This window comes from Rhinolophus ferrumequinum, chromosome 20, assembly GCF_004115265.2.
Source record: "Rhinolophus ferrumequinum isolate MPI-CBG mRhiFer1 chromosome 20, mRhiFer1_v1.p, whole genome shotgun sequence".
NCBI lineage: Eukaryota > Metazoa > Chordata > Mammalia > Chiroptera > Rhinolophidae > Rhinolophus > Rhinolophus ferrumequinum.
Window position 1 is genome coordinate 21421724 of NC_046303.1, and position 288358 is coordinate 21710081.

The following is a 288358-nucleotide window of genomic DNA, read 5'->3' on the forward strand; positions in this document are numbered from 1 at the left end:
ATTCTAATTCTAGATACTGTATTACAGGAGAGACTAGTACAGATGACTTTAAGATTTTTCTTTTTTAGCTTACTTATCTTTGTTTATTAAAATGTAATAAGGGCAAGGGACCCGGGGCAGAGGCTCTTTCCAGAAACAAAGGTTATTAATTTGTCTAGGCTGTTATTTTTCAGGAACAAGCTTGCAAATGAGAAATAGATGAAAGTGAAAGAAGAAACTCAGTATAAGATAACCAACAGGCATCTAGCAGAAATCCTGTCAGCTATGGAAGATGTCACATTATTTGCCTTTCTTCAGGAAATAACAATATTAGTGGCATTGTTGATTGGTTCTTGCCATTTATTTCCAGCTTTGTGTGTGTGTGTGTGTGTGTGTGTGTGTGTGTGGGTGTTTGTCAGGGGACTTATGCAGCTATCTGACTTGTATGAAATAGAAAAATGGTATTTGATCATTACTCTTCTGAAATATAACGTTAACTTCCTAAACATTTGGAACACTGTTCCTAATTTCCTTTTTGACAGTTTCTTTACACTTCACGGGGTAAGTGTATTAAACATATCAATGAACCATGCATATCATCTGCTTATAATTTTCTCCCTGACAGTATAAGGGTGAAAATCTCCTGACTTTTCATCACTGCTGTGTATGGGTGAGAGTGTAGGGTTTTGTATGTTCCTTAGTATCTATAGTGTTTGCTATGAGGAGTTGCCACATGGATTTATTGGTTATTTACTTTGACTTTTTCGATTCCATCACCATGTCAGTTAGAATAACAAATAGGTGCCAAGCTCAGTTTTACAGTATTTTGTGTAGTTTGGGATAAATTACTACTTTTGATGTCACGGTTAAGTTATTTTATGGAAGAAATGAATTATACCAATAAGTAGATGATAAAAAATAATGAGTCGCACAGTTCTTGTACCAAACCAGATTTCTTTGCACCTAACTTTTTCTTCTTGGAGCTGAACACCTTTCTTTCTTCTTAAAGCCATGTTAACCTGCACTTCTATTACAATGAACTATCATGGAAGTCTGAGTTCTATGGTCCTGAACGTCCAGGGGCCAATTCCGTAATTTCATTGTACCCAAACTTTTCTTTTATCTGTATATTAAAAGATGGTAAAATATTGTTTCTGTTTTGTCATCAGGGCCTTCGTAGCTTTGTGTCATGCTTATCTATCTATCTATTTGTACACGTTTGGATTAATATTATAACTAATAGCATAAGAAGATTTGTAAAGACAATTAGAGATTCCAAGAATGTGAGCTTGCCTTAAAGGTCAGACTAGCCCAATCACCCATTACATAGGTAGTACCTGCTGCAGCCTTAGAATTAGGATAGAATTTCTTTCTGTGCATCAATTAACCATTCTCAACTGTAACTGATGGTTTATATGATTCATAGAAGCAACACTAAATTTCAAATAGGGGTAAAGTTTAACTCTTGCAAATTTTTTCTTAAAATGGTCCAGTTAATTTGATAGCTTTCTCTCCTAAGCTCTCATTACCAGACTTACCAATTAACCTGATATCTTAGTCTAGTTTTATTCAGTATAAGCCTTAAACCTTATTTATTCACTTCAACCTTGACAGGATATTTATATTGTTGTCTATTGATTCTGATTACAAAATGATTTTTTTTTCTTTAGAAACTTTTTAAAATATGCCACATTTTAATTTTTAAACAAATTTATTTTTAAAAAATCTTGGCTATATTAATTTATTGTGTCTGTTATATTTTAAATGAGATTTAAATAATTTCTTTTTTGGTGCAATAGGTACAACCAACCAAAACTCTTACAAAGGCTAACAAAATATTGCTTCAGTTGGGTGAGCAAAACCTGCGTAGCCTTCTGTGTCATGCTTATCCAAGCAATAAATTACTTTTTTAGACAAAAATCATCCTCTGAAATTGCTTTAGCTTTTTCTGAAGTAAAAGATATTGAATGCATAGTATTGGGAACACTTTATTTTGCTTTTTATCAAATTCAATTATTTTCCACGGGATGGCTAACATCATAAGAGAATAAGATGGGTTTCTTATATTTTACTGTTTTCTCATTCATACTGAGTTCAGTTTTAATTTGTCCCAATAAAGATTCTTCCCACCCTATAACTTAGCTCATTGTCGTCTTAACCCAGAAGTCGTTTTGAATCTTAATCTCAAAACATCTGAGATATATTTATTAAATTTGAATTGAGTGCCTGATATTATTTCCTTGAAAGTTATTTCTAAAGATAGATAAAAGTCATTTTTTTTGAGTTTTGATAGAATATAGATACTTGCTTCTTATTAGATGTTCATCTTCCTTGAAGTTTCATAAGGCAAGTGAATAACAAGTGTTTCCCATTTTAGCCTCTCTTGAGAAATATGCTAACGATATCACACATATACAAATAGGCTAGGATGTGAAGAAAGTAACAAGAAAGGAATTAAATGAAAATTAAATGCCTTTGGGATTTAAACTCTTAGGAAGCCTTAAAATCTAGGTTAAAAACCTCAGGCAAAGACAGACTCAAATTCCTACTCTGGTGACTATAACCGCCTCTAGGATGGTGTGGTAAATGTATGTATGTTCAGCAAATTCTGACACAGAAAGCTGTCTGTTTAGTTTATTTTAATTCACATTAATGTAAGTCAGCTTTTGTGGGTTTATATTAATGTAAGTCAGCTTTTGTGGGTCTTTTTGTGACTCTGAAAGAAGTTATGAAACTTATTCCTTGGGTTAATAATGCACTTAAACACAAATACACAAAATCTTGCATATAATTTCAGGCAGTTTGCAGACTCACTGAAGCCTGTCCATTAACTATATAGACATTTGTATTAGTCAGGACTCTAACATTGCAAGTATGAGAAAAACAGCTCATGTTATCTTACGGCAAAGCTAAAGGTATTGGTCCGTGTAGCTCGGAAGATACTGAAGCAAGTCACAGAAATGAAGAAATGCCTATAGGAAGAACTGGACCTGGGAACTTATCACCAGGACATACTCTATCTGCCACCCATTTCTGATGATCTCTATTTCTCTTGGCACATTAATTTCATTTTCTCCCACTGCGGAGATGCCTTCTTCATGTGGTAGAGAACATTCCTGCCAGCAGATCCTGCTTAGCAATCCCAAGACAAAAAGTATTCCTGGGTATCCAGGTATCAAAGTCAGAGGAGAGCTCTCTCTCTGCTTAGGTTACTTGTCAATCCACTAATCAATGTTGCTAAAATTAATCAAATCCAAGTTCCATGGCCACCTTTGTGGCAAGGGAGGCAGAGTCTGTAACTAGAAAAAGAGGATAGATCACCTTAAAAACTATAACCAATATCAATGGATCCTTGCATTAAGAATCTCAGAACTAGAAATAAGTGCCAAGAAATTGCCTTTTTCAACCTTTTATCTGAGAACTCTTTCAAGTCATAACCAATCCAATGTAAGACTGGAGGAGAAGGAAATAAGATGACAACCAATGGGTAAACTGAGGCTATGTGAAGGAGCTCAAGAGAAAGTCAGTGGTAGACAGTGGTGGGCTAGTAAACTGGATCCCTGGGGAAAAGTATATGATATATTTATAAGTGCCTATAAAATATATACTATACTGATATAAAGGATGAGTAGCATACAAATTATTTAAAATGCTACCATGCTCAATATTTGTATTATTTGCATCAATTGATTCTCTTCTAATGCTTTCGTTGAATTCTGCTGAATTCTTGTATCCTCGCTAAAGTATGATTACAATGAACAAACAAGTGTTTGATGAACATGAATGTTGCTTGATGTTTTCTTTTTCCTTAACAAGTAAGATGTTAGTTAGAAATTCATTCACTGGTCAACGGTACGAGCAACTTCTTTTCTGAATTGGATAATAGGTTTTTAATACTCGAAGGATAGTTCCTAAGCGTTGTGTGTGTATTATTCACAATATAATAGTTAGTCATGACACCTTTTCCGTGTAATATACATTATTAAAATGTTCTTGATCACTTCCTTCATTCTAGAAAATCCACAAAATAATTATTCAAGCCTTGATTTGTAATATTTACCAATTTCTATCATGCACATGCTCCTACGCCAGCCTGTTTAAGCTACAAACAACATCCCTAAACAAAGAGTTGGGAAGAGATGTGAACTAGCATACAATTCTATTTTTACCATACAATAAACATATGTAACCTCAAAAACATAGATAATAGCAAAAAAGTAGTCATCAAAAACACAGATAATAGTAAAAAGTAGTAAAATAATTAGGAAGTGAAGACTTTTGAGTATTTACTACCTGTGTTTTATAATTTACGTAATTGTAAGCTTGTAAACTTTAATTTTTAATAATGTCAATATCTAAAAACTGCCTAGTAAAATTCCAAGAATTTCAACAACTGCCACTAGTTCAGGAGCCAGTCTGAACCAGTTCCAGCGTATCACCTATGATGGTTTGCATGATTCTAATGAAGAAAAGGGCACTTAAGAAATAACAACTTTGAGTTATTATAAAATAGAGAGCTGACATGTGAAATCAAGCTTCCTCCATGGAATCAGTATGATTTATTGAAAACAATATACTCAATAATATAGCTAGGTGGATAGCCAGGATTAGATACACTCAAATTGAATGGCTTTACTTTATAGCTTGACAAGTTTTAGATTATTCACCATTTTGGATTTTTCAAATCCTTTATGTATCGGTGCAAATGATTGAGAGGTTATTTTTATCATATTTACAAGAAGTGTAATTTCCAGAAGCTTTATATTTTCGTTAGAAAAGGAAGCAAAAGCAGAATCTTTGAAAGCTTTTCTGCTCCTTCAATGTGTGTGATTAAAATCTAGCTTCCATTTCTTCACATTATAAACTCTATCAGAATCTCTTTCATACTTTAATAATATTTAAAAAAAACTGTACTAGACAGAGACAATGAACACTAGGAATATGCTATTTATCTTAGATATACTGCTGTCTTTCAGTGAATATTGAATATGATTTGGCTAAGAAGCCGGAATAAAGGAAAATAACAGTGTGAAACACTTTTGATATTTTACTTTTGTGTATTTAGCATTCAACGCAGAAAATTCTGCTTGTTGGCTTTCCAGCAACTCAAACTCTTATGTGCTTTAAGCAATAAAAGAAATGGATAAATGAGAGTCATTTCTGAATAAATTAATTTGAAAACTGGATAGTAGTTGTGTCACTTAGTAATTATTTTGTCTTTGATGTTATGTCGAGTACAGTCTTGTTGCTTTTAAATATTGTGCAGTTGTAAAACCTATTGGTTTTCTCAGTCTATGTTTTAAATTTTAGTGTCTTTATTTCTTAAAATGAGCAAAGAAACACATAATTATGCGAGATACAGTATACCAAACATGTTTTTAAGGAAAATTGGTTAGGAAGAAAAGGAATAAGAAATGGGACTAGTAAGTAAGGAAAAGATAGTATGGACCTTAGGAGAAAAATCATCAGAAATGACTGAAAATAATGAAAATAAATTTACAGTAGTTGTCTGCAATGTCAAAAATGGGAGACTTTGAAATGAAACCTGGACTTAGCTTCTTGTAATATCCACGTGCTGCAGCAAAATAGGCCTGCTGATGGAGTTAGTGTATAATTTGCACTTTGTGGTTTGCTCTTTTTGATGGTTACAGATCACAGGGTCATCCATTTCTGCTCTAATGGGCTCCGAGAGGCAGCCTAGGACCATGGTCATGAAAGGGACTAGGGATTCGCCTAAGGAGGAAGAGGAAGAGTTGATTAATGCTAGGCTTATCAATGTCAGAAGCAGACGAGGAGCAGGAGATGCAATTGGTCTAGAAAAGCACAAAAGCATAGTCCTCTGAGGGAGAAAAGCGAAGGAGAACAGAAGGAACATAGCTCAAGTCTGACAACTCCCTTGGAAAGGGAGGCAGACTGAAAGAAATGGACCTGATCCTCTTAAGTTACAGCAGAGGCATGGCCCGAGGCAGGGGCCAATAGGCATGAGCGAGATACATAAAATCATATGTCAACAATAACGAGGGCTCAAGTGGGCTCTGTGAGATTAGCTGAATGAATGCATAATGGACGTCAAGCAATGAGAAACATTAAATAAATATGTGAGATTAGCATTTTACAATCAGGGTAGGTAAACTGTATTTACATTAGAGTAGAAATATGGTTAGATTTTGACAAATTAATAGAAGAAATCAGATGAAACTCTATTGGACTCATACTCTTGTCTCTTCTTATATGAAAGAAAGGGGAAAGGGGATAAACTGGAAAAACAAGTCATCATGTAGTTTAGATCCTCATAAGATTTGGACTGTGAAAAGCAGGAAATACTTGGGAAAAAGAGATAGGCTTTTATTGGCCATTCAAAGAGGAGATTAACTCTTAGATCCGAGGCCGAGCTTGTGGGAGGTATAGTAGAAAAAAGAGTAAGTTTCAAGTCAGAGAAGTCTAGACTCAAACTTATTGGCTATTTATTACGGGATAACTCTAAGGCAAATTAAATAACCTTCTGAGCTTTCATTTCCTCATTTTAAATGTAGGGCTAACAATACTCGCCCTGAGGATTAAAGGTGGTCAGGTACATAATGCACCTGGCACAGAGGAGGTGTTTAATAAGCATTAGTTTCCTTATTTCCCAATGAACTGTACAGTGTGGGAAACTCCATCACAGGTGAGAAGCACCTGTCAGACATCCCCAGGGTAAAATTTGCTCCACAGTCCAGGTGACCAGAAAGTCATTCTTTGATACAATTTCTGAGCCAAACATCTGATGTACTCCCTCCTCAGTTTCCAATTTGGCCACATACTTTGGTAATGACTATTGAAATTCTGGAAAGGCTCTCAGGATTTTTAAAGCAACAGGTCCTTGACTTTGGTTCATTCCTGTTTTATTCACCTTTTTTTCTATTCCATTAACTTCCTTAGTTTTCTTCTCTGGTAATTTAGATGGAACAGGGTCTTCAGCCAGTACCTCTCTCCCTCCCAGAAATCTTTAAGTGCTCTGTGTGTGCATGTGTATCTAATCTGTCACACCCAGGCCATGATTTATTAAAGTGGTTTTCCTTAAAAAAACATGTAACTATTGAGGCTCTACTTACGTAATATCACTTAAAACAGTCGCCTTCTCTGGGAGGTGGGGCAGAGAGGGTGAGAATTTCTCAGGTTAGACACTCTCTGCTCTCAGAAAGTAGAGGTAGAGAGTATTTTATTCAGGGTATGTATTGCTAGCTGCCATAACAACTACCCATAATAATAAAAAAAATCCGTCACTCATGTACATTCCAAAGATTTTTTTTGATCTAGTGGACAGGTTCTCTTGTGGGGTCCATCTTGAGTCTCTATTATCTCAACCAGTAGCATCCAAGGTCACCTTGGAATGTAGAGAGGGAAGAGGATTGCTACATTCCATGGATATGAGCTAGTTACACTACCCCACCTACACAGGCAGGATTTGTAATCTCCCTCAGTGCTCAGGAGGAAAATGAAATGACTAGGTCAACACAGCATCATCACGCCACAGAATGATTTAAAGAAATATTATGAATCATTCCCTCTTTCCCAAAAGCCAATAGCTCATAGATTAACAACTTGCTGCTAAACACAAAAATGAAATTTGGAAGACAGGAATTCAATTATATTTTCACAGCATAGAGTTTAAGTGTAACCAAAATTTCTGGTATAACCATAAAGTATAAACTGGATGAATTACCCGGAGACACAGTTTCAAACAAAATAAAAGCTCTTGTTTAAGAAATCAACAGTGTTTCACAGAGTACTACAACACAATTAAGATGGTGATAATATATAACTTAATTTCAGGTCAACAAAAGTACATTAAAAATAATTCTGTAATTCTTATTTTAAACTTATGATAGCCAAACTGGCGTGTGTGCGTGTGTGCGTGTGTGTAATTTTAAGCACAGTATATACCACAGTAATATTTTATACAGATTTGCCTGCCAGTGATATTTCTCCCATCAGTTTCCTTCCCTAGACAGTGCAAACAATAATATATAAAGAGTAAGATGGCTTATATTGATCATAAGATTTGAAGGGAAAGCCAGATCTCATCTATTTCTCCTTCCCCCCTTTCTTTGAAGCTAAATTGTATCAGGCAAAAATGTAAAGATGATGAATATCCTCTTTGTACCTTCTAACCACTAGAGCAGGGGTGTCCAAACTGCGGCCCCCGGGCCAACTACGGCCCACAATCCATTTTTAATTGGCCCGCAGCAAATTCCAAAAATATATTTAATTTGCTTAAATAAACCAGGTGAGGCAATACGTACTTCACCTCGAGTGAGTGGCCCGGCCGTTTGTGTATTTTACCGCATATGGCCCTTGGTGAAAAACGTTGAAAACAGTTTGGACAGCCCTGCACTAGAGGTTGAGTGGTAATATGTAGTACAGTGTGAATTCTATAACCCTGTGATCTTTAAAATTTGAATAGTTAGCTCATTTAAGTTTCAGTGAATACAATAATGTATAAACAAGTGAGCAAATTACATGATTCTATTAGAGGATTCTCTGGTAAATAGCCAATCATATGCTTTTACCCAGAAGGCAGACATCTCACTTATAGAAACACAGTTTTAAAAACTGGATTCCTTCATTCATCCTCCTGCCACGCCTACCAATAAAAACACACACAGGTCCCACTCAAGGCAGAACATTAAGCTCTCTGTGAACAACAGAAAACACACTTCCCCAGCAACAGGAAAACCCGAAAAGGACATCTATTTTTAAAAATAAAATGTGAAGCCCTCAGCATTTTGCTGATATAGTGAACAAGATAAATCTTATCCATTCAAATTTGGTGAATGACCTATAGAGTTCAAGAATAAACAGCCTAATTTTACGTGCTTTTTATTTATTTGGTTTTTATACACTGGCCCTTTTCTTGACATTTCTGCTGATTTCTTTGTTCATGGGTATTTACACAGGTGACCATGACAAGGAAGGAGGTGTCTCATTTTAAGTGGAAAGGTGGTAATTCAAGTTCATTACCATATGCAAAAACAGTTCACAGCAGAGTGTGTCTCTGCTTGGTAGCAAGCTTTTTTTAAAAAAGGTGATGATGAATATACTTGCTGAAGAAAAGTGATAAGAAAATGAACTGTAACTTACTTGCTATCATAACTACCACAGTTTTAAAATCAAAAGAAACCTTAAAGAGCGTTTGATCTTGAGCCACAAGACATTTCCTAATGCTTTAAATAACAACTGACTATATGAATGTACACGGCATATTAGTATTAATCTAATTATATGTTTCAACTTCTTAACTTTACAGGAAAAGATACTGAAGCTTAACAGATGAGGAATTTTCACTCTAAGGTTTCATTCTATTTAATTGCAAAGACAGAACCACAATACAAATCCTCTCAGGCTTCTGTTCTTTTCATTCCACAGCCAATATTATGGAGCATATATCTAATAGCTCTTTCACCTAACTGTGTGTTCATCTACTACAAATAGTTTTAAATTTAAAAATTTTATTGAAAACAGAAAGATAACCATATACGTAAGTGTGAAGGCAGGTCAACGTAACTTTGTGCCAATTAACGTAATATATTACCATTTAAAAACAATAGTGATTCTTAGAATACTTTTATTTTACCTTAGTTAAGCTAGTAAAGTAGGAAGCAATATAATAACAGTCTTTGATTTCACCTTATTCTGTAAAAATGGAACGAGCTGAGGTAAGCCTTAAATGTTGGGACGTATTAGGTTTTTGTCTATGAGTACTGATTCCTTTTCTCATTTCCTCCTTTGGTTCAAAGCAAAAACAGGAGGACAAAGGTCCATCATAGTTCTTATGATTCATGAAAGAAATTGGGGACAAGATCATTGAAAACTTTTAGTTTTTAAAGTTAACTTATTTAGTATACTTGAAGACACAATATATATAATACATATTGTTCTGAATTATATAATTATATAGGATACATGTACACACATACATATATGTATATATTTCATTTTTTCTTCATTCAGTATTCACTCTACTACTAGTTGTGTTAACTTGGGCAAAAAAACTTTAATTCTTTCTACCTCAGTTTCCTCATTTGTAAAATGGGAAGAGTAACAGTTCCTGTTTTATAGGATTGTTGTGAAGCACTTAGAACAGAGCCTGGCATATGGTAAGAACGTAATATTAGGTATTATAGTGAATTATATACCTAATATGTATGCACGCATGTCCTTATTGATATCTCTATCTATATCCAAATGAAATTTCTTCTATAAAATCATCAGTTGTTTAGGTCTATAAATAAAAATGTAAAAATAATTTCATTATGCATATCCTTTTTCCTTATGTTTTAAGGCTGTGAAACTGTTCTGTATGATATACCACTATGCATTTGTCAGAACTCAGCACAAAGAGTGAAACTTAATGTATGCACATTTAAAAAATCAAATCATTTAGGAGGTTGGGGAATCTCAAGAAAGAAAGTGGACTGCAACAAGAGAATCTAACAGTATTACAAATGTATGAAACAAAGGGGATCTCACTGAAGGGGATGGAGAACGGTGCTGAACTAAGCAATTTTGGAAATGATTGAAGTTTTTAAGACAAAAGGAGCTGCATCTAGACATTGTACTCTAGTTGATCAAGTTGTTTTCAAAGGGGGTATTGGCTAATAATTCTGGTACTACTATACGTGTACCCTGAAATTAAATGAATAGCAGATTGTAGGAACCAGATTTCTCACGGTTGGGAGTGAGAATTCACAGATTAGCAAAGGGGAGATGATTCATCCTAGAATGATCCATCTAGTAATGGGTTAGTTGGACACATTAGTACAACGTATATTTAGCTTAATGTAGATACAGATGGTTCCAAACAGAAATATTCATAGATAGGTGTTCATATATGGATTAGTGTACATGCATATATTTCCTTGCTTTGTCAACTGCACGGGATCAAAAGAAAGGACACCTTGAGCAGTAAGGAACACATCTAGCGCATAGATCTTGATTTCTAATGACATTCTCCAATAAAGGAGCCAAAGTTCCTTAGAAAAATGGCTGAGTATAGGACTGGGGTATGATGAGTCTGGAGTATTTTGTAGTAACAGATAGTAAAGAAGTGCTCAAAAACCAAAACAAAGAAAAAAACCACCCTACATTGATGGGAATTTATTAAAAGAATATAGGACCACTGAACGAGGGCTCCCAATAGCCAAAGCTGGGACAATTTGAGCAACAAAATAGTACTGGATTTAACCCAAAGTATAAAATAAATATAAATTAGTCCACACTCATATAAAAATGATTGAATCAATAAAAAAATGAAAACTTTCCTGTGCAAAATATTAATTCTTGTATATACTCCATCCTCAAGCAGGAACATAAATCCTTGCTCATTAAGTGTAGACTATGCATAGTGACTTCTTTCCAAAGAGTATAGTATGGAAAGGGGGAACAAAGAGTAAGTTTGCTGTGGAGAAACCTGGCAAACGCTACCTCAGCCAGGTGATCAAGATCAATATCAAGTGATAAATCATGTTGATAGTATGTATTCTTGATAAATGACCTGGGGCAAGTTACTAAACCTTTCATGGCCTCTGAGGGTAATAAGATCTACTGTGATGGTCTTTGTCAGTTGTTAAATAATATGCAAAATGCCTCCCACAGAACCTGGCCCAAAATAGGTACTGAAAAATAGTATTCATAATTGAGAATTAAATGTTTGAAAAGTGCTCTAGGTCCAACTATTGTGACGTAAAATATTTATTTTAAACATAATTGACTGGGGTTGCCAATGATCTAGTAATACCTGAAATATACTACAGACCTTTACATACGTGTGTGTGTGTGTGTGTGTGTACATATGTATAAATAATACGTCCCTTTCTCTTTAGATCTTGGTACTGTTGTGGAGCTATTATTGAAGAAACTTGTGATCATTATTGTTATGGATTCATCTGCGGTTAGCAAAGCTTCATATTATTTGTCTCTGCCTCTTAGGCTTGAGTTGCCTCAGTTATTTCCTCAAAACAACATGCAAGAAAAAAATGCATGCTGGGATATTTGAAGCTAAACATCAGAATACTCAAAAATGCCCTGAGATTTCTGCTTACTGCTGCCCTACTAAAGCTGCAACAAAGAATTGAGATATCCAGCTGTTGTTTGTTCTTAGAATGTGTCTCCCCTGTTGGCAATGCATTATTTCAATACTGATTCACTGGCTTTGAAACTGGACCTTGTTAATGAATACATAGTACTATTTAATGTTCAGTAGAAGTGGTAGGTGACATTGATGACATTGCATTATGAAGAAACTGGAGTTAATAAAGGGTTTAAGAAATCAAAACACTAAATGTGACAATTGTTTGATAGATGCAAGTTGCTTAGGAGGTTGATACTATACTTTTCCAGTTTCTCAGAAGAAATTATACCCAATTTTTGACAACCTGGATATGTAGCAGAATTTTGTGTTTAAAACTAAAACATAAGCAAACTGGATATTGTGAATTATTGTTTGGAGGTTTAGAAATCACTGGCAGTGGCCTGTTTAAAAGCATGACTCGATTTTTGCCTCTGACCTCTTTGTCATCCTTTCCTGTGTTAATTGGACAGATTGGACACTGCTGTTGGAGAATCAAACCTTTTGCAATGATAGACACAGATGTATCCTTATCATGTGTTTCTTAAGATGGATTGCTCCATTTTGTTTTAAATTTCTGATTGATAGCCAAAGAACCCAGCATCTCAGATCAGCCTGTCCCAGGTTTCCTCTGTAACAACTGATGCGATGTTTTTAAGACCACATGGAATGAAACTGCAATCTGCCAAATTAAAAGATTACGTACTTTTTTTTTTTTGAGCTAGTTGCTTCTGTAAGCCTTCTCTTGCCCAACTATATAACTCCTAAATTTCCTAACACTCTGAAATGACATACCTTATTCACTTTGCTGCTTCCCATGTTAGCAAATTAAATGCATGCTTAAGATATAAATATATATGTGCTTAAGATATTATACTATATGTGTGTGTGTGTGTGTGTGTGTATATATACACACACACACAGGAACCTATTTTATCTTTATTATCTCCCCTCCCATCACCACCGCTGAAAGTATCAGCAGGGAAGGGAAAGGTGTAACTCATAATTCTGTCATAAACTCCTCTCCAGCATTCTAGTGACAGCGAAAGTAATTCCCCCATAATTGCAAGATTAAGAACACACGAGATACGGCCAATATTTTAACAAAATTAATCTTTCAACATCAAGGAATTTATCAGTTTTAATTGGGCCTTTTCCTTTTGGGGTCTTTTAGGAAGTGATTCATCCATTCATTTAAGAAATATTGTCTACTATGTAGCATGCACTATTGAATTCTAGGTGCCGAGGAAACATCATTGAACAAAACAGAAAAATCCCTGACCTCATGGAACTTCGATTCTAGTGGAAGATATTAAGAAAAATAATAAGTATTTCTGTTAGAAGGTATAAGTGCTATGTAGAAAACTGAAACAAGGAAGGGAGGATGCTGGGTCTGGGGCAACATTTTAAATGAGATGGTCAGAGTAGGCTTCTTTGAAAAAGGTGAGGAAAGATGGCACAATAGTGCAGGATCTAGCCATGCAGTTATCTAGTGGAAAGATCTTCCCTGATAAAGAGAACAGTCAGTGCAAAGGCCCCAGGGCAGGAGGATGCCCTGCTGTCATAAGAGCAGGGTACTGGAGTAAAGTACTTACGAGTAGAAACGAGGTCGAGACAGGTGGATGTAGGGTGGGATTTGGGAGGCGAGGTTTTATAGGTCACAGAAAAGACCCTGGCTGAGAAAATGAGAGCTAGTGAATTTGGCTTGCTCCGAGATCTACAAACTTCTAAGCGTTAAAAGCATATCTATGTCATATTACAGATTGGTATAAACCTCAAGTTGTGTCTACACTTAATTTACCACCTTTTAAATAAGTGAAAATGCCTTCTGGAATGGGAAAAACATACGAAGACAATTAAATACGCAGGCCAGACACCCAAATTACAGTTTTAATTCACTAGCAAGTATCTTAAATATTAACGAGTCTCCTTCTGTTTTCTTATTTACAGGTTGGAACAGTATCTTTTTCCAGGTTCCTTGTTGTCTCTTGTATCTTATTTTCCCTTAATATCTTAGTCCAGATAGTATTTTCCAATCTTATTTCCTATTCACGGTTTAATCTGTCAGTACCAGTAACATATTTTGTGGTGTTGCAGGTCAGAATTTTGCTGGCCTAGAAATATGGAAATTACATACAGTAGATTAAAACAACAAAAACTAATTGGCCTCAATTATTTGAATTGAGTAAAATCAGGATTTTTCTTTAATTTCTGCCTGACGACCTAAGTAAACCATTTTATTTCCTTGGTGAGGACACAATACAAGAGATAACACAAGGTTTGTTAATGTCTTTACTTAATGTTTTAAGATTGTAAGAGTAATGCATTAAATAAATTTCAGTTACCCAACAGCACTAGGTGTTGCTAAGGAAGGAGGGCGGGGAGGGGACACACTGGTAACGGGGAAGGAACCACCGGCCTTGGTTTTCCAAAATACCTTTGTGACCCATGGAGGGAGAGAGAGAGGATTTCTGCATGTCAAACCTGAAAATTTACTTTTCAGTTTCCTTGGAAACTGGTTTCTACATCAGGGTAACATACTTTGGCACCAGGTTCAGCAAAACTACTTTCTTTACCATTGGGGTAGAAGTGACTGCCTCCAATTCCCCACGTTGTAACTACTGGCAGGTTCCGAATGGTGTTTCAGGGGCTTGTATGCACACTGCGTTCCAGAATTCAGTCCCATTGAAGTTGGGGCTGTTTACAATGGCACCTACTGAAATTTGCTCACCTTGGTACGCAAACACATCGGATCAAGAGACCAGTAAAGCTGCAGAGGGATGGCTGTTAAAAAGCAGAAGTGGCTTTAATCTTTTTAGGTCTCTAAGCCCTCATTGTTATACAGGTGCTGGCCAATCAACTAATCAGCGACAGTCCTAACTGCTGGGATCAGGGTAAAGCTGATACGCCTGTATCAGTTCCACAACCTGTCGCGCACCCCAGTAGAGAACACACTGAGGATTGATAAGGACAAAGGAAAGTTTCTATCAAAGTTTAGGACAGAGGGACAGAGCGGGGAGCAGTTTCAGATCACAGTTAAGGCCCAAACCGGAGAGGAAGCCAAACCTCCCGCGTGCTCTTCGGTCGCCTCGGGGGCCAAGGAAATGCGACAGGCAAGTTTTTCTACAGGACTTCTGCCGCCTCGTCCTCGAGAGGCGCGAGCTCCGCAGCGCCGTCAATCGAAGGCTCGGCCTCTGCCGGTCTCCCTCCACCCCAGGGCTGGCCGACCCCGGCGTGCGGCGGAGGACGAGCGGCTCCCGCAGGCGTGCACGCCGGCTACCCGGCTAGCTTGGCGCGGGGGCCTCCCTTCACTTCCCGCGGTCCCCTGTCCACCTGGGCGCCCAGGTCCGGAAAGCTCGCTGCGGGCGCAGAGTGGGTCACCCAGAGCCCTTCTCCGCTCCCCCGCGCGCCGGCGCTATGGAGACAGTCACGAGACGCCGGCGGTTCCTGCGCCCGCCAATGGGAACGCACGTCGCGGGGAGACGCAGACGTCGCTCTTCCAAGATGGCGGCGCGTCCGTCGCGAGCAGCCGGGCCCGGGGGAAGCCAGCGAAGCCGAGTAAAGCCGCCGCCCGGGAAAGGACTGAAGGAGCTGTTGCCACCGTTGGCGGCGGCTCAGGCAGTTTTCGCTGCTGCTACGGCTGTTGCCATGCGGCGAGGCTAGGGAGGAGCTCACTTCCCCGGGGTGTAATAATGTTAACAGAGGTAAGCGGCGACGGCGGCCAGTGTTTACCTGTAAAATGGGGAAGGGGCCCGCGCCAGCCCGTCAGAGAACATCTTTTCTCCGCTGGCTGGCCCGACCCTCCGCAGCGGGCCCCAGAGCCCGAGGGGCAGCGGGTATCCTACAAGTGCTCCCTGAATAGGAGCTGTGCTGACTCAACAGAGCCCCACCACCTCCTGCTGCCTGTGTCTCTTCTTTCGCAGTTGCCACTTGCCCGTCGCCCCGGCACTGGTCTCCCCCTTGCTGTCGCTGCCTCTTAACTCATCGCTTCTTTCGTGCGCTGCTCTATGGCAGCGTTAGTCTCTCTGCCTTGCCGCTGGTTCCTGCTCCCCTACGGTTTGCCCGAGGTCTCCCTTCAGTCCCTGGCCTCCAGGGCCCTCCACTTCCAAGCTCGGTCAGCATCCTGGGTTTGCCCCTCGTCCAAACCGGTTTGTGTCCCACCCCCACCTTACTTGAGGTGGACCTTCTTTTACCATCAGCGACATTTGGGTAACCCCCTCTCCCACGCCAGTCACCGTTCGCTGAAATCGTGGGGATAAAGTTCTGTTTAGCCTCTACCTTCTTGATTTGCTTAAGGCTCCCTTGGTACTCTTCAGTGGAAGTTTTTTCCCTTGGACCTGAAATGGAAGTAGGGCAACTATGTGATTAGCCAATCGGTTTCTCTTTTCTAGTGCCTGATGTTCATTGCAAAAAGACTTTTTGAAGTAGACTTTGCCTTTATTAGCAATACTTTGAGGGGAAGAACTAAATTGATGTAACTAGATGCTTGACCCAGTTATATGCTGGTGCAGGCATCACTGAAGATAAATTCTGAAGCTTGTGGATTTCAGGAAATATTTTAGAAGCTGCTCTCTTGCAGTCCAGTGAGGATTGCGATGTCAGCTGTCAGGGACTAGTTTGGGTATCCTTGGGGCTGAACTGAGGACAGGAAACAACTTTAATCAGCAATGGGAAGTATTCTTACTTGGGCCATAAAGGAAATAAAAACGTTTGTGGATGAGTGGCTTTTGTTGTGTGAAAATGTGATAATAAAGGACTTAACTTGCCTTTCCAACTTGATTAACTCTGAGAAACTTCCTACTTTGCTATTTGTACTTAATAATCTATGCATAGAACCTGACATATGATGTGTCTGATAAATACTGGTTGATTTTTAACGCAGGAACTACCTATTTCTAGTAGTTTGTAGTTCACTTTATATTTCTAAATGCCACAGATTTTTTCATTCCCAAAGTGTATTTCATTCCCATAGATTATGGTTATATCAATCATAAGGTTCTGTTGTCATTAGCAGTATTAGGTTAAAAACCAAAAAGCCTTATAAGTACCGGAAGTTCTGTTTGTACCTCCAGTATGATATTTTGGTGGGAATCATTAGCCTTATAATAAGTTTTCAGTGGTGTTTCTAATGTACAGTATTTTATGAGGTGGTCTTTTGATAAAATTTGGCTTAAGTTAGCACATTTTAAAGAGTTGTAATCCTTTCACCTAAACTCATTGTAAAATGATAGTGTCTTGATTGGGAAAGATTGAATTTTCTAAGCTTCTGTATTTTTAAATAATTGTGTGTTTCAGTGAAATATATTAAACAATAGGTCAATGATAGGAAGATATATTTTAGTGCTTTGTGTGTGTGTATGGTGCACAGCTTGTAATCGACAGTGCCAGACTTCTAACCTTGGTAGTCCCTGCCTAGTCTGTTAACCACTACCCTGAATTGCCTCTCCAAAGGTCCAGAAGAAAGGGAACTTGGATCTTATTTATGATTTTTAGTAGTCATTTTATAGATTAGAAAACTGAAGTCCAGAGACTTGTCCAAGCTCAAACAATTTTTAGTGGCAAAGGTGAAACTAGATAGAAAACTGAAGTCCGGAGACTTGTCCAAGGTCAAACAATTATTCGTGGCAAAGGTGAAACTAGAATCCCATCTCTTGACTGTCAGTAGAACTCTGACCATTTTGCTCTCTCTCAATGAGTAGTTTTCAGCTCTTTTGATAAATTTTAAAATATATTACTTTCTTGTCTGAATATGGTCAGGGTGATAAACTGAAAGTTATTATCACTTGAGAAAGACTTTTTGCTTTTACCTTAGCTTTTTTAAAAAAAAAAAAAACGAGGCTCAGAAATGCTCCTTTTTTGAAATATTATAGGTACAAAATTTTACTTAATATTGGTTACTAAAATTTAATAGTCTGGGATTCGAATTTTGCTGCTTCTCTTCGTACTAACTTTAGATCAGCAAGTTTTGGGAGTGTAATTTAATTTGTGTTAGTTGTCAAACTGTGTAATGATGAATTGTGTTATGATAGATTCTTATGTTTGGTAAGCATACTCTGAGCTCAGCAAGTGGTGAGTAGTTGGACTATCTGCTTGGTTCTTTTACACGTCACCATTGCGGTATGTGATACTATCTCCAGTAGACCAATGAGGAAACCGAGATTGGAGATTGAGAGTTAAAGTAGCTTGCTTAAAATCATGTAACAAGTGGTGGAGCCAGCTGTCACACCTAGGTCCTGGCTCTTATTCCAAATTGTGTGTTTTTATGGCTCAGTATGGAATGCATCATTAATTTTTTGTAGCTGATAATCAACAGTATACTATTTTTAGGCTTTTTTAAAACCAAGGTGGGGATTCCAAGTATGTGGATACATAATAACATAATGATGATAAACATTCATGTGAAACTTTTTCAGTTTTGTCAAAATAGATCTTTGAAACCTTTTCGAAGAAACCATGTAAGTGATCAACTAAGGGCTACATTAAGTTAAGCTAAAAGAGAAAATTACTCAATTGAGCAAATATGTACATTGAACTTTGAAACCTGTGAAATATGATTGATTAGTATGAACTGAAAATATAGCTCCAGTAGGTTGTCTTGAATTTTTTTTAAACGTTCAGTTATTTTTTCTTTGCTACTGTCTTTGCTGCTGTTAGGACTTCTTACTCTTAATGTCACTTTTACTACATTTGGCAAAAAATTTGTCGTAGTATACTTGAAAATTATTTGTTTAATACCTACTCACCTTTAACCACCGCCCCCCCCCCCCCCCCAAATAAGAGTAAACTTCCATATATCAGAATTAGTTAGGTATGGGATGTTTACCTGATAATTTGTTTCAATTAATCTGAATGGTCACAGCATTGAATATAATGAAATGTGTATCAGTGAGTTTTCATTAAACACAGTTTTAAACATTTTTGATGTTTTAAAAGCTATTGGGGTTATTACTCTGAGCATTTATTATCACAGAGAACCAAAGGTATAGAGGATATAGGAAAACATGCAGAATTTGTACCAGTGCTATGGCATACTCTGGAGCTTGTTTTTATTATACATAAAACCAATTACCAGCCTGTTGACACTTGTCTTGTGCTTTTAAAAATAGTGAATAAAAATTTAAGTTATTTAAACTTAATGGTTGTAATTGTTTGGGTTGTGTGCAAACATTAGTAAATGTTAAATAAAATGGTTTATAAAAATAAAATGGTCTTACATTGCTTCCATCCTGATTTATTGATTTATGTATTAGCAATAATTCCTTATTTTGTGGTTAACAAATACGCTACAGGTGGGAAAAAGGTATAAACTGCAGCACTTTTAAAAGTCCCAGGTTAATAGTTGTTAAGGGAGTAAAATTTTGTTGTTCAAATAAATTTGGAAAATAGTTGCTTAAAGGAAGTTAAATAGGTTTCTTCCCTGGAGGACTGCTTAGAGCTTTTGGTAGGAGATTTACTCTCAAAGAAGGTGATAGAATTTTGCATCATATTGCAAAGTTGTTTAATTTAGTCTGTTTTTCTGGAGAACCCTGACTAATACAGAGATTTATATAGAGGGTCTTGTATTTCACTTTAGGAAATCCTGAAATGTGGTGAATTGTGCATCAAGGAAGAGTCTGTGGACTGCAGGGCTCTTTTTAAACACACACACACTCTCTCTCACACACACACAAACTGTTGCTTATAAGTGCTTAGTAAAAAATTAGGACTTGATTTTGTTGATTAGTGTATTTATTAATAGAAATACTCTTGGGATGGGTTAACTCTTAAACTACACGAGCTATTTAATTATTAATTAATGACATTGTAAAGGCTACTAACTAGAAAAAGAACCTTATAGCCATTGGCATTCAAAGGATATTAAGAGGGAGGAAAGATTTTATAAGGAGAGTGGAAGGATGTTACTATCTACAATGATCCTGGCTTGCCACTCCACACACAGCATTGTTTAGCATCTTTTGACAAGCCAAGTTGAATATTGCCAACCTTTTTTTCAAGCGTTTCAAAGGGCCTTTGTTCCCCCCTCCCCCACCGTGGAATCCAAGTTTTCAGAGAGTTTATAAGTAAATTATGTTTATTTAGTAATTATTTTCATTGTATATTTTGTTATTTCAGCACATATATGTCTTTTGTTCATCACTTTGTATCAGCAGCTAGCTAGTTAGTTGATAGAATTCCAAACAAAAGCAAAGGTGTGTGATTTTTTTAATTAAGCCCTACAATTTTATATTAGATAAACAATGTCCTCCATTAGGCATTTTGAAATATTACAGTAGAGGCTCTATATTTCTATCACTGTCCTTGGTAATTCTATGTTGGGAGATACTAGTATATCTGGCTCTAGTGTTCAGATGAATTGTTCGAAGGTTTGTTGACCAGTTTTCCATAGAAATTGATAAAGGATAGTTTTTTGTTCACTGTATTATGTTTTTGATTAAAACTATTGCATTAATTGCAAGTTTATGAAATTACTTCATTTTATTTGAGGAAATATGGAATTAAATTTGGGAGGACTGGGAAATAAGTAGAATTGTGTGTAGTTTTATAGATTAAAGGCATTGGTTTGTGTATCATAAAGCCACTGCAAAACATGGCTTTTCATCATTTATGTAGTAATTACCAGCATGTATATGGACTTTTGCAGATTATAAAGGGTGCTTTATGTCTTAATTTAATCACATTGTTAGATGTGCTGATGCTTACTTATATTTATTGTCACATCTAGTTTATGGAATAAAGAGAATTCTCTTAAAGGGAGAAGAAAAAGGGTATGGGAGGATGTTTGAAATACTCATAGACTGCTTTAGGTGGTATCAACTAAGCAGTGTGAGCTGAATAATAATGGAAAAGGAGGAGGGAGCATGAGCTTCTGGAAGAGGAATAAAATAGGTTCCATCATGGGGAAGAGGTACCAATGCTGGCCACTCACTAACTAGCCATTTGATGACAAAGCTAAAAGACTGTGGCATTCCCTGAGGTTCTCAGAGTATGGCTTTTTAAATTGTGTTTTGAAATTCTGTAGTTTCACAGACCATCACGTGCTCTCTCAATTGACAGTAATCTGATTGCCTTTATTTCCGGGTCAGTCTAATGTTGATATTACAATGCCTTAAATGTGTGTGAGGAGAGGGAACTTGGAGTTAAAGCAAGTGGAGACAGCTCTTAAACATACCGTTATCCAAAGTGGTTGAAATTGAGTGAATATACAGCTGGAGGCGTGGTAATGCATACTTATTTCTATCAACAACTTATACGTATGACAGTAGTGAGGTTAACACACAAATGACCTGTACGAATGAGTCCATGTCCGTGGCCTGGGTAGAGTGGCACCTGGTTTGGTGGTGCTTCTCTCACATCAGCCAGGGACAAAGTAACTCCTTGTTTATCCCAGCTTGGCTTTTGGTCTGTGCCCATGCCTGCTTTATGCCCTGGACACATGAATTAAAAAAAAAAAAAAAAGAATGAGTCCCAATTTCACCATTTATTTATGATGTGACATTGGGGAAGTTGTTTATTTCTGAGTTTTAGTTTCCTTCTTTGTAAAATTGGGATAATCATAGCACCTTCCTAAGCTGCTCTCACATTGTTGTAAAGATCAAATAAAGTGGAAGAGGGTATTTAACTCTTTGTGAACTGTCAATCGTTATACAAATATTAGTGGCTAATACATCAGGTTTTTTTTTCTGTTTTTTTTTTTTTTAATATGCCTTGCACTAATATGAATTCAAGTCCTAGGCTCCTAGGCTCACTAGCTTCTCAGTGGGTGGGTGGGTCACAGGAGAAACCTCCTTTGGGGGGTGGGAGAGGGGTGCAGGGAACAGACTAAAAGAAGTGACAGGAAAAAAATAGACTGAGAGCATGTCCTGCAAACTCGTAATGAGAGTCGTTTATTGTGTGGTTGGTAAACCGATTCCAAAGAATTCCTGAAAGGGAAGTTCCAAAAAATGTTTTGAAAAAGGTTTCTTCCTTGAAAGTTAGCAGTCATTTGTTTGTACATATTCTGAAATATTGGTGGGAAATCTTTTAATTTTAATCAACCCTGATAAATTTTTAAAATCCTGGTACATTCTTAAAAGGAAAAGGTGTTTAGGATAATTTTTATAAGGCTTTAGTTGTAACTTGTACTGGATATTAATTTTTGTGGATTAATTTGTTTACCAAACACAAATACACCTACTGTGTGGTAGGCACATGTTAAGTTCTGATGCTGAAGGGGTGAGTCAGACCTGAAACCTGCCCTCCGAAAATTCACTATCAGAATTAAATTGTGCCATTTTGGCCATAATTCAGTCAAAGCCTTGTTTGAAGTCTTTTGTCGGAATAAAACAAAAAGCATAATTAAAGGGTGAAAAATGAAGAAGAAAATGTTGGAGAAGGTAATTACTTGCATTAGCTTTATAATTCTAGGTAAAGCTACCAGTTTGGATGAGATGGCAGCTCTAAAAGGAGTTTCTCCTTACAACTGGAGTCCGCCCATCTCTACTGTCGGTGTTTGGTCAAAGCTAATTCACTGTGAGAAATGGGGGGGGAGGGGGAGGAAGAACAGATTCACTTATTTGCTTATTTTATGTTTCTTCCCTACTTGAATGTCAACTCCTGAAGATGGTGCTCACAGTTGTATTCCCAGTGCCTGGAATAGGGCTTGACACTTAGTATTCCTCATTAAATATTTGTTGAATGAATGTTGAAGATTCCCTCCAGTAAAATTAAGGTAAAAGTGAAAAATTACTAAGACAAACATTGTCCACAGTAAATTGACATCATCACATTAATTATCCTTCAACGATTGGTTACTGTGTATGTCCACAAGTTTTAATAGTGCACTGTGGTTTAATCTTGTGTTTGGGATCATAACCCCTCCTCAAAAAAAAAAAAAAAAAAAAAAAAAAAAAGTTGAACACCAGGCTTTTAGTTAGAATGTAATTCTCATTTTTTCCTGCAGGGAAAAATCTGATTACATTGATGTTATTTTCATATAACCAATTTTAAATGGAAGAACAACTTAGCTTTTATTTTATATCTCACACTACTGAATATTTATTAGGATTTCATGTGTACCACTTTAAAATGTATTCCTGAACTGGGTAAACTTATAGAGAGCTTTTTTTATAATAGGGCACTAATGCTGATTTTTGTGGCACTTTGTTGAGTGTTTCGCATTTATACTAATGTTATCTTGAAAGTTTTCAAGTATGAGTGAAAATTTGGTCATGGATTTCAGAAAGTTGGAAAATTTGGGGCACATTGTCAAGGAAGGCAGCTGCTACCACAGTATATTGACTAAAATGCCTCTCAGTGTCATGGTTAGAGACAGCATTGTTAGATCGTTTCACCCATCTACAATTCCATTGCATATTTAGAAATAGTATCTGCTAGAAGAGTTCAGTAAAATAATTCCACTGTGTTCAACTGTGAAAATTAAACTGGTTTAAAGATCTTTAAGTTAGTACGAGAGGCTCATATACATCAAGTGGAATTGGCTTATTGCACTGTTTTCTCCAGTTTTCAGAGGGACCTTTTCAGTCTGATGCCTCTCTAAAATCCCTGGGTGAATCCTGCTTTGCTTTTGACCTTAGCCCTGCATTGTTGGAAAGTCCTTGAATGTTACTCCATTTAATCCTGAATTCCTTTTGCTCCTGGAATCCTGGAGATATTTTTAGCTTGGCTGTGGTTTGGCACATGAGAGAGTATGTGATTCTTTGTATTGTGACTTCTTTTCAAGCTAGAATTGTGTGACAACATGCATTGTGTGGACAGTGGCTTTTGGATTCACCATCATTTGAGGCTTGGAAATTATCAAACTGATTGAAGTTGTATAGTTTTAATGGAAGTAAATTTAATGGAAGTAAGTTTTAATGAAGTAAAATTTGACCTCATGTTAGTGATTACATAAATTTTGGGAAGCATAACATTGTACTTTTTGTTCTTGATTTCTCTTCCTGAGTTTGAGATGGCATGCATTTTGTTCTCAGAATTTTTCTCAGGGTGTTTAATCAGACTGTAAGTATTAATATAATCAGCTACTTTTACATCTGATTCTAATTATTAGTATCTGATGCTTTTTATTGAGATATAGAGTACCTAAGTGCGCAACTCTTAAACGGTTGCAATAGTCTAATTCTGGTAAAAGTGAGCAGAATAAGAGGAAATGGGCTAGAGGGAGGTTGGAACTTGAAAGGTGGAACACAGCAAAGAAACAGAAAAAGAAACTGAAATAATGTACTTTATAAATAGTGGGTTTGTTGATTATGTAAAAATTTTAGAAAAATCAAACAAGAGTATTTTATAATTTATAAAAATGTATTTTATGAACTAAAAAGCTGTACAAGTTAATATTTGATAGCTGAGAGTATTCAATCAATTAATAGGCATTAATGCAGAATTTATAGGACTACTGAAATTAGTGAGATTGTCTTTGTATTAGGACTCAGAATGTTAATCATCTGTATCTGTATATCGTGTGCTTCAATTAAGTAGGAGTCACTGCAGATATGCAAAGATTGCTCATTCTTTAGAAATATGTTGTTACAAGTGATAACTTTATTAATTGGTCAGTGGAGAAAAAAATTCTGAGTATTATAGGAAATACCAAGAAGACATTTGATAAAATCAGCTTCTATTCCTGAATAAATATATATAATAAAATAAAAAATAGATGAATACTGTATTAAAGATTGTATGTTAACAAATGTCAACAGGATACTTTATACTTTTTAATCTTATATTTAGCTTTTTAAATCATGAACAAATTTGGCTTGTAATTTTTCATCTTTGCCTATCACAGAGGTAAAAATTATACTCTAGCTTTAAAAGTTTGGATTTCTTTGACTGCTGGTGGGGTTGATCATTTTTCTTATGCCAGGCCACTTGTATTTTTTGTTTTGAGTTGCCTGTTCAATTTCTTAATGATTTATAACATCTCTTTACTCATGGATTTTATTTAACCTTTTGTTGTATATGGTGCATATATTTTTACAATTACATATATTAGTTTATGGATTTTCTTGCTATTAATATAAATAAATTTTATGTTGTTAAATATGTGAATCCTTTCCTATAGATTTTATCATTTTTAAAAAGACCTTTCCTGGCCCTAAATTATACAATGATTTTAATTGTTTTAGTCAGAATTTCTAAGCTGTTTTCTACATATTTTTAGTATTTTTTGTGAGGTATTTTATAGGGGGAAATACTCATAATTTTAATCAATTTTTTTTATAATGCAAAATTTCAAACATACAGAAACCTTGAAAAATATTGCCATCAGCACCCAGTACCAATTACTTAGAAGTGTTAACATTTTGTCCTATTTGCTTTAGATCTGATTCTTTATGTTTTTGTTTTTTGTAGCTGAACCATTTTAAAGTAAATTGAAGGTATTATGTCACCTCTCCTCAAAATACTCTCCTGAATCTCCTAGAATAAGGATGTGTTTTGATATAACCATAGCATTATTGTCACACTTAATAAAATTACCAGTAATTCCCTACTATCGTCTAATAATCAGTATACACGTATACAAATTTCTCCAGTTTGAACCAGGATCTAATCTAGCAATATCATTGTTATGTCTCTTTAATAAAAAATAGCCCCATCTTTCTTCCTCCTTCGCTTTTTCCTCTTCATTATTTTGGGTGGTTGTCCACTGCGTTAGGATGCTGTGTAGAATTTCATTGATAGGCTCCCCCCACCCCAGCCAAAAATGTTTCCATACATCCCTAAATGCCTCGTAGGGGGGCAAAACTGCCTCTGACTGAGACACTGCATTAAAGGTGGTACCTTTTCTGCACTTTTATTTTTTTAGATAAAGTTGTTGTTTCTTAGAATTGGTTTTATCTTGACTCCATTCTGTTCCATTGACCTGTATGTCTATCCTTTAGCCTATTTTGCTTATTTATTTTACTTTCCTTTGTTGTTTAACTAGTAAGTAGTAATTTAAAAAATAGTTTTATTGAGATATATTTCACATACCATACAGTTTATCCAATTAGAGTGTACAATTCAGTGGCTTTTAGTATATTCACGTAGTTGTGCATTCATTGCCACGGTAACGTATAGAACTCATTACCTCAAATAGAAAAACGCTTATGCTTGTGCTCATTTTAAAATTGGATTATTTGTCTTTTTCTTGTTCATTTTTAACAATTCTTTGTATATTCCAGGTAGAAATTCATTATCAGATGTATGATTTAGAAATATTTTCTCCCATTCTGTGGATTGACCTTTCATTTTCTTGATGGTATCACTTGGATCACAAAATTTTCTAATTTTGGCATAGTCCAATTTATTTTTCTTTTGTTGATTGTGTTTTTGGTGTCAAAAGATTTAAACTTTGTAGTTCATTTTTTTTCAGTTAGCTTCAGCGGATGGTATCAAGTAGCATATAAGCAAGACTAAATAAATAGACAAAAATAGGGCCAAAATTAAGCCATTATCAGTTTCCCCAACTTGAATTTTGAAAAAAATATTTTTTGTGAGTTTTATTATCATATCTAGATTGTGCATTTGTGTGTGTGTGTGTGTGTGTGTGTGTGTGTGTGTGTGTTTATATAGAAGACTTGGCTGAGAATTTGAGGGCAAAAAGGGGTTGGGTTTACGTTGTAGCAGTGGATAATTACCAGCTAACTACTCTGCTCTGCCATGGGGAAGCTATTATAACTATAGTAACCTAGAATTCTGCAGTGTTTCTGTCTTGGGTTGCCCTGCTGGGAGTGTTCTTCATGTTTAGCGACTTCCCCGAGGGGAGGGAGGAAGAATCCTCCAAAACCAGGGACCATGTATTAATAATTCCAGCCCTGCCTCCTCTGCCTGTGTAATCTGCTTACTCCTCTTTGCTGAATTCCTGTCTGCATTATCTCATGATTATTGGGGTGCTTTGTCCATGACTTTTTTCTCCCAGCACTTTCTGAGTCTCTGGGTCTTACTTTGGAGATGTCTTACTAGGCTGGCTGGTTCTTTCAGCAGCACTCCAGGCTCAGGAATCATAACTCAGGCCATGATATTCTTGAGGATATCTCTGTTTATGGTCCAGCTGCTTCTTCACAGCGTTTTCCTAGTTATCACCATAATTTGACCAACAGTTTTGGTTTACTTTCTCAAACAGGATGTTTCATGTTTTTCTCTTGGTGGAGAAGTTTTATGACAGCCTTTATAATCGTTACTTGATAGAATAAATGTTAGTGTATTCACTTAAATATTTTAATTGCCTGCTAATTGAATACTAATACAATGAGTTAAGGATATGGTGTGTCTTTTGTAGGAAAGCTGGTATGTGCAATCTAAAAATAATAAGATAGTATTTGCAATATATTTTTTGTTAAAAAAATGACACGCGTCTTAAAACGTAAACCAGTGCAGAAGTGTATTTAGTAAAAAGTAAAAGTTAGTACGTATTTGTTTTTCCTATTTTAAAAACTGCCTGGGTACTCTGTACCTTTCTCATTTAGACAGACATGAGAGAGAATTTTCATTAAATTTTTAAAAATTGCTCTTAAAGATAGTGATATGAATTATCTTTTCCTGCTTTGATTAAGTTTCTCAAGTGTTTAATTTTTCCAATAGTTTCTGTTTATTCTTACATTTTCTACTCTTCTCACTTCCCTCTGCCCTATAGATAGTAGTTGCTCAATGAATTGATTGACACAGAAACCAAGGGCAAGTGGAACCTAAGTGTTAAGATGCCAATTAATTAATGATTGGAAAGGAAGATAAACTGGTGATTATCACTGGGGAAAAAATGTTTATGTAACATTGATTTAGATGATTAATCAGAAGATCTGTGTATTCGGTGTATACTTACTGAGAGCATACTGTATGTGCCAAATGTTATACTTGGTTCCAGTTATACATTGTTAAACAAAACATACACAATTTATGTCCTCATGAGTCTTATAGCATATGGTATATGCAGGAAAATAAACAGACCATCCCAACGTAATGTGATAAATGAGAGAGTGGTTGAAGTGGTGAACCATGGACTCAGTCTCAACAGGGAAGTGAATACGGAAGTGGGCTAAGTCAGGAGAAAGTAGAAGAATCTAGTGTCTGCAACAATGAATGAAAATGAAAAATAGATGCAGTTGATGTAACCAATTTAGAGCTGGAAGATTGTGGTTCGAGAAAATATAGTTAATTTTCATATTTCCCATTCAGAGACGACAAAGTGATGGTGAAGTCAGCGTGTGGCCTACGGTGGCTAACATGGAGTTGCAGGAAAAGTTCCTGGAGGGGAAATGCTTATGATATTAAAAAACAGACTCCTGGATCTATTATGCTTACTTATGTTGAAGTAATTTCAGGTTATGTAGTACTTGGGATAGAGAAGAATGTTGTGTACCACATGTCAAGAGTTTTGAGTGAATAATTAGGAGTGCCTTGGAAATCCATGGTTCTCACTGATTGTGACTGCATATTGGAATCACCTGCAGAATTTATAGACGGCTAATGCTCTCTCCTGACTTTGCTACACGTTGGAAATTCTAATGGCTAGTTCCCACTCCCTGCTAGTCTGTTTTAATTTGTATGGAGTATAACCTGGGCAGTGGGATTTTAAAATGCTCCCAGGTAATTCTAATGTGCAGAAATTGCACAGGGATGGGGTTTTTTATAGGCAGCTGGCTGGAAGTTATGGTTGAGAACGTGTCCTTGCATCATGAAGTTGGGGTACGTAATGAATGAAAGAATAAGCAGCCTTTGAAAGGGCTACAGGAGAAGCAGCTTTTACTTAAAGCAACCAGTGACGTTTTTGAGGATACAGGTGTGTTTTTTCTCATGGAACAGAGTAAACCTAGAGGGAAGCTTGGGGAGGGAGTGAAGCAGAGGGAAGGAAGACGTTGGATAAAGGAGGAAAAAACAAGAACAGTGCAGTGGTTAGAGTACAGGAGAGGACTGATAACTGAATAAATTTATCTCTTGGAGGTGAACAAAGATAATAGGGCATAGTGGGTTCAGAATTAGTCCGGAAAATACATTCAGCAGTTTCGTAGTGGACGGGTTGAACTTCACTGGAAGTCCTAGCTTTGTATCCTTCTCTTTGTTAAAGGGTTTGGATGGTTTGTGCAAGGTCTTGGAGAGGCCCAGAGTTCCAGGCTGATGGTCCACAGGCTCCCAGGGGAGGGGTTAGCGGCCAGTCTGTTCTGACGCCGGCAGGAGGAGGAGCTGGAGGGTCAGGGCTTGGTCAGTTTTGCCCAGTATAGCTCCTCTCACTCCAACATGTTGCTTGCCTGAGTTTGATGCTCTGCTGTACCTGACAGTGGTAAAGCCTTCACTGTTTTCTTTACTTTTACACGTGATGCTTTTCAGGAATCATTTTAATTGTCCCTTTCCAAATTTGTGAGCAACTACTGATAGGTATCATTTTTTTTTTCAGTGTAGAAGAAATGGTATAGACTTATAAACAGTGAAAAGGGACGTTATATATTACCTATGAAAACTTCCCTTGTTTATTTGAACAGAGAATTGAAATGAGTTTCACAAAGAAACTACTCAGCCTAGGTTAACTAAAGTGCAAACTGTGTATGGGACTAGAAATTTGTAATTGTTACACTGATTCAGATTTCTTGTAAGAATAAATCAGATTACTGCACTCATTTTATTAGACATGAAACTCGATTTTTTTGTCCTGTTAAATTTGGAAAACGAGAACATCAGACATCACTGTCAACAGAGTGCAGCAAGTTTATTTTTCTTTTAAAACTAGAGAAAGCTTTTTAAAGTATAACACTTATAGTCTTCAAGAACTACCCGAGTTGTCTAAATGAGCTATGAAATTATCTTTGAATGAAGAGTTCATTCAAAACATTATCAAAATTTCTCAGTATGTATTTGTTCAGAATAAGGTAAGTAGTGAAGTAGTAAATTTGGTAACAGCTTGATATACAAATAAGAAAATTATATGCTTAGTGGAAAACAAGACTTTTTGCATAATTATAGTGTATCATGTTAACTAGTAATTAAAACCCATTGCTTTTACGAAGCAAAATACAGGACATGATTAAAGCTTTTGTACTTTTTTAAATTACATGATTTTGCATACAGTGAACTTATTTCACATGTGTTTGAATTATGAAACTAAAAGTAACTTTGCGAGGCTATGACACACAGTAGATGAAACTTTTGATGGGTCATGGGGATTTAGGCTACATCAAAAGGATGCTTTTAGCAGCTAGGTTTTGACATGCATTTTTATATGTATCTTTTGTATTAATAGTTTTCAGATGTGCTTAGCAAGATGGAAACTGAGGAGCAATTATGTTAAATGGTTCTTGTTTTCCTTTTCTCATTTTGGATTGACTTACCTGATAGTTAGATGGATATGAATGATGCCCATTTTTCTAAAAGTCAATTGACATTTATTAAAACCTGCACAACAAGTCAGTTGTTTCGGTCATCTGTGGTACATTTCACAATTTAGTTGTACAGATACAGACTGTTCATAGGAATGTTATTAAGATTTTCTTTGGCTGTGGCAGGTGACATCATTTGGCTTAAATTTTCTAGGCCAAAATTATTTCTACTATATTGTATGGTGGGAAATTAGGATAATGCAGGTCAACATTTGTTATGTTGAAATATATCCAAAGCTGTTTCTTGAGGAAAATTTTAGCTTTGCTCATTTGGCTTTGCTGTAGTCTGCCACCTTATAAAAGTAGGTCATGAGAATATGAGTTAGGTTCTTTAGATTTTATGGCTTATTTGAGTTTTAGGTGTATATGGATTAACTCTACATCAGAAATGTACACTGCCAACACTCAGTGACCTCAGACTATATAACACTCAGTGCCTCTCAAAGCCCAAAAGAATTGATAGTAGGGAAAATGCCCAAGAGTTATTTTATCCAACCTTTTTTTTAGATTGTCTGATTTCATCAATTTATTTAGATTCTCTAATTTCTATCCTTGGATATATATTGACTGCTAGAAAACGATAGTCTTAGAACACAGTAGTTTTCTCCTTGCAGAATTGCCTCCATTGAATTGCCTTTTAATATTTATGTCCACTTTTGTTTAAAGTCATCATGAGAAGCAATTTTGTTAAACTTTCTAATGACTTTCCTTGAAACTTGCTGAGAACATTAACCAGTACTTCATGCTTTGTTTTTCAGATAAATTCCTATATGATACAATGCTTTAAAAATTAAGAGCTGCAGTATAGAGCACCAGTTAATGAGAGGAACCTTGGATATCATCTGTTCCCAACCTGTTTACAGATGAAGAAATTGAGGCTCAGAGAGGTCAGCTATAAGCAGCTGCTCTAGAACCTGGGTCTAGTAATTGTGCTTCTAACAACTGACCCAGTTTTGTTTTGTTTTGAAGTTTTTAAAAAATGGAGGTGAAATTGAAATTGATACAACATAAAGTTAACTATTTTAAAGTGAACGATTGATTGGCATTTAGTACAATCAACAGTGTTGTGTAATCTCTATACAGTTCCAAAACATTTTCATCACCCCAAAAAGAAAACCATTTATTTCAGTTGCCCCTCATTTTCTTCTCTTTCCCAGCAGTTGGCAACCACCATTCTGCATTTTGTCTCTATGGATTTCTCTGTTCTGAATATTTCATATAAATGGAATCATGCGATATTTGACCTTTTGTGTCTGGCTGCTTTCACTTAGCATAATGTATCCATGTTGTAACATGTATCAGTACTACCATGTTTCCCCGAAAATAAGACCTAGCCAGACAATCAGAGCAAAAATTAATATAGACCCAGTATTATATTATATTATATCATTATATCCAGTCTTATATAAGACCCAGTAAAATAAGACTGGGTCTTATATTAATTTTTGCTTCAAAAGACGCATTAGAGCTGATTGTCCAGCTAGGTCTTATTTTTGGGGAAACTGGGTACTTCATTCCTATTTATGAGTATGATTGAATAATACTCCATTGTATATAGATACTACCCTTTGTTTATCCATTGATTCATTGATGGCTATTTGGGCCATTTTCCGCATTTTGGCTGTTGTAAATAGTGCTGCTGTGAACATGTGTGTACATGTGTTTGTTTGAGTTTTCAATCCTTTTGGGTACATACCTAGGAGTGAAATTTCTCGGTCATGTAGTCATTCTATGTTTACATTTTTGAGGAACCACAAAACTGTTTTACATTGGCTACATCATTTTATGTGTCCCTAGTTTGTTTGTTTCCCCTCTACTCCACTATGGTAAGATCATGGAGGCTTGAAAAAGAAAATGAGCCAAAGATCAGGTTGTTTTTGTTTTCTTTTTGTAAAAGGTACAGATTCTTATTTAGAGCATCCTATGCAATAGGTTTTTCAACCAGGTTTATCTTTTTTCCCGTGGTTTATTGGTTTATTGAATATAATTTTAGTTTGTTCCTTTCATTCAAACTGTGGTAAAGTTGCACTCCTTCATTTCTTTTCCCTCAGTATATTTATTTTCTTAGAACCTACGAGAATGGTTTTAGGGGGTCTGAGTAAATGCCAATTTGTTTATTGTACCAAAAAAAAGAAAATAATCGAAAAGAAAAAGCAACAACATAAATAGTCTTGGGTACTTTCAAGGAGTTACTTATAGGGTTCAATTGACTTAGGTGCAGGACAGATTTCTTCATCTTCTACTTTTGCTGTAGGTGTCAGTTGGCAGGGCTTGGTGATTATTCTTTTTTGAATCTCTTTAAATTTGAGGCCATCCTATCACTAAAACATCTTGTTAAAACAATGCCTTGTATTACCCTTGATAAATGGATATTATGGAAAATTTAAAGTAAGTGGTTTAATATAGGTTAAATAGTCATCAAAATCTCTTAGGAAACCAATCCCCCATAGATAGTGAGGGATGACTGTAAACTTACATATGTAGTGCTGAGGAAAGATTCTGAGGGTTATTATTTTGTATTTTAGTTTTAGAAGATAGAGACCTACTAATACTGTGTTTCCCCGAAAATAAGACCGGGTCTTATATGAAGTTTCGCTCCAAAAGAGGGCTTAAGTTCAGGGGATGTCCTTCTGAAGAATCATGCTAGGCCTTATTTTCCGGTTAGGGCTTATTTTCGGGGAAACATGGTAGGTATGTCTGAATGGGTTATGCTTTGTTAAAAATATTAGGTATCTTAGACTTTTTAAAGGGTGCAAGTCACAAAGGAATTCTGGAATTACCTTAGGTGATAAGAATGTTGTTATAAAGGTACATGGTGAAATCAATAAAATAAGCCTTATTAGATAGCCAGGTTTCACAGTAGAACAGAAATGGTGCCCTGCCTGGTTTCAGACAGATTGAGATATAGACTGCAGTTATGGATACAACACATGTCTGACCACCAGAAGGTACTTCTGTGTATATAATACAGATCTAGCTACCTGGTGACCCTGTGACCCTTCTGGTATTAGGCTTTTGTCAGTCCTGGTGTTATGCCATTACGATTGACTCTCTGTTACTGTCTGCCTGCTCCTTTGTCCCTGTCACTACCAACTGACTGTCCCAAGACAAGATCTTATTGATTAGATCAGAGTCACCGTTTATCTAGGTTACCTGTGCTATTTGATAGAGCTTTTCTCCCAGGCCCATCTCATAGACCACTAAACTGGCTATAGAAATCCACCCTTGTAGCTGTGGCCTGCCGTGGTGGGGGTCATTCATGTGGCTCAGAGCATGGTGACCTATACTTAACAAATCCCTCAGGAGCATACAAGGTGAGGACTTTGTCCTGAGACGAAGTTTCATGTTTTTACATAGATACTATATTTGCTACAGGCACTGCTTTTTGGATTTCTAGTAGCCTTAGTGATGATCTCAATAGCAAAATAATTTATCACATATAACCTAACTTAGGATCTTAAGAAAGAGCCATTTTCTAGTTGTAAGAACGTCCAAACCTGTAAATGATTTTTATCACCTTTTATTTGAGCCAGACTTACCATAGTTGCTGGGAATCAGGATCTCAGATGTTCCAGAGAATAATGACAGTTTTGCAGTTTCTTTAATACCTTTGGAGAAAACTTAAGGAGAGGCTTTAAGAAAGATTACATCAAGGTGGGAGAAAGCAAAGTACAGGATCATTAACAAGATTATGTGCTCTCTTGAGGGTGGTTATGCCTTCTAGGGGTCTGGAAAAGAGGGTTACTTCTGGCATTTCAAAGGTGTGTTAACTTAGATGCACAAGAACAATGGGCTTGCTTAAACCGTTCACTAAAGAAGTTATATGCCTGGGGGTGACCACCCGCCGAGACCTGCCCAGTTAGAAATTTACGATCAGACCACTTGTGAGGTCACTTTTGGTTAGATTTATTACAGCACCCCTTTTTTGTCCCCATCCTCCAAGTTTACATTCTTCTTGTAGTTACAAAAATTCACAAGAGACTTCTGAAGAGTTTCTTTGAGAGTATATATTTGAATTTGTTGTGTACACACACACACCCCTCATGCTATCAATTCAAGTTAATTTTTAAGCCGTTATAGGAAGTCTGTAATCCAGTTCCTTCTTTTAGAGGTGAGTAAACACATTTTGAGAGATATTTTGATTTCCCAAGTCCACATGATGTCTTAGAGCAGAGCTAGAATAGAAACCAGAATTTCCAACTACTTCTGTATTACAGTGTGTAGTGTGGCTACTTAGTGATTACAAAAAATAAAAGTGACTTCTGTATTCCTGGAATTAATCTAATCTTGTTTGGGATTTCTCCTTTGGGATTCTTGATTGTAAGGAACAGAAATATACCCTAGTAACTTCATAAAAAGGAAAATCCAGTGACGTGAAATGGAATGTAGCTGCTTGTATGGGAACTGAAAAGCTGACTAAGGTGTCAGCTCTCTGTCAGAGAACCACAAAGTCTCTCATGTTGGCATTTCAGAGTATATCTGCTTCATTTTCAGTTTTTCTTTGAATTGGCTTTCTCGCTTATCTGTTGGCCTGTATGTCTCCTTAAATAATGGCCACCCCAGCCCAGAATACACATGTTCTTTTTCAGATTCAGTGCTCACCATTGGATGGCAACAATTTGTAACTTTTCAAGTTAACTGAGAGAGAGTCTAGCTCAGATCACTCACTTCTGGAAGTATATACATTGTCTGCCAAACAGTAAGTTGGCTGCCTTTGTGTCAGGTTTGTGTCAGGTCTAGACCAGGATGTGGTTGGGGGAGGGAAAACTAGATAGGATAGTACGATCTCACTGCATGAGAGGATGAGATAGGCACATGAAACCGGCCTTTTACAGTATGTAGCAATTACTGGTTTCATATTCAATTGTTTAGTACACTGGTAAATATACTTTATATTTGGATGGCAAAGACTGAACAGACATTAGCATGGGACATCACTAAGTCCTATGCATTTGTGCATTAAGTTCATTGATTGTGAAAGAATCTCTAAAGGAATAACCCTCAAGGGTGGACATATGTGCTGCTACAGAATATTTATTTTTTGGTCCACTTTTCAAATCAAATTGTTTATTTTTATGCTTATTTTTAGTATTTTGTGGTCCACTGTTTTGTGAATGTGTTTAGTGTATTAGAAAGGGAGACTCCTGAATTCATTCATGTATTTAATGCGTATCACAGAATCTTGAGTACATACTCTGAGTACGTTCCAGGAATTTTGCTTGCTATGGGGAGATACGATTGAATATGGTGTGTTCCCTTCCCTTAAAGAACGTTATCCTTTGAAAACTGAGCTGCCCCTCTTGCTGTTATTATTAGAGGTCCTACCCTCTGTACCTTTGAATCTTTCACCGACTGCTCCATGAGTCATACTTTACCTCACCTGTGCTCTCCTTTACTGGATCCTTCCCTAGAGCCTGACAAGCACACAAATCTCTTCCCACTCATTCCTAAACCTACTGCAATCTGATTCTATGCTCACAGCTCTATTGATGCTGCTCTCAGTAAGATCAACAGATACCATCTAGTTGCCAAATCTCCTGGACATTTAGTGGTTTTTATCTTACTGAACCATCCATTCTGCTTTTGGACACTGCTGATCACTCTCTTGTGGAGATACGATTCTCTTAGCTTCTGGTCTCTTAGCTTCTGTTCCACTTTCTTGTGGAGATACAATTCTCTTAGCTTCTGGTCTACCCGTTACTGGTTCTTTTTATATCTTTCTAAGCATGCCTTCTCGGTCATCTTCATGGGCTTTTTTTTTCTTTTTCTTGCCCTTAAAATGTTGATGTTGCCACTATTTCATCCTTGACTTGCTACTTTCTTCATTGTCTACTTTATTCTCACCTTTCAGATTACTATATGTGTGGTAATAACTTCAAAATTGTCATCTCCAGAGTCTTCCATTGAATACTAACTTCAGCCAGTTACTTGCTGGCTATCTGCACTTGAGGTCCGTATGTATTTTACCCTTAACGTGCCCCATACTGAACTTCACTCCTTCATCCAGAAAACAAAGCAGCACACACGCTGTCCCCCAACTCTGTTTTCTTATATCTTGTTTGGGGTGACTAGCTATTCAGTCAGTTATTATTCTAACTTAAAAAGCTATGATGATGGCTTTCTCATGCTCCATGTAGTTAATGACAAGACCTATTGATTGGGTCATCTAGATATTTCTCCAGTCTATAAACTTCTGTCCTCAACTACCTCTGCCTTGTTTCTAGCGTTTAGATAATATGACTGTACTTGGCCTTCATAGATATTCCTGCCCCCAGGTTTGCCTATTTCAAATCTTGCCTATTTCAAAGATTTGAATCAAAACCAGAGAATGGTTTAAACTTAAATGTCCCATTTGCTTCTCACAATCTACCTTGTGAAAACAGCCTTCATTGCTTTCTCCATGGAACATTGTTCCTTGATTTAATGCCTACTCCTGTTGTCTTCTCTTTATCCGTTGCCCTATTCTTCATCTGGCTATGTCCTGTTACCCTGAGACTAATCTTAGGTGTAACCTTGTTCAGAAGCTTCCTCTCATTTGTCACCCCTCCTCTCCTGCAGGGTGGGTCAGATCACATGCTCCTTCTTAGTACCTTGTAATAGCTGATGCATGTCCTGTCGTTTTACTTACTGTATTGTACATGCATCAGCTATAGTGGGCACATGATGAATCTCAATAAATGTTTGGTCAATGAATAAAAGAATCTTTTATGTAGAAAAGGCGAATCCTCGTATATATAAATACTATGGAATTTTAAATGGTGCAGTGGAGGCAGAGAATGCGCTGACTGAACCTTCTACCTGGGAAGAGAGAAGTGCTTATGAGGGAAGCCTTGATTCACGGAAGATGGAAGTTTTTGAGCTCTTCTTGAAGGGAACTTGATAGAGGCTCTTGCTCTATCAAGAGCGGGTTGGAGAGGGAAGGCAACCCGTCCTGCATAACAGAAGAGAACAGGTCCTGCTCATGGAAAAGTTAGGTATTTCAGAAGCTTTTTTCAAAGGTCGTTCTGTAAGGAGGATAGAATAGATGGCAGACAAGAATCCTAGTCTTGCAGGCTATAAAGAAGGTCTGTCTTGTCTAAGGTTTTGGTGGTGAGGAGGGGAGGGCACCAGAGATATTTAGGATACAAAATATAATTAATTCGTTGGATGTGAGAGTTCGAAGAGGGCAGTCCAAGATAACTCTGAGATTTTCTTTTCAGTAGTTGAATAGGCACCGATGTCTTCTTTTTAAATAAGAGAATATAGGAGATATTTGGGATGGATAATGAATTTAATTTTACACATGATGAGTTTGAGATACCCGTGAGAAATTAAGTCAGAACTGTTCAGGATGCAGTGGTTTTAGAAACTCAGGTGGTATGTGTGGGCTGGAGGCACAGTTTTGGAAGTCATAGTACATATGAGGTAGTTAAAAGTGCTGGATTAAAAAACAAGGTTACTTAGGGATTACCTTGACGATGGCAGAGTGAAAACAGAATCCTGGGAATTGCAAGCTTTCTCCTGCTTAAAGATAATCAAGGATATATGTTCAAAGCAATATTAATTTTCCTTGATCTCTTTTATTTCCTTTTATTCTTTCCTACTTTCACAGAGTTCAGAAGTTTCCTCTTTACAACCCCCTATTTGTGATTTTCTAATTTTCTTCCTTCCCTTCTTCACTGGATTCTTCTTGAGGCTATTAGTTTATTCGTCTTTGAAGTGTTTGTTGTCATACTAAACTAGGGAAAAGCAAATGCTTAAATCAGATATGTGAATTCAAATCCCTTCATGAAATGGGCGTATGTATTTATACTGTTACTTCCACAAAGAGGCTTTCTGCCATTTTTTAAACATATTACTTTATTGGTTTGTTTATCTTTTTTTCCCCAATTTGATAGCTACAAATAAATATTTTGTTTCTTTCACCAAAACAGCTGTCAGAGTACGATGACAAATCACAGTTTTGCATTCAGCGTCAGGTAAACCATATAGCTAGTGTTGGTACTTGGCACTTGGCAATACTGAAAAGTTCCTGGCTCATTTTCATGGGGTGCCTTGCAGGGATGTGATTCCACTCATTCCAGAGTTTTCTGTGTTTCAAGAAAAGTCAGAAATCCTAACTTTTTGTGTGTTGTTTTTTTTTTTGTTTATCCAGAATTTTTTAAAAAATACCATTTTGGCCAAATAAAACATTTCAGTTTTTGATCTCCTCAAACCTTAGATTCTTTGTAACAAAGACCAACCAGCATTGCCTACTTAGGTATTTGAGATGTGTTCCTTCTCTTACATACTTAGGGTAAGAGGAAATTTGGCTGGCGCCCCAGAAGATAGTGGTGGCAAAGGAGACAGGCTCGATCCCTTGGTTTACAAGACCGAGTACTAATGGGGCTCTCGAGTTAGATGGGCTGAGGCCTGTCTCTGCAGTGAGTATCTGGCAGTGAATCGTGCCGCCTTCACCACCTCATTTGCTGAGGTGCAAATACTGGGCACCTTCATCAGTGACTGGAAACTGGAGCGGTTGGTTAGGATACTTTCCTGTTATTTTATACTGCATGTTTAAGTACAAAATAAAAACACTTACATACTCTTTGGTGTTTTGTCCCAAGAATGTACCCACATGAATAATGTTTTTGTCAGTGGGTTTCAAGTTCTGAGCACTGATGTACTAATTGAACTTGAAGTATAACTTATTAGGACTCTGTCTTTCTGTCTACAATTGATAGGTAATTCAATCTACCTACCTACCTACCTACCTACCTATCTTTGTTGAGTCAAAGTAAAGAATTTGCATAGGAAACCTCCTGTTCATCACATAGGAAAGTTGGGGAGATGTGGTGGAACTGACCTTTGGCTTTTCTGTTTGTTTTCCTTGGGAGGGAAGAGTAATGATTCTTGCAAGTGAAACTCATAGTTTTGATTGTGCATGTTCCCTTTTAGCAACAGCTTTCCCTCGTAAATAAATTCTATTTGTATAAAAATTAAATCTTACAATTAAAAATATTTTTAAAAATGGGCCACGAAGTGTTATGATTTGATTGCTGGTTCTTGATCTAACTGGCTTTTGACCACATCAGATTAGATCATGAGAAATTTATACAGTAGTCAGCCCAAGTAAAGGAAGTGTGATTTTCTTTGGCGGGGAGAGGAGTCTAGGTGGAGCTCCTTGAAGTATGTGCTAATGTATCATGTCAACTAAAATTCTGGTCATCTTAACAATTTTCCTTAATTAAATGATACGTATTTTATATATGCTTATAGTTTCTCTTAAGGTTTTCCGTATCAGTTTTTGCTCTCTAGTTTCCTGTTCTAAGATGAGAGATTATGAAATGTGTGAAATGAATCTAGTTAATTTTAATATCATGTAAAAATAGGGTTTTTGCATTTTATTAAAAATTGTATCAATTTTGAGCCGTTTGACTTTTAGCATTGTTTCTTTTGGGCATTGATAATAAGGCTGAATATCAGTTTATTCTAATTTATGACCGGTGCCATCTTGCTATCATTCTTTCTTTTTGTAAAATCATCTTGTACTTGTGATTATTTCTATGTGGTTTTTTTTTTAAAGACTATTTTTGTAGAGCAGTTTTAGATTTACAACAAAATTGAGAGGAAGGTGCAGAAATTTTCCATATGTTTCCTACTCCCACACATGTACGGTCTCCCTCTTTATCAGCCTCACTTACCAGAATGGTAATAATTTGTTTGTTTATATCAAGGATGAACCTGTTATTAACACATGATAATCACCCAAAGTCCATAGTTTAATCTTGGGTTTTACTCTTGGTGTTGAACATTCAGTGAGTTTGGACAAAAGTATAACATATATCCGTCATTATAACATCATACAGGATATTTTCACTCCCCTAAAAGTTCTCTGTGCTGTGTCTGTGCATTTCCCCCTCCAGTCCCCCTTCAGCCATTTTTTCCATAGTTTTGCCTTTTACAGAATGTCATATGGTTGGAATACAATTTGTAGCCTTTTCACATTAGCTTCTTTCATTTTGTAATATGCATTTAAGGTTCTCCATGTCTTTTCATGGCTTGATAGGTCATTTCTTTTTAGCGCTGAGTAAAATTTCATTATGTGGATATACCACAGTTTATCCACCTATTTTAGGACATCTTGGTTCCTTCCAAGTTTTGGCAGTTTTGAATAAAGCTTCTATAAACATCTGCGTACAGGTTTTTGTGTGGCTATACTGCATTTTGTTGTGTGTAATACATTTCCATGTATAATGCACACCCACGTTTTTGGCCCAAACTTCCAGGGAAAAAATCTTTCATTTTAATTTTTTAATTCAAATTTTTATTTGTTTACATTTATGTACTTGTTTTTTTGTATGATAAAGGAATTTTAGCATTTATTTTTTAACATACAGGTATTATGATAGAAGAAATTTTACGTACCGGTAACAAATTGACGATACTCATCATAGAAGGCCAAGAATTCTTCATAGTTTCAAGCTCGGCTAAGTTCAACAAAGCCTATTATCATATTCCAGCGTGTTATTTTGAATATGGATATTATTGATTTCTAGAGTTACACTTTTTAACTCATAATCATAAATAAAATAATTAAAAACATTTATATAAATACAGAATTAGTACTTCCCACATATAATGCACATCCTTATTTTTTCCTCATAAATTTGGGCAAAATAGTGCACATTATACACGTCAAAATACGGTAAGTTTTTAACTCCTTGGGGTAAATACCAAGGAACATGATTGTTGGATTGTATGGTCAGAGTCTACTTAGTTTTGTAAGAAATTGCCAAACTGCCTTGCAAAGTTGCTATATGAAGAGCAATGTGTGAGAGTTCCTGTTGCTCCACATCCTCTCCAGCATTTGGTGTTTCAGGTGTTTTAGATTTTGGCCATTCTAATAGGAGTGAAGTGGTATCTCCCTGATGACATATGATACGGAGCATGTTTTCATAATGCTTATCTGTATATCTTGGGTGAGGTGTTTGTTAAAGTCTTTGGCCCACTTTTTAATCAGAGTTGTTTATTTCTTACTGTTGAATTTTAAAAGTTCTTTGTATACTTTACATAATAGTCCTTTATCAGATGTGTGATTTGCAGGTATTTTCTCCTAGTCTGTGGCTTGTCTTTTAATTATCACGATGCTACTTTTCATAGAGCATAAGTTTTTAGTTTTAATGAAATTCAGCTTATCAATTATTTCTTTGATGGGTTGTGTCTTTCATGTTGTATCCAAAGAGGCATCACCTTACCCAAGGTCTTCTGCTGGAGCATAGTAGCTTTTTTGTGTTTTACATTTAGGTCTTTGATTCATTTTGAGTTAATTTTTGTAATGAGTATAAGATCTATGTCTTACATTCATTTTTTTTTTTTTTTGGATGCAGATGTCTGGTTTTTCTTGCACCATTTGTTGAAAAGACTATCTTTGGTTATGTGTAGTTTTTTGGAAACTGGAATAGTGCATTTATCCCTCAGAACTTACGTTATAAGTAAGTTCCATTTATAAATGGAATCTTTAAATATATTTAGACATAAAAGTATAAATAGCCTTGAGCATTGGGACTAAGTTCAGTAAACAAATGATATTCTGTGTCCTACTTTTGGATCGAAGAGTCCTTTCCCAGTGGCACACTCTTCAATAGCCTTAGCATTTGTGAATCTTTGTTCACTTGGAGTTTTCAGTTTTGAAAATTACAAAAACTTACAGTACATAAAGTTAGTAACCAGCTTGGAGTAATATAATACCATTTTGATGGAAAGAAGTGGGTAACTGTAAAGCAAAGAGATTGATTTTTCTTGTTTCACTGCACAACTGCCTTTTAAAGAAAATTTAAGAGGAGTTTCAGTACTATTCAAGCTATGGAGACTTTATCTTTTCTGTATCCCCAAACACTTGATAAATGTTTTCATTATGGCACTTATCACATTAATGTTGTCATTTCATGTGTATTTTACCTCTTTAGTTTGTGAGCATATTGAGGGCAGAACTGTCTGATTCATCTTTATACAATTAAAGCCCAATAGATAGCTACCTAATTATTATATGAAATCCCCAAAATAATTATTTTGAAGGACAGTTCTTATATGTAAAATGTACACATATCCACATACAAAATAGGATGTTAAAACCCATTACTTAGTTCTGGATTTAAAAAAAACATCTTTTTGGTAATTGAATAGGCAATTGCTCTACTATCAACTCATCATAGGAAAATTTTAATCCCAGCTCAATTCCCTGGGCTGTAAACATGTAGCATGCTTGTGGCCTGTTTATTTCCTGCAGTGGTTGCTTAAGAAACGCAAGTGTATTTACTAAGTGAATTTTGTGATTATTGTATGTGTTTAAAAAAATTTTTAATAAAAATTTCTAACATTAAATGTAGAAAGATTAGTATAATGAACTCCCTTCCTCAAGCCCAGCTTAGACATTTATGAACTCATGGCCAGTTATATTTCATCTATACCCATTTCACTTTTCCCCCCACTCTCAACTTCCAGAATTATTGTTAAGCATATTCCTGATATATGATTTCATCATGCATCTTTAAAACATAAGTATTCTTTTTACTAAAATCGTAATACCATTGCACTGGCTAAAAAAAAAGTTAGTAACTTGTTAATATCATTAAATACCCAGAAAATGTTTAGAATTACCCAATTTCTTCTTTTCCTCTTCATCCTTCTTCTCCCTCGTCTCCTTTTCCCATTGTATTATTATGTTTTATAAATCAAGTTGAATAAGCTCTGCATATTGCAGTTTGAACCCACAGATTCTCCTCACCGGCTGCCCCTTCTTTCTTTTTCCCTTGTCCTTCATTTGTTGAAGGAACTGGGTGGGTCTTTTACCTTTTAGTGTTTCCCGCAGTCTGAATTTTGCTTAGTTTATCTTCATGGTGTATTATAACATTTTCTCAGTCTTCTGCATTTCCTTAATCAGATTCAGGTTTGATTTTTTTTTTTCCTTCCCCCTCCACCCCCAGCAAGAGTCATTCATAGATGGTGGTGTGTATTTTTCTTTCTAGAGGTATATAATGTCTGCTTCGTGTATTTTTTTCTCTTCCTCTTCCTCTCTCTCTCTCTGGCTAGATCCCTAATATATTAAGGATTGCAATATGGTGATATTCTAATTTTATCATTTCTTCTTTATTACATGGAGTATTTCCTTAAAGAGAAACTGAATTTTCATCAGCTCTCTGATTAGCCTGATAAATGTCTAATTCTCTATCACTTTTCAAAAAGAGTTGGTTCTTTAGCACTTTTCAAAAGTGATCTTCAATGGAATGAAAAAAAAAAATCTCTGATTTCATGAACTCAAATATTTGAAGTGCTCCAACCCATTGCATTAAATTAATCATTCTTAATGATTTCATCTTTAGCCATTGGAAGCCTCTTCAGTTTGGCTTCTGAGTCCTTTTGACGTACCCTCAAGTGGTCTTTCTGGTATGGCAAGGTGCTCCAGGCCTATCTTAAACTCATTTCCTGCTCCAGACTTCGAATCATCTTCCTCCAGTAGCCCTGGTTTGTTTTAGTGGAACTAATTTTGTTTTGTTTTTTTAACTGATGAAATTTAAGATGGTATTTGAATTTGTTTTTGTTGCTGTTGTTCTTAGGGTACATACCACTAACAAGTCAGTCAAATTACTGTAAAATCAGTTGAAATAGCTTTCTCTGTGTGGTTATTCTATACTTTTTATATACAGTATACAGTTAGATTTGTTTGTTTCACTTTGCTTTTGATTTTGAGAGAGGTTGCTTTTATATGTAAAATATTTGTACTATCATAAAATCAGATCTACAGAACTAGGTATTTTCAGAGTTGTCTGGTTCTTTCCCCGTCCCCTCTACCCCATTTTCTCCATTCCTTATAGATCATTATTTTTTAAAGTTTCTCTATGTTCATACATTTTAAAAAATTAAGCAAGTATGCACATTTATAACTGTCCCCTTCCCTTTCTTAGATGATTGGTAGCAATACATACTTTACTAGTATGTAATTGAATTTAAAATGATAATCAGGATAAATATTGTGATACAAAAAATGCAATTTGTTTAAAATACGTAGAATTGGTATTTTCTCATATCTTGATGGATTCTGTTAGCTCCCATAATTAGGAATTCAACTGTCATATTTAGTAGCTTTAAAATTTTTGCTTTAATTATTTTTAAGGAATACTCTTTTGTATGTCATATACACATGTTTGCATATATTTGGGAGTGACACATACATATGTACACACACACCTTTATTTGTCAAATGGAAACATAAGGAAAATAATCTATTTTCTTTCTTTTTGATGAAGATGGAAAGTTTATGTGAAAAAATCATTACTGTTTATTTATTGAAAGTTATTAAGGCACAGGAACAAAATATATAGCTAGAAAAATATAGTTTCTAAAAAGCTCTTATGATTTATTTATTTCAACCTCGTGTATCTACTAAACCTTTTATCAAAATTCATGAAACCTTGATAAAATAGTTTTGCAATTTGAGGCTTTGAGTATTTCCTAGAAATCTGTCAGAACTGTTCTTTGCTATGTTGCCCTATCCACATTTTAAAAACTATATTATTCTTCCAGTATAAAGAAAGCATTAAGTAAATAGGATCTTTAGTTGTTTTAAAACTTAGTTGCTTCTAGTCCCTAATTCAGTGATTCCCTTAGTATGGGTTGCGGGGGTGGAGAGGGGGGTCTGGAGCCTAACGTAGTTTGTATCCTAAATAAACAAGTGTATATAATGAATATATCTACTGTTATTTCAAATTGTGTACAAATATTTTGTAAATGATAGAATCTAGTTTAAAAAAAACACTGAATTTATTGTAGCTTCTTATATTTTCTTTGTCATTGGATGCTAGAAGTCCTAATTATGTGGTAGTCTATGACCTTTCATAATTACTGCTCTAGTTTAAAAAATGGTTTTCCAGGTAGTCACCTACACATATGTACATAATTCATTCTTGAAAATGTGTGAAACTTGAACAATAGACTTCTGTTATAAGGGAGAGGGTTCTATTATCAAAGAGCTAAAAATACATGAGGGGTAATGTGTATATATGTATGTATATCCTAATTATCGTGAGAACCCCGCTTGGGAGAGGGAACAAAAACCCCACGGGTATCCAGTGGCCATTACCTTTACCAGCTGGGCAGTTAGCCAACTTGGAGACAGGACAGTCTTCCCTTTCCACAGGCCGTCGATCCCCCGTGACTCAACAGCTTGATTGAAAACTTTACCATACGGCAATAGTCTTTAGTCATCCTCACAGGGATATCTTAAATAGGGGTGAGGGGAAGAGGATCTTTGTTCCCTTTTTCCTGGAGCATGAAAAGAGGGGTTTGGGACCAGTTCACCCAACAAATGTACTGATGAGCCACGTGTGGCTGCTTCTCTGTGGTTGCCTTCCCGAAAAGGAAGTAATGATGTGGGTTGGTGTCTGCATATGTTGAGACAGCCAGAGAACACTGTTTCTATACATGAATCCCATGAGAGAACAAGCTTTTGGATAACTTTTTTGGAGGGTGGTCCTTGGTGTGGGTTTTGCTGGTAAGAGTGTGTAGTGCTTTTTAAAGCCAAAAAGTGGGGGTGAGGAGGAACACTTCAATTTAGGGTTCTTTTTCACTTTTTCTTCACCTTTTCCATTTCTTGTCCTTTCCCCTTTCTCCTGTCTTCCTCTTTTCTCCCTTCTTTTCCCATTCCCTCCCCCATTTCACTTCTCTAGTTAGTAAGTTAATTAATTCCATATTTAGTGAGCTACTTGTTTGTATCAGATCTTGGTTAAATTACATAATATTGAATGAGACAAGGTTCCAGGTCAGGAGCACATTCTATTGAATTACTTCGAGAAGAATTTCCACCTTACTATAGATGGAATAAGGTGGGAGGAAAATAATCTATAGTTGCAATAAGGTCACTCTTCATATGGGCACCTGTTTTTGTTGTTGAACTCATGTATAATTTCCGTGACCCAAGTTAGCACTGAAGTGGTATCATCTTTAAGATTCTCAGCCCTATCTGTCTAGCTGCCCTATGCCATATAATATGTTAAGATACACCAAGTGAATATAACTGAGAGTGGTTGACCCAGTCTAGTGAGACTCATATCAGAGTCCAAGGTCCGTTCTGTAGGAGCTCTGACAATTGATTCTTCATGTGCTCTCAAATAGCTGTTTCTGCTTAGCCCCGGTTTCCACATGCAGCCAGGACAGTCTAGGCCTGGCTCTGCATGGAATTAGCTGTGTCATTATGAGCCAAGTTACTTAACCAATCTGCTATGGGTAGACTTGACTTGAGAGATGATCTCACAACTCAGCCCTTTTCATTGTGCTCATGGGGATTTGGAATCAGAGAGCGGTTTAGTGATTTTGCAGAGGTTACACAGAAATTTAGTGGCAAACTGGAACCTGTAATTTCTTTATGTTCTTAGTGCTCTATTATGTTCCCTTTCCTATCATGAAAGTTTGTGGTGGGGATCAAATGAATTAATTGTCAGCATGACTTGCTAGGCATAAAATATCATGAGGTAAATTATTTCCACTTGCTTTCTATTGTGAGGAGGCATATGTGAACTTTTGCATTGTCATTTTTTGATTCTTAAGCATCTTGGCAACAGGGGTCATTTTTAATGCCTTTGTGTGGCCCTGCGCTTAAGGCCAAACTGATACATTTAGTTATCTCGGCACACTAATATATTGGCACCCTTTGAAACCAAAATTCTTTCCATTACTTATGTAGGGCATACATGGATAAACTAATTGTCTAATAAAAATTGCGCTATATATTCAGACCAAGGATTTATTACATTCATTACAACTAGTTTTCTTACTACTTTTTTGGGAGGCATGTTAAGCTGATTCATATTGAGATAAAAGAAAGTACTTATTTATGATTTTAGCATTTTTTTCTTGTCACTTTTTAGGCATTTGTCAGCTGACAAATTTTAAGGTTCATTAAGGAATCAGGATTGGCCTAGGATCCATTCTCATTTTTATACTTAGTGGTGTGATTGTGGGCAATTTTTACAAACTTCTCTGTGCCTTAGTTCCTCTGTTGTTAAACTAGGAATAATAAGAGTGATTAAGTTAAAATTTGACCACTGGTACATGGATGGACTGATTTACTCTCCACAACAGCCACATGACATAGGTGAGGAAATGAAGGCATGTAGTGGTTACACAACGAATAAATAAATAGCAAAGGTGAGATTTGCACTCAGATAATCTAACTCCAGAGTCCATACTTTTTGAGCACTAAGCTATACTACTGTCTTGATTACTCAGGAAGTTCTGAGAAGTTAATGATAGGGTACGTGGAATGCTTGGTACAGTTCTAGTTTTCACAGCTTTTTGGGTTATAGAATTGCATAGTTATGTGGACCGAGAGGTTAATTTAGGGAGAATTATAAATATGTAAATTTTCCTTGGTTCTAAACAGTACTGGTATCTTGTTAGAAATGAAAGAATCACAGACCCAAACTCAGACATACTAGATCAGAATCTGCATTTTAATTATCTGCATTTAAGAACCCTAAAGTTTGAAACTACTGCAGGGGATGATCTTGAAGGAGTTTCTCCAACTTACAGTTAGTGGGTCAATTATAATAGAGCAACAGCCAGCGTGGATATTTCACAGTTGATTATATATTTAGAGAAAAATGGTATATATCAAGGATTATTTTAATGTAAATGACTGTAATGTAGATTTCTTTCTATATCTGGCTTTCATTTTAAGTCAGCTCTTGAAGTAATACCTCTTTGAATTTGTACAAGGTTTCTGACATAGTACAAAATTATCCTAAACTTTATAATCCTGCATTATCTTAGGAAATAATTAGAACTCAAGATTTTAAAATGGTATTGTATGAGGTTAAATGTTTTTCTTAATCTCACCAAATAATAAGATTGTAATATCAGCCAATTATATATATATATACGGGAACACTAAGAATGACATAAAACGATTATTTTTGGACAATTCACTATTCTGTCAATGAACAGTGTAATATTTGAAGTTAACTATTATAAGAGATTTCCTACAAAGCAAATGAGCACCTGACTTGCTTGATTGGAAATGTTTAATTTTATTAGTCTGGAATATAAAAATTTCTCTCAGATTTAATTAAGGAAAGGGTCTTCTCTTACAGATTTTTCTTTTTTACTGTCACGTTTGTTTAAATGTGACAGTAATTTCTTTTTTGTTCACTATTAAATCACTACCACCTGACACGTTGTAGGCATTAAAAATATTTGTTGAATGAATAAGAGTTTGATTTTGATGATTTTACTACCATTTTCAAATGAATAAGAATAGACTTGTAAGATTCTGGAAATAAGTTTTTAGACAATTGAATGTCTCCCCCATATTAACTGCTTCATTAAATGATCTTCCTCATATTAACTAATTGGATTCTTTTTTGAAAATTTCTTGAATTGTGGAAGATATGATTCAAACAGAGTAAATAAAGCATTTATGCTGTTTAAAGCAAACACCTGGTTAAGACATAGAACACTATTAAGTATTTGAGAAGCCCCAGTGTCTTGCGGTTGCATACTCCCTTTCTTTATTCCCAGGGATAGCTAAGCTACTTGCTTACTTTCATTCTTAAAACTTTTGAATATATCTGAATGTATCCTTAATAAGTTGTTTATCCTTGAAAAACTGACTAGCAAGCATAAATCTAACTATGTAAAGAAAAAGTAATATTGTTAATATTAGATCAAATCTTACTGGAGGAGGTTGGTTGAATAAAGTATCTGGGTCATAATCTGGTTTCAGTTTTCAGGAGAGTTGACGAGAACTCTCTTCAGAGGAAGTCAATGGGTTAGATTTTGAGTGAGTTTTGGGAAATAGCATCTGTTTCCCATAGTTGGGCATCGGGCAGTACTGTAGTGTGAATCAGGTAGCGGATGTTCAGCACAAGTATTGTCAGAGGGACAGAACTGCTGTCTACTTTATTCTCAATCACCATGCTGATTTTGAGCTCTTAGAAATACATCAGAGGTGAAGGCAGAGCAGAAACTTCATCAGCAGTCATTCCTCTGGTTAAAAAGAGGAGAGTGGTGGCTAAGATGAGAAAAAAGAATAATAAAAATACAAATAAAAAGAGTTGTGCCAGCCTTACGTAGAAGAAGAAATAATAATAAAATTCCACTGAGTGATGTAAAGGAAGATATAAATAAATGGGAAATACTATTTTAGGGTGAGAAGACTTAATATTATATATTCTCCTTAAATAAATCTTGTCCAAGATTTCTGTTCATGTGTCATCTAATCATTGAGAGCATCTTAGACCAACCATATGCTGTTGCTTTATTTTTCTCTGTAGCACTTATTCCTATCTGATATGACTATATATTTACTTATTTTTGTCTGTTTTTCCCCTTCTGGAATGTAAAGTTACGAAGATATGTACATTTTTGAGGACATGCTTGTCTTTCTCCCCTTACGAGAATGTAGACTTCCGAGAGTATGTTTTATTCATTGTGCTTTCCCCAGCACCTTGAACTTAGAGCACATAGCAAGCAGTCAATGACTGGTAAATGAATGAATACAAATGTCTTTTCTCTCATAATCCACAGCACTTACAGTCTATTCTATAGTTTTATGGTCATTAATTTTGTTCAGTTTAGCATCTTATAATGCTTTCTATTATTTTCTTTTGGTTCAGTGTCTAATTGATTCATTCTGTAAGACATTCTTCTCTGTGCTTCTTGATGACAGGAGTGGGAAAAGTGCTTCCTTTGTATACCTCACAATACAAGGCAAATGGATGTAGGGACTTGTTGAATTGAATACATTTATTTATTCATAATGACTTAAATTGCTCAAATCCAGTTTTGCTTTAGAAAATACAGTAAAACTGTAAAGTACAGTATAATTCTAAACAAAATAGGTCTTTTTGTTTAGTTTTAAGGATGGAGAATTTTTGGAGATCTTTTGTTGAAATGATAATTTTGGTATCTGGAAGTTGGAAGTTTTGCAGTTGTAATTTTACAAATTTCTCACACAATTTGAATAATAGAAAAATATCACATTTTTCAATGAGATATGGATTTCTTACCTTGAAACTTTAATTTTTAAAAAAGTTTTGTCATGTTATAGTTATGTTGATACTTAGCTTTAAAATGAAATATTCTAAATAAGCACAATTTTGTTCTAAATAAGCACAATTTTATAATCTACATTATTATGTTTTGTGTATGTAAATATACAAATGTTTTTATACTTTGTTGTCATTTTTCATGCCAGCATATTTTTCAACAATTTGTATAACTTGTTGTATCTTTACATTGTCACTAGTTTATAAAAAAATCATTGCTGATATTCTATAAATCTCTTTCTACATACAGATTTTGTATATTGTCTCTTGGAAATAAATTTCCAAAGTTGTATTTAACATTTTCAAAAGTAAATATTTTAACATTTATTGAAACAATACTGTAAATGTATAAAAAGAGAAATTTAAAACTTTAAAAGTTTTGTTGGTTGTCTTCTAATTCATATTTATTTAAAAAGAATTTTTTTTTGCTTTATTTCAGACCAGTCTGTCCATATGGGGATGGGGAAGCCTTGGCATTGTCCTTTCTCTAATAACCTTTGGACCCTTTGTAATATTTTATTTGGCATTTTATATCCTCTGCTTTGTGGGTGGGTAAGTATATTTATTCAGTGAAAATTTTATAATAAATATATCATGTTCTGTTATTCAAAATTGAAACAGATAACCAAGAAAAATGGAAGTATGGTTTATTTGTGAATGCTATTTTTACAAATTGTTTTTACCAAGTTTGAAAACGAAAATTAAGATACCTATAGAAATAAAAATAATGATGGTTATTATTTGCACCAGAAATGTGGTTATCTTTAAAAATAAAATTTACGTTTTCAATGAAACACACTTTTTTGTGATAAAAGGGAATTTTTAAACATTTTATTCTTTTTGGTGTTACTCCTCCTTGAAGGTTGAAATTTCTTTATCTATTATAACAAGATAAATTATATTGAGATGAAATATCAAGGTTTACATAGTTAGAGATTTTGTGTCATGATTAGAGTTCAAACAATGTTAATTATTTCCCTTAGGGAATGCTGTCTTTTTTTTTAGAAAATTCAAACACCTGATTTTTCAGTTTTCTCTTCATGGTCATTCAGTTTACAATGTTTGTGCTTTTTACCTTGCATTGTTGAAACCTTACAAGAGAGGTGTCAGTCATGATTTAGTATAGCTTCCTGTGCAGATCATTTGGTATCAGACATGAATTATATGTAAGAAAATGTATAGACAAAAGAGATGCTTGTGATTTACATACTCTAACCAAGGTAGCTTAACTGAAATGAATGTTGTTAATAGATGTGTGTGTACGTGTGTATGTGTGTGTGTGTGTGTGTGTGTGTGTCTGTGTATATATATATATATATCTATGTATGTATCAGGGGTGCCAAAAACATGTATACAAGTGGACACTTTGGTCAACGTTGCCGTAATCAGAAGTGTCTGGACGCTGATGGTAACCACTTTGAGCACCTCTTGTAATTGCAGAAGTCAAACGTGACTTGTATTCATCTTTTGTTATTGGTATATATTGAGTATTACAATTTTAATACAGTTTTCCTTTCTTTCCTTTTTGGCACCCTCTGTATAACAACATTAATGTAATTATTTGTGAAATGAATACCTATGGGGTCTTTTAAAAAAATATTTGAGACCCTCCCCCCAAATTTGGAAGAGTTGTTTGAGCTTATAGGTTTAGAAGACTTAGCTGAATTGAATAGCATCTATAAACTGTGGCCTGAGGGACTATATAAGACACTTAAGGGGTGGCTTCTGAATATATCTACCAACTATTACATCTTTCAGGATATGAGTTTGAAAGTCATGTGTAGCCATTTTTATAGGGACGCTACCCACTGATTGTTGAATGAGTGAGAATTAATTAAATTGAGCAACTACCTTAAGAACTATTTGTAAAAACTCCTTTTTATTTTAGATTTAGTATTATCATTAAAATTGCTTAGACATGATACTGTGTATTGAAACAATTAAGAAATAAGCGGTAAGAATCAGATAAATGGAGTTCTGAATATCTCTACTGATTATAAAGATGATTGAAGACTAGATCTGTAGCCATTTGGCTTCCTAAATTATACTTCTTAGTCACAAATTCAGGCTACAGCTGCATGGATGCACAGCTGCATGGTTGCACCTCTCCTCCATAGGGTCATGGCTGCTTTACTGATTGGAAAGAAGATTGTCTTGCAGAGATGTTTCTTTGAAAGGAGAGATTTCTTCTATTCCACTCATTGAGTAAGCCCTTGGCAAAAGTGAAGGAGAAGGATTTCCCAATACTTCTGAGAGAGAGGAAATTGCAGCTTTGTGGAGGAAGGTAGGGGAGCCCTAGGAACCCTTGAAAGATGCAAAATTGGAAAATTATTTCTTTTAGACTTAACCGCTTCATTTAAAATTTGGGAAAGGGAGAAGGGAGATGAGCCCATTAATTTTAAAGTCACAGATTTGTTTTTTATTGTTTGTTTTTAATGCATCCATATTTTTATTCCTTTGGTGTTCTGGCATTTCCAAGTTTGCAGTAAAAGCTTCAATATGAATTTTTTTCTCTAGTCTGCAGTGGGGCAGATATCACCTTAAGGAGCCCATTCAAATTTCAGTAAAACCAGGCACTTACCCTAAGGAAACAAAGAATTGCTGACACACTCAGGGGAGGTGTTTCTGTGTTAAAAAGTTTAGAAAGTGGAAACAGAGCTCCTGGCGTGGAATTCAGAGGACTTTTCAGGAAGGCAATGTTAGCAGGCTTCACCCTGTGGAATGCTCACCAGGGGGTGAGCAGGGCAGGACTGGGGACCACAGTGGCTTTTGGACAGCCTTGTGCAGAGTGGTGAGGGAGTCACCAGAGGGTCTTCTGTCACATTTTTTTCAGGGTCCAGCTTTATAAGGTTTATAAGCTCTGAGTATAGGGTCTTCTCATCACTTTGAATATTATAGGAAACACTTTCTTTCCTTCAGTTTTATCAAGTTGGCTATTTATCACAAGAACAGATCAGAGGGGGACAGGTGTTTTAACCTCCACGTGGAGAGTGACAGCCATGATAATTCCCGCAGCTATGATCGCAGACATACCAACAGTAGCATCAGTCATGGTTGCATTGGCACCTCACAAAGGAATGATGAATAAAGGTTTTGCAGTCTTGATTCCTTTGAGTAAATTTATAACTATATGAAGACATGAAGGCATGTGTATCCAGGAGCCATCTTCACGTTTCTTTATGAACTGGTCAAAGAGGAGTCTGAAGTCCTTGCCCCAGTTGATGTCGGGGAGAGAATGACTTTCTCAGAAGCAAACAACCTCTGCGTGGGTCCTGGGTTTCTCGCCAGCCCACCAGGATCTTTGCTCCCTTTGTCAGTGTGCTAATCTATCAAGGAATAATTTTCAATTTTTTTTTGATACTTATAAAAGTGCTGTAAAAATTTTTAGATAACATGGGACATTGAAGGGTGTGGGAGGACCACTAAAATCTCTAGATAGTATTGAGTCACATGGTAGGTTCTGAAATTCCAAGTTTCTGCTGTGTCATAAGTTGATCTGATGTTCTGTTCCAGACTGTTGATCCCAGTGAAACTCACTGCCCGAGAAAGGGACTTCTACTTATGTACTGGCAAGCTTCCCCACATCATCTCATGGGGCTTAGGTGATTAAGCGCTCAGACTGTGTTTCCCGAAAATAAGGCCTAGCGGACAGTCAGCTGTAAGGTGTCTTTTGGAGCAAAAATTAACATGAGACCCGGTATTATATTATATTTATTATATTATAATAACCATGTCTTACAGTAAAATAAGACCAGGTCTTATATTAATGTTTGCTCCAAAAGATGCCTTACAGCTAGGGTTTCCAGGTGGGAATTCCTTCCCGTTCTCAGGAATTTTTTTCGCTTTCCCGGTCTCGAATCCCAAGATATAAACTGTTTTCTGTTCTCCACGATGAATTGGTTCCACAAAGTGACTTCCAATACTACCAACCACTTAGGTTCAAGGAGCTGATTTTCCCGATTTCCCGACCCACTTTTCTTGGGATTCGAGAATGGAAAAGGGAAAAAAATTACCGAGCACAGGTGGGAATTCCCGATCGGAAACCCTAGCGAAAAATAGGAAAAATGTCCAAGAGATGCATTGTGAGTAGTACATTTATTTCCCATTGTGAGTATTGCTGGGTTCAAGGAGCCGATTTTCCCGGTTTCCCCATCAGCTTTTCTTGGGATTTGGGAACGGGAAAGTGAAAAAAATTCCTGAGAACGGGCGGGAATTCCCACCTGGAAACCCTAGAGCTGCTTGTCCGGCTAGGCCTTATTTTCGGGAAAACACGGTAGGTTATTCAGTTTTGGTCAGTGAGTACCTTAATTCCTGAGTCAAATCTTTCTTGTTTTGGCTCCAATTATGAAGAATGATTGTCCCTTCGTTAATGTAACTTAGTATAGTTTAATGAATGCCTTATGAATCTTAAAAGCGAAAAAAGGCTTTTAAATAGCAACATCAAATGAAAACATTTCATATTAAAATCGTGTCATAGTTTTAGTGTGTGTTTTTTATTGTGTAAGTTTTTCAAGAGATGCTTTTTTTTGTACTTTTTCTTATTTAAAATGCAAGTTTTTGAGAGGTTTCCTATGGAAACCACCTTTTTTTTTGGTAATAAAATTCAAGTTTTTAAGTCCTGCAGTTTACCTGCAATGTTAAAAATGTGTATTATTTTGCTTATAGTCAAAGCTAATCTCTTATTTTCTAGTATGAGAGTATTTTTGGAAAGAAACTGCAGGGATTTTTTGTTTGTTTGTTTTGGTAGTTATTTTGGTATTAGTATTTATGTGGTTATTTAATGGTATTCTGTTGTGTTTGTTTAGTTGTACAGTCACTTGTAGCAGTTGCTTTTACTTAAACCTCATTGCTGAAGTTATTATTGTTAATTAGGTTCTTTGTGATAGCAGAGAACCTTGGCCTACTGTCACATTGTGGGCAAAGGTTAATGTTTTATCAGTCTGTTTCATAATGATAGTTTTAGAAATACATTGTTTACTCAATACAAGTATAAGCATTTTATTGTGTCCGTAACCGTGTTTATAACCAGGTAAAAGAAATACAGAGCCAACTTGATTGTTAGTAATATCAGGTACAACACAGATAGGTGAAATTTACTGATAATTCTGAGGCTGGCTTTTTAAAAAAGAAAAACAGAATTGATGACATGAGCTGATTTGTTTTTATCTGTGTTTTCCACCCTCCTTCATGCTTTTGTGATGCCTGTAGTGAAGAGTGGTGAAATGGCAGATAGCCACAAAAAGCACTTCCTTGCACTTGCACTTCCTTGCACTTCCATTCACTAGTTGAGACTGACCAGGTTTAATTTTTCACTGTTTCTTCCTTGTCACTACAATCTTTGAATGACTGTAACATTAAGATCATTACAAAATTAAAATTTGTTTTTCTTCTTTGTGGATTTCCTATCTACTTAGTAGTGCTTAGATTTAATTGGTAAACTTTAAATATAGGAAATATTAATAACATTAGTCAGTACTTTATAGTAAAGTAGTTCTAAACCAATGTTTATCTTACCTTAACTGTACTTTTCTGTTTTTAATTCCAGGTGTATTTAAAATAAATCATAAATTGGATTACTTTGTTTTCTGTAAAGCTTTTATTTGTTCTATAGTCATAGTGGCAAGTTACAGTAATATCATGTTAATTAGTTAACAATAAAGAAGTGTGCGATTTAGCTATAGGTTTAGATTTCATTTGTCTTTGTCCTTGGTTATTAGCTAGCCTATTATTTAATGAAAGCTGATTTTCCTAAAGTTTGAAAATGTTGCCTGAGGTTTTTAATGAAATATACTGGCTGAAAACTTTGAAAGACATTATTGTAGAAATTCACAAATCGTTATACACAGTTGTTTTAAACTTCAGAACATAGCAAAATCTGTCAATTCCTTGCTTTGCCAAAGTCACAAACTGACATTTTAGTGAACGATAGGCCATTTATTACATCTGAAAAATATATATGTTAATAGATATATAAAATTTTGTTTTTGTATCTATAATTAATTTTTTTCAGGGGTTTTGTGGTTACTCTCCTGTTTGGAAAAACAAACTCAGAGAAATACCTAGAGCAGTGTGAACACTCATTTCTTCCTCCAACATCAACTGGAATCCCTAAGGTAAGTAGGGTAAAATGTGAAACCTCACAGTCTTATTCTATGCAATGATAATAATGTAATCATCTATATATGGCTTGGCAGATTTTCCTGTAATTTACTAACGCTCACTTTAAATTCATGGGGGACTTTGTGATCATGCTTAGAAAATGCGTTTTAAAAGTTTACCTTGTAAACTTTTTTAATATTAGATGTTAAAAGTGGGAATGCAAATCTGAGGAAAAGACAAAAAATTGGGTTGTTTTCCTGCTATAATAACATAGGTTTTCAAAGCATCGCATGCATTATTTGTGTCAATGAATATACAGTTCTGAATGAAATAAATTGCGTAGAAACCAGCGGGGGGAAAATGGGCACTTTGACTCACTTGAAACATATAGCTTGCAATTAGGCTATACATTATCTATAATTTTAATAATTTAGGGCCAATTTTATATCATCTTGAATATTGCTATTCTGGTTTTTTTTCAATATCATATTCTATAAGTAAAATTGGAATTGAGTGCTATAGCTAGGCTTCAGATTTGCTTTGCCTTCAGTTCTTGTTGTTAGGATAGGGGTAGTTTCATGTTTTATAAAGAGACCAGTGCTCTTGAGTTGATGCTAGGAACTTAATTTTACAATTATTGTCCAATTTGTGTTAAGATGTAGGAGATACAGAGAAAGAAATATGTAAAGTAATATTTTACATTACTGAAATTTAAAGAAACCCAATCCCACTGATTTTCATATTGATAATTTTTTTCTAATGTTTACTATAACTTTTAAAATAATCTGAGGATTTTTCCTTCTTCCTTTAGGACTCCCATCAGTATGTATTCTTTGAGTTTGCTCGCAAATCTTTCTGAAGAAATTAACCTTTTGTTTTTTTGAATAATTTCTCAGCCATCCATAGTTTCCATTCATCTGAGGGATAAATATAAAAGATGGGAACGGTATTAAAAATTAAGATCCTAAATAGTAATAAATCTTAGTCAAGACTGGTTAAGTCTTTACAATCTGTTTTTTTAATAGATGCTATAAAACAATAGTGATTTTTCTAAAATGATGTATAAACATGTTTTATGAAAAAAATTCTTTGAGGTTGCATATCTTGTGTGGGTGCCTGTGCGCACACTCTTTGGTTTGTATTTTTATTTAAAGAGTTTTCCACTACTTTTCACCTATTTCTAGGTCACTGATCTTTCTGAAGACTGCAAGGAAATAGATTAATTTTCTTTAGTTGCTAAAAATTATCCCTAAATAAAATCAATTAAGAATATATTCATTTGGCAGTTGGTTTTCTGTTTTAGGCTTGGGGGAAGGGAAGAGAAGAGTGGGAGCTTTTGATAGAGAAAATTAATAATTTAACTCTCTTGAAATACTAACTTACGGTTTTAAAGTTTCATTGAAATATGACAGTATATCTGTATATTTTCAGTTTTCTCACATCCTAAATAATGTTAGATGATTTTATTATATTTTTGAAGTTAAAAATAGATTTTTTTTTCTGGATTTGTAGTTTTGTTAATTTGAGATACAGTGTTTGGTTTATACTGGAGTCTCAAGAAATAAGGTTATTAATTTACTTGAAGATAATAACAGAAAAGTTACAATGAATATTCAGTTAGAAGTATACTACAGAGATTTTAAATCAAGAAACTATGCAGTAAGATGTGATGGTTTCCTTTAAGTGCTTAGAAGAAATGAAACGGGAAGCCAGGACTATAAAGATCGATAGAAGATTGACGGGTGCCAATATAATTGATGAACCTCTCCAGCAAGTGAGTTTCAGTATGTGGTATTTGAATTTCATATATTGTGTGCTGAGTGTTTTTCTTTTGAAAATATAAAGAAGTAGTTTTGCTATTTATATAATATGCTGGAAATGCATTATAATGCTGTCTTTAGATTCTATACTTAAAGATGCTGCCTTATTTATGAACTAATTTATAATAAGGTGGTTTAATTACTATTAAAGCCTTTTGATTTGATTTCCATTTAGAGAAAATTTTTCACTGACATTTGAAAATGTTTCTAATTATTTTATAGTTTAAGTGTTGTTCTTTAGCTGATGAATAAACTTAGTGGTTTGGTAAATCAGACATTTTTCTTTACTAGTTTTATTAGTTTTTAAAATGGATATATCTACTTTGATTCAACAATGTTAAAAGGTTAGAGTTAAAAAAAATTTGTTCAACCCCAAAATATTTTCACTGATGTTTGGTTGATTATATGATTATTATAAATAGTATGTACTTTAAAATTCTAACATTTACTTTATAGATGGACCCATATTTAGTTTATCTGATTTACGAAAACATTATACATTAAGTTGTATTATAGTATTTGCTGCTTATTGGCTAACTTAATACTATTGACAGATCAAAGGTAATAGATCTGTAATAGAATTAAGTAACTATGTCATTTTTGTAATTTAACTGCAGTGAATCCGGTGATATAATCTTGGAAAAAGAGTTTTCTTTTTGAGACTTAGGGTCCATTGGCATTACTTTACATCTCATTTCATCAAACTGATTACAGTAGTTTGCTGTGTATAATGTGCTCCCGTGTATAATGTGCACCCATGTTTTTGGCCCAAACTTGCAGGGAAACGGAGTTAATACTACCTATATAGTACTTTTCCTCTCACAAATTTGGGCAAAAAAGTGTGCATTGTACATGGCATAGTACGGTAAACTATTGTTGTATTGAAAATTTACTTTTTCTACAAGCCCCATCTTTATGAATTCTGGGTGGGCTTGGCCATAGGTAACTCTTTAACAAATTTGGGCAGTGTATGAATTGGAATACTAAAATAATTTAAAAAATTTTGAAATGGTTTTTTTGGCATAGTAATCCTTTTTCTAATGAAGGCCATTGTGTACCACCACAATTTGGTGTATAAAGAGTAAAATGTCAACTGGCAAATAATCCTTTTAGGTTTTAGCTTGCCACTGTTACTTTTTAAAACCTAAATAGTTATATTTTTTCCCCAATATTCTTGTTTTAGGTTATCCAGTTTTCCATGAGGGATTATGTCCAGTATTGGTATTATACACTAAGTGATGATGAATCTTTTCTTCTTGAAATTAGGCAGACTCTTCAAAATGCACTCATTCAGTTTGCTACTAGGTAAGGTCACTGCATTGTGTTCTGCAGAAAAATGTAAATATATTGTTTGTACCAATAGGGAAAAGAACTTCTAAATGGGAAGGCAAATTAATTACTATTGACCCTTGAACAACATGGGGGTTAGGGGTGCAGACCCCCACATATTCAAAAATCCACATGTAACTTGATTCCCCCAAACTCAACTACTAATAGCCTATTGTTGACCTGAAGCCTTATGTAACGATAACATAAGCAGTTGATCAACAATTTTTGTATATTACATGTATTATATACTGTACTCTTACAATAAAATAAGCTAGAGCAAAGAAAATGTTAAGAAAATCATAAGGAAGAGAAAATACATTTACAGTACTATACAAGTTTATTTTTTAAAGTCTGCATGTTAGCAGGCCTGTGCAATTCAAACCCTACATTGTTCAAGGGTCAATTGTATTAAACGGTAAGTAGAATAGTAGATTATTATTGTGGGATAACTCAGATTATAGAATTAGAGACCTAAAAACCTTTAAATGACTGTTTGAAATTTAACCTTTACATTTACAGAATGTTTACCTTGATTAAGCCTTATTCTCTCAGTCTGTGTGTCATTTTCTTCCTCAGGGTCCAAGGATGTGACTTTTCAAAGTCTTTCAGCCCATTTATTGATAATTTATTTTCCTCTCTTACCCAGATATTCTGTTTATTTGCGCTATGAAAATTATTTGTAGTATAAACTGCTCTCTTATTTTTGGGACATACCTAATGGAAGTTTTCTTTGAGTGAGAAGAACTGAAAGGAGCACACAGCAGTGGGAAATAATTCAGTTTATTTATTTATTTTTAGAAGAAAAGTGTATTTTGATGATTTTGCTTTAAGAAACACCCACCTATATACTATCTCCTATATGACAAAATATTTTGACCTATATCCTTGTACTTAAACTACTTGATCTTTGTTTGGGGGAGGGGTTGGCATTTTATATCTAGTGATTATTTATTTTTGAGGAAAAGCATTTTGTTTGTATAAGTTTTCTGTCTTTTTTTTTTAATCCAAAGATTTTGCTTCCCGATACTCGCAGATTTCCCTAGTTGCCTGTAGCCTCAGAGCACGAGGCTGCATGTTTTAGCCATGAGTATGCTCACATTTGAAAGTGTTATTTTCTAGCCAACCCCTCTTCTTCCCCTCTTAGGTTCTAGAAATATAGTCTGGGACTTTCGAGAGTCTTGGAGGATAGATCTCTGCCCTAGGGCTCTTACTATGCTTTTATGTCTGTTATGGTTATATATGTTGACTGCTTTGCCTTTGAGTCAGCTCTGACTCCTGGGGACCCTATGAATGAGTGACGTCCACAATGTCCCATCCTCAATAGCCCTGTTCAGCTCCTGCAGACTCACGCCGATGGCTTCTTTTCTGGTATCAACCCATCTCATATTTGATCTTCCTCTTTTCCGGCTGCCTTCTGTTTTTCCCAGAATTATTGTCTTTTCCAAAGAACCCTGCCTTCTCACCATATGGCCAAAGTAAAACAGCTTCAGTTTTGTCATTTTTGCCTCCAGTGATGTTTCAGGCTTCATTTACTCTGCAGTGCACTTCGTGTGCGTAGATATTTCCAGCTCAGGCTGCTCTGTCAGGACTTTTCCTGTATAACTCAGTTGATCCTAAGCTTTAGAGTGGGAGATTAGTTCCTCACCTCAGGTTGTTGGGGAGGTCTGCAGTAAGGGTTATGGTTTGAACAATAACCTTACTTGTAGAGATAGGTTTGAGCTCCCCATAACTTAACAGCAAGCATTTGTAACAGCAAGTATTAGGTTGGTGCAAAAGTAATTGATGTTTTAAACTGCAATTACTTTTGCACCAATCTAATAGCTAGCCATAAATACCACCATGGAACACAGAAAATATAATCAAATAAAACCAAGGAAGGTCAGAAATTGAATTTTATCTACTTTATTTCATATGTGTAACATTATCAATTATTAGATATTCTTTTAGATAACTCTTCTGAAATCATTCACTGCTTTCTATAATTACACCTAATGATTTTTTTTTTCTTTGAAAGGGCAGCAATAAGAAGAGTTCATTATTCTTGTGCCTGACTGCCTAAGAATATATTAAAATATAACAAATTTTAGACCTGGAAAGAACTTTGAGCTAGTAATTGGAAGACTTGAGTTTGCACACTGCTCTCCCACTTTGCTGTGGAACTGTGAGCAAGAATTTTAAACTCTTTGAACCTTGGTTGTCCTCATATGTAAAATCAGCATGATGTTACCTACCCTGTTCTGCACCCTCATAGGGTTATTGTCAGGATCAAATCCATCTATTCAGCTAATACTTTTGTGCCTACTTTGTACCCACCACGTGCTGTGGACACAACAGTGAATAAAACAAAAGTCCTGTTCTGTGAAATGTAATGAAAATAATACTTGTGAAAATGTTTTGAAAATTGGGAAGGAATTTAGAAATTTCAATTGTTACACCATCCAAGAGCCATAATTTCACAGATCAGGAAGCTAGGTCCAGAAAGATTAAGTGGTTAGCCCAAGGTTATCCAGTGAGTTGGGGGCAGAGTGAGAATTAGAATCAGGTTGTTTTTAACAGTCCAGTGTTCTTTTTCCCCCCATTCCCTACCAGGTATATTATGATCTAGATTATTCATCTTAGTCTCCCAGCCTTTCTTCTCTTTGCAATGCTTTTCCTCGTTTTGATCCTGTCACCTTTTCTTTAAACTTCATGTCATCCCCGCCCGCCCTCCTTCTGTAACATTCTGTACTACCAAGCTAAATATTTGGGTGATTACAGGAAGAGCCAGGTTTCTTCCATTCTAGACTGTTCTGAATTTATATCTGCTTTGCCATTGCCCTTAAGTTTTGGGGCAAATTAATCAGCTTCTCTTGAGCCTTGGTTTCTTTTGTTCTCTGTGAATAACTTTATTTTTGTTCATGTTTGACTTTTTCTATTATTGCTACTAAAAATGTACCTAAAAATGGAACCTCTCAGTAGAGGTTCCATTACTGTTTCCAATGCCAGTATCATAAAAATTAGGTCTATTTACAGTCATTTGAATATTTTGTAATCCTTTTTCTGTGCTGTCTGCTGTGCTCTGTGAAGCACATGGCAGGAGCATGTGTTACTGCCTCTATCCTTCAAGTTGCAATCTTGTATGGGGTTGTTAACCAGGGGTCCATGAAGTCCTCAAAATGTATGCAAAGCTGTGTTTTTCTTCCTATTGAGTGGTTCCATAGATTTCTTTTTTAAAAAGGGCCTATCAACCTAGAAAAAAATTTAGAAGCACTGAATTCTAGTGTTCATATTTATTCATAACCTTGGGAAAACAATTATAGAATATTAGCTAAAACGAAATGCTAATTTTGAGACATAACAGGAAGAAAAGGACATACTTAACAGTCTGAAGTCTTGACTTTGAGCTTTAAGCTCTATTATTTATTAAGCCCTATGGCCTTGAATGGGCAAAAGACATAAATTCTTTGAGTCCAGGGGATCACGCATATGTACTTATCAGGTCGTTGTTAGGATTAAATGACATCACATATGAGAAAGTATTTTTTATAATGATAACACCTTATGTTTATATTAGTACAGTATCTGTTACTCCAGTAGCAATTTGGGCAAGGAAATCTTCCTATAGCACTCTTGAGTTTTCTTTTGTGGAACCTGGACTTAAATTAGGCTGGAGGCTTAGGGGATGAATCCTTGATAACTTTTGTATTTTTATTCCCCCTTCAAATAAGATATAATGAGATAGGACAGAAAGCCCTGGGAGGTCTGTATTATAAGCCTACCTGTGCCATTAAGTTACAGTGTATTTAAAAGAAAATTTCTTAGCATCTATTAGTAAAATAGTAATGCTAATACTTGTGGCAACTTTGGCGTTGTGAGGGGCAACTGAGATGATCTGCATGAAACGTTTCGTAAAGTATTTGTTAACCAATAAATAACATTTTGAGCAAGTTACTTGACTTTCTGTGCCTCAATTTCTGCATCAGTGAAATGGGGTAATTATCCCATTGGGTTATTGTGATCATTATGAGGGAAAAGTACATGTAAAACAGCATAGGATCTGGCAAATAATGTATTTAATAAGGTTAACTTTGTTGTTATTTTTGTTACTATGTTTCTAGGAAATATATACAGATTCTTTGACCTTATCTTAGATTTTTTTTTTCCCCCCAGGGGGAAGGGAGACAAAATTAAATCACATGAAATGGAGAAAAAATAAAGGAGTTATTTGTATGGCACTGAGAGCTAGAGATAGAATGAACCAGAGTAACTGATGAAGATCTCATGTGGCTTGAGGCCAAAACTGGTATATTGGGATAGAAAGAGAGATAAAGGACATGTTAGGAAAGAAAAATAAATGCAAAGTTCTAAGAAAGGGGATAAGGTTAGTGTGGCAGAAACCATAAGGAGATTCAAATGAATAAGGAACCCTGTTGCTCTCCAGAGTGAAAGGTGGTTACTGTCTTCATTTTGGGGATTCATCCTAACCCCAAGATTAGTAGAAAGGAGATATATTCTGTTGCCACTGCGTTCCCTCTTCAAGGGTTTTCCCATGGGTATGGATGTGTAGGCCCAAGATTCAGTGGTTACGATAGTATCCACTATCATTGTTTCTGGAATGACAGAGGGGATATGTTCTGAAAATTTTGCCATTTTGCCCACTACCTTTTGCCTAGAAATTATAAATCATATGTTCCTAGACTTGTTCAAAGACAAGCATAACTCAAATAATGGACATTTGCAACAGTCAAGTTTTACACTTTTTTACCATTTTATATCCTTTGCCATTTGAAAACTTAGTTCAAAACTAACATTAATCGGAAAGATGATTGTTGTCATATTTACTATAGTAGAGCAAAAACAATTAGGAACTATCTAAATATTTAAACAAAGAGGAAGTAAGTTAATGGTTTTATGCCCATGGAATAGACGGGGTTGTAAATTGTGCAGTTGATCCTTGAACAACATGGGGGTTAGAGGCGCTGACCTGCTGCACAGCTGAAAATCTGCATATAACTTTTGACTCCCCCAAAACTTAATTCAGTCCTTCCTTAGTATCTGAGGGGAATTGGTCCCAGGACCTTCCCACAGAGATCAAAGTCCACCAATATTCAAGTCCTTTATATAAAATAGTGTAGAACACTACATACAGTCAGCCCTCTGAATCCTCGGATGCAAAACCTGGATGTGGAGGGCCGACTGTGTATTTATTGAAAAACATCCATGTATAAGTGGATTCAAACCATGTTGTTCAGGAGTCAGCTGTACATTTATATAATTCACATACCCTACAATTCACCCACCTAAAGTCAGTGGCATTTAGTATATTCACTGAGTTGTGTGACCTTCATCACAATCATTTTAAGAACATTTTAATGACCCTACAAAGAAACCTTGTATCCACTATTGGTCACTCCTGTTCCCCCAAAACTTTTAGCTCTAGGCAATTATCTACTTTTTGTCTCCGTGGATTTACCTATTCTGGATATTTTATATGAATGAGATAATAAAATGTGTTTTTTTGTGACCATCTTCCTTTACTTCGTATAATGTTTTAAAAGTTCATCCATATTGTAGAATATAGTAGTCCTCATTCCTTCTCATTGCTGAATAACAGTCCATTGTATGGCTGTACCACATTTTGTTTATCCATCAGTTGGTGGGCGTTTGGGTTGTTTCCACCTTTGGGATATTATGAAGAATGCGCTATGAGCATGCACAGGTTTTTGTGTGGACTTACGTTTTCATTTCCCTTGGTTGTATACTTATGAGTGGAATTTCTGGGTCATATGGTAACTCCATTTAGCTTCTTGAGGAACTGCAAACTATTTTTCAGAGTGGCTGCACTGTGTTACATTCCCACCAACAATGTATGAAGGTTTTGATTTCTCCAGATCTTTGTCTACATTTGTTATTGTCTGTCTTTTTAATTTTAGCCATCCCAGTGGGTGTGAAGTGGTATTTCATTATGGTTTTTATTTGCGTTTCCCTGATAGCTATGATATTGAGTATCTTTTCATTGTGCTCATTAGTAATTTGTATATCTTTAAAGAATGTCTGTTCAGATCTTTTTCCCATTTTTAAATTAGGTTATTTGTCATTTTGTTTTTGAGTGTACTGCCACCTATTTTTGTAAATGCAGTTTTATTGGGCAGTCATGCTCATTTATTTGTATTTTCTCATTGTTTGCTTTTGTGCTACAATGGCAGATTGACTAGTTGTGACCGAGAAGATGTGGCCTGCAAAGCCTAAAATAGTAGGTGTGTGGCTCTTTAGAGAAAAAGTTTGCTGACCCCTGGAATAGATAATTTTGCAGGTATTAAAATATTCGGGAAGTATTACTTAAACAAAAAGGAAATAGAATTAAAAATCACACAAAGTAGTGTATACTGTATGATTACAGCTGTGTAAAAAATTGTAACTATGTGTGCATTGCAAAGGGACTAAGAGTAAATACACTAAAATATTAATAGTGATCTTTGGATTGTGGATTTATGGCTGATATAACTGATGCAGGAAATCTAAAGAAGGAAATTACATTTTACAAGATGGGCATGTACTATCTTTATAACCAGAGAGAAATAGAAACATTTGGTAATCAGCAAAAAAGATATCTAAGGTGACTACTTAAAAATCAATTCACTTTCCTGTTTCTGTTTTTATGTTCTTATGAACTCATAAATATAAGAATCATTTTTTCAACTATAGGTGATGTATTTTGTATAGGTAGCCTTTATCTCTTTATTTTCTTGGAAAGTGATTTTTTTTGCATAACAATGTGAATGTGTTTAATGCCACTGAACTGTACATTTAAAAATGCTTAAAATGATAAATTATATTACGTATATTTTACCACAATAAAAAATAAAAAAACAAAGAAGCACGCAAAATTGAAAAAGGCTTTGTTAAGAATGAATAGAGAGCATCAGTGAACTAACTGTGGGATAACCTCTCGTAGCCTAATGTACATATTATTGGAGCAGCCTAAGGGAGGTAACACAAAAAATATTTACAGAAGTAATTGCTGAAAATTTTCCAAATTTAATGCAAGCCACAAACCGACATACAAGAAGCTCAATGATTCCCAAGCACAAGAAACATGAAGAAAACCAAATCAAGGCATATTATCATGAAAATATTTAAAAGCTGTAAAAAAAAAAAAGAGAAACTTGAAAGCAGCTAGAGGGGAAAAAAGACTCATCATTATGTAAGGTGGAACAGATAAAATATAGCAACACATTTTTTAATACCGTGTTTTGTACATGATGAAATAGGGAATATCTAATAAATTTTTGTTAATCAAATTCCCATTTATTACTTCCATGTTAATTTTTTTCTGTAATATTTTACTGTTGGACCTAGGTATTTCATTTACCAAGAAAAATTTACTAAAAATACTGTTTATTCAAATAGTTGACAGCATGACTAATTTTTTAATACTTTATTTAACATTATACTTAAGAGTTTGTGCACTTAGCCCCAGGTTATTTTTTTTCTTTCCTGTAGCTTGATAAAAGCTTTCAGTTCTATGTTCTTTATACTCAACCTCTAAGATAGGTGAATATACTTCACATGTGTTCCTCTATCTAGGTTGTTTGTTATATTCTGAGACCCAAGTCCTTTAGAACATCTTGATATTTGATGGTTTTGAAGCTTTGGGACACAGAACTGGATTTACGTGGTATTGTAGTTCACTAAATACCATTTCTTTAATATGGGTATATAAAACTGCAAGCCTAAATTTTTCTCCACGTCCACCATTTTTTAAAAAATGACTTATATTAGTCAGGAGTTTCATATTGTTAAGGTGTAGGAGAGAAAACACTGAATTGAAAATTAAGAACCCTGGTTATTAGATTATTTTTTTTAACAAAGCTCTGATTTCACTATATAATCCAGACTAACTAAATTAAGTACTGACTCAGGGGCTTATGTCCCTTTCAGTTCTGACATACTAAGGTTCTCTGGTCAGGTTGGTACTAATTTTGATTTGTTTGTTTTCAATCCTACCTCTTCCTCAGATCACTCACTCACGTACTCCTTCATACCCTGTATTTCGAATACCGTTTGGGGATTTAATTTTTTTCCGTGAGTAGGGTTGCTAGTTAGATTTAGTTTACTTTGGGATTAAAGTACTCCTCTGGTCTATTGTTTTACTAGTAAGAGATCTTAGAGTAGGATGATAAAGTTTATCTCAACCTTTTGTTATATTTCTACGTGGTCAGAAAGGATGCTTGATTTCAAACATAAAAGACGTACTAGACTAATCTTTTCTCAGTGGTTAAAAATCTTGTATTAATGAAACTTGAAAAATTTTTGATTATTTAAACTACTGCTATTTATAGGATGCTGAAAACACAACACAAAATTTGTAGTTTTATAAGTCGGCTACTGTATGTTTATGAGGTGTAAATACTCCTGCCATGCTTCATTTTAAGCGATCAGCATGAAGGCAGTGAACATGGAGTTAGGAAAGAACTGTGCACACTGGCCTCTCGCCCTTCACACAACTGAGAGGAGGTGCAGCCAAGAAAAGGGAGGCAGATTTGTAACCATGAAGTGAAGAGACTGGTTTCCTTGTGTGGTTGCTAATTTAGCTCCTGTAAAATAGGAATTCTCCATATATTTTTGAGGATTATCGGTAGAGAGTAATAGTCAATTTAACGTAAGCTTAGGAGTGTTATGAAAAAAATCAATACTTACAGTTAAATCCTGAAAGTAGATTTTAAAAGGGAAACACAGGTGCTCTAGAGAGATGTAACATGTAGTATTTATGAGTGAATTGACATTGAGAGAAGGGGAATTGTTTTAATGGAATTAGGAGCAAGTTTACAATTCCGTGCCTTTATTTTGCTCAAATTCAATTTCAGGTTGAAACTTTTGCATTGTAACAAAGTAGTCTCTCAGGGACTCTAGAAGGATGGAAACAAGTAAAGGTTTATGTATTTTAAAGCGTATATCCTATATTTTAAAGCGTATAGTGAATTATGAGGGGTAAGTTACTGCCTGATTCAGTGGCTCAAGGAAGAAGGAATTTCTTCTTTCACAGATAGGCCACCGTCTTTCGGCAAGGTACCTGTGGATCAAGTCATCAAAAAGCCTTCTAGTGGAATGAAACTTTTCTCAAAATCTCCTCAAAGATGCTTGTCAGAATCTACCCAGAAAAACCATGAATTTTTACTGCGCAATGATTTTTTTAAGAAATCTTATTTTTCTACATAAAAAACCTTATATAGGAAATTAATACATATTTTAATCTTATGTGATTGGTTATTATAATATTGCCCTTATTGATTAAGATACCTATTAAAAAATTTTATATATGTATACGTGTGTGTGTGTACACATATACACACACACTAGGTAATAAACAGTCTATTGTGCCATTCTTTACTGTTTTTAAATAAGGTCTTAGTCATTTCTGTGAAAAAATAATGTGGCAACAGGCACATAACATTTATTATAGAATTGTTTCTGTGGGAAAATCAGTTTTTATTTTTGTCATTTTGACATAAAAGACCTTTTCCAGGAAAGTATTCTGCGAAGAATGTGAGGATTGCCTTTGCTGCCAAATAGTCACCCGCTTCTCTAGTCAGGCAAGTCTACGTGATGACGCCACACAGCACATGCTCATTCCCCTCTTGCTTGTTCCTATAGCCTTTCTTTCCCCATTTAGATACTACTCACTCATCAAGATTTGTTTTAAGCATAGCTTTTTTAATCCTATTTAAGTTACAACATACCACTTAATTAACATGTACTTATTTCTGTGCATGGTTGTTGTCAACAAAATTTGAAGCTATTTTTGGAATGGTACCAATTCTGTGTTACTGTAGTAGAAATTCATTCAACTTACTTGTAGTTAGTACTCTCCATTCCCTTTGTAAGACATACTGACTTATGCCCCTAGCATTTAAGGTAGGTTAATAGACCACTTTATGGTACTTCAGTCCACTTCTGTTCTCATCTTTGGAGCTTTAAGTTTATCAAAAGTCAGTTGTGTGATGTGTGGACTCTGCCCCCGTAAAATTAATAATTCATCTGTGGTATGAGCTTAGCATACATGATTTAGAGGAGAAAAATAATCAAGCTTGTTAAAAGAAAAAGTTGCATTTGTTTCTGAACCTGTGTATGCCAGTTATACTTTAATTATAATCATATAATTTAATTTACTTCTACAGAGACTGAAAACATAAGAGTATGGCAAGGTAGTTCCTGTGAAAGCTAAGTCACTTTGGAATTTTACTCAAAGCTGGTTGCTAGATAGATGACAACTGAAGTAGATGTATAAACCATGAAATACTGGTGAAAAGTCATAAAGGGCTGTTCAATTATATTTGTTCACTAACGTCTTTAGTTGTCATGACATTTAACAGAAACTGGAAACCATAACTTTCACAGTGTGGGAATGATTTCTTTAAGACAAAGGCCACATTAATATCCCTAAACAAAACCTTAGTCAATTAAAAGGTCTTAACCTTATGTTGAAAGATTAATGATTTTAAGTAAAATGAAATATACTCATGATTCTCTCTTTTGATCAAATATTTTTGATTTACAAGTACTTAACCCACTATCAGTTTTGTGTGTACTTTGTTCACGTGTGTGTACGTGTGTGTGTGCGTGTGTGTGTGTGTGTGTGTGTGTGTGTTGGGATGAGTATTTAGTTAATATGATCATACAGTCTTAAAGCTGTAAGTGTCCTTAGAGAAAACAAACCTTGGGAAGTGATGTGACTTGCTGGATTGCACAACGAATGAAATGGTGAATCTTCTGCTTGAATCAGGGGCATATATGCTAGTCCAGTGCTCTTTACAGGAATACTTAGTTGATTTTGATGTATTTTTTGTGACGATAAGCTGTTCACTGCTTAGATAGAACCAGTGAAACAATTTATATCATCTCAGTCTCAGCTCACATATTTGGGACATTCATTACCTTTTTTAGGCATTGGCATTAAGTAGCTTTGGGGTTTAGAGAGGCAAAAAAAGCTCAGTTTATGTTCCGTTTCAGAACTTGAAGGAGTAAAGAAGGAACTGTTGTGTGAGTCTCTTGTGGCCTTTTTCAAGCACCTATGAACAGTGCTGTGACCCTGAAAGAGGAATCAATAAATCAATATGTATTGAGTGCTTCCAGTGTTCAAGCACATTATTTAGCCGCTGTGAACAAAATGAACATAGTAGAATAAAACAAAGTCCCTGACTTCAAGCAATTGAATTTATTTCTAGCAATTGAATTATTTAACTGCAGGTTGTTAAGTGCTATAAAAAGTGAAAAATTTGATGCTATGAGAACGTATAACCGGAGATCCAGACCTAGTCTGAAGAAATAATGCAGAGGGAGAGGGTTAACGAAGGCTACTGTGTGGAATTAACATTTTAAATGAACTCTAAGGGGTAAGTGGGAATAGTCAAGTGAATGTTGGTGAGAGAGGGGAAATTTATTGCATGTGGGCAGGGGTGAGCCAACTTGGCAGAGGGACTAGCCTGTCCAGAGGCACTGAGATAAGAAGTGGCGTATTTGAGTTTGAGAAGTGGAAAGAAAGCCTGTGAGTCTGCAGATCAGAGGGGAAGGAAGAGGGTGGGAGAGACTAAGAGGAAGTAAGCAGTGTCCTCCTGGGTGTGCAAGATTTTCGAGAAAGTATTCCTGCTTAGGCCTAAGATCAAGTGAGGGTGACTGAAGGGTTTGGTTTTTAAAACTTGTATTTGTACGGTCATGTCACTCCGGGTGCTCTGTGGAAGATAGAGTGGAGGGGAAACAAGGGTGGATGTGGGAGACCAAGTAAAAGGCGAGGGACAGGGTGCTGGTGGTAGAGGTGGAGATAAAGGCATACAGCATACACGTTCAGAGAATACACTTACAGTGTCGTGTGGCTTTTGCTTTTGTGCTTAAATTAAAACTTCATTGATAGTTTGCATTCCTTATTAACCTTCGTAATTCGTCCAGCCATTCAGTCAAGATATGTAAGCTCCAGGGATCTACTACTATAAAGTTTCTATTTTCAGGGTAGGGTTAAATACATCACTTACTCTCTTGGACATATAGACAATGTGCTCTCTTATTTTTAAATTCAAGACATGAAAGCTCATAAGTAATAATAAAATGAAAGTGTAGCTAATAGGATTCATTATGTAATAATCCAGGTGTTTTCATTAAAATAGGAATCATGTGTAGGGAATATTTTTAAACAAAATGAAAAAGAGCCTTGACTGTAGGCATAATTTAAGAATAATTGATATTAAGAGCTCTAATGGAAAGCTACCTGTGGATCAGTAGAAGGAAGTGTGCCTGTTATATAAATTGAATGCTTTTTAAGTTGATTTATATTCACGTTTCATTTATTATACATTTATCATATACCATATAATTTCACCAAAATATTTTCAAATTGTGTTAATACAAATACTACTAGGAATTTATAGTAGATGTTTTTCCTAATTCATGATGAATGGGAAACAATATATTACTGTTGTTCTTCCTAACCGAGAAAAGTCCCTTTGAGTTAAGATTTACTTTAGGTTTTGCATGTATATTTAGTGGACATGAGTCACGCGGAGGGAAAATGATGACCTTGGATACATATATGGAATACTGTTGTTCCGTGTTTCCCCCACTCTCAACAAATATACATATTGAAAGTAGAAACCTATATTTAAAATATAAAATAATTTTATATATTTACATCATTCTTTAGTTTTCACTCATTTAAAATGTCATTGTATCCTTTGTAGTGAATTGAGATGGGTTTAAAAAGTGCCTTTTACAATTAATAACTTTTATTAGAAGATGTCAGTAAATTATATGTGTGGCATTGTACCATGAAACAGAGTAGATGTAACTTGAAAGATCATATATTCTGCTTCTAACTTTGTTAGAAGGAACCTTTTATGGATTAATAAGGTAATGGCCTATACTAAGTAAATTCTGTCTTTATAAAATTTTCAAGTATATATGATTTTGTACAAATATTTATATTAAAGGTTTTGAAAGATGCTTATACAGTTTGTGATTCATTTTTAAATAAGAAAAAAAGAAACTGTAGCAACTGTTAGGTTTAAGTTTATTTTAGTTTTTATGTTGAGGCTGAATATTGTTACCAAGTTTAGTGTATGCTTATATATACTACATGGCTCTTGTATTTTAAAGAATGTTAACTTCTCTGATCCCTGAGCTCAGATTACTTTTTAATATTAATTTGTTTTTGTGTTCATGTACTTAAAATATACTCCTTCTTTTCATGTATATAACAAAATTGTAATTGTGTATTTAAAAAATTAGTAGATGAGTATTAATGACTTATGTTTTTATTTGAAAACAACTATCTGTTATATTTATCAGTGCCATCACCACCTTTAAAAGCTTTCTCTCAAACAGTGACAGTAATCAAGTCAGTTTCTTCACTAGCTTCTTTATTATACATGTGTGGTAATTAACATAATGAATTATGGTGTACCTTTTTATGGCTCTCTCATTGCCCAGCATCTTCATGAATAGACTCTTTGTCTTCTACCTACTTAGTATGTTCCTAAAAGCGTGACTTAATTTTAGTGCTAATTTAAGGAAAAATCATTAAAAATGTTTGTTTAAAACTATCGCTTAATCCAAGAAGAGGTATAAACTGTTTTTGGCTTATCTGTTGTATTTGTTACCTGTTTTCATTGGTATACTAAATGTTTCTTAAAGTCTGTTGCTTTTGAGATAGAGTATTAGGTAACTTAATAAAATTATTAATCACCTTTTTCATGGCTAAGTGTCGCCACATTCTTTAAACCATTTGTGTGCTATTTGAAATGGCCAATCTTTTAAGTGCTAGTATATGCAAACAGAAACCAGTCAGATTCATATCAAAAGAATTTAGTTTAGAACCTGACCTGTATAACTAAAAAGAAGAATGTAGAGAATTCAGAAATGGTTGAGAAGGGACCAAGAAATGTCTCAAACGCTCTTTTAAAAGCAAGCGAAAACGTTCTGAATTCCTAATGTATTCTTGTGTCTAGGAGAAAAATTGCACAATATACCTGTTGTTAGACTCCTTTCAGATTTAATTGGAAAAAATATTTTTTTTCTATTTAATTTAAGGACTTAGATATTACCTTTAAGCTTTGACACATTAAATACTTCAAGTAATATTGCTCGAAGACTTAGAAAGATTTGCTACCCCTTGGGTCTTGTGAAAGGGACTGAATGCTTAGATATAATTAAATGAACAAACTTCAGTATAAATAAATTCAGTCTGATAATCATGTCTTTCAGTAGTCATTAAAATGAATTTATATTTTTTGATTATAATAATTTACATAATGCTTTTATGGAATGTATTTTTTTTAAGGTCAAAAGAAATAGACTGGCAACCTTATTTTACTACACGTATTGTAGATGATTTTGGCACACACCTACGAGTATTCAGAAAGGCTCAACAGAAGATAACAGAGAAAGATGATCAAGTAACAGGTGATATCTTTATTCCATTTGAAAATTAGGATTTTAAACTCTGTTTTTCTTTACCATTCACTATATCTTGAATGTTTCTTTCTTTTTCCAGGTACAGCAGAAGATCTTGTGGATACCTTCTTTGAGGTTGAAGTTGAAATGGAGAAGGATGTTTGCCGTGATCTAGTTTGCACTTCTCCCAAAGATGAAGAAGGTTTTGTTTTCAAGTTAACTCTTTTCAGAACAGTGACTGTTCATATTGTTTAGAGACAAGTTAGCAGAACCAGTGAACAAATGTAAGGGTAAAATCTAAGGGTGAAATTATCCTTACAGAACAGGTAGCATAGTGAAAACAGTTACTAAATCATTTTATTCTTAAAAGTTGTTTCCAAATTCTTTTTTTTTCTGTTTTAACGGTCATCTTTAAAATTTAAAGATGGTAATTAAAGATTACCTCTTTTTAAAATATGTAATAAGTATAAATATTTTATAATCGTAAATTTACTTTTTTGATCTATAGTAATTTATCTTCGCTTTAAACTTAACTATTTCTACTTCAAGAATACATCTGTTACCCTAAAATATTTGCTATAGGCTTGATTATAATGATTTCAAATAAAATTTAGAGTTGAGTGAACTTGTCTTCTTTGTGGGAGGTTAGACCAGATAAGTCTTTTCCTAGTTTTGTGATGACTAAGAGTCTTTCCTACTTGGCACATTTTTTGATTAACAGGACCAGCTATATAATTATATTCCCGTGAAGTGTCAGCATATGAACAACCACAGAAAAGCATTTCTGGTTGTGGGAATTGTTTTCTTTGATTTTTAAAATGTGCTTAACTTTATTTTTTTAATTTGCTTTTCCTTTTCTCTTTGTCCCTTTTCTTCCTTTCTCCTTTTTATATTTGTTATGCAATTCAATTTTCAATTGCCATTCATTAGCACTGATATGAAGTAACTAAATGTAAGATGTAGATATAATGATAATGCAGTACTTTTATGTAAATCGAGCCCTTGTAAATCAGTAAAATAGAAGAACATACTCTTTTTTCTTTTCTTATTACCTGCCAAAATAGCTATGGTTCTTTCTTGAAAGAAGAATTACAGGTATATTTTTAAATGTGCAAATAACTTTTAAGTATGCAAAGATAATTATTCTGGTAGAAGTGCAGAATACATGGTACAACTAAAGTTGCTTTGTGGGCACTTTTATAATTGAAATTTCTCAATGATTCAAAAAGTAGGATGAAACTGAACAGAATAACAAAAATACTTGTTTGGTTAATGAGTGGTTACTATTTGGAGAATAATGAAGGAATTTTTAATGAATATTGATAATGTATTAATTAATTACTAAAATAATAAGCCAGTATAATCAGGAAACTGCTTATTTCTACCTTTATGTGTTTTATATTAAGAGTGGGTGGAGACTTCATATTTTCTAATGTTATTATAGCTACCTTTTTTATTTCTAGGATTCCTAAGGGATTTGTGTGAGGTCTTATTATATTTATTGCTACCTCCTGGAGATTTCCAGAACAGGATCATGCGATACTTTGTCAGGGTAAGCTTAAATTCATACCAAATAAATGGCTGTAAAGAAACTTAGAGGAGTATTTCTCAAAAGTTTTGGTCTCAGGACCCTGTTACACGCTTTTAAAAATTATTAAGGACCCCAAAGAGTTTTTTTAATGTGGGTTTTATCTATTAGTATTTACTGTATTATAGATTAAAACTAAGAAATTGGGAAACACAGAGTACACGAGCACACTGTCCATTGATGATTGATATCATATCAATAACAGTTTTGGAAATATTACTGAATGCTCGTCTCCCTCTATTCTCCAGGGGTCCCAGGACCACACTTGGAGAACTGCCCACCTTAGAGTTAGGTACTTGGATTTTTGGTTATAACCAGGATATGTTTTAAATCTTCATTAATATAGCATTACCTATGAATTTATCTAAATTAGGCTAATTAAAATAATACTTCCCAATAGACTTAAAAAAAAAAAACTGGGTAGCTAAGATTTTGCTACTTGTAATTGGAAAATGGATAAATTAGATGAGAACAGTAGTCTTGGGCTTTTTATTACCTAGCTGTAAACCTTTGAGTAAAATTCTATGTACAAATGTAAAGGAATAACATTTTTCTTTTGCCTCCTGCTTATGATTGAGAAATACTAGCTACATAAGCCTTTTTCCTGGTTGAATGGGTGAAACAAAAGTATCCAATTTTTCTAAAAATGAAAGCTTATGATCTCTTTTAGTCTACCATCCTGCAAAACAGATGTCGATTTCTGAGGTGTGCTTTTATGCTTGCATGTTATTATTTAAGCAATAATAACCACACAGTTTCCTGATACCTACCTAACATGAATTCAGGGCACTTCTCAGGTAGGGTAATGGTGCTGTGATGTGCGTGGAAAATGCTTGGTTTTGAGGGGAAGAGTCTAATAGATTATATGTTGTTAAGACCAATTATTTGGGCTTGTCGTTATTGAGGGTGGTAAATACCTGTCATGTCTATCACTAGATTGACGTCACTAGACGTCAATCACTAGATTCCCAGCTGGAAAGAATGGGAAGGTATATTTTAGAAAATGGTGAATAATTGTATTAACATAAATGCCATAAATCCAACGCTGTAGGAGGGTGTTGCTAATCAGTCATAGCCCTCGTTCGTGCTATTTGGCATCAGAATCTTTGTCACCTGGAACTCCAGACAGCCGCTGGTAGGCAGGGTCTCAGCAGCACTTCACAGGGCTAGCTGTCTTTTCTCGAAACTCTCTTTTCTTGGCTTCCATGTGATTGCTCTTTTCTGATTTTTCTCTTCATTTGGACTCCTTTTTATTCACCTTTATATGCTTTAACTGCTACTTTTAAATATCCAAGTTCTTCAGGCCTGGCCCTTCTTGCTCATCCATCACTTTGACTTTAAACACCATCCAAATGATAATGTTTTTGAAATTTCTATCTTTAGTCCAGAGTTTCCTTCTGAGTCCAGGCTATTCTGACTCACTGCTCCCTGAAATCACCGTTTGATTGACTCACAGCCCTTTTAAACTTTAAATGTCCAACATGGAAATCTTATTCTTGCTTCCATATACTGTTTGCCTTTTAAGTCTTTTCTCCATCCCAGTAAGTGGTATGACCATCCAGCAAAATTTTCTGAGTGGGATGTGGGTTTGTTTCCCTCTCTGGTCCTCATGCTGTGTAGTCACTTTATTCCAGCCACACACTTTCTTCTCCAGAAGTTCCATTTCTCCCTACCATACGGCTGTCTCACACTCCTTTTCCTCTGCTCAGAATGATTCCCCTATTCTCTTGGTAAATTGTATTCATCCCTTGTATCTCACTTCCTCAGAAATACCTCCCCTGACCACGCAATCTAAAGCCCTGTCATAATTCCCTATTACTCTAGCTAAGTGCCCAGTTGTTTTCCTTCATATCATTTACCATATTTTAAAATAATAATCTGGTTGTTGTGTTTATTTACTTGATGCCTCTTTCCTCCACTAGAACTGTAACTCCCATAAGAACAGGGGCCATATATATTTGTATTTATCATTATTGTGTACTTGGTTATCACAGTAGCTGGCACATAGCGGATATCCAATCAGAAAATCAGTTTTAATGTAAGAGGAAACCTGTTTGCCCTCCTTTCTGGCTGTGGTGCACACGTCACTGTAGCTCCCTGAACATTAAGCTGGTTTAGGATCCATGAATGAAGATCTGCCTTGTTACATGAGGTTATAGTTTAAAATAAGAAGGATTGTTTAAAGAGCAATTATGTTTTTGCTATAGATTGTTCTTTTAGACCAATATTTCATTTCTTTTTGGTAGAAGCTAATTGAGTGAGTATAACTATAGAGCACTATATTCAGCAAGTTTTTTCTTTTTTTTTCTTTTAACTTGATAGGTCTTTATCAATTTTGTTGCTAATTAAATCCAAGTTTTCTCAAAGGACTTTTTTTCCAGATTAAATAGCAGATTACAGACTTCTTCTTTCCTTTGTATGGATCCTTTGCTGCACTAGGAATTGTTGATTCATGATTACATCTTGACTAACCTAACCCTTTTTGAGGCAAATTAGGAGATCAAAGTAGTTTTCTAACTAATAAGAAGCATTAAATTTATTTAAAGTTCTTCTTCACATGTGTTTTTATCATTTTGGGGGAAAAAACTTTAAAAAAAGTAGTTTGTGAATTTTCTTCTTTCAAAGTACGTTTTAAAATTTGAGCATGTGGGGCCAGAGACAAAATTTAAAGGAAGGAATTAAGTAAAAATGCTAGCTATAATTTTAAAGAAGTTAGAGACTAGCGCAAACCTTGAAAGAATAAGCAATTCCTTCTAATTTGAGACTGTAAGATGTCTCAAAAGACACTTCAGAAAGTTACTGGAGCATTTATTAGTGCATTTTGGAAAAACTAATTCTTCATGGGGTAATAGTTGTCAGAGACTTGTGCAGCTTACAAAAGTAGAATTTATATGAAATATTCCTCTGAAGGAAAATCAAGGCGGCCTTCTATGAACTTACACCACAAAATGGCCCAGATAAATTAGAGATCTGGAAAAAGGAATAAATAAATCAGTCCTTTGCTTAGAAAAGTGAAACATCCTATTAAGTTTGTAGTTAGGTTCTCCAGTATTAAGAAATGACATTTGATAAATGTAGATTTCACAAGCATAAAGGAGTAAAGATTAATAACAGGTGAAAATATTATATTCATAGAACCAACACTAAATACTTAGTTTCTTTATTTCCATTCATGTCATATGTATCAAATGTCTGCCATATTTAAAACAACGACCTTGAGAAGATGAAGGGTAAGCATTTTTGAAGATAGATAAATCAATAGAACTGACTAGTCTCCCTAACATGCAAGAGATTCCTAGAGAGTTGTAGTATATTAGAGAAGTAGAAGATACACAATTACATAGTAAGTAAGTAATTACATAGTAAGTAAGTAAATGCCATAAATACAGGGTATAAGTATATTTTAAACATGTAAGTAAAAACAGTATTTAACTGGAATGGTCAGGGTTTAAATAATTGGAGAATTGACTCTTTAGTCAGACCTTGAAGGAAGGGAAGAGTTTTAATAGGTAGGAGTGTGAACAGCTGGAAAGAATGGGAAGGTATATTTTAGAAAATGGTGAATAATTGTATTAACATGTTTTATTTTCATTATTTTCTATTAAGAAAAATTTCAAACATGGATAAATATAGAGAATAATACAATAGACATTTATGTACTAACTACCCAGATTTAACCAATGTTAATATTTTACTATAGTTGCTCTGTACCTCCCTTGAAGGTCACCACTGTTCTAAATTTGCTGTGTATCTTTTCCTTTTCTTATTTGTTTTTATACTTTTAATAGGGATATAGGAATCCATAAGCTCATATACTTCCATGTTTTGTCTTTTAAAAATTGACATAAGTGCTAACATACTAGAGGTATATTTTTGCTTTTCTCCACACAACTCTAGTTGTCATTGTGGAGATGTATCCAAGTCGATACAGGTAGCTTCTTCTCTATTTTAACTGCTGGTATACTAGCTCATCTGTTTATAAGCTTATGTTGGTTATCAAGTTTTACTTTTACGTGTATTGTGCTTTTCTTAATTAACAGCATTGTGTTGCGAAATTTACATTATGCTATTGATTTGAGAAATATATTAGATTAAGTTTGTTTTGTTTTGTTTTCATTTTTGTCCAGGAAATCATTGCACGAGGAATTCTTCTTCCATTAATAAATCAACTCAGTGATCCTGATTATATTAATCAATATATCATATGGATGGTATGTACTTTCTAAATTATAACTCTGTTTTTAAAACAGTTTTTTAAAATGTAGAAATGTGATTTGGAGCTGAGGATGCTTAAGCAATAATTTATTAAAGAAATTACATAAAAATATATCTAAAGATAATCATTATATTTCCAATGTTTCTATTTGCTAATATGTTGAATGTGCTAGTCAAACTCTCGTTAAGAAATGTGTTGATGCGGTAATCTTTACAATTTTGGTGCTGGTACTACTTAGTGAAATTTTAAAAAGGATATTTTTACGCCTGTGTGTATAGATGATCAATATTTTTTAAAACTGCTGTTTGGTTTTAAATACAACTTGTGATCTGAACTACTTAAATAGTATGTATTTAGTTTACATTTTACACTGTGGAGGAGAACGTGGAGAAAAGCACACTAGACTGAAAATGAGAAGATCTGTGTTCTGGATCTGTTTCCATAAGTGGCTTAGTGTGTTTTTAAGCAGATAGCTTAGTTTTCTCATCTGTCAGGCATATCAAAGTGTTAGTGCTTACTAAGCTTACTAGCTCTAACTTTTTTTTTTTCTTTATTATACGTTTTCTGATTTTATATGCTTTTCCTCAGTAAATTCATGGTCAAGGAAGAGTTGTAAATGAGCTATTGCTGGGAATATTTTGATATATACGTCTAGATCTTTGATTCACTTTCTTGAATCTGAAATTTCTTTTCCACAGTTGTCTTCTATTAACTCGGTCTAGCTTTCCCAGGAAGGAACCACTTGACTGTTTGTTGTTTTTCCATAACCATTATCAAACTTGCCATTGTTCTATTGTTGTTGTTGCTGCAATATTTGTGTCTCCTACCAGATTGTGGATTATTTGCAGGCAGAAATTATCTTTTTAACTTTGTATTCCTAGATCCTTTCATAGAGGTCCCAGTTCTTGATTCTTCTTTTCTTTTGTCAACTTTTATCGAGTCCTGTGAGGCTCTACCAAGAGCTTTAAAAATGTACAATTTGCATAATTAAAAATTTTAAAACTACGTATCTTTTGGTTAGGAAGTCTTCTGAAATTTATTCTAAAGTTATAATAAGCAAGTTTGTAACAATATTTGAGCAAGTATGTAACAATATTGTAACAATATTTCATATAAGCAATGAAAACATTGCTTATAATACTGAAAAATTAAAAGCAATTTAAGTGTCCCACATAGAGGATTAGCTTAATAAATTATGGCCTACGGATACAGTAGTGTACTATGCAGCAAAAAAAGTGGTGGTAGTATATCTTTATGAATATAAAAGGATGTTTATATTTTTATGTGAAAAGGATAACTGAAAATGATGTGTGTAGATATATACTCCTTTTAATAGTAAATCGATAATTACATATTTATGAATGACTGTATCATTCTGGTAGGATATATACTGACTGAAATGTTAAGAGACAGATAGGATAATGAAAGCTAATTTTTCTCATTTATATGTTTCACTTTACTTACAAGGAGTATGAGGTATGTAATAAAAAATAATTTCTTAGGAAGCAGAAAAACAGATAAAATTTTAAAACAGTTAAACTATAAAGTAAGAAACTATAACAGTTTAAAACAGTTAAACTATAAAATTAGCAGTTAAACTATAAACTATAGTTTAAAACAGTTAAACTATAAAGTAAGTAAAGAGAAAATGGTGTTAAAGTTTTGTTATAACACAAAAAATGGATATTGTATATTAACCTTAAATAATCAGGATACAGTACTCTATAATTTTACCTGTGGTACAGAAACGGATGCATGATCACTAGAATGTTATAGGTCTGTCTCACTCAGTGGGATTAGGGATTGTTTCTATTGATATCTTTGTTTAGTTTTTGATTTTTTTTGTTTTGTATTTTTTTTCCCTTAGCTTGTATTGACTATATAATTAGTTACAAGGTGAAAATATTATGGGGAGACTAAAAAAATACTCTAAAAAGAATTTAAACCACCAAATTTTACTTTATCTCTCTAAAGTTGGACTACTACTATACTACTGTTGTCTTTTTATTTAGTGAACAGGAATTGATCACTATTTTACTTTGCAATAAAATATCAGAAAATATATTTAAAAGAGAAAAATTCATCAGTAAAGGACTTTTAGCCTAGTTTGTAGTCTGGTTTACACACTTTTTACATTATTTGTGCAGAAAACCCTTTATGCATAAGTATTATAAAGATTAAAATGAGCTCTGTTCTTATTCTTTCTCTTAGGTAAATTACCATATTATTGATATCTAACTGTATAATTCATTTCTATTTGAAAGGAAAAGCTTAGAGCAGTATAGTGGTAACATATATTCTCTGTATATAAAGTGTTAGTGTTTTCCAATAATAGTTTTAAGTTTTTAAGTTATTTCTACAAATAGTTTGAATGGATTTGCATTTTTCGTTTCTAAACATACATCGTATTTCTTCTTTATTTCTTAAGTTCATGTTAAGTCCTGTCTCTGACTGTGGAATAGATTACCTAATCGGTTCATATTGTTATCTCCAACTAGAGCAGATAAATGAACAGCAATTTACTTGTTTCTTAATGTATTCTTAGAAAACTCAAGTCTTTAATAACCAACTTCTTTTTCTTTTATTATTGAGGTAAAATTTATGTAAAATGAAAGAAACTGCCAAATGGTCTTCCAAAGTTGTGTTACAAGTTTGCGTTTCCACGAGCACTGTTTGAGAGTTCTTCTCCATATTTTGAACATTTGGTGTTATCATTTTGTTGTGGTTAACTTGCAAATCCCTGATGAGTACTGATATTAAACTTCTTTTCTTGTGCTTATTGGCCAGTTTATTTCATAGTGCAGAACTTACACAATTCCCCAGGTCTTTGACTCCTATTGAGTATGGAATATCCCAAGTCTGCTACCTTTTCGTTCCTCCCCTTACTGCTTTGCTTGGCATAAGTTTTATTGACATTCATAAGTCTTAGTCCCTTCACAGCATCCTCAACTACCTTTTTCTCTCTTTTTTTATTTGCTTGGAGAAACCACACTCTGGTGACATCCAACTTAACTATCTATTTCTATTCTTAAACAGCAAGTGGCTGAGAAAAAGACAAAGATAACAGTTACTCATATCATCACAGAGATTTTGTTAAATTTAGGTCAGAGAATTCCACTCCTCTGTTTAAAACCCTCCAGTAGCTTTTTTTTTTTTAATTAAATTTTATTGGGGTGACAATTGTTGGTAAAGTTACATAAATTTCAGGTGCATTATATCCTCTATAAACTACATTATGTGTTCACCACCCAGAATCAGTTCTCCCTCCATCACGATATATTTGATCCCCTTTGCCCTCATCTGCCACCCCCCTCCTCCCTTAGCAATCCCCATCAAAATTCCAATGGCATTTTTTAAAGAAATAGAACAAAAAAAAATCATCAGATTTGCTTGGAACCACAAAAGACCCCGAATAGCCAAAGCAACCCTAAGAAAAAAGAACAATGCTGGAGGTATCACACCCTGACTTTAGCTTGTACTACAGGGCAACAGTAATCAAAACAGCATGATATTGGCAGAAAAACAGACACATAGACCAATGGAACAGAATTGAGAACCCAGAAATACAACCACATAAATATGGACAGATAATTTTTGACAGAGAAGCAGAAAACATACAATGGAGAAAAGACAGCCTCTTCAATAAATGGTGCTGCCAGAATTGGAAAGCCACGTGCAAAAGAATGAAACAGGACTGCTATCTGTCACCATGTGCCAAAATTAATTAAAAATTAATTCAAAAGACTTAAGCATAAGACCTGAAACAATAAATTGCATAGAAGAAAACATAGGTACTACATTTATGGACCTTGGGTTCAAAGAGCATTTTATGAATTTGACTCCAAAGGCAAGGGAAGTAAAAGCTAAAATAAATGAATGAGACTACATCAAACTTAAAAGCTTCTGCGCAGCAAAAGAAACCATCAACAAAATAAAGAGGCAACCAACTGAATGGGAGAAGATTTTTGCAAACAGTGCCTCTGATAAGGGGCTAATATCCAAAATACACAAGGAACTCATACCACTCAACAACAACAAAAAAACCAACCCAATTGAAAAATGGGCAGAGGACCTGAAGAGACATTTCTCCAAAGAAGACATACAAATGACAAATAGACATATGAAAAAATGCTCAACATGACTAATCATCAGAGAAATGCAAATAAAAACCACAATGAGATATCACCTCACCCCAGTTAGAATGGCTATCATCAACAAGACAGATAGTAACAGGTGTTGGAGAAGCTGTGGAGAAAAAGGAACGCTCATACACTGTTGGTGGGAATGCAGACTGGTGCAGCCACTTTGGAAGGCAGTGTGGAGGTTCCTCCAGTAACTTAATTCCACTCAGAGTGAAAACCAAAACATATACTGTACCCTACTAGGTTTGCCCTCTGTTACCACTAATCTCATCTTCTACTCCTCTGCCTTGCTTTGGTATAGCTCTAGCCATCATGGCTTTCTTGCTGTCATCAAACATTCTGAGCACGTTTCTCTACTTTCTAGCCTGCTATATATTTTATTTACTTTGTTTACTATTTGTGAGCCACGAGAATGTAAGTACTGTGAGTACAGAGATGTAATTTTGTTTCGTTACAAGCACTGGGGATATGGCAGGTTGTGCCTGTCACATGGTAAATAGTCAAAATTCTATTTTCCCTTAATACGTGAGTCCCCCTCCCATCTGATTTTTAAACTTTATTTTTCAGATACGTGATTCTAATTGCAACTATGAGGCCTTTATGAACATTATTAAATTGAGTGACAGTATAGGAGAGCTCGAAGCAGTCAGAGATAAGGCAGCAGAAGAATTACAGTATCTTCGTTCTCTAGATACAGCTGGTGATGGTAAGTAGTTAAGTATAAGAATGTTTTACTTCTTTATTGATTGCTAATCTTCAAACTAAACTGTAATTTACCTATCAATTTATAATATCAATTGTTTTTACCTTAACTAAATCTAAATCTTACGTTAACGTGCTAAGAATAAGGTCTTGCAGTTTTCTGAAAGTGAGACTATTTTTATTGCAGTTATCTCTAAAAGTAAAGATAATTGGTATGGTTTAATTTCAATTAAATAATTCTACTATAAAATTTCAAGTTATTTCATTTATTAAGTAGTTGCTGTATGCATTGGTTTTACGTTAAATTGTAGTAAGTGCGTGTTTAAAATATTTTGCAAATATTGCCACTTTCTAGCTCATAATTAATTTGTTTGTTTTTAGATATCAACACTATCAAAAATCAAATAAATAGCTTATTATTTGTAAAGAAAGTATGTGACTCAAGAATACAGCGGTTGCAGTCAGGCAAAGTAAGTCAAGTATTTTTGAGTTAATGTTTAGTTATAAATACTTTATATCCTTTAAAATGTCTAGCAGGGTGGGAGCAGAAGGTGAAGGGGATTAAGAAGTACAAATTGCTGGTTATAGAATAAGTCACGGAGAAGTAATGCACAGCACAGAATGTAGTCAATAATATTGTCATAACTATGGGGCAGATGGTTACTAGACTTATCGTGGTGATCACTTCAGAAGGTATATAAATGTCTAATCTCTATGTTGTACACCTAAAACTAATACAGTGCTGTATGTCAAATATAATGTAAAAATAAAATTTAAAAATGTCTAGCAAATGACAAAAAGTAGGATATTAACTAGTGCAGTGCTCTACAATAAAGAACTTTTAGAAAAAACTTCTCTTTTACAGTATAATAAAAGTATGTTAAAGCAAGCTACAGAGATTAAAACACTGCCTGAAAAAATGCTAGAGTAATTAAAGATTTTATTTTATTTCTTGATTTATTTATTCATTACTCACTAATTATTTATTCAGAATTCAACATTTATTGAATTCTATATGGTGGGCACCGTTTTAGATTGACCTAATAAACAAAATCTCTTCATGGAGCTTACATTTTAGTTGCAGAGTCAGAAAGTAAGCCAATTAAGTTAATTGATACATAACAGTGTAAAAAAATAAGTAAAATGTTAAGAAACATTGTAAAGCAAAGTTAGAGGGATAGAGAATGTCTAAGAGAATATCTAAGTTTTGGATAGGTGCTGAGAAATTTGGTGATGTTTGAGCATAGAGAGGCCTGCATCGCATGAGAGAGTCTTGTGAATTTTTCTTTTTCTTTTTTTTTTTTTTTAAATAGAATCTTTCAGGCAAAGTGAGAGTAAATGCAAAGGTCCTGAGATAGGAAAGCGATTGGTGAGTTAGAGGAGGTCAGTGTGGCTGGTATGGAATGCATGAAAAGGAGGGATTGGTCATAGGAATGAAATTGAAGAGAAAACCTTGAGGGTTAGATTATATATGGTTTTCCCTGCTATAGTAAGATTTTTCTTAAGATTCTAATCGTGATGGGAATCCATTGGAGATTTGGCCTGGTGAGTGATGTGATCTGACTTATGGGTTAAGATGATTACTTTGGTCTTTGTGATGATGAATAGATTGTGGTGGAGTGGTGGGGACAAGAATGGAAAGTAAGTGATCATTTAGAAGACTGTTGATTTAGTTCAGTAAGAAATGTCTATAGAGGTTGTGAGAAGTAGTTAAGAGACTGGATATAATGCTAACAGGATTTGCTGATGGATTAAATATGGGGTGAGAAACTAAAAAAGGACTCAGATGATTTGTAGGTTGTTTTGGCCTGAGCAAATGCTGTGAATAATTTTTTTTTTTTTTTTTTTTTTTAACTAAAATGGATAAATCTGAGGGAGGAGGATGTTTGGAAGAGAGAATCTAATTTTGGATGTTTTCGTTTGAGATCCCTGTTTGACATTCAGGTAGACATGCTAATTGGTAGACTCAAGTTCGAGGGAAAGTTTAGTGATGGAAATAAACTTTGAGAATCCTCAGGATTATCAGATGTTTATTGAAAGTTAAGAGACTGGCAGAGGTTACCTAAAAGAGGGAGTGTAATTAAGGAGATACCAAGGACCCAGCCATGAAGCACTTCAGTTACTAGAGTTTAAGACAATGTAGAAGATCTACCCAAAGATACCGACTAAGTGGCTGGTGAGCTTGAAAGGAAAACCTGGGAGAGTGATATCCTAGAAACCAGTGTGCAGAGCATTTAAAGAAGTGAGAGATCAGGTATGTCAAACGCTACTAAGAAGTTCAGTGAGATGAAACTTACAATTGACCATTGTGTTTGGTAAACCAAGCGTAGTTGGTGATCTGATGATAGCATTTTGGTGGAATAGTGGTGACAAACCCCGATTGGAGTCAGTCCAAGAGAAAATCGGAAGAGATGAGTTAAAAACAATGATTACAGTTAGCTGTTTGGAGGAGTTTTAATATGAAGGAGAGCAGAAATTTGGGACTGTAAAACAGAAAAAAAAACATTTTTTATTACCTTTAGTTTTAGTGTAGTCACCTGTTTGCCCTGTTTATTCTATTTGGGGAATTTAGTTATGACTCTCTGCTCATGTAATTTTGCAATGTATTTAAAATTCCTTAAGGAATGGAAGATATACTTTAAAAAAAATTGAGTTTGCTGTATTATTACATTACTTGAGGCCCACATTTGTCATATACATGTGTGCATTTGTATATGTCTCGCTTTGTTTCAGTTAACTGTATTTTAAAATTAGTTTATATACTTATACAAATTCAAAATAGTAAAATGTGATATGGTTTCACTAGTGCTTATTGTTTCTTTAACTAGTTACATTATCTAGATCTTAGAGTTAGTGGTCCTTTAGCATAGTTATTTAAAGTCTATTCGCCCAGACACTTTTTGATATTGAATCCTTTTAAAATTTAAATACCTTGTTTGGAAGCCTGTCAGTTCTCTTTTGAATATCAAGCTTTACCTCTTTAATAGCTCAGGTCATACATTTTCCTTTGGAAGAAACTTCAAAATCCCCACAGAAGTAGTTTTTTTTAACCATGCTACTCATCTTGAAATCTTAGAAGATGCTTTGTCCTTTTTATTACATATAAAGTGGCAGTGAATACTATTCTCCATCCCATTGTCTGTGGAGCTGCTGCTGGGCAAGAGAAATCCTGTGCTGGCACTGGGTTACTTTATGCCAGTCATTTTAAGTCACTTATTATTCAGCACTTACATGAAGGGAGATACTAATTACAGAAGAAAATGTTCCTCCTATCTTCAAATTGTCTTCCTTCTCCTTTATGTATCACCTATGCCTAATTTAGTATTCTAATATAGTGAGAATAAGGCAGCCTTTCTCACTTTCAGAGAACACCTATCTCTCTTTTTTAAATAGAAGGCTGTGTGATACGGATTTTGGAATATGTATGCAGAAGCTAGTGAAAATAGTTCACAGAAACATGGGTTTTAGAGGAAAGGGCAGTGGGCTTTGAAAACACTGACTCATTCTTACCAGCTTTGTGATCATAGGCTACTGCTCCCATCTTCAGCTTTCTTACCTGTTAAATGGCATTGTGATATCATCCAATAGGATTGCTGTGGACATTAAATGAAGTAATGTGTGTAGTGTACCTAGCATGGTGCTTGACATATAGATAGATTCTCTAGATTTTGAACCCTTTTTCATATGTAGTTAGTTACTGTACTTTATAACTTTGAAAAGTATATGTAATGTATTGTTTACATAGTCTGAGAAGAATTACATTTTCTGTATTTATATTTCTATAAAATACATTACAGAATTTTTACTCTCTTAGGAACAAAATTACTCTGTAGGAATATTTTCTGTCTTCCCAGTAGGTAGACTTCAGTCTATACTGAAAAAATGTTGGGATTTGTTTATTCTTGGATATATTAAGCATTGTAAACATTCTCTTTAGCCCCTAAAATATTCATTTCCATTTGGAGTATGTAGAGATAGAGAACAATTGAAAATACAACCATATGGATTTATTTTGTATTGGAAGAAATGAATATGTATCACACTTTTAATGTGTATTAATTAAGCAGCTCTGAAAATAACATTCACTGAGGTGAGACTATTTTATTGGCAACCTACATGTATGAGAAGGGAACAACCTTATTTTATTCCATTTTTTGGTTTTTTTATGCCTACATAAAGGTCTTTAATGAGTGAATAGATGAAATATTAACCTACATTCGCTTATATTTGTAGGAAATAAATACTGTGAAACTGGCAGCAAACTTTGGGAAACTTTGCACAGTCCCTCTGGACAGCATTCTTGTAGACAATGTTGCACTACAATTTTTTATGGGTAGGTAAATCCATTTTATGAAAATAAGATAGCCTTGACATTTTTAAATAATTATAAATACTATAAATTTTAAATAATATTAAGCATGCCAAATCTGTCCCTCTTCCACTCCTAATCTCTGAAATGTTCCTTTTTCTTTGGAAAACATTGAGGTGTGTTTATGAGAAATAACACAGTATATATAACTTGTTTGTATCATTGAGGGAGGGACTTTATTTTTAATACCATTTTGAAATATATAATTGTTAATTTTATTACTGTTACATCAAATTGCTTTTACTTGGAGGGCATGTTCAGCAAAACTCTCTGATTCCTCCTTCTCATGATCAAAAACGTAAATGCATGGTTTATTAAAGAGTTCAATCATTGTTAATAAAGAAATATTAATATGTATTATGATTAATAATCTTTATTGATAGCAGAAGCTGAATGTTGGAGAAATAGTTTATTTCTGATGAAGCTTTGTGTAGCACTTTTATCCCCTAGAGATTTTGTCATTTTTATCAAAAACTTGATTTTAAAAAAATGCTTTCATTTGTATTTCCTACATAACTGGTATTTTTAGCTTAACCAATCTGTGATATAACTGTATTTTCACCTCAGATATTTGCTAAACATTTTTAAAATGTAGAGTTTTAAGTGTTTGAAACTTTAATCCTTCTTACTTGTCATATAGCTTTGTGTACCCAGAAATGTGTGATATTAATAATCTCTGTTGTGGATTTTGTTTGGTAGATTACATGCAACAAACTGGAGGTCAAGCACATCTCTTCTTTTGGATGACAGTGGAAGGATACCGGGTGACAGCCCAACAGCAACTACAAGTTTTATTAAGTCGTCAGAAAGATGGAAAACATCAAACCAACCAAACCAAAGGTCTTTTAAGAGCTGCTGCTGTTGGAATTTATGAACAGTATTTATCAGAAAAGGTGAAGATTTATTTTGGTTACTGTGTTTTTATCTTCTTTGGTAGTATCATTGGTAGTAATTTTTATAGTACTTGTAAATATCCATTACTCATGCTAGGAACAGCTAATTCACAAAAACTGTCTCATTTAATCCTGATAACAGTTTTATTGTGTATCATCTTCATTTTATAGGTGAAGAAACTAATGTTTAGAAAACTGAATTAACTTGGCCAACCAAGGTCATGAAAATACTAAATAACAAGTCAAATTTCAAGGTCACAAACACTTTCTATTCAAAGACAAAATAGTTGAAAGTAAAAGGATGGAAAAAGATAAACCATGCAATCAGTAACCAAAACAGAGCTAGAGTGGATATACTAATATTAGATAATAGATTTTAAGGTGACAATTGTTCCTAGAGAAAAGAGGAACATTTTATAATAATAAAAGGGTCAATTGATCAGTATTATAAAACAGTTATAAACATAACAATATCCCCAACATACATGAAACAAAAACTGACCAAATTTAAGGGAGAAATAGATAATTCAACAATAACAGTCAAAGAGAATACCTGTTGCCCTTAATTGATAGAATAATTAGATAGAAAATCACCAAGGATACACAAGAATTAAAGAACACTATAAACCAATTAGACCTTTCACATCTGTAGATTACATCCCCTAACGACAACATAATATACATTATTTTCAAGCACACATGGAACATTCTCCAGGATAGACCATATGCTAGGCCATAAAACAACTCTCAGTTTAAAAGTATTAAAAAATTATACAAAGTATGTCCTTTACTTATAATAGAATTAGAAATCCACAGAAGAATTTTGGGAAATCCATAAATATTCGAACATTAAACAGTACATTCCTCAGTGGTCTCTGGGTCAAAGAGAAATCAAAAGGAAATTAGAAATTATTTAGAATTGAATGAAAATGAAAATACAGTGTCAAAATTTATGGGGTGCAACTAAAGCAGTGCTAAGAGGGAAAGGTATAGTTTGAAATGCCTAAATAGAAAGAACAAAGATCTCAAATCAACAGTCACTGTTCTCACCTTAAAAATCTGAAAAAAGAAAAACAAAATAAATCTAAGGCAAACAAAAGGAAGGAAACTAACGATTAGAATGGAAATCAGTGAAATAGAAAACAGAAATAGTGAAAATCAATAAAACCAAAAATTTGTTCTTTGAAAAGCACAACAAAATTGACACGCCTACAGCTAAATTGATCAAGAAAAAAAAAAAAAGACACATATTCATCAATCATGAATGAAAAACAGAACATCACCACCAACCCTACTGAAATTGAAAGAACTATAAGCAAATATTACAAACACCTTTATGGCATCATATTACACAACTTAGATGAAATGGATGAATTTCTACAGACTCAGATTGTGTAACTACCTCAAGAAGAAATAGAACATATAATAAATAAACAACTGTAATTAGTAATTAAAAATCATCTCACAGAGAAAAGCCCAGACCTACACGTTTTCATTGGTGAATTCTATCAGACATTTCAAGAAGAAATAATACCAATATTTCATAACCTCTTCCACAAAATAGAAAAAAAGATACCCTTTCCAACTAATTTTATGAGACTAGTATCATTCTGATACCAAAGACAGATAAAGCCATCACTTATAAAAATACCACTAGCATGAATGTGGACATCAAAATCCTCGAGAGTACTCCAGTACTTTTAATGGCTATGCCAGAATACCTTTTAATTTATACTTATTAGCACAAAAATTGTATTTGAATTTTATTTGAAAACTGCTCATTAGTGTACTCGCTTACATTTTTGCCTTATTAAATACATCATACTTAAAATAGTGAACAGTTAAGAATAATGGTATAACAAACACCTATATACCTCATCCAGCTTAAGAAATAGAACAGTCACTATAATTTTGAAGATCCCTATATATTCTTCACATATCCACACCCCAGGTTCATCTGCTTCCTTCCTTCCTGGGGAAGCCAGTTTCCTGTAGTTGTTCATTTACTTTCCCATACAGTTCTAAACAATATATTGCTTATGTTCTAAACAATATATTGCTTAGCTTTGTTTTTAAACTTTATATAAATGGGATGATACTGTGTGTATTGCTTTTTCCTCCTTCACCTTTATATTTGAAATCCCATAATGTTGATGAATGCAGGTATAGTTCATTTTCACTGAAGTATTTCATTGCACAGGTACAAGAATTTATTTACCTTTGATGATGCTTATGAGTATTTAGTTTCTTTCCGTTTCATTGCTATTCACTGCTGCTCTGAATATTGTTGTTCATGTTTCTTTGTGAACATATTTAAGAGTCTGCTGTTTGAAAACACTGTTTTAAAGTATATGTCTAAGTCTTTTGCATATTAATTGTTAAAGTTAGTTATAGAGTCAATTATACTGTAGTCCAATAATTTGGATTACAATTATAATTGAAAAATCAGAAAATTAATTTATTTATGTCAATTTCAGCATTTTAAAGATATCATTTTATTGTTTTCTGGCTCTTTTTTGTTTCTGTTAAAAAATCAACGATTAGTTTGTTATTCTTTGTAGCATTGAAAGACATCCCATGTCTCAGGAAATTCTTCAGGACACAAAAAGTCCCAGATTTTAGCCATGGATGCAGAAGGTTGAGGAAAACATACAAAACCCATCCTGTGATTCCAAAAATAAAGGCTGAACGCAGCACGTTTTTGTGTCAGATAATGCCATGGGTTATCTCCCTTCTGCAGTCATTGCTGTTTTTTGCCTTGACCCCTGGTGTTGGCAGCCATTACTTGCTCCTCGTGGTAGTGGGCCCTCTGCTGTGTATCACTCTGAGTGCAGCTTCAGTGCGTTGCTGCCATGCTGGTTAGCAGTTCATCTTTCACTTTCCCTACCCTGTGCTCTGTATGTTGATAGGACTGTTTAATTTTTTAACATTATGAATGTTACAACTATGTTTTCTAAAAGTTCAGATAATAAAAATGAGAATAATTACAATACCAATACCATCATGAGCCAAACATCACCAAACGAGAAGACTAAATGACAGGGTTCTTTTAATGACAGATTGAAGGAACCATACAACTGAATTAGAGAGAGTAAATAACCAAATAGACCATATTGCACAACGTGCAAAAAATATTTTGGGATTCGTCATGGTAGAGAAGAGGATATGAAAGCAAATATGGAGACTGAATGTTGTAAATACTTTTAAGTCAATAAAAAGTTCTTTATATCTCCCCCAAAGACCCCAGTGATCACTTGAAAATAGTGGCTATTGAATTAGTTTGGGCATACTGCACAAATGAACACACACTGGCCTATCTTTCCCTTAATTATTTTGTAAAAAACTGAGTAGATTACATTTCGTGATTCAAGGTTTCCACTGAAATATCCTATGGGTAGACAAGAGAAAATCTTCATACAGGTGATTTTGTACTTTAAAGTCTAGAGCAATTTCTGTCAGATCGTATCAGCAGTCATTCTTTCTATAGTGTATTGTATTACATCAAATTGAGGCAACACGAGTATATTTTCTATAGCTCCTAGGTACTTTGATTTGAACACAGGGGAGTTTTAGATGTTTTCTTGATTTCTCAGATTTTTAATAAACTTCCAAAAACATAAACTGTGCTCATCTGTCTGCATATTCAGCAGACAGTACGAATATAAATATTAACAAATTCCATTTAGTCCATAAACTTCTTTCCAAAAAGAATGAAAAGATCTTACCTGCTAAATACCATGTGCTCTTTCTATACAACACTGCTAAATGGGGATATCATTCGCTATGAAAGCTTTTGGTCAGTGTTTATTTCAAAACATGTAGAAGCAATGAGATTTTTGACATATATGAATGTCAGGAGATGATTTTTTTAACATTGACTTTAAGATGGTATCATTGTTGCCAATCATAGAAAAGATGCTAAAATACCGGCCTGCAGTAAAATCATATTTTCAAAGATTGGGACAAGAATAATATCCTCCTTTAATTCAAAAATAGATCAAGAAAGTGTATGGTGAAAAGAATTACAGTAAACAGAAGTTTGTATGCTTTTTCTACAAAACTGTTGCATAATCTTTGAAGAGGCTAAAAGGATCCTTGAAAAGGACAGACTGACCTGACTTGTTTATGTGTAGGCTATAACAAAAACTTGGACAGTGAAAAAAAATGACTCATTTTTTGGAAATAAGACTAGTTGAGAATTCAAAAAAAATATCATCAGAGACAGGCTCCTTAAACCGAATTTTCTGTTTCTTTACTAAAACTATAATAAAACCTTTAATCTTCACAAGTTTAAAGGATCTGTGTATTTTAAAACCATTTTCCTTAAGAAGGAGAGGTTTAACTTATGACGTTCATTATACTTTGAAGTATTTAAAAATGGGTATTTTAGACATGGATAACGTATGTGAAGAATTCACAGATGCAAAGGACCTGATTGAGAAACAGTTGGTCCACCAAACAAGCCTGTAAATACAAAGGCAATGGACATTCTTTGGAGAGCTGGAAAAAAATCTGTAGAGCACTAAAAACCTGCTATTATTGAAAGTAAAATCCCATCATTCTATGCCTAAATAATTTTGATTGAAGTACATTTGACTTGGTGTCATCACATTGGACTTGTAAGGGAAAGAACTGTGATGTAGGCTTAAGGGCAGAGCTGAAAGTCAGTGAATTTTACATTTGATTGTACTCAGTTATACAGCTATGTAAAAGAAAAGGGTATTCTAAAAGCTGCAGGTATATCAGAGTTTTATTTAAAAAAAAAAAAAAAAAAAAAAAGGAAACACACAAAGTAAAAATACCTTATAGAGAAAAGCACTTTTCCCCTCTAAAGTGAAACAACCACCACACAACTTTCCTTAATTCACTAACAAGAATTTTGAATTAATGAGAGCATTAAAAGTTCTGTAGCCCTTTTTCTACACATTTATACCCTGCTGTTTACTTATTTTATTTTTACTTTTTCTCTTTTTGTTGATTTCTTCATTGGGTTCCTCAAATATTCTGTTGGATAGCATGGAGAAATTATTTAAACAATGCATTCTTTTGTTAGTTCCCCTAAGAGTTACCATCCTTAACCTTCCTTTTCTCCAGAGCCTTCAGAACTAAAATTTCAAGTTGACATATTAGAGATGACCATATTCCTAGCTTTTCAGCATTTTTTGTCCTTTCAATAAAGTAATTTTGCACATTGAACATCAGATTTTAGAAATTGTTGGAGCAGATTAACTTTTCAGATTTTTTTCCCTCTCATATTACATTGGAACTTTGCTGTAGTGTTATAAAACCAAATTTACAATAAGGGTAGTCTTTTTTAAAGGTCATTCAAAAGGATTGTTTCTAGTAGTAAATGATAAGTAGCAAATGGCTTATTTTCGCAGTTATATTAAATACACATCCAGGACTACTGAATGCTAAACAATAACTCCTAATGACAGTGTTTCGTATGTGCCAGACGTTGTGCTTTTATGCCTTATGTAAATCTTGTAATCCTGTGATAACCTTATGTAGTATTACCTTCATTTTGCACATTGAGTAAATGTTTGTCTGCTTATTATATAGCAGACAATGATGAGAAGTGATGATGAGAAGGTTCTAGCTCTTATTTCAGCCTTCTTAATCATCAAGGTGTCATTTACAAACCAAGGATTTTCTGCCAGTTACTTTCAATAATGATTCCATTATTTAATTCTCCTACTATCAAAACTTCATGTGTATTTGGAAATTCCAAAGGTCATTAATACTATTATTTTTCTGTTTGTTAGGCATCTCCAAGAGTTACTGTTGATGATTATTTGGTAGCAAAATTAGCAGATACTTTGAATCATGAAGATCCAACTCCTGAAATCTTTGATGACATTCAAAGAAAGGTATTAAATACAACATTCATCATTAGATCTTTCTTAAAAATGTTACCTTTCTATAGGCATGTAATTTGTTTTTGAAAAGGTTATTGAAAATTATCAAAGAGGTAACTGAAAAGATGAGTTACGGTAATAATACCTTTCAATTACCAAAAAGGTAGGACAGTTTTGTTTTTTTATTTAATTGACAAGTGAAGAAAATGCTTATTTTAGGCTGTTTTTTTTTAATCTGTCTGAAGAGCCAGATAAACAGTCTTAGAATTTCATGAATTGATGATGTATAAATAATATCACTCAAATTTATTTTAATGATGTTCCTTGAGCCTTTAGGGGGACGTGTTTCTTAGAGAATACTACTTCCTAGAACATTATGTATAACCTGCTGTCATGTGTCTTGTATTGCAGTAGGACCCTTTCCAGTGCAATTTAGGAACTGGAGGGACCAGAAGAAATCATTAGTTGTGACATAGTCTTACTGCTGACATCTTGTAAATATAGAGCCTGTGATTCATTATAGCAACATTTCAGTCTAACTTTTGGTGAACTGTTGTTAGTGAAAATCAGTACGTTATCTGTATTAATAATTGAATATCTTCATTTATGCAATAGGTGTATGAATTGATGCTACGAGATGAAAGGTTTTATCCTTCCTTCAGACAGAATGCACTTTATGTGCGCATGTTAGCTGAGCTGGATATGTTAAAGGATCCTAGTTTCAGAGGATCGGATGATGGTGATGGAGGTAGGTGACACACATTGCACGTGTATGTGCACGCGCTTGTGTTCCTATATTTTCTGCTTACCAAAAAAATGACCTTTCAGATAAAAAATAAAAAATTTCTTGAAGCCCAAATAGAAATTGTAATGTATTTAAAACTATAAATGAATGACCAAGTTCAGTTACCTTACTAAATGAAAATTTTGAAAATTTAATAGCAGATTAGAATATGTAACTATAGAAGCCTTGAATTCTTAAAGAAGAATGTTTTCCTTAGTTTTATCACCCAAATAGTTTATGGTAAGTAATAATATTATGACTAACACTAGGATTATTGAAAAGATTAAATGAGAATAACAAGTAATGATTCTGAGAATGTACTGTAAATTATAAAGCATTATTAAAAAAGTACTTTTTTTCTCGCTTTAATTATACCCTTTTCCAAATCCTGTACCATATAAGCTGGAAGAAACTACAACAGTCATTTATTCCAATCTTTCCATTTTTTTCAAATGGTATCCATACTATGAGCTTGGTATAGTGGAAAAAGAAGACTGTGAGCGTCAGAATATTTAGTTTTTACCCCTGGTCTGCTACTTATTACTTGTACGATATTGGCCAAACACTTAATTTCTTTAAGCCTCATTTTTCTTAGTTGTAAATCTGCAATAACATTCTTGTCATAATATTTCTTACCTCAGAGTCATTGTCAGATTTAAATGAAATTATGTATATAAAAGTAATTTATGTACTAAAATACAAATATTGGTTTTTATTAGTAGGAAACAATTGGTTGTTTAATAATAGTGGGAAGACAGCCCTTAGAGCACAAAGGCTGCAGATTCTTGAGCCCGATGACCATTTTACTTGTGATCCAATTCAGAAGTTCTTATTCAACTGTGATTAAATGCCTAGGGTTTGATAAACTTCCTGGTATGGTCTAAGCAAATAAGCAGCGTAAATGAAAAGTAAATGGGAAAAACTTGACTAAGTAATATTTTAAGAGAGTACTTCAATTATAGTCATTTCCTTACGAATAGGTTTATGGACCAGACCATTTGGGGTTAGAGATACAGTAGCGATTTTAGGTGGTGAAAAAAATACCTTTATAATGGAAGTTTCCTAATTTTAGCCTTCTCCTCTGCTCCCCCTCCAATCTATATTAGTGAGATTTTACTTTTCAAATAATCTTAAGAAATCTAGTTACAGAAGTTTGCATTTGAGTTTTAATAACTTTTGTATTGATTATTGATCTATAATTTCGGGTTTTTAAGTTAATACTGTTTCTGGCTTATTTATTTGTAAACTTTGAATAATATTTTAACTGGATTTGATTGCATAATTAAGGAATTTTTTTTGTTTGTTTTTTTAAGGAGTACTCTAGGGGAGCTGAACAGTAAAATTCAGTGGACCTCGAGTTTACTATATAGTATATCTGTATTTAGTGTCTGTTGGAACATCTCTTACAGAGCTGCTGTGAAATGTACAGTAGCAACTCTGCTTCCAGAAAGGATTACTATAAATACTTTTAATTTTATCTACTTTACACATTACTTAGTATTGTGAAATCTATATCCTTTATGATCCAGAATGAAAAAGAAAAATCGAATCATAATCAACTAATTGTATGAGCTTCTAAGTAATATATAATTTAAAATGATAATAGTAGCAATATATTCTGTGGGAGTAGTTTTGGATGCTGTAGTGTAAGAACTCTTCCAAAGTCTTCTAAATGGACTTTTAGCTTCCACTCATCTCTTTCTAGCCAGTCTATCTTCTTTTATGCACCTAATGGAAGCAAATTATTTGTCAGCCATCTCAAGCTTCCCAAAACCTTATAGTTACTCAAAACACAAAGTAGATTTAATTTTTTTTTCTTTTTGCATCTGGTTTTAATCTGAAGCAAATGTACTTCTCTAATACATTAGTCATTGAGTAATCCCTCCCATTGGAATCGTTGATTGTAGTTTGGAATTACATGGTATGTATCTTTTGTATTTCTAGGACATTGCTTTTTAACATTCAGTGTTCTAATTGATGAGCTTTTATATATTGTATCACTCAGAAATTGCCTGATCATTTTTTTGAAACCATTTGGAAAACTGGGGAGTGATGCGTATAATATGAAACATTGTTGTTAAAAATAGCTGTTAGATTTATTGTCTTTATCAGTGTTTAGGCTTTAGTACAACTTTTTCAAATAGTAATGCTTATGATTTTCTTGTCTTTATAAGATCAGTTAGTCAAAAATAGGCCTCCCCCACATTTTTTGCTATAAATTCATTTTCTGACTTTCAAGATTAAGCTTCTTAACACTTTGTGTATATTTTTAAACATTCTGAAATTTTGGCTACTTTGCAGGCATTTTGAAATAATTGTCTAATCCAGTGTTTAATGTGTAGCTGATTGTTGGAAAATGCAAGCTACAATTGAGCCTAAAATTAATAGGCCAATCCTTATCATGTGAGATAATACTCTGGTGGTTTTTCTCTGCTGGGGAAGAAGTTTCATTCCCATTTAAACTTCAGTAGGTAGGTAGGTAGGTAGCTGGATAGACCATCTCTCATCTCTCTCCTCTCCTCCTCCCCGTTCTTCCTTCTCTTTCTCCTTATTTGTGATCGCCTTCTTTAGTTCAGCTTTAAATTATTTTACAAGTAGATATTTTCTTTTTTATTAAAACATGTTCTCACAGTCTTTTTAAAATATTTAAATTGTTTTCTGTTTTCAATTTTAGTTTCAATCACATTTTTCTCAACATGTCAAACTGTACTTTTTTTTGTTTTCTAAGATTTATAGGCAGTTATCAAATTCTTGATTAAGTGTGGACCTACATTTATGTTAAACTTTATTTCTGCATCTTCTTATGTTGATCAAGAAATTAAAACATGCTTTGTTTTTCTCCTGATTTCACTTTTAACTTGATTTGTGTTTGGTGGGAAGCTTTAAGAGATGGGCAAAACTACAGAGGTAGGAGGAATATATTTTAGTAAGGAGAACAGAGAACTATTTGTTTATTCATTTCAGTTATCACCTTGCTATTAACCAAGGGGTAATCATAGGTGAAATTTACTTTTTACCTTTTGTGACCAAAGGTCTAAGGAATGAGGAAAAGTTCTTGGGCATTTAGAACTGTTGAAGTTGGAAAGCAACACCAACAGCCTTTTTCTGAAAGTAATGGACATTTGTTTTGAAGACCCCTTTAGAGATCCAAATTCACAAATAATCTCTTAAGTGCTAGAAACCATATATTAACTTTAAACTATAAATAAATATTGCTTTACCATAGACTTGAGTTTTTGACAGGGAATTGGTAACTTAATTTGCTCAGATATAGATAAAATCCTAAGGGAAAAGACATTTTAATAATCTATAATTGACTTACATAATTTTTAGTTGCTTTTTAATTAACTGGCATTGCTTATGGAGTTTTACATATCTTTTGTTCTATTAGTTATATATTTTAAGAATCTAGACAGTTAATATTTTTGAGCTAAGTCTACCAAGAATAAGTAGACTTAATAGATATATCAAAAATGAATCTGTTTTTCACACTAAAGAATAATTTTATTGGTAATCTCTCTTAATCCAGTGAGACAAATAACAAAATACCTCTGTCATATCCTAATGGACTTCACTCTGCAGTGTTTTCCTCATGTTTACACTCTATTAGACAACTTAATATGGTACTATGCGGATAAAATATGTAATACTTGCTGTCCTGTACATGAATGCCTTTTTGTGTGGATATGTGGAGGCAACACACACACACACACACACACACACACACACACACACACACACACACACACACACACACACACACACACACACACACACACACACACACACACACACACTTTTCCCTGAAATTCCTGACTTGAAAAACCATGGGACTTAAGGGAACGGGTGTTTGGGAGTAGTGTGACACAATTTTTCTTTACTCTTCTGTTATGTCTTGGCTTGTGTGACTTTCATTCTTGGTATTTGAACCTTAGAAAAAGCGTGTTTCAAATTTTTTTTACTGTATACTCAGTTGAATTTCCCTTTCCACAGAATCATTTAATGGGTCTCCTACAGGAAGTATAAATTTGGTAAGTACTATTATGAATACTTTAATTATTAAAGTGGCTTGAAAATTATATGAAAGGCTGAGCCTTAACATGTAAATAAATGATATATTAGAAGCCCCCAAGCATCCTTTAATATTATAAGAAGTTATGCTTTTAAAGAAATGTTAAATTCACATGTAAGGCATCTGTGAATTAGAACTTAAAAATAAAACTTTCATTTTTAAAAATGGGCATAGGTCATAACTGCATAATTCAGTTGTATTTGATAAAAATTGATTTCATTATTTTCAATCTCAGCATTTCATATTTTAAAATGAGTGATTAGTGCTATAAAAGGCAGTAAATTTGTGACATAGAAATGTTTTCATTGGAATTAGTTTTCTCTTGTATTTGGAAAAGAAATGTAAAGCTAGCCGGGGTATCTGAAAACTTGTAGATATTTCTTAAAGTTTACAATATAACAAATTCAGGTGTTTATAAAACATATTTTTAAGTATAGATAGTCTTACAGTGAATTAAGCAACTAATCATATGATTACAGTTTTAAGAATGACATGTTTTTAGCATATGAGCTGTCATTGGCATTTCATGTATACAAGGTGAAGTGTGAAATAATTAACATTTCAGTTTTTTTAATAGTATATCCATCCTTGCCATTGAATAACTTATTTCATAAAATGCTACTACAAATATATGTATAACACATATATAATATATATGTCATGTATGTTAATGTTCTGTAAAAGTTTCAGTCCAGAGTTTGGGGGTATGTGTAGGAGGAGATTATTTTCTTTGTTTTTCCTTCTACTTACATTACTTTTTCTTCTAGACTTTTTGTAATAGCTAAGTGGTTTAGAGGTCCATTATCTTGTATTGTCTTCTGTACTACTACACTTATTTCTAAAATCACCTTATTGAGTAAATGTTCTTTTACTGTACAAAGTATAACATTTAACAAAACACTAAAGCAAATCAGCCATACTGATATGTCAGTTATTTTGTAACATTTAAAATTGTTTCCTAAATCATTTGGTATCATTACCATTTACTTTTTATATTCCCATAATTTTATAACAAAACTTGAAGTTGTAGAACGTGAAAACAATGTTAGCAATAATGTTCATTATGTAGAAAAAAGTTTCCATATGTGATAGAACTTTTCCTGGCTTTGAAATTTTCTAGTATTCACATTTGTAGTGCTTGTACAAGTGTTTGAACACTAGTAAAAAAATATTTTTTTCTTTTATTCATATCTGGAATAAATTCTTTTTTAAATAAGAGAGACCTCTTTTGTCATGTCATATAGTGATATAAGCCAGAACAGTCTCTGGATAGAAAAAGTTATACTTGAGGTCAGTAACTTGCAATATTTTATTATTCAGATCAATCAATTAAATTCAAGCTTTAAGTAGCTGGAGATTTTTGGATCCTCTTTTTTAATACATAGGCATTTTGGTGGATAGCTGCATTTAAAAAAAATTTTTGAGGTTATAAACTAGATCGTGATAGTTTATTCCAATATACTAAGCAAAGAAAATATTTAATGTGTTAGTGTTTTACTCATTTTGCAATTGAGATTGGCAGGTAAATTATAAGCATTTGTAGTAGTGCCTTTTTAGTTGTTTTTGTTGAGTTCATTATCATAGCAAATTTGAATTTTCGGTTTTTGTCTTAGCATAATGTTAAACACTTTTTTTTTTTTTTCAAATTCAAGAACTCTTAACCCAAGGATTACTATACAAATGGGATTTTATTTCAGGAGAGGATTATGTGCTTCTTTTGAAATCAGTTTCTATTAGTAATCAATACTTACAGTTCTAAATCAGAATGGAGTTCTGTAGTTATTGTGTTTTCCTGAAAATAAGACCTAGCCGAACAGTCAGCTCTAATGCGTTTTTTGGAGCAAAAATTAAATAAATATATTTTATTAATATAAAACCAATTAATATATAATGGTTTTATATTATATTGTATTTAATTATTATATTGTATTATATTTATCATATTAATATAATTATATTAATTACATTAGACCCGGTCTTATTTTACTATAAAACTTAGAGTAAAGTCATATATTTTACTATTTACTTATAGTAAAATAAGACTGGGTCTTATATTAATTTTTGCTCTGAAAGACGCATTAGACCTGACTGTTCAGCTGGGTCTTATTTTCGGGGAAACACGGTAATATTCTTTCATCAGTGTAACTTTATATAAGTCTACTTGATATTACATGTAATTATAACTTTGATTAATGTGTAAGAGGTGTTTCATCATACTGTTTTGATCATATTTAATGAAAATAATACTTATTAATTGTATATTTTAGATGTGCTAAAAGACATTTATATGCAAAGTTTTTAACAACTTATGGATTGCTAGTATAAGATGTTGGCATGTTTAAAATAGTAAGTAGCATTTAGCTTTATAAATGTTACCCTACAAGGGAAGGCTACTGATAATAATGCTTTTTTGAAAAAGTTGATTGTTTTTAATTGGAAGAAGATCAGAGTAGATAACAATCTGTAGTTTGTAGAATACTCCATTTCCTCTGATTCTTCTTTCACATAAATATAATATTAAAGCAATGGCTGTGCTATTTCTATCATAATGTTTTATTGTAGGTCATATGAGCACTTGAAAATAAGTGCATTCTTTTTTTTTTTCCAAAGTACTTTCATTCACGTTATATCCTGACAGAGTCATATAGAGCAGGTGTTAATACTGTTATACCATTGGGAAAACTGAGATGCAAGAAAGACTAGGTGATATGGTCCCTTATGGTATCAGCGATGACGCTTAGACTAGACCTAATTTAAAGATTTCCCACTTGACTTGACCAGGGAAGTACTGTGGATATCTGTATGGAATTTTCACATTTTGCTTTTCTTAATTATCAGTCTTTAGTAGATATGCTTTTGGCTTTCTTCTTAGAATACAGTTGCCTTAACTTAAATGCCTTTATGTCGTAACTGGCTGTATTAAAGTCATTTAGATGACTTTTCTCGTAATGATTGGTAATATCACATTAGGACTCCAAACTTCATTCAGATCCTATGGGTTTTACAGTGTGAAATATGTCTGAATCACGCCTGTTTGTCTGAGTTCCCCAACACCCTTCCTAAGTTCAGTGATTTACCACGAGGAATCACAGGCCTAGTCATCCTCATGACTAGGACTTAAGACAGCAAAAGGATATAAAGCAAAATCAGCAAAGGGAACAGATGCATGAGTAATGTCCAGAGGAAGTCTGGCGCAATTTCCTCTCCCATAGAAGTCACATAGGACAAACTTAATTCCCCCAGCAATGACTGTGACAACGCATACGAAGTAGTACCACTAGGAAGCTCAACTGAGACGAAGTGCCAAGGTTTTTATTGGAGGCATGTCACATGCCTAGCATGTACCAAAATTTCAGATTGCTGGGAAGAAAGCAGGTGTTCAGCATAAACTACGAGGTTGGACAGTTAAGTTCGTGAACTCATCCTAGAAAAAGTGCTGCATACCTCATGGCTGAATATCATCAGTACAGTCACCTTCCAAGTCCTCCCCTTGGGAAGCTATGCACTGACACCAGTGCCTAATCCACCCTTCAAAGCCATTTTGGAATTCTTTCTGGAATGGCCATCAGAGCTGTCGTCGTCTTAACCTTGATGTCCTGAATGTCATCAAAATGCCTTCCTTTCAAAATTTTCTTTATCTTTGGGTAAAGAAAGAAGTCATTGGGGGCCAGATCAGGTGAGCAGGGAGGATGTTCCAATACAGTTATTTGTTTACTGGCTAAAAATTCCCTCAGAGGCAGTGTTGTGTGAGCTGGTGCATTGTCATGATGCAAGAGCCATGAATTGTTGGTGAAAAGTTCAGGCCGTCTAACTTTTTCATGCAGCCTTTTCAGCACTTCCAAATAGTAAACTTGGTTAACTGCTTGTCCAGTTGGTACAAATTCATAATGAATAATCCCTATGATATCAAAAAAAGGTTAGCAACATCATTGCAGCAAGTTCGCGAACATAATTGTCTGACTTCGTACATTGTGCAAACAGGTAGTGTGAGCCACTCTTAGCAATTAGGGAATCGTGGGAACCTTCCCTAAATCTAAATTCCCAAACGCCATTCAGCGGCCAGCCTTGCAAGCAGTTCTTTCTAAGGAAAGCAGCTTCAAGCCTGCTGTATTAACTCTCTTTCATAGTCTGTCTGCATTATATGATTATGTTCTTTTCTCTGTGTATGTGGGTGTACGTATATGTGGCAAATTTTTAAAAATTTAAACCCAAAGACTATAGTTATAAAAGATGCATTCTGGGTCAGTCAGTAATCTTTGTTTGTGAAATTATTTTTAAAAATTAATTATTTAAAATCTACCTTAGGCTATGGATTCACTTTGTTGAATAAGTAATCATAATAATAGCTAACAGGCAGTCTTCTAAATGTTTTAATGTCTTCTCATTTAAACCTCATATAACCCTATGACGTAGGTGCAATTATTCTCATTTTACAGATTAAAATTATTTCCAAATTAACAAAAGTGTTAAATAATACAGAGTTGGCTCTATTACATTTCAACATTTAAAAAAATTGAAATATTAACTTTAGAATATGTCCATTTATTTTTATCCACAGTTTTCTTGCCATATATTAAATATAACTGAGAAGTAGTAGCAAATCATAGTATATGGACAAGCAATAAAGGAAGAAATAATTTGATTTATTAAGTTGATTTCTAATTTACTTTGTTTTATACTTTCCTAATCTTGGCTCTTCGCTCTCTCCTGCTGGTATAAATAGAATTATTGTTGAGGGATGAGGATGCAAATAATATAAAACTTACATGGGGCAAAGATGAGTAATGCACATATGGTGTAGAATTCTTCAACACCTTTTTCTCTGTAAAATTAAAATACCTTCTTGATTTTTTTTTCCCCCAGTCTTTGGATGACCTTTCAAATGTATCTTCTGATGACTTAGTACAACTTCATGCTTACATTTCAGACACTGGTAAGAGACTTTATGGTATATTTATTACTTAAAAACTATTGATTATTGTTACTCTTACATTATTTTCCACATTTATTTCTACAAGCCATTCTTCTGTTTTGTAATCATATTTTTAAGTTATTTTTTTCATTTTGGCAGCATGTTCATTAAATTCTATGATGTTGATTTCCTTGTGTATGTGGGTATTTCCTTTTCTCTAAGGTTTGTCAGTGCTAACATTTTAAAAAACTCAAATTCTAAACATTCTGTCATTGCTAATAAACTCTGAAACCAATCTTTTCCTCTTTGTTTGCATCTAGCTGATCAGTGTCCGCATAATTGTTACTAAATTGTTTTGGGGCAGATTTTAGTTCAATATTTGTTTACATGCATGCAGAGTCAGATTAGATAACTGGGTAATTGAAGCTCTTAGATATTGGAGTTTGTAGAAGTTCTGGACATGCTTGGATGAGGTGAGAAACCTCTAAGATTTTGTGTCTCAATCAGCATATGTGCAAAATGGTTAGTGAACTGAGGAAAAAAAATCAATTTTCATCATTGCCATTCAGTTATTAGATAAGGTTAGTAAGTAGTAGATAATGATGGTTTTCTTATCTGGCCTCTCACTAGTCCTAGAATGTAGGAGTATTTTGTCAGATTACATGTTGAAGTATATACATATGAGATATATACCTCAGTTCAATCTCATGCTTACATTTTAGATACTGAAATGAAATTATAATATAAGTGTAGTTTAAAAGATAATTTGCATCCATTTTTTTTAATCTCTTTTCTCTTTTGCTTCTCACTGGAATTGGAGTCTCATTTTGCATTCTGTTCTTTGCTAAATTTCTGGAATAAATTAATCTGTAATTGCTGTTTCAGTAGTTTCTTTACCTTTTACAAATAGTTGGTACACACATTATTCTGCTCTTAAAGATCGTTACATAACACCCTTCCTTGTTAATAAAACTAGAGGTCTTGTTGCTTTTCTTTCTAGCTTTTGATATAGTTGTCGCACTTTTTCCTTCCTTAAAGTTTTAAATTCTTTTATAAACCTCTGTTTTCTTTATTGGCTTGTCTTCCAAATGTGAACGCTTTTTTTGAAATGCAAACATTTAGTATTTATCCTTTTACATCGTTCTTGAAGACCTTAAACTTTATGTCTAGAGGAAGGCACTCATGTCCGTATTTCTTATGTGGATCTTTCTCTTCTCTGAGGATTCTGATTTTTCTAGCTACCTTGTCCATTTATTTAACAAGTATTTATTCTTAAAATGTATGGAAGCACTATGCTAAGCATTTTTAATAAGTTGTTATTCCTGTCAGTCAGGCTGAAGTATAAATACTAAAGAAGCAGCATAATAGAGTGGTTAAGAGCACAACTTTCTGTCCAGATTGCTCGGTCAAACCCCAGCTCTGCCACTTAATACTTGGGTGAACTTGGACGTGTTCCTTAACTTCTTTGTATGTCAATTTCCTCATCCATAAAATGGGATGATAATAATAATATAATAATAAATAATACTTAACTCATAGGGTTGTTATGGGACTAATTAACTCATTACATTAGTAATTACATGGTAGGCATTATATATTAGTGCTTGTTCTATAAATACTTATTTACCAATTGGCCTCCAGAATCTCTTTGAGTCTAGGTCCTATATTCTGACCATCTTTATTACAGGAAATAGAACTGAGAGTTGAGTGCAGTGTTACTAAAGGATTGGTCCATGGACTCACTAGTCCTTACTGCTTCCTTCATTGAGAAATCTTGCTTTAGAAAATATTGGCTAAATTAAGCATTGTAGTTAGTGACGAGATTGAGTTTTATTCTCTGGTTCTTGTTTCTTATCTGATTATGGATTAGTAACAAATAGTATGCACATCACCTGCTGTGAGTAACGTCCTAATGAAAACAAAACCTACTATTTCCACTATAATATCTCACCATCATCTCAAAATCAGTATATATGTAGCCACATTTATGTTCTTTTAAAACTAATTACCTTCTGTCTTCTGTGCTTCTTTTATAATAACCTCCTTATTCTTTCTATTGTGCATGCACCCTGGTTGTGAGCTCCCCTGCCTATCAGTTTTTGACAAATCTGATTATTCTTTTTTAGAATGCTTTCTTACATTCCTCTTTTCTGTTCCTTTCTATTCTCTTTGCTCTTGTTAACTTCTAATTGGTTATGGTTTCCTACCTAATGGTTTGCTACCAAACTTATCTTGAACACAACAGATAAGGCCATTCCCTTGTTGCCATGTTAACTTTGTTGAGTGGTGGTGGTTCTCTAACATGACGAAAAAGTGTTGTGCAGTTTGTTCTGCATAGGTCTGAAGGATGATTGGAAGAGGTAAACAGTGAAAAACAATGTTACCTATAGTTAAAGCCCCTGAGAGCAACATGGCCAGTCTATCCGCAGTTTTATATTTTGTCAAATCGGGAACACTGATATTAGGTGGAAAAGGAATGAAGGCAATTTTGAGTAGAAAGTGCAAGTCTTAGAGAAAAATTTTGATGAAAGCCTGAGAGAGGTTTCTGCCTAACTGCATTTGCCAATGTAGATTTCTAGCTTTCATGTGATTAAAATAATTTACTAAGAAACTACACAGACCATTCTTTGCCTAGTTATATACGAAATAAAAAATATTTAGTCAGCCCCAAAATTGGACACTTATTAATTCACAATATGGATCAGTGTAATCTCTTACTAGAAAAGCAGTTTTGGTCAATATGGTAGTCTGAACTCTAAGGGGAAACACTACCTCTCACACATAGAAAGGCTGAAAACAAAAAAATAGCTAACAAGGCAAATCTACAGACCATCACAGACCACAAGGAAAAACAAATTCAGGTAAATGAGGAGCTGTGGAAGCCAAGGAGCTCATAAGAACGTAAAGACTGCTGTCTTGATTTTGATAGCATTTTTTATGTCCTCAAGTTTAGAAGAGTCAGGATGGGCTAAGGCAGTGGGAAGTTGGAACCCGAGAAGTGGCTTGATGTGAAAAGAGGAACTAGGAAAATTGAGCCTACTGTCAGGGAAAAGAACAGAGAATGTGAGCATCATGATTGGAAATGGTATCTGTCACCCACAGGAAATTGAAAGCCTATCTTGTATCCCAACATGGGTATGTCTCGATTCAGCCGTCCTCAACTGATTGTATTCCAAGAATCTCCTAGCCTGAGAGTATGTGTAGAATATTTATAGAGATAAGAATGCAGCACTATGAAAAAAGAACCAAGTAAAATTATAGAAATCAAGAAACATAGTGATTGAAATTAAGGTCAGTGGATGGATTTAAAAATAGGCCAAATACAGATGAGTGGAGTCAATAAACTTTTAGAGACCTGAAGAAATGATCTGAAATAGAATACAGTACAGAAAGGTAAGAAAATGGAAAATAGGAAAAACAAAGAAAATGCTTCAAAGGGCACCTCTTAAGACTAGTACAAAATGTGGACAGGTTTTGATTTTAGACCACCAGACTTGGATGGTTTATGGCAAATTAGCAGGAAAATGCCTTTTTAAAAAAATCTCCAGAATAAACTACACTTGTTAATTGTTGAATATTATAAGTGAGAAAGACTTGACCAAAAGAGCAGATAAATCTTATCCTGTGGCTTTTTCATTCTGTTTAGTTGAAGAGATTTTAATTGAAATACAACTAAATAGTGAAGACTAGTACAAAAGGTTATTATTTTGTTTCCGTTATATTTCCTCTGTTAAATTAAAGACTCTGATGCTATACTGTGGGATGGTACTGCGGTAATATAACCAATAATACATATAAGCTCTGGGAAAGCGGTCCAAAGTAGACATCACCGTGTGGTGGGTGGTGTCGTCATAACGCCACAGTTTATTTTGCAACATAGCCATCTTATGTAACACCTTATGGATGCCGCTACAGAGGACAGGAATTTATCCTTTGGTGACATCCTTTTGTCTCAGTCTGTCATTTCAAATTCTTCTTCATTTCATATTGTCCTTTTTGTTTTTGTTCTTCATCTTCCTCCTTTTTGTGTCTTTTGTTCCTCTTCATTTTGTTTTAAATGATTAGTATATGCTGACTATGACCCATATGCTGTGGCAGGCGTTTGTAATGATCATGGCAAGACATATGCATTGTATGCCATCACTGTACACCGGCGCAATCTAAACAGTGAGGAGATGTGGAAAACCTATCGTCGTTACAGTGACTTCCATGACTTCCACATGAGAATCACTGAACAGGTAATTAGGTTTGTAACGTTTGTGTACTTTAAAATTGTTTCCTGATTCAGTATTTCATTCCGAGTAGTTCTGAGCATGCTAAGGTATTGATCAAAGCTAATGAAAGAAAATAAGGTAAGAATATTTGTATGAGTAACGTAAATGTTACGCTGATTTTGAACATTTAACCAATAAACTTTAACTAGTCTTAATCATTGTGGACTAGACAAAATATCAATGGTATATCTTGGAAAATTAAAATGAGTGTGTCTCATTTTAAAAGTTCTCTCTCTCTCTCTCTCTCTCTCTCTCTCTCTCTCTCTCTCTCTCTCTCTCTCTCTCTGGATGGGTGTGTATGTGTGTGTTTTATTCTTTGCAGAGGTATTTGCGTTTGGTTTTAAAGTGGGGATGAGGATCACTATAGGACATTTTGTAGTTTTGTTTTTGGCAGTGTAATTCAGAACTATAGTCATTTTAAATGGCATCCTTATCCACTAGTGTAACAGTTAAATCTTTGATATTGTATATTAAGAACCACAACCTAAATTAAACATTAACCATATAATGTTGTTAATTCTTACTAAATACAACCCTCTTGTTTTATAGAAGTATAAAGACTCTTAAAGATAATAAATATAAGCAAATTATTTCTCTCTTCTATTTTTTATTAAATATATTTTCTTGTCCTTAGAAAAATATAAACTATCTACCAGATGAATTGAAGTAGGTGATCTATGAAATTTATAACTCCTGAGAGACTTTAATTTCATTCAAGGTTTTTAAATATATAACTGGTATTAAACCAATAAAAATTGTAATAGTGGTGACGTTTGATTGGGTGGACTAAAGCTTTGAAATGACATTGTACAAGGTTAGTACTCAGAAAATATATTTTTCAATTAAGATAGTGGGGAAAATATGGTCAGCACTGTGATAATCTCATTAAAATATTTTATGAATGAGAGTGAGATAAACTTTTAACAGCTCGAAAATTACTAAAAACAGAAGGTTAGTGTTGACTCCACAGACCCATATTAAAAGGACTATTTTGAGTTACATTCAGAAGGAAATTAAAACTTTGGACATGTTTGTTCTTCTGTTCTGATTGAATACATCTTTATGCTTCGCTTGATTTGTTTGCAGAGGTGAAAGAATTTTCTGCCCAACATGGAAGAAATAATTGCTTTAGTTTTCCAATGTTATCTGTTTGATATTGTTTTAGAATCCAGTAGCTCCTATATTTCTTCTCATCCTCACTTTACCCAAACATGACAAATTTTAAGATAATTTGAATTGCTAAGAGTAATTTTATTTACTTTCAAATTAATGGGAATTTGCTATAATACGAAATTTTCTTTGTGTGAATAGCTCTAATTTTCTTTCTACTATTAAGAAGAATGATTGTTGCTTAATTTAAATGTTCTAGGCTAGCACTGTAAATATTATATTGACAGATATAAGTGAAGAACATACTTTTTAAAAACTATTAATAAAACAATTTGTACAGAGATTTCCTTTTCAATACAGCACCAGAAATTAATGAAATTGATAAAGCACTGTTCATTTTTGAAAGGGCTCAATGCAGGTGAAGTGGATATTTTGACTTAGTGTTTCCTATAAAGTCACAGTAGCGTGTGATTACTTAAATGTTCAGATTGCTCACAGAGCTTAAGAAATTAAAAACTAAGCTTATGCGTGAAAAGTAGGTTTAAGCAAAATACTAAGCATTTATAAATAAGACTCAAGCTGTTTCCCTTTTAGCTCTGCCTTATCTATATTTTTTAAGCTCAGATCCCCCATAAAATAGCAGAAGAAAAATGTAATGACTTGTAATTCACCAGTTGGTAACAATACAACCTATTGACACAAATTTTAACTCCATAGAGCTCTTCAAGTATTAACTTTATTTTAAAGCAGGCTTCATTTTCTTAATTTAACTTTGTGATGTAAACTTTTTCCAGTCTAAAATATGAACTATCATCTATTTTCTTTAAAGATTTTTCAGTAGTCTAATTTGATGTTTCATGGATAAAGATTTATAAAATTAAAAGAAAATAATTAAAATGTTAAATGTCATATTGTTTTAGAAATGGTCTGAACTACCCATTCATTTATGTAATAAATATTTATTGAGCTTGTCACCTGTGCCTGGCATAATTCTCAGTGCTGGGAATATAACAGTGAACAAGACAGACCATTCTTGCCTCTAGGAGTTTACATTCCGTCAGCCACTGCAGTTTTGTTTTATTGGATGAACTGTATATAAGTATAGATGAAATACTAGTGATTTAAAAGATATTAAGTATGCGTTAAGGTAACTGAATAAAAGTGTTTATGTACCGAGATATAAACACATTTTGAATCTTTCTAATATAAAATGTCAAAAGTGCTCTTTAAATTTTCTAGTAATGTATTAGGAATCTCAACCTGGCCTATTCATTGTGGAAAGATAAAATCTTTGATTTTGGAATGTCTGATTTACACATAATATTTGAGATCTTTGTGAACATTGCAATACACTCTTTTAATTTTTGTGAGTTCTTTAGGTAAATTTCAAATTTATTTTACATGCCTTTTAAAAATATTTTGATGAATTTTTGGCAGAGGAAATTATATTACTTTTCAGGAATGGACTACCTAGTACTTATAAATAGTATTTTAAAAACTAAGCTTGTGTGAGTTAATATAGAGGATAAAATTTTCCCATTTTTTCCTTTTATAATAATAATATTTGGAAAAAACTATTGGTCATATATGCTTCTGTTCCAGACAGATAATTTAAAAAAGAATTTGGTAGTTTACACTTTAAGAGAATAACTTATTGTAACTTTTTTTTATTAATAAGGTTTAATATTTTAAAGTTTCTGAAATAAATTGTTGTTTTACTGGATACTATTATATTCCCTTGGTGTATTAGTTCGCTAGGGCTGCCATAACAAAAGACTACAGATTGGGTGGCTTAAACACCAGAAATCTGTTTTCCCATAGCTCTGGAAGCTAGAGGTCCAAGATCGAGGTGTTGGCGAGTTTGGTTTCCCCTGAGGCATCTCTTTCTGGCGCAGTTGACTGCTCTGCTAACTGTGGCCTCACATGACCTTTCTGTATGTGTGCTTTCATCCCTGGTGTCTTTTTGTGTGTCCAGATTTCCTCTTTATGAGCACAATAGCCAGAACCTAAATTAAATTTAACATTTAATTTGGTAGTGCCCCACCTCACGGTTTGTTTTCCTCTCTAAAGGCTCTTTCTTCACATACTGTCACATTCTGCAGTGCTGGAGGTTAGAGCTTCATTTTTCAGTTCATAAACTGAATCTGTAGTTTAAGAGAGCGTGGATAAGTAATATTCTAGGAAATTAAACATCTTTTAGGGTACCTTGAAAAAGTAAATTTACTTCCATAAGATATGATTGAAAAAAAATAATTCAGAAAATCAGGCACTCTGCATTGGCCATTTGATATCAAAGAGGACCCATTCTAATACTTTTGTGAATCACCAAGTTTGTGAATATCATGACAGCATCACATTTTCCCTGTAAATTGCCTCTCCCCTTTTTTTGTTTTTCTTGCCTTGGCTGGGACAAAAAAGCTACCTTTACCTTTCACACGGAACATACAATGAACTTGTTCACATTATAGCTGCAAGCAACCATCTGATTTGTCATTCCATTAATAATTTATCAGACTTCCAGTTTGGGGATGAAAATGATCCTACACCTTTTTATTTCCTCTTCTCTTTAATTTCTGCAGCTGGAATGAATGAGTTTTTAAACAAAGAACATTTTTAAAAGTGTGCTTCATTTCAGAATGTGTATCACATGGGAAAAGCAGTGAGGCAGCTTGAAGTTTCAGATACAAGGCTGCTGGCCAGGCGTGGTCACCAGCTAAACGACTTTACGCTTAAACTGTTAGCAGCTAGCGTGGTTCAAATCTGTACTTTGGTAAGGCACCGCAGGTTACTCCACATCAGGACCTTGAAGGTCCTCCCAAATGTTAAGTCTGTAAGTGCTAGACTTAGAGTATGTATATTTACTTTGTTCTTGTGGCTTTACAAAGATACGCTGTAAGCTGATGGCTCTTAATTGTTTTTCTTAGTAATCTTAGAGTTTATTTTTCATGTGATGGATGGGGAAGAAATATCAGTGTTTGTACTATAGTTGTATATGTACAGAGTTGTAATACAGCTCTAAGTTATATTCTTAAATTTTCTTTTTCCTTTAATAGTTTAACAATGATTAATTGGTTTGAAGCCATCAATATGAAAATATTTCTTTATGAAATTTTTTAACAAGCCAGGAATTCATAACTTTGATCATTAAAAATTTATTTGCTAATACTTTATTCACAAGTCACAGGGGTTGTTCAAGAAAATATTTTCAAAAACCTTTTATTACTAAATTTGAACAGTCTTACAATTAGAGAAAGTATTGAAATGAAACCGCATGTGATCATCACCCATCTTCATCAGTTATCCCTGTGTCATTCTTAATTGAAAATACTTTATAATAAGGAACATTAGAACTGTGGTTTGGACATATTTGGACAGTATTTTTTCATTTTTCTGATTTTTGATTAATACAACATATTGCAAAATGATCTGTTCAGCGTTTCTTTAATACATAGAGAAATTGCCACTTGCAAAATACTTTTTTTGTAAAAAGTTAAGATTATTGAATATATTTTGTCTTCTAGTTTGAAAATCTGTCAAGTATATTGAAGCTTCCTGGTAAAAAGACTTTTAATAATATGGATAGAGATTTTTTAGAAAAGAGAAAAAAAGATCTAAATGCATATTTACAGGTAAGTTCATGTTTGTTATTACCCATAGATTTTCATTTTAATGTAGCACACAGATGTAGTAGATTTCTTTATTAAAGAATTTTTTTTTCCTATAATAGTGGGATAGCAATCACTTTTGAGAAGCATGTCAGATGTGACGTGCAGTCTGCTCAGTAATTTGTAAATACTATTTTTCTGTTTATTGATTAACTAAGAAGTGTTCTTGAGACTCAGTACTAGGGATTTTGGTTGTTCAGGTTTTAGATGAATACACACACACAGGCAGGCACAAATATGCCTTCTACATCACTATAAAGGCTAGGTATTTCATGGTAGACTAAACTGAGTAGATAGTAGTTCTTCATGGTATATCTAAAGCCAGCCGATCTTACTCTCAGATAAATGTGTGTAGCTGCTTCCCATGGTCCAGAATGAATCTAATGCTTCTAAAATTACAGGATAATTCGAGAAAGGAATAGATCTGAGGGACTACTTCTGACGTGTAGCATCTTAGGCATGTAGATTTCTCCTGTGTCATAACAAAACATATCCCACAAGTTACTTATTGCATAAGGTGTTAGGACTCCTAGAAATAACTTTGTTTTTGACCTGGGTACCCTGATGCCAGATATAATAAAATGATTATTATAGTTTTTTTTTAATACTGATGAATGATTTATAATGTTTTCCATCTATTAGACAAGGCTTTAACCCAGGTACATATATAGGGTTTCATTATTTAGCTCCCCACTTCATTCTCTAGAACAGGGGTCAGCCAATTACAGCTTGCAAACCAAATCTAGCTCACCATGTGATTTATTAAGAGTTTTAGTGGAGCATAGCCACCTATTTAGTTTACGGTTGTGTCTGACTGCTTTTGCAGGACTACAGTAGAGTTGAGTAGTGTCAACAGAAACTCCGTGGACAACAAAACCTAAAATGTTTACTATCTGGACCTTTACAGAGAAAGTTTGCTGAACCTGCCTTAGTATTTATATGTAGTACAACTTAGCTAATACTATACTGGATATTTTGTTTGGAACGTTTCTCTCTGTCTCGTAAACATTTATATGTTTGGTTGGGTTTGTTTATAGCCATAATTGCAATTTCCATGGCATTATTTATAATTGTAATTTTAATACATTATTATTATTTACTGAAAGGATAACAAAAACATAAATTTCTGCTGTCATTCACCTTTGTCTTCTCCTGGCTTAAATTTGAATGTCTGATACCATTAATTGACTCTTGTCAAATGTTTTGATTTTTTTTTCAAATGTATAACTTCAGTTGCATTAAAACATGTATCAGTTATTTATAAGATTTAGGAAATCACCACTGTTTCCCAAATCAAATGCTATACATGTATCTTTTAAATGTGGTTATACTGTATACTTCTTAGCTAATGATATCAGTATGTCAAAGAATGTTAGGCTATATCAGTAACAGTTGTGAAAGCAATATTTTGTTTTATAACACTTAAAAGTTTTTGTCTGGATTATTTTATATACTTTCTGTTAATGTTAAATTTTAAAATGGCATATGAATAATGTAACAGTTTACTAATGTGGATCTTAGTATTAGCTATAAAACCTGAAAATGGAATAGTATTTAAATATATTTGGACAGTGTTCATCTTAGATGTGCTGAAAGTCAAAATAGCAGGTGGAAGAATATATACCAAGCTGTTGATGGTCATAGAATTATTGATGGCTTTAACTGTATTAAGTGGTTTTTAAATATAAAATTAAAATTCTTTACATTCTTAAATTTCTGCCAGATGAAATTATAAAAAGTAGTTAATTTCTAGTACTCTATCAATGTGAGATACCTTTTTTTCCCCCGTTAGTTACTATTAACTCCTGAAATGATGAAAGCATCCCCAGCTTTGGCTCACTATGTGTATGATTTCCTTGAGAACAAAGCCTACAGTAAAGGGAAAGGTGATTTTGCTCGCAAGGTAAGCAGACCATTGCATTGGTTTTCTTTACAGATCCATTTTCATACTTTGATCTTGATAAAAGAAAATAAGTTTATATTTGTATGTATGTTTTGAGACTAGAAAAGTTTATTAAATGCTCCTTGGAGTGTTTTTCTTCTTTCTGTGCTTTATTAAGCCTACTGTTATTGATAGTTGTGTCTAATAAGTATAAACTCCTGTTTTTACATGGAGATTAAAATCCAGCAGTAACTTCAACAGAAGGGAAAAAACTTTTGAAATGATGCATTAAGGAAGGTTTGCCTAAGACAGGTCACCAGTTTTTCATTAGCTTCAGAAGGAACTATTTCTTATTGGGAGGAAATGTCTTCTACTTGAAGTAAGGATAAGAAAAGTGTTAAAGAGGGTATGATTTTTATGCCTCTTTAGTGAAATCTTTATTATTTAAAATTCATTTTGGGGTACAAGACCTATACTTGGAATAAGATACTAGGTTAAGACAATAAATGATGAAGGTCTCAAATTGAGCAAGATAGCTTGGTGGGTGAGGGCACAAACTTTGGGATCAGACCCCTGCTCTGCCATTTATTAGCTGTGACCTGTACCATGTTACTTAATCTTTTTGATCTTTTAGTTTTCTCAAGAAGTGAAGGTGTCATTCCTCATTTTAGAGCATCTGTGTATTACAGTATACAAAGGCTCATAACCTCTGAATAAATGTTGGGTCTCAGTAGTACCACCAATAGTAGCAGGAGCTGTAATAGAAGGGGAAGCGGGGTGAAGGGTATGTAGGAACACTGTGTATTATTTTTGCAACTTCTTAAAAGCCTGAAATTATTTCCAAATGAAAATTTAAAAGGAAAAAGACTCCCCTACCACTTCTCCCCGACCTCCCCAAAAAAAGATGAACTTTTTTTTTTTTAATTAAGGAATTGGTACGAAATGAGTAAGAATTAGTAACTCTAAGCTTAAGAATTTCATGTGATTAGGTCAGTTTTAACATTCAAGTGAATGTTAACATTTCTAAGCGAAATGTTTTGTTTTAATAACAAGTTCCAGTTTTTATACCTTATGATAGGGAAAAAATGTTAGTCTTATCTTTGTATTTCATGATTGAAGTAATTGAGTTTAAATTCCAACTCTTAATGGTTTTATTGTCAATAGAGATGCATTTCAGTATTCTGTCTTTTTCAGGTTTACCTCATTTTCCTCTCTCTTAAAATTGCATCAATTTTAAGATAAGCTTAATAGTTGATAACAGCGTTTTGAGATAAAAGAAACATAGTATTAAATGTACACAATTATGTTTTACTAACCAGCAGTAAAATATATATATATATACAGATATATATGTATATATATGTATGTATGTATACATACATATGTATATGTGTATATACATATATATGTATATGTGTGTGTGTGTGAGTGTGTGTGTGTGTGTGTGTGTGTGTGTATGTGTGTGTGTATATATATATATATATATATGTATATATATATATCTCTCCAAACAGTTGTATATCACTTTTTTAAAAAAATTACTGCTGGAGTCTAAAGATCCTTCTGAATGATTTCTGGAAATGCATAATAACATACATTTTTCATAAATCACCTTGGTAATTACCAGGGTCATCTTGACAGCTTTTAGATTGTCGGAATAATTTTTATGCATCAAAAATTACGGGTTTTCAGCTACATTTCCTTTTTGGCTGAATTATAATATTTTCCCTTAATTATATTTCAGTAAATTAAATAGCTATTAGATAAAAAATCATCTGTAAACATTTTATCCATGGCTATTCGGAGCTTGAGAAATAATACTTTATAACAATAACTTGGTCGCACAATTTGGCTAGCTTTTCAAAATCTGGGGGCCAATTCCTAGAAAAACTAACTGACATGCCTGTCATGCACACAGTATGTCTCTGTCAACTTTTATATCGTGGTGTGAAGGCATTTTAAGCTATAGTTAGGGACCTAAATTTAAATTAAAATTCCTTCATTCGTGTTGTTATCAATACAAATTACTCAAATGAGGTGGTGACTAGATGAGTAGACAACATCTTTGTAATCAGGCTAAGTGTACACTTTGGCCGCAATCCTTGATTTACTCAAACTCTGCTGGGTAATTTGCAGATTTCTTTCCTTTTTTGTTCTGAACATCTGTTTCAAGACAAATCCTGTTTTTAAAAATGATATCATATGGTGATGGACTCTACTTTTATGCTTCTAAAAGTCTATTTCAAGGTTAGGCGTCAGAATCTCCTGTCTAGGTTTTTCCATCCTCAGTGGCTCCCGCTGTCCCAACCCCAATACAGATAGATGCTTGAGCTTTACCATCAGAAATTGGGGGGAAAAAAAAACTGAAATGGATTCTGTAGGTCTGGGATGGTGCACAGGCAACTATTTTAAATCATTGTCTAATCCATGGTATAGATTTAGGTTCTCTTATCTTAAAAGTGTATCAGTGATAGTTTAGCCTCGTACCTGGATCGCACATGAGGTTGTGTTCATTTAACCGTCTCTAAAGATTATATTAGTTGAACCCACATCTCTGCTGCCAAGTGTAAGATATATAAAATTCTAAAATATTTTTGAGGATATTCAAATAGTTTTTAATATAGGTTGTAGATTAAAGTGAAATTCATGCCTTCTTTGCTTCTGAAATTCTACCGCTTCTGTGAATGTTATAACTTAGAGAGGTGGCAGTTTTCCCTGAAGCTGTGCATTTTAAATGTGGTATTCTTATGTGTATCTCTCTTTAAGAATTCTATTTGTGTTCTCATGAATTAGTTTATTTATAATGTTATTACAATTAAAAATCCACTTGGCAATGATGTCAGTATTGGAAATAATGTTCTGATTGATTTGAACACTGTTCTAGTTAACCAGAAACTACTCTTTATAGAATTAGAATTACAGACACACACACACACACACACACATACACACACACACACGATTTTACACACACAGGCACACAGGCTCATGTGAGAGTTAGCATCGTCTTTTTACCCTTTTTATTTTGTATCTCTCTTCACCAGTGGTAGTGTTTTTCAAACCATTCTCTATCCTAATTTCTGTCCTTTGGTTCGCCTCTAAATTGTACTATGATAATTTTTCCCCACAGATTGCTTATTCTATCAAGCATAGCTATAGCACTATTGGCTCACCTTAAGCCAGGGAGTAACCAAAACTCCCAACCCTTTTATATTTATCTTGTAATTCAGTTTTTGTTATTGTTGTTATTACTATACTTATTTTGGCTTTTCAGAAAGTTTTCCTTGATGGAAACTATGAAAGCATACTAATGTGGCGAAGTTTTGTCTTCTTGATACCATCTATTAACATTGTGCTATATTCCTTACACAATGGAATTCAGTTTTTACTATTACTTTGGTTTTTTTTCTTTTTACATGGAACTTAATTTGTTTCTGTGGTAATTTTTATGAGACTCAACACTTTCTGGAAAATATTTTTGTAGTCTCCTATGATTGGTTTTGTGTCCCGTTATTCTTTTTTCTTGTTTGTTTTTGTTATAAATCTGAGAAAGTTCCATATGTAGCTACTTTGGTTTCTTTACATGTCTCTCCCTTTCTTAATTGAAATTATCTGACATTTGTACAGACAGACATATGTTTTAATGCTTCTAAATCCTCTGTACATCATTCCTTTTTGTATCTCTGATCATATTTTCTTTTATAGTTTTTCTATTCTCCCTTACTAAAATATGGTTTACATGTTTGATTTGCAACTTCTCTTATTCTTCTTCATAATGGATTTCAAATTTCCTCTGTAGGTTTTAACTGAGCATGTAATGTATTTTTAAAATAATTTTTTAAAAATTAATTTAAAATTGTAGCTTTTTAGCTATTTGGGCTTTCTGGGTTTTTTGTTTGTTTGTTTTCTGCTTGTCTACTTTTCACTATCTCCTCAAAATACCTCTGTCATTGTTGCCTTGAACTGTGGCAGAAGTATGTTGTGACTAATTCCACTTTCATCAGTTTCTGTTTTGGAAAACTTTTCATTTTTTTCAGAATTTTTAAAATAAGGCAGCCAAAACTTATATTCATTTTCCATCAATAACCTTATCACTCAATTTTCTTAGTCATATATTTGTGTGTGAAAATACATTTTTAAGACACATTGAAGACAACAGTTATATACTTTAAAAATACAACAAGCTATTATAGACTGGAAAATTATTACATCTTTCATGTGTCACACTGTATGTTTTCCCAGGCTTCTCAATTGAAGAACAAATCTGATACAATAAAGTCATGGTATAATATCTTTTCCCCTTTAGATGGACACTTTTGTAAATCCTCTTCGAAATTCTATGAGGAATGTCTCAAATGCAGTTAAATCCCTTCCTGATAGTTTGGCAGAGGGAATGACTAAAATGTCAGACAACATGGGCAAAATGTCAGAACGATTAGGTCAAGACATAAAGCAATCATTTTTCAAGGTAAGATATTTTCCGTAATATCTAAAGCAAACTATTTTTAAATCAACTAAGATTTATTGAGCTCCTGCTTAGATTTACCGTATTTCCTTTCAGAAGACTCATAGATACATGGTCTCATAAAGAATAGAAAAACTGTTCAGCTTCAGCTTCAGGTGTACAGTGCAGTGATCAGGCATCTACATCATCCCTACGATGGTATCTCTAACGAGACAAGTGTCCATCGGATACCCTACAAAATCTTTACAACATTTTTGATTACATTCCCCAAATTGACTTTCGTTTCCCCGTGGCAATCTTGTGGTTACCGACTGTGCTTTCTAATCCCCTCACCTTCACCCTTAACCCCACCTGCCCTCCCATCTAGCAACCCTCAGTTTTTCCTCTATGTCTCTGAGACTGTTTCTGATTAGTTCGTTCATTTATTCTTTTCTTTAGATTCCACATATAAGTGAGATCATATGGTATTTGTCTTTCTCTGTCTGACTTATTTCACTTAACATAATGTTCTGTAGTTCCATCCATCAACTACAATTTTATATATATATATATATATACACACACATACAGTTACAAGAAGCGGAGGAATAGAGACAGTGGAAATGTAATGGCTGTGTGTGATGTTAGAGGAGTAGTGGATAGGGGGAGGGAGGTTATCACTGTGTGAGGCATATAAATGATAAATGTCTAACTATTACATTGTTTTATGCACCTGAAACTAATAAAAAATGTTAAAAAAAAAAAAGAATAGAAAAACTAAAGAGAATACATTCTTATCAGAAATGGACACTATAAAATCCAGTCACTTCTCAGTCTCTGCTATGGTAGAATTTTAAAATCCATTTAAAACAAATATTTAAAATTAGTGAAGTTAATGCTTTTTGTACTCTTTTATTCCATTATGCCATTTTTGTCCTATAATGCTATTAAGTTTTATAGCAAAACAAGTAAATGCTATTGTGAAAATTAGTTATACTAGTATTCATCAGGAAACAAAGTCCCTGGCTATGCTACAACTTTTGGTCCTTAAATCATTTAGCCTTTCTTAGCTTTAAATTCTTCTAGTAGGTATGGGAGTTTGACTAAGTAATCTTCCTTTCCAACTCAAAAGCTCTTTTTTAAAGGAAAAAAAATCTTTTGTAATGAAATAATCATCTTATATTTGGATTCTAATTTTAGATTGTTAATACTTTTTAATACACACACACACACACACACACACACTTTGTTTATAAATGGTCCCCAAAATCAAATCAACTGCTGTTGATTATGTTTGATACCGTTTTGCTTTATTATCATATTTTGTTCTTTCACTAACTGCCCTAGTGTGTTTACTTTGTTCTTCTTTTTTTTTAATGTTAGATGCCTCCTTTAATTCCAAAGACTGATTCAGATCCCGAGCATTGTCGAGTCTCGGCTCAACTTGATGATACTGTGAGTCGGTTTTGTTTTTGGTAGTGCTCAGTGGTGATTCAGATCATACTTGGCAGATCTTGTTAACATTTTAGTGAAATATAATAATGTGTATCTGACATTAGTGTGTGTATATATGAATAGTAAGTGTTAAGTTTGATGAATTCTTGCAAAATGAATATGCCCATGTAATCAGCACTCTAAACAAGAAACAGATTGTTGTCAGTACCCCAGAAATCCCCTAATGCTCTCTTCCTGTCACTGTCCTCTCCCCCACCAAGGATAATCACTATCCTGAGCTACCCTGCTTTTATACTTTATGTAAATGAAACTGTAAGGTATGTATTCCTTTAAGTCTGGCTTTTTTTGCTCAACATTGTGATACGCGTCTATGTTTTGTGTGACTGTAGTTTCTTCATTCTCGTAGCCTTACAGTACTCCATATTATAAATATAATACCATTTATGTGTTGTACTATGAAGAGTACTCCTGTGAACACTCTGGTACAAGTGTTTTGATTAAAAAAATAAGGACATGTTTCCGTTGGGTCTATACCTAGGAATGGAATTGCTTGGTCGGAGGGTTTGCAAAAGTTCAGTTTTAATAGATGCTATCAAATAGTTTTCCAAAGTGTACTCCACTTACACCTCCACCAACAATGCATGAGAATTCCAGTGCTCCACAACCAGACCATGTTGTGTCTTTAACTTTAGCTATTCTGGTGGTTGTGTGGATTTTCATATCTCTGATAACTGTTGAAATATGGGACCCCTTTTCATATGTTCGTTGGCCATTTGGATGTCTTCTTGTCTTCTGTGTTTCGCGCTTTCCCCCATTTTTCTGTTGGCTTGGCTGTCTTTGTCTTTTGATTAGTATGAGTGTTCTATATAATCTGAATATTGGTTCTTTGTCAGATGTATTTGTGTACTGCAAATATCTTTGTGTGTTTTTGTTCACTGTATATACAATCTGTGCCTATTGCAAGGTCACAAAGATATTCTGTGATTCTCTTTAAAATTATTTTGTTTTGTTTTGCCATGCCAAAATTTAGATTTGCGTTCACCTAGGATTGATTTGTGTGTATGGAATGAGGTAGCAGTCTAGTTAACCCAGCACCTGTTACTGAGAAGGCCCTTTTCCCCCTCAGTATACTGTATTTCTCCTTTGTCACAAATCAAGTTGTTGATTAGGTTTGGGTCTGAGCTCTGTATTTTGTTCTATTAGGCAGATTTATTTTGAAGTTATAATTATCTCCCTGCAATTTCTCATTGAATTTCTTTATAATAAACTGTCTTTAAAAAAGATAATATTTTTGTTTTTCAAGAATATTTCAGAATGTTTTATTATGAGTTGTGCTGGTATCATATTCATAACATCATACCTTTTGTTAAGGGTTTTTACAGTTTAACTGTTTATTAGACTTGTCATATAGCACCAAACTCATGAATATACTTGATCAGAGGATAGAACAGTATTTATTTTGCCTCAGTAATGAAATGTCTCTCGTTTCCCCCACCCCCTCTTTGGTTAAGCTGTGAGCTTTCAATATGTGAAAGAGAAGGTGTGCGAAGAAAATGTTTGCAACATGACAGTTAAAAATGTATAATTCATGCTGATTTCCCAATATTTTAATTACAACAATGAAGAAGAAATATTTGGAAACAATATCTGAGTGATGAAAGAATTATAAACTTACTAGCAATTATATGCAGTTTTGTTGGAGTTGTAAATCTGCAACTGTTTTAGGCTTTATATGTGTTTTTTCACATCAAAGCATTCTAGTTGTTTGTCTTAACTTTTTACATTATTAATTGACTATTCCCATGAAAAGTGTTCAAATTTTTGCTTGTTAAAAGTTAAAAGAAAATTCTAGTTGTTTAGTGAAATACGCCTTTTGTAATGTTAATTTAGCTATGTACTAGAATTTATTTAGTTCTTTTTCCTGACAATACCTAAGGACATACAACTCATTAGCCAAGCAAAGCACATTATTTTGTATAGATTGTGTTTTGTTGTATTAAATAAGGAGAAATATTGAGAATATCGTCTTGTTTTGGAAAAGATGTCCCAGGAAATAGGCAAAGGGGCTAGCACTTGCCTTATCAAACTAGTTCAGACTCTACTAAAAGAGCCAAATCATCTTTCCCTAAGATCGTTATGAATCCACTTTGAGAATTTTTTTGTTCATTATAGCTGTGTAGTTTACTCATCATTGTAGGGTTATAAAATTCTGTATTGTGTCAAAATGACTGTTAAAAATGTCTTTTCTAAATTGGAATGAAATGCCAGGTTATGAAAGATATAGTACAACTTGTTCTCTAATCTATGAAATAGCAGCAATGATTTTATAAAAGCAACAAAAGTATCCATCTATAAGAGAAGGTAACTCAAATAATATGCTCATTTCTTACCATGTTTTGTCAGGTGGATGACAATATTCCACTTAGGGTGATGCTGCTTCTCATGGATGAAGTATTCGACTTAAAAGAGAGAAACCAGTGGTTACGAAGAAATATCAAAAACCTACTTCAGCAGCTTATTAGAGCCACATATGGTGACACTATTAACAGGTACCACATTTTTCTTCTTTTTGTCTACTTAGAGCTGATCTTACGTAGCTTTTAAACTTTTACTTGTGGAAGTAAGATTGCTCCACCTTTATAGGATAATTTCCTTCTCTGGGCCTTTAAGAAAGTCATTGAAGCAGTCTCTTTCTCTCAGATAATTTGCATACAAATTCAGTGGCCAGCTCTATGAAAAGTATTTTCTTTATTTCACTCATCTTCTAAAATTTTGACCTTACTCATTTAAATTTCTTTACTTTCAGAAAAATAGTTGACCATGTTGACTGGATGACCTCACCTGAGCAAGTAGCAGACTTAGTGAAACGTTTCAGGTATATCTTAAGACACAGTCCCTTCTTTCAGGTAGTACAGTTCAGCATTGTTATCGCTCGCTGAACATTGTTAACTTTGATTTTCTTTTCTTCTGGCTGTAAAGTTGGCTTAGTCATCACTGACGAACAAAAAGACTTGTAAGAATTATATAAACATTTGTCCTGTGGGCCTATTGATCTATGTTTTCTTTAAAAGCAGAACAAAGTGTAAAAAAAATTCTTGAAGATGTTAGGCTATATTTTATCACAATAATGTGGATTTAAAGTCATTTGAAATATTAGTATAGAGAAGACCTGGTCATATACTCAAATACCTAGGAATGGGGGTTAATTTTTCTCAGTTGTATTTGCTAACGTTAATTTTATTTTTTTATTTTTTATTTTTTTAAAGATTTTATTGGGGAAGGGGAACAGGACTTTATTGGGGAACAGTGTGTACTTCCAGGACTTTTTTTTCCCCAAATCAAGTTGTTGTCCTTTCAATCCTAGTTGTGAAGGGAGCAGCTCAGCTCCAGGTCCAGTTACCATTGCTAATTGCAGGGGGCGCTGCCCACCATCCCTTGCGAGACTCGAGGAGTTGAACCAGCAACCTTGTGGTTGAGAGCCCACTGGCCCATGTGGGAATCGAACCAGCAGCCTTCGGAGTTAGGAGCATGGAGCTCTAACCGCCTGAGCCACCAGGCCGGCCCACTAACGTTAATTTTAAATGAAAATTTTAAGAATATGTTTATCTTTGGCCATAGTCTAATTTTTTAACTATTTGAACCTCTGAAAAGAGAACAAATTAAGAGCAGTGATACTCCAATTCAGATGTTCATTCTACAAAAGTATTCTGAGCCCCTCCCGTATCCTAGCACTTTGCCAATCAATCACCAGGGACGGAGAGAGACAGTCCCTTCAAGGAAAGCACATCGTAGCCGAGAAATGAACCTCTTTTCTAGAAGTGAAAGATAAGCAGGGCGTAGATATTCATGTCATCGTGTGTTTTGAAATAACAGAAGGAAGAAGGGAGCTATCAATATTGAAAACTATTTGCTGGTACAATGCCAACTAGTACTTTATGTATACTTTCCAATTTTGTCATGTTTCATGAGGTAGGGAGTTTGTTCTCCATTTTGTTGTGAGGAAGTTGAGGATTAGGGCAGGTAAGCAGCCTGCCCAAAGGCTCACCTGCTGGAAAGTAAGGAACCGGGTTTCTCTAACCTGAAGTGAAGTTTCTCCTCGTGATACTGTACTGTTTTTTAAAGTGGCATGTTGATACTGTTTCAGGTCAGGTAACGGGTGTCCTTCTCGACTCTGGCTGTGCATGGGAACCACTTGCAATGCTTTAAAAAGCCCTGATGCGTGAGCCCTACCTCCAGAGAGTCTGACTTAATTAATCTGTTGGAAGGCCTGGACATTAATATTTTTTAAAGCTCCCAGGTGTTTCTAATGTGGGAAGTTAAGAATGACTGCTCTGGGGAGCCTCTCCCTCAGACTACGTTCCCAGATGGAAGCATAGTTACTGGGCATAATTCCTGCCTTTGGCCCGAGAGCTAGGGAACAGGAATCAGGCACGCTGGGAAAGTGAAGGAGAGTGGGTTGTATATGTGAAAGGAACGTTGTAATCACTCCAGCTATGAGATGTGGGTGCAGAATTTGTTTTATATTGGCTTAGTTATAAGGGAACCAAAGGAGGGTAACTCTAAGGAATCTCAGGTCAGGATATTAGGTGAGATGCTCGATCTCAGTGAGAGGAGAGAGGCCTCCTTTAAGTGTATGTGGCTGTGCATAGTCATCTTTGGGTTCCGTTTTGCTATCTTTATCATTTGTTAGTGTTTATAAGTTACTTCAGGACACAATTCATCTGTCTTTCTTGGGTATATCCTTTTACACCTAAAAGTGAACCTTATACTTAGTTACTATTTGTTGAAAGTCATACCTATATAAAAATTCAGAAATGTTTCCTCTTTCCATTTATATTTGTGTTTTTTATATTTGTGTTTTCTGTAGGAAATTAGAATAATTTCCCTAACTTGTATCATTAGAAAAATGAAATGGTTACAAAATGTATTTAACCTTTTTCATTAGGGATGCCTTTTGGCCAAATGGCATTTTAGCAGAGACTGTTCCATGCAGAGATAAAGCTATTCGAATGAGAACAAGAATTGCAGGAAAAACTAAACTACTTTCAATTATGCCAGGTGAGTGAGCATTGTTGGTCGAAATCTCATGAATTTGTAGTTCTGAATTTTTGACATTGAGCATGCTAGTTTGCTTATGATAACTACCATTTGATTGCTTATTTATCTTAGGCACTGCTCTAGGCATTTCTCATTTTTTCTTAACTAATCCTCAAGCCTCATTGTGAAGCTTGGCACTGTTAATGTTACAGCTTTTTATGGGAGGAAACAAGCTCCAAGAGGTGAAGTCAGCCTCCCAAGGTTCCTAGATGTAGTGAGTGTTGGGATTCTGACTCAGCTCTGAGTGACTTAAAAGCCACTGCTTTCAACCACTTGGGATAAAGTGGTGCTTTTAACCATTTCACTTTTCTGCCTTGAAACATTTTGAGAATAAAGTTGATAAAATATGTAACAGATGAGAGGGCTACTAAAGGCATATGAAGTTTGAGGTTTTCAGGAAGAATATTCTACTTAAGAGCACAAACAGATTCTTTCAAAGAATCCCTTTACATAGGAACAACTAATGGCCCATTATTAATCTTTATTAAAACAAGATCCCAGAGAAAGTAGACGTAGTGGCATTCTGTTGGTCTAATTTGAGTTACTTCTTTAGAACACTGCTGTCTCACTTAGATTCACTTTGTCCCTTTTGTCTTCTCTCAGTAAGAGAGACTATATAAATTGAAAAGCAGTCTTGTGTGGCTGGGTGGTTGTTTGGTTCCTTCTTTAGTTATGAATATCTTTGAAAATACCTAGATATCTCCTCTCCACTAGATATCTCCTCTTTAGGTTATGGTTGCAGAGAATGGAAAAGAAATATTTGTTAAGGTTTTTAATATCATATGATACCTATTTATTCTCCTGTAGTTACTTCTGTAATTTAAAACTATATTTCCATCATAGATTTTAATAATCAACTTCCTCTTCTGTCAGTTAAATTGGAAATTTGCCATGTAGCTATTAATTCTGCCTTGTCAACTATACTGTTGCATTTGGAGATAAAAAGCAAATTCTAGAAATACATTTTAGAAAAATATTAAGAAACAATAACTTAGGATATTAAGTAATAAACTATTAGAATAAACCAGATCATGCTATAGGCTGACTCAGTTATGCAGCTGGAAGAAACCTTCCTGCATTTATTTAGTGACTATAGAGCAAGTGTCATGCAGACATGGTCTTTGCACTGATCTTTACCCTCTAACCTTACATTCTAGTGGGGGCAGAAAACAGACTACACAGGTAAATAAAGCACAGTGTGTTGGACAGTCGTAAGTGCTGAGGAGACAAGCAGTGCAGGGGAAGGGAGAGGTCAGGTGGAATGCAGCTGTAGAACTGGAAGGTGACTCTGAAAGATGATGTGTGAAGACTTGAAGGCACAGAAAGGAGATATAAAAGTGTTACATTTTTATATATACACATAATCCTTCTCTTGTTTTTTTTAATAAATTCACAAACTATTTGCTGTATGTTGTACCCCTAGTTAGAAACATACCCTTTGGAAGTTGCATGTTTTTTTGGAAAGCAATAAAAGACTATTTAGTGCTTTTGCGGCCCTGATTTAGAATCGCTAAGAATAATCATACATGTTGTTTCCATACTCAGATATATGTCTCTTGTGACTTCATACTGCCTATGAGTAAGTGCCAGACTTGCCCCCCAGCACTCACAGCACTGTCCGTTTTCCATTCTTCGCTCGACTTTCTCCCATAGGAATCCTAAAATTCTCCAAACTGTACCTTCCCCCCATTTCTTCAACCTGCCTTGTTTCTTTTCCCCTTAGCGCTCATTGGCTCATGGACGTGCTTTCCACCAAAGCTAGTCCTCCATCTGTTTGCACCTATCAAAGTCCTACCTGGGTAACAGTCTACTTCAGTTGTCACTTCCTTGAAGGGAACCTTCCCTTATATTCTCATGTTGAATTCTACCCGTTCCCTCCCCCAATAAACATCTTTATACTTTTAGTATTTTTATGGCATTGTTAACTGTGTTGCAAGTTTGTTGAGATCATAGATCAACTTTCACACATCATTTCCTTATAGTATATTTCTCATTGTGCATTACATACACATAGTAAGAATATTTGTGTGGTGTTTTAGAGTTTACAGATCACTTTTCACATTGTCTCTTTAAAGCCTTATAAATCCTTACAGTTATAAGCATATTGGCTATTATTACTCTCCATCATACAGATGAGGAAGCAAACACCTCAGGGTAGGTAAGATACAGGTGTTAAAGGACAGGATTGTAATTCTAATTCAGGGTTTCTGAGTCTAGATCCTACTTCTTTCTCCTGTGCTCTATTGTACCATGTTGTATTGTCTGTTGTATAAGTGGATAGATGCATGTATGCACGCATATAAATTGTGTCTCAGTTATAATACGTATCTGTAACACATTAACTTAATACCTACTCGTTACTAGTTACCTACCTTGCCGTGTACTTTACATAGTTTATTTAACTTAGAGCACGGTTTAAGCCTTGTGTTTCCTTTATTTGAGTAATGAATTATGTTATTTCCCCCTCTGCATTTAGATGAACTGAAGCACATAATTGGGGCTGAGACAACACGGAAAGGTATTCTTCGTGTTTTTGAAATGTTTCAGCACAACCAGTTAAATAGGAGAATGGTTTATGTCTTCTTGGAAGGCTTTTTGGAAACATTATTTCCACAGTATAAATTCCGCGAACTTTTCAACAAACTGCATTCACGGTCAAAGCAGATGCAAAAATATAAACAGAAACTTCAAACAACTCAAGCGCCTTCTTTACAAAAAAGGTGACACTCCAATCTGTGAAGCTGGTGTTCATCTTGTCCATAACTAATTGGTATGGACAGATCTTCTGGGGCTTAACTCATATACTGTGTGTCTGCACCGGTCTTTTAGTGTCTCAAAATAGATTATTAACACATCCATAAGACTGTGGTTCTTCTCATCCTCGTCTGTAATCCAGCCACTACCAAGAGAGTTGCTGTGTCTTAAATGATTTGGTGCATATTTTTGCAACATTGAAAGGATACTGCCCCCATCTCAAGCAAGAATGATGTCAGTCTCTTTCGTTTTAAACTAATCAGCATTCTGCAGCAAAGATGAAGTGCCAGACTGTATATATGAGAGCAAAGGAAAGCACAAAACAGCAGTTCACAGATAAATTGGCTGATTTGTTCAACAGTGGGAGACTGTGCAATGCACAATTTGGAGGGATTTATTTTGCATAATGATTTTATGGGTCTTTGTCAGAATTTAATATAGTGTGGATTAGCCAGGTGAATGATCTTTGGAACATCTGTTTTGGGTCTGGGGAAAATGACAGAATGCCACTATAGTGTGAAGTAACCTTATACCCAAATTACAGTTTTGTGATATAAAAATAAAACCTAGTATAAAATAAAACCAATCAAAACCAGAATTTGATTGGATTTGTTATTCATTGGTATAAAACACATTTTAATGGATTCTTATGTGCTTTAAGGGCTCTATTTTGCTCTTACGGTACTCAATCATAAGTTTTCTTTTGGCATTCTGTGTGTAAAAAGCATATAAAAGTTTCAAAATTATTAGTTTTCTTTACCTTTAAGAGATTACTGTTTATACAGTAGGGGGTATAATTTGTTGAAAGAACTGCCAAATAAATTCTGTCCTTCTAAAAATATGAGAACTGCAAAAACAGTACTCTATTGAAAGTTACCAGATGATAATTTTATCAAATTGTGTGACCTAGACATACCTTAGGTGATTGCAAAAATAGCAAATCAAAGGATTAAAGGAGCTTATTAGTCATATGTAAACATACAAATTCCTAATTCTATTATAGTGTACATATATGAAAATAATGAAAACAGAACTATAATATTTTTAAAAATATGCTTTTATTTATATTTTGCATAATGTAAAATTCTACTAAATAAAGCAGGTTAGCAAAACCCCTCAGTGTATACATTTAAGTCCCTAAAATAATTTTATACCAACAATAACAAATACCTTTTCCAGTTTTGGAGCTTCTGCATTTCCTATAGTTTTCTCATTCTCCATGTGTCCATCTTGGAAGTCTTTATATCCCTTGTATGCAGGATTCCTGCATAGTTTTAAATACTTCCACTGACTGAGGATTTAGGTGTGTCAGCATTTTTTGTTTTAAAAATATTTAACACTAAAACCTTGAAATAGTGAAGCTACTTATCACACCACTGAGCCAAGATCCTGGTATTAAAAGAAAGTCTGGGTGCTTAAGATAAAGGGACAAAGTATTGGTATCCCAGTTATTTGGGAGCTTTAAGATTGGAACAAGATGTTAGTGTCTTGTTTTCACTGAGATCTATTTACAGAGTGAAGCCTAATACCCTGTTTCCCTGAAAATAAGACCTAGCCGGACAATCATCTCTTCTAATGCGTCTTTTGGAGCAAAAATGAACATAACGGTCTTAGTTAATTTTTGCTCCAAAAGACTTATTAGAGTTGATTGGCCGGCTAGGTCTTATTTTCAGGGAAACACGGTAACAGAATAAAGCCTTCTTTTAAAGCTTTATAATAATCATATTTATTAATAATGCTGTTGTGCATACTTGTAGTATGCATATATTCAGTGTGTGTTGCATGTTTTCAGAATTGCATCAATGAAATCCCTTTCATTGCAACTTGCCGATGAGAAAAGCTCCCCTATTTGACTCTGGTGGAAGAAATAATATTTCTTCTTCTCAGTGTGTCTCCCTGCCCTGGTCCCTCCCCATGCCCCAGGCTTTAAAAGTGAGGCTGTGTGAAACATGTCTGTAAAAAGTGTCAGCATGGCCATAAGTGCAATGATTTTTCAAATATGCCCCTGCCCATCTCAAGTATATTTTTGACATAAATAAATCTATGGGTAAACAAAGAATTCATGTAAAAGTCTAGGGTGTACATGAGAAAAAACATTTCTAGATAATGTAAGGAACACTGGCCATCAACCAGGGAAAGAAACGTCATGCAAGATTGCAGATTTTCATAGCAGCGCCCTGCAGGATAACGGCGCCATACCAAAAAATAATTGAGTAAATGAGTTTTTAAAATAATTTTTGTTTAAAAGACTTTATATTTCAAAAGCAGAAATGTCAAATGGTAGTCTGCGTAAACGGTTGTGCATCTTCTCTGTACACCCCTATGTTTTACATCAGAGAGAGCCGTGGTCATGCTAAAATTAGAGATACTCTTTGAATGACTTGGTCAAGCTGTGTGTAAAATATTTAACCATAAGTCAAGTACAGTGTACTATGTATAATAAAGTTATTACATTTAATGCATTTATTGCAGATACGAATATACATAAAGAGGCTTTATGTCTTTTGATATTTGATTTTTGAATGTGTTTTGTTTTGTTTTTTAAGTCAGTGGTGCCTTTAGGCAGGAACCTTCAAAATTAATCATTCTCTGGTTTTCTTTTTTCAGGTAACACATAAACTATTTAGAAACCATCATTATTAACTTCTAATAAGTTCATTCACCTAAAAAATTGATTGTATGATTTAAATATAGTGCTTAGGTGGGCATTTCCTATTATTAGGTTGTTCTGAATATTTGCTGAAAACAATTGTGCCATTGACCAATGGATGCACTTGGTTAGCCTTAATTTTTTTTAAAAGAAAACATTAAAAACTTTCTTGAATAATTCAGTTTGCTCATTTTAAGTTTGTGCTCCTGGTGTTTGGGGAAAAAAATCAAACAGTTAAATGCTACCAGAAAGTGTACCAATTTTTTAAAAATTAAGAACAATATCAATTTCACGATCTAAAATTTTAATTTTGTGCAATATTTTCATTTAATGCATGTGTATTTGAGTAATTGTAAAATAAATGAATTTTTAATGTTTTGAGATCTAGTTTAAACTGTCTTCTTAACCCAGCAACTTACATTCCGTTGTTGCTGCATCCTTTTATTTAAGGACTTGTTTTAAAAGTCTTTTTTGTCACTCCTTATAAAATTCTTTTGTTATTAGTGAATTTTGCTTATAGGAGCATGACTCCTGTATTACAAGGGAAAAATATAAAGAGCACATCGTAGGATTATAATTGTTAAAAGATAACTTGTGCATCTCGTTGTGCAGTAAGTGTCAGCTGTGTGCCTAACTATTCTATGAGTACTTTCCTTCTTTAACAAAGACGAAACAACAGTCAGTTATTTTTATTGAACTAAAAAGAAGAGTAAGAATTTTATTTGGTTTGTGTTATGTTCTGTCCATTAGAAAATACTAATAAAGTATTAACAAACCTTTTTGTTGAATTTATTTAGTAGTCATGTATTTTTATTACTTTAAAAAATGCTTGCTCAGTGTTCTTATTTTCAGTATCTCTGTATATTTTCCTTCCTTTTCATTGTAGAAATCAAGCAATGCTAGTTCCAGGTTAGTAGATGAGCTATTGAGTGACTACTGACTTATGACTAACTGAATTTAATACTTCCTTTTACGGGGCAAGTAATTTATGATCATAATGTTAAAGAAACTTCATACTTCCCTGTCATTCAAAATTATGAAGTAATTTTCCCATAGAAAGATCTATAATAATCCATAAACAATTTTTATTTGATACCATTTTTAGTTTATGGTCTGCCTGATATTTTAGATGTGTCAGTTCTAAAAGCAGTAGATTCAGTACTCAGCAATGTAGCTATATCTGGTTGGTCATAATCCTTGCAGCCCCGCTTGGACCTCTATCCACAGATTTCTCAGACATCAGATGTGATTCCTGTTACCCTGCCAGAGGCAGGCATGGTATTTCTTGAAATGCATACTGTAAAATATTGGTCCTTTTAAGATGTTCCCGGGTCAATAATTTTATACTTTTATGTAACTTGGGCAAATCTACATGCTATCCAAAACCCTAAAATGTTCTTCCCAATTCAAATGGTTATATCAAAGGCTCTGAAAAGCTGTATAATAAATCGATTTAACTTTGTTTAACTAACTCCCCAAACTTAGTTAACCACGGAAACTTTTGTCATAAACACTTAATGGCTTGAAGGTAATGTTCCCTAGGAACGTGGTTTGAAAATCTTAGTAAGAGAGAAAAGGTGAAGTATCTTTAATTAGGGAATATATAAATTCTAGAAAAAAACAAGTGGATTTGGAATACAAAGATTTTAAAAATATTTTAGCTTCTCATTCCAATGGAAAGTTCAGTTTTTGGAAGAAAAAGGAGAATGAAAAGTAATAGCTGATTATATAGCAGATAGTAGAGTTGAATTTGACCCTGCGTAGCACAATAATTAACTCAATGAGGGGTAATAGAGTATGTCTTTTGAGAAGTGAGAAAGACACTTGGATCTAGCCAAGGATCTTGCTGATCTGATCAAAAAAGAAGTAACTAGAAATGCAAAAGGGAAGAGAGAAGTGTACAGTTTAGTTTTTAAAGTGTGTGCCAGACACTGACCCATATATAATGGCAGGTAGTATGTCTGATCTAGGAAACATTGCAGCAGATACTGAGAACATAGTACTTCACAAGAAAAAAAAATAATAGATTAAAAATTATACTTAATCACTCATGTATAAAATGTGATATTTTAAGTTGATAAACGTGACCTTTTACACATTATCGAGTGGAAAAAACAATAGGACTGTTGGAAATCGCCAAGACCACCCTTCGGTGATTGACCGAGGAGGGCTCGTAGGACTCAGCCTATAATCATACAGCTAAGATTTATTATAGCTTAAGGATATAGAACAAGATCCAAGGGAAGGGTACATGGGGCAAAGTCTGAGGGAACCCAGGCACGAGCTTCCACGCTTCTCCCTGTGGAGTCTCGAAGGATACACTAATTCCCCCCAGCAATGAGTTGTGACAACATGTGTGAAATGTCAACCAGGGAAGCTCATTTAAGACTGCCTACTATGATTTTTATTGGGGGCAGATCCTGTAGGCATCCTCAGCCTGGCACATACCAAGTTCCGGATTCTCAGAAGGAAAGCATGTGTTCTGCATAAACCATGTTTTGTACCAACGGTTTAAGCATAGTGCGCTACTTTTATCAGTTTGGGGAATGTAGTTCCCAAAATCTTAAATTCTCAGATACGTAAGAACAAGGGCCAGCCTTGTAAGCAAACCTTTCAAAGGACAGCAGTTCTACCTGCTATGTGAACACTTTTCTGTACAACTAGAGAGGGTGCCAAGTAAAAATGTACACACATTTTAAGAAAACTATTAAAATTGTAAGAATATATACCGATAACAAAAGATGAATAGATGAATACAAGTCATGTATACATTTTTTTCTTGGCACCCCCAGTATATACCTTGATCTAAAGAAGTGGCTAATAGAAAGTGATGAGTTGCATCGAAGGTCAATAAGGTTTATCCCTGTGTAGAAGCCTCCATACATAGAGGCAGAGGGAATTTAGATGTACGTAAAAGGGTACAAAGATCAAGTGATATTGACATGGCAATCCAAGAAGCTGGAGGAACAGATTTGTGTGTCCAAAGATTCCCATACTAAACCGTTATATAACACTTGTCACAACTTTTTGAGGTGTAGGTACTATTAACCAGTTTATAGATGGGAAAACTCAGGTATACAGTGATTGAGTCAGTTACACACAGTTTCACAACTGGTAAGTGATCAGGCTGAAATTTCAAGCCAGGTGGTCTGAGTTTATACCAGTTTCTCAACCGTGGAGCTGTTGACGTTTTGGGCGGCGTGAGTCTTTGCTATGAGAGCTGTCTTGTGCATTCCAGTGTGTTTCGCAGCAGCACCCCTGGACTCTGCCCGCTAGATAATGCCAGAATCTTCACTCCCCATCCTCAATTGTAACAACCAAATCGTGTGTCTTCAGACGTTGTCAAATGAGCTGGTCTGGGGGCACAATTGCCACTAGTTGAGAACCACTAACCTAAGCTCCCAGTCACAAAAACAAGCTCAAGTAGGGATCCAAGCCTTCACTTCTGGCTGTCCGTCTTTATAAGAAAACACCTGACAAATGCGTGGCTTGCCTTGTAGGGAGAATGTAAATAAAATGCCTAACTCTGCCTTGAGAGGCGGGGCAGGCCGGGACAGCAAAACCAAGTATTTTACCTTGCCTTTATTTAAGGAAGCATCCCATAGTTGAGGAAGGAGGAGAGGAAGAAAAGGACTTCGCAACCCACGATAAAAAGAGGATTTTTCTTGGAATGTGAGATGGATGATTAAGAAAATTGCTGTTTTATGACCAGGCTATTAACCTCAGTAACATTCATCCTTGTGGGATGTTTTTCTTTCAAATAACTGCTGTCCTTTATATTTTGTTAGGAGACTTATTAAATCTTCGAACACCTGAAAATATCCTTGCAGTCTTTGCAAGGAAACACTTTTCCTAAAATGCTCTTGTTTCTGAGTTTTCCTTGGATAGGTGGTCCACCCACGGTGATGCCCAGGTGCCTTACGTTCTGCACTGACTTTGCCCTTGGGGATGAACCTCGTTCAACAATTAGGGCTTTTACCTTTGCTGTTTCTTCTTTGTTCCCACTGGTTTTTCTGGTTATTGGTCAAATCTGGCTGTGGTTTTGATGAGAGCACAGCTGCTTTATAACTCCGTTGGTGGAAACTGATTTTTGTGGTCTGACCTTCTGATGCTCTGTCAAGCAGCCATTTGTCTTTGTGGGTTTTGAGGATTCTTAGGATCTGCTGGCATTTGAGACACAGGTTTAGTCAGGCCAGAACTAGGTCTCACCTGTGGGATTAAGAAGGCGTTCATGTTGCAGCCTACACCAGTAATGGTGCTGCTTCTGCCAGAGGTAGTATCAGCCATGTTGTTTGTCTCATTTACATAGTAATACAAGCAAAACACAAAAACAAACAAACGTACAAAAGTTTTTGTGCCTGCTGGAAATAAAGTGGGTCCCTGCAATCCTTCCTGTGTCTGCCCTTTCTCCTTCCAAAGCTGCTACAACAAATTGGTGAGTTTTGTTCTTTATTTTTGATTCATGGATGAAGTCGTAAAAGTGAGCCTGCTACTTGTGTGTGTGTGTGTGTGTGTATGTGTGTATAAATAGAAGGAAAAAAACGTGTAAAAGAAAAGTAGCCTTTTCCAAATGGTCTGTTTTAATTGTAATACAGCATTTGCAGTTGCCATACACCTACTTTATTGTCTCTCAACTTCTGGAAATTAATTGGGCATAAACACTTTATTTATATGCCCTACTGGGGATGTCTAATTCAAAAATACATATTTACCACCAAATAGGAGAAGATGCATACAAAAATTTAAGAAAACGTTGAAATTAGTTTCATATGGCTTCAGAGTAAGAGTTGAGACTTAAACATTTTTCAGGTTTTCATAACAAATCAATGAGTATGTGTCACGTGGGAGACCCTGCTCACTCTGCCATTTGTCACACGGGGCGGCCTTCAGGGGTCTCAGCTCCCGCTCCCCACATAAGAACGCAGGATGTGTCTAGGCCAAAAAGGAACACCCAGGGAGCCACAGGTAGGGGAGTCTATAGTCTCACTGGAGGCTGGAGTCACACGACGAGCGACCTACTGTCCTCTTTTCTGCCAACCAACCAACCGACTCGACCCACTCACCAACCAGTGCAGCCGCGGCAGTTATATCAGGGGCTAATTGGCTAACTGGTAACAGCTGATGGCCAACTAGTCACAGTCGACCGCCATCTACTACCCGAGTCAGCACCTTTCCACGTGAGGCCAAGAGCCTGGAAACTGCTCTCTGGGACTCTGTCCCCACAGTATGTATGTATGGGGCAATGGAACAGCAGGTTGAATGCGGGAGGTTACTTCTGGTTTGGCAGGAGCTCCATGACTTCCTATGCATCCAGAAGGATGCTGACTAGCCTGATTTTCTTTCTCATTTCTTTAAAAACCAACAAACAAAACCCCACAATGAACCAGATGAATATGTGGGAAAAAAAGCTTTCTGTTAAAAACAAAACAAAATACACGTGCATATATAAGGAATTAGGAAGAAACCCAGCACCAAAACTCCTCCCGAGTCCCCTGCTTGCTCAAGAGTCAGATAAACATTTTTTTATCCCAGGAATATGAAGTCTTTTATAAATGTGTTTGTTGATAGATGTCTATACTGCCACTTATCTCCATAGGTAATTAATAAATTAGGTTTGTAAAATATCTTTAATGGAGCTCCTATTTTAATCGCATAGATAGACTGAATAGGATTTGTAAATTTAAAATAAAAGAACCAAGTAATTTTCAAAGAGAAAGTGGGCAAATTTGCTAGCTCTTTCAGGAAACTCAAATACTTGCTGAAGGAGGTGGGTAGGAAAAGTTAGCCATTCTTTAAATTAACGGCCTTGATTGCTAAGCTACAAGCAACAGGTGTCCATGTGTTATCCATTAACAAGAAGGAAAATGCTAGACCTTGTAGGTATGTGATTAGGTATGTAAACGTAGAAAATATCCAGGTCATATTACTGAACAAAATGAATACTTGGACAAATTACATCGTTTCAATAATTTTGGTTCAAAATAACTAGATATCTTTGCCCTAGGGTGAAAAGGAATATTACTCTAAAGTTTCTAATTCATACAAAACTTGGATATGTTTTCCCATGGAAAGCCTCGTTTGAATGCCATAAATTTCCTACACTGGTTTAATGGATCAAATAAGTTTTCTTTATCTCCACACAACATTTGAGATGATGAAAATGTAAAACTGTGTTTGACTAAATTTGTGATTTTTCAACTGGGTGTGAGTTTACCCCTCATGGAACATTTGGGAATATCTGGACATTTGATTGTCAGGACTGGAGAAGTTGGTACTTGCATCTTATTGAGTAGAGGCCAGGGATTCTGCTAAACATTCTGCAGCACCCCACAGAATTGTCTAGTCCAAAATGTTGATAGCACCGAGGTTGCAAAACCCTGAACTAAATAAAATTATTATGTCTTTATACAAAAGGATTTATTCCTCTGCTGCTACAAACCATAAGATAATGCTAGGTAGATAGCTATTGCCTTTACAATACCTATGTAAAAAAAAGTATTGTTTTAGAAATTCATCTACGAGTATGTTGTTGCCTATATGAGGAACTCATCCTTTTTTATTGTTAATGATATTCCATAGTATGGATATACCCAATTATTTTATCTACTCACCAGATGAAGGGCATTTGGGTTATTTCAAGATTTTGGTAATGGTGACTATAAACACTGTTGTATAAGAAAGCCTTTGACTGGCCTCTATCCCTGGTTCCTGGGAGGTAGACTAAATCCATGGGCTTTCCTGAGTAATAGGAGTGTCTTTGCTATTGATGAGACCCTTAGGTCACCTGAGTTGACTTGGGATGGGAGTTGGTCAGCACAGGGATGAACAATGTGATGAAAGTTTTGGGAGACTTGGAGCCAGCTGACCTCTGGGGACGAGGGGGCCTGGAGGTTAAGTCCAATCACATGACCAATGATTCAATTCATCCTGTCTCTCTAATGAAACCCCTGTAAGAACTCTGGACATCAAAGCTCAGTAGAGCTTCCTGGTGGGAGAACACATTGCTGTACAAGTAGCGTGACTCACTCTGACTCCAAGGGAAGAGGGCATGGAAGCTCTGCATTGTGGAACCTCCCAGACCTCACCTGGGTGTCTCTTCAATTGACTGGTCTTGATTTTTCATTCTTTATAGTAAAACTGTAATCATAATTATAATGCTTTTCTGAATTCTGTGCGTAGTTTTAGTGAATTATTGAACCTGAGGATGTTGTGGGAACCCCTGGATTTGTAGCCAGTTAATCAAATATCATTCACGCACAAGTCTATGGACATATGGTTTCATTCTCTTCCCTTGGGTAAATTTCTAGGAGAGAGATTGCTCGGTTATATGATAAGTATATGCCTAATTTTATTTGAAACTGCTAAACTATTTTCCAAAGCGGCTGTAGCATTTTAAGTTCCCACTAACAATTTACGAGAGTTTCAGTTGCTCTGCTTCTTTGTCAGCACTTGGTATTATGAGGTTTTGTTGTTGTTTTAAATGTTTAGCCATTCTAATGGGTATATGGTTGTCTCTTATTGTGGCTTTACTTTCCATTTTTCTGATGACTGATGTGTTATGCATTTTTCATATGCTTATTTGCCATCCTGTCTATTATTTGGCGAAGTATATACTCATAGTTTGCTCATTTCTTTTTGAGTTGTTTGTTTTCTTATTAATGAGTTCTGAGAGTTCTTTATATATTCCGAGAAAAGTTCATTTTTTTAATCAGATATGTGTTTTGTATAGATTTTCTTTTCTCGCAGTTTGTGGCTTACCTTTTAATTTCCTTAACAGTATCTTTCAAAGAACAGGAGTTTTAAATTTTGATGAAATGTAATTTATCAATTTTTCCTTTTTGATTCTTCCATCTTGTCTAAGAAAACTTTGCTCAACTCAATACCACAGATATTTTCTATGTCTTGTGTATAAAGCATTCAGAAGTTTTCTTATCTTTAGTTCTTCAATCCATCTCAAATTATACTCATATATGGTGTGAAGCATGAGTTGAAGTTCCTGGTCCCCACTGAATTACCTGGCATCTTTGTTGAGTATCAGTGAACCTACAGGTGTGGTTCTATTTCTGGATTTTTGTTCTATGGATCTATATATTTATCCTTTTGCCACTACCATACTTTATAGCTCTATTGTACGTCTCAAAATTCGGTTGTGTGAGTCCTCTAACTTGGTATTGATTTTTCGACATAGTTATATCTATTTGGGCTCCTTTGCTTCTCCATATAAATTTTAGAATTGGCTTGTCTACAAACCAAAAACAAACAAACACAAAACCCTCGTAGGGTTTTGATTGGAATTGCATTTAATCTATAGCTCCATTCAGTGAGAACTGACATCTTAATATTGAACCTTCCAGTCCATGAATATGGTATGATCCTCTCTTCCGTGTTTCATAATTTCATTGAATAAATCTTTTATATATTTTGTTAGATTTAATCAGTGTTTCATGTCTTTTTGATACTATTGCAAATGGCACTATATTTTAATTTCAACTTCCAATTGTTCATTGCTAACATACAGAAATGCAATGTTTTATATTGACCTTATATTCTATAACCTTGCTAAACTCACTTAAAGATTCCTTGGGGTTTTTTGCATGAACAATCATATCGTCTGTTAAGAAAGAGTTTTAAATTTTCATTTTCAATCCGTATGCTTTCCCCCCACCACAGCCAGCCCCCGCCTCCCTCTTGCTTTATTTCCCTGGTTAGGAACTCCAGTATATTGCTGAATAGGAATGATGAGAGTGGATATCCTTGCCTTGTTTTTTCACTATTAACTTTGGAGATTAGCTGTAGGCTTTTTGTAGATGCTTTTAGTCAGACCCATGGGTAAACTAAGGGAGCTCCCTTTTATTACTATTTGCTGACAGGTTTGATCACAAATGGATGTTGTAGGTTTTCAAATACTTGTCTGTATCATTTCAGTGATCATATGGTTATTGATTTTTAGTCTGTTAATATGGTGAATTGCATTAATGATTTTCTAATTAATTGCATTAATGATTTTCTCCTGGGATTAATCCCAATTGGTCATGATTTGTTGTCCTTTTTATATATTACTGGATTTGAACCACTATTATTAAAATTTTTATGGCTGTGATCATGAAGAATATTAGTCATTGGTTATCTTATTATGTCTGGGTTTGGTAACAGGGTAACAGTTTCATAAAGTGTCCTCTTTTTCTATATTCTGCAAGAATGTGTGTAAATGCATATTATTTCTTCCTTATTGTTAGAATTCGCCTGTGAGGCCATGGGGTCCTGGACTGTTCTTTGGTGGAAAGTTTTGAACTATGTCATTTTGAACAGTGGTATTCATAGATATAGAACTATTCAGGTTATTTTTTACTTCTTGGAAAAGCTTTGGTAGATGAGGTCTTTTAAGGAATTTGTCCATTTCATCTAAGTCAGGTTTCTCAACCAAAGTGACATGTTGTGGGAGGTGTCCTGTGCTTGGCAGGTTGTGTATCTCTAGCCCAGGCCTCTACTCCATAGATGCTAGGAGCAAACTCCTCAGTTGTGACAAGCAACAACATTTCCCAATCTTTTTGCCAAATGTCTTCTGTTGGTTCAGAATCACTGATTTAAGTTATCAAATTCATTGGCAGAGTTTTTCATAACATTCTACTCCTATTTTTTAGTGTCTGCAAGATTCGTAGGAATTTCCCTTCTTTTATTGCTGCTGTTGGTAATTTGTATTTTGTTCTCCTCTCCCTCCTGTACCTCTTCTCTGTTGCTCTCATCAGATCGTCTAGAGTTGAATCAGTGTGGTTAATTTTTACAAAGGACTACTTTGGGTTTCATTGATTTTCTCTGTTGTTTTTCTGTTTTCAGTTTTATTTATTTCTTCTCTTTACTACTTCCATCCTTCTGCTTGATTTAAGTTTATTTTTTTTTCTATTTTCTTAAAGTGGAAGCTTAGATTATTAATTTGAAACCTTCGCTGTTTCCTAGTATAATAATTTAATACTATAAATTTTCTGCTACGTTTTAGTTGCATTCTACAAATTTGTAATTTTTTTTTTTATTCATTTTTATTTAGTTCAAAAGATATGTCGTTTCTATTTGACTTTGTGTTTACCCATGGGTTATTTAGAAGTGTGGTTAATTTCTAAACATTTTGGGATTTTTCCATATATCTGCTATTGATTTCTAGTTTAATTCCATTTTGGTTAGAGAAGATACTTTATATATATAATGCTTTTTAAAATTTATTGAGGTTTGTTTTGTGGCCCAGAATAGGATCTATCTTCGTGAATCTTTCATGTTTACTTGGAAGAATTTATGTTCTATTACTAGGAGGAGTGTTCAATGATTGCTAGTTAAATCAAGGTGATTGGTTGTATTGAGGCCTATCCTTTACCAATTTTATTTTTCTGCTTTGTCTTATAATAACTGAGAGAGAAATGTTGAAATCTCCAATGACAATTGTGATTCTGTTTCCTTTTAGTTCTATCAGGTTTTACTTCATGTTTTTGAAGCTTTGTTTATACATTTAAGATTTTTATGTCTATGGAATGAATTGACACATTTATCATTGCCTGATGTTCCTCTTTATCCCTGCCAGTAGTCTTTGTTCAGATGTCCAGTTTGTCTGATATTAGTAAAGGCCTAAAAAAAACATACTGCAGGTTGGAATAAACGCATGGGCTGTTGTTTATTGACCCTGTTTTAAGAGGTTTCTTTTTGACAAAATGTAGTTGACTATTTTTGTTGCTGTTAGTTTGTTTTTAATCTCAGTCTTTTAATTTGGGTATTTAAATTATTTATATTTACTTTAATTAGTATTATGGTTGAATTTAAACTTACCGTTTTGCTAGTTGTTTTCTATTTTTCTCATTTGTCTTTTATTCCCTTTTTCTCTTCTTTTGGATTGAGTGTTTCTTATGATTCCATTTTGTGTTCTCTAGTGGCATTTAGCTTTACCTCTTTAAAAAAATTAATGGCTCCTCTAAGGTTTAAAATATACAGCTTTAACTTATCGCAGCTGCCTTAAAATAATATTATATACTGCTTTATGGTGTAAGAATTGTACAATATATTTCTAATTTTTCCTCTATTGCTTTATTGTTATTATACACTTTATTTTTATATATATTATAAGCCCTACAGTAAGCTGCTTATTTTTTTATGTTAGTCAAATATCTCTTAAAGTAATTAAACACAAGAAAAAGTATCTTTTATATTTATTCATTTTTACCATTTATAATGCTTTTCATTTCTTTGTGCAAATCCAAGTTTCCATCTGGTAATACTACTCCTGCTTGAAAATATTAAATGTAGCATTCTTTGTAGTACACATCTGCTTTCATTGAGTTCTCTCAGTTCTACAAAAGTCTTCATTTCACCTTCATTTTCAAACATTGTTTTCACTGTGCATAGAATTCTGGGTTGAATGATTTTTTTCCCCTAGTATTTTAAATATGCTAGTCTACGACTATAAAAAGATTAGTGATTGTCAGGGATTTGGGAGGAGGGAAGAGAGGGATGACTAGGAGAAGCAAAGAGGATCTTTTTGGGTGGGGAAACTATTCTTTATCAAATAATAGTAGATACATGTCATTAGATATGTGTCAAAACCCATACAACTATACAATATGAAGAGTAAACCTAAATGTAAATGGACTGTAGTTAATAATGTAATTATTAATACATTCTTTTTAATGGGGTAGGTATATGGACCTCTATGTATTATCTCTCAATCTGCAAATTAAAAATTACTAATAAAAATAAAATCTATTAATGATTTTAAAGATTATGTCATTCGATTGTCAGTCTTGCATGGTTTACTATGGGAAGTCATGTAATTGTTTTCTTTGTTTCTTTATAGGCATTATATCTTTTGTTTCTCTAGCTGCCTTCTTTATCTTTCCTTTATAGCAACTTGACTATGATGTATCTAGGTTTGTGTGTATGTATTTTGATCTTTCTTGGAATGGTTATCTGAACTTCCTGGATTTATGGTTTTATGTGTTTCACTTTTGTAAAATTATCTTCATATATGTCTTATTTCTCATTCTGTTACTTTTTCTGTGACTCCACTTACCCATATGTTATCTCAATTGATGGTGTCCTATATTCCTGGAATTTGTTTCCATTCTTTTTTCTCTTTGTGTTTAATTCAGGAGAGAGGATTTGATGGATTGATCCAACTAATATCCTGTTTAGGGCACTTCCGTTGGGTGGAGATTTCAGGACGGACCACCTCAGAAGTCAGTCTTGGGTTAGAAGCCATTCTTTGTCCCGTCATCTACAGCAGTGCTGTATGATGTGGTGCATGGATGCCTACAGCTGATTCTCTCAGCAGGGTTATCAGAGGCAAGGAGATTTCTGATAGAGAGATGTCATAGGCATGGCCAGCATCCCAGGAGTGGCACTCTCCTGTGTAGTACAGGTTACCAGGGAGGGCAAAGTAGGAAACACAAAATCATCCTTTAGGAGAGGGAAACCGAGATAATTTTCATACTCCTATCCTAAATCACAGAAATATTGTACAGACGCTCATCCTTTGGGTGAGTGTAGGAGTTTGTAGAAGATAGTTACTTCCATTTTACCTGGAGTTTGTATGAGGCAGAATTAGGAGAGTCACCTTTGAGGAGGCAGAGGAAAGCTTAAATATCTACAAGCATGTAGTTAATAATACACCGAGGATTAGACACCAGCTCTGGGTTCCTGTTAGACAGTATCACTCCTCTCACCAAAACCACACTTGTCTGAAGTTGGTACATAGAAAACAGTTTTTCAGGAATTCACTAATGAACCCCCTCTGCTGAAGGGTAATTGTGAGGAAAGATCCTCTAGTACTAGCTGCAGTGAGACTTGTCCCATCCTGACTACTGATCCTACTTGTAATCGATTTGCACTTATTACACAGAGGGACGCAGTATGCAGTGAGGAAAATACACAGAGAAAAAGGGCATTGGAGTAAGACTCTCATGGCTAAAGGAGGAGTTCAGTGATCCACTGGCTCTGTGACCCCGGTCAATTGCAAAATAATTCCTGGGCAGTAGCCAGCTTGAGCCCCAGCTGTGCTCCTTCTCAAATTCAGATGCTTTCGGGCACATACATATAACTGATGTATGGAGAGGCTCTACTGGTAAGAACATTCTGGAAGACAATATGTCCTGAGGGAAGTGAGAGGGAATCTGTATTAGAAGCTTGGTCAAATAACGTTGCCCAAGTGATCAGACAGGAATAACTATACTGAGAGAAGCATTTCAAAGGGAGGTCATTCCAAAATCTCTGCAAGATTTTGGAGTCACAGGGTAATTATTTGGGACCCATGTAACCAAGAGTGTGGCTCAGAGATAGAGCCGATATGAATTCTCTTCTCTCAGCAGGACAGCTTTGGTGCACTTGGGGCTCTGAAGAACAGAACACCTTTTGGGCAGCTGTGAACCACTGAAGCACAGCTCTGATGGACCCAAGGCCCAGCCGGACTCTTCCTAGCCTATCCTCTCTGCATTCCTTTGGGAGTTATTGTCCTAAGTCATTTGTTTTTCTTGTGAGACTTTTCACATGTTAGTAGTTAGGCTTTCTGGATGATGTCCACACATTCTTTTGAAGAGCCATTTATATGGCTTGAATTACTACTGAGCTTAAAGATTACTCTAGGGGATTTTCTTATGTGTATAAAACAGATTCAAATAGTAAGTGGTAAAGAAATGAATGATTCTGTTATTTCAGTCCATCTGCTAGCTGGTGCTTAGAGCCACTCTCTTGTCTTGGTGCTATGAAGAGGGCAGTGACAGGGTCTTCACTTTTTGGAGTCATTTAATTATTTCTATTGAGCTGTAGTCACGGAGATAAATTTACCAAGAACCAGTTTACAGCTTATACAAAAAGATCCAGGTACTTGTACATTACATCCTCTAACTCTGTACTTCAGATAGCCCTTCCAAGCATGATTCATGGGACTGCTCTTTACTGAGGGTTAATGGCTGGCCTTTTCCAGAATAATAATAATCCTAGCTAACATTTAAACAATGCTTGACACTTGAAGTGCTTTGCGTCTCTTGCCTCATGTAATCCTGGAAAAACCCCCCATGAAGTAAGTATTATTATCATCATCTGCATTCTGTAGCTGCAGGGGCTCATTGGGGTACGGTACATGCTCTGTGCCAGGTCACACAGGTGAGACGTGGCGGAGCTTGAGTTCCAAGTTGCTCCATCACTGTGCCATCTTGTCTCCTAGCAGTGAGCAAAGGGCCCCTGGGTGCAAAGCCAGGCTTGAAAGCGAAGAGACTGGATTACGAATCACAGTGGAGATGAGTAGCCAGGACACGAAAACCCGTGGCTCAGGCAGTATGAGCTTAGCACATTGACTGGCTCATGGGTCGTGGAGCCCTGAAAATATAACACCATGAAGAGGAGAACTCCTTGAAAACTGGGCTGGACATAGGAAGTGTAAGACATTAGTCATGCTGTATATCCATGAGGGGAGCTATTGCTATGGTGTGACGTGTGGGGAAGCAGACCATTTCCTCTGAATGATCAATTCTTCCTCCCCTCCAATGATTTGGAATACAGGTGACTTCCAATATTTACCAGGGATAGAACTATTGTTCCATACCCATAAGGATTATACATTCAGAATGACAATTGTAGGAAGAAATAAGATTTTCAAAGTTGTTTTCATCTCAATGTTGCTTTTAATATCACAGCATAAGGCCTACATACATTTGTCGTAGGTTCCTAGCACCTCCTCTCAGGACAGAGGGCTGAAGAATGGGAGGCCTCAAGAAAAGAGCCTACTCTGTCTGTCACTTATTTAGATGGTCCTCAAGTCCTGTTTCTACTTTGTGTCTCAAGGTGAAGGCTATAATGAAAGGATCAGGTCAAAAATGAATCCAGCCAGTATCCCAAGAGCACAGGTGCCAGGAACTGTGGTGCCAGCACCAAGACACAGCCCCTCAGTGTGGAGCTCAGGGGTTTGCAATGTGGACATAGAGCTGTGGCAATGAGGACCTCAGCGGCCATCGTGGTCTCGTCTACAGGCATTAATCAGCAAGCACAGTGAGCCAGAGCAGGCAAGGAAGAAAAGGTTGAAAGCTAAAGGGTAGCCAAGAAGACCAGACAAAGGAGCACATGAACTGCTGCCTACGATAATTCAGGGGGAATTCAAGGCATATGTGGATGTCCCAGCAAGGGTGAGTAGAGCCAGAGGACCAATCACAAGTGGTTCTGCTGCAACCCAGTACTGACCTGTAGGCTGTGCTGGCCAAGCTCAGTGTGCAGTGGGGTTATGTGGCTATTCCTTTGAAATGTTGCCTTTTGGGTCTCTGACTTAAAATTCATGAGTCACCAGGGGCACATGAGAGACGCTTTGGACTGTGACAAATGAATCAGTGCTATTGTGAGGCCAGCTCGCAACTTCCTAAGGCCTTTCTAATAAAAAAAAGTTCAGACTTCACAAAAGGTAACCCTCAGACAATAAATTATAGAATTACAATGGAGAGACAGTCATACTGCTCAGCTAGTCTTGTAGAGGTTGCTTTCTAAAAGACACGCGCTTTCAATCCATACACAGTGTGGAATGGTTGCGCATGTGAGATGGCTGGGAAACAGAGCCTAACATTCCCTTGGAAAAGTCTTTCATCGACAGGTGTTATTTCTTCCTCTCTTCAGGACATCAAGAGGTGAAAGGAGCATGAAATGTTCCCTAATGCAGCTTAGCTGCTAATCGTGCACAAAGCAATGGAATTGTGATGGAGCTGTGAACAAACGCCCTTTGACACCTGTTTTTGCCATCTTGGTTTGTTTTCTTCTCACAGCATTTTCACTTCTAAATTTAATTTGTGACTTGCTCCTTCCTCCCAGCTGTTCAGCCCTGGAGAGTGTGTGCGCACACACACACGCACACACACACACACACACTCACACACACACACACACCCCAGCTGTGAGTAGCAGAGCTCACCACTGGGTAGGGATTGAGCCAAGAGCTCAGTCACACGCAGATCTTGAGGCCCAGGGCTCCTGCTGCCTTATCCGTCCCACTTTGCACTGGTAACTTGAGATTGGGGCTCCTATATGGAGTCTGCAAAGGTCAAAAACTGTCAGCAAGTCTATCCCATTCAAGTAGGGCTTTCGAGGGGTTTAAAGGGATTTGGGGGCAGAGTGGCCCATGTGGAACTTTATGATATGAAAAATGACTTTGGTTGGAGTAGCCCTTGTGACATTTTCACCCTGCTACTAAGTCAAGCTGCCATTTTGTTATGGTTTCTGGGGAATACGGGCAGATCTTGGGAGCCAGCAGCGGACACACACATACCCAACTAGGAGTCTGGACAATTGGAACGTTTAATTTTGATTCTGTGCTTTCACCCTGTGTCAAGGAGACGTGAATGACCAGACGTAGGGCACTTTCTCTTTTGGGCTCCAGACAGTGTGAATTTAACCCAATCCTCATGCCTGCTATTTTTCCAAAGAGTACCTGTAGAGAGGTGAGGAGACAGAATTATATGAGTTTGAAACTTTCATCACATGAGTGGCACCCTATCTACAGGGACAGTATTTTTCCTGGATCTGTTTGCTTCTGAAGCCATCACTGTAAAGCTATTGTTTGTTACTTCTGTAACATCCCCAATAATGAAGGATGTTGCCAATAACATGGTACAGTAAAGAGGCCACAAATTTATCTCCAAGACGGAAATAATATTTGAATACAAAGGCTGTCTTGTAAATTAAAACCATGGTCCCCAAAGAGACCTAGTAAGTCCAGATGTAATCCAAAATACATAAGATAATTCTCTATATGATGGAAAGAGCATCTCACAGTGGGGGGGCAGAGGCAGACGATGGCAATTTAATAATGGATGTTGTGAAAAGGGTGAGCTTATTTATACCTTACCTGTATATCAAAATACATTAAAAATCCAATATTTAAAAAGAAACCCTAAACATCAGAAGAAAATATTGGGAGAATTCTATTTGTGTCCTTGAAGTGGGGGAAGGTCTTTCTAATGATGGTTTAAAATCCAAATGCCATAAAATTAAAAATTAAGTACGTAAGTATGTAAAGTACGTAAATTAAGTACGTAAATTAAAAATAACCTTTTAATGGCAAATTAGCACGTCATAATAGCTTATCAAAAATCAAATGAGAAACAGAAAAATCGCAATGATCGAAGGCTAAACTCTAAATACATAAAGATCTAACAAAAATCAATTTAAAAAAAGAAAAATTTTAAAACATAAAGAACCGTATGTTATACACATTCTGCATCTTGCCTTTCAGCTTAGTGATAGCTTCTTTATACTTTCCCACCATTGTGTTTCATTGTTTTGGGAAATCATAATTTCTTTACCCAGTCCCCTAATGATGGACATATGGGCTTGTTTCTTCCAATCTTTTGCTTTAAATCATTTTTTCAAGATGAAGAATTGTAATGTTCAAAGCTTAGACTCCGAAGTCAGGTTGCCTATGGGTTCAAAGATTGGCTATTATCAATTTCAAGCTATATGACCTTGACCTTGGGCCTCTGTTTCCTCATCTGTGTAATGAGTTTGAAGTTAATAGTATCAACAACATAAGATTGTTGTGAGGATTCAATGTGTTAATATGTAGGTAAGGACTTTGAACAGTACTTGGCCCATGATAATTGCTATGGGCCAAACAATATAAATTTTACTGGCTTTATAAACTTCTGGTTTTATAACATTTAGGACTCATTGTAAGAAAGAGAACTTAAGGGGGAGATGCTGTTTCTTAAGGCAAAAGGTGGGATCCAGTGGTGAGGAAAGAACCCTCTTACTTGCCATTTCTTGCTTTTTAGTAAAGTGCCGCTTAGAAATGCAGTATGACAGGCTCCAGACCTGAATGTCAGTAAATGTGGAGAGCAGCTCAGGAATCTGCCTTTTAATAAGAATTCCAGGGGACTCTGCAGCAAGTGATCCCAGGCAACATTTTGAGAAGGTACTGCTAACTGTCTTCTGAGTGGACCCTCAAATTATAAGCATAGTGACTTGGAGAAACTGATTTGAAGATTCTTAAAAATGAACCCACTGTTTCACTGTAGCAAACATTACAGACCAGTCCAGGAAAGAAAGTGTAGACTTTACTGAGGCATTATTACTTTGTAACTGCCTTCAGGGTATGTTGCTTCTTTGCATTTTGTTTGCATTTAATTTACTCATACATTGCAAGTCCTTGAGGTCAGTGAACTTGATTTCCAGTTTTGTCAATGACCTCCAAGTTCAGGACATATTCTCTTAGCGTGTTCTTGTTACTATTTTAGTGATGGTTAGAGCTACTAAAGAAAGAAGGAAGTTCTAATACTGCTTCAAGATTTATTGTTACACTGTAAGACTGAGACTTGGTGGCATAAAAGAAAGACCACAGACTTCGTAATCAAATATCAACTCAATTACTAAACTGAGACATGTTGGGATAGTTACTAAATTTCCGTGAACTCAGCTAATTTATAGAATCGGGATGATAATGCTTAATGCCCACAATTATTCCAATGACTAGAGGTACTATAAAGAGGATGCCACAGAGCACGTGCTCAGTGAATGGTAGACATTATTCGATTAAGGCTGATTTTTCCAGGGGATTCTCTTTTATTGTCTAATGCCCTCTCCTGGACAGCCCAGGACATGGATTAACCAAAGGTCAGCTCACTTGCCTTCAAACGGAAAGTCATGCAGTTTCCAGACGCAGCGTGTCAAGAAGACTCTGAAACCAAAGCCAGATAGTCCAACCAAGAAGAAAATCCAGGAGAGGGGCACTGGGATGGAAACCAGAGAAACCAAGTAAGAGTGGAAGGCAGAACTTAGAATTTTCCGAATGATAATATCAATTATGATAATTATTTTCTGCTGTTATGTACATGTCCAGAATTTAGATACATTATCTCGGTTAATCTTCACTGAAATTCTGTAGGACATAGGAGCAAATATTTATGACCTTGGATAAGGCAACTATACCAATAACACAAAGAACCAAAGGGGAAAAAAAAACTAGATAGGTTGGGCTTCATCAAAATTAGAAGTGTTTTGTTTCAAAGAACACTACCAAGAAAGTGAAAAGATAACCCACAGGGAGAAAATATTTGCAACTCACATATCTGGTAAGAGACTTGTGTACAGAATATAAAGAACCCTTACAACTTGCTAATAAAAACACTAAGTACTCAGTTAAAGAATGGTCAAAGGATCTGAACATTCATCCGAAGAAGATATACAAGTAGGCAATCGCACATGAAAAGATGCTCAATACCACTAGTCAACAGGGAGATGCAAATCAAAGCCGCAATGAGATGCCATTTCAGATTCACTAGTATGTCTTTAATCAAGAATACAGACAACAAAGATGTGGAGAAATTAGAGCCCTCATACACTGCTGGTGGGAATGTAAAATGGTGCAGCCACTTTGGAAAACAGTTTGGCAGTTTCTCAAAATCTTCAGCATAGAGTTACCATATGACCCAGCAATTCCACCCAAGAGAAATGAAAATGCACATCCACACAAAAACTTGTCCATGAGTGTTCATGGCAACACTATTCACAGGCCCCCAAAGCTGGAAAAAACACAAATGTCCATCAGCTGATGAAAGGATAAACAAAATATGGCATATTCGTACAATAGTATATTGTTCAGCTATAATAAGGAATAAATATCGGTACATCCTACAAACCTTGAAAACATACTAAATGAAAGAAGTCACAAAGGCCATAATGTATGATTCCATTTATATGAAAAGTCCCAAATAAGGAAATCTATAGAGACAGAAAGTCAATTAGTGGTTCCCAGGGGCTGGGGAAAGAAAGTGAGACAAAGAGTGACTGTTAATGGCATCGAGTTCCTTTTTGGGGTGATGAAAATGTTCTGGAATTAGATAGTGGTGATGGTTGCACAACCTGGCGAATATACTAAAAAGTACTGAATTATAGTCTTTAAATGTGTGAACTGTACAGTATGTGAATTGTATCTCAATAAAACTGTTAATAAATAAGAATTCAAAAAAATCTTATGAAGTAGGTATTCTATTTAATAGATCAAGGAGCTGAGGCTTTCTGGAGGCCAAGTGGGCGGTGATGAAGCCAGAATTCAAAAGCAGGCTGTCAGCTCCAAAACCTGGATTCTTGACCAAAATATTCTAATGCTATTAGGCTTTCCTGAGCTAGAGAGAGAACCTGCAGTAACTTTTACAGAGACCTGTGGTTGTAGACCTGCTGGAGAGGGAGCTATTTCTTACTGGTCAGGCCTCTCTTCCAAGACAGATTGTTCTGACAGTGGTTCTGGTTTAGCACTTCGTTGAGGAGTGAGCTCAGGGTGCTGAAGTTATTCGTTGGTTGCTAAGACTGTGATGAGACCGACTGATAGATAACGCACAGAAGGCTCTATTGTGTTGCTGAGAACATTCACTGGGATATACTGAGTCCAGATGCCCTGAAACTTTGGTGTGTTTCAGCATCACCTGATAATCTTGTGGAAAATGCAAACATCCAACCCCCGCCCCCTACCCCGGGTTATACTGAATTGAAAACTGAACATCGCTCGCTGGTGAGTGTTGTCAGCTGGGTGGGAGCAGGGCAGAGAATCTGGTGGGAAATGACAGGGTTCTGCAACTAGGTGTTGCTAACTCGAGAGCTCCAGGGGAGGTTATTCCAGTTCCTGCCCTACGAGTGCTCTTCAGGGCAGTGGGCTGCTGTATGCAGAAGCTGAACCCAGCTGTTGTCTGAGGCACTCAGGAGTTCTTCCTTCAAGTTGGGAACCACAGTAATTGCCCAAGGAGCACAGTTTTCATTTTGGGAGATCCAATCCATGCTTTGACTATGTTGATAAAAAACAATTGTCTTTCTTGGAAAGCTACTCAAATAATCAAGCAAAATACTAAGTTTTGAGTAGAATTCATCCCATATCTTTTCACCAAAGAAAACCATTGTTTTATACTGTGATGATCACAATCCTGGATATGACATGACTCTGAGCCTAAGTATGTGTAGAGAGAGTCTTAAGCAATTTTACATAAATGGGATAACACAGTCAATACATGGTATCATGTAAACTTGCTCTCAGTATGTTCAGAACCCCCATGTTTTCGGGAGAAAATACTCCATTCTTAATGAAAGAAAAATAGCTTGGGTTTGATTTTCTATAGTTTCATAACAGTCACCATTTTATTTGAAATGTACCAACAATCCTAGTCTTACAGTATGTATCCCAAATCAATAGATTACAAAATTTTCATTGATGTTTGTCATTACTCTTTTTTCCCCTTTGTGTATTATAAAAGCTAATAAAAAATACATTAAAACAGTTCATTTCTACCATAAATTTTTAGCCGTGCAGGAAATATTATGATTGTCAAAAATTTTATGAGTGATTGCTAGATGCACAAATGCGTACAGGTCCTTAGAAATAAGGATTGTGATGTTTGAGAGTTTATAAATTTTAAGCTTATAAATTATAAAAAAATTATAATTTTTTTATATGTAGAAGGTCAGAATGCTAGCTTTTTGTCACTGAGTTTTTTTGTAATTCTAAAATTCTGCTGGGGGAAGAATCAACTTATAAGCTGTTCTATAAACCTTATTATACTTTGTAGTAAACATGTACTGAAAATGTCCCAATAAATGTTCACTGCAGAAATTCTAGAATTTTAAAAAACCAAATTGTATGTATGGATAATCATTTTTCCTGTATTCAGGGAATTCAACAGAATATATTTTGTGTTTGTGCTGGGGGATATCTATAGGAGACTGGAATTCTTTGTTCTAATTGAGAATAAGAGGTAAATTAATCTAAAAAATAAATTAGATGAAAGAAATTTTGTTTTGAAACATGTTTTCTTATTTCTCACGACATAGAGCCAGTCCTAAAGACATTAGCTGTTTCTCAAGAAAAATGCTCAATTTCATCTGCAGAAATAATGAGAAACAATAAATCTTTTTTATTCATGGTTAAATGAACTATTAGTAAATATTAAGGAAACATCTGGAACAAACTGACAGAAATCTGTTACACTAAATGTTAGCACATTTAAATATAAATACTACATGTATTTGGCACTTTTTTCTCTACATAAAACTGCCTTTTCCCACTGTTGATATGAATCTATATTCTTTTTATAGAGGTGTAGTCCTCCCTCTAGAAAATTCTCTTGGGATATTTATAAATAAGCACCCCCAAAAATGTGTTTTTGTTTTTGTTTTTAATTTTAGGGCATTTTGCACATAACATTTCTGCTTGTTACCACCTCCATTCCTGTAATTAGACAGCTTGATAAAAGTGAAAATTAAACTTTGTCAAAACAAGCATAGAAATACCCATCCTTTATTAAAACCTTTTTCTGTTTATGTGCTCCAAGGGACCATGTTGGCCCTTGAAGTCTGCTAATCCATAGCACACACGATCCTTTGAGTTTTTTCCTGAACCTGATGGCAATGGCTGGGAGGGGGACAGGAATGAAAACAGTTTCTAGTTTTTGAAGGGTTAATGTTAGGAGTTCAACTGTATATGTGATCATTTGCTTTTAGCAATTTTGGTTACTAACAAACCTACGATCCCATGTAGGTAGAGAGAGAGCAAAGAAACCAAAGAGAGAAAAGTTTGGAAAACAAAAGTGTCCATTAGCATTAGCAGTCCTGAGCACGTCCTACTGTCCTTCCAAAGAACAGTGTCAGCGTGACTACAGAGGGCCTTTTCACACAGGCACATGCATGTGGGCACCCCAGTGGGACAGAAACTCCTGCGCATGCCGAAAGGATTCTGGAGGTTTTCCTTTGGAGGTCGAACCTCTGTGCCCCCAAACAGCAACTCTCGGGGTGCGAACTCGCAGCTTGAGTGCCCTTAACACAGAAGCGAATGTTAAGATAACTGAACCGGAAGCCCAGATTGGGGTAGTCAAGTCTTCATGGATACCGCTTATTTAGCGACAGATTCTTCTTCTTCTTTTTTTTTTTTTTTTTCATAAAAATGCCAGGCTAAGGTTATAGGATCCTTCAGGTTGACAAAGGTTTTCTCACAGGCCACTGAACTGCACTCAAAAGGAAGAGGGAGCACCGAGGCAGGTCCAGGTTGCCTCACTGGGGTTTTCACTTCCACGTTGAGATTATGGCCAAAGGCAGTTAAATCACGGAAGGAAGTGTCGGGCCTTCCTGAGGGAATCACACGTCTGGAGGTAGCGCGGGGAGGTGAGCTGTGGGAATGGGCCTCACCGCTTTCCCTGTGTGTGTGCTGGAATGTCAGTTACGTCGGAGCTGCAGAAGCCTAACCAGGAGCCGCGGCAGGAGTCACAGAAGGACAGAGACCGAAGTGTGAGAACCACGGGACCACGTTGCAGGATACCTACTGCAGTGCTGGCTGTTAGATGATAACATTGCAGACCTCTTATTTAGGTTTATCAAAATGGAAGGGCTTTCAGAGACCACCTAATACACTACGTGTTCAGTTCAAAGGGTAGACTGTAGTTGGGTGTTGTGGAAAACATAGCCTATCTATTAAAATAAATAGATTGCAGTCCTAGCTCTCGTTAACTAGCCCTGTGACCAGGACATTTCATCTCTTTGGATCTCATTAACCCTATAAGAAATTAATGTAAAATAGATGAGCATGTAGTTTCCAAATTACAAATACATTATTATTAAAGTTATGAGACCTCTGTGTACTTGAGAGAGTAGGATCTTTGATAGCCTGCAAGTTTCCTGAGACATTTCCACAGTATAACTTATTATTAAATCTTAATATCAAATGGTAAGATGGCATCTTGACTGAGGCTCTGAATGGAAAACTACCATCACCATGAAAGATTGATACACTGAACCCAGTCCAAAGAGGGAAGTCAAAAAATGCCTTTGACCGAGATGAGCAGGCTGAGCTGAGAACCACTCTGTGAGGAAGCCCATCTGTCTAGGCCTGCTGCACACTATTGTGATTAATAGATGTGACAGGGAAAGGATGACTCCATTCTGGATTTTTCTAATCTAAACATTGGCTACAATAGCGCTACTGACCTTTGGCTTCTGGCAATAATAGAGTAGTTAACTGAAGACAAACGCTCACACTACATACATCTAGAAATACTAGACAAAAGAAACAAACATTGGTGTTCAGATGTTAGATGACTACCAAGGCAATCAGAAATTGAGGCACCAAGATCCCAGAGATTTATGCGATCTGAACAGAAACCAGTGTATATATGGTGATGGAAGGACAACTGACTCTGGGTGGTGAGCACACAGTGAAAATATAGATGATGTGTTATAGAACTGTACACTTGAAACCTATATAATTTCACTAACCAATGTCACCCCAATAAATTTAATACTTTTTAAAAATATTTTACATTAAGATATAATTCATATAGCATAAAAGTCAGCATTTTAAAGTGTACACTTTTGGTTTTGAGTATATTCTCTATGCTGTGCAACCATCACCATTACCTACTTCCAGAACATTTTTATCACCACATAAACCCTGTACCTATCAGCAGTAGGTCCCAGTCCCCTTTTCCCCCCATTCCCTGGCAATGACTAGTCAGCTTTCTAACATTATAGATTTACCTATTGTGGTCATTTCATATAAATGAATCATACAATGATACAAAGCTTTTGTGTCTGGTTTTTATCACATAGCGTGGGATTTCTGGGGATTATCTATGCTGTGGCATGTAATAGAGTTTCGTTGCTTTTTGTGTCTGAGTGATGTTCCATTGTGGATATGCCACATTTTGTTTATCTAGTCCTCAGTTAGTGGACATTTGGGTTGTTTCCATTTTTTGGTTATTTTTAATAAAGTCACTGTTTGTACACACACACACACACACACACACACACACACACACACACGATCCCAGGAGAAGGGAAGTGCACTGAAGTGTGTACCTTCTCCCTTAAAACATCAGTGGATTTGTAAGTGACACCAAACCAAGCTTAGAAGTCAAACAGCTGCTACTAAGAAGCTAGAAATCCGAGTAGAGCTTGGAGCTATCTCCCAAAGGTGAAGGGATAAAAACAAGGATTTCAGGGTCTGCCAAGGAGTAGGAGCCCTGGAAGCACCCAAACTTCCAGGAAGGATGTCAGAAGAAGCTATATCTCAGGAATAAGGGTTAATTGGAAAAATAAAAACATAAGCCCATTATGACAGAATATTTGAGTAACAAAATGAACAAACTTGACCAAATAACATATAGTGCTAGATGTGATAACAGAGTATTAGTTATATCTTTTTAAGTGTGTTTGTTAGAGAAATATACTAGAGTATTTACAAGTGAAAAAAGAAAAAGGCCCTGAGGACCGTAACCTTAGCTGAGTAATGGGGACGAGAGGATGGATTGGAAAGGAAATGGAAACACAGGCACATTAGAGAAGCAGTATGGCCTGGACTTCTGGCCACAGTGTCAGAGTAAGACTGAAAAACAGCAGATAACATACTTCCAAATACTTCCAAAATATAATTTTCACAACTTAGGTGCTTATCATTATGTTTCAAATATTTTAAGAGTATGACAATCATATGAAATAATTTAAAGACACTCTTATCAGTAAAACGCAATAAAATCCCAGCCTTTTATGTATAGCTGCTAATTTAAAAAGGTTTTGTTGTAAATCCGTAAAAAATGGAGTCTCCTATCTCTTCTCTTACAGTACACTGTTGCTTTGATATTTTGCGACATCTTCACTTTTCCAGTGAAATCTTTTTCAATTGACTATGTAATTGGAAATGCTATAAATAAGTAATCTAGATCTTCCCAAAGAAATAAGTATGAAAGTCTTAATGGACCCAATTCTTTTGTAGTTACCCTACTTAAATTATATTTTAATCTCAAAGTCATTTTTTTGCTTAGTTAATTCTTCCGGAAATACTGGCTAGCATGTTCCATTTCGTTTTACAAATGGATAAATCCCAGAAAAGCTATTGTAAAGATTGTATAGATCTGTAAATGTTATTATCAAATCCTTTTAACAGCTTCTGATTGGGAGTAGTATATTTTCAAATCAGTAGTTTAAGCCACAATCATTTTCCAATTTTAGTATATGTGCTGCCGAAGCGAGCACAACCAATCATTTTCTATTGCTGCAAAAACAGGAGCTCTGGAAATTCTGTGGACAAACTTACTTTGAAATTATGTAAAATTGTCTATTAACTCTCATTAAGCTTTCTTTTAGTTTAATAATCTCATTTCCTTCTGGCTTAAGAATTCCAGTTAAGCTTTTAAATATATTTTAAAGGGGTTCTTCTGATTTTGTAGTATTTTAGTTTTATTGCTGAACTTTTTTATTTGGTAGAATCAAAATCAACACTCGTATCCAACATTAGTATCAAATATTAAACCAAAACACTCAAATGATTTTCTTTGGAGAGTCAACTTATTTCCTTTTGTAGGATAAGATACAAACTTCTTCATAGCATTGAGCATTTTATAAAACAATCTACCATTAAAGGGATTACTTTTATAAATACAGCTAATAACATCTATTGATCTGTCGAGCCTCTCACTACAATTCTTAGCAACTGATTGTCAAGGAATAATATAAAGAATTGCTAAAATATTGGGTGGTTTTTAAAAACTGCTATGGACCTGTTGTTAAAAAATAAAACACAGGCCCAAAATGGAGTTACATGTCATCAAACCAAGACTTAATTACAGTTTCAGCTCTCGTAGAAATGAAATCTTAAAACAATCAATCAGGAATCTCCTGATCAGCACTTCGTGAGGTCATCTGCCCCGTGTCCCCCTGCTATCTGCTAAAGGAAAGTAACCTTGCAATAACCACCCACATTTTTACCTGGTATAACTTCCTTGTTCCCACTCCCTTCTGCTTATAAAAGTCTTTCATTTTGTATGGCTCCTCAGAACTCCTTTCTATCTGCCAGGTTGGAGGCTGCCTGATTCAAATTGATTTTTGCTCAAGAAAACTCAAAATTTTTAATATGCCTCAGTTTATCTTTCAATATGTTGCTAACCAATTGTAGTTACAATTTTACCTTTTGTAACTTTTAAATCCATTGTCAGTAATTTAAAAAAATTATTCCCTTTATTACTTTTTCCACCTTAAAACTGTTATACAAGTATAAGACCTTGTTATCAAGTGGAATACATGTTCACTTGACTGCTATTTATTGCAACGTTGAATTTTGCTATCTTTCACCATCTTATTAGTTATTCTTAAAACAGTATTATTTTTAGTGGAGGGCACCACATTATTTCATTTAGATTTTTTTTGTCTTTTGTCACATTAAAAAATTTATCCTATACCTGGTAAGGTCACCGTTCTTTAAAGCTGGGTGCCTTACCTCCTGTGTGATCATTTGTGCTACTTGATGATCGTCATCTCATTAGAAGATTTAAAAAAAAACATTTCCAGTGGCAATATTTATAATTTTCAGACTTCTCTTTTAACTCTTAACAAGGGTGACAACTTTATTAATTTGTATCTTGTAAAATGTTCAGTTAGACGTGATGTTTCATTGCCACCTCAAAAACAATAAGAACTACAACAACAGGCACATTTGCAGGCCGATAGATGGTTTGTTCCAATACGGACATATTAGTTGTTAAAATAATGAAATCTTCCCATTCTAGTTGGTAAATAATCTCTGTTCTGCGTCTCTGAGTTTTTCAAGCAGTATGTTCATATGTAGTTTGTATTTATATGTAATAACAGCAATAGCATGTAGGCTGAGATGTTTGTGATCAGGTATAATTGATGTTGTTGTTTTTTGTTTTGTTTTGTTTTGTTTTCAGTCCATATGAATGTCTGGAGAAATATTTGAGCATTCAGAACAATGTGGGGCAATTTTTTTGTATTGCTGGACTGTTTAGCATCCCTGACCCCACATTAAATACCAGTAGTGTTCCTCAGTCATTGGGAGAATGAAAAATGTGTATACAAGCTTCCAGAATTTTTCATGTAGGGCAATACCTCCTCACTGAGAAATACCGGATTGGCTTATATTATTAAATTACTAGTATATCTCCTGATTCAGCCCATCAAGATGACTTAAGTCAAAACATTTAGCTTTAGTTGCTCTCTTTAAAAAAAAAAAAAAAACAGAATAGAATAATATCTTATTTCCATATAAACAGCGAATGTGAATTAAATGAGCCTCACCTCCATGGTGAGGGGCAGGGAAGAGTACGTACCAATAAGGCATTTTCTGAAATAAAAACATTGTGAGCACATGTGATTTTTCCATAACAATGACGATGATAAGATAATTTTAATTTATTGAAGAATTATTTTGTGCCAGGCTCTGTGGTCATTGTTTAACATTTTTGAATTTTGTTTAATCCTTCCAACAGCCTAATCTGGAATAGGTATTGCTACCCACGTTAGAGGAAAGGTATGCTCGTAGGAAAGCTGCCTGCTACGTGCTCTTGGCCTGATGGCTAGTTCCCAAGCCCGCAGGCTCTCTGAGGATGGCGGTTAGGAGCTTGTGTCTCAAGGCTACTACTTTGCTCAGACCCAGGAAATATACAGTGAATGGTTGAGAACACAGGTGATATCGTCCTGCTCTTTTTCTGCTCCACTATGTCCTAGGACCTTAATTTAACGAGAAGTTTTAAGTCTCTTCCTTTTCGAAATTGAGCTATTAACTTGAGCCAACCATGTTTGGGTCTTGATTTTTAGTATTTTTGTCATACAACTCCTTGAATTTTTGGACGGATTACCAGAGTTTTGTTTTCATATAGGAGTAATTAAACTCTTTCTGTATCTGATTATTTCTATAAATAGGCAGACATTGGTATTTGGAGAAAAATGATTTCTAGCAGAAACTTGGAGCATCAATATATTGGATAGAAAGAAGCCATTTAGTCCAAATATTGGTTGGAAAAAACAATGTCTTTGTTAACACCCATCATTTGAAAATGAAATGTTGATACTTCCCCTAAATTCAGATCTGTTGATATATCGCTGATGGTGACATTTGGACTCAAAATTTGTAAGATAAGGCAAAAAGAATGTGTTATTTGGACTTCAGTCAAATGCATTCTAATTGTGTGATGGCATTAGAAAATAACTGTGGAACTGCAGAAGCCCTGTTAGAGCCTCCCCACAAGAAGTTCTGGTGAGGATAGCCTTGCCCACACTAATTGATACGCTTCAGGTATGGAAAATTTTTTTTTATCCATAAGCAGTGTTTACGGTAACTCTAAATTTTACCTCTCCTATGACAGGAGAGACCTGTATTAAAAAACAAAATAGCAAACAAACAATAATAAACATTAGTCAGTTTATTATTTCTCATCAATAAAATAGAAGTTAATGAGGAGAGGAAGTGGTAGTTGATACACTTACTTACAGATTTGTTATCTGGATTATAAGAAAAGATTAAGAAGTTCTGATACAGTATCTTCTGGTGATGGCATCTGTCACTGTTAGTCCAAGGTTGCCAAAATGTGGGTTCCAAAGGCTAATGTAATTTCAAGGGTCAGAGTCTCTGGGGTGAGGGTGGGGAAGCCATCAGGAACTCCAAGAGAAATTAGTGAAAATACATGTACGTACAAGACTGGAAAATAAATTTTATAAATACTAAAGGGCATTTCAAGAACTGGGAACACATATACAAAAGCTTTGTGTTGGGAAAGGGTGTGTGTGACGTGGCCTGACAATAGGGAGAAGCTCACCAAGGCTTTGTGTGAGGAGTACTGGCAATTAAAGTGGCCTCCCATGGGGTCTGGACCCAAAAAACACCACGTTGGTTCCAGACTGTCCCCTAAATAGTTTGATGTGTGTCATCCTCCAGTATAAAGCGGAGACCCAACTTGATTGTAGTACATTTTTAATTTAGGAGGAAAGTTAGAGGCCAAGGCTGAAATCTAACAGGATGATTGGAAATAAGTGACCTATTTTTAAATATCAGCATTTTAGACCAGATTCTATAGAAAATAGAGCCAGCAAAAGCTTACTTTGGATACATCATTAGGGAGTGCAATCCCAGGGAAGCAGGAATGAGGGAAATAGAAAATGAAGCAGAGAAGGAGGGTGGCCAAGTGCAAGGAAGTGCATTATAGGACTGGCCACATTTGATATCAAGAGTGAATGACAGCTCTACCCCACAGAGCCATTTTCTGGGAGGCCATATGAAATACTGCATTTTAGTAAAGTCCTTCTGAAGGAGAAAGAAGAATTTATCTGACAACCCCCATTTCCCATTGGTCAAAGATTTACCCTACAGGATGTTAACTCTTCACAGGATATTAACTCCATACATCCAGGGTGCACACACTTGACCACTAAGAGAATCCCTAGCTTCTCATGCTACAGCAGCAATAGCTGGAGAAGAAAAAAGAGTCATGAACTGTGGGCATGAAGCAAGGCACTGTGGGCTTGTGCCATGGGAGCTCATGAAAAAATAAGTGACCGCGGGTCCTGGGCATAGGTGCTGCCAAGGGAACCCGAGGTAGCAAATATGAGACCTGATTAAGAGGTGACTGGTGCCTGGGCAGTCTAGCCCTTGAATGCTTGGCCCCTCAACTTAAGTTAAGATAAAATTCAGTTAACACCGTGTAGAAAAGACCCATGATAAGAGAGGCAGGCTCTCTTTGGTCCCGTTTTAGGCAACAGGACTGGTATCAGTTCCTCATTCTTCTGAGCTGAGGAGGGCCCAACTTTCTTGGTATGCCATTAAGATGGATTTGGTGGCAACTAACTGGCAACTCATTGTAGTACAACATTAAGGAAGCATATTAACTCAGATAAGAGGAAATCTAGAAGATGGTGGATTTACCAGTTGAAACATGTTCAAGCTCTGCTTTCAAGTAAGCTACCATCTGCCCAGATTTTCTTCCTTTTTTCTTTTTTTTGAGAAATAAACAGTCATATGTAATATGTTCTAACATCATAAATTTTCCTGTTTTGCTTTATACAACAGCCTCAGCACCCTAAGGTACAAAATTCAACTGTTTTGTCAGCTGTGGCACAACTTTCTAAGAAAAGGTGCCAATTTCTCAGCTACATAAATTAGTTGGGTTTTTATTTGTTTATTCACTGTATTTTCCAGTCGAATAAATCCCCATTTTATATTCCTGTATTTGCCATATCTCCTCTTCATATTTTGTAGTTTTGTATCTTATTTTGGACTTTGATTATTTTTGGTTGCAAACAACGGTGAAAATGTGGCTTATTTAAGCTGAAATTGAGTCTATTGAAAGTATATCTTAGCTGACAGACTCTGGGAAAGCTGCAAAAAACTTGGGCAGAAATCATGAGAGGTAAAGAGCAGCCAACATTCTGCCACAGAATGGTCTTCTTAGGATATCACTGCTGGTGGCATTGCTACCCTATACCTTCCCTGATACAGTGGGACCCAATGTCCCTGCCAAACCCCTCTCCATCTTGAATCACCTCACCCATCCATTGGGTAATGATTTCTCATCATTATCCCTTGTCAAAAATCATAAAAAGTTAATAATACTTGCATTTCAGAAGCAGAGAGGTTTATAATTGAATTGATTTATTTTCAGTCCCTGTTGCCACTAAAGACTTAGTTTTTCAAATTATGAATCTTAAACATTATCCAATAGCAAATTTAATTATTATGTGAGCTGTTTCCCTCTTGGGGTTTCACTACAAACGATTGATGTTTTCTCCCCATTGGTTTTACTACAGTTTTAATCAAACATAATCAGATAATTTGAATGTTCTGCCAGAGTATTTGGCATGTTATCTGGCAACTAACTGAATAAATTTATTGAGTGTGCATAGCTTGAAATTTTCTGGTGATAGTGTTTTATTGATTTGCTCTTTTATAATTAAATCAAATAAGCTAACATTTCTAGGTACCCAGGCAGAGAGAACATGACTTAAACGTTTATTGGACTGCATTTGCTATTTTGTGGAATTGGCTGATGAACATACTGAACCATGCAAGATGAGAAATGAAATGTAATAAACCTCATATATCATCCACTGAGCAAAACCTACTTCTATCTAAGCTGTCCAGATTTTTTAGCACCAGCAAAGGAGGAAAAGGCCTGAGTTATCATAGTTATTACCTATATGAGTGTGATTATAGCTAGAAAAAAATTGGAATCTTTTCAGCCTAGGAGGTCTTTCCTCCAAGGAACCTCAAAATTGTAACTGCATATTGCAGATGTTTTCAATGTGTTTAGTTAAGGAAAAAGAGTAGAAGTCAATCAATAAATATGATTTTGGAAATGGGATCTATAAGCTATACAAGAACAACACATTTGACTGACTTTTTAATCCTTAAGCCAGCATATTTAGATATTATGTCGAACTAGTCAAACTTTTTCATAGATACTATATACCTCCATTGAGACTGAGTTAGAGGCTTTCAAACATCAGAACCAGAATACAAAGGGCCATAAAGAACTGCTAGTATTCACAAAGTTAATTAACAAAAATCAGTGACTAAGTTATTTTGCTTTTCATAATGTGTAAGGAAACAATCCCCACCAGGCCCTTTGCCATAACCACAGCATAAGACAGGCTGTTCACTGACTTGATTCTGCTAACATTCCATATGGGAAATTCAATCTAAATAAACATAGAAACATAGTCTCTTATTTTCTAATCAAGAAAAAAGACCAGGGCACGAAGAGTGCTGCCTTGAACCGGGATGTCATTTATACATGAAATATTTATAAATGATGTAAGTGTTTATACCATTTATCGCTGCGTGATTGGTGATTTTGTCCTAGAGCAAAATGGCAGGGGGTTGTCCTCTTTCTACCTGATGGCAGCACTGGAGAAACAAATGGGGCCAATTTGGAGAGCATTCATCATTCTTTATGGCCATTGCTAAATGAGTCTTCTCAAAAAGCTCTTTACCTCTTGGAGATACTTCAAAAGAGCCCGTGGGAGCCTGGGGAATGCAGGTTTCCTCCACAAACTTTAAAGGGCTGCAGGAATCACCTGAGTTTCATGGGCCAGAATGTATCCTGTACTTGGCAGTAATGAAACTAGCTGCATCAGATCCATTACAGACTCACCGGAGTCTGTGGCTCTTGACCTTGCAAAGATCAGGCGCTTGCTTTCAAATGCCTGATGTTGTAATCCTAGTTGAGAGGTACAGATTGGGGGTGACCTGTGATTTTCATGTTTCCTTTTGATCTTCCAACTCGTCTCATTTGCTGCCCCTCCACATGTGTGTTCCAGCACAGCAACTGTCCCTGCACCTTCCCTAGAGAGCTGCCCACCTGCTCTCCACCAGCCGTCCCTTTGAAGTGAAGAACTTCATTTCACGGAGCTCCCCCATCCTTCACCCTCCTACTCCCTCAAGCCCTCCCTGTCCCATTAAACACACACACACACACACACACACACACACACACACACACACACACACACCACAGTATATGCTGGGCTCCTAGTTCAGACTAGGGAAGCTGATGTGATCTCTTTACATTTTGACTTCCCAGGGAAAAGTATACCATGGTTTTTAATGATTTTGTAACCAATCAGAATGATACCATTAAAGAAATTACTCAGTGGCATTATTAAATCGGGCCTCTGTTCTATATGGTGACTTGAAGGTAATTTGTAAGTACACACAACTGCCACATTACGATCAAGCACAGAATATTTCTTGGCACTTTTTGTTTTAGTTTTAAGTTATAAGAACACTATTATGAAGTTCATATGAACTCACCCATAATTTTCAAGTTATTTTAATAATTTATCAAATCATTTAATCATTTATCAAATGACCATCAGTGTACTTATTGTTCTGAGTGTGTCTTCTTTTTAGAACAATGACTAACCATGGTTAATTACTTGATCTATGCATTATTTATTAGCACTTATTTAATAGCAAAACAAAATCTTTGTTTCTCGATTTCTTAGTGGCAACTGGAAAATAAAAACACACATCAATAAAAAAAAAAGACCACCTCCTTAATTTAATCAAAATCATTACAGAATGCAGAGCCTAGAATAATGCTGATGATATTTTTATCTTGGAGCCTCCAACATTACTTTATATTTTAAAGCATGTTCTGGTTAAGGGGAAAACAGAATGGAGTATTGCTTCTTTGTTTAGCTCGGGACAGGTTTCTTAACCTTGAAGAGCCTCAGTTTCCTCATCTATAATGTGAGGATAATTATTATTCCGTCATAGGGTTGAATGAGAACAGTGCCCTGAAAGTACTGGAGCCTGCTTCATAAGCAGGAATCCTGAAACTGCTTGCGTAGAAGGCTGACCCACGTGACGTCCTCTTCCTAGGGAGTTGGTGAAAGTCTATGAATCAGGTCTTTCCTCTAGTACCTTCTGCTGAGCTACATCCTCCAGTTCCCCTCTTCTTTCTTTTCTTAATTTCTTACTCATTGCCTAGCCATAGCCACCTGATCTAGCAATGCCAATTCTGCAAAGCACAGGTCTTTAAAAGACAGCATGTGCCACGTCCTTGGGACAAGTTGATAATATTTTTTCCCCACTATCCATTTTGACATTCATGTTTTGAGACCCCCCTACCGCCCCGCCCTAGTTTGATAATGAAGATGTTTGACCAAATGGCTGATGACTGCAATATTTTAATGGAATTGGACTAACACTGAAGACTTTTCACAAACTTCTTTAATTCAACTGAATTATGTGATCAAAAAAAAATATTTTTATATAGTGCACTTAAATCCCTTAGTGATTTTTCTTACTAGTTTTTTTTATTGAATTATTTTCACCAGGATCAGTTATCTTCTATGAAAGTTGACAACAAAATGTTGATTTATTGATCATTCTGTTTTCCCTCATGTCAAAATTTTTTTTTTACCTGTTGTTATTACAAGGGTTTGTGGAGGGAGGGGTATTGTTGCTTTAATTTTTTTTTTTAATGAACGTATTCTAACCCACAGCAAAGTTGAATAAAGAGTAAAACACATGCTCATATACTCCTTTCATAAATTCATTAAATCTTACTACAATTGGTCCAACTCTTTAACTCATTTCCCTTTCCCCAAACCATTAAGAATAGGATGCATAGTCACAGTACTTCACCCCTAAATACTTCAGCCTGTCTGTCACAAGAACAAGAATGCTATTCTGCAAAATCCATTCCTTAGTTGCACTGGGTTCATAGTCAGGAAGGGGAAAATGATTTGATGAACATTAATTTAATAGCATCAACTAACAGAAAGTCCTTATTGAATTTTCCCAAATTGTCCCCAAACTGTCATTTGTAGTTTTTTGTTTGTTTTATTATTTGATCAAAGGTCCAATCAGCTTCATCCTTACATATGGGTGGTATTTTTCTTGTGGTAGGAAAACCGATACTCTTCCACTAGCATGACTCACGTAAGCCATCACGGTCAAGAGAAAAAGTACTTTGCACTCTGAGGTAAATGAAAGCAACCCGTGTATGTTTCTGACCCTAAAAGCAAGCCAACAAAATAAATTTGAACATTTGCCATAAACCAAAAGTCCCTAGGAAAATCAAATTTATCCTTAACTTTTACAATATTAATATTGGAATATATTTCATGACCTCTGTTAGTATGTTAATCATAAGTTGCTGTATTTCCATGTTAAGCAGACTATTGTAAACTTGGTAACCTTAAGAAGTTTTGCATTTTTCCTTTAAATGCATTTGTAATTTATTTCTTTTCTTCTTCTTTCTTCCTTTTTTTTTTTGGTGGGCTGATTTCCTTGGGCCTCTTTGCATGTCCTTTAAATACTTACATCTTTAAAACTTTGGGCCCTCTTTAGTCTCCCTCAATCTAGAACAATCCCACCACCTTCCTCTCTTCTTAACACTGACTGTTTTCAAGAATTTAGACATGTTGTCCTGCAGAACATCCCATATTCAGCATTGTTCTGTTCAATGTGATAAATCTGTGACCATATCATTACTCTTTTTAATGACAAAAATTTTCCAAATTTAGCCAGTTAGCCAACTCCTGTGTCCTATTAATACATACAAATAAGTACTTACTTGTTTTCTAATACAATAAGTTGTTCCAGGTTCATCACAGCCCTGGAATCAGTCCTGCTTCCCCTTTGAATGGAGAATGATATTTAGAAATCAAGATTTACACCCTTTCAATAGGGTGTAGGATGATAATAGTAGGAGCTAGGATGATAATAATTAAAAAAAAATCAGTTGGTATTATTTCCAAACAAACTCAACAACACACAAGTTTTCCCTGCTTCCTCCCATTCCATTTTATATCCTTTTTCTCCCACAGTGAAACTACTTGTTCCTAACAATATCACTGTATTTACTCATTTATTCCAAACTGCAATACACACATTTTCAGAATAATAACACCAATAGCAACAAACCTACTAAGTACTTCAAGGTGAATTCGCAGTTCTTTTTGTCCTTAGAATGTGTTGCACAGTACTGTGTTTTAGTTGGACATATTATTTTCTCTGTGTGATTATATTATTAATTACATATAGTTAAGATAATTAGTTTCTGATTATATTTAATTTTAGGGTTTACTTTTTCTATCATTTCTGATTTAATTTTATTGATTGGAGATGTAAAACATTTATATGGTATAAAAGTCAAAACTGAAAAATAAGTTATAATCAGAAAAGTTTTGCTATCATTTCTGTTTTATCTACCCCATTCCTACCAATTGCTGCTGATAACTACTTTCATTAGCTGGTTTATCTTTCCCGTGTTTCTCATAAGCAAAAACAGAGATATTTACTTTTTTCTATTATTTTCTTATATAATAGGTAGAATTCTATATATATATATATCATTTTGAATTTTACTTTTTTTACTTAACAGTATAGCCTGGAAATGATTCCTGATTCATAGAACTTTCCTCATTATGGCCATTAACGCTATAAACTTAAATTCTCTTTGCCTAAATGGATTTTTCTATCAATTTTAAGTCAATAAATTTACTATATGCAGTTGATGTCAATTATGTTTTTCTCAGCTCAGTTTTTTTTTTAAATTTCATTGTCACCAAAACATTATTATTCTGTCATTATTTCATCAAAATTTTTTTCTATTGGTTTTCACATTCTTATCATCATAATAAATTCAATATTTTTAATTTTTTTAAAAAAATATGTATTGTTAATTTGATAATTAACCTGTGGTTTATATTTAGTTTTCATCTCATCTATGAGAAGATTTTAAGCAGTATCCTTCAGGATTACTCTATTGTTCAGGAGTAGGTGACAAATCAATTTAACATTCTTTATTGCACTTTGGTGATGAGCAGTCACGGACTCCATGGCTGGCTAAGCCAAGAGTTAGGGGCCTGAGGTCCCCTGGTTTCAAATGGCAAAGTTAAATGGTGAGGTCTGATCTTCAGGACAGCTGTATGGAGAGTCTCTGCTGCTTCATTAAATGGATTATTCTCTTCTGGTCTATAGCATGAAAGATTCATCCAAGTTGTTTTTTGACATTTTATCAGATGGCAAGAGCCTCAGTGATCATTATAAATTAGAGTTTTCTAGTACATTACTAAAAGAATTTTGTGACTTGGTCGCTCTATTGCTCAAGCCTAAAAATCTCAAAAATAAATCCCAATGACTACATTTGCTTGTGTTTGTGCCAGTTACAACATGAGCTTTTACCTACTGCTGTTGGTTTTACTCTGAAAAATGCTATTCTGCAGTAATGAGGATTCACTGAGCAGATTCCAATGGTTTCTTGAGGAAAACACAAACTCATAGCTTTGTTGCAATTCTTCCACCAACTTCTTTCTCTGTGACACTCAACTTCTTTCACTGTTATTTATAGAGGAGAAATTTACCTCAGGTCTCTCCTCTATAAATAACAATTGGTGCAATGGGAAATGGCAAGTGGGAAATGGGATGTGGAGAGGAGTGAAATAATCTGGGGGTCAGTTTTCCTCTCTTCCATTTCACATTGGGGAATTATCATATTTTTACAGAGTTCAAGAGATTGAAGTTCTAGCTCTGACACTTATCAGCCATTTTAGCTCAGGCAATATTGTGTAACAGCTTTTCATCTCTAATATTTACCCTGTCAACTTGATGAGGGTTGCTGTACACATCTAAATTAAACCATACCTATCTATAGACAAGCGAGAGAGATACTTAAAATACTTTTATAAATAAAGGTAAGGCATTTTTATTATTGCTGTAGCTATAGAGCAATATGACACCATTGTACATTTTCTATATCTAGCTCCATCATAATATTTTTATTTTGGTGGCTGTTGGAGTTTGCCAGGCAGTAATACTTGAGAAGTGAGTATGAGTTTCAGAGTTTGATATAATGTAATATGGTGACTCTCTCAAGTCATTGTGTATTTAAAAATTGAAAAGTGTGTCTAAGGATTCACTCTCTTTCCTCCATGGTTAGTAAATAAGTCATTATGAATATCAAGCCATGATGACAATGTACTTTTCATTTTGGTTAAAGGAACTTTTAGAAGCACTTATCTTTGGATTAGAGCCCACTAGCCTATGGTATGTAAGTAGAATGGAGATCAAAGTTTGAGCCTTAGCATCCCCTTTGACTTTAGACACATGTGGGAATGCCTGGGCTTGTGGCAGCACTCCTAAAGTGAGTATTTTCAGGAGGAAAAAAAGTACTCATTCTAAGTAATGAGAGAGTCGGAAGACACAGGCCTGGTCCAATAAACAAGGCCTGGCTTTGGAGTGGAGGGTAACATGACAACAGTCCGGTGGGGGGCTCCTTTGGTTGGTCCACAAATTGATTTCATGAGGTTTTGAGCAGAGCAGAGAGGCATTCACCAAAAGTCTCACTGAGACATTAGGGACTTGAGACTGCTGTGTTTTGAGAACTGTGTAATAGGAATAAGGCATCCTGTAGTCTCCCTTTGGTAGACTGGGAACTCTGGTGCTAGCAGTTCTGGCAATTACAACATAGCACAAATGGCTTCCACATCATCTAAGACTCCTCTGGGACTCCAGAAATCATTGTGAAGTAGAGTGTGCATGTCTGTGTGCGTGTGCGTGTGCGTGTGTGTGTGTGTGGGGGGATGTGTGGGAGGAGGTACTTAAAAGGGTCTATTGGTCCTAACATTGCATGTGGAGATACAACCGAGACACCATTTTTTACTATTATCGGGACCCTTCATTTTGTCCTAGATTAGCGCAGTAGTTTTTTTTTCTTTTTTTTCTTTTTTAATAATTTAAATATAAATAGAGAGAGAGTGAGGCACAAAATGTGACTGTACTTAATGCCCATGAACTGCACACTTAACAATGGTTAAGATGATAAATTTTATGTTATGTTTGTTTTACCACAATTAAAAATTTTAAAAATGGTGTTGGAGGGTGGTGGAGGAATAAAGGTGACTTTTCCATTTAAGGGATAAAGGGTGCTTAATTTAATAAATAGAACAATGTGGGACAAAGGACAGCCTCAAAGGGATTTCTGCCAGCCAGGCTGAATAATAATCCACTCTGGTCGGGTCATTAGCTCTCCTGTCTGGTCATTAATCCCTGTACCTTGAAAAAAGACAAGTGCCAATTGCAATCCTTTCCATTAGGATATCTGAATTACACTCACTCCATTGAACCCTTTCCAGACCAGATGTTTAAAGACTTTTCAGTCCTCTGGATAAAAACTGTCCTTTATCTTCTTGATTTATGACAGTTTTTCATTTGATGATCAAACGGAGCCACTAATAATTCTGCTATAGATGCCTCAGAAAGTCCTCAGGAGAATATTTATACCCCATAGGCTTCTGGCCTGCAGTCCGGCTTCACTCTTTCAGCCCCACAGGCCTTAGGGAAGTATACACTTTCTCCCATGTTGGAATATTATTGACATTATTGTTCTTTTCCTTTGGTTCTTTTAAGATCAGGGCTCTGTAAGGTATGTGTGAAATGGCAGTCACTTGCGGGGAAGTGCCTCAGGTACTACACCAAGCCACTCATGTAATTTGACCCCTGTCAAGTTTTGCCATTCTATTGTCACACTCATTGTGGTTGTGATGAAAGGTTTTCTGTTTTACCTACTCATTGACGTCAGTAGGTTTGGGAAATGTAATTCTTGTGTGGTGAGGAATAAAATAACTATGCATGATTTTTAAGTCTGTATTTTCTTTTAGAAGAAAGATCATGAAAGGAACATCTTTTCTTTGGAATGAGAAACGTTGTGAAAGGTGGTTGGAACATTCAGAGAAATGCATATTTAGAAATATAACTTGCTAGTTCTACTTGATTTCCTTCCTGGCTGTAAGAATAGAATCTCACCAACAATGAGAGGTCTAGTATTTTAGTCTTTTTAGACACTAAATCACATAGCCCATGCAACAATTGATTGGAAAACAGTTTAATTTTGGATAAAGTCACAGACCAGTGAGTATTTATTCAAAAAGGTGGTTACAGTACTGATAATTGTGAAAATGAATATCTGCAATTTTGAGTGCATACGTGAACCTATACTCTCTCCAAAATAGCTTTCTTACTTATTGTCAGGTGTCTGAAATGATGTTATTATTACTTTTTAGTTTCTATACTTTAAGACCTTATGCACAAATGTCTCTGGGAGGAGTTAAGCCACTTTTTCTAAATGTGGGACTAGCTGTTTTAAAATCACCTAGGGTACTTGTTAAAATGCAGATTTGGTACCCAAACGCTCTGAAACAGAAATTTAGGGATCTACATTTTAACATGCCCCCCAGGTCATTTTTTCTTACCAAATACTGATACCACTCTTTTAATCTGTTATTAGTCATGTTGACATAATTGAGTTATTGTACTGAGGGCACCTGTTGGTAGGGAGGAGACCTAGAAGGCATTCAGAAGGAGAGGAAACGGGGAGGGTGGGGCAACCCTCAAGGGAAGCAAAAAAGGAGGTAAAGACTGACTGGATGTACAGGTTGGTTTGACCCTTGGAATCTGACATTTGGAAGGATCTGGAGGGTGTTTCAGAACTTGCTGTACAGGAGAATTAAAGAAGAAATTTCAAACTCAGACCATAGACAAACTGGAAGGAACAAAGTAGAATCCTACTCAACAATGGGAGAATGATAACTTGTAGGTCTTGGAAGCAATACAAAAAATCACAAAGTGAAAGATAACTGAAAACGTCATATAAACATCCCCAAACAGAAGAACATACACGTAATTGGCGTAAAACAAACAAAAAAACACACTCACACGTGCACACATTTATGAAAAAAAAGAGAGACAAATTATGAACAGAATCTAATATGTACTGAGAACCCACTATATGCCAGGAACTTGCACATATTTATCTAATTTAATCCTTATAACTGCCCTACAAGCCCTTATTTTTATGGCCAGGTTGAGAACATGAAAAAAAAACCTCAGTATCAGAAAGTTTAAGTACCTTGCCTGATATGATTGATAGCCAGATGGGTGTCTATGTTCTTACCATAGAGCACAGCAGTTCTCATATTGTGGTGGAGACTGACAGTTGCTCACCACATCTATATTATCCTCTTTTTCCTAAGTAGATAGCTGGGCTCCATTTCCTAGAACTTTGTATTGAGGTGGCCATATGGCTGAGTTTACTGAATGAATTGACAGCAGAAGTGTTCCACTTCCAGGCCTGGCCTGAAAAATTCTCCTTTGTTTCCTATTCCTCATCTTGCAGACTGGAATGGAGATGCATTGCAGGGCAGCTTTGGAGCTTACCAGCTAAAAATGGCAGAGCTCCCACAGACTGAGGTCCCAGTAACTATACAAAGATTGACCTGTATAAGCAAAGAACAAGTTCCTCATGTAGTTAAACCATGGCACATTTAGACCTATTGCTTATAGTGATTATCCTGTCATAACTAATGTTCATGTAAAGAAATCATATAACACCTCTAAAACTCCAGGGACAAATGACCAAATGATATATAAACAAAAAGTTTGTGTAATAGGAAACATACTCAATGGTAAGTGGAAAGAACCATACTCTACCTAGAGAATAGTTCAAGAATTGTAAATTAAATTGTGAGATCTTTTGACAAGACTGCGGGGATCAACATACATTCACACAACACTGAGGCATTATATATTGGTACAATCTTTTTTGGAGAGCAATTAGAGAATATTTATTATGAAGCTTTGTAACATTCATCCTTTTGGAACTGAAAACCAGTCCTTGATATTAATCCTAAATAATTATTTGAGATAAAATCATTGGTATAGGGTTTTATGTGTGATAGCAAACAAACAAATAAACCCAAATGGAAACAAACGAACAAACAAACAAAACAAAAAACCCAGTGTATTAGTTAGGGTTCTCTAGAGAAACAGAACCAACAGTGTGTATGTGTGTGTGTGTGTGTGTGTGTGAGAGAGAGAGAGAGAGAGAGAGAGAGAGAGAGAGAGAGAGAGAGAGAGAGAGAGAGGGAGAGAGAGGGAGAGAGAGGCCCTAGAGAGAAGTTACAATTTGAGTCCAAATGTATAGTCTGCTGGTAAAATTCCCTCCTTTTCTAGGGAGATCATGCTTTTACTATTAAGGTCTTCAACTGATTTGGATGAGTCCCACCCACATGTGGAGAGTAATATGCTTCACTCAACGTCTACTGCTTTAAATGTTAGTTTCATCTAAAACACATCTTCGCAGAAATATCTAGAATAATACTTTACCACATATCTGGGTACGATGGCCTAGCCAAGTTGACACATGAAATTAATTAAACTAGTATAGTTAAATATCTAAACAAGGAAAAATGTTTTATCAAATTATGGCAATCAATTTAGTAAAATATAATACAGTCACTTAAAATTATGATTATGAAAACTATATAGCAGCATGAAAAATGTCATTTTCTCGTGTCATGGAAGCTTATTGCATGTCCTGATTGTCGGCTTGTGTGTGTAGGATGGATAAGCCACAGCTCCTCATCTGAAGAAGTTCATAGCGCACTGAGACAGGCATCCTGGGAGACAGTATCTGGGGGAGGCTGTGCTGGCTGAAGGTGGGGATTCATGACAAATGAAGCGAAGGGGGTGGGCAAAGATCAGCCCATAAATGACTAGAAGGTGAACGTGTTACTGAGGCATTTGCGCTTTATCCTGTAGCAATAGGGAGCCCCTGCAGTGTCTTTAAAGAGAGCAGCTTTGCCTTCATGGAAGATGATTTTTGTGGCAGATAGGGATTCATGTGGAACAAGGCCTAAGGCAAAGAGATTGATTAAATAGGACTGGTGAGAAATACCTTGAGCCTGGATTGAAGTGGTAGCAAAACAGAATGGGAAGCGGGGAGAGATTCCATGGAAATATATGAAAAGCAGAATCAATGGAATTTGATGACAGATTAGCCATAGAGGTTAAGGGAAAGGAAAAACATTGGAAAAACCTCTTAGATTTCTGGCTTGTTTACTTCCCAACAAAGATACAGGGCAGGGGAGGAAAAGCAATTTTGGGGGAGGGGAAAGAAGAAAGGCTGAATATCAGTGATCTTTAAACTAGCAAAGCTGGTAAACTTGGTGTGACGCATCGTGAACAAAAAAGAGGACAATGACAAAATTCACCAATATCGTGGCCGAAGAAAGCATATTAGTACATATTCTAACAGCATTAAAGAGAGAAAGAGGATATCAAACAAACAAACAAACAAAAACAACTTAATCCAATGCATTTGAAATTCCTTGAAATGAAAAACAAAATAAAATGCTTCTTTGATATATTTTGGAGGGAGGCCAAAGCCTGCTACATCAGGGCTGTTCTGTCATTCCAGAAAGAACCCTCTGATTTTAGAAAATCTAATAAGCTATAGTACTATGGGTTCTTCTGAGATGAGCAAATGCTCATTAACGGGACTAGGAACACATTCCTTGTGGTTTTTTCATACAGTGACCAAAGTTACTACACAGAAGAACATGGAAGAATCTCACTAACATAATGCTGAGCAAGAAGCCAGACACAAAAGCGTGCATTGTGTATGACTCTGTTTAAAGTTCAAAGGAAGGTAAAACTGACGGACGATGGTAGCTACCAGAACTGTGGTTGGCCTTGGAGGAGAACCAGTGACTAGGATGAGGCATGAAGGAGGATTCTGGGGTGTTAGATCAGTATGTGGTCATGGGGTTTTATTTGATCTCAGAAAATTCATCGAGCTGTACTTGTATAATTTATGTACCTTCCTATAGGCATGTTATACTTTAATAAAAAAATGTACTTTAAAGATTCGATTGGGATAGAGACTGAGGGAGGGATGCTGTCTTGTTTTAGTCTTGTTTCTTTCCTACTCTTACTTGACTTTGCCTTGTCTTCTAATTTACTTCCGTGCTTCCCTCTCAACCAGGTTGGCAACCTCTTTCATCAGGAAGGATTTGAGGTCTGGTTTGCAATGACTGGAGATGTTGAAATAGAGAAATACCTTTTGGCTTTTATTAAGAAGACATTATTGGCTGGATTTCATCTGTACTGGCTGGTTGTGTTGATCATTGTTACTTTGCAAGACTGTCAATAAGTGAAAAACAGGAAGAGGGACTCTTTCCCAATGTCAATGCACTCAATTAAGACCTTTGGCAAAATTGCTTGTTCGGAATGCTGGACAGGTGGAAAGTTTATAATCTCGCGGCGTCTAAAGAAGAAAAAAAAAATCACCCTCAAGTCGTTTGTGCTGTGGTGTTTTTCTCGTCTTTCACTAACAAGCCCTCGGACAGGAGTTCTGAGATTCAAGGCTGTCAACTTGCTGCTGTTGAACTTCTTCGGTTTTGCTGTTGAACTTGTTCATGGCTACTTGCTTCTAGGTGTTACCTACATAGTAATAACCTTAACGGATTGAATTTAAAAAGTGTGCATTGCAGAGTAGCTGTATAAAAATACTAAGAACCCATTAAGATACACACACAGACCCACACACAAACACACATTAGCACTTTTTAAAAGGTCTCCAGACATGGTTAAATTGGGTCGATTTGGAGGGAAAAAAAATTAAGAGCAATTAGATAAGTTGTCATAGAAGCTAAAATAGTAGATCATTGATTTTTTTACTTTTCAATTGTGTGAACTAGTTTCATGTAGACAGTGCATACATTTGTGTCTTTCACATATTTGCAAACACATAGATTAACAACAATCTTTGTATCAGTTGATCAAAGGTTTGATCATGTTCTGGCTCAGTCCTCTAATAAGCTGCAAATGGGTGTGGGGCTGTGAGGTGGGTTCAAGAGGTTCAAGAGGAGAGCACAGCACTAGAAGGCTGCGGAGAATCCATTCACAGGCAACGCTATTTGTTAGTTTTCAAACACTAAGAACTATTTTCAGCAGATGACAATGGACACAAAATCCCAGATGGGCCATTTCTTGGTTTCTTGCTTTCATTTCTGAAAATACCTGGAAGCTCAGATCCTTGCCACGGACAAAAGTGCAGTGTTTTGGAGGTGCTCTTAGTGCTTCATCCACAGTGTGATGATGTGAATTCAAGGCAAACAATAAGGCCTTTATGAGGATTATTTAAACAAACTACTTTTATTTTTTAAAGTTTATCACAGAAAGATTCTCACAGACCAAAAGTACAAAGACTAAGAGAATATAAACTGATGTACCTACTGCTCAGATTAAGAAAAACAGTATTATTGATGTAGTCGAAATAGTCCTGCATGTACTCCTCCTTTTTCTCACAATCCTCCTCTGTCCTCCAGGGGTACCCATTTCTTCAGGCAGATGTTTATCATAGCATTGATTTCTTAATACTTTAGATATATCCCTAGTATTTAATTCTTTAATGCTTTTAATGTATATTTTACTAGGAAATACACGCACACACACACACACACTCACACACACTCACACACACATACACAGACATACATATACCAGGGGTGTCAAAAAAATGTATCCAAGTGGACACTTTGGTCAACGTTGCTCAAGCAGTAGTTTGCCATAATCAGATGTGTCTTGACCTGGATAGTAACCACTTTGAGCACCTCTTGTAATTGCAGAAGTCAAACGTGACTTGTAGTCATGTTTTGTTATTGGTATATGCTATTACAATTTTAATAGATTTTCCTTTCTTAAAATGTGTATACATTTTTGGGGATATATATATATATATATACACACACACACACACACACACACACACACACACACATATATATATATATTCTTAATACTTAATCCTTTAATACATTGTATATAATATACTTTCTGTGTATGTGTACAGTTTTGCTTTTCATTTAAAAAAATTTTAGGTACATGGTGTCATACTGTATACTTTTGTCATTTGCTTTTTGATCAAGTTTATGTTGATGTAAGACAGATTCATGTGTTTTCACTGCTGTGTAATACTTCGTTGCATTAGTAGATTACTATTAATCAATTTACCTGTCTCTGAATATTAGTTTATCATAACTAGTAAGATGAATATTCATGGAAAAAAGAGAAACCATGTTATGTTTGTTTTGTTTTGTTTTTGGTTTAGTCAATAGATGTTATTTTCTAATCAGTGTATATTGAAAAGCATCAGGCCTTTATCTTCAGTAAACGTTATTGGGAACTGGGTTGAGAGTAAATTTATGGTGCTGTTCTTCATTCTAACATTTTAATGACCTCGTTTCCACTTTCATCCCTTCATGCTTGGGAACACTGTACCAATGCCCATTCTCTCTCCCTTCATTGCAACATAATCCACATACCATAAAAGTCACACTTTAGAGCATAAATTCAATGGTTTTTAGAATTTTTACAAAGTTATGCAACAACAGTCACCACTGTTTAATTCCGTAACAGTCCATCACTCCAAAAGTACCCATTAGCAGTCACTCCCAAGTCACCCTTATCCCAGCCCTTGAAAACTACTAATTTACTTTGTTTCCCTATAGATTTGCCTATTCTGGAAATGTCATATAAATGGAATACAGTATATGGCCTTTTGTGGATGCTTTCTTGCGTTTAGCTCAATGCTTTATCCATGTGGTAGCGTGTATCAGTACTTCATTCCTTGTTGCGGAAAGGAATACTATTCCATTGTATGCATACTCCATACCATATTTAGCTCTTTGAAGGTTGATGGAAAGTTGGGTAGTTTTTACCTTTTGGATTTACAAATAATGCTGCTATGAACATTTGTGTACACATTTTTACATGAACATGTTTTCAGTCATTCTGGGTATACACCTAGGAGTAGAATTGCTGGGTTCAACATTTGAGGAATTGCCAAACTATTTTCTAAAGTGTCTGTACCATTTTACATTCCCAGCAGCAAAATATGAGGGTTCCAATTTCACCATATCTTCACCAACACTTGTTATTGTCTTTTTAGAAATTAATATTATAGCCATCCCAGTTGGGTGTGAAGTAGTATCTCATTGTGGTTTTGATTATCATTTTCCTAATGACGAATGATGTGGGATATATTTTCATTGGTGCTTATTGGTCATTTGTATATCATTTTTGGAGGAATCTCTGTTCAAACCCTTTGCCCACTGAAAAACTGGGTTATTTGTCTTTTTAATTGTTGACTTCTAAGAGTGCTTTATATGTTCTGGATACTCGATCCTTATCAGATACATGATTTGTGAATATTTTCTCTAATTCTATAGATTCTCTTCTCACTTTCTTGACAGTGCCCTTTGAAGCACAAAATTTTAAGTTTTGTTGAAGTCAGTTTATGTTTTGTTTTTTTCTTTTCTTTTGTGGCTTGTGCTATGATGCCATATCTTAGAAAACATTGCCTAATTGAAGGTTACAAAAAATGTATACCTATGTTTTCTTTAACAGGTTTTCAGTTTTAGCTCTACATTTAGGTCTTAGGATTTCATTCATTTTGAGTTAATTTCTATACATTTCGTGAAATAGGGGTACAAATTTGTTCTTTTCAATGTGGGTAAGTTGTCCCAGCACTTTTTGTTGAAAACATTCTTCTCTCATTGAATTGTCTTGGCACCCTTGTCAAAAATCAATTGATCATAAATGTTTGAATCTATTTTGGATTCTCAATTCTATTCCATTAATCTATACGTCTACCCTTATGCCAATACCACATTCTTGATTACTGTAGCTTTGAGAAATTGGGAAGTTTGAGACCTCCAACTTTGTTCTTCTTTTTCTAGATTATGTTGGCCATTCTGGATTCCTTGCATGTCTATATGAATTTTAGGATTAGCTTGTCAGTTTCTGCAAAAAAGCCATCTGAGATTTTTATAGGAACTCTGGTCAACCTGTAGATCAATTTGTGAAATATTACCATCTTTACATGTTTGGAAGATTTTTTTCCCAACATTATCTTCTAATCCTTGAATTTGGGACATTTTTCTTTTTAGCTAGATCTTCTGTAATTTCCAATGATATTTCATAGTTTTCAGTTTACGAGGCTAGCAATCCTTCTATTAAATTTATTCCTAAGTATTATTTTTATTCTATTATAAATGGAATTGTTCTCTTAATTTAATTTTTGAATTGTTCAGTGCTAAGCAGCACATTCTGTTTTGTCCAAAAATGAACTTTCGATTTGATGGGGAAATAATCCTCGGGGATTCACTATCAAATACAGCTTAACAGAAAGGATGATTGTTGCGACATGAAGAATTGAGAGGGAACATTAAGGCCACATAGGTAATTTTTTTTTAACAGTGCAATATTTAAACTTACACTGATGATATTGAGATTAGTCTCTTTAGAAGAAATAGAGCTTATATACATATTTTCACAGCAAGTTATCAGTGAGGGCTTCGTGGACCGTGCATATTAAGAAAGGCACACAAAAGCATTCATTCCCCAAAGGAGCATTTTGGACAAATCTTATTCTTCAGACTTCATTTACTGTTTCATTAGTACCTTTTCTTTTGTCCACATAGTCAGAATGCTATAAGTTTTAATTGCTTCCGTAAGATATGTTTCTGTAAAATTTATCTTAGCTTTCCCTTGAGGATAGGGTCATGTCTCAGGGATACCGTACTAAGCACTTATGAGTCCCTCAGGAATTTTTACAGTCTCCAAAAGTGCCTATAAAGTGCATTAGATCACCAAAAAAGATTTCACTCATCCAGTTTATCCTGATGCTCAGTTTAACCAACTGATGCTCTCACAATTCCTTCACTTCCAGGGTTTGAAGCAAGAGAAGCTGTGGCTATTGTGTCAGGGGCACTCTGTCAACTTCTGAGAAGACAAAAGGTGACTTTCGCTAAGATTTTTCTTACATCAGGGCTATGGACAAAACAAAATTCTGTTTCACCTCTGTTGGGATAAACACTTGAACCGCACAGCTGGCCATCCCCTGAGGCCCATGCAAAGGCACAATCGTTAAACAACACTGCCCTCTGGTGAGAAAACTTGAAAAATGACCGTCTTGGAAAAGTCCCCTCAGTGCAAATTCTGTCTGTTTATAACAAAACTGCAGCCGAATTGGAACCTAAATTTTGCGAACCACTGATTTATACTACAAATTTCTATCACAGGATCACAGAGCCCCTGATACTCAATTATTATCCTAAAAGAACGAGAAAATTTCCAGTGTTCTAATAATCACGACCCTCCTCGCCCCGGCTCTCCCACCCCCAAGTTATTTAATGTTTCTTCGATTTTGAAAACCTCAAAGTGTTTCACCATGTGAATGTAATGAAATAATATCAGATGTAGTTTTTCCTCAGTCATGAATGCTTCATGACAGCAGGAAATTGAACTATGGATGAAAGCAGGAAAATCGAGGTAGATGGTCAGTTTCTTCCAGAGATGCTCCCCTTTCTTTCTGTGGATGAGAAACCAGAGTTCTAGCTAAATGTGAGAATTATCAAAGCACGTGATTCAGAATCCTTGTCTCTTGTGTCTCTGTCCAGCCCCATTATTGCTGCAGGGTGTTCCAGGATGTACTTCCTTAAATGCAGCAGCTGCTTACGTGACATTTCTGTCAACCAGACAGATTGGCATTGCAATGAACATTGAACATGGAGAGTCTCTCACCCATCAAACTGGACTCTCATTTTTAATCTCTATTCCCTGAGCCTTATCCATCCTCCCCTTGAAAACACTGATTTTTAAAAATTTTTTTGTTTAAAGAAAGATGTAAGAAGGTAGGACGAGTTAAGCAAGGAACTAGTGAAAGGGGTATCCTGCAGTGGTCTGCACCTTACTCAGAGCAGAAAAGGGGAATTAAAATTATGGAGCTGAGAGGAGTGTTTCTTTTCCCTCTTTTGCTCTGTTGTTTTCCTGCTCTGTTTCTTTCCTTTTCTTTCCCTCTTCATGTATTTTTAAGTAGTTGACCAAAATGTGTGGTTTTTTTTAAATGGGAAAGTATATTTGAATACGTATAACTGACAAAGTATTACTATCCAGAATATATTAAATACCTATATAAATAAATAAATACCTATATAAATACATAAATTCAAGTTATTTATTTTTTAAATTAAATTTATTGGGGTGACAATGGTCAGTAAAATTATATAGGTTTCAAGTGTACCGTTCTATAATACATCATCTATGTATGACATTGTGTGTTCACCACCCAGAGTCAGTTCTCTTTCCACCACCATATATTTGACCCCTTTTACCCTCTTCTACCACCCCGCCCAAAATGTGTTTTTAAAATTACCAGTTGACATCATCTTTGACATAATTACATCATCTTGTCTCCAAATTGACCATATTTGTTTGCTTTATCCCATTGTACTACTCTATCTCTCAATGCTCCATCTGGTGAAAAGGCATACTGCACAAGCCCTGGTTGAAATTTATGTATGACTGGATCAGAAATTGGGGGTTGGTCCAATGATCTTCTACGATGAGAGATTAAGGTTTTACCCCAATGTGATGGTATTAGGAGGTGGGCCTTTGGGAGGTAATTAGGTGTAGATGAGATCATGAGGGTCCAGCCCCTTGTGATGGGACTAATGTCCTTAGAAGAAACGTGAGATCTCTTTCTCCATCATGTGAAGATACATTAAGAAGACAGCCATCTGCAAGCCAAGAAGAGAGCTCTCATCAGGAACCGAATTGGTCTTTACCTTCATCTTGGACTTACTAGCCTCAAGAACTGTGAGAAAAAAACTGTTGTTTAAGCCACTCAGACGATGATATTTTGTTACAGTCGCTCGAGCAGACTTATATAGTCCCTTCCAAGTGCTTTTCCCTGCACCTCGAAGAGTCACATGCCTTATTTACTTAGCTAATTTCTCTTCATCTCTTAAGATCTTGTTCACATGGGACTACATCCCTAGGGTTAATTATCCCTGTAATGTACTTGACTTCCTGTGTCCTCTTTGGAACATCCTGGGCGCTCAAGAAATGAGTGTTAAATGAATACACTGACTCTATGTTAAAAATGTGAGAAAAATCTACTCCTGCTTTTTCAGAGCTCCATCTAGAGAGAGAAGGTGACATCAAGAAGGAGTGTTCCAATGCAAACACTCGTGGTACAAATAACCCTACTAATCAAATGACAGACATTTGGTGGATATGTGCAGGTGGGTAGAGCTAGGCATAGAATCCCCAGTAGACAGGCTGAGCATATTGCTTAGGTCACCAGTATATAGGGACATACAAACAAATAGAAAAAAATATTTTGGAAAAAAAAATGATACTGCAGAAAATGCCTTGCATTCCTATCATGGTAAGAGTTTGAACTTTGTTGAAATTCCTTTTCCTTACTTCAGGGTTTAGATCTTTAAAAAGAAATATGATATTACACATGGGAGGTGGTGGTGGAGTGGGAAGCATCATCTCTGACGCTCAGATCCTCTGAGGATGTTCTTCCAGCCCTGGGAGGGTGTTGTATCAAATCTTGGTCAGAGTTTAATTTCCTGGCCTCCGATAAATCTTCCCTCAGTTTCTGAGCTCATACAACAGGGCAAAATGTCATGGTTCTGCAATGAAACTTGAAGGGGTTGGAGCTTGAGAGGACAGGCAGTACATCCTTACATTAAGGTAGAAGATTAGCTTCAAGAACTAGGCTTTGCTGGTGACTGGGGAGCACTCAGGGACAAGGTCCCAGTGGAGAGGAGGACAAAGGCCTCCCCAGTTGGTGACCTCCATTCAGCTCTTTCCGCCGCTCTGGAGGCCAATGTGATTGGCCTTCCTCTTCCCACACACCCCTTGGGCAACAGGATGCCCTTCCTGACCTACGGTCTTCATTTAAGACTATTCTGGAGGCACCTTTGTAAAGAATTTAATGAGTGACCCTGCCGTGAGTTTATTAAGACGCAGAAATCTCTACAGATGCCCTTCATTGAAAGGATTTCTGTTTCTTGCAAAAAAAAGAAAAGGCCCAAATTAAGACAAGTAGTGAGATGTGAGATCAGAGATCAGAGGAAATTTACAGGGGAGAGTTAACAGATTCAATCATGACATAAATCAAACATGGAGATGTTTAACTTAGTGTAGAGGGAGAATTCAACCACCCGGACAGAAAGAAAACATGGGGAAACAGCTTATTAAATTAAATTTTCTACTGTTTATCAACTTGAATATCTTCATCTTCCCATTTATTGACAGAGATTTCTCTCTGGTGAAATCATTTTGGTGACTAAGAAAGGCTTCATCCACTGGCCGTGTGTCGGCTGAGGGCCCTGTGGGACGCCCGTCATTGTTTGCACTGCTTGTTTGGAGTGATGCAAGACCCAAGCAGCAACCTGCAACAGTGCTGGTCTCTCAGACTGCCTCGGGCCTTGTTCTAGACACTATTTCTTTTTAGGCTAAGGGGTGGCAGGCTGCCCACACCGCTTTATTCCCAGTACCAAATGAAACCTTCCTTAAGTGTTACTACATGTTAATAAACATAGTCAGTGAAACCCACTTAAAAAGAATGACCTGTTTATGAAAGAAACCTTTTGAAAGACAGAATATTTTTCCCTATGGGCCAAAGCTTAGGCAGAAAAACAAAGAGCTCTTTCAAAGGCTTAAAACATGATGGAGGATGGATTCTGACTTTCTAACTACAAAAATAATACTTTTAGCTCCAACCTGCTCCAGGGAGCTGTAAATATACTTTACAGGCACAGGTTGAACCTTTCCAACTTTCTACCTCAAATGCTCTTCGAACTTGTAAAGGGAGAGTAGCATTAGCCCAAACTTATACACTGAGAGACTGAGGCAGCAGAAACTTAAGGGATTTGTCCAACGCCACCAAATAACTTACGGGCAAAGTCAAGAAGAGAGCAAGCTGAGGTTGAATATTTCTGTGACACAGGAACACCTCCTGACATCAGGACTAGCGGCCTTCTTTCTCTCATTATCTTCTTTTCTCTTTCCTCTTTGTCTTCCATTCTATTTCATTGATCCTTATCTCCAGCCAATGAGTTGGGCACAGCATGTCTTGGTACTTCCATCAGGAAGCCTGTGTTAGTCCAGGAAACAAAGGACCTCAAGCTTGTATTAACAGGCTGGTTCAGCTTGTTGTTATTTCTATGAGCAATGAAATATTAATAGTGAAACTAATCTTGAAAACAACATTCTTTAATCCTTAAGCACTTTGTGTTTCTAGACCTACTACTACTCTAGAGTATAACATTTTGTGCATGTTTTAATCTCCAGTGTTTGATGGACATTGTTCTAAAGAAATTTTGTCTGAATAATTCTTAATCCCCCTTATGATTAGTCTGCCAGGTATCAAATATACATTTATTCACTCATTCGTTAACGTTTTTGTTTGACAATTATTATTTTGAACTTACTTTTGGCACAGTACTGGGCTTGGTCATGAATATTGGAGAGCAGATCAAAAAAAATTCTTCTTTCTTAAGAAGTCTATTTAAGGAATGGGAGCTTCTGTCTGTTTCGTTCCTCTTTCCCAATTAAAGTACTGCAAGTTGGCTTAATGGAAATGAGTGTCACTCTGTGTGACTAGCCATTATTGATATAGAGTCTAATACTATTTTGAAACACATTCATATGGTTTCTCTTGTGCATGACTAGGTAGAAAACCTTCCTGAAGTAAACCAAGTACCCTACTGCCTCGGGAAGATTAGGTTTCTAGAGATGTTTAAGAATAAGGAAGAATCTATGCTCAACCTTGACACAATCAGACCAAAATAAATCCCAGAGATAATAACTGTTAAAGCTTTCTGTTTGAAAGAACTTTTTGAGTATATTTAAAAACGATATTGCTAACAAATAAAAACCAAACCAGAAAACATGTATTTACACAAAAACGTATACGTAAACGTTCATAGCATCATTATTTGTCTTAGCCCAATGTGGCTGAAACCCCCAGCAGAGCACCGTGGGTTGTTAACAGGCTGCCCTCAGAGGGAAGACCCAGCAGAGTGAGGCCCACAGTGTCCCAGGAGGTGGGCTCATCAGCTCCATCAGCGCTCGTGGCTCCTCTGTCAATGTTCTCCGTATACCGCCAGTAGGGACTCTGCCTCTCGGTCGTCTTCAGCAGAGAGGAACAGGGAGAACCATCTCATCTTGGACAAGTGGCCGATGGCCTACCAGAGGGGGATAGTTCATGTTCCAAGTGTCCAAATATGAATAGGGCTCAGTCTAAGGTGTGGATGGTCAAGAGTGGGGCTGTCAAGCTAGGTTGGGCATTCTGGGTAGAACTCCTGAGGGCACTGATCCACATGACAGTCCCTAATTACTGTCTTCATGCGTACGATACTTCTGCCCCGTTTTGGCTGATGGGCCATTTTAACAGGATTCAAGTTCACAGTGGGATGACTCTTCTAACAGTGCATGCACCTTTTGCACATTAAAGTTTTATCTGGAAATGGATGATATGAAAAAGTTCTGTTGAATTCAAAGCCAATTTGCATTATTTTGGAGAAATTTGATATTAGTCTGTCGATGAAAGAAAAGAAGAACGGTACCAAATATTCACTTTCTGTGTGTGCCCTGATGTGAAGAGAGATGTGAGGAAAGAAGTTCTCAACTCTCTCAGCCTCAGTTTTCTCTTCTGCAAAAGAAATGCAATAGCTCATAATTAATTTAAGCTAAAGCTCAGCATGACTCTCTTCTTGCCATGCCTTAAATTAATTAGTACGTTCTTTTTACATGACATGAATAAAAGGGTCAGAATTCCAAGAGACAGACATCAGGAAGAAAGGTTTTTTGTTTTATTTTTTCCCCTAACAAAGTCTCTATTATTTTATACTCAAAACGTTAATTAATATCAAACATTGCTCATACTGTTTTCTCAGCCTTCTGTTTGTGAAGTTTTCCACTTGTTTCACATGTTGGGATAGTGAAAATCTTTGCTCCACCCACTAATCCCAGGATGCAGACATGGAGAGGATCATCCACAATCCAGCTCCAGGAACATGGTCTGTTCAGTGCTTCTCCCAAGGGTAAGGTGACTGCCTCCTTCCTTTCAACTCATGTTTGATCTACAGGGATGGTGTCCTGTTATAAATGCTTTCCTTTCTCTTTTGCGTATCTGAGATGTGAGCTTGAAAGAACCCTCATGATACAAGGCAAAACAAAGACTGTAGCAATCGCATATTTTCGACCCCTCCCTTCCTTTATTTCATATAAATTATCTCTTGTGAATGGAATGGCCCAACCCTTGGGGAATTATGCCTTCTGGTGATGTCAAATGCATCCTTTTCCCTCACAAAGGGAGAATTGTCACATGGCAAAATAGCTAGGGAGCCTTGGCCTATGAGGATATGCACATACAAGAATTTTGTGATAAACAGTCTTGTGGGGAACAACATTATAGGGTTATTGTGAGGATCAAATGTGGCTATATGTGTGGGAGCACTTTGTACAATCAAGCCCTACGGATGTATGTATGCTTTATTATTGTTGTTTTGGACAGAAAGGGATTGCTAAAATCGCTCACCTTCTCTTAACATAGTAGATTGGTCTGGAATGAGAATACTTGGGGATGTGACTACAGGTTAGATGAGGAAGGGTGATGGGCCAGAGTTGGGGGGTGGGAGAGAGAGTGGGAGAGACCTGCCCTTTCCTGGTGTGTTGTTTACATTTTCCCCACTGAACTCAGAGAGAGAAGTGGTTTACATTACAACTAGGATCTTGTTTTTATGCCTAAAAATGGTTCCCTTTTTTTGAGTACTGCTTGAGCAGGACGGCTGCTGTAAAGAGAGGTAGTGTTATCACAGTGAAGCGTCAGTGGCTTTGGGCCACCCATCCCAACTTAGATGAATGCACAGCATGAGGCAATCCAGACAGATTCCCCACCAACACCCATCACTTCAGTGGTGCTTAGTGCCAAGAATAATTCTAAAAATGACTTTCTAAACCACATTTCCTATGCTGTTCTTTCTACCCTACAGGTGCTTTCAACAACTCTAGCAACTTAGAGTAGTCTCAGGGGAGACAGGTGGGAGCTGGGGGGAATGTCTTTCAATGGAGCCAAATGAGAGTTTTCCAGACTATATGTACTCCTGGTGAAGGTCGTGGAATCACAGACCAACAGAGAGCAGCATGAAATGGCCAATACATCTTAATGCTTAAAGGCTTTATTCTAACTCACACACATTTCTTCAACAAAGGAAACTCTTTTTTATGTGTTGCCATTGTTCCAAATTAGCTAACAGCGGAGTCTGAAATCACTATTTCATCAAGCTAAAACAAACTGATAATCTGAGCAACTGAATGAAGACATCTTCTTAAATTTCAATGATGGACAGAAATCTCATAATACATGTAAATGCTATTACACAGTTGGTAAGGAGTGTGGGCCAACCACATTATAATTCAACAACCTTGATCATTCCATGAACCAGTGTCAACAATACGGACTCAGGTCTTGTTGGAAATTCTCCCCTTTATTGATGGATAACCTTGGTATTTAGCTGCCCCAGGCATTAGTTCATCTACATGTTTTTATTGAGTACTCACAGGCTGAAGGGTCATCATACTATTCCCTTATGTATGAGGCAAAAGCAGTATTAATTTCACTCCATAATACAAGGCGTAAGAAATGTCATTCTTTTATTTGTTTAAATCAAATTTAGCCTATATTCTTATTCTGTAAAGTGGGTGGGAACTTCAATCTCTGTCATCTGGAGTGTTCTTTACCTTGACCCCAGGGTCACGTGAAGATCCCAGGTCCATTCATTGACCAGAGCATTTAAAGAAGACTATTATCTCTTGAGTTTATAGTATTCACTGCTGACAATTTAATTATCTCGGCCCATTTGGTTCCTGGAAGGCCAGAAGCTTGACTGTCTTTAGGTCAAACCTGGCCATGGGCTTAGGCAAGACAAGGAACCTTACTAAGCTATACTGCAGGGACTGGCAAAGCTTTTACCTCTTCCAGTCTTGAGATGAAACCATCAAAATCATATGCTTCCTTCTGACATGCCCACATCTTCAACTCCAAGCCCATATTTTCATACCCTCTACCTCTCAGACTATCTGGCATAATTCTCCTGAATGAGGTAAGTGTTCTGTAAATAAATATCCGTGGCCGGTGGGTGCGAGGCAGGGTAGTGGTGTGACATTGGTTTCCCCCAGAAAGGCCTAGCATAGTGCTTGGAATATAGTATCATTCAACCAATATTTTTCGAGTGAACAAAAGAAAATCTAGGCCAGATTTAATTTTGGGGACCACCAGGAAGGGGCCAGGAGAATCTTAGACACTGATTATAACACAGTGAAGCGTGTTGAATGAATGCCAGGCACTGACTCCCTCCAGACTTGGGTTATATGAGATAATTTATTATATTTTGCCTCAGCCATTATTTTTGGGTATTGTGTGACTTAGAGCTAAAAGCAGTACACTTTTTTCCTGATATACTTCCCAAGGCCGTAGAACTAAAGAGGAGAGCTATTTGACTCTAAAATCCAGCATACCACACAAATAACACAATTCAGTGCCTAACCCTTCAGGCAGTACTGAACTACTTATAAGTGAGCACAAAATATCCATAGTTTGAAAATGGCTGGAGGAAAAATTGCGTAGGTGTTAAGGTATTATTAGTAAAGGGGTGAAGACCCCAGCACAGCACCGGACCTAAGCACAGCATGAATGCAACGGGAGGGTGGAAAATGTGGCTTTATCTTGCTTCAACAGGAAACAATTTCAATGTATTGAAACCTGTGTGGACAAAGCAGTATGGGCATCTGAGAACTGGCTGGGGTGATTACCATTTTCAACAAGTTTGAGTGGTTTGTTTGTAACCCCCATGGAAGTGGAGAACCTTTGTGTTTCATGAATACCTGTGGCTGCCTCTGACAGAGATGGGCTGGGGCAAACTGCCAACTAATTCATATCGACAAGCCGCTTAGAATTCCTGCCAGTTGATAGCTCTTTGGAGAATATTGAGAGACCTGTGGTTCCAAGGACAGTAGTTCTCTCCATCTAAGTTCATTTTATCAAAGTGGATGAAAAGCAAAGTGGAAAATGCCCTCTCAGATCCATTTGGAGCCGGCCGTGAATAATTGGGTATGTGTCTTTGCAATGCTTTTCTCCCTCAAGTCATGCTGAAAAAGAAAATACTAAAAGAACTTTAAGGCCATTCCCCCACACAGCCCTTAATCAGAATCCTTGTGTTCTGTGGTCTGTATATTGGCATGAGATAAAATGACCACCTCCAACTCTTGCTTTAGAGCCTGTCTGATTTCCCCAGAGGTGTCAAAGATCTGATAAAACAGAGGTCTTAAATAGCAGGCATGTGATATGACTATAACTCTATTATATACTTATTGTTTTTAAAAATTGGCTCATCTTTTAAGTGTATATATATTTTAAAACACTACTATCTGTGAATTAGTGGATCTGTTGGGCTAGTTATATATATTTTTCATTATATGTAAAATATGTAACAATTTAAAATATAGTTAATCCTGGTCACCTGAATTTATTTTATATTCTATCAGAGCTACTTGGGGAAATATTATAAAAGCTCTGGGAAGTTTTAGTTGAAAAACCCATATATGTAAAGCTGCTGTTTACAGAATATTTCTGGGTGACTGTGATGTCACCATGAGAAAGTCTCAATGAGTTAATTTGATCTTATTTTAAAAAAAAAGCATTAAGTATGTGATTTCCTCTAAAATTCAAGGAAGTTTTCACTACTGATATGTTGTCTTTTTATATTACAGTGGCCCTGATTAAATGCCTTTTTTTGGTAAGAGAAATTTCAGGCTAGGGTTTGTTTGTTTGCATGGGTCAGCTACAGAACTTTTTGCTTTTATATTTTTAATCTAAAAATAGATGTGAGGTATTGAATGACTTCCTAATTATCCCAAGGAAATTCTCAGCTGAATATTTGTTTTAATCTTATATCTTGATTATTCCTTAAAAGTATCCAGCTCCCAACAAGTTCCAAGTCCCTCCCATGCCACCACTGGATTAAAATTCCTTAGCATTTCAATTTCCTGCTTTAAAACTTTCAGTTGCTCCCTTACCCTGGTATTAGAAAGACTTCCCAATACTTAGGTTAGCTACCGTGTTTCCTGAAAAATAAGACCTAGCCAGACCATCAGCTCTAATGAGTTTTTTGGAGCAGAAATTAATACAAGACACGGTCTTATTTTACTATAATTTAAGACTGGGTCTTTAATATAATATAATATAATATAATATAATATAATATAATATAATATAATATAATGTAATATAATATAATATAATACCGTGTCTTATATTAATTTTTGCTCCAAAAAACACATTAGAGCTGATGTTCCGGTTAGGTCTTATTTTCGGGGAAACACGGTATGTAGTTTATCTTCAGGTATCTTCCCCCTAGCAGGACTGAGCTGCTTATTTTTCTTATGAGCTTAATGCTTTTGAATGTTCTTAGACTCACGTTTATACTTTGAAGTGGCCTTTGCCCCATCCCTGTATCTACGCATTCTTTAAAGTTCCAGCTTACCTATCATGTGATTTTTCTTGAAATCTTCTTTTCTTCTCATGAGTTAAAAACATTGCTTCACCTCCTGAAATTCCATCTCATTTTGTACATCCTGTATGGCTTTCATTGAAGGCTTGCATTGTCACTGCCTGTGTAACTATATGTGTGAACATTCTTGGGCTTCTCTGACGTTGGAAGGAAATATATATATATATATATATATATATATATATATATATATATATATGTAATATATATAAATATATATAAATATATATAAATTTCCTGTAGTGAAGCCTAGCACACTGTGTGGCACAGCATTTGGTAAATATTTAATAGTAAATGAATACCTGAGCATCCAAAGCCAGCTTGTTTGAATGTGTGTGTGTGTGTGTGTGTGTGCGCTAGAAGAGTACCCAAGGCTTAGATCCACCATATACAGAAGTAGATGGTTAAGATCTACCTTTGAAGTACATAGACATTAAATCAACTTGGTGTGAGTGACGTAGGTCTCATGGTAGCCTTTGGGACTTAGAAAGTTTCAACCGCAAAAATGTTTACAGCCAAGGCTGTCGCTGGGCTTTATGAACAATATCGGGGTCCCTCAGACTTACCTAGAGCCGTGGTCCTTGGAGTGTGGTCCCTGGATCAATAGCATCAGTGTGTCGGGCCTTACCCCTGTCCTACACTACATCAGAAACTCTGGGGGGAAGCCCAGCAATCTGTTCCAACCAGCCCTTCAGCTGCTTCCCGTGCATGTCCAAGTGTGAGAACCACTGGCTCACAGGAAGCTCTGGGAGGGCGACTACTCAATCTTAACACGTCTCGGTTCAGCTAAAAGAAAATGGGGCTTTTAGAGCTATGGAATGACGGAATGTGAATTTTGTCAGTGAGCATGCCATAACGCTTGTTCCGTCTCTGTGCATGAATCCACAGATGACAAGGTAGGAGCCTACCTTTGACATCCCAGCCTCCCTCATTTGTTTCATTGTGAGAAACTGCTGCTCAGAGGAGCTTGACAAGCGAACAGTGATGCATAGATTCAAGCTCTGTGTGCTGATGCTGGGAAATTAATGTGAAAAGGGGCAGAGACGATCAGCTTCCCGTCACCTGACAGGTCAAGGTCTTGGTGGGACTGATAATGTCCTATGTTACAGGAATGTTCTTTGACTCTGAGGCACGTGGCAGTCCCGACTTTCTGATCTCTTCCGTTTCTCAAGCACATCACTACCCTAGTGCCAGGTTACACTGCCCCAAGGCAGGAGTCAGAGCTGGTTGATTTGCCCAAGATGCTTTTTCCCTCTTGTCTGCTGGCAGTGTCTCTGTTGGTTTCCTCGTGTCCACCCCCACTCCATGCGGGTCAGGTTCTGATTTGTCAAAGCCAATTATGGTGGTTCCATTCCCTCAACAGTGACTCATGGAAGATTGGCAGGTGATCTAGTTCTGGCCAACAGACTGAAGGCAAGTCTGCTGGTAGGTTTCCCTGTAAGTTTTCTTCATTTTCAGTAAGAGATGCACACAGGGAAAATGGTTCAGGCCTGGACTTTGCTGTGTGAAGATGCGGTACTTGGGGCTGAGACAGCTTTCTTGGCACCATAAAGGTATCTGAGACAACCTGCTGGGGACAGCAGAATACAGAAAGTGGAGGAAATCTGGCCTCTGATAAGGTTAAGCCATTGACACAACTACCCCAGAGCTGCACACATAAGGACTTATGTTATAGGAGATGGTAAATCCCCTTCTGCCTAACACTTATTAAATATCAGGTAATTATTGTTGCCACTTCTCTCTTCTTCATTTCTCTTGAAAAATAAAAGGGATTGATGCGATGACAGATTTAAATTACTTCCAGTTTTAACAATTTATGAGTTTTGTTCAAAGCACCCTTGTAGGGGGTTCCAAGGTAAAACAAGATTTGGGACCTGGAGAGGGGTGCACGTATCCTCTGAACTTGGGTCAAGTTTGTCTGAGGTGCAGGATGAAGCATCAAGGTGAGAAGTGGTTTCAGCAGCACGAATTCCTAGGGAGAACTTAAGTCCTTAGCCCCAAAGCACAGCAAAGTCGGGAATCCAAAGGAAAAGCCAAGCATTGCAGATAGCAGTTGGGAACCTGGTATGGGACAAGTCGGAACAATTCTGATGATTTGCTTGCCTGAGATCAGAGCTCCCTTGGGGCCCCCTCAGGGTTCCAAGCAGGAGTGATATGATAGCACTGAGTACTACATGGCCAGAGATCTCCTTGGAGGCATTGCTGGGATCCGGAGTCCTTTGGTTGTTCAGATGCACTGAATTTCCTCTCTGGCCACTATTCCCTGAACCCTTGGGCCTGGTCTGCTGTTTCGGATGATCTCTGTTATTTCATGAGAACTGAAACGTGTGGATTGAGAAAATCATCAGTAAATGGAGAGTTGGAGGAGAAAGAAAAAGTGCTTCGTGAAATAACAGAGATCATCCGAAACAGCAATTCTCTGCATAGCAGTGCAATTTCTAGCCTTTTCGGATGTCCTGCCCTTCGAAAGACAAATTGAAACAAGCCACATAAGTGAGAGGATGTTTACATTGGTTTCTAGCGTTTTTGGGTCAACATTGCCACCTAGTGGTAAAATAGTCCTTATATCTGCGTGTGACTTGAAACTTTTTTGTGATTGGATATTTGATTTCAAGTATCTTCAAAGGATACAGTTTTGAGCAAGAGGAGACCATTATTATGATTCAACTTAAATGTATAATTTTAAACATGAGAAAATGGAGACAGTAAAAATCATATGGAATCCAGTGTTCCTTAAATCCACTAAACTAATTATTGGGTTAACAGCAGAACTTCTTTATTTGCTCTCAAGGTTTTCATTGCTCCCTCAGTTTTTCTCCCCAACGTTTTAATCAATCCTTATCCAATTTAGTAGCTACTTCCTGGGGGTAATCATGAAACAAAGCAAAACAAAGCAAAAATAAACAACAAAAATCAATTTCAGATGAACCAAAGTTATATTACTTTCCGCTCTTTGACATGCTTGTTTTGTGTCTTTCCCCAAGCCTCTCTTAGTGACTTGTCAGTCTATGAAAATTTCATCTCTCCTGTGTATGTTTCAAAAAGGTTGAGCTATTTTAATATAATCTGGACCATCATCTGGCAAGATTTATAGTTGGGGCTGGTCTGGGGTGAGGCCTAAAATTTCTGAATTTCCAAAACAAAACTTCCCCCAAATGTCAGTATTGCTACCAGGGGACCAAACTTTGAATCACAAGGCTTCTTAGAACAATGACTACATTCTCAACAACCCAAACTCTTTCATCAGGAAGGATCAGAAAATGAATGCGACACATAAGGGAAAACTCTTGCCTTAAGCAGCATCTCAGCTGAAGTGGCTGTTTCCCTTTTTGGCTGATGTGGGGGAGGGCGTTTTTGCAGCCACATGAAACTGCTGCTGCTTGCATTACTTAATGAGACAGTCAGGAAAGTTTCTGCACGCTGCCCTGACCGCTGGCCTCTCTGGGGAATCTGTGAGAACTGAGTCTGGCAGGTGGCCTCCCAGCAGTGATCCTAGGTTAGACAGTCACATGAAAGTGCTACATTTGGTTGCACATTGGAATCACCTGGGGCGCTTACACACATACGTACTGATGTTTGGGTTCTGTACCTGGATGCCAGAGTCGTAGAAGGCTCCCCAGGTGATTCTAATGTGCAGCAAGTCTGAGAACCACGGTGACCCTTACGGTGTACCACCAGCGTGTCCTTCCTGTCCTTTCTCCTTGTTACAAGGTCAGTCTGAGACAGACTTGGGAACCCTCTGCTGGTGAGGGGATTCAGCTCTGAGCTGCTCTGGCTATTATTTGTTCTCTCAGGTCTGGACTCTCTATCTGCACCCACAGGTAAGAGGACTCAAGTATCTTGAGAGGAAATAATTAAGAATTTCTGCTGTTACCCCACTAATTAGTGTCTAAAGGACACTGGTCACCATATGATTTTCACTGTCTCCATTTTCTCATGTTCAGCATGTGACTCACAATAGGTCCGTTATTGAATGTATGAAAAAATAAATGTAATATACATTTTAATGTTGTTTTAGAAATGGAAATAGTAGTAGTTGTAGTACCTATTAAATGCTAGATAACATTCTAAATTATATATATATATATATATATATATATATATATATATATATATATATATATATTTGTTTAAACCTCAGACCAACTCCTTTGAGATTAGTGCATTATCCCCGTTTTGCAGATGAAGGAACTGAGGTACTGATAGGTTAAGTAGATTCCCAAGGTCACACATCAAACCCAGGCAGACTGTCTCCAGAGTTTATACTCATAACCTGTTGCCTTACTGCCTTTCTGTACCATTAGAAACAATTCTTTAAAAAAGTTGCAGAACTGTATGTGAATCATATAGAAAGTAACCTTGTTTAGAGTTACCCTTTATATTTGACTGTCAATAATAGCTACTCCCCCCAGAATAGAAAAAGATTTCGCTGTGCTTGGAAGGAGGGGTAGAGAAGAAGAGAAAATGTCTGTGGATGCCTTATCAGTGGAGAAATGGCCTAACAGTAAGTTGAAGAAGGGGGAAAATTTGTGGATAGAAGGCCAGTGATCAGAGCGCCCCTTCTACCCTCAAGGTTTCTTGGAACTGCATAGGGTTCTGGAACTACACCATGAACTCATTCATGATGGTTTCGGCTGGACAGGGAACCCCAGTGATTGAGTTAAATTTTCCTACCTGCATGGCCTAATGGGAGCACATCATGAAATTCAATGACTTTTTCATATATAGATAGTTGCAAAAGTTCTTGCTCACATAGATGATTTTATGGAGTGATGTGTTCCCTTTTCCCACATCCTGTAGAAAGCTGCTTTCTCTCAATATAACTGTGCTTTCTATAAATTGTGTTTCAAAAACTTTGTTGATTGAAGAAAATTTTTAATAAAATATGGCCTGCTTTCAACTCGGGCCAAGTCATCTTTGGAGAGCGATTATCATCTAACATCGAGCTTTAGAATGAAAGGGGAAGGAGGTTGCTGATATGCAATTGAAAATTGCAGGTGAGTGTAATCAGAATGGTTGCAGGAACCCATCACAGAGAGAGTCAGCCTGTCAGTTGATAACCTCTGACATCGATGAACTATAAGAACTTTGGGGTGAGTAGTGGATCATAGGTAAAATCAAAACTTTTTTTTTTTTGGTTGTGTTTGCTGGGTCTCCAGTATTCATTTTATCTAGTGTAAACACTTCTTAGTGTGTCATGTATTCTATGGCTAGTATTTAAATAGTTGTTGTGCTCCTGAGTAAGACACCAAAACCATATCTGAAGTGTAACTCAGAGAGCTGAGGTTTTGACGGGGGACTATTGAATCAGAATGTTTACATTGTCACTTCAGCTTGGTTACTTATTTTCTTTAGCCAAAGTCTATTACTCTGGAATTGTGACAACGTTCCTATTAACGTTTCTTGTTGGAGGATTTATCCAACACGTTATTTTGTAAACATTTTTGTTTAGCCTTTCTGTAGTTTTTTTTATATGTGCTGCATTTATTTATTCAAATGTTCAGCAAATTTTGTTGAATGCTCCTGTGGGCCAGTTATGGGGGACACAGAGAACAAGGCAGGAGTTTAGAGAGTGGTGGCAGAGAGAGGCTGTAAACCAATAACTGAGTTGGGTGCGAGCCAGACACTGTTGGTTCTTAGCTCCACAGCCACTCTTTCTGTCTTCCTGTCTAACAGAACCTTGATTTAAAAACATAAAATAAAATTAGGTCTGAGGCAGCCATATGCTCAAAGAAGGTGGACTCCATTCAGGGGATGAATCATTGTTGGTTTAAGCCAATCAAGCAATCTTTGCCGTGATTGGTTGTTAATAGCCACTTGACACTGTTCTGGCCAATGAGACAAAAGGTAGAATATTCTGGGGACTACCTGGAAATGGTTTCGTCACTAATTAAAAACGACAGAGAAGTGGGTAGAATGCCTCCCCTCTTTCTGCCTTTGAATGTGGTTTTTGGGGTGATAGTGGTTAGAGCTTGAGGGACAATACTGGGGATGATCAAGTGGACAAATGGAAAGGTGGTATGTTCTTGATGACTGTAGAACAACGAAACCAACTGTATCGCTGACTTTCTCCAGGATGCTTGTTCTCTGAGGTAATCGTGATCATAATCTCCTGATTGTTTCAGACACTTTTAGTCAGCCATTAGTTACTGTCACTAGAGAAAAATCCTAATTGATAGGTGTTTCAATAAAGTCAGGTACAAATCTTTAAATTTTTTTTGGGGGGGTGGATAGTGGGGAACAGTGTGTTTCTCCACAGCCCATCAGCTCCACGTCCTTGTCCTTCGATCTAGTTGTGGAGGTCGCAGCTCACTGGCCCGTGTGGGAATTGAACCAGCAACCCTGTTATTCAGTGCTCGCTCTCTAACCAACTGAGCCATCCGGCCGCCCCTACAAATCTTTATCATGTACAAATCTTTAAAGAAACACAGAGTACAGGGAGGTAATTTGGCCAAGGGAAATCAGGGAAGTTTTCTAGATGAGGTAAACTCTGAGTTGCATTTTGAAGAACAAGTGGAAATCCACTTGGTAGAAAATGTAGAGAGGGACATCCAGGTGGAGGAGGGCACATGAAACGGCTCAGAGGTCTGAAGGCACATGGACTTTTTAAACTAATTTATGGTTTTGAGGTATTTAGAGTATTTTGATTCTCAGTAGAATAAATGTATGGCTTTGGTGGGTTTAGCATTCATTTGCATGCGCTCTTTAAAGGTTTTTAATTAAGCTTATAATCTAAAACATACAGTAACCTGTAGTTTGTCCAAGTCTTGAATGTAAACTTTGGTGGCTTTCAGTCTTGGAAGTAGAGTGAATCGTGTGAGCAGTGAGTGAGTCAGGCTGACTACACAGCACACTGTTCGGCTTCCCAGTTTTGTGCCCATAACTCAGTGACTTTTGTGAAACATTAGAAATTTGCTTCCTTTGTTAGTCCTGGTTGTCTGAAGCAGAAGCCAGGATGATGACATTAAACAGGCAAGGACTTTTATTAGGGAACTGACCTGGGAAAGAAAAGGGGGAGGGAGCCAGGTGAGGCCATCAGCCTGGGATGCAATCGCAACCCACGTAATCAGAGGAGAGTTTGTGTAGAAGTGCCCAGGATACCGTGCAGTTTAAGGGAGTTTCCCACACGCCATGGAGGAAATCCTTGCGCCAGAATCACCAGCAGAGACTTTGGCCGTGTCTCGCAGGAATGGGCCTGCCTCAGCATCCCTGCTCTACTCAAAGCAGCCAGTGGGAAGAACAACCTTAACACACAGGACTGTGGATTTCAGAGCGTAGCGCCTGGAACCACTGTCTATTATACTCCCTGCAGCTGAAGGCCGGGGAGGCTATTCTCAGTTTCTTTTCAAACAATTGTCTTATAAAGAACACGACTAAGACTGCTGATGGAAGTAAAAGAAAAAAGATAAAATATTTGTACATTTTATGGATAATGTTTTTAAATCCTGAAAAACGATGCATCCTTGTAATTCTAGTTACAAAAGTGTTAAGTGCCTTGCCTGAGGCTGTCCCACCATCAGCTGCCAGAGTTGAAATTCAAACCTGGTCTAACTGCCTCAGCCTGAGCTTCTTGCACTGCACTGTCCCCTGTAGTCTCCATCCTCGGCTCATCTCTGTCTGAGAGCTGAAACCAGGCCTCAGAGTGTGGCCCTGTTCCATCTCCACCAGGAATGCGCTTGTTGGAGTGGCCACCCCATGTATGACTACAAAGCATGAAACTATTGATTGTGGTGTTACAAATAAATTTTAGCTGGTAGGGAAATCCACAAGTAAGGAGGGTTGATTGTATAAGGTAAAATAATGAGGATTGACTATAGAAGGTAAAAAAAAAATTTTTTTGAAAATGTGCTACAGGCCATACAGTGAAGAATTTGTCTCCTTTTCCTCTTTATCCTCAGATACCCCAGTTCTCTCAGCTCCCCCACTCCCCACTCCTCAGGGACCTGCCAGTTATCAATCTGTTATTTATACTTTCAGAGGTATTCTTCTAACAACACCTTGAAGGAAATGAATTGTCAGAAGTAGGGGATTTGAATTTGAACAGATCTAGACTCAGAAAACATATGCAAACTTGGGCAAGCAAGGTTTTCAAATTCTCTAGGCCTTAGTTTCCTCACCTCTAAAATGGGGGCAATAATCTTGCCTGCTATGCCCCCCCAAGAGGATTAAACAGTGTCATGTATACAAAGTATATGTGATGGAAAACAGCATGTGTGACAGTCATGATCTAGCTTCCCAAAGCCTCCTAATTCAACACTGTGGTTCTGACTTTCCCTGACCAACTGCCTGGGACTGACCCACGTGTCCTCCACCTTGGGTCCAAGTTCACAGTGAAAGGTTTGGCTGGAGAGAGAGAGCAGTCAATTAACGGTAGCAGATCTGTGCCTATCAAACCACCACTTCTAGTGAGAGGATTTATGGAAAAGGTGATAAAGATTTTTTTTTAAGGGTTGGTATAAATCAGTATTTAGCTTAGCTACAGCCAAACCCAGAGACAGGAGATAGGAAGATACAGTCTAAAAGAGAAGAGAGAAGGCATTGCCTCATTCAAATTAACAGTATGGTGTTATCAAGCACCCTGTAAGCACCCAAGAACGCACCAGGGATCCTACCACCTGTCACATGGAAGTCTGTCCTTTTCTAGTGGAGAAATCAGTTTCCTCCCAGGAAAACTAAGCCCTCTGCGGCCTTTTCCAAGTAAATCTCAGGCATTGATCCTGCTTGAAACTGTCTATGTAAAATTGATTCCCTTGAGAGACTCAAACAGCTTTCTTCCCTTCAGAAATTAGAATTATTTTTCAATTATGCATGTATTTTCACTTACTAGATGTGCCACTGTCGGCAGAGGCTTTAGACAGGATTTAACAGAGGAGCTAACATTTCCTTAAAGAAAGGCTAGGCTTTATCTGACTCAAATCTCTCATTCAGTCAATCAGTCAGCATATAAATAAATGTAAAAATAAAATAGAAAACCGTGTCATGGGGAAAGAAATTTGTATTTGAATCGTTTATCTGCTGTAAGTGCCCAGGCAAAGCTGTCTGGAGCGTGGCTATTTCTATAAGAGCTAGAAATACTAATATTTCCCTGCCTTGTGTATCTTTCAGATTTAATTCCTATTGACTTTAAAGGGGAAAATGATGGCATTTACATGAAGCTTTTTGTTTTGAGGATGGTTTCAGACGCTTGTCTGCCTTTTTAGAGAAACTAAAAGCCTTTGTTTCCTCACTTGCTCAGGAGCAGCTACCGTGTTTCCCTGAAAATAAGACCTAGCTGGACAATCAGCTCTAATGCGTCTTTTGGAGCAAAAATTAATATAAGACCTGGTCTTATTTTACTATACTATAAGACCAGGTATAATATAATAATATAATATAATATAATATAATATAATATAATATAATATAATATCAGGTCTTATATAAGATCAGGTCTTATATTAATTTTTGCTTCAAAAGACGCATTAGAACTGATAGTCTGGCTAGGACTTATTTTCGGGGAAACACAGTACGATCATAAATGTAAACTCAGATTTCTCACTGTTTTATGTTTTAAGTTAGGAACAGACTATCTGAAATATGCTTGTGCTTTTTCTGTATCCTTTAACTTTTTAAAGTACGTAACCCCAAAACACTTGAGTTGAAATCAAGGGGTGTACAATTTATTGTGGTCATTAAACAAGTAATTCCTCTTCACCATTTTTCAAGACTCAGCTCTGAGGCTGTATTTGGGAGCCTTTTACTACTTTGTTCCCCAGAATTCCTGACCACAAGTATCACCGTGGGGGTAATCACTGCCTGCCCACCCAGCTCCAGATCATGGTGTTGGGAAAAGCTAATCAGATTCTGCCCCAACTTTATTTCTTCTGACCTATTAGCTTCATGACAGCTAATTCTTTCTGGGCAGTCTGTAATCTCTTAAAATTACTCACAAATGCTTTCTGTTTGCAAATCTCAAGGAGATGAAGGGAAAATTCCAACCTTTTCATTGAGCTGTTTATATCTTAGAAAATTAATAGACAGAATGCTTTTGTATTGCTCCATATCTCAATACATTTTTTTTTTAATTCCTATGTGCTCCTCATGAAATTCTTTCTCCTTTCTGTACATCAAATGGCCCTTAATAGGGGAAAATAGTTCCCTACCTTTACCAGATGATGATTTTTTCCCCCTACTAGTACGAGACTAAGCTGCAGTCCATGGAAGGAAAAGGAGAAATATGGTTCTGTTCTTGAGATACTTACTGTTTGGCTAGTGAGCACACACATGGAATTACTTGCAGTGATATAGATATGATAAATATGGTTGTGGTTTAGATAAGTGGTTCTCAACCTGTCTTTCTGCCACAACACACATAAAAATTGAAGGTCACAGATGTGATACACACTCATGGGTGTAATCATGGCTAAACACAGTTCCTTAGGAAGCAGCTATAACCCCACCCCTTCTCTCTTTTTCCAGAAAACATCAGAATGCAGGGGAATGAACATCAGAATGCAGGGGAATTCTCCTGGCTGGGGTTTGTGGGAAGGGGTCTATGAAGGGCTTAGAATTTACTCCATAACTGACCTGCCTTGCCTCTGTCTAGGCTCAGACGCATTTAAGCACTAATAAGTACATCCTTACTTGAGATGGATGAATAATCAGCTGCCCCAGCAGTTTGCTCAAGCGACGTAGATCAAGGCAGCCATGACTTTCTGTGCTTCCCAAGTCCCAGTCGCTCATGATTCCTTTCAGTTACCAGACTAAAGGAGACAATCAGGGACTTATGATAGCAATAGGGTTTTTAATTCAGGAATTGGCAAAGGGGAACAGGGAGGTCCTGGAAGAGACTGAGTGGTCAACCCTTCCGTGGGACATCGTCATGTCAGAGATGGGGACCCGCAAGCACACTGCAGCCTCCGCGCTGGGGCACACGTAATTGTTGGATCCGGCGGGCAAAAGGCTCGCCCTTGCAGTCACCTGCTCAACACGTGGGGCCGCGGGCGCTGAGGAGGGTGAAGGTGGTGGGTGCACCCAATCCTGAGCTTCCCAGAGCCCAGGCACAACAGTGGACTGAGAACCCTCACTCCGTGACCCCCATTCGAGGGCCACATTGGACGCAAAGGGGGAAAGCAGATGGTGTGAAGGGTCAGGCCAGCTGACTGAGAACCCATCCTGAAAACATGGGGAGGTGTGGGGCGCAGGCCTGCTGGTGAGCTGAGGCTCCAAATTCCCTGCGCAGATTCAAAGCTTATTACACATAAGCTTATTAAGAAACTCAGGATGGTGACCCAAGAGCTGGGCCCTTTTGAGCGAGGGACCCTGTGCCACCTCCCTGGTCACAGACCCCTGAAGCCTGCCCTGAGTTTAGGGGTGAGTCCTTGCTCCTCTCCCAGTGACACAAAGGGTACTTGGGTCTTCTCGGTTTATAACCGGTGTTGAGGATTTCTCTCGTGGTTCTTGCATGGATAAAGCAAAACAACCTTTTGGACCAAAATAATACGGCTAATCAGTACATGTTTTTGATCCTTTACTTGTTAAGTTTTTGTTCTTTTGTTTATTTTTATTTTGGTGATGAGCAATGATTACAAGGTGCTATTGACCGTCTAAGTAATTGTTCCCTCCCTGTGGATCCTTTAAAGAATTTTTTTTTCACTGCAGACTCCCTGTAGACTTAAAGCTCATATGCCCACGGGGTTACCATGGTCTAAATGTAGGGAGATGACATGGGCTTCTATTAAGGGAGACCACATTCACATTTGATGTGGATATATAATATCTTCCACATGTGACCACAAAGCGACCCAAATGCTGCATCACAGAAGACATGACGAGGACTTTAAATAAACCCAGTCAAACAGCAGGTGATGAGGGCAAATAAAACTGGTAGGTTCCCCTTGTCCCTGAGGCTTCCATTCAATAATTAATAACAATGTTAGAAGCCACTTAAAGATACTCTCTGGGGATTGGATTGATAAGAGCAATAAGATGTACGATGTATTCAGGTTTTCCTTGTCAACTTGAATCCACTTTGCATGCTGTTTCTTGCCAAGTCAGGGTGACATTATGGTCTCATGTCTTTTCAAGGTGTGTGACTTTGTGGGGTATGACATTCATTGATTCTAGTGTTTTCAGACCTTGAAAGAATTCCAAAGGAAAAAAGAAATGTGCCTGACTGTATATTCCGTGTAGTGCTTTTTAAACTGACATGTCTTGAAATTGCTAGGATACCAAGGACATTTACAGTTGGAGATGCTGCATGGCACAATAATGGTAATCTTCTAAGAGAAAATAAATAAGAACAACACTCTCACTTCTGAGAAATCTCTAGGATTAAGTAGAGATGACTTCCAAGGAAGTTATATTTTTGTGCATGAAAAAAGGAGGTGGTGTGGGGTGATTCTGTTCTGCTTTTTGTAGTTGGGGGACTGGTATGTTAGAGAGAAATGTAAGTGCGTTGTATTAGTCACATTTCCTTTCTTTTATTGTCTGTCTCGAATCGGTTCATTTCATTATTTCTTATTTTTCTTTATTCCTTTAATTTTGTCCCTCTGACATGCCATCGTCTGACCTATTATTCATTTACTTGATTATTTGTCTATTGTCTGGCACCCCCGTAAAACATGAGCTTCATAATGGCAGGGACCACGTACTTTGCTTGGTTGTGTATACCTACCGCCTAGTACAGTGACTATAGTGACAATAATTGTTGTCAGCATAGCTGACAATAGCTAACATTTACCGAATGTGCCTGAACACATTCTAAAACATTTGACATTTAGATGACTTGATTCTCACAATAGCCCTTGGAGATATGTAATATTTCAATCCCCATTTTATAGATGGGAACATCGAGGCTTAGAAAAATTAAGCAAATTTCCCAAACTCATGCTTTTGGTACGTGGGTGAGCCATGATTCAAACCCAGGCTGAGTGGCTCCAGCACTTGCACCTGCCATTTCATGGGGGCAGGGACCTTGACTACTTTGTTTCCTACCATGTCCTCTGCCCCCAACACATACTAGGCGCTCAATAAATACATTTTTTTAAAATAGATGAATGTTCAGCCTGAAGCATGATGTTCCTGTCGCCATCCAGGACAGTGGCCATCAAAACTGAAAGGAGACTGAAGTGTTTCTGGGACCAGCTTCCTCTCGAGAAGTCAGGTGTGATGTTCTCAAGGATAATATGGAGGCTGCTCCCATCCTTCAAGCCTTTGCTTCCCCCTTCTTCCTCTTCTATCCACCCTGCCTTCACCGACACGTAGGTTGCTGGGGGCAGGTGCTACTGTAGATTCAAAGAGGTCAGCTGCGGGGGAAAGCCTCTCAGGGCAGATCTGCCCATATGTCTGGGTAACTAATTCCTCTGATGTGCAGCTGGTCTGTGGTGTCAGCAGGGCCAGCCTATCCCCAGATCAGTGTCCTGGATCTCATCACAGAGCCCCACAACTCGTGTAGCCCAAAAAATGTGTGGACTCCATTGACTCATGGGTGTTCATTTGATGTCCTTCATTAAGAGCTCTGTCTGGGGAGAAGCCTTCCACTTCTTTTGGTCAAACTAAAAATGCTTTGGTGTGTGTGTGTGTGTGTGTGTGTGTGTGTGTGTGTGTACTGTGGCTAGGCCCAGAAAGCATTTGCATCCGCTTTAAAAACAGTTAGACATTTAATTTCCTTGTGCTCTCTTATTGCCACACAGCTGTTGAGTTGTAAGAGAGTCCAACAGCAGCTTTGGGAAAAACAGTATTTCAGTGTGTGTGTGTGTGTGCGTGTGTGTGTGTGTACGCGTGCACAGGCTTGTGCCCCTAGGTGGGAAGGAAAGGGCAGGAGGTGGAGTTGTAGCGACAGGGCAGTCAGGTTTTAAATATCAAAACACAAAGGTGTTGCTTCAGTTGGGACGTTAAGCTTTGGAGCCTCTTAACACACACAGTGGGGAGGCTATTGCACACTTGGAGTACTTGGTGGTAACATATAGCACCCCTCCTCGGGCATAATGGCCGCCTTGGCAATCAGGTTGCTCACCACATTCGTGGGACGGCCTTTCAACTGAGAAGGAAATGATCAGAATAAAAGAGGCCTTTATGTGCCTTTACCTGACAAGCTGAATCCTGCCTCTGTTACCAGGGAAATTGGTTTTAGGATCAAGGTATGATATACACCCATAAAAACTGAACAAAGAAGTTGAATTACTGATTACCAATCAAGTTTCTGATAAATGTGAAGTGTGCCTTGGAACTCGTCCCTGCTTCCACACAACAGGGGAAGTATGTAATAGTATAAAACTCATTTGGCAGCCAAATACCCTTATTTCATATTACGTATTCTCACATGTGCATTTGTGAGCTTTTATTTTCCTTAATACATCTAATAAGGAAATGCCATCCAAGTTTCCACTTTATATCAGTGTTTTTGGTTTTTAAGTCCTCTTCATCCTTTTCATTCTAACATTCTGGTGCAGTGATAAAATCCCCTTGGAAAAGTCGTGACAGCAGGCATGGTTTACCTCTGCTTGCCTGATGACCATAGACTGTGCAGACCGTGGCACTATAACATCTCATCAGCTCTTCAAAAACCTTGAAAACTGTGATGTTAAATAAAGAGTACTTAGAAAGAGTAATGTACCTGACTGGAGTCCATGTTAACTATTTTCACATGCTAAGAGAGGGTTATGATGAGCAATAAGCTCTTTCTAGATTATTATTGAGAACAGGGTCTTTCATTAGTCCTTTGCTAAAAGACAGAACAAAAAAACTACCTTTTTCTCTCTGACAGTCTGCATTTTTGTGGAGGAAAGAGCCAATAAACCATAGACAGCATACGTAAGTAAAATATGCGCTAATTTAGAAGGTGATGAATGTTCTGGATAAAGAAACGTAGTATGGGGAAAGAGAGATTAGGAATGGGGGTGGGAGACATATGGCAAGTTACAAGATGATGGTTAGATTAGGCCTCATTGAAAAGGGGACATTTGATCAAATACTTGAAGGAGGTAAAGGAATTAGTCGTGTGGGTATCTAGGAGAAGAGCATTTCAGGGAAAGGTAGCAGCCAGTGCAAAGGCCAATGTGTGAGCACATCCAGCATGTGTGAGGAACAGCCAAGAAGCCGATGGGGTAGGATTTGAGGTCAGAGACAAGGAGAGTTGTAGGATCGTTTAAGTCGTGTAAGGACATTGATTATTACTCTAACAGACAAGGGGCTATTGTAGAATTTTGAAATCAGTGCGTGACTTGATCAGACTTGTTTCATGTGGGGAAGACACCAAAAAGGATAAAGTAGCTGAAACTATTTTAAAAAGTACAACATGCTATACAGATACAAGTAAATCATGGTCATCCATGTGGGCATAATAAAAGAAATAGCTTAGTTTTAAAGAATGTTCATTCCAAAAGATGACACTGATGTCAGTTTTCCTGGGCGGAGAATGTGAGCAGGGCTGGGCAAAGGATGGAGCCCTTCTGTCTCTCCATGCGTCTCTCATGTGTTTCCAAGGTGGGTGGAAGCACAAACTAATCCCTGCTGTGGCCTGTTTCTACACAGTATGGCAGCACTCCGATGCTACCCGGGATAAAGCCACATTAATTTTGACCTAGAACTCAGTAATTGGGGCTGGAGAAGAAACGATGGTTGGAAACAGATGGAGAATTTGACTTAATAGGGCTGGTTCTGTTTTTAACCAAGAAGGCATGTGACCCTGACAAGACAGAATGGCCTCAGAGGATCCCTGCAGTGGCATGAAGTCTGGTTCAAAGTGAGATCCACCAGGAGATAGAAAATCCAGGGTGGAAGTTGAAGGGCTGGACCAGGCTGGCTAGTTGAAGGGAGAGTACAAGAAGTTAGGTCTGCAATGCACTAATAAAACAGAATGTGGCAAAAACCCTGTTGACACTTGGCTAATGGAGGCAGTGACAGCCATTTTAATGTTAATATAGAAGTTCCAGCTTTCTCATGAGTAGTTTTTGCATGGTAGCTATATATTTCCCTCCTTTTATTTTATACTATCTATACGTTTATATTTTAAAGAAGTTCTTTGATATATAGTTGAGTGTTGTTTTTTTTTTTATTTTATTAATCTAGTCTGACAATCTCTGCTTTTGAATTAGTGTTTAGATCATTTACAGTTAATGTAAACGGCAATATGATTGGTTTTAAATTTATCATTTTGCTCATTATTTTTTATTTGTGCCATCTATTCTTTTCTTCTCTTTTCTGCTTTCTTTTGGATTGAGTATGTTTCAAGATTTAATTTGATCTCTGCTATTGGTTTATTAACTAGACTGCTTTTATATGTTTAGAAATTACTCTAGAACTTATAATATGAATTTCTAACTTATCACTGTCAACTTTCAAATAATATTATATCATTTCACTGTATGAATCTTATAATAGTATACTTTCTCATTTCCATCCTTGATGCTATTGTTGTGATAAACTTTACTTCTACATATGTTAAAGACCATATCATACACTGTTACTGGTTTTGCTTTAAATAGTCAATTATCTTTTAAAAAAAATAACATATGAGAAACAGGAGCTTTTTATTCACCCACATATTTAACATTTCTGGCACTCTTTATTCCTTTGTGTGGATCCAAATTTATATCGTATCATTTTCCTTCTGCCAGAAAACATCCTTTAATGTTTCTTATATTTTAGTTTAGACGATGATGCTCTGAGCTTTTGTTTTTCTAAAAAGCCTTTATCTTGTCTTCATTTTTAAAGATATATTCACAGGGTATAGAATTCTAGGTTAACATAATATTTGTTTATTTTATTTTTTTTACTGTTATAAAACATAATAGAAAATTTACTATCTTAAGCATTTTTAAGTGTACAGTTCAGTAGTGTTTAGGAATATTTACATTATTGTGAAACAGATCTCCAGAACGTTCTCATCTTGTAAATCTGAAACTCTATACCCATTAAACAACAATTCCCTGTTTCCCAGTTTCCCCTTCCCCCAAACCCCAAACCTATTTTACTTTCCATTTCAATGAATTTCACTACTTTAGATATCTCATATGAATTGAGTCATACAGTATTTGTTCTTTTGTGACTGTTTGATTTCCCTTAGTATAACGTCCTCAGGGTTTATCCATGTTGCAGCATAAGACAGGATTTTCTTCCTTTTTAAAGTTGTGTAGTATTGCATTGTATGTATATACCACATTTTGTTTATTCATTCATCTTTTCATAGACTTTTGGGTTGCTTTTATTTCTTGGCTATTACAAATAATGCTCCCATGAACAAGAATGCGCAAATAGCTTTTTGAGACTCTTCTTTCAATTCTTTTGGATATATATCCAGAAGTAGTATTGCTGGATCATATGATAGTTCTATTTTTATATACTTTTAGGAACTGTCGTTTTGTTTTCCATAGTGGTTGCATCATTTTATAATTTCATGAACAGTGCACAAGAGTTCCGACTTCCCCGCATACCCACCAACACTTGTTTTTTATTTTATTTTATTTTTATGATTTTTAAAAAATTTATTTAATAGCAACTATTCTAATTGATCTGAGGTGATTTCTCATTGTGGTTTGAATTTGCATTTCTTTGACAGTGATATTGAGCATCTTTTCATATGCTCATTGGCCATTTGTATGTCATCTTGGAGAAATATTTATTCAAGTCCTTTGCCCATTTTTAAATCAAGTTGTTTGATTTTTGTTGTTGTTATTGTGGAGTTGTAGTTCTTTACATATTCTGAATATTAACTCCTTATCAGATATGTGATTTGCAAATATTTTCTTCCACTTTGTAGGTTACATTTTTACTCTGTTGGTTGTGACCCTGGAGGGCCAAATGTTTTTAAGTTTGATGTAGTCCCATTTATCTATTTTTGCTTTTGTTTCCCGTGGACTTTTGTTTATTCTTTTAGCACTTTAACATGCTCTTTTATTGTCTTCTAGCTTGTACAGTTTTTGATGAAGAATTTGTCATATTCTTTTTTTATTTATCTTTTTCACTTAATGTGTCTTTTTTCCCCCTCAGGCTGTTTTTAAAGATTTTTCTCTTTATTATTGCTTTAAGCAATTTGGTTATGTTGTCTTTTAGTATGATTTTCTTTGTATTTTTCCTTCTTTGGGGGGGTTCGTTGAGCCTCTTAAATTTGTGAATTTATAGTTTTCATCAATTTTTAGGATATTTTCCATCATTATTTCTTCAAATATTCTTTCCATTTACCTTCCTTCTGCTTTTGGAATTTCAATTATGATAAAGGTCTTGATATTGTTCTATAGAACAGTGAGACTCTCAACTTTTTTCAGTATTTTCTGTCTCTATGCTTCTTATTGGATAGTTTCTACTGCTGTCTTCAAAGTCAGTGGTCTTTTCTTCATCAATCTCTTAATCTGCTGTTGATCGCATCCAGTAAAATTTTATTTCAGTTATTACATTTTTCATTTATGTTTCTACTGATTGATTTTTTTCTTGGTTATGATTCATATTTTCCTCCTTTTTTCATGTCTAGTAATTTGTGTTTATATCAAGTTTGTAGACAAGATTTATCTGTTTGAGTCTTTTTCAAGAGCTTTTTAAGGGCAGATCATGAATAGTCTTTACTCTAATTTAAACTGATTTATAAGATGTGGCCCTTCTGTGGTTTCTATTGCATACCTCAGGTATTTCATGAGATCTCCATACTCTCCCTGGTGGGAACTCAAACTACTCCTGCCCCTGTGTGATCTCTAGGAATTATTTGGCTTATAAGTCCTCAGTACATTTTCTTTTCCCGGAAGTTATTCTTTGCCCTGCCTCATGGTGTTTCATGCTCTGCACGTGCATATTGATATTCAATCATAGATTTTAGAGTTCTCCTACACAGATTTATGGAACTTATTCTCAGTATAGCTCTATTTTTCTCAGGTATTCTGGCAACGGAAATTATAGCCACTTTGGCCCCTTCGACTCTAATCTTTGTCTCCTCCACTCAGCAAGACTGCAATATGGATTTCTTCTCCTTGCTCAGCGGTTGAAAAATTGCCTTTAGGCAGAAAGTCTGGGCAGTCATAGGACTCACTTCGTTTATTTCCTTTCTCTCTGGGTCCACAGCTCTCTGTTGCCTGTTGTCCAACGTCTGAAAATAGTTATTTCCTGTGTTTTGTTCTGCTTTTTAGTTGTTAACAGGGGAAGGATTATTCCCGGCCCTACTGCTCTCTTGTAGCCAAAAGCAGTTTTTCCTTAAGTACATTGAAAACTCTCCTCTTATGGACTTTATACACTTCTATGACTGGAACCTGGTAATGGAATCTGTTTAATAAGGAATTTTTGAAAGAGTTGAATTAATGAAGCCTGGAATTAGGTTGAACCACATGAAATTGATAATAAATGACCATTTTTAATGTGTATGATTCATGTAGTTCAACCTTATACACTTCTAATTTGGATTAACCAAAGAGAGCAGATTGGAGTAGAGGTGGTTACATTTTCAGTGTGAAATCTGAGCCAAGGATGGATCCTTTGTGTTTTAAAGGATGTCTGGAACCGTGCATCTGGAAATCTTAAGACAGTTTTGTTGACTTTATTCTTTAAACGTAACATTCTAGGTCTACTTATTTGGGCTTTGGGTTTTTGGGTGAACTTGGGTTGGTTTTGGAAAGGAGGACTCTTTCTCTGATTGAGTTTGTAGTTGATTCAAAGAGTGTATTTTTGTTCGTCATAGGTTCAATTGAGTTATATCCCAAGACAAAAGACTTATAAAACGAGAGTTCTATCTTACCTTCATTGGAGTAATCAAACACAGTGACCCATCTCTCTATCCTGGGTTTGGGATCTTTCAGCAGGAATATAGTTGAGCTCTTGGTGAGGAAAAGAATCTCACTAAGAACACAAGAATGTTGGTTTCTGAGTTGTGACTACCAGAATGGATAGAAGATTTGAGGAAGTATAATGGAGGACTATATTTGTCTCACTGTTAAATACACAAAATGGAGAATCAAGCTTGGCAATTACCACCACAGAGACAGATTGAAGATAACGTGTTGTGGTTTTAGTTTTACTATTTCATAAATTGTACAATGCTGTTTCACATACATTTATAAGAAAAGGTATTTTGTGGGTAACCAGATTGCAATGAATTTCATTTAGCATTATAGGATCATTGCTCTGTGAGCTTCCTTCAGAAGGTATTGCGATGACACATGGCCCAGTGGGTTTGCCCTCTGTTTCTGTCAGAGAGCAAACCACCCTTAAATGTTGGCATCAGTGTTTACCATATCAGGTTGGAGAGAGGATTGTTATGGGTTGAATTTTGACACCCACAATTTATATGTTGGAATCCTAACCCCAGTACCTCAATGTGTGACCTTATTGGAAATAGCATCTTTACAGAGGTAATCAAGTTAAAGCGAGGCCACTAAAATGGGCCTCAATCCAATATGACTGTTTTTCTGACAAAAAGGGGAAATTTGGACAAAGAGATATACATAGAGGGAAGATCATGTGAAAAGACATAGGGAGAAGATGGCCATCTACAAACCAGGGGAAGAGGCCTGGAACAGATCTTTCCCTCACAGCCCTCAGAAGGAACCAACCTTGCCAGCACCTTGGTCTCAGACTTCTAGCTTCCAGAACTGAGGGACAATAAATGACTGTTGTCTAAGCCCCCCAATCTGTGGTAGTTTGTTATGGCAGCTCCTGAAAACAAGGGTTAATGCACAAAAACATATATAGACTGACTTGGTAGGAGGAAAAAGCATGTAAGGAACAGTGGGCCACCATGAAACTCCTTGGACACTGCCAGACTGTTAGGGTGGACAGTCCATTACTGTTATCATCCAGTTTGTGCAGGGCAGCAGGCCTAGCCAGAGTTTTACTATGAGCTTATGACTTTGTGCTCATCTGACTGGGAGGGATTTAGACAAAGAAGCAGAATAAGACCTGAATTTTCTGTGTGAGTTGTGAAGCAATTTGATGGCTTCAAAAGAGAATGCTTGGAGTGCATAGATAGTTTGAAAGAAAAACACATAAATACTCTACATTTTGCCATCGGCATTTAAAAGACTTAATATTATACTACGACAGGGTTATATTATACTCCACTGCTCTAAAGGATGATAAAATGCATAAAATATGTATAAATCTTACTTTAATTGAATGTTTAGGACTTCTAATGGCCTACTCTCTTTCTTTCTCTGCCTCTCTGTCTCTAAATTATGTGGGTGACAGTGCAGATGTTTTAATCCCTGACTCATCCTTTTACGGTACCTACTTGCTCTTTTGTTTATAATGAAAAATTTTGTTGCAGTCAAGGTGGTAACTGGCCTAATATACAAAACAAAGAAGGAGGTCCAAATGTTACCTCCCAAACCATGGGACTTTGGTAAGAGTGGAAATAGAACGTCCCAAAACACTGAGTGTGTGAATAAGGCAGCTGGAGGGTCCCCAGGCCAGTCAGCAGTCCGTTAAAATTGATGTGGGTCCCTTTACTCTGGCCATAGTATAATTTAAAACTAGGTTGGCGCTTCTTGACTTGATTACAACAGTTCCCAGGCTGTGAGGAGTTAAGCCAAAAAGATTTTTATTATTTGCCTTCTCCCTGAAGATTTTAGGCTTGCTGTTTCAAAGAAAGCTAGATACCACAATGAGCCAACTATTTGGTGAGAAGTTTCTCCTCTGGGAGAAAGCCGTTTGCTCAGATTCCAGCCTTTCAAATGTCAAATGTTACTCATCCTTGCTTTGGCTCTTGTAAGCATGGGGAGTCCTTTTTTATTTTCATTTGAGAATGTTTGCTTCCACTAGTAGCTCAGGGAACTTTTACTTGCTGTTTGAAATCTAACCCTGGTACATACAAAGTTTGACTAATCCTACTTACTGGAATTTCAATGTTTTCATCAAGGCTGCAGTTTCCATTTCCAATTTTATATAATAAGGGCAAAATACCAACTGGCAAACACACTCTTTTTCTTTTTCAGTTAGTGTACATCGAAATATCTACTGTGTTATAATAAAAAGGGGAGTTTCATAATGGTGGTTTTTGCAATTGAAAGAACACTGTCTCCAAGTGTAATTTAAGAGAGGGTAACTCATGATATGTGTACCCAGTTAAGACATTTACTCAATGAAGCACTTAAAGTTAACCTGTCAGCTGCGATTTTTAATCTTCTAGATAGCAAGGATATTAGGTTCTCTGTAGGTAGGAGGAATGGTACAGACACCGGAGTCATGGTCAGTGGAAAGATTTTAGAACAACATACAAATACTCATGCCATAGCAATTGACTTAGCTAAGCAATCATTGTGATGGCCATTGGAAAGATGAAAGAATGTCAGCTAACCAAAACCAAATTTTTGTCTTCTTCCACAACAATCCTTTATCATTTCCTTGTGTCATGAGTGCTTCAAATATGGATTTCTGGAATGCTGTTGGGAAGAACTCATATCAGGAAGCTGTAGTGGAATTGAATGAGACTTACCAGTCCGCTCCTTTAAGGCAAGCCCTGAGTAGCTTAAAAGGAATATAGATATTAATTTGGAGGGGCCGAAGAGATTTCCAAATCCTTCTGCTCAAAAGAACCACCTGGTGATTTAAGAAAATCTCTATGCCCAGGTCCCATTCCTAGAATCTCTGGTAGAGTGGGTCAGTGCGTATATCTGTTTCCAGATCAAACATTTGTTTCCAGAGTATTCTGGGCTCAGGCACAACGGAGAACCTCTGGCCCCAATTGCCAGTTTGCATAACTGACAACAAAGAAATTATTCTGAATTATCGAATCACTTAGGTAGGGTCTGCTGAATTTGGCATGCAACAGTGAAACTTTTTGTTTTTTTTTTTGTTTAATCTGTAGATCATCCCATATTTCCTGCTGTTTATATGGCTGCTTTGATTCCTCATTGGTCATTTGTGTGCCAATTGATCAGCAATTGGCAGAAATCTTTCTTGGAAAACCAATGTTCTGAACCTGGGTGGATATCAGAAACACCCGTGGAGCTACTTGAAAATGTATTTTCTCCAGACCTTCTAAATTGTAATTTTAGGGAGGTGTCCCAACCTCCATTCTCATATAAACCTCATAGTTAATTTTGAAAAGCAGATACTTTTGAGAATATGATTATACTAATGGGAAAAGTGCTGATTGCCTGGTGTTGGGTACTAATTGAAGCTGAATGGCTTCTACAGAAATCATATTAATTTAATTAAGATGATTAAAAGCTATTCATTGCACTGTTTTATTATTAGCTTCTGCATTTGATCAATAGTTATTTGGTAATGGTCCTAAATACTTTTGAGAAGAGCAGGAGGGATCTCGAACACTTGAGCATATATAAAAGCTTTCGGATGCAGCTTGCAATGAATCTTGACTTATGGGTAGGATCTGAACAGGCCGTGGAGTAGTCAGCAGAGAATTCCAGGTAAGGAGGACAAAACGAGAGAAGTGACTAAGATGGGAACCAGAATTCCATGCTAGTAGGACAGGGAATTAAGTGAGCAAAGCACATGCAGTGGGAGATAGTGGAACCTAAAATTGCACAGAATGAACTGGGGCCTGGGAAGTGGCTTGAAGTTGCAAAAAATCAGGAACCATTACAACACTTTTGTGTGTGCACAGGAGTAAAGTGCTAACGTTTTATTTAGGTAGGGTGTGCAGAAGTTCAGGATATAGGGGTGTGATAGTAATGCAGAGTGAGGAGATGGAACTTGATCTAGGGAAATGGCTGGAGAATAGGAGGACAGATTTGGTAAATGTGTGTAGAAGTAGCATGATTTCCTTGCAGATTATTTAGAATTTTTTTTTTTGGTCATTATTTAAGAAGAAACCATATCAAGCAGAAGAAGGCATAAAATGCCTCTTTCCACAATTGCAAAATAACTTCATTGGTCAGATTGGCTGCTTGTTTCAATGGTCAGCAAAAACTTCCAGACATAGTATTAGCAAGATTTTTGGTTATGTCTGAGGGTGAAACCTTTTCAACTTAATATGATTGCGCAGTCAGTCAAGTTTGTTCTTCATAGAGCAAGCAGACAAGCATTCAGTTATTTGAATATTGTGAATAAGCAGGTAAGATAAAAGAGTATAATTAACTTTAAAGCTGTTTGAATAGTTTTTTTCCCTTTATGCCTAACGTTTGCAATTTTTAAATGACTATGCACACAGAGTAACATTGAAGTCAAAAGACAAAGATCCTGGAATTTTCCTGGCTTTCTCCTGTCAGGTCTCTATCTTTCAAGAGCCATTTCAAAAATTACCTTGCAGGTGAATCTTTCTTTGGATGCTCCTTTATATACCTTACCTCCTGTCATGCAGGGTCTCGGGTCCCGCTCCCGCTCTTGGCGGGTGGACACAGAGTATGGTAAGGCCGAAAAGGAACACCAACGGAGCCATAGATAGGGGAGTCATACCACTGTATTTTCGCTGGCGGCTGGTTTGGAGACACAGGAAGCAGGAGCCACACGATCCACAATCTGCTGTCCACTTCTCTTGCCAGCCAACCAACCAACCAACCAACCAACCAACCACCCCTGTCAGCGCGGCCACAGCAGTTACATTAGTGGCTAACCGGTAACAGCTGATGGCCATCTACTACCCGAGCCAGCACCTTTCCATGTGAGGTTGAGAGCCTGGAAACTGCTTTCTGTCCCCATACCTCCAGTCCAACAGCTTGGATTGTTCCTCACCCCTCTTCTCTCATCCCAGACCCCTAATACCAAACGATTCACTCACCAGAAGTCTTTGGCTCAAGGCAGCAGATGGACTTTGTAAAAATCAGAGGATGTCTGCAATGACAGTGATGGAAGGGAAACCCAGAGCAGCTGGAGTGGACCCCTAGAATCTGTAGCTCCTACAACAGAATGGGGAAGCAATGAGAGTCAAAAGAACTTGGAGAAACCTGCTTTGAAGTATCAGGTCCCAAGGTTACAAAGCAGCTGAAAAGTGTGAAAGTAGTTGCGCCACAGAAATAGTCTTCCTGTTCAGTACCACAGTCATTCATGGACAGGCTTTGGGGAGATGGCACTGAACGAAGGTGGACGGGGTCTTTGCTCTTGTGGAGATTTACCTCAAAATGAGCTCAATTTGTGAAAAAAGGGGATTTTAGAATATATACAAATCTGTTATATTCTTTGACCTTATGCCTGTCATGTGGGAATAACTTGAGTCTTGCTAGAAATAAAGCCTTCAAACTTTGTTAGATTCAATGCTGTGCTTCTTCATGTCCTTAACTGTGAAAATGAAATTGAAAGGTAGACATATCTGAACATGAAAGATATTGGGTGCCGGTGGAACTTAAAGATGAAGTAAAGGGCTATGAGGTGGGATTTTCTTATAGCCTTGGAGCTTTTTCTCAGAAGACCTGTCCAATTTGTGTGTGTGTGTGTGTGTGTGTGTGTGTGTGTGTGTGTATAATTTTGATTTTCATTCTTTTTGGAAATCCCAAGGTTGCAATGGTACTAAGCTCAGGAATTTTTTTGGCATAAATTTGTCTCCAATCACTTGGTAAAGAATGGCCCTAATTATTACTATAAACAAAACAGGGGAAGGATAATTTGCCAAACATAATTTCAAATACAATGATATCAATTTGAATTTTCCTTAAATGATGAAAGCATCTATCTAGTTACAAGAATCTTTTGGCTAAATGGTAGCTGAAGATTGGACTTTGAGCTAATACGTAGGTTAATTGTATCTAATGTTACTATGTCTTAGTGGGGGCAATTAAGTGGAATTATAACTTGTCTGTGTTATATGTTTTGTCTTCCTGATTCACCTGTGAACTCCTGTAATTCCTCTTTCTTTCAAGTGTCTGCTCCTCCATGTGGGAGAAAATGCCAGGAGTCTTTATCCCAACTGTGTACTCTTTTATATCTTCGGTTTCTTTGACAGGGAAATATCAGTATTCCTCTTAATTTAAGCGTTATTGTCTTTCCTTGAAGGCGGAGCCACTGGACATGACACTGGCTTGCTGGATGATTGATACCCATGATGGCCCTTCTAGCCTATACCTTGGCCACACCCTCAACTGGAATTTAAGCTTGAGGTTAGAAGATGCTCTTCACCAGCCCTCAAGGATGTCTGGCCTAAACTTATAGCACTTGCCCCTTAAATATGAAGAACAATCAAGCCCAATAAATACTTTGACATTTTTTAAAGGAAATGAAAATTTTACAACATTCAGAAACTCTCTGAAGTCTAAGCACGTCCAGAAGGAATGTCATATATTTCAAACTTTTCTTTCTAGATGGGTGCTTAAAAGGTGGATAACTCTATGTTAGAATGTTAATTCATGTTTTGGGTTCAGTTTCCTAGCTCATCATTGAGTATTTATTATGGGTTCACCTGAGGTTTATTTTATTTTATTATTATTTTAACAATACAGTTCCCAGTTTGAAAGATCATTTGAGACATCCTCTCCTTGCATTGTTTCCCTTCTCCCCGAGAAGGTATAATATCAGATATTTGGCCTTTTTTTTTCCTTCCAGTGCCGGAAACTCCCAGCAGATGTCATTGTAAGGCAGATTTGTTTAGCAAGGCTTTTATAGAATAGCAAATAGAATTGTTGCATGTAGTAGTGATGCATGTATTGGATACTGGATTTAATTTATTCTAGTTTCATCTAGGTGTGGGTTGTTATAAAAATGCAGAGACTCCTGGGATTCTTGCCTGCCTTTCCATATTGTGGGAAAATTGTTTTCCTTCCACATAAATTAGAGAACAAAGAAGAGCAGCCTTGCATTTCCTGGGGTACCCAGCTCAGCATAAGGCATATCTGTGTTCTTTGTGATACAGAGGGCCACAGGGGTGGGGGTGCCGGGTGGAAGACAGTTGCTGAGACACAAAGATAGTAAGTGAGACAGTTGGAATTTAGAATGAAGAAGCTTCATGACTCTAGACTCCATACTTTTAGTGATGAAGGGAAAATACAAAGGACATAAAAATATGTGTCCTTAACATGCCCAATAGAGCACATGACTGGTCCTTATCTGAAAAAAAGAGGGGGAGTTATATTGGAACTACCTTACTTATTTCATGAATAGCAATTTCGGGTAGAAAACATAGTTTCTCACAGGTAAGGTCAGGGCCCATTTACTTATTTGCTGTAAATGTAAATGAAAGTCAATCTAAATTCTCATTAGTTTACAGCTAGGCAAATAGTGATATTTTTTCCAGCTTTATTGAGATGTAATTGAGAAAATTGTATGTATTTAAGTATACAACGTGATTATTTGATTTACATAGTAAAATGATTATGCAATTAATTAACAACCATAACCTTATCTAGTTACCTTTATTGCTTTTTTTGTTTGTTTGTTTATGGGAAAAATGTGTAATTTACTCTTAGAAAATTTCAAGTATACAATACAGTATTATTAACCATAGGTCACCACACTGTACGTTGATTCCCAGGATTTATTCATCTTAAAGCTGAAAGCTTGTAACCTTTGATTAACACATCTCCCCATTCCTCCCTCCTCCCAGCCCCTGGCAACTACCATTCTACTCTGTTTCTGTGAGTTGGCCTTTTTTCCCCCAGATTCCACATATAAATGATGTCAAACAGTATTAGTTTTTCTCTGTCAGGCTTATTTTACTTAGCATAATAGCCTCCAGTTTCATCCAAGTTGTTGATTTCCTTCTTTTTTCATGACTGAGTAATATTCCATTCTGCATACAACTTCTTTATCCATATATCTGTTGATGGACACTTAGGTTGTTTCCATGTCTTTGCTACTGTAAATAATGCTGTACTGAACATAGGAGTGCAGATATCTCTTTAAGATACTAATTTCATTTCCTTCAGATATATACACAGATGTGGGATTGCTGGATCAGATAGTAGTTCTGTTTTTAATTTTTTGAGGAACTTCCATACTCTTTTCCACAGTGGCTGTACCAATTTACATTACCACCAACAATGTGCAAGAATTCCATTTTCTCCACATCCTCACCAGCATTTATCTCTTGTGTTCCACAGGTTGCTTTTTCTAGGAACTTACCCATTTCTTCCATGTTGTCTAATTTATTTGCATAATTGTCTTTTATGGTCTTTAGTATTATCAGTTGTAATGTCTCTTGTTTCTTATTTTATGTATTTAAATCATGTCTATTTTCCCCTTAGTCTAGCTAATGCTTTGTGTATTTTGTTTATCTTTTCAAGAAAATAAGTCTTAGTTTTGTTGATTTTTTAAAATTGTTTTCCTGGTCTTTATTTCATTTATTTTTGCCCTGGTATTTGTTATTTCCTTCCTTCTGCTAGCTTTGAGCTTAGTTTGTTCTTCTATTTCTAGTTCCTTGAGGTGTAAAGTTAGGTTGTTTATTTGAGATATTTTTTTTTTTCTCTTCATGTATTTATCACTATAGCCTTCTCTCTTAGAAATGCTGAATCTCATAAATTTTGGGAAATTGTGTTTTCATTTTCATTTGTTTCAAAACATTTTAAAAAAAATTTCTCTTTCAATTTCTTCTTTGACCCATTGCTTTTTTGTTGAGGAGTATGTTGTTTAATTTCCACATATCGGTGAATTTTCCAGCTTTTCCCCTGTTATTGATTTCCAGTTTCCTACTATTGTGGGGAGAAAAGATACTTGATATGGTTTCAATTTTCAATTTGTTAAGACTTGTTTTGTGACCTGCCATATGACCTATCCTGAAGAATGTTCCATTTATGCTTGAAAAGAATGTATATTTTTGTGCTGTTGGATGGAATGTTCTGTATATGTCTGGTCTTCTGATATGAAGTACAATGAACTGATTCATGGAGTTTGCTAGATGGTAAGTGCACTTTTTTATGCTCTGCCTCATAGTACTTGATGCAACTTTCCAAATCACTGCAAATATTAAAAATAGGTATATGCATAATTCTGATCATGTATCTTAGCAAAAGTATGATATTAGTGGTAACAGTGATGACAAAATAATATTTTTATTGGTTTGCTTCCATCAAGTTTAATTTCAGAGTTGTTCATGTTTACAACAATCCTAAAGTGGGGAAGGAACTATATTTCAAAGGGATGAAACTCCTTTTGTTTGAGGGTGGAGATGACAATGGAAATGCAGAAAAGAAGAAGGAAGGAGGAGGAGACAGGGCAGGAAAACAGACAGCTTACTTCGAGGGTGAAATAGCACTTCTTGGAATCAGCTTATTGCACTTTAATTTCTACTGAGAAGACCTTTGCTTATTTGCATTATTAGTTAATTTAAATTGAACAATAAGTACTGATCATTTAAAGTCTAAATCTATACAAACCTTTCCTAGACATTTTAAATTAAAACTCCCTCCCCCCACCCCAAGCATTTGGTCTTGTAAAGGGAAATGGCATAATCAGCTTGAGAATGATAACTTGAAAAATATTTATCATCATAAGCATGTCCTGTGGTAAACAGAGCAAGTGGAAAATCAAATTCCAATTGCCATTCATTCTCCATCAGAGAAATTTAATTATAGTGTATATAAAATTCATATTTCAAAGAAGGCAACATTTTCTAAAGGATAAGAATAATTACTCCCATGTAACTTAAAGACTTTTTCCATTGCTACATTTAAGCATCTGGGGAGAATTCCCTGAGCAACTTTAGGCGCATCTGAAAATGGGATTGAGCTTTGAGCGTTAGGGCCACAAGCCAAGATTCTGAGCACTGCCTTTCTCTGTCAGTGGGATATTGTTTTGGGGTGAGATCTTACATAATCTTGGCAGGGAAACCCTCATTTTCTGCTTCTGGGTGAGTTGCTGGAGCTGAATTGTTGGTGTTCCTGGACTTTGTTCCAATCTCAACACATAATGACCCTAGAAAGCCTGGGGTGGGGAAAAAGACAGCAAGCCTCTCAAAACTTCATTTTGGAAGTCAGGAAGTTTGAGGTACTGGAAAGGGTGCTGAGGCGGGTGTTAGGAAAAGTGGGTTCTCATCTTAGTTCTGACCCTACTGGGTTATCTTGGCTCCAATACTTCAATTTGAGGACTCTTTCTTCAAGGTTTAGGAATGTGGACAGGATTTTAAAAATCTGTGGAGAAAAATTAAACCTTAGCTGTATTTTCTTTCTCAGGAATTCTTTCCAGGGTTTTTAAAGCCCTTTTTAGGGGCAAAAAGTCAAATTGAATGACATCTGAAATTCAGTTATGTGTTACACTTTGGATACTCTGATTCTGATTTGTACACCCGTAACCCATGTTATTGAGGAAGAATGTGGGACAAAGATGGCCTAAATTTCTAGACCACAGTCATGACCTGAGGTGATAATAGAGCCGCCCCAAGTAGCCTAAGTTTTGATTCTGTTATTTTTAAATCCCTTTCTAAGAGATTCCCTGTTTAGATTGGACAGAACTTGTGCCATGTGATTTTAACGTGGTTGAAAAGATTGGTCTCCCATAATGAAGCATGGGCTCCAGACACAAGTCTGGCTAAACAGGCCACTCTTCACCCAAAGAAATCTTACATAGATTTTTTTGTTTTTAACTTAAAATACTATTGTTTCAAGAAAGAAATAAGCAGTAGATTCTCAGCGCAAACTGTAATGTAGGTCAAGACGAAATCCACGTAAGTAAGTTTCTATTTCTTCTTCTTCTTTTTTTTTACCTGCAGGATTATAGGCATTTTGGTCCAACTTCCACAAATCCAGTCTCTGCTACATTCAATTAAAAAAGGAAAAGGTTTGACTCTGAAGCAGCAGACATAATAATAGCTTTATAACATCTCACACGCATGGACACTTGTAGATACTTGCTCACCGAGCTCAGTAGCCCACACATGTCATTTTGGTCAGTTCTCACAGGGTCCCCATGAGGCAGGTCTGATTATTTTCCATATTTCACACCTGAGGAAACTGAAGCTTTAAGAGACTAACTTGCTCAAAATCTTCTAAAATCACCAATTTTTTTTTATCTTTTTGAAGTGTTTAATCTATGTTTTACCAAATACTCTTTTATATTTCTCTTGCTTATTATTCCCCGTGTGCCCCCTATTTTTTTTCTTTTGTTTTTGTGTTTATTTTTGTTTTTTGTTATTTGCCTCTGAACGGCTCCATTTAGGAAGTGAGGTCAGGTACTTTTATTTCCTGGTTTTCATGGAACTTTATGTAGATGAAGAGAGTTTAGAAATAGTATATCACAAGTAATTCTTCAAACTATACAATTTAATATGATCAAATACATGAATTTAAGGATGAGGAGAGTCATTGTATCATATGGACTAGATTTTAGTAGAGTTTACTCTAAGAAAATCCTATGTGGGAAACTTGACATTAACTCAAAGAATAAATGATTCAATAGTTATTAATTATTTACTTTACAAAAACATTTTTTGTTTAGAAAGGTTAATAAAAGGGCTTTTGAACTGTGGTATTCTTCTAGCACATTAGGTGCTACGTGAATGGATTTAGACTCTCAGAGTTATAGTGGAAAAAAGAAATGCCAACTTTTTGTGTGTTTAAAAAAAGGGTTGGTGTGTGTCCATAGTGGGGGAGGTGCATGTGTGGGAACTGGAGGACTTGGGAACTCTCTATACTTTCCATTCAGTTTTGTTGTGCACCTAAAACTGCTCTGAAAAATGAAGTTTATTAATTAAAAAAAATAAGGAAGTTGCTTAGAACTGCAGCTCTGTGACTCACTATGTGATCTTGAATAAGTTATCTCTCCAAGTCTTAGGTTTTTATTCTGAAAATGAAGATAATAATAGATACCATACCAATATTGAGAGGGTTCACTGAACATATGTCTCTCTCTATCTCTATCTCTGTCTCTATCATCTCTATCTCTATCTCTACACCTCTCTATATACCTCCTACGTCATTATGAGTACTCACAAAAATGCTGGTTCCTTTCCCCTTAAATTCCTTTGTGTCATACTCTAAGGAGATGGTAAGTTTAAAGCAGAACAGGACTGAGTCCAAATATTCTACCTCTTTGTCTAATGCGTTTTTCATAATCCCACACACTTCCCAGAAACCCAGCATTGTATGCAGCGAGAGACGCCTGCCTGCTCAGGTTGTAGCTTTTGTGACCTGCATCATGGGGGATGCTCACTAAGTTGGTTGACAGAAGAAACCATGTGGTGAATTCCATTTGTTAAGATCATCCCTGGTAAACTGTACTGGGCACATTTTTCAGGATAATCCTGTCCAGTTTCCGGGTAATCATTTTGAACAGCCTAAAGCTATTAAGGGGGCCTCTTAAGCAGTGTGATAAGGAACAATGGTGTCCTCTCCATCAGAGATTCTAACTATTCTCTGTCGTCTCGGGGAAGAATTGAAGCCTAGTGGTTTTGACAGGTGAAAAGCTGTGCACTTTAGTCATGGATGAGCCACTTCCAGAAAAGGATAACTCACTCTATCTCCTGGATGGTTTAATTGCTTAACTGCCAGATGGTTTCGTCTAGTCCCTTCTAACTTTATTACTTTGATTCTCCAAATCACAAGCACATCTATTCTACAAAGCAGAGGTTTTTAACCTCTTGACATCCAGAACTGCTTTGAAAATCTGATGAAAAGCACTGACTTGCTCCTCGGAAGATGCGCGTGCACACACACATACACACACACATACGCACACACACATCTACACAGCAACTTTTACAAAATGTTTGAATTGAATTTCAGGAAGCTAATTTCTGGCTGTAAACAAACACAGACATCAAAAACACTTACACGTGCACAAAGGAAGCAGAACTAATATTGGAAAATAAAGTAAAGTGAAATATTGAGCAGTTGCTTCTCTCACTTCAAAAATGAACCCCTAAAATGAGCCACCTTCAAGAAAAACGTTGAACCCAAAGGATTCTTTCTTACTGCAACTGAACAGGGTCACATTTAGGCTGCCCCTTGATAGTGGCAGCCAAGAGCAAAGGAGGGTCAGCAACAACTGTCTCGGCAAGAAAACCTCCCCTAATTCTAATGAAACAAAGAAAACCGATATTTAAATATTTATGTCAATAATAATTTGTAAGTAAGTATGATTCTCCCTTCCTTACACCAGAAGAATATCCTTGAAGCTTTAATCAACATGTCTAGAAAAGACAGTACATGTTGTAGCAAAAAGAATGCTTCAGGATAGAAATCTACAGGTGGGAGAAATGGGATCAATAGACTATCTGGTATATTTGACCATCTGTACTATTGTTCTGAGAGGCTGTTTGAGAGTGAGGAAAGAATTAGCTGTAATTACATAGGAAACTAAGCAAAAAAAAAAATTTGAAGAAAGTGTTACTTTCCGGAAAAATGAAAGTTGTACATGTAGGAAGTCATTACAGCTTACCACTTGGTTTAGCAGTGAACAGTTTATACATTCATGGCAACGTAAACAAAAATAATGCGGGGACAGGTAAGGACAGTGTCATCTTTCATAATAAGAGCTGAATAGATTATACTTAAAATTGATAAATCAAGAAATACCAGCAGAAGCTCAGTTTGTAGAAATGTGGAGATAAGTCTTTGGAAAAATATAAGACACTAAAAGTGCTTAGTTTGGGGATTTCAATTAGAAAGTCAGAAGTATGAGGCAGGGAACAGCAATTTTTTAATATGACTTTTGAAAAGTCATATAATAGATCCTTTAAAAAAAAAAATTCAACTTTTATACAAGAGCCCATGTTTCTGGGTCCTCCTGAGTAATTATAAGATCTGAAAACACAGGACTCCAATTCAAGCCTGTTCTGGACCTGAAGATTTTACAAGGGACTTCCCTTTGTCAGCCAGCCCCATTCCCTCCGCTGGCCTCATGTGTGCATTTGTGTTTCCAGTCCTCTCTTTGATGATTCTTTTAGTGTTACTGTCTATTAAGAATCCTTATCGAAGTTCAATAATTCGAATTCATTTTTACTCCAATTTCTGTTTCTTCTTTTCATTCAAGTATATTTTTTAAATATATATTTAAAAATTGCACATATAGTGTGATGGTCATCATACAACATTCTCTCTATGTATCTATCTCTAAGGTTGCCCTGAGGTGTCTGAAATTGTGTTCATCAAAGATAACATGGGCTAAGCTAGGAAGAAGGGGTGGGGGTGATTTATTGCTTTCTTTCTGTGTGATTTACTATGCTGTTGATTATTTTTTAAAAATAAAAACAGTACCGTATTGTGTTTAACTTAAAAATAACCTCATCCACTCACCAACACATTTTGAAGCTCTATTTATTAGTGAAGTAGTATCTTTTTCTCTTTTCTACGCCACAGAATTTGTTGCCAGGACTAGTTTCTTATCAAGCTAAACTTTTATGTTTTCATCCAGCTATATTTGCAAGTATATAAGCTTTCTGAAGTCAGATATTTTGTGCGTGTGTGTGTGTGCACGTGCTCATTCATAACTATATCTCCAGTTCCTAAAGCAGTGCCAGGCACATAGTAGGCCCTCGGAAGACATTTTTTGAAAGACTAAATGGATAAAGAATCTGAAGCACCTTCCATAAGAAGGCATAAGAATCTTGCCATTTGCGACAACATGGACGGACCTAGAGGGTATTATGCTAAGTGAAGTAAGTCGGAGAAAGACAAATACCGTATGATTTCACTTATGTGTGGAATCTAAAAACCAAAACAAATGAACAAATGAAACAAAACAAAAACAGACTCATAGAAACAGAGACCAAACTGATGTTTGCGGGGCGGGGGGAGTGAAGGGGGAATGTAGTCAATAATAGTGTGATACGTTTGTATGGTGACAGGTGACAGATGGGTACTAGACTTAGTGTGGTGATCACATCGTAAGGAATTTAAGTGTCAAGTCACTATACTGTACCCCTGAAATGAATATAATATTGTGTGCAAACTATACTTAAGAAGAAGAAATCATATGGTATCAAAAAGTGTGTATAAGGAGTACACAAATGTTACTAGGTGTCCGTGTCTTTTTGAAGGAACACAAAACACCTGATGACTATTTTTCTCCGAGAACAGTTTTGTAAGGCAGATAGCTGTCAGGCCCCTGGGTCTGGCAATTGTAGTTGTGTAACTGTCCTTGGTTGTCCCTCAATTCCAGTGCTGCTGACCAGTATAAAATGGGTGTGGTGCGCATTGCCTCTTCAAAAGAGCAGTGTGGGGAAGCAATGACTCATAGTGTAGTGAGAAATGGAAATGACAACCCAGATCAAAAAGGCCTAAGCTATTGGTGAACCTCACTGAGGGGAACCAAGGGTGGCAGGGGGGATCCTCCTGTGCCCACTGCTTCCAGTGTCGGAGCTGTCGGCTAACTGGTGGAGCCATTCGCAGGGTTGTGGCTCTGACTTGAGCAGGATCCTTGCTCTCTGCTTCCTTTTATTCTCAGGCTCCAGGGATTCAGTCAACTTCCCTTTTCTCTGTAAACCCAAGCCTGGCTGTAGAGTAAGAACAACTCTCCTTCCTTCCCAGGCCATGGCATTCTCCTTGTTTGCTTTTGTAGCATTTTGGATATAAGAAAATGCGCTAGTTTAGTGCTTGCATTCTAGGTTAGACAGACTTGGGTTTGAATCCTTTGCCCATTTACAAGCGTGGACAAGGCCCTCAGCATCTCTAGAGACTCTGATTGTTCATCTGCAATAGTACCTACCTACAGGGTTTTTGTGAGCCACTAAATAAAAATATTCACATGAAGCACTCAACATAATATGTCTAGCAAACAGGAAATGCACAATAGGGTTAGCTGGTACAGCTGGTATAAGTATTGTTACAAGTATTTGTTTATATATTTGTCTCCTCTAGTAATGAACTTTTCCAGGACAGAGATCATGTCTTAGTTTCCATTTTTGGTATCCCATTCGCCTATCAACATAATAAGTTGAATGTAGACGTTGCTCAATAAATCTTTGATTAATGAGTGACTGCGTATAGGTGTGTGTACATATTATATTTTTTATATGTGTGTACACACACATATTGATGCATGTATATCGAATGATATAAAAAGGCCATTGAACGTCTAATGTACTTATGAATATGGATAGCATTATTAGAATAGTTATATAGCTCTACTAAAACCATGATTTAATTAGATTGGTGACTTTCTATCACTGTAATTGGACATTTTCCAACTTTAATTACTCTGGGCCTCAGGAAATTTGGGTCTTCAAGGCAAGATGCAATCCCCAAGAAAGGAGGCTGCATATCCGTCCTCCAAGGCTGCATATTCTCTGGACTGATTTTGGATGGAGTGCTTCAGGACAGCTGATATTTGGGGGACAGGGAGGTGTTGCAGGTCACTCCACAATGGCCAACCCCTCCCCAGAGCCAGATTTTTCATAGTAGGGAACTCGACAGGGACACTAGTAGGGTCACTGACAAAAACTGGAAACTCAAGAAGGTGGGGTGGAAGCTACTGACATTTTGAGGTGGATATTGTATTGAAGTGAATGTGTCTAGAAGACAGAGGCGGTAAAGATGAGGCTGGCAACACCAAATGCCATGAGAGATCACAGAGGCTGAGGATTAAGAAAAGGTATCTGAAATCATTTAAAGCTGTATAAAGTCATTTCTTTCTGGTTATCAGTTCATCTGAGTGTGTATGTAATGCTTATTAGTTGGCAAAAAGAACCGCGTAGTCTAATTAAGATAGAGCTGGTTTTCATTCCACAAATAAATTGCGGGGTTGAGAATACGTTATCAGGGAGAACTACAAAAGACCTCTGTCTCCATATACGGGACAATGGCCCCTGAAGCTCACCACAGCTCTTGGCCATTCTCCTTTCATAACCAGTAGTTTGCAACAGAGGTCAACTCCTGGGAACGGAACTGCTGACCTTCATGAGCTCATTTTCGTTTATGGGCACAAACCATATTCAGCTGTTTGAGAGTTAAGGACTGGAAGCATTGGAGCAGATTTCATGCCAAAAAGAGTGAGGAAAAGGATGAAGAGGTGTAAAATTATAGATAGATGATCAATGGAAGATTTTATGAAAATGCCAAGATAGTATGGAAAGAAGAAATTAGTGGAGGGAGGGAAGATGGAAGATGCTGGAGAAAGAAACAGGGAGTGAAGTCCAAGAAGAAAAATGAAGGAGCAAGATGGAGAGATTGGGCAGTTAGTGTGGAAAATAAAATCATCTTCCTCTGAGCCTTGACGGAAGGATGAAATTATACAAGGAGAGTTAAGGTTATTTTACAATGAACAGGATATTTAAGAGATAGTCACATTATTGCTATATAATTATGTAGGTTATAGCCATTTTATAGGGGAAGAAACTGAGTCTTAGAGAGTGGAAGTAATTTACTGAAAGTTACACTGCAAGTAAGTTGACAGCTTGAGCGCACATATCTGTATGACTTCCCAACTTGCCTTTTTGCCAATTATGAAAATCTTTGAAAATCTGATGAGAGTGGAAAGTTCAGTCCTCTGATTAAAAAAACAAAAACAAACAAACAAACAAAATGCCCCTAGGCCCATACATATTACATTTTACACGCAATTGCTGGAATTTCAGGATCCACTGAAACCCATCTATGGGCCCCTGTGGATGTGTTGATACCAGATTAAGAGCAATGAGCCAATTTTTAACAACTTCTAAATATGTGCTAGCCTTCCAACTTGTCACAACTTGATGATGTTCAAAGGACATTTCTGTGGCTCTGAACATTTCTGGAGTTTGAGCTTCAGAATGTCCTCAGAATCCTTTTACTGGCCACAAGAGAAAATCAGTCCCAGTTACTTACTTTTGTTTTCTCCAAACAGTATTTGTTGTCCTTCCTTGTTCATTATCTTTGGTTTCAAATGACTTTTGGCTATTTTTGAAAATGCAAACCATTCTCAAAGGATTCCATCACTGAAGAAATCCGAAGAATGTGCAATACGCTCAGAAAAAAAAACAAAAAACTGTAAAGGGACATTGTAGAAGGGATTCTAGGGTGAAACCTTTGGATAAGGAACTGTTCTCAAATACAACCATATGATAGCTACAGATGCTATTTGTGGTTAGTACTTTAATGGCAGTAACTCATATTGCAGTGTACTGCAGTGTACTCATACTGAGGTACAGTATGCCTTTAAACATATGCTAAATTTGATTATTGTAAGTTACCTAGTAAAATTTACTGCTTTTTTGATTTTTAGAAATAATCAAGTTTTTTTTTTTATTATTAGAAATACAAACTGTCACTTGTGTAGGTACACTTAATGTCACTTTTGCCAATTTAATCCTTCAGTTAACCTTCAGTATACTAGAAATAGTACATATCTTAATGTTGCTTGGTGTGTTTGTTTCTATAATCTAGTTAATTTTTAATGCCTCTGTGAAGTTATTGAATAGCTATACCTGAAATAATGGTTTAAAAAAATTGTTTCTTGTGGCAGTTCTTGTGATATCCTCTTTTTGTTCTTTTATTTATATATATATATTAATTTTTGGGGGGAAATATGATGTTACTCCTTGGATTAATGGGAATAGTTCTAGAACTGTTCATCTGAACTCACTTTGGATGTTTAAGCTATCAACTGTATTGACTAGAAAATTGCTTCTTTCTGACCCCCTACACTTAGGGTGCTTAAAAAGCCAGAAATCATATATTTTGTACATAAATGTCAACATATAGAAGGGTGTGATTAAAATTTCCACAATCTCATTCTGTCCCCCATCCCACTTAAATGCTGACTTTGCGGAGGTGTGTTTATAGCAACCGGATGGGCTCCCCTTCTGGAAAGGACTCTAAGGCCCCAGAGATGCGTATCCTTCTGGCGTATACAGCAGACAAATACTTAAAGCAATGCTTCTCATGTTTTCTTTAATGACACACATTCACAAGTTCTCATGGGCAGCACAATGCCACCACATATCCCCATCAGTAGCAAACTATTGGGTCATTGATCATCTAGGCGATGGTGCCCTTGGGCGGTTTCAAGTCCAGATACTTGTTGTACTTCTATTTCTTTCTCATGGAGATAGTCAGACTTGAGTACTGCTGTACTATGGTTCACAACTGTTGGCTTAAGGGATAGACAGATGATGTCCTGCATATTTCCTCAGGTTATTTGGTGTTGATTCTTGCTGCTTGAGGTGTGATCCAGGAATAAGCAGATCTGGGAGCTTGTTAGAAATGCAGAATGTCAGTCCCCACCTCAGACCTACTGAATCAGTATTTGCACTTTAACAAGATCTTCCTCCCCACCCCGTGACTTGTGTTTACATCAGAGTTGGGTACCACTGACTTAGATGGTTCTACATAAGCTCATACACATAAAAGTTGCAGAAAATACTGAGTTTCTGTATGTTGGGTAATGGATATTGACAAAAAAACCCAATGAACAAGCAAAAAACCACAAGCAGACTGAATAGACACAACAATTCCCTCTTTGTCAAATGATGGGTATACAAATATGTGAAATGGTTAAATTGCAGCTATTTGACTTATTCATTTTAGCCTTTGGCATTGGTTATTTTTCCATTTCTACTGCCTTTCATCTTGAGTTTGGGCTCTGTTCTGGCTCACGTGGTGAGACTGACTAAAGCTCATCATCCAAATCAGCATTTTTAATTTGCTTTTCCTGGGAGCAAGATTTTGTGGTTTCATCGCAAATGAAACCACAGTTCTTGAGAAGTAATGTAGTTTCATTTCAAATCAGTAGCAAAGATTAAGGATGTGACCAACTGACCAAAAAATATAAACCCAAGATACAGCCACAAGTCTGTGTCAAAAACAAAATGCTGTGCCTGGAAAGTCACATTCCATGGGAGACTCTGCAGAGCCCTGGAGGTCTAGCTGGAGCCCAGTGTAGCACTGAGTCATTATTTGGTGGGATACTGAAGTGGATCCCCTTTCTCTCTTAGGAGCGCAAGTTGGTATTAGCTTTGGAGGAGACAACTTTGGTAAACATTTATCAAAAGCCTTCAAAACTGCATATTCTGTGATCTAGCAATTACACTGCTAGAATTTTATTTAAAACTAAACATATGTATGGATTAGTACACGAGGTTCATGAATTCTGTGAAGACATGGCTATAGTATCTATAGGAAGCAAAAGAATACTTCTGCCTGCTCCACCATTGGCACCCCTCCTTCTGCTCTTGGCGAGCCCCACGCCCACCCCACCCCAAGTCATCAAGTAAATGAAAGTCTTCTAGTAAATCATTTGATCTCACTTGGGTCTCAGTTTCCTCCTTTGGACAATAAGGCAGGGTTTCTCAGAATATTATCTATGGAGCAACTTGAGTGAGTATCATTTCACCTGCTTGTATGAAATGCAGATTCCTGGGCCAAGATCATCACAACACCCTGGAAAGGCAGGGTTGTTTTCCTTTTATAGAGGAGGAAACCTGGCTCAGAGAGACTTTCATTTTACACTTGGTGAGGGGTGGAGCTGGGATTTGAACCTGCTTCTACTGATTTAATTCCAATGCTTGTTCTATCACTGTTGGTGCTAGGTGAGCAGACAGGTGTAGACCCGTGCCCTTGGGAACTCACATCCTAGTAGGGAGGATATCGAAGATTATTATCACGTGCCCTACAGAGTTTCTTAAAGTCACTTTTCTGGTGAAAATATTTTTGTAAATCTTTAATTTGCTACCATGGAAATAGTATAAGATCTGGTTTTAGTTGTAGTTTTTTTTTTTTTTTTTAGTTATAAAAAAGGATTCTATCTATTCTCCAATTATTTAATATTCAGTAGCCAGTGTTTTCACAAATGGCACTATTTCATCTTTTCTTGTGACTAATATTCCATTGTATATATATATAGCCCACATCTTTTTTATCCATTCATCTATCGAAGGACACTTTGGTTGTTTCCATAAATTATGCTGCAATGAACATCGGAGTATGTATATCTTTATGGATAAATGTTTTCAGATTTTTTGGTAAATACCCAGGAGAGAGATTTCTGGGTCACATGGTAATTCTATTCTTAATTTTTTGAGGTACCTCCACACTGCCTTTTATAGCAGCTGCACCAATCTGCATTCCCACCAACAGTGTATGAGGGTTCCTTTTTCTCCACAGCCTCTCCAACATTTGTTTTGTTGATGATAGCCATTTATTTATTTTGTTGATGATAGCCATACTAACAGGTGTGAGGTGACATCTCATTGTGGTTTTGATTTTCATTTCCCAAATAACTAGTGAAGTTGAGCATTTTTTAATATACCTGTTATGCTAAGCAAAATAAGTCAGACAGAAGAAGTCACGAACAATGTGACTTCACTCATGTGGGATATAAAACTGAAAGCAACAAAGGAACAAGACAAACAAATAGAGAAACAAAAACTCATAGACACAGACAACAGTTTAGTGGTTACCAGAAGGTAAGTGAGGGTAAAGGAGTAAAATATATGGTAACGGAAGCAGATCTGACTCTGGGTGGTGAGCACACAATGTGATATATAGATGATGTATTATGGAATTGTACATTTGAAAGCTATTTAATTTTACTAGTTATTGTCACCCCAATAAATTTAATTAAAAAAGAAAAGAGAAGAAAATGCTACATCTCATTTTTAAGTTACAGACCTCTCTAGCAGGAGAGTATAGGAAAGTCACATTCCATGGGAGTGTGACATCTTCCTGCTCTGCGTGGGAAGATGGTGCTACTGTGAACTGAACAGCACTGGCACTCCTTCTGTGGGTTGTTTTTACTCCAATGGCAGGTACAAGCTTTGCCTTTTATTCTAGGAGAGCCGTGATTTCATGTCTAGTTGTAGGTCTGATATCGCCTTTGACCTATGTTGTTTCTATCTTCATTATACTTTCTGAATTGCTTCCCAACTGTTGAAAAAACATAAATCTCCTTTAAAGTGTTAATTAAAGAAATAAAGAGGGTGCCAAAAAAATGTACACACATTTTAAGAAAGGAAAACTGTATTAAAAGTGTAACACTGAATATATACTGATAACAAAAGAAGTCACGTGTGACTTCTGCAATTATAAGAGGTGCTCAAAGTGGTCCCCATCAGTGTCCAGACACTTCTGATTATGGTGAACTGCTGCTTGAGCAACATTGACCAAAGTGTCCACTTGTGTACATTTTTTGGCACCCCTGGTATATTTATTGAATGCCTTTTATGTGCCTGTCATTGGGCAAAGCCATGGGGCTACCCAGTGAACAAAGCACCCAAGGATCCATGGCCTCCTGGGTTCAGATAATTTTGTCAATAGACCACGTTTAAACAATTTCTTCCTCATTTTGTTAAGGATCACTCTAAAATTTAGTTAAGAAAATGCTCGATTAAAGTGACGTTTTGCATATAATCTAACTCATTGGAAGTGCAGTGGTGTGCAACATCCTGTACAACTTAAAGATTACTTCCAAAGAGGAAAACCTACAACATGTGAAGTCCCCATGTTAAAACTGAATAATAATGATTTTTTTGTAAACAGAGTCACAGAATCTGGTTGCTTTGAAAATTCTGCCATGCTATTTAATGCTCCTTCATTATATTTGATCTTCAATTTTATGGGCTGTTTTGGTTAGTGATGGTAATAGCAGAGAAATATTGTAGCTTTCAAGGGGATGAAAGGAGGGATGGAAATGATTAAAAATAAGTTAGCTTTTTCATGTACAGGAAGGAGGAATAGTGAAGAAGCTACAATGCATTCTTAAAGTGATTAAGTAATTTACTAAGGCATTCTGAAGCCTCATTAAAAATTAACAAATTGATCTTAATGCATCTCATCTCATTGTGTTGGCTGGTTGCCCAGTGCCTTGAGGCTCTGGTTAATGGGTTTAGAAGATAATCTGTACCAAATGGCAGTAATCTAACATTTGAAAAACCATCTTTCCTTTCTGTTGATTATAGTGAGGCAAAGAAAGAAAAAGGTGGGCCCTTCCTTAGAGTAATTTTTGTAAAATTTAAATTATTGATTGATTCCACAAAGAAGAAATCTGCCAAGAGTTGCTATTGCATCTGGGACTTGTTGGCTCACATTGAGATTATAAATACCTTTGCTGAAAACCAGCTACATCTACCTACATGTAAGTAAACTAGATTGGAATAAAAATTCTAGATCTCCACAAACTGCTTAAATTTGTCATAATAGTATGGAAGTATCAAGATAAGTAAGCCAGTCTGGCCCCATGGCCCAGTAGCAGGTACAGGTCAATGCTCCCTCAGGCTTTGTCCCATCATTTCTGCTCTAAAAGCCAACGTCCTTTGGGGTGTTTGTTGTATTCACATCAGCAAATCAAGGAGCCTCTTGTGAATATCCATGCTCTCATCCATGTTTAATTTGCGTAGGACAGCAAGCTTCTCTTGTTTTGCAGGCATCGTTACTTCATATGAAAATCTATGATTCCATGAATCATTGAGTTAGATAGGGCCCTAAAAGATTCTAATTCAAGTCTGTGCCTTTAATTTTGTTTCTATATCCCCATTTTAGGCTACGTCCCTTGCCTAAAGACATAGAACTATCACAAATGGAGAGAGTCACACCAAGTCTCCTCCCTTTGCTCATCATTCCCTGGCCCCCAAGCATTGATCAAATCATTCTACCTTATTCATTTATTCAGCATGCATGTGCGGGCGCGCACATGCACACAAGGGAAAATCTGATGACACTTTTGGAGCAACCTTCTAGATATGACTTTAAAACGTTAAAAAAATTTCCCAGTATTCCTAGTCAACTCATCCATACATCATATATTAGCAGTGTTTTTTTTTTAGTGGCCTGTATTTATAAATCTTTCCAAATCATCCGTTTTAGTTTTTCTAGAACTGGAATTCAGCTGTCTTTTTCCCATTCTCATTTCATGGGTTTACATAAAATTTAATTGATTGCACGGAATTAAATATTAAGTGTGATTGGAACTTGCAGTTTTGAACAAGTGACAAGTGACAACACAGCAGTTAAGAGTGGAAGTGTGCAAAGGTACCAGAAATGAAGGTAGTAGCCAGAAGTGCTCAGTATTCCATCCATCAGCATGCGTCAGTTAATCTGAGTGACTTGGTTAAGAGGAGATTGACTAAGAGAGCTGTAATAACTTACATTTATGGAGGGCTTCTTCTGGGCCAAGCCCTGCATTAATCACTTAACATACAGTCTCTCATCTAATCCTTCCTGTAACTATAAAGATTAGGCATTATTACCTCCATTTATACAAAGGGGGAAAATACCTTTGCTAAGTAGTGTGTCCAAAGTCACAATGCTAGCAAGCAACATTAAGAAAAAATGCAGATTTGCCTGCCTCTAAAGATTTTACTTTTCACTGTTATGCTATGTTATAAAAATGGATTTTGACGATCTAACAACTCAAAGAACTCTGTATCTACAGAGAGACTGCAGATATCACGAATGAAATCTCCATTTTTGTCAAGAACTATCATTTTTCCCTACTTGGTCTCAGTTTGTTGCTATTTCTGTTACAGGAATTCACAAGAAACATTTTGTTGAAGGAGCCTGGAAAAACACAGGCAATGACTTCTGGGTTCTGCATACAGGAGGGCAAATAAACAAAATGTCTCCTCCTGCTATAAGTTATTTATTAGAAAGTTTACAATTTCAGTAGTGACTGATGTCAAATTTAATATATCCTCAGGACTTACAAAAGTTCTGTAAGCTTGCAAATTTCTAAGCGAGGAGCATGGGGACTTTATTACACGTTTGTTTTCTTGTGGTTTTTTTGTACTGTTGCTCCACCCTGTTAATTTTAAGTCCTTCAGTTACAATGAAAGCTTTGATCTTTGATGAGAGAATAATTACAATAATTAGGAAACATTTGTGATTTTTATTGGTTATTTAGACAGGATATATATATATATATATATATATATATATATATATATATATATATATATATAACTAGGCTATGGGATAAACCCGATTCCATATATATATATATATATATATATATATATATATATATATGGAATTAAAGAGTATTAGGAATTAAAGAGTATTTAAAAAAATAAGTTTACTTTAAATAAGTTAAAGTAGAAAATGGGCCTTTACTATAAGTCTTGGAGTAAGCTAACCATTTCTTTCGGGAGGCTTTTAGAGCCGTTGAAGAAAACTGCCTAGAAGTGGATCATGAGTGGATCAGCTGGCTCAATTGCTCCTCATTTGTTTAATGTACTCAGGATAATCCTGGGTTAATAGATTTTTGGAATCTCCTGTAATGGAATGCTGTTGCCTTAAATGAATTTGGCACTCAATTTCCAAGAGCACCTTTATCATCTGCATATTTATTTCACATCTTTTGGACATTTTCATGCATTAAAGAATTACTTCTCTCATTCTTTCCTCTCCCTCACCCACAAGTGTGCTGGTAAAGGCTTAACAACAGGCTTTGAGTGGGAAAAAACCCCAATGCCCTGGCTCTGACGGTAGCATTTGGTGATTTCCATGGTGTAAATACTCTGCTCACGGTCTGTGTGAGGCTACCACCCTAAGACCACTGAATGCTGCCTGGGGAAGAGAAGTGCATAGTCAGCCAGCACGAGCTGGTCAGAGCCTGCTCCTGAAGAGCCCTGCTTCACCCCTTCTGTCCTTCCATCAATAGCCAGGGTGGCTTCACTTCTGATGTTATTGACCAGTGGGGAGGCAGCGAAACGTTTTCTCTGCCTGCACTTGTTTGCTGAGTTTCCAAGTTATTGTTTTATCAACTCTTTTACTTACTGGTTCAAATGCACTTATAAGTGAAAGATTTCATTTTAGGGCTGATTTGTGTGTGTGTGTGTGTGTGTGTGTGTGTGTGTGTGTGTGTGTATTCACAATGTGTTTTGTTTTAGGCTCTCAGTTTGGGTTTTGACATATTATGTTTTCCTACTCTTTTCAAGGGTCTTCAGCCTTATCTGTTCAACTTGTTCTCTTCAGCCTCCCGAATAGTAAAATCAGTAATCCCAAGCAGGAGCCTATCAGTGTCCACCCTTTCTCCCAGTGTATCGTCACAGAATTCCCTACTGCAAACTGTTACTATGGAGAAGACAGGCTTCAAAGGCTCTGCTTTTTTGCTAGAAGGGGAAAACTAGGCAAAATGTGATATCAGCCTGTGATTTTATGCAAGGACTTCCTAACAGTTGAACAGGAATCCAAGTGAGAGTAAGATGGCTCAAGTGATCTTTTAATGATATCATGAAATGTGGTTAACTTTCTCGTAAATGTCTTCTGTTTCCCCTGAAGCTCCCTATGTTCAATTGCATGACATCAGCAGGATGAAATATGAAGAACCCGATCACACACTGGCCCTTCCTCCTCAGGACAAGATTTCCAAACATGAGATAGATTTGCTCTTCTTGGATAAGCTAGGAGTCCTTTGACAGTTGGTGCAAAGGAATGAGCACTCTAGTCAAAATGATGCAGAGCGGTCACACTTTGATAACCCCTTTTGCCTCAAACACACAGAAATGATAGGTAGAACATAATAAGAGAAAAGAACAGAAATCAAAAAAAGAGACATAACTGGCTTAAAAAACAAAATTAATGTTTTGGGGGCTGCAAAACATTGCAGAATTGTCTGAGAGTGAGCAAAGCTGATGCTGCTGGCTGTCTCTGACATTTTCCTCAATGCCACCTTCTCAATAAGACCTACTCTGGACACCAAGCTAACGCAGCTCCTCTTTCCTCCCACTCTGGCAGCACTGCTTCATTTTTATCCTTAGCACTGAAGCTCTTCTAACGTACTACATGTTTTAGTAATTTATCTTATTGTCCGTCTCGGACTGTCAGCTACACAAGGGCAGGAATTTTGTCTCGCAAATATCTGTGAAGGAATCAATGAATAACAAATGTAATGCATTTACCAAAGGACTAGCGTGTCGGAAATGTTCAATGTGTGTTGTTGTTGTTGTTGTTGTTGTTACTATTATTATTAATAGACAAGTCTTGGTGCTGGCACAGTCTGGCGTTTCCTACCTCATTGATGTCTGCCCCCAACCCTCTGCTACTTTTGCCTTTGTATTTACTGTTTTCTTTTCTCCACTCCTCTTTCTTTTTCCCTCTCTGTCCTGTGTTGGATCCAATGCCTGTGTCTGTGGAGAATAGCGGAGGCCTCTGCAGACCCCCCAGTTTCCCAATTCAAGCTGCACGTTGTTATCTGGTAGCCAGTAGGAGAGGGGGTGGTTGGAGAATAAAGAGGCTCATGGCAGGGACCGAGGGTCAGACCCTTTCTTCGTCCTCCCCATCTCAACTTCCCTGCGACACCCATGGGCTACCTAGCTCTGATGAGAGCAGAGCCTGAAGTTCTTCCTGATTCACCTCGAACCACACATATAAAACACAATCCACAGATTTTCTTTTTTCAATTGAAGTTTATTGGGGTGACAATGGTTAGTAAAGTTACTAGGTTTCAAGTGTACAATTCTGTAATACATCATCTGTGTATCACATTGTGTGTTCACCACCCAGAGTCAGTTCTCCTTCCATCCTCATGTGTTTGATCAATCCACTGATTTTGAGTGTTAAGGACGCGTTATTTCTATGGACTGAAACCTTCATTTTAAGGTGGGGATAAATAGAAATTTGTGGGGTGAAGAAGTGAGACAACGTACCACCATGGCATTACGGGAGGAGTATAAGGTATCAGGAATTTGAATTTAGTGCTGAAACAATTTATTTTCCCTGGTTCAGGAATGTAGTGAAGACAATAAACACAGCTTCCCTCCCATCCCCAGCAATGAAAGAGGATCTCAAGAGAAATAAGGAAGCTTGATAGTGGCTTTCCTGAGGTTCTGATTACCTAGATCCTAGTCCCCAGGTAGCAAGGAAGCAGTGTACATGGGAGGGTGAAATAATGGATCTTTTGCATTCGATGAGAGGGAAGTTAGTAACTTTTACTTGGTAAGAATAAAGGGAAGCACGTGGCCTGTCCCTATTAGCTCTTTGTGAGATTTCTTGTACCTTTTACACTAATTCTCAGCAAATAGCAAAAGTACTTTTAAGAAGTGACTTAGGGATTTTTATCCCCCATAGATAACATGTGGTTGAAGAAATTGCAAGATTAACAGCAAAGCAAGGTGTTCAAGCTAAACTGAACATGTCATTCTATTTTCAATTTTAAGATGAAGATAAAATAGCTCATATTGTCGTGCTCCATACATCTAACTACTGTTTTATCAACAGATGCTTACTATACGGATTTCTAAAACTTGAGCGACTCACTTCAAGGTAAGGCTCACATTTGCTAAGTCTCTGTAGGTGGAATGAGGGGTAGGTACTCAGGTCTCTCAAGGTAGCAGCAGGAAGTGAGAGATGTCCACCAGACGACTCTTGAATAAACGAAGACCCCTCCAGGTGATATATTCTATTATTACCCTGCCTCGCTACTATTGCTGATGCCCAAAGCTACTGGAGCTACAGCTCTGGGGGCTCGAGGTGGTGCAAATTGTTGAGGAATTTCATGAAGCAAGACCTTTTTCAATAACAAGCACCCCTGTGTTAAGGTGTATTGACTGTCCATCAGTTGTAAGGATCATTGAATTTCAGAGCTGGGAGGAGCGATGGAACACGCTCTGGTGTGTTTCCATTGCCACAGCCTTGTGAAACTTGTCCAGGCTCTGGGGCTATAGAGGCTACTCTATGGAACCAGCTCTATGACTTTCTGGAAGTCACTTAAACTTTCTGAGCCTCAATTTTTTCAGTTGTAAAATGGAAATAATGCTTGCTTGCAGTGCTATTATGACAATGGGCATTTAGTCAGTTAATTGTTTTTATTATAAAAATTTTTTTAATGTAATATGCTAGACCTGTGTTAGAGGATGGGAATACAATAGTGAACAAAAGAAATATTTTCCTTGCCCTCATGGGACTTATAATCCAGCGGGGAAAACAGATATTAAATATCACCTGGCACAGAGTAGGGTCTCAAAAAATGATAGCTATCTTATTATTCATTAAAAAAAGGCGGACACTGAAATGCCATGAAGTTAAGTGACATGTTCCAAATTTCACAGTTAAAGCTGGCAGAGTCAGGACTTCATGGTAAGGCCTATAATGTAAAATCAAATACTTGTCACAGAGGCTGGTAGCGGTGCCCAGCATCTTGGTGACCAGACTGGATGTTTTGATTCACTGGGAGGTAGCATTTTTCAACCAGACGCTGAGGTAGCTTGCGTTCCCACAGCATTGCCAGGTATTGCCAGGTCAGACTTATTTCAGGTCAACTGGAATAATTTAAAGGCCACAGTTAGTTTATTCCATATGGAATTTGTTACACTCTTGTAGGTCCTTGGAAAATCTGCACAAAGATCAATAACATAAGTCATAGGCCAAGGGTTAAATGAACATTGATTTGTATTGATCACTGAACTCATTGAGCAGAACGTCTGTTATGTAACTCAATGATTCCCGTTAAAGGACTCATATGAGAAATTTGAGAATTCATAGCCAACAAAAATTTTGCTTCCTCCTTTCTTACAGTGAGAACCATATAAATAATCATGTTTGCCTTTTTGCCCAGCCTGCCAAAAATGTCGGACTCAAAATTAGTGCCTTGTCACAGGGAATGCATAATCTGTTGAGGTTGGCATGTATGTTTCCTTTTTATTTCCTTGGCTCTGATATGTCTTTCATTTCTATTGTTTTATTGTCTGTATGTCCTTTAATCCAAGTACCAAAATAATATGTTAAAAAAGAACTGTTTTCCCTTGTAGGGCAGAGAATGCCAGTATAGGGGGAAAAAATAGAAGTATTGAGGGAGCGAACGGGGAAAATCATGAATGAGGATGCTCTCTAGACAATCATATCGTCATAAACCTCTTTCACTAGTTAACACATATGGCCTTTCTGTGACTTCTGGTGGAATGAAACCCAAGGGCCTCTGTTCTCTTGGTTGAACTGGATCTGATCTCAAAATGAATGCCTTCCAGCCCTTTCTTTTTCCTCTGTGCACATTTACGGGAATATCAGATAAGGCAAAGCAGTTAAAAGCTTTTTGGTTCCCTATTTCCCGTTTATCTAGATTTACTAGGTCAGTTTAGTCTTGGCTTCCAGTAGCTTGCTGTCATCAGGATTTCTGTTCTCCATGACCAGAGCTACCTTAATTCACCTCAATTTTCTTTACCTTTGTGCACCAAGTTCACATGAGTTTGTTGCACAACGTCATGTTTTCTGCAGAATTGGCTCCTCTGTTCTTGTTGCTATCGAGAAGGGAATACAAATAAAACATTTGGACTCACTCTCCACTAGGAATATGTTTTGACCAAGTAGAGCTATAAAAACATCATGAAACCACTGAGATTTACCCTGATCTCCAGACAAAGTAAGGTCATAATAAAAGAGCGGTGATTGCTGGGCCAGCCCAATTCTGATTTTGCTGCCTCCTAAGGTTCTTCGTAGTTGAAGGGGTCACTGGGTGCCCCACAATATGCTCACCAAAGCCCATGCATGACCTGCCTTCTTTTTCTGCCTCAGCGTCCCACTGTTTGATCTGCTATGCCTGTTCCGTGTTTCTCCAGGGATCCTCTCCTGACTGCAATTCTTGTGACTCTCTCTGAGGATAGTTTTTCCTGGTGCTCCATGCCCCGACCACAGGACTGGAGCTGTGGTTGTAACCACTTCTCTGCACCTGTCCCACAACCTCCAGGCTCCCTCTGACCACACTTATACCTTGTTCCCAGGCTTAAAACAAATGTTCCCATGTCCTCAATTGTCTGCAGGCCCTTTAGCATGACTATCCTTTCACTTGATCTGCTCGTTAGTTAAGTGGGCTAGTGTGGTAACTGTTAGTTATATGCCCAGATCTGTTCTCCACCTCTTCCAAATAATATGGCTGCCTAGTTAGAGACTACTTTTCCCCAGTCTACCCTGAAGCTAGGTAAGGCCATGGAACTGAACTCTCACTGACGAAATATGAGATGAGAGTTTACATTTTTGGTCCTTACTTAAAAAGAAAGTGTTCGCTTTTTATATTATCTTTCCCCTTTGCCCCTGGGGAACGTCAACCAACTGATGAAGACAGCATCCTAATGCCATAGTTTTTAAAGTGTATTCTGCAGACACCTGGAGATTCCTGAGGCCATTTCAGGGAGTCTGGGACATGAAAACTGTTTTCATAATCATATTAAGATTTTATTTGCCTACCTTTTATTTTTATTTTATTTTTAATTTTTTTTTTACTGTTTTGCACTTGCATTGATGGTGCAAATGCAATAGTGTATAAAAGTGCTGATGCCTTAGCATGAATCAAGGCGGTGATACCCAAATGTACCAAGACTAATCATATTCTTCACAGCCTTGTACTTGCAGTGAAACAAAACAAAACAAAACAAAACAAAATTCCTGTTTCAGTTAAGAATGTCCTTGAAGAAGCATTACAAATAATTTAATGAAATCATTGCTAGTGAGTGCATGTCTCTTTAATATTCTGTGCAATGAAATAGGAAGCATGTATAAATAATTCTGATGCATACGGAAATATGTTGTCTCAAAGTAAAGCACTGTGGGATTGAGTGGCAAGATGAACTATTTTTTTTCTCGTAGAACACCATGTTTATTTGAAAGAATGATTGACAAACTACATTCATTCAGACATTTGGCATACCTCTTTTTGAAAATCAGCTTGTCACTTTAATCAAGAAAAAAAAGTCAGATGTTTGTTACCAATGATAAAATTTGAGTTTTCAAGTGAAAATTTGAATTTTGGGAAATATGTATCTGCCACCATGAACTTGGCAGCACCTCAATGGTTAAAAATTTTTCTGATGAGGTTGGTGGTGATATCAATGAATGTGATTTTCTGGTATTTGGTAATAAAATGTGTCAACATTTGGAAGTTCTACATAACTCAGTGAACCAATAATTTGTAAAGGACCAGTGTGTGATGTTACAAAATCATGCATGGGTAAAAGACCCATTGGAAGTGTAAAATAAGAATTTTGTTTGTTTGTTTATTTGACAAATTTTGACAAGGGTATCAGTTGTATAATCACCACCATAGATTTTAATGTAACAGAGTATAAAAAAATGTTTATTGATATGGTTTCAGATTCCATATTGTAACAAACCAGTAAGAAACTACCACTTGAGTTTTAGGATAGTATTATATCAAAGAACTATATTCACAGTGATGTGAAAGGGCTTAAAATAGTCCACGTTTTCTCAGCTACATAGTTGTATGAGGCTAGATTCTCTTCACATACTTGAGCTAAAACAACGTATTAAACAAATTGAACGCTTCTGCACTGCATTCAATCATCTCATTATCACTACATCACCATCATCTTCCATCTTCTACTGTTAAGCCAGATATTAAGAGATTTGCAAAAATATCAAATAATGACACTCCTTTCACTAGTTTTGAAGATATAGTTATTTTTTATAAAATAAGTTAGTTACATTAGCACACAATGGTTTTTATCATGATTTAAAAAAGAAATTAATAAACAAATATTTTAATAATTTTTCAGTTCTAATTTAGAATACAGTAAATATCAATATATGTTACTCACAAAAACAAATCTCTCTGGGGTCCTCAATAAATGTTTAGTGTACAGGGGTTTGAGACCAAAACATTGAGAACTCCTGCCTTTAATTATAGCAGAGCTGCATGATGGACTCAATCTGGACAACTAAGTGAGCTCTTAGAAGACAGCTGTCTCCTTCCTGTCTGGTATATGAAAGAGAAATATACTCTGTTTCATTTGAGCCACTTATATATTGATGACTCTTTGCTACAGCATCTTGGCTCATATCTGAAGTAGAATATTGGCCTAGAAAGTGATCTAATGGACACAATTAGGATTGTTTTTTCTCCTTCAGTGCCCAACCAGTGTCTCTAAATTGAGCTTGTATGCCTTGACTGTCCCAAGAATAGCCTGGATAGTTGAGCAATGACTTTTTTCTTAATATTTCAGACAAAATCAGCCCTGGGGCAGTCGTTAGTCTTCACGTATCCTGTCAATTGTCCTTTGAAGGACCTCAGGATTCTGAAATGGTGGAATTTTTAGCAAGCAAACTGCCTGTGCCTATATTTTGGGATCTCTTTTACATAAGGTTTTAATCTACATTCTATCTTTGTTCTCTTAATGTCAACATGTTTGGTCTAGTTGTTATGGTAATGCTATTTTTCTGAGACAGCAATGAAGGGATGTGGTTTAACAAGTAAAAGGATATCATTCAGGACAATGGAAGAGTCCTTGATTTGAATCTTTTTGAGAAAACTCATCATTGTTGGTCATCATGTTTATAATAAAATTCCCTAGAATATGGAAATCACATCTCATTAATTTATTTTTTACTAGATTTTACATAGTGGATAAAACTGATTAGTAAGATGCTGTTTAATCATAGTGTCCCAGTTCTATTGTGTAAACTAAGGTGTATAGAAACTCTCACAAATTCCGATTACTCAAGAGAGGAGAGAAATCCTTCTGGTCTTGTTCCAAGTTTCCCTTTTTATGAACCACGTTAGATTTTTAAGATTTTATCATTTATACATTCAAAATATCATGAATGGATACTCATTTTCTCCAAGATCAAATCCATTTTCCATTCTGGGCATGTAAGGCTACAGAATTTGGCCTCATTCTGCCCAGCCACTGGAACTCTTCGCAGGCAGCACAAAACCCTATAAGCAGTTGAGTCCACAAAGGAGGAAAGAAGGGAGAGTGTAGGTTCCTTGGCCCCATGTTATAACCACTCTCTTGAGAATCTTGTCTCCAGTCCTCCTCATCTGCAACATCACAAGGCTGATAACATTAGCTTTGCCTGCTCTGAACCTGATCTAACAGCTGAGCATTACTGGAGAACCTCACACAACGGTGCAGACTTTCTCCCTTTAGAATCATAAGCACAGATTTCAAATGGGTACCCAGCAAAGACTGGCAGTCCTACCATCTTCTCTCATACTTTTAATCTCCCACTGATTGAGCTGACATCTTTTCTAACTTCCTCAGCTGATGACTTTGACTCATACTGTATGTTAAGAAGAATAGATAAAACTGACATGTATCTGCTCACACATATTTTACCTTCCCTCCTTTTAGGAAGAATTATCCTCGGTTCCTATCTAAGGACAAAGCTCCCCCATCTCTGGTCCCATTATTGGTATTTGTATACCATCCCTGTGAAATAAGAGAGAAGATATTTCTATTCTCTCCAGGAGACAATATCTATCACAATCATTCCCATTCATTATGCCACAGACATATGGCTTTTCTTTTGGTCTTTTAAAATTTCTGTCACAGGTCTCTTGCACTTGCTCTGTTTTTCTGTTTGGGACAATATCCATTTAGGTTTCAGCTCAGATGTTATTGTCATTTCCTCAGAGAAGCTTTCCTTGACTATAGTAATTGAAGTAGGATTCTGTATTATTTTTCTCGGGTTGCCATAACAAAGTGCCACAGACTGGGTAGCTTAAACAACAGAATTTTATTTTATCACAGTCCTAGAGGCTGGAATACCAAGATCAAGGTGTTGGCAGGGTTGGTTTCTTCTGAGGCCTTTCTCCATGGCTTATAGATGGCTGTCTTCTCCCCATGTCTTCACATGTTTTTTTCCTCTGTGTCTAATTTTTTTCTTCTTGTATGGACACCAGTCATATTGGATTAGGGCACAACCTAATGACCTCATTTTCACTTAATTACCTCTTTAAAAATACCCTTCTTCAAATACAGTCACATTCTGGGGTTCTAGAGATTAGGACTTCAATATATGAATTCAGGCCGTAACAAGAACTCTCTATCCCATTGTAACATTTTTTTTTCTTAGCATTTATCACCATCTGAATTTATATTGTTCCTCTATTTCTTTATATAACTGTCTTCCCCACTAGAACATAAGCTCTATTAATGGAGGGTCTTTATCTATCAGTTTCCTCATGCCTAGCAGAGTCTAGCAGAAGCTCAATGAATGTTCGTGGAATAACTAAAAAGACAGAGGGAAAGAATTATAGATGCTGTGTTCATGGAATAACTAAAAAGACGAGGGAAAGAATTATAGATGCTGTGTTTCAACCTGGTGGGGGTTTTGTTCTTATTTCTGCACTATTTTTTTTTTTTTTTTAGTTCTCCTACTTTTAATGCTTCTATTTTCTCTTGAAATCCTTCAAGGCTTATACTAAGTCAGCCCTCTTTCTGTAGATCTTTCCAAAGTCTATAGCATAGATTGATTTTTCCAGTCTCTGAATCTTTTACAGCAGTTATCATCTCAATTACTTTGGCACATCACATCACTGAATATTACTTTTGGTGGTTCTTTAATTGTTTCCTGTTTTCATTGAGTGCTTTGTATATACAGTGAGGTAATGACATGCTCAATGGTGTCAACCATTATTTATTAATTTGCTTCTGGGTGGACTATAGAGCCCTAAGTTAATAATGAAGCTGAATTAAACAGATTTGGATGCAATTCCATTCCTCATTTAACAGCAAAACGGGCACCTCTGGGCAAAGAACTATGAGTACAGGGAGCAGCTCTGTGTGATGTGATTTCTAAAGAAACCCTCTGCTCTGTTTACACATTTCTGCCCCATTCTGCCCTCCACATTTGCTCATAGATGTTTAGTGGCAACTTTCTGAAAAACTGTTAAGCTGAAAAAATAGTGCAAGGTGTTTTCTGTTTTTTTTTTTTTTTTCTTTTTTTTAACTGCTTCATTGAGGTATTCTTCACATACAAAAAGCTGTGGATATTTAATGTACCCAACTTATGTTTGGAGATAAGCATATACCCTGTGAAACCATCATCACTGTTAAGAGCAAGGTGTTTTAAATGTAAATATTTCTCAAAGAAGGCAACATAATGACCTGACTGATTCTTTTCTAGAAAATAGACTTAATGGAGGGTAGGGAAGGGTTGGATGTCTGAGGTGGGGAAAGTGTGCTGAAAAAGAAAGCTGAGGACCCGATTTACACTTTAGCCCAAGTCAGCCCTGGCCTGGACTAGAAGGCTGAAGAATTAGAAGATATTTCTTTGAGTTAGAATCAGGTGTGGCTGAGTCTCTGCTCTAAGGAACCATAGCTCAAATCTTCATTCTATGAATACAAGACATGTGACCTTAGGAAAATTAGTAAACTTCTCTGGGTCTGAGAATCCCCATCTGGTGAGTGGGGTTACTTCCAGGTTTCTTGTGAAGATGCAGTTAATGTTTAATAAATATTAATTGAGATTTTAGGGCCCTTAGTTTAAACCATCCTTACTGTAAGGAAGAATAAACCTGTTCTCTGAGAAGTGGTGTAGAGGGTGAGAGATTCAGCTCACTGATTTATACGTCAAGGATTGATATTCCTTCCCTATATGCTACCGTATTAAGGGCAGTGGTCCTCCAACTGTTGGAATGGAAGAGTTACTTTTTATTTTCCAGAAAGTTTGAAGTTACCAGGATGTAAATGTGAAGGGGAGTGCAGTTAATGAAAAATCTCTGAGCAAGCTGGAGTGGGTGTGGGGTCATGGTGCTGATAATGTCTCTGAGACTGATATTACCCCAGAGAGATATTGGAAGGAACTAGTTCCTTCACTACTGGGAATTCCAGCAAGCTATGGAAAGAAAGCTAACCCTAAAAGAAAAGTAGGTCTAAGATCACTCCCATTTTAAAATAAGCTAAAGCCTGGTGAACTCACTTGAATGTAGATCCCACAGATGAACTCCAAACCAAGTGATTTCTTGATGACTTTATGCTGCTTTTCCCACACACTTCAGATATGAGTTGAGCAGCAAAAATGCTGAAACCCAAAGAAAATTCTAGAAATCCATGTGGAACCTCTCAGAGGTAGATTTAACCTCTAATGTAGGGTGGGGGGTGACCTTGTAAATAGTTTAGAAATACAATCTTCATATTACATCAAGATTTTCTTAGGCCACACCTACTCTGAGGCCAATTTTATGCTCTGGAGACACATACTACTTCCTGCCAGCTACCAAAACAGCCTTGAAGTGATGGGCATAATGACTCATGGTCACGTAACATTCCTTTAGACACATATCAGCATATTTGTTATTACATTACTGCCCAAACACCCACAGAATCTCAGGCAGTAAAATAGGATTAATGTTGATGAATTTAGTCCCACCCACTTTTCTTTTATTCAAATCAAATTTTTGGAATGATCACTGTTGGGAATTCACTTTTGCTCTTAATAAGGGATAAGGGAAAAATGTGTGACCATCCTGGTCTCAGTTTTTGGAGTCAAGCCATACTATGGAACTCTTTTATTTGGAAACCATACCTAAGTCAGAGCAAGGAAATCATCCGACATGAATCACATGACCCAGCTTGCAAGTGTGGAACTAGAAAGAGTTGGCATTAGACAGTACGACATATAATGGCAATCAGAAGGTATCCTATAAAGTGTCCATTAGCTATTCAAGGGTAAAAAAAATGGCTTGCTTACAGCTGAATCAGGTAATTTGGGTTAATGAAATGGTCAGATTTACCTGTCTCAGCCATAAATATCATGCCATCAATCATGGTCAATGATCAAACTCTTCTACATGATTTCCTTAACTGGTCTGTAAGTAGTGTAAAATACCTATAATATCTACAGTGTACATTGGATTAAGGGAATGCATATTTTATGTCAACCAGAAGGCCTAAAATTAGTAGTATACGAGTCAAGTAAACGTACATTGATTAATTTCATATAGTTTGTTAAAATGCTGAAAATGTTTTAGTAGCCCCCCCTAATATTTATTTTTTATTTTGCAGAATGTTAGAACATTCATTTATTTATCCATTCATTGAGTATTTAGAATACCTAATCTTTACTAATTGAGTGACCTTTGGCAGTTGCTTAACTTTTCTACCTCAGTTTCCTCATGTATAAAATTAAGAAGATAATAGTACTTACCTCCCAAGGTAATCATTAAATGAATATGATCATTGAATGAATACATATGAAGTGCTTAGAATATTGTCTTAAACATTATAATCAGTGACATTTATTATTTTTGGTATAGGAAACACATTGATTATTGCTGCGTAAATAATTACCCTAAAATTTTGTGGCTTAAAACAACACATGTATATTATCTCACAGTTTGTGCAGGTCAGGAATCTGAGCATGGCTTAGATGGGTCCTCTGCTTCACAGGCTGCGAAGTGTCTACTACGCTGTAGTCATCTTAGCACTGAACTGTGGAAAAAAATCTGCTTCCAAGCTCACACATAGTTGTTGGCAGGATTTAGTTCCTCAAGAGTTGTTGGCCAGTGTTTGCCCTCAGTTCCCTGCCATTTGAATCTTTCCAACATGGCAGTTTGCCTTATCAAAGTATGCAACTTGAGAAGTCAATAACTAGCAAAACTCAAGTCATAGTCTTTTACAACCTAATCATGGAAGTGATATTCCATCACTTTGCCATATTTATTGATTAGATGTGAGTCACTAAGTCCAACCCACACTTAAGGACAGGGTATAACACAAGAGCATGAATACCAGGGGTCAGAGATCATTGGAGGCCATGTCTGAAGCTGCCTACCATAATGGCAAACAATAGAAACTTAAGAATTACGGTTTATTGGGGGGAAAGAGACATTAAAAATCATTCTGGGGGCTGGCTCAGTGGCTCAGGCGGTTAGAGCTCTGTGCTCCTAACTCCGAAAGCTGCCGGTTCGATTCCCACATGGGCCAGTGCGCTCTCAACCACAAGGTTGCTGGTTCAACTCCTAGAGTCCTGCAAGGGATAGTGGGCTGCACCCCCTGCAACTAACAACGGCACTGGACCTGGAGCTGAACTGCACCCTCCACAACTAGGATTGAAAGGACAACAACTTGACTTGGAAAAAATCCTGGAAGTACACACTGTTCCCCAATAAAGTCCTGTTCCCCTTCCCCAATAAAATATTTTAAAAAATCATTCTGGAATAAAATAGCAATTAAAAGTTGTGGTAAGCACTATGAATTGGAAATACAAAGTCGATGACCAATTACAATATTGGTACCTGATTTGAGCTGGCATATTTCAAATCAAGGCATCTCTGAGGAAATACTTTTTGTTTCAGATTTGAAGGATGAGTGGAGTTAGCCAGAGCTGGAGTAGAGAGATAGATGAGCCCCCTCAGAAGAGTGAACAACGGACGTGTAGGCCCTGAAACAGATGAGCACCCACAGTGGCTTCTCCATGGGACTTGGGGTTCTCACAAATGGTGGCTAGTTTCTGAGATACAATGCTCCGAGAGAGTATTCCAGGAGGAAAGAAGCAGAAGCAGAAGCTGTCAGGTCAAGCTGCAGGGCATTCCTTGCGCAGGATTATATTGATCAAAGTAGTTACAGGCCCAGATCAGAGTGAAGGGAAGTGGTAATAAGTACTCCCTTTGGAGGAGCAGCATGCTTGGACAAGAACCAGCAAATTTGTTTGGGGTCATCCTTGGAAAATAACCACATCGGTGATTTTAGCGAGACTAATTTAGATTTGAATCAAAAATAAAATAAGAAGTAAGAAAGCAAAGAAAGCATGTGTAGATACCTCTTTAAGAAGTTTGGGCAGGGCTGGGAGATGAAATTTAGATGGGTAACTGAAAGAAGATGGGTAAAAAGAGGATATTAAAATGATGTTTGTATGATCCCCAGAGAAGAACTTGAAGAACATCACAGAGATGGGCCAGTGGGTGAAATAGGTTTCTGAGATGGGAGGGGAAGGAATTTAGAACAGAGATTTGGGGGAATTGGCCTTTGATAGGAGAACTTTTTCCATTGTAATAGGAAGAAAAGAGGAAAAGGTATGAGTGGATGCAGGTAGTTGTTGAAGGCTGATTTTTCCAATAGGTTGGAGATCAATTGTAGAGACTCAGCAACACACACAGAGTGCAGAAAAGAAGCCTGTGTGGAAGATGGGAGAACCGGGTACTGCAACAGGGTGGGGAAGTGAGGAAGAGGGAGTTATAGATGCTGCTGAACCCAATCCAAGAAAACATTTTTTTTTTTTTTTTTTTTTTTTTAGTTTACTGTAATTGTATGTTGGTACAACAGGATGTTTTATGGTAGAATTTATTCTTATTTTATCTGCTGAATAGGAAACAGCACAAGGAAAGTTTTATTCAGTTGCATGATCTCTGTTCTCTTCTTTTGGGCTTTCCTCTAAGTTAAACTAAGCTGAACAAAACGGGAAAAATTCCTTTGAAAAGCAGAAGGATCCCTGTATTTTGTTCTTCAGTTTGTGCCTTTTTCACTTGTGGAATATCTCACTGGGACCCAATCAACCCTGTTTCCTCAGCTTTGGTTGAAGGCTTATATAAGAAACACAGATATGAAAAAAATGCTGAACACTTTTACTGCCCTTTATCACATCCATTATTTCTTATATAAGGCCCTGCATAATTGACTCTTTCTGAACTTGGCTCTCAGAAGTTTTTCTCCCTTGAAATAATAGCCTATTTCTTTTGTTAGATAATTAAAATGCTAAAGCAATCACTGTGCTTTACTTTTTTTTTTTTTTTTTTTGCATTGTAGGTCAGGATCAGACCTAAATTTAGTGCCACATCACAGTATCCATGGATTGTCATGGCATAGAATATAATACAAAGATTTGGAAGTTATATTTCTGCAAGCCACAGTTTTCTCATCTGTAAAATAAGATCTTATAGGGTTTTTTTGAAGATTAAATGAGTTAATACATATGAAATACTTAGAATACTATTTGGCATTTGATTGTTAACTCTATTGATCTTAATTGTATCCTTTGCTTAATAGTGGGGCTGATGTGCAAATACAGAACTTCACAGTTTCTGGGCTTACATTTCTATAAGGCTACATTTGTCCTACAATGACATTTTTTTCTTTCAAAATATTTTCTAGATTTTTCTTTTTTTTTTTTAAGATCTCTCTATCCCCTCCTGCAGAGGCTATACTAGATGATTTGTGAGGAATCAACAATATAGATTTTATGACTCCTCTCTGTGGATAACGAGGAATAATATATACTATTTAAGACAAGGTATAATCAATATAAATGGTTCTAACTTAACACTGATGTACTTTTCTTTTCTTTTTTTTTTTTTGAATTGGAAAGTGGATATTGATGTAATACTTGTGATAGTCTTCTGGTAAATTTTCTCCCTGCCTGGTGTGAATGGATGGTGTGAACCTCTGCAAGCAAAGGGTTTGGTGGCTCATATTATCTTATAAAAGACAAGGCAAGAAAGACTTAAAATCCTTCAAATACAGGAACATAGTCTCCACATAGATGAAAATCCCATCCATTAATTACCATTAATTATTATTTACCATTAATATGAGGAAAAAGCTCAAGGGGATACATATCATTTGAGGCACCCAGAGATTTATTGTTGTGAGATAGTCATTTTCTTGTTCAAACAAAGTTGATGACCATTTTTTCTATGATGTTGAGAGAATTGATACATTAAGTAGAAGATTGGAATAGATAAGTTCTAATGTCCTTCCAGCTATTAATATTCATGCATTTATGATCTCGTCTTCAGAGCATTCAGTCTGGAATTTCTCTACTTACAGTTCTATCGCCTCATTGAGATTAGGTGAATCATTTGGATTTCATAGTGAGGCTGGGTGTCAGGGCAGCCCAAACACAGGCAATCAGACCTTTCTCGACGTATTTTTAATTAATCCCTCTGAGGCCAAGTATAACTGTTGCTTCAAAATTTGGCTCTAGGTTTGCATTCTTTCATATCACAGTATTTTTCCTCTATCACAAAAAGGGTTATCAAATCCTGGTTAAGGGTTGGACAGGTTAGGTGTACTTTTGCATGAAATCAAGGATTTCTTTTTCCATTTTGCATCTAGCTTGGCACAAAAAAACAGATATAGCAGAGGGATTTCTTCTAAAGTTCACTGGCTGCCTCCCAAGGCTTTCAATCAGGCTGTGGTCTCCTTATCAGATGTGATGCTTCATTTGCACTGTTATGATTATGTGGGTGTGTGCTTGAAGTTAAAGGCATGAGAGTGGGTGGAAGGAGGCAGTTATCTAGTGTCTAAGACGTGGGCGTTGTGAACAGCTCTCCTGACACCCTGAATCTTCCAGAATGAAACACACTCCTGAAAGCGCCAGGATGCTGTAAATGTGTCAACATTCCACTCTCATACTGATCCTGTATTTGAAATAGCCAGATGCACAAGATACCAATTCCATTGCACAGAAAGGGGACACCTGACTTCGGCATGCCCAACATCCTCGTAGATATTAAATAAATACTAGTATAGTAGATAATCATTGCCAAGGATTGCTTTTGATGTATGGCATTGAGAATCAAAATGTGTCTGGGGCTTCCTCTTTTAGTTCTTGACAATGTCAAACTTTCTAGGAAATTATGAGGAAAAATGTATGAATTTTGGGTTGCTTCTCTTTAATATGCCTTGTACTAGGCTATCAGGCTTCCCACCACCACCACCACCACTATAAACAACCTTGTATTGTTCTCTAATTGTTTAAACTACAGACTAGAAGCATTTCCATGGCAGGTACTGTGCTTCTTTACCTTCTTTTTGTAAGTTAGTGCCTTCTCAAGACTAGGTCGAAAGTAAAAGCAGCCAACCTCTTGAGACTTATCCTTTGATTAGCTAACAAATAGGATTTGGTTCCAACTGTTAAAAAATGATTCAAGAAGACATTTCAGGTGATACCAACAAGCTTTACTGAACCCTCCATGAAGTGGAAAGTCTCTATTCAGAGGACTGCAAAATGGGGACTGCAAAATTAGGACGAAAGGTCAAGAACAAGGAAGAGGAAAATAGAAAATATCTGATTGGCTGGGACTACATAGTCAACCTACCTTGCTTGGGTGTTTGGGGTGAGAAGAAACAAGGAACTAAGTATAGGGCCCAGAGCTGGCTTGATGTTTGGGGACTGGTTGAAAGGATATACTGCATTTCTGGTCAAGTGAAACATTTACAGGGACACATAAATTCATCTAATTTTGGTTTGCTGATGGGACACCCTGGGCAGGAGTGGCTTCATCTTGGGCTTAGAAAGTTATTTCAACACAACATTAAAAACTGGACTTTTGGGTTCTAATTTCTTAAACTATTCTAGGTGCTCTAACAATTGAAAGGTGTGGAATGTGGCTGCACCCTCTCTCCCCAGTGAAGACTTAGTGTATCAAAATGAAGGAGATTGGAGAAGGCAGGAGGCAAAGAAGGATGGAATGAGGACTTGATTCCCTAGGCCCTAGGACGTTGCCCACCTAGTATATTATGTCCACTCTGTAGAGGATGGTTGATGAATGACTGAATGCATAAAAGCTGAATTAATCTGGACAGACAAGTTGGGTTAGCTCCAAATTTTCCCTCTTTTCTCGGGAAAGCTGAATTAAATCCAGCTGTTCTTCAGACTGCCAAGGCACTTTTGAGCAAGTTCCTTTTTAGTTCTTCCATTTTTATTCATTTTCCTCTCTAGTGCTGAAGAAATAAATGCTGCACCAATTATTTATTCTTTATAAGGGTTAGCCCTTTGTATTGGACATTTTCTTAATTGTTCACAATCTGCATGTTTATTTATTTTTCCTAATGCTATTGCATTCCCAATAACATCTTGTTATGTGACTCTAGTGATGAAAGTGCAGAGAGATTTCCTATCTGGGTTTCTTATCTGTCCTTTCCACATGTCTCTGCTACAGATTTTCTCTAATACCAATTTTCTTATCTAAGCTGACCACATCTTTAACTATATAAATGTGACTTTGAAGTTACAATTGACTTGAGGTTTTGAACCTCCTGCGTTTAGAAAAAAATGTTTCAAAACTAGAGATATGCAATTCAGCTCTTTCTCAGAAATTCTGCTAGGCTTTTGGAAGGTATATCCATCAGTCAGATTTACTGATCTAATGTGACACCTGACCACCTGAGTAACGATATATTTATATCGTTAATAAATATATTAACGATAAATATATTAACGTATATATATTTATATCGTAAATAAATTTACACAATGTGAGCAGCTTCCTGGCACCAATAGGTCCGGCAGGATGCAATTATGGAAACTAATAAGGGAAAACAGAAAAAGTCTGAATTGAAGTACCCCCTGGCAAATTCAACCTTTCAACACCCGTTAGCCAGCATAATTTAAAAAGAAAACACATTAGCATTAGAGTCAATTTTAAGAAAAAGAAGAAAAAAACATTATTTTACTTTACAATGCCATTCATGATAGTATCTTCCATTTCTTATTCACATACTACTATTTTTAAATAGTAATGATTGCAAGGTGCAATTTTATATTCTGTTCTCTCTTTGACCTTACTTTATATCATTGCATTTTCTTTGTTGTTATATCCCTTACAGTTTACCTAGTTTCTGCTCTAATTTACCATATCATCCCCTTTCTTCTTAAATACAGGTTAATATTATTCTTACTGCTGCCTAACTTTTGAGTTACTTTGCAATCCAATGGACAAAGCCAACCGAAGCGTAGCCATATTCAATTCCCTCTATCCATCCTTCTCTTCCTCTTCTCCTCATTCTCTTCCGCCTCCTCCTCCATTTTCCCCTTCTCCCTCTTTTTTTCTCAGGCACAGAATAAGACTGATTTAATGAATCATACTCCTAAATTAGTAAGAAAATATCATAATTTGTCTAGGTGTAGCTTTTATTTTATGACCTTTCTTTACTTCATCCCTAGACTTGGGTACCACTGACAAAATATCCTTATGTTTAGGTGGTCATTTGGGGCATTCCCTGGCTAACAGATACTTCCGTGTTCCTGGAGCAGGTCTTTCCTCCTTTTTTGGAATGAGGAAGTGATCTCATATTTTCCACATTCATTGGATTGTGCTGGTTTCGGTGAGAAATACAGTAGAACAGTGGTTCTCTTATTTTAGTGTGTTTGTTATCACCTGGAATGCTCGTCAAAACAGATTGTAGGCCCCACATTCAGAATCTCTCGTTTAGTCGATCTTGGATGAGGCCCAACAATTGGGTTTCCAGATGATATTGATGGTTATGATCAACCATTCTTTGAGAATTACATTAGAGGATTTCCACCTTTATACCAAAGAACAAGTGAAAACGAATGGTAGATTATTTAAAGGAGAGTGATTTACCTCACGTTAAAAACCCAAGGATTTACTCAGCATATATATTATTCTAAATCTGGAAGACACTTCTGCTATCTAAAGCCATTTAGCCACACTCCATCGATCCAGGGAGATGCTATGTGCTTTTATTGTTTGTTTAAAAATAAGGCCAGGTCTGTCCTTTAATTTATGAGTTACACATTAAAGCCCACCATAACCCTATGAGAGAATCCAAAAATTAATTGCATAAAATGTAGAATTCCATTATTTTCATGTTAATGAAAGAGCCGTGGAGAGCCAACTTGTAGGATAGGGGTGTACAGCCAATGGTCTCCTATCCAAATGTGTGTTAATTGTAGGCAAATCATCTGTGAGTTTCACTGTAACATTTTAGTTATTTCTAATCATTGGCCTCTTCAGACTGGGGTAATCAAAAAAGTAAAACTTTTAAGGTGTGGAATGCAAAAAATTAGTTGATTTGGGCTAACAGTGAAAAAACAGAGAGGAAGAAGCAAGATTAGGGATTCAGCAAGACAGAGAAAGATGCAGTTTGGGGAAAGTTAAATGGATCGTCCCCTAACTCATCACTTTTCCTTTCTTTTGTAGTTCTTTCTTTCTACAAACATTTATTGCAGCGATGAAAAAGTGAACAAAGCTTAAACCAGAGCCAGACACATAGTAGATGTTCAATAAATATTTGTGGCATAAACTAAAAAATAAATGAAAGAGCTAGATGATAAATTCTGTCGGAGTGGAGAATGGGATGATGACATTACTGCAGAGTGTTATTGTCAAAGCCTGATGGGACTTGAAAGATTGTCCTACCTCAAATATTTCTGCAGAAATATTATTCCACAATCCAAGCTCACGTAGTGATTCAATCTAAGTGTATAGTCCACATCTTTCTGAGAGCATAACATGATAATGATAAATTATTAACACCATGGTGTGAATTAGTGTTTCCTACCAAATGTGATGTGACGGGGCATTTTATGGAGAAAGGGAGATCTGGACAATTAGGAGAGAGATGAGGGTGAATTTTGGACCTGAGGCATTTCCTGGGCAGGCTGTCACCAACAGATCCCCTGGAGTCTAGGTTCACAGAGAAAAGACTGAAAGCTCAGAGAGGGCGTGTGCACTAGACAGGGAGAGGAATCATACGATTTGTCTACCTCCTTGAGGGTCAGCCTTGCTCTTAGGATTCTTTATGCCAGGAGTCATCAGATGGCCTAGAGAGCTTTCATTACAACACAGATTGCTGGATTCCATCCTCAAGATTTTGATTCAATACATGTGGGAGGAGCCCCTGAATTTGCTTTTCTAACAATTTCTCAGGTGATGTTGATGCTTCTGGTCCAGGGACTACAATTTAAGACGCATTGCTTTAGCCATTTCTGAGCAAAATACAGTTTGTAGTTAATATTTTAGCTCTCGTAATGAGGTTAACAAGATTAGAAATGACTGCGATTTTATATTTTAAAGAAATGATATGGTTTTAATTGACTCAAGTTTACTAATAATGTCTTAAAGACCTTCTGTTCTTCCCAGGAGGGCATATGATTTTTTAAAATTGTATTAGGGTCAGGTCCAAATAACAAATGTTAAAAACTGCAGTTGTTTTAATTAAAAAAGAAGGTTAACATATGTTATATATTGGGGGTAGGGGTGGGCGGAAACATGGCTATGTCTTTTGGAGCTTTATTATCTTTCAGGTTTAGTATGTAGTAAATTTTTTACTCCATTGAACTTCATTAGAAAAGGAAAACCGGTCCCCCAAACACAACAATTATGTGGCCAGTGGTGTGTGTGTGTGTGTGTGTGTGTGTGTGTGTGTGTGTGTGTGTGTGTGTCTGTCCACAAGCAGTCACAGAGGAAAAGGAGACCTGTTGTAACATTTCAATAGCATGAATCTTTTAGATAAGTTAAAGTAAATATTTATAATTTTCTATCTTAGCTTGGGAAATCCAGCACACAATAACCAGAAGTTTTCTATAATCGTAAAAATCTAATCTTTTACATCCCTTTTATGTTTTAACAACAGTTGCTTGAACTCTCAGTGATCACTCTCAGTGATTTTAATCTGAGTGGAATCAGTCTTATATTTATTTTCCTTTTGATAAATAGCTCTGAGGAGAGGATGCTTTACATGAGTTTTACGACAGTGACAGTAACAATAATCATAATTTATATTAGCTATCTAGTTATTCAGGATACCGTTTCATACACCCTGTTGTTTCTTCTGTTTACCATAAATAAATCGAGATGCTGATATCAGCTCACTGATATATATATATATAATAGTATAAAGTCACTTTGAAGTACTCAAAAAGCAAATATTATCATTTCCATGTTACACATTGGATCCAGGAATCCTGGACAATGAAATGGGTTCCCTATTTATTCCATACTCTGGCTGGGTTAATATAAGAGAAATAAAAAAATCAGAATAGGTGATCCAACAATTTCAGCCAGCTTCACGACCGAAGATATTGATTGCATGGGTAGTCAATATACAGAAATAAGTAGGAGACACACTAAGAAGCCAAATCAGTTGAACAATATTGTGAGTAAAAACACCAAGTCAATGCAAATTAATTGAACATTATTGTAGAGAAAAAAATAAATTTAGAGGACTATAAAGTCACCTTAATTTCTATCTGGTGTACTCATCACTATATAAATATTTAAGTATATCAAGGGCTATAGCTTCCTTAGGATCATATTTACTTTTATAAAAGGGAATTTTGGAATTACTTAATAGGGCAAATTTCCCTGATAACATATGTTTAAAGACGGAGTATAATCACTCCATCAGCCGCTTCTGTTGTGGAAGGAAAATAAGAGAGTTGAAGAACTTGCTGTAGATTTAAAAGTAAAATAACACACACCATAATGATAAAAGTAAACAAAATTCCTGATTTTTAAATTTATATTATTTTATGACTTTTCTATTTATTTTCAGAGATAAAAAAAATCTCACACAGGAAATCATTTTAATGCTAAATTATTTGGAACAGAGTGGGAATTTTAGAGGCATTTAGGAAAGAGGAAAGAAAATGTGACTGGGTCATGTGACTTGGCTTTAGACAAAGGGTACTTTCTGGATGGGTGATGAGGAGGGAAAAATATTTCTACAAATGTCCCTCTAGTGTAGGCTCTCTAAAAACCTCCACTGTCTATCAGGCCAAAGTGAAGATTGTAAGATTGTGGAGGTCATTATTATCATTGTTACTGTTGTTATAATTACTTGTCTGCCTATCAGCTCTCCCATTGTCCTTTCTCTAGCTACTGGAGTATGTGAGCCAGATGTGGTCACTTACCCTACCCCATCCCTGGGGCTTAAAAACAATCTAAGTGGAACGTGTGATGCAAGAAGAGCCAATGAGCATTCTTCCCTGTGGTTCATGGGGGTGCAAGGCTGGGGCTGCTATCAGCCCCTATCTCCTGCCAACAGAGAAGGCTAACTTCCAGAAAAAAAGAGTGAAGCCAACACGTGAGGAACAGCAGCAATGAGCAGATATGAGAGATGAATGGAGAGAGAATCCAGGAGGCACAGAGTCCAGAGCGTGTTGGTTCCTGCAGCTGTTTCCTCAGTCTTGAGCCTACCCCAGTAAACATCAATAACTTCCTTTTTTGCTTAAGTTAGTTTGAGTTGGGTCTCTGTTACATAAACGAGAACAGGTCCTCACCCAGGTGTCCTTCTTACTTCATCTCTTCTCATCTACCTTTGCAGTTGGCAAACTGGTGTAGGAAAAACTTTTAGAATGCTACTTGGCGAATACTATTTCTTTTCACGAAACTTCTTGGGTACCGTTCCCTATGATATAGAGTGTATATTGCTTTGACTTAATTTCAAAGCCAAAAAAGATATTATTGGTGAGCTTCCAGACTTCAAAGCACTAAATCACCTAGAATATAACCTACGAATAACTAAACATCAAGTTCTCTGATCCATTTTGGAGGCTGTAATGAGTTTGTCTCTGAGAATGACAGAATGCTTTAATGTTGTCTAGTGGAATGTGATTTCCATCATTGATGACATCTGGGCTGAATCTGAATTTAACATTTGTACTTAAATGAGTTCAAACTTCAAGACTTTCCTTGGGAAAGATTGGGGCTTTCAGAAAAACTGAAAGTTTTTCTTACTGGTCGTTGCTACACGCCAGAAAGTGGACTAATCTGAGAAATGTGAGAGTTCACTGTCTCCACAAGTGCATTTCCCAAGTCATTCAGGTGCCTTTTTCTGGAAAACTTTCCATTCCCTAGACTTCTTTACAGCAGTGATGGAACACTAGAATACAATTTCCAAATCCTCAGCCGTTTTTTAGAAGATTGGGTGTTCGACGCTTGTGGAAATGCCTTCTTTAATGCAGACAATCCAGCATGTGTTGGATTCATAGCCTGTCATGATTTATTGCTTAAGGATCTGGGGATTAGCAGAGTGTTTTTTGCTAAGCAGATTTTCCCTTATTTTTTTTGAACCAATGAGTTTTATTTGAAGGTATTAGAATTCATATGTTTTTCATTAATTTGTAATTAACTCATGTCATGATGTTATTTTATAAGAGCAATTTAACATCCATCAAACCCTCTGAGTATTTTTTTAATATGCTCTAAGTTCCTTTTTGACCTTATAAGACGTTAGGCATGGTATCAAAGGCAGCTGACTCAAAGGTGAAGACATGGATTTGGCTCAAAAATGAGAGCAGGCGATCACAGTAAATAGTGAACAAAGAGCCAATAAAGTTTAACTAAAGAAGCAGTTAACTAGAAATTGAAATCTTGGTTCCAATTTAGCTAGTTGTGAGGTGATGAGCTTTCTTTGCCTTGATTTTCTTTTCTGTGTAATGGCACTCACAGGGATCTGTTCTAAATAGAAAAGGACACAAAATTATAAAAACATCTTGAAAGATGGCACACAATTCAATAAAAGTAAACACTAAAATACTTGTAGTCCATCAAAGCTTTCTTCCTCAATGGTGTGATAGACTTACTTGATGTTGAGAGGAATGCTGCCTCATCCATGTACTCCCCAAGGTATAAACTAACATCCCTCTGCCTTTATTTTATATTTATATTAATGCAAGTTTTGAAGTTCCAGAGTTTGAGTCATAATTGCATGTTTGAGACAGAGGATTGAAGGCAAGTCAATTCTGTTCCTTCGATGCTTTTCTTCCTCCTTGGAGGAACATGGGGGCAATTGGGGGTGATATGAACATGTGGGGAATTTGCCTACCATGTTTCCCTGAAAATAAGACTGAACTGGAAAATAAGCCCCAGCATGATTTTTCAGGATGGCATCCCCTGAACATAAGCCCTGATGCATCTTTTGGAGCAAAAATTACTGTAAGACCCGGTCTTATTTTTGGGGAAACATGGTATAAAACATTGTTTATCTACCTGCCTGAATTAGAAAAAGGGAAATATTTTCCTTTTCAGAGTTGTATATTTGATATACAAATTCATGTATAAATATATGTAATATAATCTACCGAATAATTGGTAATGTAATTTTCACTGGAAGTTATTAGGGTAGAAATCATTTAACCCACTTTAGTTTTATTCTCAGTACTCTGTTGCAAAGAGATTGTTCTTTTGCTTACTAAACTCGGAAAATTCTCATGATATCTTTTCACCCAGAAGATTCTTCAGAGAGGAGGGAGAAGGTGCTTGTAGCCGCAGTGGGGAGGCAATGTCTGGGTTACACCTCACTTCTTCTCACTTGGACTCCTGTATGAATCTTCTGATTTGCCTGCCCCTCCTTTCCTCATTCCCAATTAGCCTACAAGCTACTGCCAAAAATTTCCTTCTAAATTACAATACTGATTATGTAATTCCACAGAGCATACATCTTGATAACTCCACGCTGACTATTAAATTAAATAGAAATGTATCAAACTGACATTCTGAATTTTCTAAACTATGATTTAAAGTTTTCTAGACATCGGCTAAGACCCTTTAGTTTTTATTTTTTTAACGCTCTGTCAAATTATATTACTTGCTCTTCTCCAGATATAGCCTGCTTCCTTTCTCTAGAAAGACGTTTTTCTCAAATCCTTCCTGTTGCATTCCTTTTTATTATGTATGACCTACTCCGAAACCCACCACCTCCATGAATCCTGCGATGTTCTCTCAACCTCTATGAGTGGAAATAAAGACCTTTCCTCTGATGTGAGTTAGTGTAAGCCTTTCAGAGGCATGTGTAGTGCGTGTCGTCTGTGTCTTTCACCATATTAATAATCTCCAATGATGATTTCTTGAACTGAATATTGAGTTTGAATGTTCCCTTCAAAATGTCTCCACTCACCTCATTTTTGCTATCCCCTAAAATCAAACTCAGGCCTCCTTCACAGATTCTTCTCCAGTAAGCTCAGCCAAGAGCTTCCCTCCTTTACATGACAGCACCTATTTTTTGTTTTTGTTTTCACGATTTCTCCCACTGTTTGACTCCAAACTCTTATCTCCTGTGTTACGCTCCCTTTGCTTCTTTTCTCATGTGTTGGCTCCCCAAATTGCATTTTAAATTCCTTCAAAACACAACTAGTTTGGATACACAGCTCCTTTCAAAGTACCTGGAGAGTGCCCTGTTCTACCAGGTGCTCAGTTGCTGATTGTTGATTGACTAATTCCAACAGTAAGAGAAATGGCCTGAAGGAAGAGGTCAATTTTGTCATCTGCTGTGGTTGGGCCTCCGAGAAAATACAGATGCTGTAGACCTTTAAGAAAGGAATGCTAATGACCTCAGAACCACAACTTAGCCTTGATTAATTTACAATAAATCATTACTGAACAAATTCTAGTTCTTATTTTTGGAAGGGTTCAGGATGCACTTAGATGACTTAATTTAAATTAATACAGGTTAGAAATGTCCAGGCTAGTTTTCCAGAGATTGCTAAGTCAAATGATGGACGGCTCTCAGCTTTATCAAGAGAGAAGGGTTGTATTGGCGGATTAATTCTTCCTTGGGAGATAATGCCTACAGTTTGGGGAGCTGCCACCAGAACAATGGTTCAGGCTGGTAGTTATACTGGCAGATGTATATCACCTCTGAGGACTTCACATGTTATATAATACACATTCCTGAACCCCACCCACTTTAGCAGTTTCTGAGTTAAATGATTTAAATTGGGAACCAAGTATGTTTTGTTTTGTTTTGTTTTTTTTAAAGTTCCCTTCTGATTCTGATGTACATCGATAGTTAAAAGCCATTGGTTTGGTGTTTGGGATCACTTGGTGCCCAAGAATAAGGTTTTCTTCGGGTAAGGATAACTAGAACGAAAGGTTTAAAGGCATAAGCACTTGACTTTGCTATTTCTATATAGTTATGATAAAAATTATACATATATTGATGAGATTATTTTGCCCTCTTATGACATCTAAGTTAGAGTCAAAGAGAGAAAGTACACATGGTGTACTTTCCAAGTAATAACCGATACAAGCTCTGAGTATTTAAGAGTTTACATTCATTTTATCTTAAAGGAGAGTTTTTAGTGTTCTCTCAGTTATGAGAGAATTTTATGGCTCCAAGCCCTTTTCCAGCTGTTCCTAACTTCCATTCAAAGGGAGGGTGTGATTTTTCTTCTGGAAGTCTCCCTGCTGTTCTGCAGTCCTTAATTACCCTTAATTCCTCTTGCTTTTGTGCTCTTTGATCTGTGGACTGCTGCTTGGTTACTGATACTTTGAACGCATTCCCTTTCTCTCTCTCTTTTTTTCTATCCCCGGCTCTGAACTGCCTTTTAAAAAGAAAAGTGGTATTTGTGGACCTATGCTTGTTACTAATTTCCTCATTCGGTGCCCCGTTCTGTTTATTTATTCTATGGTCCTCTTAAACGGGCTACACACTTTTAAATTTGAATGCTTAAAAATCATCAAACAAAGCTGATTTTAAACAGGATTATATAGATGATGGATGGCTGTTATTAGTATGGACTGTGCTTAAAAATTGCTCAGGAAACCATAAACATTCATCTGGAGGGAGGTAAGGTACTGAGTATCCTCCAGCTCAATGCCATACAGATGCCTTCTCTCTGAAACAGTCTTTCAACAAAGTGCTTTTGATACTTACGTCCACTTAAATGGGGGTTATTGAGTAGAATTTTATTTCAGAAAAGTGTTTTATCAAGATTGAAATTCTATGAACGTTTGAGTAGCTCATGTGTCAGCCATTGGGGAAGGCATGATGTAATCCTTAAAACAGCCTCATGAACAGATGTCACTCACATATTTTATATGAGAAAATTGAGGATGAGGTAGTTCCTTAATTTGCCGAAAGTCAGTATCACTGCTTGGTAAGCATTTCATTTCTCATTCATTGCAGTTTAAGCCAGAATCCACTTGGCCCACTAGCCACTGGAACCAAGGCTGAAAACACAGAAATTGTGAAGGAGCTAGATCAGAGTGTTTGTCCATAGTGTTCCTTCATTCTACATGAAGGGCCCTATTGCCTTTTAAAAAGGGCTCTGAATTGCCTTTTAAAAAGAAAAGTGGTATTTGTGGACCTATGCTTGTTACTAATTTCCTCATTCCTCATAGTTTACTGAGGATGCTGTTAAAATGAGTCTATAACACCAGTTGATGTGTCGTTTGGTGAACGTGTCTTCCATTTACCTTTCCCAGAAATGAACTGTCTCTGCAAAAATGGAAACACTCTTAACGAACCTAACAGGTTTGTTTAGAGTCTCAATTCAACTAAGGAGTTACCGTGATGTTTTTTTCCCTCCAATTCTGCCTTCGACTTGGTTGATTAGAAGGCTTTTTTTCTGATGTTAGGCAACGCTTTGGGTGGATTCTATACATTTCTTGTCAATTTTGATTGCTGTCACTCAACTCAGTTTTCATGTTTCAAGTTCACATCTAATCCAAAGCTCTATATTTTCTTGCTCCATCTTTCAGCCCCGATCATCTCCACTGTCTTGGAACGGGAGGCGGGAAAGCAGAAGGCAGAAGCATCTCTTTATTCATCTGACCCTGGCTTAGGTCTCTCCGGTTGGTGTTCATGCTTCTCTACTGGCAGCCACTGCCTCTGTGGGGGCAGCAACCAACTGTTGACCTTCTCTTGGGACACAAGGGTGTGTGCGGTCTCCCCACTACCCAGTTCTCTGATGTTGGAATCCCTTATTTTCCAGCCCCCGAGTATACCAAGTGAAGTAAAAAAAGGGCTTGCTGCTTTCCTCAGCTGTGACCCCCTAAAAGGCAGGTGTCCATAAAATTACACAGCACCAAGTACTTGTGCATTGAATGAGCTGTACGGTTAGGTGCAGGCAGCTTGTTTTCTAGTCCTCCCTTTCCAGGACGAATAAAAGCGGACATTGCATGCAGTCCCCCTCCCCCCTTCCCTTTTTCCTTGTTTAAGGAATGCACTATGCTGAGGCTTTTTTGTTGTGGTTTAACGAGTCATGGTTTTGTGTTGTAGTGAGATGCAAAGGGAGTGTAGCTGAGGAAAGAGAAAAATTCCATCTGTGAAAATGAGAAACACAACCAGTTCTAAAGTTTGCAGAGAAAAAGAAACATTTTGATATAGAGGTATCAAAGTGGCGTAGTGACTGGAAAGGAAAAACCTGCCCAAAATCAGGAAATTTTAGTATGGAAAGAACATAGGATTTAGTCAGGAATCTTGTGTTCTGGCCTTGACTCTGCTACTGACAGGTTTAGAGAGGCAGCAGTTAGTAACCTGGTTAGTAATCAGCCATCCTGGAACTGATCCTGGCTTTGCCACTGAACAGGGGACATCTTTCAACTTCTCTGTGCCTCAGTTTCCTCATCTGTAAAATGGGGATCATAGTGGCACCTACATCAAGATTGTTATAAGGATTAAGTGAGTTCATATTCTAAAATGTTCTATGTAAGCAGTTGCTCAATAAAAAAATAATAATTAAATGTGAGCAACTCATTGGACCTTTCCGCACTTCCATTTCCTCATCTCTAAGATTCAGAGCTAAATGTCTCTGAGATCCCTCCTTCTAATTCAGTGTAACGATCTTACACCGGTTTTGTATTTTCACTTTCCTAGTTACTTACTTTTTGTTTATTTATATGCAATTGCAATGGACTGAATGTTTGTGTCCTCACCCTCACCCCATTTGTATGTTGAAATTCTACCCCCCAATGTGTTGGGATTAGGAAGTGGGGCTTTTGGGAGGTAATTAGGTCAGGAGGGTGGAGCCTCAGGAATGGGATTCATGCCCTTATAAAGAGACCCCAGAGAACACTCTCTTCCTCTTTCTGCCATGAGAGACTACAACGAGAAGTCCGCAGTTTGCAACCTGAAAGAGGGTATCACCAGAACCAATCATCTGAGCTCCCTGATCTCAGATTTCCAGCCTCCAGAGCTAGAAGAAATCCATTTCTGTACTTATAGGCCACCCAGTCTATAGTACTTTGTCACAGCCACCCAAACTGACTAGACAACAATTAACACTCCAAAATTGCTTGGGAAATAAATATGGCAACATATCTTTACCAATGGGATTAGTCATATCCCAGAACTTTGATTTGCTTAAAAACTATTATGATAATTACAAAATAATGATCTGCTGTTCAGGAAGACCGTTCTTGAGTCAGAAACAGTTCATTATAATGGATATACCATGAGATTAAAGAATTAAACATCATTGATGAAGTCACCAGTGTCCTCTACAATCTAACCAAAATCTCGTGACGCCTGGCCTTATGTCTTGGGTCCCACTGCCCTTGTTGCCTACAAGGCCCTTTGCCTCCAACAGTGCTGACGAGAGTGGGGGGCCATCTTTCACTGACTAGTTGAAATGCCTCCTTCACCATAGCTTCCTTGATTTCTCTTGTTGGAAATGACGGCTACCCTTTCTGAGTTCCTTCTGTAACTTGGATCAACTTCTCCTGTGGAAATGTGGCATTATCCTCTGAATTATAGTTATTTGTGTACTTGTCTTTGCTCTTCACCTTAGATTGTGGAGCATGTGGCTGCACGATACAGAGCACGATAGCATATACATGGACTGTAAGTGAAAGAATTTGAGAGGAAGCACAATTTGCATTATTCCAACTTTGTTTTTTATTACCTGAAAAATTAATTAACACATTAGCGACTTTCTTCTTGGTAACTAAGAGGCCCCTCAGTAATTAAGATACTGATTGTGGTTTATAACTAGGTGCATCCCACTATTCAAAGTTATTTTACTGCAGATGCTGTAGTGCATTGTTTTTTAACATAATTCTTGAAATAGTTTGAAGTATCTTGTATAACATACCGAACATAATATAATACCTAATATTAAACATATATACATATGTAGTATATGTATATTATATATTTTAATAATTTAAGGTTAAATGTGATATTTATTTACTTTTTTCTCATTTTCCTTAAAAATTAGAAAATGAGTTACATTTGTGCTTGGGGCAGGAAGTTGTAGCAAATTTCTTTCTGTATTACGTTTATATATCTGACTTAAAAAATGTCACCACATTGATTTTTGTAATTTGATTCCATTTTTTCTAGAATGCCAAAGCGATGTCAGTTTGAATCATGCAAACAGTCATTTTTTGTTTTATTAGTCATAGACACCAAGATAAAACTTTGTGTTAAAAAAATCAACACAAGGGAGAGTAAATGTAGACACAAAAATTTTTGAAAAAAGTATAATTACTCTAATTACTCATAGATCCACGGACAAGCAGGGAGAACGTTCCATGTGAAGATTATTTCCTAACATTGATTCTCTCCAAATCATTCCAATCTTACTTGAGAAAATTCAATTTCTGGCTGTGATGATTTATTTACCTGCACTGGAGCAAGAGATAGCAGATTATTTTTTCTCTGCAGTTTATCATTGTGGAAGAGATGATCCTAGAACCTTGAGCTAACCAGCATGGCAAGCCCCTTGGATTCTGACACATTTTCCAGAATGCCTATGTTTTACATATATTTTTAAATTTAACTTGTCTTTTTTTAAAAGACAAATTCATCCAGACATATGGTAAAATGTTCAAACACTATAATAGGATAAACAATAAATTGCAGGTCTGTTTTCCCCCTGGTTCCTCCCTTATCCTTAATCTCCCCAGTTACCCCCTCACTCCTACCTCAACCTGACCTTCTTACTCCCCTCCCCCACCTCTCCTCCCTCCCCCACACCCCCGCTGTCACCTCTCCCATCCCAGTAGAGAACTGTCATTAGTGATGTCTCAGGACTCAGTTTAAATCAGAGAGCAATTCTCCCCCGAGTCACTTTCTTATTAGAACACATTGTTTTAGTTTTATTATGGCACTTATCACTATCTGACGGTTCTTGTTTCAGTATCTGTTTATAATCTGCCACCTCCCACTCCTAGTTTAGAATGTGAATCCATGAAAGCAATCACTTTCTTGGCTTGCTCAGTGTTGAAATGGTTTCTCTCAGAAATGTGCCTGAAACAGAATAGGTGCCCATTAAGAGTTTGTTGAATGTTAAATCCTTTTGTAAACGTTACTAAAGTATAACTTCTGTACAATTATATTCACAAATCTAAGGGTACAGTACAATCAGTTTTGACAAAAGCACATAGTAACAAAACTGCTACCATGATATGCGACGTTTTCATCACCCTAAAAACTCTCTCTATCCCTTTGCAGCCAATCCTCCTGGTAACCACTCATCTGCTTTTTTTCATCACTATAGTTTTGCCTTGGGTAACTTTCAACTAGATGGATCTGTATAGTATACAGTCTTTTCAGTCTGGGTTCTTTCATTTAGAATATATGCTTCTAAAATTCATCCATGTTGGTGTATGTATTCATGGTTCATTCTATTGTATTGCTGAGTAAGATTATCTTTCATGGATATACCCACATTTTGGTAGATATTTGATAGACGTTTGGTTTCTAGTGTCAAGAACTGTGAATGGTCTACCCTACCTACAAACTAACCAGTTTTATAGCAGATTTGCTATAGTTTCATGGATTCTGGCAGATGACAGGAGAATCTTGGTTCATAGACCAAGGACAGTTATTTATTCATTGTAACAATGTAGCCAGTCTCAACATTGTTGTCAGGTTTTTGAGTCCTTATTCCCACAGGTTGACATGAAGAGGGCCAGTTGATGGTTGCTTTGCAGGAGAGGAATCCTAAGTTTAGGGAACTCAAATCTTTTATAGTGAGCAGTAAATGTGCCTCATCTTTGATCCAGAGGAAGGCATTATCTTTATTGGACTGTACAGACAAATAAACTTCTCCTTTCCATAGAGGAAGCAACTGTGTCTTCCAAGGCTGTTTGCTCTATACTCATCCTTGAAGAGATAGAAACAAAGACAGTCATTGCCTCTACTGTCAAGACATGCAGAAATGCAGGAGACTCATGGAGAATTAACACTCAACATCTGGTTTTGGCTACTCTGAATAAAGCTGTTATGAACATTAGAATACACGTTTTGTGTTGACATATGCTTTCCTTTATCTTGGGTAAATACCTAGCAGTAGAATTTCTGGGTCACATGGTAAGTGTGTGTTTGACCTTATAAGAAAATGTCAAACTGTTTTCCAAAGTAGCTGTATCATTTTCATTCCCACCAGCAACATTTGAGATTTTCAGTTGCTTCCCATCCTCACCAACACTTGGTATTTTAACATTTTAGCTATTCTAGAGAGTAGGCTGGGGCTTTGCATTGTGGTTTTAATTTACATTTCTATAATGACAAATAATGTTGAATGTTTCCATCTGCATCTTTTTTGAAGTGTCTGTTCAGCTACTTTGTTAAAATTGTGGGTTGTTGGCCTTATTATTGAGTTTTGAGAGATCTTTATATCGGAAGCACACACACGCACACACACACACACACACACACACACACACACACATTTGTACATTGTTGGAAGGTAAGTCTCCATGAATCTCTCATGTTTCTGCCAATTTTGTGAGCAGAACCTCTAACAGCTATTATTCCAACCTATCTTTTTAAAGGTATTTTATAGCCCAAAAGCCTTAGACAATTGAGATAGTGTTGCCTTTTGGGGGAAGGGGACATTTGTTGTTGTTGTTGTTGTCTAGGATAATAAAGATAATATCTCCCAGGTTATCATAGCCCTTTAATAATGGGGGGCTGGAGGGCTTTCCCAAGCTTGGAGTTACTCAGTTGTGATGCACAGCTACTGCCTAGGTAGCATCCACTAGGGCCCAGCTGCATATCACCTCATAGGTGCTTGCTCTGCTGTGAGTAACAAAATCCTTTGTTTGTGACCCAAGAGTTTTAGGTCTTCTGCCAGAATCCATGAAATTGTAGCGGGCTAACTTGTAAGTTTGCTAGCAGCAAAAAAATCTCAGATCTTCCGTAGCTCTTGACAGATACAAGTTTTCCAAAAATTTTTCTCTCACTCTATGGCTTGCTTTTCCATTTTCTTAACAGTGGCTATGAATAGAAAAATGTTTAAATATTGATGAAGTGTAATTCACTATTTCTTTCTATCATAGTTCTTACTTCTTTTTCCCTGTAGTAATCAATCTTTTCCTAACCCAAGGACAAAAATAACTTTTTCCCCTGTTCTCTTCTAGAAGTTTTATTTCAGGTTTTACATGCAGGCCTATGAGTCATTTTGAGTTAATTTTTATATATGGTGTAAGATTTATTGTTTTTACATAGGGAATATTCAATTGTTCCAGCACCGTTTGTTGAAAAGATTATCCTTTTCTGATTGAATTCCCCTGGCATCTTTATGAAATATGAACTTGCCAAATATGGGTAGGTCTATTTATGTATTTTCTATTCTGTTCCATTCATCTGTATATATATCTTTAAGTTACGCTATTTTGGTTACTGAAGCCTTATAATAAAGTCTTAAAATCAGGTAGTATAAGATTTACAATTTTGTTCTTCTTTTTGAGAAATATATATTCTAGATCATTTCCATAGAAATTTGAAAACTAGATTAACAATTTCTAATTAAAAACATTTCTGGCATTTTTATTGGGATTGTGTTGAAATTTTGGATGTATTTGTGGAGAAATGACATCTTCACAATACTGAACCTTATGATTTACTAACACAATGTATCTCTTAATTTATTTAGGTCTTCTTTAATTTCTCTCAGCAATGTTTTGTATTTACCACTTATATATCTTATAAATATTTGTTAAGTTTATCTCTAAATATTATTATTTCTGGTGCTATTGTAACTGGTAAAGCTTTATTTGAAGTATAATTTCCGATGGTTCCTTGGTAGCATATAGAAATGGATTTTTATACATTGATTCTGTATCTTGCAGTCTGTCTAAACTCACCAAATAGTTTTAATGGAGCTTCTCTACAAGTAGATTTTGCAGGATTTTCTATATAGACTATAATATCCCAGAATATCATATATTCTGGGAATCAAAAGATGTATAATCTTTTCCCCCAATCCATATACATTTGATTTATTTTTCTTGCCTCAAGGTACTAGATAGGACCTCCACAACAGTGTTGAATGGAAATAGTGAGAGTGGATATCCTTGTCTCACGCATAAACTCAGAGGAAAAGCACTTCGTCTTTCAACATTTGGTATGATGTTGGCAGCAGGTTTTTCTTTTCTTTTTTTAAATTAAAGTTTATTGGGGTGACAATTGTTAGTAAAGTTACATAGATTTCAGGTGTACAATTCTGAAATACATTATCTATATCTCACATTGTGTGTTCACCATCCACAGTCAGTTCTCTTTCCATCACCATATACTAGACCCCCTTTACCCTAGATTCCCTTTCTTAGTTTCAGGAAGTTAATTTCTACCATGTTTCCCCCAAAGTAAGACCTCGCCAGACCATCAGCTTTATGCGTCTTTTGGAGCAAAAATTAATATAGGACCCAGTCTTATGTAACATAAGACCTAGTCTTATAATTTTTGCTCCAAAAGACACATTAGAACTATGGTCTGGCCAGGTCTTATTTTGGGGGAAACAGGGTAGTCCTAGTTTGCTGAGAGCTTTTGTCATGAACGGGCTTTTCCTATATCTATTGAGCTAATTACATGTTTTTCCCTTTCGTAAGCTCAAGAATTGATGAATTACATTGATAGTTTTTTGAATGTTAAAGCAACCTTGTTTTCATGGAGTAAAACTAATATGGCTGTGGTGTTTTATTTTTTATATATAATTAGATAAAATTTGCTAAAATTTTGTTAGGAAATTTTGTGTTTGCAGTCATGAGAAATACTGGTCTTTAGTTTTTCTTTCTTTCTTTCTTCTTTCTTTCTTTCTTTCTTTCTTCTTCTTTCTTTCTTTCTTTCTTTCTTTCTTTCTTTCTTTCTTTCTTTCTTTCTTTTCTTTCTTTCTTCTTTCTTTTCTTTCTTTCTTTCTTCTTTTTTCTTTCTTCTTTCTTTCTTTCTTTCTTTCTTTCTTTCTTTTATTCGGGTATCTTTATCTGTTTTTTGTATTAGTGTAATTATGTCCTAATAGACTGAGTGAGGAAGTGCCCACGTCCTGCCTTTTATTTTCCAGTAGAGTTTGTGTATATATGGTGTTGTTTCTTTCTTCAGTGTGTGGTAGAATTCACAAGTGAAGCTACTGGGTCTGGACTTTTCTTTTGCAGAAAGTTTTGAAACTATAAATTCATTTTCTTTAATAAATATAGGACTATTTAGTTCATCTTTTTTCTTTTCAGTGAGCTTTGATATATCATGTTTTTCAAGGAATTTAATCATTTCATCAAAGTTGTCAAAATTAATGAAACAAAGTTGTTCATCATTTTCCTTTATTATCCTTTTAATGTCTATATGTTATGTAGTGATGTCCCTACTCACTTCAGATGTGGTAATTTGTGCTTTTCTCCCTCTCTCTTTCTTCTTCCCTCCCTCCTGCTCTCCTTTCTTCTGTCTCGCTGTATCATGTCTAGTAGTTTTCATTTCTATGTGTATATCAAAAATTCCCTCTGGAATCACTTTTCTTCTTCTCCACAGACTATAACTTTTTTTTTTTTCCTGTGCATGCCTGGCAATGAATGATTTGTTTCTGTATATCTGCAAAAGCCTTTATTTCACCTTCGTTTTTTTGAACATAGTTTTACCGGGTGTAGAACTTTAAGTTGTGTTTATTTTTATTCTTTTCATTGTCTGGCTTGCAATGTTTTTGACAAAATTTCATGTCATTCTTATCTTTGTTCCTTAATATATAATGAATCTTTTTTCCTCTGGTTATTTTAAAGTATTTTTTTAAATTATTGATTTTCAGCAATTTTATTGTGATGTAACTTGGTATAGTTTTCTTTTTCTTCAGCCTTTGAATATTGTGATTGTTAGATTTGTAACTTTTTAGCTTTCATTAATTTAAAAAAATTTTATCAAATCTTTTAATTTGTTTCATCTCTCCCACTTTTCTACTTCTGTAGATAGAGAAATTAAATATGAATATGTGACAATTCTAATACATCTAGCCTTTTGTAAGAAGGCTGCTACTGTGAAAAAAGAAAAAAAAATCAATTTAAAAAGTACCCTACCCTCTTTTTTACCTTTTAATGCCATTTGATAGTAAAGTTTGCTGAATAATATGATTATTTCTGTAGAATGTAGGTAATATACATTTATCTTTCTCAACACAGGACATACTAGACAATTGCTCTATAAATGATCCCTTTGGCTTTTCTATTTTTTCTTATTGCTTTGTTAATAGAAAAAAAGACTTGCTTTTAAGTGAATCTTATTTTTTATATATTTGGGGACTGAAAATTGATGTGAGTCTAATGATTTTTATAAGCTTCTGTTTAAGAATCGTTGCATCCATGTATTTTTTTAGAACACTGATAAGTTTTATGAAATAGTTTATGCAAATACAATATATATGTATTTTTTGATAAATGGATAAACTGTTTTATGCTATAATCTTGTGTTATCTTAAGGATTAAGAGCAGAATGAACAGATTAAACTGAGCCTCTGGGAACTTTTTTTTGAATAGTTTTGCAATATTGTAGACATATATTGAAACTGTACCATATTTTTCTAGAATTTTACCTTAAGGAAATGTATAATTTTACTGTTTGGCTCTGTACCCATAAGATTGTCTCATGGTTGAATAATTGTTGATATATATTTTTCAAAAAGCCCTTTAGGCTAATAACCCTGTGCTCAGGTCAAGCAGAAGTATAAGAATCAGAGATCTGTTATGTACCCCCAAATAAACTAGTTTTGTGGCTGATATTGCCAGGTTATGTAGCAAGAAGATTACCTGTTTTATCTAAACTGGTAACTGGGTATTATTTCTGAAGTGTTTGAAATGGAAACAAATATTTTAATGGCGTTGATATGAGTAATACTTTAAAATATATTGGTAATTTCCTCAACATCCTATGAGGTAAACAGGAAGACATTATTATTATGTCAACTTAGTATCTAGGACATTAAGAATTCAGGTAATTTTCCAAGACTGTACAAGGAGTCAGGATGAGAATAAGCTTTGGGTTTTCAACACAAATTCTTTCTCCAAATCCTCATCTCTGATGAATCACATGGGTGAATAACGTGAATAATTCAGAGACGTTTAGAGATGTGGAAAATGAGTCTCAGGGATCAGTAACTTGCCCAAGTTCTCACAGGCTGTACTGCCTTGATGGGAGTTCTGGCAACCATTAAGGATTGGGGGATACAATTTCTGAATCCATTTCATACAACTAATATAGTGGTACTCCACCCTGGCTCACACTGAATCACCTAGGGAGCTTTAAAAAAATACAAATGCCTGCCCTCCACATTATTATTCCATTTAATTTAGATTTCTGCTGTTGGGGCCCAGGCATTGGTATTGTTAAAAAAACAAAGCAAATAAACAAAAAAACAAGAACTTCCTCAGGTGATTCTCTTGTGCAGCCAAGGTTGAGAACCAATGATTATGCCGTAGACCTAAGAATATAATTAATTGGCTTTTAAATCAGGGTAATCCACAATCAATAGGTTCTCAAACATTCAGATCATGTGGTATTTCATGATCTGAAAGCAAATATAAACAAGTTCCTTGTGTCTTATTTGAAACGTTGTTGTCATGTAGCATCGTCTTTTCTAGCCGTTTTTCTTTTTCTACTTTCAAATGAATGACTTCATGCTGAGCAGTACACTTATTTCATGTTGCAACTTGGTCCTTCACATGGTTGTCCCAATGCCCCATTTATCTTTGTGGTTATGGGCATAGCCTGGAAATTTAGAACAATGCAAGTCATTTAGAAATTCAAAACATGATTTCTGGTAATGCTTTGGGAAGTATTTTAAGGTTAATTTTCATTTCCACAGTACCCTGGACGCCTTCCTGAAATAGATTAAAAACTGGTTATTGGCAGAGAAAATAAATGGGTGGAAGGGACGTTGGCTAACACAGATCTGTGTGATTAATACTGATTTAAATGCTGGAAATGACTTGAGTCACTTATGGCTTTTCTAATTCTCCATCTATCTTTACTGGAATATTTATTTTAACACTACCTGGGTAAAGATTTGTAAGGGAGATCAACTTATTCTTTTTAATGGAACCAAGAACTTCGTTTTATCTCACACACACACACACACACACACACACACACACACACACACACACTTTCTTCCTTTTAGGTAAAATGGGGGAAAGGACAGAGACAAATGCTGTTAGCTATATTCTGACTTAGGACAAAGAATCCAGACAAATATTATGGTCATCCCAGAGCCATCCTTTGCCTAAACCGTAGGTTGACAAGTTATTATTTTTCTGTGGTGCATTTATCATTCCGGTCCTCAGAAATCATTGAGATTGTGTGTGTGTGTGTGTGTGTGTGTGTGTGTGTGTGTGAGAGAGAGAGAGAGAGAGAGAGAGAGAGATTACGTACCTTTAAAAAATTGTACATCACACTCCCCGCCCCTACTTACAGCAGTGTTGCTTTGCTAAAATGACTCACTTGAATCTCAAACTTCCTATTTATCAGACATGGAATTTCAAACTAATTGCTTAATTCCTCCAAGCCTGAGTTTATTCATCTCTAAAATGAAGATAAGGTTATCTAAGTCTTATTGTGGCTATAGGAATTAGAATGAGATAATTAATACAAAGCACTAGTATGAAGCCTGAAACACAGAAGTCCCTCAGTAAATGTAATTTATCTTCTCTTTTCTTCCCTATTCCCTCTATCAAAATATATTCTTAGGAAGAATGTGATGCCAGTCTTTTACATATACGTAAGTGCGAATTTATGCCTTTTTAAAAATTTCCTAGGGTATCCTAAAGAAGTAGACTTATAATAATAGTAATGATAATAAGAAGACAACTATAATGCTTCTATGTACTTTACTATGAGAGCTATTGGTTAGATGGCGTATGCTCTTTATAGAAATGTAATGTCATTGAGTGGAAACAGGTTATTTTTGTATGTGGTTGGTTGGAGAACAGAGAAGTCACTCCACGTGGGCATCTTTCTAATCTACATATAAGGTAGACACATCCCAATCACAGTCAATGATGTGTTTGCACAGGCAGCAATTAATGACCATCATAGGACCATCTATTATCAGAGCTCTATCTTAACTGATTCAGGGTAAGATTAATCATGAAAGTCAGGATCTACAAGACAGGTTCTGGGAAAGGTATCAGGCTGAATTTCTATGAAAATTGTTGCAAAGAAGTAACAACGACTAGGAGATTGGGAAATGTGACCTTCCATTATTTGGTTCCCTGGTAGCTATATAACAGGCTGGAGGATGTGAGAAAATCTGTCCAAGGGAGGCTTGAACTGTCTTTTAAATATTTCTCAAAGACACTCCTGCTGGGATACTTGTCAGAAGTGCACTAAGTTTATTTTTCTGGAGACACGGAACCCTTTATTTAAAGACCTGTAGAATGAAGGCAGACAAGGCTTTGGATTCTGCTCTCTCATCCTCTTGAGGGCATACCTTATTTACAAAAGGAGATTTAGATTACATGATCCCGTAAAACTTAGTGTAGAGAAACTGAAAGCAAATATTTATTCTACGTGGATGGGTTAGCAGGGTTAACGTCATGAGATTTACCTTTAAAAAAGTTTCACTTGTTAATGGAATGACATTATGTATGATTAAAAAATGCTAAGAAACTGCTGTCAGATTTCTGGAGTAAATATTTAACAATACTTGTGAATCAGACAGCAGAAATGGAATAAACCTTCGCCCCCTCCCCCCGCCAGCCTCCACCCAACCAAAAGTCACATTTTTCATTTGGCTCAAAGTCAGTATTAAGATGTTATTCAAAATGAGATTTTGTCACATAGAATTGTCCTCTTTGTTACTGTATTTCCTTCAACTTTCTGGGTCAGCAATATGGGGAAAGCGTCCAAACCTCAAAGAAACCTCAGGTAAATTTGCTCCATCCTGCTGATTCATACAAAGAAATATAATACCCAGTTTTACTAAAAATACCATAAATTATGCCTTAATCTTGATTTGGACTAAGGAAAAACTAAAGGTCTTTTGCTTCTTTCTTTCTCTGTGGTATGTATGTATGTATGTAAGTATGTATGTATGTATATGTGTGTGTGTATGTATGTGTGTGTATCTGCATGTATGTATGTATTTAACAAAAAACTACTTGCAACTTTGTTAAGATCCTGAATGCTAGACAAAGTTTCCCTGAACAGATTACTGCATTGTGTTGAAACTTCTTTCAGTGCCGATTCTACCTGATTAGTTACAGCTCTTTAATAGCCTGGAGGTTGTGATAGTTGATGTCACAGGAGTCCAGAATATTGGCACATGAGATCAAACAAAAGATCAAAGAAAATTTGCAGAGGAGGTCTAAGTGTGTTCTGTAGCTGCTGGTAAAGAATATCACACATTCATGATTCATTAATTGGATCTACACCACAGAGAACAAAGTGGAAAATTTGGTCCTCGTCTAGTTCTTAATTTGTTATCCATCTACCCTGATAGAACGCATTAATTAGATTAATTAGTTAATGGACTGAGCTGTATTTTACTATTTGTTTTATAGACAGTCCTAGCATATAGATGGAAAATGCGTTGTTCTATCCAATTCTTAGGATGACTTTTGGCCAGTCTAAACATTGCCTAGGAATTGTTTATCATGGTTGATTTAAGACTCTTCCTGAAGCATGTATACTGTTCATCTCTGCTTAAGAATCTCCAACAAAGCAAACATTTACATGAGAGGGTGATTCCCCTCTAGCTGCAGGGATGGATCAAGCCAGTGGTACCAAAATAGATATGACTGTGTCCAGGTCCCAAGACTATAACCACATTTAGTGACTGTAAAAGTTGTGCCAGGAGGAAGATGTGATGTCTCTCTGTGGCTGGGCAATATATCTTATTTCTTATTGGCAAGCCTGCAATAGAGGGGCTATACTGTTGTCTTCTCCCCAATTCCGTTTACCAGCTATTCATTGAAAGCCAAACTTGGTATATTTAAGAACATTGAGAATAGGACACAACAAAGGAAGAGGAAAGATGTTAGGATAAAGAGAAGTTTCCCACAGGAATTACAAAGAATTCATTTCATAGAGGAAGTCCTTCTCAATTGCTTCGTAAGCATGGAAATCTTTTCACTTGTCTTGCCAAGGCCTTGATACTAATTTCTGGGAGATATTAAGTAATCCAGAAAGTTTATTCATCAATTTTAATTTATCTTAATTAATGAAGAACAGAAAAATCAAATTTGCCCTCTCCCAGAAATCCAGGTTTTTTAATACCTAATAGCTTGCTCCCTACCTAGAGCAAACACATTAGTCAAATTTGATATATTGACTCATAAATTACATATTAGGGCCAAATATGTTCTCTTATGACAAATTAAGAGTCTTTCTTAACACATAAGTTGGTTCTGAATTTGAACTTGATAAACAACACCTTTTTTATTTGTTTGTTTGTTTTTTAATACCACATTTGGAAAGTAAATTGACATGTGGGCAGTAAGTGATCTCTTCACCTCTCACACATATCATAGAATTTAGGGGAAGAAGCCTTGTGCATTTGGGACTCCTCTATGAAATCAATGCCCTTCCTTAGGTTTTCTGACCCAATGAATTTGAATATGAGGTTGGGATAAGTTCTAATGGCTCTAGCTATTGCAAAGACGCAAGAGAAGGGAGCAGAATCTGCCTTACAGAGGCAGCTTCAGGTCCAGTGTGAAGTGCATCCTTGCTGGATGGACTTGGACCTGAATTCTAACACCTTAGAGACCGCCACAGTCTAACCATTGGAACCAAAGCATAAGAGCTGGGATGAATGAACTACACATGATCTGCAATCATGTTATTTTGGTAACTATGAATCAGCGATGCTAGAAATACTTTTTTAAATGAAAATATTTGAGATCTGAAGAAAGAGCAGACCAACAGCTGACTCATTCTACTAAATAAAGTACGGCTTCAAAGAAGTTACCTAATCAAGACAATGCATTTCCTGGTTTTCTACAAAATAACAAAACAAACAAACAAAAAAAAACCCAAAAAACACCCACATAAATAAAACATCTGGTACTTTTTAATTAATAATAAAATAAATCTATAATCGTAGTTTTCTTCCTCTTTGAAATCAAGAGAATTCTTTAACTTAATGAAGATATTATATTCATCTCCCTAATTCTTTGTGGGGAGTTTAGATTTTCTCTATCTTTATAGATAGTTTTTGACCCAGGTTAGGAGCAGGCCAATTATGTGAATGAACTTACTACGCGGCACCGTGCCGTGTATGCAAGGGGTGCAAAGTAAGACACATATGGTGGCAATATGTTTGATGAAGCCCATTGACTCTGGAAGTCAATAATGTGTCTATCGAATAATTCAATCTTTTGCTTTTGTTTATTTTGGGCATGAGTGTCTACTATGTGCCAAACACAATTCTATACTATCTCCTGGTGCTCTTGGCGTCACATACTATGAGAGTAATATACTCTGAGTCCTTCCTTCATCCTCTATCCTAATGACATCGTGGTCTAATGGAAAGTAAAATGACTTTCAAATAAGTGTTCCAAGTTCATATTTGAGGTGGGGCCCTCACTTATATGACCTTCTGCTACGTATATTACCTGACTCTCAGAATTCTGACTTATAACATAAAAATAAAACTACCTCATATTTAAACTAGTTGGCAAGATCTGTACATTTTTTTCTGGCGTTCCCATTTTATAAGGAAAGTATTTAAGGAAAATGGCGGCAGTAAAAAGAAAATAAAGACATGGAGGTTAGTTTAGAAAATGCGATTTATGAGGAAAAATGAAAGACCAGTTGTGACATAGGCAGCTTATGAACCACAGTGGGATTTGTTACCTGGGAAAGGACGTTAAAGCATGCTGCTAAATGAGCCAATTGTATCCCAGAAGTGGGGTCCAGACTTCCTACCAGCTTGTGTGGTTTGATTGATAGTAAATAGACCATCCTGATTCTGTTTGCCAGAATCATCTGTCACAAGACAGAGCCCATCCTTTGTATATCACGAAGAGTAAACCTGTACTCTTGGTGAGAGGACAGGGAGCTGGTGTAGAATCATTGTTCTGTGCTGAGTTTGGAGATTTAGGTCTAGGGCCTGTGGTACCCGAATCAAAGTTGGGAAGTATGCTGCAAGGTACTCCTGGGGATGGCCTTTTCTTTCTGCCAAGGCTGCATGAGTGTATGTAAGACTGAGAGGAACAGAGGACAAAATAGGCAGCTTCTTGGAAAAGGAAGAGATCAATGAATATCTCCTTTTCTGTTGTTGAACTTTTTCTTTTCAAATTTTTCTTTCTCTATGCACCATAATGCGTCTTGATTAATTTTGAAAAATGAACATAGTCCATTTAGCTGTCACAGAGTTAGCACTAATCTGGCCAGGAGTCCAGCCAAGGGTGAACAATAGCCATGTGCTCTCAGGGATGTCGACTAAAGCAGAGCGAGCATGGACGTTTCGGGGATCCACGGAGGTGGGTAGGGCTCTCAGGTCAGAGCATCACCAAGTGCCCGCTTCATAAATGGAGTTAAATTATGCTCCTAGCACAGAACCTCTTTATGCTCCGCTGCTTTATATATCCTGTCAGGGTGCATACCTCAGTCTAACCTGCAGCCTGAAAGATAGGTATATTCAGGTGCAGTTTATCCCGATCACAAAACACGAAAATTCCTTCAATAGGCAGGCCAGAGAGAAGTGAATAGTCTGAATGAAGGGAAAGAATGCATCAAGTGTGTAATCCACACAGAGGAAATTGAAAGTTGATTGTCTTCAGATGATTCCTTCCAGCCCATTGAAGACTGATGTCCTTCAGGGTGTGAGCCGCACTATGAGCTAGTTCACTACTGGAGGCGCTGGGTTTACATAGAAGTCTGTATAGTTCATCTGGAAGAACAGGAGGAAAAGCAGTGTTCACATTCATATTTGCTATGACATAGTTAGACAAAGGCATAGGCAAAGACATAGTGGTAGACCAATGGATGGAGACTGAGGAAGTTCTCTTCTTATTGCTTCCAATTTTAGTGACATAGGAAACAAGGTTATCAGCTGACGGTGAGAAGGGGAAGGGCTGTGAGAGGTGGGACTGGGAAGTGAGTGGCAGAGAGAACAAGATTATTGGAGGTGAGGTGGCCAAGGGGCTGAAAGGCTGAGCTAACAAAGATTTTCTCCAGGGATATGAAGATAACAAGAACTGTGGAAAGACCAAATGAAGGGGAGAGAGATAATGAGCCACACGCTAAACTCTTCAATAAATGAGAGACAGTCAGATGGGTCTCTATAGATGATTATAACAAGGAGAGAGATGAGAGATATTGGGTGCTATAACTGAAGGCATGACTTGTAAATTGCGGAAAGTTTTATTGAGGTGGGAAGAATTATGATCTGGAGGCAACATTAAATAACAAAGAGGATAACTACGGCACATCTTGGTTTGGCAGCGCAGGGGCTGGATAGATCAACAGCAACCCCATGAAAAGACTGTAAAAGAAGTAGCATCCTCAAGCGGATCCAAATTTCAGATGCAGCAAGACTATTCGCATAGGAGGCTGCGGCTCATGGGTGGGGATTTTGCTGATGACAGATTGGGAGCGCCAGGGAACAGAGGGGAGTAAGGAAGATTAGCATGGGCTGGGAAAGTGGGCCAAACTGGGGGACAAACAAAGCCATATGGAAATGACACTAGTTGATGAGGGATAACCTGGGGGTCCTAGGAAAATAAAAATATTCTTCTGAGCATATTTTTAGTTGGTGGGGGAAACGAGGGGGCTATAAAATTTTACTTGGTCATGATCGGATTTGTTCTATTAGTGCAGGTACCACATTTATTAATATTAATCTGCTAAGCTTGAAATAATCTCAGAGGCCTTTTAGTTCTCTCTCTCTCTCTCTCTCTCTCTGTGTGTGTGTGTGTGTGTGTGTGTCTATGGTCAGTTTTATGGAGGTATAATTTATATGCAGTAAGAAGTGTGATTCGCTCTTTTTAGAGTACCATTTTGTGAGTTTTGACAAATGCATATACCATAAATCAAGACCGCAAATGGTTCTAATAGCTCCCCAAATTGATTTGGGTTGTAGTCAGCACCTCATTCCCCGCCTCAGCACCTGGCAACCACCGATCTGTTTTGGTTCCTATAATTTTGCCTTTTCTAGAATGACGTCTAAATGGAGTCATACAGTCGTATGTGGTCTTTTGAGTTTAGCTTATGTCACTTAAACATAATGCAGTTCCTTCTTGTATTTTTCAATGGTTTGTTCTTTTTTCTCACTGGGTATTATTCCATTATACGGATATCACTCAGTTTATTTGGGAGTTGACCAGGTAAGCATTGTGCCATTTCTAGTTTTTGGTGATTATGAATAACCCCACTGCAAACATTTATGTGTAGGTATTTGTGGGAACATAAGTTTTCATTTTTCTTGGATAAAAATCAAGGAGATTGTTGGGTCCTATGGTAAATGTATGTACCATTAAGAAACTGCAAAAGCATTTCCTAAAGTGGCTGCATCGTTGTGCGTTCCTACCAGCAATGCATGAGACTTTTGTTTGCTGCTTATCCTAGTCAGTGCTGATATTGTCAGTTTTGTCGGGTTTTTTTTTATTAGTCAAGTAGGTGTGTAGTGTCAGCATGGTGTGGGTTTCATTTGCACTTTCCTAAAGACTAATGATGTTGAGCACCTTTCTATGTACTTATTTGCCATATTATTTGTATATCAAATCTTTTGCCTGATTTTTAAAATTGTTCTTATTATTGAGTTTTGAGAGTTCTTTACATATTCTAGATACAAGTTCTTTACCTAACAGGCCTTTCAAAAATATTTTATTTATGTCAATGGGTTGTATCTTCATTTTCTTAACAGTGTATTTGGAAGAGTAGAAGTTTATATTTCGATAAATTTCAATCTATCAGTTTATTTTTTGGGGTTGTGCTTTTGGTTTTGTATGTAACAAATCACTGCCTCACCCAAGGTCACCCTAAAAGTACTCCTTATTCTGATATCAGTTTTGTCTGACATTAATATAGTCACTGTACCTTTCTTTCAGTTAGTGTTTGCATGGTATATCTTTCCCATACTTTTGATTTTAAATTATTTGAGTCTTTAGTTTCACATTGGTTTTAAAGTAACCAGCATATATTTGTGTCTTGTTTTTTTTTTCCTTTCTAATCAGATAATCTCTGATTAGAAATAAAGAATGGTTTTTATTTAATAAAAACCAAATAAAACTAATAAAAACTTTTACTTTATTTTATTTAGTTTAATAAAAACTAAATAAAGATTAGTTTTTGTTTAGTTTGTTTTGACCATTTGCCTTAATGTAATTATTGATATGGTTAAATTAAAATCTATCTTGCTTGTTGTTTTCTATTTGTTCTTTCTTTTCCCTTCTTTTTCTGCATGTTTTTGGATTAATTTTTTAATTTCCATTTTACTTATCTCCATTATTGGGTTATTATTTTCACTACTTTAAAAAAAATGTTTTTACCTCATGCCCTAGCACAACAATATACTTCTCTAATTAATTGCATTCTACCGTCATCTATATTATACCTCTTAATGTGTAAATTTAAGAAGCTTACAACAGTGTACGTTCAATTTTTCCCTCCCAACTTTTAAGCTACTTTTGCCATAGATTTTATTTTTGTATATTCTATAAACACAATAATTTGTACTATTTTTGCTTTAGATAATTTTCTTTTAGTGCCATTAAAATTAAAAAAGAAAAAGTTTTCTGTTTACTTTCATTTGAACCATTTCCAGAAATTTTTAATTCTCTGTATAAGTTTAAGTTTCTGCCATACCATATTCTTTCTGCCTAAAAAAAATTTCTTTTACATTTTTTAATGTGTGTGCTGCTAACAAATTCCCTCATTTTTTCTTTGCCTGAAAAAGTCTTTAATTTCCCTTCATGTTTAAAGTATATTTTCATTGTGTATAGAACTTTCAGCTGCCATTTTTTTTCTTTCAATATGTCTTCATGTTCTCTTACTTTCTGATAAAAAAAAATCTGTTGTCAGTTTTACCTTTGTCCCTCTATATGTAATGTGCTCTTTTTCTGTGGTTATTTTCAAGATTTTCTGTTTCTTTTTGGTTTTCACCACATTGTATATATGTCTATTAAAAAAGAAAAAATCCTGCTTTGCAATCTTTGAGCTTCTGGTATATGTGCATTTGATGTCCTTCATTATTTTTGGAAAATTGTTGACCATCATCTCTTCAAATATTTATTCTATCTCATTGACTCTCTTGCCTTCTTCTGGGATTTCAATTGGTATATGTTAGATCATTTGATATCATCTTATAGTCCTTGAATGCTCTTATCTGTTTCATTCCTCTCTCTTTGTGTTTCAATTTAGGAAATTTTAATCGACTTATTTTTGACAAGGCTTTTTTTTTTTTTTCAACCGCATCATGTCTATTGCAGTGACAGTTGAGGGCATTCTTTATTTCTGTTTTTGTGTATTTGTTTCTAGCATTTCTATTTGACTCTTATAGTTTGCATATGTCCACTGAAATTCAGTATCTGTTCATGCATGTTGACCACCTTTCCTGTTAGATCTTTCAACATGTTTATTATAGTGATTTTAAAGTTACTGTATTATGAGCCAACATATGGGTCATCTCTGGTTCTGTCAGTTGCTTTTTCTCTTGTCAATGAGTTATTTTGTTCTTTTGTATGTCTCATGATCTTTTATTCAACAGTGGATATCAAATGTAGAACCATAGAGAGTAAGGTAACTAGTACTTATGCTTGAAAATGTGTTCACCTGTCTTCTGTTAGGCTGTTATTGTGAGGTGTTATGTCAATCTATTCAGAAGTGAGCTGGGTTTGGATTTTGTTGTTGTTATGCATTCATTCATTGTATCCCTGGCTTCAAATTCCTCTAGCATTACCTTGTGTTTAGGGTGGGGTCTCATTTGCCATTGTGTTTTCTTAATGTTCCTGCTCCACCCTCAGTAATAAACCTTCTCTGTGTACCTGTCCCTCAGAGAGCTTTTCTCTCCATTCTTGCCACTCCCATAGAGGTAGATTGCTGTTCCTTGTTGTTTGGTTTTTGCTACTTTAGGCGGCAGAGGTGATCTCTGTTTTAGTAGTGGAAAATTAGGGAGTCATGGAGAAGAATGACTGAGGTGGTACAAATTCTCCTTGCGTCTGCAGTTTCCAGGGGTTCTGTGTATTCATATGGACCCACCCTTGGGCTTTAGGAAGCGATTAAAATGTTTAACTGGGTTTGTCTTACATACTTGTAGGCAGCCCTGGCTTCCTTTTGTTTTCCATGATTAAATTTCCTTTCTCTTAAAGGCACTTGTCTGTTCTTAGGGTTTGACTTGTTAGATTCCCTACCACCTCAGTTTTCTAGGTTCAAGACGAATTAGGACTTGTAGTTTATCCAGACTGTTCTAGTTGATAGGGTAGGAATGAAAAACTCTTTCCATATTTCTATCTCAGGAAGAAGGCAGAGTATGAGCTTTGAGCTTTTAAAGAAAAGATTTTTTTCCCCAGCATTTTACTTTTATTCATTTATTCATAGAATGGATCTTGCAACTGTTTTGATTTGACTATTTTGGTATTTATTCTGATCACAAATAGTCTGCATTATGAAGCTGTGAGCTCAGCCTGTACAGTTCTAACAAGGAGACAACTGTACATTCTACAGAAGGTGATTCTGCTTGAAAGAACTACATCCTTGGGCAGTGAGTTAGCCCCTTAGTTACTGGGTAATCTGCCCCCTATTAACTTCTCAATTATGATCATAATGAGTCACAGGCACATTTCTAAACATAGCAACAGCCCTGCAAAATGTTTCAGGGACACATCCATCAATTATGGTCATGAGAAAGGTCATAATAGTACAAACTTTCATCATAACTCAGTGCTCCCTCACCAGTTAGCCTTGGGTATGTGGAAATACTGTGACTCTTCAGTTAGAAGCATTGTTCATTTTTGAAGATGACTTACTGGAAATGAGTAAAATATCTGAGGGAGGCCATCCCACTTAAAAGCTTATTTCTTCACTCAAAAGCTTTTTTGTATAATAAAAGTATCTCAAAAACGCTTCTGTGAAACTCACCAAACTCATGCTTCTAAGCCATTGATAATAAACTACAACTTCAAGTGAAGAAAAGATTCACTGTGAACTTGGATGCCAGCCATTTTCACTGAATTCCCCTCTCCTACACTCCTGTAATAACAAAAGCAGTGTTAATAACACTGCTGTGTTCCTTCTTTAAAGCATGGTGGGTATTTCTGAAAGTGTAACTCTGGCAGCATAGAACAATCCATAAAGTCCACTGACATTTTAATGTGGCTATAAAATAGGGTGGGGTCATACAGAAAGCTATCCCCCCAAATTAGCCTTGGATAAAAGCAAATTGTTCTGAATCCCATTACTTTGAATAGTGTTCATTCCCTTCCTACTTAAAAAAAAAAAAAAAAAAAAAAAGCTAGTTTCCATAGCCTATATGAATAAAATCAGATAAGAAGGATTAGGAAATCAGAAAACGTTTCAAAATTGAATATTAAAAGTTCTTTTTAAGCCAATACTCTTAACCTATCTAAAACAGTTCAAGCTTTCCTTTGCTAACTTTTACTCCAAAATCATATGGAGTTGTCAAACCTCAAGAGATTATTTATTAAAATGATTAATTTCAGTAACTTGTTTCCATGTTCTGGCCATAATATGGCATATCAGTTTTCCCCTGCAGATTAAGTGTCATATTTCCACATAGTATTTAGATAAAGGATTCCAAAAAGAAATCACTCTGTTTTCTCGTCTGCTTATAATTTGAAACTCATATATTTTCCCCTTCAATTAATTTGAA

General features: G+C 36.2%; 1 protein-coding gene and 1 non-coding gene across 4 annotated transcripts; both read left to right on the forward strand.

The window, feature by feature from the left end:
- The first annotated feature begins 14412 nt into the window (after positions 1–14412).
- Positions 14413–133811, forward strand: SNX13 (sorting nexin 13). Of its 3 annotated transcripts, none has more exons than XM_033088312.1 (26): positions 14415–15789; positions 50926–51038; positions 56497–56599; positions 58270–58359; positions 59589–59710; positions 74040–74161; positions 74253–74354; positions 75616–75704; positions 79868–79951; positions 84666–84804; positions 85182–85270; positions 89034–89133; positions 89869–90062; positions 95828–95932; positions 96536–96668; positions 100698–100735; positions 105640–105709; positions 109754–109926; positions 114594–114701; positions 116530–116640; positions 120926–121087; positions 122447–122518; positions 124922–125067; positions 125325–125393; positions 127464–127576; positions 130092–133811. In XM_033088312.1, exons 1-26 carry the CDS (start codon positions 15190–15192, stop codon positions 130337–130339), a joined length of 3495 nt encoding a protein of 1164 aa, XP_032944203.1. In that variant the 5' UTR covers positions 14415–15189; the 3' UTR covers positions 130340–133811. The 3 variants fall into 3 exon arrangements, with proteins under 3 accessions (XP_032944205.1, XP_032944203.1, XP_032944204.1); XM_033088313.1 differs by having other exon boundaries at positions 14416–15789; positions 109787–109926; positions 130092–131391; XM_033088314.1 differs by lacking the exon at positions 120926–121087 and having other exon boundaries at positions 14413–15789.
- On the forward strand, positions 21387–21522 carry LOC117012598 (small nucleolar RNA SNORA48). Its single transcript, XR_004421202.1, has one exon. It is a non-coding gene; the product is annotated as a small nucleolar RNA SNORA48 (small nucleolar RNA).
- Positions 133812–288358: the final 154547 nt, after the last annotated feature.

Coding starts and splice junctions, on each gene's coding strand:
- SNX13 (XM_033088312.1), top strand. CDS start 15,190: ATGCGACAGGCAAGTTTTTCTACAGGACTTCTGCCGCCTCGTCCTCGA. Junction 74,162..74,252: donor GAAAGATGATCAAGTAACAG/GTGATATCTTTA, acceptor TTCTTTTTCCAG/GTACAGCAGAAGATCTTGTG. Junction 125,394..127,463: donor GACTTAGTGAAACGTTTCAG/GTATATCTTAAG, acceptor CTTTTTCATTAG/GGATGCCTTTTGGCCAAATG.